At 36.7% G+C, this 201898-nt stretch overlaps 12 protein-coding genes across 15 annotated transcripts; 5 read left to right on the forward strand and 7 right to left on the reverse strand.

The window, feature by feature from the left end:
* Positions 1-45684: 45684 nt before the first annotated feature.
* LOC120626716 lies at positions 45685-65228 on the reverse strand. The gene is made up of 8 exons (XM_039894362.1): positions 65104-65228; positions 61875-64913; positions 56611-56714; positions 55714-55919; positions 54027-54318; positions 52588-52725; positions 50374-50635; positions 45685-48403 (listed from the first exon to the last, which is right to left on the reverse strand). The coding sequence occupies exons 2-8, from the start codon at positions 64698-64700 to the stop codon at positions 47897-47899; spliced, it is 4335 nt and encodes a 1444-aa protein (XP_039750296.1). The 5' UTR covers positions 64701-64913; positions 65104-65228; the 3' UTR covers positions 45685-47896.
* Positions 65229-66055: 827 nt separating this feature from the next.
* Positions 66056-72569, forward strand: LOC120626717 (ER membrane protein complex subunit 2-like). Its single transcript, XM_039894363.1, has 7 exons — positions 66056-66259; positions 66347-66457; positions 67481-67631; positions 68348-68491; positions 69332-69488; positions 70712-70807; positions 71566-72569. Exons 1-7 carry the CDS (start codon positions 66223-66225, stop codon positions 71704-71706), a joined length of 837 nt encoding a protein of 278 aa, XP_039750297.1. The 5' UTR covers positions 66056-66222; the 3' UTR covers positions 71707-72569.
* Positions 72570-74760: 2191 nt separating this feature from the next.
* LOC120626927 (tRNA (guanine(10)-N2)-methyltransferase homolog) lies at positions 74761-84370 on the reverse strand. The gene is made up of 9 exons (XM_039894734.1): positions 84251-84370; positions 83791-84171; positions 83025-83159; positions 82060-82249; positions 80691-80764; positions 79207-79345; positions 78196-78394; positions 75950-76120; positions 74761-74920 (listed from the first exon to the last, which is right to left on the reverse strand). The coding sequence occupies exons 1-9, from the start codon at positions 84305-84307 to the stop codon at positions 74806-74808; spliced, it is 1461 nt and encodes a 486-aa protein (XP_039750668.1). The 5' UTR covers positions 84308-84370; the 3' UTR covers positions 74761-74805.
* A 314-nt stretch (positions 84371-84684) lies between these two features.
* Positions 84685-88442, reverse strand: LOC120626928 (esterase AGAP003155). The gene is made up of 4 exons (XM_039894735.1): positions 88008-88442; positions 87025-87222; positions 85815-85955; positions 84685-84909 (listed from the first exon to the last, which is right to left on the reverse strand). Exons 1-4 carry the CDS (start codon positions 88318-88320, stop codon positions 84746-84748), a joined length of 816 nt encoding a protein of 271 aa, XP_039750669.1. The 5' UTR covers positions 88321-88442; the 3' UTR covers positions 84685-84745.
* Positions 88443-88825: 383 nt separating this feature from the next.
* Positions 88826-106483, forward strand: LOC120626920 (DNA replication licensing factor Mcm3). 2 transcript variants are annotated; one of them, XM_039894722.1, is made up of 14 exons: positions 88826-89002; positions 89088-89365; positions 90690-90864; positions 91557-91795; positions 92880-93119; positions 94972-95136; positions 97951-98149; positions 99138-99286; positions 99882-99972; positions 100354-100569; positions 103568-103708; positions 104707-104817; positions 105202-105338; positions 105846-106483. In XM_039894722.1, exons 1-14 carry the CDS (start codon positions 88931-88933, stop codon positions 106045-106047), a joined length of 2415 nt encoding a protein of 804 aa, XP_039750656.1. In that variant the 5' UTR covers positions 88826-88930; the 3' UTR covers positions 106048-106483. The 2 variants fall into 2 exon arrangements, with proteins under 2 accessions (XP_039750656.1, XP_039750657.1); XM_039894723.1 differs by lacking the exon at positions 94972-95136.
* A 1201-nt stretch (positions 106484-107684) lies between these two features.
* On the reverse strand, positions 107685-118306 carry LOC120626868 (protein Peter pan). The gene is made up of 10 exons (XM_039894649.1): positions 118007-118306; positions 116882-117034; positions 116632-116802; positions 115324-115446; positions 114252-114313; positions 113147-113297; positions 112295-112395; positions 111840-111968; positions 109321-109424; positions 107685-108189 (listed from the first exon to the last, which is right to left on the reverse strand). The coding sequence occupies exons 1-10, from the start codon at positions 118190-118192 to the stop codon at positions 107756-107758; spliced, it is 1614 nt and encodes a 537-aa protein (XP_039750583.1). The 5' UTR covers positions 118193-118306; the 3' UTR covers positions 107685-107755.
* Positions 118307-118869: 563 nt separating this feature from the next.
* LOC120626869 (elongin-B) lies at positions 118870-134617 on the reverse strand. 2 transcript variants are annotated; one of them, XM_039894651.1, is made up of 5 exons: positions 134562-134617; positions 134356-134449; positions 133155-133299; positions 130461-130563; positions 118870-126551 (listed from the first exon to the last, which is right to left on the reverse strand). In XM_039894651.1, the coding sequence occupies exons 1-5, from the start codon at positions 134562-134564 to the stop codon at positions 126540-126542; spliced, it is 357 nt and encodes a 118-aa protein (XP_039750585.1). In that variant the 5' UTR covers positions 134565-134617; the 3' UTR covers positions 118870-126539. The 2 variants fall into 2 exon arrangements, with proteins under 2 accessions (XP_039750585.1, XP_039750584.1); XM_039894650.1 differs by having other exon boundaries at positions 118870-126554.
* Positions 134618-135005: 388 nt separating this feature from the next.
* On the forward strand, positions 135006-140925 carry LOC120626942 (zinc finger protein 558-like). The gene is made up of 6 exons (XM_039894756.1): positions 135006-135456; positions 136537-136794; positions 137254-137418; positions 138046-138210; positions 138600-139272; positions 140192-140925. Coding segments are annotated over exons 1-6 (1569 nt in total). The 5' UTR covers positions 135006-135149; the 3' UTR covers positions 140193-140925.
* Positions 140926-150063: 9138 nt separating this feature from the next.
* On the forward strand, positions 150064-151798 carry LOC120627079. Its single transcript, XM_039894924.1, has 2 exons — positions 150064-150295; positions 151437-151798. The coding sequence occupies exons 1-2, from the start codon at positions 150064-150066 to the stop codon at positions 151796-151798; spliced, it is 594 nt and encodes a 197-aa protein (XP_039750858.1).
* Positions 151799-152764: 966 nt separating this feature from the next.
* On the reverse strand, positions 152765-159754 carry LOC120626888 (zinc finger protein 236-like). The gene is made up of 4 exons (XM_039894671.1): positions 158680-159754; positions 157445-157647; positions 155824-156063; positions 152765-154898 (listed from the first exon to the last, which is right to left on the reverse strand). The coding sequence occupies exons 1-4, from the start codon at positions 159639-159641 to the stop codon at positions 152881-152883; spliced, it is 3423 nt and encodes a 1140-aa protein (XP_039750605.1). The 5' UTR covers positions 159642-159754; the 3' UTR covers positions 152765-152880.
* Positions 159755-159979: 225 nt separating this feature from the next.
* On the forward strand, positions 159980-160507 carry LOC120626896 (transmembrane protein 258). Its single transcript, XM_039894681.1, has 2 exons — positions 159980-160090; positions 160171-160507. The coding sequence occupies exons 1-2, from the start codon at positions 160085-160087 to the stop codon at positions 160408-160410; spliced, it is 246 nt and encodes an 81-aa protein (XP_039750615.1). The 5' UTR covers positions 159980-160084; the 3' UTR covers positions 160411-160507.
* A 1670-nt stretch (positions 160508-162177) lies between these two features.
* On the reverse strand, positions 162178-195691 carry LOC120627159 (protocadherin-16-like). Of its 2 annotated transcripts, XM_039895033.1 has the most exons (35): positions 195556-195691; positions 194312-194397; positions 191819-191899; positions 190581-190733; positions 189523-189628; positions 188898-189045; positions 187780-188016; positions 187037-187232; positions 185246-185541; positions 184030-184206; positions 181253-181446; positions 179995-180112; positions 178604-178729; positions 177748-177926; positions 176897-177078; positions 176506-176680; positions 175015-175216; positions 174530-174671; positions 173895-174086; positions 173088-173209; positions 172318-172554; positions 171623-171748; positions 171215-171335; positions 171035-171132; positions 170061-170193; positions 169489-169593; positions 168683-168852; positions 168007-168105; positions 167027-167219; positions 166307-166416; positions 165278-165435; positions 164282-164488; positions 163682-163846; positions 162672-162774; positions 162178-162332 (listed from the first exon to the last, which is right to left on the reverse strand). In XM_039895033.1, exons 2-35 carry the CDS (start codon positions 194379-194381, stop codon positions 162249-162251), a joined length of 5205 nt encoding a protein of 1734 aa, XP_039750967.1. In that variant the 5' UTR covers positions 194382-194397; positions 195556-195691; the 3' UTR covers positions 162178-162248. The 2 variants fall into 2 exon arrangements, with proteins under 2 accessions (XP_039750967.1, XP_039750968.1); XM_039895034.1 differs by lacking the exon at positions 194312-194397.
* Positions 195692-201898: the final 6207 nt, after the last annotated feature.

The following is a 201898-nucleotide window of genomic DNA, read 5'->3' on the forward strand; positions in this document are numbered from 1 at the left end:
CTTACTTATACTTACGCTTGTGGAAACATGTGTTTAGGTAAACGTAACCCAAAATCGGAGGCAAAGCAATTTAAATTGAATGAAATTTCTAGTGCCTGCCAGTAACATAAATTCAAAATGTTTGAATTTATATATTGACTAGCTGACCCGCGCAACTTCGTCTGCACCGAATCTGTTCTTAGAGTTTTCAATATCTTAAATAACCTAGAAACAAATTGCAACGCTACCAGGTCCAGTTTTATTTCCAAACTATGTTATTCGCAGCCGGGCGGCCCGCTGCATTTTGTGACTTAAAAGTCGAGTCGACTTAAGATGTCATCATCTTTAGAAAACTTATTTCAGCCAATTCACAGAAATAGGATGGTACGCATGCATTCAATCGTTGTGCCATATGCCTTGCGACGTGCTAGTATCTGTGAAGAGTTATGTTATGTCCTTTATCTCCAACAATATTTATCAAATCTTCATTAAAATTACACAATACATGCTTGTTAGTATACACTTTCAAATACAAAAAAAAATATTAAAATCGGTTCAAATTTAACGGAGCTATGAAATAAAATTGATAAATAATTTCATCCTTTTTCCCGGAGGAAACTTATTGTTTATCGGGATAATAAGTAGCCTATATGTTGACCCAAAATACCAGCTACCAGTATATTAAATTTTATTTAAATCCGTTCAGTAGTTGCCCGGACAGACAAACAGACAAAAATTAAATAAAAATCTGTTTTGGGCACAGTATCGATTATAAAGCATCCCCCAATCAAAATTTTCAAAATATATTAAATGTACAGAAATCTTCCAGTTACAGTTTTATTATAAGTATAGATATAAAAGGTGAGAATTTAACTGAGGAATCATACATATTATAAAAACATATAGTAAAATCAACAATCACCGAATGATTTACATCTAGCTGTTCAATTTTAATTTTAAATTTATTTACTCAGTATTTCATACTATCTAAAATTATAATAAATCTAATACAACACAAGATTTTAAATAAATTTAACTTTAAGTATATCAGTTTCAAAGGAAATGTCTATTTGTGTGTATGTTTATGTTACCCTTAAGGACTTCCGGGAATCGAATGTACTTGGCTAGAAGTACAGTTGAAGACTGCGAGGAAAAACTAACCTTTATATTATCTTTTTTGTTTTTATCTCCACATAGTTTAAAACAAAGTCGCTCTCCACGTCTGTCGGTTTATCCGCTGTATTTTCCTGAACCACTCAACGGATTTGATATTGTTTTTTTTTTATTTTTTTTTATTGGTCAACTTAAGAGTAAAACAATTTACGACAACTAGGTCACTCACCTCATCGCAAACCACACAGAGTTTATGTGACAAGGTATAATTTATGTGACAAGGTAGGTTTTCACCATCGTTTAAATATTTTTTGACAGAGTTAATATTATATCACTTATCCCAATTTAGTTTTACTGAAAGTATAAAACGAATATTTTGCCACCAAGTCGCCGAAAAAAAAATTTACATAACAGTGAAACAGAATTCAACTATTATTGCATGCAGTGTATGGTGTCCAGAAATAGTAAAGTTTTAATTCACAGCGGCGGAATGTTGCTAGCTCACAAACTTTTTCTTTCCTTAGTAGAACACAGTAGTTAATAGTATAATCAGATTTTTTGACAATACAGTTTAAACAGATTATTTGTCTTTTTTTTAAGTTTTATACTAAACTTTTCTTTGACAGCCGATTGGCGCAGTTTCTGCTTTCTGAGCCTCAGAAGAGATTCCCATTACTGGAAAATGTTTGTGTGATGAGCATGTTTTCAGTGTCTGGGTGTTTATATGTATATTCTAAGTATTTATGTATGTTATTCACAAAAATATTCATCAGTCAACTTAGTACCCATAACACAAGCTACGCTTACTTTGGGGCTAGATGGCGATATGTGTATTGTCGTAGTATATTTATTTATTTAAAAAAATACTGACATTCGTTCTCTTTCTGACAAATATTTAATTTAACACTTTCCAATTTTAATCGATTTATATCCAACAGTGTGAAGATGTAGCGAGTCCTTTAGGTGTTATTTATAACACCACATCTGACTAATGTTTATGAATAGTTTTATTACGTTAGCGACATTATCCATCGTGACGCGATTACAATCGATAGTAAACGGTGGTTTAAACGCGTACCAACAAAAGCGACGTTGGTAAATGCCTTCCTGCACTCTGCCAGTGCATTCAGTGCATATGATGAGTGAGTACAGTTGCACTGAGATTTATGAATGCACTAACTCGTTTCTAATCGCTGGAGCAGCGAAAAGATGTGAAATATATTTGCTGCTTTCTTCTTTTTCCACTACAAGTTAGCGCTTGACTGCGATCTCACATGCAGGGCTAGCTCAGGCAGGAGACAAAAGTTATATATCCCGATTATATCCGCTGACGCAGTGGCGTGTAGCGAATGTCAATATATGTACTCGGGGGATATAATAGCCATGCAGCACGGCTAACATGGTTGAGCACTGGCACACAAGTGGAAATAATATCCAAATAGTATATGTGTAATAATAAACGTGGGTAAACTTCTGCTCGCGTGCTTTAGCAGGACACGTGAATTATGTACCTTGTCAGCGCAGTGGCGTGCATAGAGGGTATGCACAGGGTATGCAGATGATTTAAAATTAAGAAAATTTACAGTGCGAGTTATAAGTACTTAAGGCTAGGCTTTTTATAACTTTTACAATGCCTATCCTTAGGTTTGTTATAACTCGTACTGAAGATTTTCTTCGTTTTATAAAAATAGGAGTGCTCCGATCGTCACCAAACTTTACAGGATTACTCGACAGGTCAATCCAAAGATTCCCTGAAAGTTTCATTTAAATCGGTCCAGCCGTTTCGGAGCCTATACAGAACATACCCGCACACTTTCTCTTTAATATATATAGATTTATGTAGTTTTTTTTATTTTACAATTATAATATAAATAAAAAGAAACACTTAAAAAATTATTTTAAAAAAATCAACTCCACTTTCGGGGCTTTAGAGTACCCAAGCAACCGGCGGTTAGGGCTCCAGAATGACTCCTCCTCACAATATACGCACCGTTTGCGTGTACTTAGCTACTGTATAAGACCCTAGATCCAACAACCAAGCTAAATCTTCTAACGATGGTCGAAGCTTTTCGTTAGAGACCATTAACTGGCTGAAACACTAATGGTTGACTTAACACTCCACGGCGGTAATCTAATGAGCAACGTCTAAATATTTTATACTTTTTCCTTTTCAGCTTTCTCCAGATTATCGTCATGTGGAATAGTAATGTCAACAAATGCACAGCGCACTGATCGATCAACTAGAACTATATCAGGTATATTAGTTGTAATATACCTGTCAGTGATAATCGTTCGATCCCAGTAGAGCAACGCACTGCTATAATTTTGGCCATGCCAAAGTAGTTCTTTGCGGAGTAATACTTTCGACTAACGCTAAGCAATGACTTTTTATCTGGGTGTTACAATCCATTTTTTCTTATTTCTTTTATAATGTAAACTTTCATTACTTTTTAAAAGTAATGTTCTTAATAGTATTTAGTGTAGTATGTTTTAAAAACATAAAAAACGAGTGCGTTAAAATAAGTAAAAACGAAGAAAATAAAAAAAGATTTTATGTCAGTGTGTTTTAATAATTATTAAAAAAAATTGAAAGGGGATATTCTAATGGATAAAGCTTCGGTATCCTTTCGGGGAGGACCGAGTTCGCTCCCTGGCACGCACCTCTTACATTTCGGAGCTATGTGAGTTTTAAAACTTTTAAGCAATTAATATACCTTGCTTTAACGGTGAACGAATACGCATAACGTTGTGTACTTATCAATATGGCAGTTTACACGATACAATCTGCCTTGCCTAAAGCGACATGCATCGTGTATGCACCACAAACTTAGTACACATGCACCGACATGTCCTTGCGAGCGCTACATACGATATTTCGCTCGCCTCATCTCCCACCCACAGCGCTCGTTATCTTAATGACAGTGAAAACACTCTCCGCGCAACACGTCCCCGATACAGTGACCCCTTATCTCTATTACAATATAACAAGGTTGGTTATCGCCTGGCAGAGATAGCCAGTGTTGTATGCGATCGTATGATTCGATAAATGTATCAGATACAGTTTATTTTGCTGGAATTGCGTCAAGTTGCTGTGCGTTTTACTTGCAAGCGCAGCATTCATGCTAAGGGCTCCTACACACTGTACCGACACTTATCATCATCATCGTCATCATATCAACCCATTACCGGCCCACTACAGGTCACGAGTCTCCTCCCACAGTGAGAAGGGGTTAAGGGCCATAGTCCACCACGCTGACCCACTGCGCTATGGTACAGACATTAATACAGTTCATCAATCATCAAAGCCTGTAAAAGTCCGCAGCTTCGGTAAACGCAGTAGATTTTTTTTTATTCCACTACAAGTTAGCCCTTGACTGCAATCTCACCTGAGTGATAAGTGATGCAGTCAAAGATGGTAGCGAGCTAACATGTTAGGGAGTATGGTAGTCATATGCCTAGACGGTTTCTACGCGACATCGCACTAAATTTTTAAATCCCCAAATTGCAGGCCGGGAATCTAACCCGGGTCCCGCATGAAACTGCTGACCGTTGTCCGTTCTATTCCCTTAGTCCACTTATGCGACGCCCATGGTAATAGAAGGAGTGGTGACCGACCCTGCTTTCTGAGTCCAAGGCTGTGGGTTCGATTCCCACAACTAAACAACATTATATAGATATTATAACAAACAAATATATTTAATGACAAAATAATATATTTAATGACAAAATATGAGAAAAAAATTTAAAAACATCCTGTACATGTAGGAATATGAACGCACTTCGTTTCTACCTATACTGAGTTATATAAATTATGGAACGTAAACAAAAGGTTTTTACATTTATCATTGTCTACCTACCCGCATTCTAAATGGTAATGTGAATAAGTAACGATTTTGTAGCATTAATTGTGAATGTTAATATATTAACCTATTAGACTAACAAAGCAAAAATTTGTCGACGGTTAGGTGTACGGAAAAATTATTTTGAGTTTATGCTTACACCTTTAAATTAAGACCTTTGATGTATAATGAGTTAATAAAAAATAAACAAAAAATAAAAAAAGTGTTTGTGTCATGAACATGAATGTTTTTCAGTGTTTGGGTTTTTCATTTGTCTATTATAACTTTCTAAGTATTTATGTATACTTTTTGACTTTGACTTTATAATATCAGTACATCTTAGTACCCATGACAAAAGCTACGCTTACTTTGGGGCGAGATGGCGATGTGTGTATTGTCGTAGTATATTTATTTATTTATTCAACACTTATTTTTGAATTTGCCGGTCTGATTTGATAAAATAGTATTTGCATTTAATAGTTCAATTCTTGAGGAAGGTTAAGTGTAGCATCACGCTACTCAGATTAAGAGTCGAGTAACAGGCGGGCTATACAAAGCGGTCTGTCGCAGAATTAAAGTTTGTATGCTATATTTTTATATATCAGAAATTGTATAACGGACGGCCGGTTGGCGCAGTGGGCAACGACCCTGCTTTCTGGGTCTAAGGCCGTGGGTTCGATTCCCACAACTGGAAAAATGTTTGTGTGATGAACATGAATGTTTTTCAGTGTTTATCTGTATATTAATGTGAGTTATTTTCATATAAAAATAGCTATCTCAGTACCCATATCACAAGCTACGTTTAGTTTGGGGCTAGATGGCGATGTGTATATTGTCGTAGTATATTTATTTATTTATTATTTAAACAAAGCAACGAATGCAGAATGGAAATGCCTAGCTTCAAGTCCATAATTCATATTATTTATCGTTAGTGACGATCACAGTTTTATGATCAACTTGACATGCTACTTATACCTACTGTCAAATGTTAAGAGTGTTTCGTGCGAGGCACCGCTTTATTATCTTGTTGCGTTGTAAAGAAATTGTGCATTATGCAAAACAATCATAATTATACATAAACTCAAACACAAACCATACTAATATTGTAAATGCGTTAGTGCGTCTGTTATTTGGTTTGTTGCCTCAACCACAACACAACGCATAGATTTTAATGAAATTTGACACATAGATAGATTACATATTGAAGTTGAAGTTTTATTTTTTTATTTTGGAAAGAAAACCAGGGAAACCTCATGGGGCGACTTATTTTTTTTTATTCCACTATAAGTTATCCTTTTTTCCAGTATATATATGATTAAATCAATTAATAAGTTTTTATTTTGCTGAAATATGGTACATGCATCATGCTTACATACTTTACATTAATTCATTTTTGTGCCACATATCCTGCCAAGATTAGCAAGATTGCAAATATTTTTCGTTAATAATTTTAACAATTGTCTACATTATGTCAAAATTCAAAAATTCAAAATTCAAAATATCTTTATTCATGTAGGCCTATCACAGGCACTTATGAAGCGTTCATACATATTTGTTTACATAATTGTAACGATATTAATTTAATTGTAACGATAACTTCGTTCGCCAACTTAATTCTAAAGCTACGAGTAACAACATTTCCTAAATATTTAAAAACAGTGTGTACAATTATTTTTATTATCATGGCGTTCTCAACTAGTGTCATAAATAAAATAATTAATGTCTTTAATTTACTTGTTAAAGATCATTTTTGGTCAAAATTGCATCTAAAACTTTTTTGCAGCGACATTCATCCATGCGTATAGTGCTACGAGCTATGCATGTGACGTAGCACTTACGTAGTTCATGCTACACCGTCTTTTTAGTGTGTCATGACAAACTCCTTACAAACTGTTAGAGCGGAAAGATCGGCGTTTATAAAAGAACGCCGATTGTTGTTAACACCACTTTATTACATATATAATTTGTGAACTTGTAATATCCACATTAACCACTTTAATATTTACTTGGGTTATACGAGTCGCGGAACCCTTATGAAGGGTTTATTGGAGCCGGAGTAAACTTATCTTAAATCTCCTTGCTGAAAGCCAACCGGCAGGCAGAAACCAGGTTCGACTGAAGAATAAGAACTTTAGATTTTATAGGCCCATATTGCTGATCGACAATAATAGTGACATAAATTATGAAATAGCAAGTCAGCAATATGCAGCCAGTGGCTAGGGTTGTAACAGAACGAAATAAGCCATGTCTCTAGGGTACGTACATAATAAATGAACTGTTATGTTTTAATTCAGTCAGATTCCCTGGCACCTGTCCGCAAAAAAAATAGTAATAAATTATTTGTTGCTTTCATCATTATACCGACCGAATCCTATCCTAAATAAACCAAATTATTATACCTACGTTTATAAATAAATCTAACAAATGGACACAAATTCAGCCTTATACTGTGCATTGGCGACATTAACCGTTTTTGTTTTATGTATTATTTCGTTTTTCATAAAAATAAAAAAGATTCAAAAACGATTAACTATAATAAAAAAATAGAAAATGAAAACCTTAAGAAAATTGTATCTCCTTTATTTAGAACTATAAAATCTTGTTACCAATCACACAAACACAATATGATGCTTATCATCATTCCCGAACTCGTAAATGTCCACTGCTTGAATTCAGGATTAAAACCTTACACGCTACAATAAACTATAACCAACCAACCAAACAATAAACAAATGCGGTGGAGACTTTAACGACTATCAAATGTGAGTGATGATAACGGGGACCGACTTTACCTGTTCTCAGAGGCATGTTGGTGGACACAATTTTTAAATTAATAAAACAATTTCATAAGGGAGTCATCGAAAATGATATAGTTTCAATTTTATTAATACTAACCCTCCCCTGCGATAGGCCACTTAACACCTGTTAACACGGCACTTTTGACCCCATCACACCCACTCGCCTTATCTATGAGGCATGGATTGATAAAAATAATATCTCTAATACCTATCAATATCGAATGCTAATTGTATTAACCTAACACAATTTTAATCAATTATTTCGTAATTGTATAGGTACTTAATGTGGATTAATATTTTGATGACGTTAATTCGAGTTCTTAGACGTCAATGTAAGGATCCGTTTGGAACATTCCTGGATCATAAAAAGGAGTATGAATTTATGGATGTCTCACTAAATCAGAATACAAAGGTTTAAAACCATTTGCAATCATATTGTATCATTTGTTCAACCAATGTACTAATTCTGTCGTACACTGAATCTCGAAATTAAATTGACAGGCCTAAAAATAATGCTATGATTTTCTAAAAAAAATACAATGCTCTTTTTTTATGGACTTGTCTATATTTTTTCAAAGAGAATTGTGTACACAAAAATTGGCAATATTCGTATGTAGGTGATACCTCCAACAACATCCATCATTAGGAATATTCTATGACGTTACGGTTTGATATTATGATGTTTTAAACAATGCTGCAAGATAAATAATGCGCATGTTATATATCTAGATACGTTTGTTTATAAATATATAAAATATTAACCGAGCTGTTTCTTAGCCTTGGAATCAGGGAGAGGGAATAAAAAAAATCGTAAATAATATTAATATAATTTATATTGTGATAAAATTAAATATTGGTGTTTTTAATGTATTGCTACGCATCGAATACTACATTGATTATAAAATAAAATTAAAAGTACAAATTAAATCTACATTTTCTAGAACGGTACATCGCATTAGCTTAACCAATACTATACAAATTCAAATCATACACCCGCATTCACAATAAAATGTGGCCCATCTTTTAGAAGCTACCCTGTGCTTGGAGATGCGCTTTAAGACTTCATAGTAAAGTATGTAAATACGGATGTAAGCAAATAAACTACATATCTAAACAATAAAATGAAAAAATACTTGGATTACATTATTAAGTACAGATATTACTTCTGTTAGGCAGTGACCTAATATAGGCCGAAATGGAAGAGTTAGTTATTAATAGAAATAATTAAATAAACTACTCATTAAGCTTCTATCCTCCTCAGTTAAATTACACATTACATGATTTATCTTCTTCGTTTTGCTTCTTCGAGAACTTCTCAGATGTTTGGATGTCTGTTTTTCTCCATTTTAATCGCCGTTCTATATTTGCTAAGAACTTACGAATGCCTCAAAACGTCTTCGTCGTCGTCGTCTCAAACGACTCATCTAGTTATGCCTCCACCTTTAACTCTACTATACCTCTTCTTGGTATTTGCAATATCACCTTCAAGAAGAGATTAGCCCAATAATATAAAAAGAATAGGAGCTTCTTCTAAGATATCTAAGTCGACATAATATACTTTATTGGGAAACTTCTTGTTCTCATGAATAAATCATCATTGGCCATCATTTGACGTGAGCCTTTTCTCCGTATAAGTGATAGGCGGAAAGCTGCACAGTTTGAAAAAACACCAGGATCGTTTGTGGACGTGGTTCCTAAAGCTACGGGGCGGGCGTCCGTGCGCCTGCGCAGCTAGCAGCAATATGGTGAAGATTACGAGGAAAATGTTAAAGAAACGCATCTTGATCGTCACAAGGTTCTCAATAATGTTCAATTTAAGATACAAGAACTGTTATATTCAACACAAGTGTTACGGCTGGGTACAAATCGTACACATACAATATCGTAGGGTTAGCGCGGTCAGTTTTAGAGCTTATCTCGAAGTGTTAATGTGTACTGAAGATCTCAATAAATATCTCAAGCTTATATAGGGGCTGGGGTTATCTGGCGCGTGTGTGATGATAACCGAATAGCCCACCGAATTGTGATTACAAGTTCGATGACTGGTATCCAATGTCATTCGATTCATTGTAGTAAAATTATCTTTTTATAGGTAGGTTATGGAGCCACCGACGTAAGATAATTGATATTTTAGTTTCCATTTCAGTTTGTTAATTACTGCGCAATTAGTAAAATCCATACTATCTATACATAAATACGTGAAGCAAAAACTTTGTATTCCTTTTTACTAAAATTGCGCGGACGGAGAAGTATGAAATTTCCAACACCTTGGAGGCGCGCAGAATACTATTTTTTTTTAATTATGCAAAATAAATACATCAACAAAATACATCATCAACAAAAAAAAACATCACCCACACTATAAAGTATTGGACACACACACACGCATATATACTCCTCATTGAACATTTCTGGATTATAATTTGTTTGAAAAAAAAAATAGGCAAATTAACAGTGACCGTGCATTGGCTAAATCTGTGATAATAGAAGACACACTAAAGAAAATTGTCAAAGAGACAATTGAACCTTAGTGATGTTCACATTCATTATTTAAATTATTATGTACTTGTAACTAGTAACGATTTATAGTATAGAGTAAGTTGAAGGGAACCCTCGTAGCTTTTGTTTATTTTAGTGACATCTGCATATCGTCTGCGAAAGGTGCAGAAGTCATTTGTGGGACTGAGTATACGCTTTTATAATATGATTCCTAAGGTAATTTTGGACCTACCAATGCATAAGTTTAAAGAATGTGTTAAAACACATTTATTACAGCGAGGTTATTATATAATTGATGAGTTTCTTAATGACAAGGTTGCTTGGAAGCATCCGGCTCCGCTTTCATCTCTCACAAGATAGAAAAATGAATGTTAAAATATAAAATGTAAATTTTTGATGTTGGAAAAGAGCAACTGCTGAGTTTCTTGCCGGCTTCTTCTCGGTAGAATCTGCCTTCCGAACCGGTGGTAGAGTCACTACACACGGACAGACTTGACGTTTCAAAAGTGCTTGCTATTAGGCCTACTTGAAATAAATGAATTTTGAATTTTGAATTTTGAATTTTTTTTATATCACCATTACTTCATTTCTCATAAATATTTTATAGGAAAATTATTAAAAAAATAAAAATTGATTTGCTTGTAGCATAAGTGGGAATATGAGTTCTGGTTATGCACCTGTGGCATAAGTAATCGTAGAGAAGAGATAGATAGATCCGCTAGAGAAAGCATGGAAGAGGATGTTAAGTGAACCATAGAAAACCGTCCGTTTATAGGTGTGGAAACTTTTGATGTGTGTGTTTTCTGTGATGTGTTTGTGTTTATAGGCGAGGGTAACCCTGATTGTTTGCGTGGCGATACAGTCCGTGGCGACGAATCGCCACGATTATAAGTTGTCGCGAATTCAAATATTTTTTTTAATTTAGATTTTTTATTCAATAAAAATAATAAATGAATAAATATACTACGACGATATGGGTAGATACTAAGATGACTGATGAATAATTTTATGAATAATATGCAAAAACACTTTTAAAATACAGATAAACACCCGACACTGAAAAACGTTCATTTTCATCACAGAAACATATTCCAGTTGTGGGAATCGAACCCAAGGCCTGAGAAAGCAGAGTCGCTGCCCACTGCGCCAATCGGCCGTCAAAAAATGCAATAAATAGTCATTATTTTATGGAACAAATTTGTTATGCCTTTTTCGTTTTATTATGCCATATCTGATTCCTGTTCTAATCTGTTATTTTATGCATATAACTATAATGCATATAAATTTCAATGTTTCACATGTGCCAGGTGTCTTATGACGGCTCAAACATTTTTTTTTTATAGGTTATCCGTTGTTCCTTATATCGACGTTTCCGGTACGCACTTTTCGCTCTTCGCTAACTCTAAGTCGAACTCTTCCTCGCTGAGCTGGCTACTTCATTCATCCAAGCTTGCTAGAGCTACGAGAGCAGAGTTATGTGCCCAAAATAGGATTATGAATAGGTACCTACATGAAATTAGGAAGTCGGTTTAACTTTTTTTTGGAAGCCCTTATCAAAATAATTATTACAGATTAAAACTTCTGGTAAAATTTACTCGTAGCTAAAGATAGCTACCTCACAGCAAGATTTATTCGTTATCAAAAATGTGTGATGAAATCGTCGTTCGAATTAAGTCATGCGCAATACGCAATTGGTAATTGGGGATTTCGTAATTTTTTTTTTTTTTAAATAAAATATGATAAAATATAATCTTGATCGAGTTACCTCCGCACCTTTTAACCATCGAACTGAAAGGCATCGTAAGGATCGTATATAACGAACCACAAGCACTTCCTCGTTTCTAACACTCATTAGTTTCACGAGCACACATAGGTCTTGAACCTGGAAAGACTGCCCACGTTCCTACCACTCGGTAGGGATGAATGCAAATTATTTTTCACTCTTGCCCACCAGTTCCGGTAGCACGGGAAGGAGAATGTTTTCTCCCCGGGGAAAGGATAAAAATGTATCTTCTCCACACACGCACACACGCACAACGTTAATTTACCTAAATTTCAGTGTAGCTAAATTTATTTTAAAATGCAACTTACTTCTTTTACGCATATAACGGATATTGTTATGGAAGAGCGGAGTCTTCTGATACAGGTGTAGCACTGCTACATCTAAAAGAAGGTTCCAAACTTGCAATCTTGTTAAAACTGTAAAAATTTGGAAAAATAAACTATTTTATTATTTTTATTATTTTTCTCCACAGCTTTGTCAACTGGCACACAAATAGAAATAATATTCGAATAATATAGTATGTGAAATAATAAATCATGACATTTTAGGTAGGGACAAGTGGAACAGGCCTTAAAATTAAAGGTAAGTATTAAAAGTTGGAGACGGTTTTTTTTTCGTATGATATATGTATAACTTCTAGCGGCATGCTGAGGCGAGGTTTGAGGAACCTTACGCCATTTCGCTATCTAGCGTACAAATTAGAGCAAATTGCTTCACAGCATCTCTGTCTGTCACTTGATTATAACACGGCCGAACACGTACGTACTTTGGTGGTCTCAGTTCATGACCGGGAAACGAGTGTGAAGGAGATTTTGGCGGGTCGTGACATCGTAAAAGCGCAGATAACATTTCGGAGAAATCGACATAAATTTCTGGATTCCTCTAGATTCAACTAAACGTGTAAAATTTCTTTATGGATTTTTGAAACTTCTCTTGATCTTTAACGTCATTAGTTTCACGATTGTAGTTTATTAAGTAAACGAAGGGACCGTTTTGATGAGGAGGGCAGGAGGATTCATGATCTTTTCACCAATATGCCCTATATTGGTGAAAAGATCATGAATCTTCGCGTAATAACACGCGTCCTACAAGATAATCATGTTACCCATTTTCTTGTGTTACTTATCTCATAGAAATAGGACGAGAAAATGGTAGACATAATTATTGTCTCATGGCGCGAATGCTAGGCGGATAGGAAGCCGACAAGCCGTGAAAGCGATAAACCCGATACGACAGAGCAAACCGATTGTGATTTTATGTGTTGAGTAGATTCAAACTTGATGAAGTCGAAATTGATGCTGAGTTAGTTGTATATAAATCTCTAATTCAATTGTTAAGTCAAGTCAAGTTCTCCAGAGTGAAGAGAAAAGCACTACTTTAGGATGTCACGAATTTGACTAACTAAAAACGAACTGTACAAAAGGTAGTGGTTCTATTCAATAAAACCTGCTCTGTAGTTTGCCTGAAGATATCCTTTGTGGTGTTGAGTACTTACATGATTCCGGAGGTAATTTTGGAGCTATGCATAAATAGAAGAAAGTGTTAAATCACACTTAGATAGTATAAATAAATATACTACGACCATGCACACATTGCCTTCTAGCCCCAAAAAGCGTAGCTTGTGTGTGCAAGATGACTGACGAATTTTTTTAATGAATAATTTACACCCAGGCAATGAAAAACAGTCATGTTCATTACACAAAAATTTTCCAGTTGTGGGAATCGAACCCACGGCCTTGGATTTAGAAAGTAGGATCGCTGTCCACTGCGCCAATCGATCGTCATACGAGTAGATCCAGGTTACTAAACAATAGATAAATTTATTAAATGGTAATGAATGACAAAGGTCGTACGAAGCAATCAGTTCAGCATTTACCTAGAATTACTTCTGCGTTACAACGCTGCGTTACATTGCTTGATAAGAATGCAGCAAAATCATTCATTCATCATTCATCATTCTGAGCTGGAACCTTTTACTAGGTTGTGCCACTCATGATAAGCGTTATCCTAGCGTTTCTGCTAGTTGTGCATTGAGTGCAATTGGCGGAGGAGCTGGGTGACAGCTTTGACGCATAGCGTTGAAATTCTATAGTGTGTGGCTTATTTTAGTAATAATGGTACGGGAGCTAGCAACGTTTGAAAAGTAAGAATTTTAGGTCAGCTGATTTTTTGATATGTCGTCCTTTTTGCACTTTCGGTTAGAGTCTGGGCTATCTGGCTGGCGGTAGCGGTTGAGTTCATTAGTGCGCATCCTACCTGTCCAGGTAATAAACCTGGATTTTGAAAACATTTGAGAAGGCGTAATTTTTATTTTTTGTTTTTAAATAAGTCTACCTGACATACTTTCACCTGGACAGGTAGGATGAGCACTAATGAAAGCAACCGCTACCGCCAGCCAGATAGCCCAGACTCTAACCGAAAGTGCAAGGACGACATAACACAAAATCAGCTGACCTAAAATTCTTTCTCGAAAACGTTGCTAGCTTCTATACTATAAGGACCTTTTCTTTCTTCTTATTGTAAAAAAAAATCAACCGGTGATAGCCCAGTGGGTAGGACTTCTACTTTACTATAGATGGGGCGAGTTCCAACCCAACACGCACCTCTAACTTTGTTAAGTGCGTTTGTTCAGTTAAAATATCACTTGTTTCAACGGTGAAGTAAAATATCGGGAGGAAACCTGCATGCCTGAGCGTTTTCCATAATGTTCTCAAAAGTGTGTGGAGTCCACCAATCCGCACTGGGTCAGCGTGGTGGACTACGGCCTTAACCCTTTCTCATTGTAGGAGGAGACCCGTGCCTTGTACTGGGCCGGTTATGGGTTTATATGATGAAGATGATGATGATGATGATTGTAAAAAAAGAATACTTCACAGGCTTTAGAGGCACATTATGTACTGTCTCCGAGACTTTCTGTGAAACCGAAAACCTGATAGTTTTTGAGTGAACCACTGCCATAGTTTTTACTGAAAGAAATCAGATACAGCCCTAACGTCACATGCAAAATTAAAAATTTTGTGACACCTGTCACTTTATTAAGTATGCGTCGCGTAGTGTAGGTACTATGCGCGTGTCGGTCTTTTATCTTATATAGGGATGTATCAAGTAAGCACTATGTTTGAATTTGTTGAATTTTGGAATATACTTTTTCATCCTCTTTTAAAAATAAATAAATAAAACAAATACTATTTCGTAATTCTGTTACAAAAAACCAGAAATTTTAAAAGTGTCTACTGCTAGCCTGACTTGAAATAATTGAATTTTATCACGTCACATAATTCATAACTGCATTTGCCACGCAACCTAATTTAAGAGTCTAGACGAGACAAGGTGTCGAACCCGCGACCTGCGTGTCAGCTATCACACCTCATAGTCATAAACACAGAAACTGGGTCAATGATACCGGACAACCTTGATCGGTGTAAATAACTTGGACAGCAACCCGTTTATCTAATTGGGTTAGGTAACAGTTACATACCTACTCTTATGAACTAACTATTCCAATGTTACTTTAACAATCAGGGCCAAAGAGGACACAAACTCTACCTACTTGTGTAGTACTTATGTTGTAGTACCTTTTTGCGACAGAGCTCGTCCTGGGAAGTAGGTACTATCGCCATGATTATGTCTGCCGCTAAGCAGCATTGTTGTAAAGCTGTGTTGCGGTTTGAAGGACGTGGTTGCCGGTGTATGAATGAATGAATGAATGAATGAACACACTTTTATTGTACACCACAGAGAAAATTTACAGAGATACAAATACAACAGCACAATAAGGTAGAACGTACAATTTGGCGGCCTTATCGCTAAATGACGATCTCTTCCAGGGAACCAAAGGCATACAAGAAAATGCTATAAGAAATAAGTAGGTGGTAAATAAGTAGGTGGTGGTAGGTAGGTGTAATTACAGACACATAAGGCTTAAATTAATAGACACGGCGCCATGTTGCAGGATGTGCCTCTGGAATGCCCTGTAAATTGTTGCTTTGTTTATAGGCGGTGGTTTTCCAATTCCTATCAGGTGAGACATCTGCTTGTTAAAAAAAAAAATTAAAAAAAAAACTTTTCCGAGCCCTAATTATATCTATGGCGTTGACAACTGTACATTGATGCACCCCATTGCCTCATAAGCGAAGCGTTGAGGTGATTGGGTATTACTGTCAGTTAACGCACACCGAGTGATTCTCCAACTTAAATGTCACTTTTTTTATTCATTATTGCTTTTTTAAGTGAATATATATTTCTGTCTAGGACGTCCGTGTGTCTGTGTGTGCGGATCCCGTGTGTGTGTGGTCACGATAATATAGGCTTCAGGTTTTTGAGGAATAGAAACCTTTTACTTTTCACGGTATAATTAGATGTAGTTTAATTATTATTTACGTATAATCTCAATTTTATTGTAATGAATGAAATTATGAGGCGTACACTTTTGGATTTTCCAACTATTTCGAACTATTTCTAAAAATAGAAAAGCGGTAAACCCCAGAAATTGTGGTTAATAAAGACTTAGAGTGAAATTCGGACTCAGAAGATTATAGGGGATAGAGGATCTTAGTACAGAGGATTAGGTTATGTTAATTAGTAAACAAAGACTAAAATTATTTTTCTGGAACAACTTGTTCCACGGCCATTGAGTTCCGCAGCTGCCAACAGAGGTCTTCAAATCCTGCGCTCTACGGTGCTCTCCATTCACTCACTTCATTCAAGTGCCTTGAAACCTTTATCATTCCTATGAACTATGTATTTTGCTTTGGTGTTAATATTTCCTCATAACTACTACAAACATGGCATTCACAAGTAAACAAATAGGTATGTCAGTAATAGAGGTGAATTGAAAGATATAATATTATGATCAGGGAGATAAAAAGTTTAGTATCATAGTATCATTGGATATGGTATAAAACTACTCGCATTGAAGATAACAGCGACCTACCTCATGCATGCTTATCATGTTAAGGCATTTTGATAAATGGACGACGACCACGTGCTTTCTAAACATTTTATGCTTATTACCTACTGAATTTTTCTTTAAATAAGTACCTGGCCAGCCAGCTTCGAAATATTTTTATTTTTGTATTTTTGAACAGGTTTGTTTTCACGTGAAGCGGTGATAGCACATTGGGTAGGAAATCGACTTCACTATCGGGGGGGCGAGTTCGCACCCCAACACGCACCTCCAACTTTTTTAAGTTATGTGCGTTTTAAGTTATTTTAATATCACTTCGACGGTGAAGGACAACATCGTGAACAACAGTGCAGTACAACAATATACTGAGGGCGGTGTTGATTAAATAAAAATAATACGACAACACAAATCGCCATCTATCCCCAAAGTAAGTATAGCTTGAATTATGAGTACTAAGATGACTGATGAATATTTTAAGAATAATACAGACAAACATCCAGACACTGAAAAACATTCATGTTCAACACAGAAACATTTTCCAGTTGTAGGAATCCAACCGCTGGCCTTGAACTCAGAAAGCAGGGTCCTTGCCCTTGCGCCCATCGGCCGTCAAAAAAAGCCGCGTGGCCGTAGAAGACGCTTCAGCGCTACAGTGCGGATGTTTTTGGTTTTTGGATTTTACGCGATCTGAATATTCAAGGAAAAACCAACTAATAATTAATTAATTACTAATATTCTTAATATGATAAGCAGTTAAATTACGACGCAGTAAATACATACTCGTACCAATATAATATGATTTACTTAATATTATCATCCGGTCATCGTTACCTTACGCTATTTATAGCGGCTTATGTAAGACAGTGTACAAATTTGTTGAGGAAGTGTGATAAATCATAGTCTAAGAGCCAGCCGACAATTCATACAAATACGTAGTTCCAGATGTTCTAGTATTTTTTAAAAAAAACATCAACTAACTTTACGCTTCATAAACTATTATTACATGCTTTAAATATATTGAAAGAATGACAAACGTACAGACAGAGGAATAGACTGACTGGCTGGCTGACTGGCATTACTATGTATCTTTATTTGTCAGTCTATCCGTCTGTCTGTACCGGAATTGGTAGTTAAACCTAAGTACTGTACCAACTGTTGCAGTAGATAATAATAAAGCCTAATAAAAATGGTGTGCACGTGAAATAACTAAAACTTTCTAAATAACTTCAAATAAAATCATTACATCGTTACATTTTCTGCGTTTGATGCTGTCAATTGACGATTGTTCCTATCTTTTTTATGATGTAACGAGATGCGACTATAAAATTTTACTTTCAAAACTTATCGCTGCCTAAGAAATTAAAAAAAAAAAAAATGTTAAGGTTAAATATTTGGAGTTGTAATATTACGCAACTTGTAGGCTAGACAGCTCCTCTCTGGAGAGCTTCGAACCATATTCATATAAGCGCTAAGGAACGCGAGTAGTTTTTTAAGTTTAAGTGACAGGAACTAACAGTGGCGTGCTCTGGGTTTTTGACCAGGGTATACATAAAGCAGTTGCTTGGCATAAAATGGTAAAATTCCCCTCCAATACGTGTTATATTAAAAAAATATGGGTATGCAGTGCTTTTGCGCATGTATGAAGTGCACGCCACTGGTAACTAACATGACCTATATTAATAAGGTACTAACAAAATATGGAATTTTATTCTGAAATATTAGTATTATTATTAAAATTGCAAGTGAGCTTAGGAATCACAAAGTAAATCATCATAAAATATCTCTTTACCTATAACGACCACGCCCCAAAATCATACGAACATTTAGATAAACGTGCGAGCACGAAGCACGCCCCCGATTGTCGGATGTGGGGTGTACATCACGCACGTTACTTGGTAACGACTAGATTAGACCAAAAAACTTTCGATTTCCTTATCGACACGTAAAGCCTAGTTCACACTGCTTACTTAAAAAATACAATGTTAAAAGTAAAGAAATAATTAAGTACCTGCCCTGTTTTTTAAAGGGAAAAGGTAATAAACAGACACAATAGTAGATTGTCAATCTGGCTGTAACTCCTTTTTATATCAAACGTGGCGTAAAAGAACGAGAAACAAAAACAACATAAGACAGTTCTGAAAAAGATTTCACTTTTTTTTTACAAAATCTGTAGTTTTTTTGTTTATTCCCCTCAGGCAGGCAAATATGACTGACTATACAGCTTATGCTGTATGCAGTTGTAAAACAATATTTATTCGTTTTTAGGTATCCTGTTTTTGAATCCGGTAAAAGATTTGAGATTGCCTATTTGTTCCATGAACATAAAAATAAGAATGAATGTATGAATGAATGAATTTAATAAAGAAATCTGTCATTAAATTTGTTTATTAAATGGTGTATATGACTGAATAGGCTGTATGGCTGTATATCTATGCCGGTCCTGAAGAGGAAATACAAAAAACAACAACATGAAAAATTGTAAAGTCTTGAATTCCGACTGTTCTATTTTTGAATTAATTTACAACCCGCGGGGCGGTAATGGGGATTTTTACATCCGCAGTTTAAAAAAGAGCCCCGATCACCTAAGTATAAGAAATACACACCACTTATGATCAACAATTCTGTCTCACACGACGGGTAGGTGAAAAGTTCTGAAACAAATATTTATTTGGGTACGGTATTCAACCAATTTAGGCATAACATAAGCTGCTCAATACATTAAGTAGGATAAGTCCCTGATATAAGTATAAACACCTAATTATTTTCTTCTTCCAGCCTACCAAACAGTTGCGTCGAGTTTATCTGTGTTTGGGTCGGAAGTGCATTGTTGTCGGTGTGATTTCAAAAGGCACAGGAGGCAAAAGTTAGGCCTTGTAGAGTTAGCAGAGGCGTGCACAGAGGGTATGCACAGGTTATGCAGATGATATAAAATTAAAAAAATCTCCATTACGACTTATAAAGAACTTAAGGATAGGCTTTTAAAAATCCTACACCTAAGTTTTTATAACACGTACTGGACATTTTCTTCATTATATACCATCTGCATACCCTGTGTATACCCTCTATGCACGCCACTGAGAGTTAGGGTATGTAGAGTTAGAAGCCTGGGTCTAACACTTCTTTATTTTGGCTAATTTATTTTAGCGTAGGTGATAAGGTGAAGTTTTAGTTATTGTATTTTTATTTACTCATTGTATATGTTTACTAAGGTGTGTTTGCCTGAACAACAAGATAATAGTTTACGTTAGCAATAAGAACTTATATCTATTGTCTAACATGTGTTACATTTTATTGACAAAATAAAGAAATGTTCAAACAACAAACAAACAATTTGTTCGTAAATTTTTACTATAGGTTTAAAAAAATCCTATTATTAGTACCTACTTATTAAAATACCTACAAAGGATCTATGTCAAGCAGTAGACGTCCATCATCAAGTTCTTCTAATATTTTACTTTATTCGTGGGTAAACGCTATGTAGTGGGCACCACCTACCTACTAAATATATCGCGAAAAGAGTTGTCCGTAACCGGATAAAACCAGTTTTCGGCACACATCCGTCAGACAGTTGATTTATTAATAAAAAAATGTCTTTTAATTAATCACATCACTCATTAGCCACGCGTTAAAAAGATAAAAATAATTGCGTCCCACATATACAAAATTGTGCGGCCAAGCGCGTGTTGGTTTGACGTAGCAGGTGTTCCGTATGTCAACTTTAAAACAACAACCAAGAAATGGCAGAGTTTTTTCAGGGCCTATCTCCCGGCGCCTTACCGCCCAACCCTTACCCGTCTTTAGCCGGCTAATTGTTATCTAACAAATGCTAACCGTTAGCAACCAGTTATCTTCATACAAAATTACCGACGAGTGCTAAAACGCGGCTATAAGTTTATGTGTTTTGTTTAGAGAAGTCCGAATTCAACCTGCCAGCTAATTTACAAAATATAAGGTTTTGGGTCCTAGGTATGAGTTTTAAAGGAAACAAACGTCACATTGATGTAAACATAAATCTTTAATTTATTTATATTTTTATTTATCGATTCTTAAAGATTACCTAATAGGGTCCTACAGATCCATAGATAACGACAGAGTTGACAGAACGACTGTCGTTATCTATGGATCTGTAGGACCCTTAAGTCCGCTTATATGCATGAATAATGATGAGCATACAAAAATAAGTATATACGCCGAGTATTAACATAATCATTTTCAATCCACAACTTGGCCCATTCAAAGTTAAAATTTTATCAATGTTTGTACGGAACCCTAGAATAATAATAAAAATCGTTAAATATACAATAACTCATGATTGCCGGCACAAAACGCAATGACGAAACTTCTATACGTAGTTCATACATATAACATATTATTTTGTGTTATCAGTCTTACTCAGAGAAAGGTCTAGTATCTTTCACTTTTTTTCAAATTAAAACGGATCATTTTTAGTAGTCCATACTTAAAATTTTACAAATGCGGTTTTGTGTTTGCCTGTTTGTCCTTCCTAGATTTTCGGCGGAGAGTTAGTTGAAAGGACGGTGAATAACAAAGGCTAGTTTTGGTCTTGGAAAAACATCAAATTGCCAAGGATGGTTTACAGGAACATTCGTAATCTTAGACGCAAATATCATCCTTCCTTCACGTCCTAACAAAGCAATCAAACATTCACGGCGGGATGACGCAGCCTATATAGACATATCTCTTAATTATAAGTTCTTGACGCCTTCCCTGGCTCAGCAAATGCTGGCTAGAAGTCAATGTACAGAGGACGCGGGCCATAAACTTTGGCCTCACAATTTTATGCCACAGAGCGCAGCTAGTAATATCATAAAGCTACGAGTAGTTTGATCGCTTTACTTTCGGGAATTATCGACCCCATTTGCAAAAGTATATTCATACTTTGCTGAAGTCTGCGTGAAAGTTGTCTGGCAGAGATTGATCTTGCAATAACCGCCTCTGCATACTGATGTTTTGGGAAAATATTCAAAGTCAAAGTCAAATATTTCTTTATTCAAATAGGCACATAGATGGCACTTTTGATGCGTTATTGTATACAAAATGTGTACATAGCAGTGAGTAGTGATGGCGATAACTACAATCGTAAACTTAAAACTAAAGCTACGAGGGTTCCAATCGCGCCCTGGTCTAAGAAGAAGCCCACAACAAACTTAGCCGGGTGTTCTTTTTGCTATCACCATCTCACATTGTCATTAGAAAATATTTAAGAAGCAACCTGGTTAGAGCAATTGCTTACACCCAAGCTTTTTTATCGTTTACGTAATCCTTTATACTATAATAGGACTTTTTTATAAGCTTTCGCTTAATACAAACTTTGAACTTCTTTAGTGACATCCCCAAGATATCAACCGGTAATTTATTGTAAAATTGTATACAATTTCCTTTAAATGAATTGCTTATTTTGTGTAGTCTAGTGTACTGCACTGCAAGTTTATTTTTGCTTCTAACGTTCAAATTATTGCAGTCACATTTTCTTTTAAATTTTGATATATTTTTGTGAACATACATTAAATTTTCAAATATGTATTGGCTATAGAGTGTCATTGTATAGAGTCAGTGTATTATTTCGTTGTATTCGTGTTGCTTTTAATGTCTTTGTGTGCATTAAAATGTATCTATCTATCTATCATCATATTAACCTGTGCACGTCTACTGTTGGACGTTGGTCTTTCTTAGGTTGTCACGGTCATCATCAACCCATTATTGGCACCCTACGGGGCACGGGTCTCCTCTCAGAGATTAAGGCCGTAGACTACCACGCTGGCCAAGTGAGGAGGCCAAGTTAGACTCCACACGCCTTTAATGTCATGAAGAACTCTCAGGCATGTAGGTTCCCTCACGATCACACCGTTTACAGCAAATGATATTTAAATTTCTTAAATAAAAAAAATGCACATAACTCCGAAAAGTCAGTGGTGCATGCTGGGGCCCGAACTCGGCTCCACAAAAGGAAAGCTGAAGCTGAAGATTTCAACCTTAACTATGAAAACTACCTGTAAAAAATATCACATACTTACCCAAAAAACAAGTCTTTCTTCAATTTAAAGACATTTTTGATCTAACCCCAAACAATGGGAGAGCAAGACAAGATATTGTTATTTAATTTTACTCGCCTGAACTCGCGTGGGAATCCTACTTAGTTTACTTGCGAGGCACCTACGGGCACTTGGCAATGATGCTCATATACTTTGTTGGCAATTATATCAAGGTCTAAAATTAAAGCATTCACTGAACCCAAAAACTTCTGTTTACCAAATTGCAATTTAACAAAGTGGTTTAAACCGAGACGGTTTCCGTATAAAAACGCGAAATGTTTATAAATAAAAATGATTATGTAATAGCTGGTAAAATTTACTAATATGTATAATCAATGTTTGGGTGGCATTCTTTATTTACTATAGGTACTTTTGTTTATGTACCGATAAGAATTTAAACAAACCGCATCGTTCTTTTATACCCATAGTTTTAATGCGGATACTAAGGTTTTTTTTCCACTACAAGTTAGCCCTTGACTGCAATCTCACCTGGTGGTGCGTCTAAGATGGTAACGGGCTAATCTATTGGGGTATGGGAGCTGTAAAAAAGCCATACAACTGATATTTTCTAGGCGAAATCGTAATGGAATGCTGAATCTCTTGCCGGCACGTCTTTGTCGATAGGTTGGTAACCAGCCTTGGCCCAAATCAGACCGTAGAAAATTCATTTTTTTTTATAGTAAAAAACGGACCAACCAGTTGGCGCACCTGATGATAAGTGGAAAATCATCCCCTAAAAACATAACAACACGTCACAGGGCTTGCAAGGTGCACGTCCTGCAACATGCCGCTCTGTGTCCAGCAATTTGAGGCGTAGGTAGGTATTTAAGCCGGATGTGCCTACAATAACACCGGCAACCACGCCCTTCAGACCGCAACACAGCATTGCAACAATGCTGCGGCAGAAATAAGCTTAAAATTTAAAATTAATTTATTTCAAGTAGACCTAGTTTTTAAGCACTTTTGAAACGTAAAGTCAGTCTGTTTGCACTGATTCATCGGTTCGGAAGGCAGATTCCACTGAGAAGAAACTCAGCAGACTCTTTTCAAACATCATTTTATAGTTTAACAATCTTATAAAAGGATTTCCGCACTTGACAGTCTAATTCAGCACTTATCCCACATTTACCCCTTCAAACTTTCATATTAGGCTTCAGTGGCGTACATAGAAGGTATGCACAGGGTATGCAGGTGATATAAGATGAAGAAAACCTTAAGAATAGGCATTGTAAGAGTTCTAAAAAGTCGACCATTAAGTATTTAAAATTTAGTTACATTTAATTTATGTACTTCATTTTATATCATCTGCATACCCTGTGCATACCCTCTATGCACGCGACTGTTAGTCTTTAAATAACCCAGACGCCGTCGCCGCACTTTTACTTCGTTTTCTCTCCTTAGGGTTGTAGCTTAATTATAATCCACCTTCCTCCATCAAATGCTAAAAATCTGACTCAAGTTCCCGAGAACCGCGTTTAAACAAACACAAGAACGAATACGGCAGCTTTTTTACTATAGAAATAGATATACAGTATAGACTATGACTAAAGCGTAGGTATAGTAGCGAATTGTCCCCTAAATAGCATTGGGGTCAGCACAGACCGAAGGAGAGTCACGCCACATCATTATCGCATGACGCAAGCCCCCGCAACCTTCTCCCACGCCTGTAACAAAAGACTTCAACGTGTGCTCCAGTTGGGCGCACGTGACCGTGATGGCCGTTACATGCGAATCGCATATATTCGAACAAATGGAATTTGAACTTTAGTAGCACAATAGCTCTTTTATATTTGTGTTGTTTACTGAATTTCAGTTTTCCTGCAGTTGCTATAAATTCCTTGTCCCGCGACAAGGAAAACTGGGATTTTTTCGCTTTTTTATATTTAGGTGATATTCGATCCACGCAGCACTAACTTTTCAGATTTAAAAATTTTAAGAAATTAAATATCACTTGTTTAACGGTGAAGGAAAATAGTTTCCATAATGTTCTCAAGGGCGTCTTTTTCTCAAGTCTACTGTAGCGGTCTCCACATTACAGAACTAGATGGCGCCACAACAATAATCCTGCATCGCGCTAGCGAAGTGTTCACGAAGAATGCCTATATATACAACTTCCAAAATTTAATTTAATTTATTAAGTTCGGACCTCGGTCCCCAAGCACGATCACCCGCTCGGAGGCAGATCTTCCTATTGTTACGGTCGAGCGTATACCCATAGCACCTGTACATCTACCATTTCACACTGCGACTACGTCCTGTAATGGGTTCAGAACACTAATACTAGGCCTCCACTGTCCTACGAAGGTACAGAGTTGTAATTTGCATAGAATATCCCGGTATGTGTAACTTTAGGGATTTCCATACAGTAAACGCGTGCTGTTGGTTAACCCTTGACTGCCCTCACAGTTGTAACTCGTAAGTGATGATGCACCATAAGATGGTAGCGGGTTAACCTGTTAAGGGGTATTGTGATATACCCCTCGGTATCGGTTTCAGATAAAGATATGATATTTATAAGTAAATATCAGTGAAACAACTATCTAGAATCATAACAGCGTCATGATAAAAAATGCATGCTAAAGCTGCGAATCTGAAGTAGATATATAGGTATAGGTAGCAAAACTTTTTGCGTGTTGAAAAAAAATCATCAAAATTTTAAATTCATCATCATCTTTCCACTGTTTTTATGCCTATCCCAAAAAGTACCACTTCACTCGGTCATCAGCCTTCTTCATACACCCCCATCGCTTTCTTTATTTCACCAGTCCATTGTTTCCACTGTTGGACTTTCCTTGTCCAACTGCCACCACACACGGCACTACGACAAGCCTGTTTATGCCGTTCCAACTAATAGTTGGAAGAAACTTGTTACATCAAATTATTTCATACTAATCCATTCTAATGGAGGCTGTACTCTAGCCAGGGACAGGTACAAATGGAGGAGGCTTTTATCGCCAGGAACAAAAAATACAAAAAAATAACTACCTTAAGGATACAAACATCGGAAATACCTTTTTTTGAACATGAAAAATGGCCGCCAGGAACGAATGACTTGAAATATTGCTATTATGTGCACTGATATTTTACGACTTTAGTGAATAGAACTAGTATGCGTATTTAGACCACAAAAAACTATACTTGCTATAATAAACACAATATGTGGAATTATATTACTATTTATCACATTTCGGGGTTTTTTCATTACTGTCTCCAAAAAAGGCAAAAGCAGACGGAAATATCGAGTAGCACCCTATTGACTTTTACGCCTAATGAGATTCGATTTGATTTTTTTCATAACTAGCTATCGAATATTGGATAGAACAGGCGTTACTTTGCGGAATTCCATGACATCAGTATCAGTCAGCACCATAGGCTACTTTTTATCCCAGGAAAACAAATGGTTCCTACCCACTGTGGTATGATGAGTGTCTTTGTGAACTTCATCGGTGTTTCTGCTCCACTGATGGGTAGGTTTTTTGTAAAAAAAAATTTAATGTACGACATTAAATTTTTTTTTCGAGGCGATCCAGACAGAGATCTGTTTGGTCGTATTTCGATTGTATGGGAGACAATCACGTGGCAATGCTGGCTGGTGAATCTGATGATTTGGATCCACACTCCACAACAACTTCACAGGGAATTACCACGATAGCGGGAATAATAAGAGGATCATATTCTAGTCTGTTTCGAATTAGCAGCGTGGTTTTGCTACGTTCGCGTCGATAGCAACTTTGCAACTCTTTTCGGCTGGGGCCAATGAGCATTCGTGTACAACCGTAGGCTAGGGTAGCGAGCTCTGCCATTGGCTAGACCAGATTGCGAATAAGAACGATATTATACAAATAGAGTGAACTTAATTTGAATGATTTTTAAAAGTTGAATACATACGCGGAGCGAACTAAATATGTGTATTAATTAACCGGGGTAAACTGCTACTATTCCATGTTCCAGTGATTTAGCACGTTACTTATATCCCCGGTCAGGGGATATAATCGGGGGATATAATTTTTATATCCCGCCCGTGCTAGCCCTGCTGCCGGCCGGTTGAGACTATGCGAATGTGTGCGTGAAACTTCCGTGCGTACACGAAACCCGCTGCTCACCCATACATTCAAACCGGCGGCGGCCACTTTGTATGAAGTTAACCTACTTTTCTGTTTGTACTATGATATAGCGTTCTCTTCCAGGCAACTGAAGGCATACATAAAACATTGTGTTTGCTTGTCCTTATTTCACGCCCTAACCAAGCAGCCTATCTACTTATCGCATAGAGTTAGTTGAAAGGGTAAATAGGCTATTTTTGATTCTAGAAAAACATCAAATAAACGTCACAGGGTGGTTCATAGGTTTGTTCGTATTTTTACACCAAAAATATCGTGTACTTATTTACCTCGGGTAACACCGCAAGGCGCAGCTAGTTTCGATAGTAAAAAAGGTGGTTGATGTAAATCCGACTTGGTGAAATTACTTTGGATTTTTAAGACACACAACTCGACCATGAAAAAATGCGCCGGCGCACGTGGAAGGGTGTGTCATTTTGACCCATACTTTCACAATAAGTAGATAATACAAGCAATCAGTAGCAATAAAAACAATATCTCTTGACGTATGCTGGTCGGTGTTGATATGTTATGCGATCAATAACTTAGGTATATGTTATTGTGCTACGAATCGATTTAGCCTGCGCAATATCGCCTTGACGTTTCATTTTACTGTTATGCGCACTTCAGCGGAAAAGTATTGATATTATAACCCTTTACATATTATAACTATCACCATCCTCCATTCAATTCATATATATATGTATAATACTTTACGTCCAGATTTACCTCCTGTATACTCAACCCCGCCTTGCACTTTTTGCAGGTGATATGCAGATATCTATTTAAATAAATAAATATTTGTGACCGTTTCTAGCCTATTTAGGCCTAAAGCCTCTATAGATTATTTACGGAATCTTTGGAATTTCTTGGCAAGTTACGTACTTACAGACTTCATCATATTATTTTTTATTATATTAGTAATTACCTATAATGTCGAATGTATTGTCGAAGTATTATGTTTTTGTGATCATGTTTCTTCCGTCAGGGTATGCATAAAACAGATATATAGCATAACATAGAAAAAAATCCCCTCCAATACAAGCTATATATATAGCCAATATTTTTTATTACTTATAAAAGAAACCCCCATATTCATATCTTACAACGTATAATCGTTTAAGTATCTAATTACAACATGGCACATTATAAACTCAAACATCAATCTATCTGAACTTATATCCCACGGATAATTACCCGCAAAGAGATATCGTCTTCAATCTACCCTTGACACTTCTGTCGGTACTCCTCTGTACCTCTATTTTTCCCGCCATTTTATATGACCTTCCTCTTTGTTCTGGGTTACTGTCATTTTGAATTTATACTCCAACTTATACCCACCACAGATTATGCATAGTTTTGATCAGTCTGAACGAAGATACCTTTTTATCTTTAACCAAATGTAACATATAAAGGCAGATTTACTAACACTTACTATAAAACATTATTGTAGGTACCTACTTCTCGAGGAAATCTGTAATCGGGCGCATGTTTTGTTTAGTGAAATGAATGAAGCTTACGTAGCTAAACAAATGTTATCTGTGTGATATTTACATTTACTGATTTACATTTATTACAAACCCATTATGTGGAGTGATAAACCTTAATAGAACTAAATATATTAATATTATATTTTTATAAACAGATAAATGTTAACCTCTTCATATCTGCAACGAATCAGTTTTAAAATAAGGCATTTTACTTTACTTATTGCGCTATTTCAATGTACCTAGCTTACCTAGCTATCGTTTACTTTTTACGACTGTAACGAACGCAATTTATTCTACAAAGCTTAGTTTACTCGCTTGCTTGGTATATTTGGTATATTTTTTTACTTCCAGTTCCAAATAATGATGTTATAAATAAATTTAAGACTTTTCATTCTGCCCTGGGATTTTTTTTTAATCAAATAGGCATTTGTTATAGTAGCGGTAGCAAGTTTATATACTTATAAATATACTACATTTATTTGGATAAGCGTAATATATACATAAGTATGTTATATACTTAATATATAATATCGTTTTGTCGCGTGCATTTCTAGTCGCTATTTTTATTAGTGTAACTACCTCTTCCCACTTTAAAATAATTGGTTTGCAGTAAAAAGTTAGTACGTCGTTACATTGTAAACAAGTGAACTGAGCTTTCTAGAATAATTCTCGTTAGTTCCAGTTTATCTAAAAATTTACGTAATCGGGGACTAGAATCAAATTTGATCTGAGTCGCGTAGACGATAAAGTTAAAATTCGTTTACAAAGTATACAAGCCTTTAATAAAAACTGATAGTAACGATATTTGGCGCGTAAGCCACCTAAAAAGGTTATCTAAATATTTCATAAATAGGTTGCTGTAAACGTTCAACCTAAACCGAAAAACTTTTATGGTTCCGCACCTTATAAAAGTTTTGCCTGTCTGTTTTCTTTGTAACAGCTTAAAGGTATCAAGTTGAAAAGTAAACTAAAGTCAATGGTATCTCTTTACTGAAAATGTGGGCACGTCGGACCAAATATAATATGTCTTGTTCGTATAATAGTATAAGGAATTCAGATATTAATTTTATCTCCATCAGCTCCTGGCTCTAGGATTCTATAAAGTCACTATAAAATATTAGGATAGTTGCCTAACTTTTTGTCATATTATTAAATACCATAGAATGTAAATAATTGTCATAGTAAATTTTTATCCCGGAACTATTTTCGAAACGAAAATCGATTCCGCGGGGTTTGAAAAAATAACCTGTAGGCTGTAGTACCTGTATAATGGACTACGAGTAGGAATATAGAGGTATCTATAGAACGGTAAAAACTTTAGCAACGCATGCAAACAAAAAGTGTTAAACTAGCTTACAACTAGATAAGTATACAAACAAGGTAAATAAAGTATATCCGGTGCAGGCATGTATTAAATTTCAATATTCGTGCCATGAAGTATTGCCAGAAATCGGCGGACCACGGCGGATCTGGACGAAATTTTACGTTACATCGACCAATCAGGTAGCGTAATATGATCTAGTAGGCATGGGCCCAGAAGTTTTTAATAGTATAACCTGGTAGTATAAGAAATGCACCAAATAATATTTTTTTCAGGAAAAAACTGACGACTTGGCTTGTCGAGAAGGCTTTCTACAGTTATAATGAATTCAGGGCAAGTAAGATATCGTGAAGATAGACTTAAGTAAAGTCTATCTTCACAATATTTTACTTTTGTTATCCCTACTAATATTATTAATGTCAATGTAAGTTTGTTTGTTACGCTTTCACGCAAAAACTACTTAACCAACCCTCATGAAACCGAAGCCATGAAGCCCGTAGTCAACAACGATGGCACAGTGTGAATAAGTGGACTCGACACACCTTCGAGAACAGTATGGAGAACTCTCAGGCATGCAGGTTTCCTCAAAATGTTTTCGTTCACCGTTGAAGCAAGTGATATTTAATTACTTAGAATGCACGTAACTTCGAAAATTCAGAGGTGCGTGCGTGCGTGCTGGGATGCGAACTCGGCTCCCCGAAAGGTAAGCCGAGCTCCTACCCACTGGGTTATCACCCGCTTTTTATACCCAGTAGTAGATTATAAAAAAAAACAGGGCGAAAACCCATCACCGTGTACCCTTACGCTTAAATTTAAGATTAATTTATCGTATAGTTCGCCCAATACATATAATCTTATGAAACGTCAAGTCTGTTTGTTTATTTTGAAATGTGATCTCTAGTGACAACTTTTTGTATAGCATTTGCACATCAGTTTACTCCTGTGGCGTTGTCCCGTTGCTGCTAATTCTGGTGCTTGCTCCTCTGATACTGTGTCGGCGAGCAATGCTAGTTAATCTTGGGTTTGCTTCGTGAAAAGAGTGAAGTGCAGTGCTATCCTTATCTTTACGGAAGAGAGGAAAAAGACAGCACTATTAAATTCAATCTGCCATCTGTAGATTTAGGATTAGATTGACCATATTCATTTTGGGCGTTCGTGTGTTCGTTCGTTGGTGTTAGGTCATTGACCTGATGCGATGATATAAATGATTATTGTCATAATATTCGCGATAGCAGTGTATGTAAATACGAGTAGCCCTGTTATTATATCTCGTTATCACTTATCATGGTTTGAAAAATAAAAAAACCGGCCTAACTTGAGTTGCACTCGCGTAACGTAGGTTCCGTACTTTAGAATTATTAGTATGATATATTTTTTTACGCCTATGCGTTCCAACAATTTAAAACAATATATATCACATCATTCATTTATAGAAATGGAAGCATGTAACGTTTGTTTGTGTGATCTTCGGTGAAACACATACTTGATCGATTGTTTTGATTAATCTTACTAGATACCTACTATTAAATAAAACTAAAATAATAATCTTTATTATAGTTGCCATACCATATGTCACTTTTATTTATTTACCTAGTAGGCTTTCAAAAAATAAATACCTACGATAAGCCGTTTAGCATGGAGAACCTACTAATTTATTGTGACGGTTTATTGTGCTGTAATGGCGATTTTATTGCATTTGTTAACTAAAAAATAAAACAACTAGTTTAATACAAACATCATTTTAAATCAACTGTCTGCACAAAAAATTCCAGCACTGTTACTCATTTTGGCTTTGAGCTACAGAAGCCTAAGATCCTTGTCATAAAGACGGACAAACTGGCAGCAGCATTATGACCTTTAGAATGAAACCTTAAAACGAGAAAACCAACTGGTTTTTCTTACAATATTTTAATATTTTTATCATTCGATAACCTTTACCTACCTACTTATCCAGGTTTTACCTAATTTAGGAACTTTGCTTAAATTAGAAACCCCATATTTTAAGTAGACCCAGTGAAACCTCTCCAGGAAGTATTGGGAGTAAGAAGAAACGCTATTCATCATTGACGTCCACTACTGGACATAGTTCTATTGTTAGGAGCTCCAAAATCCACGGTCCCGGGCCACTTGTTTCCAGCGGCTCCCAGAAACTCGTTTGATGTCGTCTGTCCACCTTGTTGGCCGACCAACGCTGCGTTTACCTGAGCTAGGTTGCCATTCCAGCCTTGCATTACCTTAGGACCCCAATGTCCAACTGTTCTCTCAGCTATATGCCCCACCATACCCACTTCAGCTTTTCGACTCGCTGAGCTATGTCAGTAGTTCTTCTATGGATCTCCTAATTTTTGATAAACTCCCAACATAGCTTTCTACATTGCCAACCCGCATGCCAAGGGTGGTATTTTTGACATAACCTTGTAAGGGTAGAAAATAGCCGCTATGACCTCAACAGAAAATTAAAACTGCTTATATGCGGCGCACTCCCAGAGTGCCTCCTGACCTGCCGATAACCTTCTTGCTGAGTTTTCCCGACACAAGTGCGTATTAGTACCTACATATTGTGCGGCATCGGAACCTTCAACTTTTATCACACTATGGATTACCCAGTGGCGTGTATACAGGGTATGTACAGGGTATGCCAGAAGATAACATCTTGCCTAGAAGATGCCTTTTCACTCTTGATTTGAAGGTACCCAAATTATAGGTATAGGTGAAGACGGAAGATGGGAGGGCATTCCAGGCCTTTGCGGTGCGGATCTGAAAGGAAGTAGCAAAACGCTTCGTACGTGTTGATGGTATTATATATAGATATATATATATATATATATATAATATGTATATACATATATATATATATATATATATATATATATATATATATCAATACTTGTCCCGTTCTTTTGCTGTAAGTCTTGTCTGCCAAGGTTGCCTGTAAGAGATTGCTTGCAGCAATAAGGCCGCCTTTGCATGTCTATATTGTTAACTGTTTCTTTTCCTGTATGTTATACGTGCAATAAAGTGTCTTCTTCTTCCCTTTAAAGCGAAGGGATCAAGCGTTATTCAATTACAATCAAACCTGTGTTCTTAGCAGCACTCAAGTTTGCTTCCTGCGTACGACCAATAACAAATTAGCGTTTTTACAGAGCGGCCGTGTTGTCGCCATGGGGCTATCCTAGAGTTTTAGTAGTAATTTGTAATAGCTATATTTTAAGGACTCCGAACCATGGCCGCTCAGTAGAAACGAGTTTCTGGCCATGCGATCTCAGGAACTACACGGAAGAGCCCTCTTAAACTTGGTAGCAATAAAGGCCTGAATTTTTAATACCGAAACCAAGTTTCCAAGTGCAATAGTTTTTAAAAAAAGTTGCAAAATGGCCGCTCCGATCAAAAGCGTTTTTCGCTTATGTCTCAGCTTGTGTAGGTCCTACAAGAATGGAAGTTGAAAAGACATGCCCTTTAAGCTAGACTTTTTATTACTCACACGCAGGACGCAATATGGAGTGCTACTAAGAATGCAGGTTGGATTGGCCTTGCCATTAAAGATTTTGATAGGATATTATGTTAGGAGGATGTAGAAAAAGACACAAATATTAACTTATTATTATTTATTGCAGACACTAGTGTCCAGCCCAGGGACCCCGCTGAACTGCGTCTTGGTGTACGGCCCACATGTTACAAATCACTAAACAAAAATACACTAATCGTATTTATTTACAAATTATTTTAAAATAAATAACCAATTTATACTATTAACCGAGTTGGGCCCCAAACCTATTTCGAGAACGTTCGATATATTAGCATCAGCTCCAATAGTATGTGCATTATTAAACCTATCTCCTCACCTAACCGTGACGTAATCAATGGACGGTTTCTTAAGACTTGTTTCCGCCAATCGAACGTCTCGAAATAAGATTAGGTGAACTAAAGCTATGCAATTTTACTATAATAAAAAATAAAAAAAAAACATACTTTTGTTGTGTTAAAATACGAGATCATTGTTTTACGTTTAAAGAATACGGAAAATTAAAAATAATTAGACATGAGTGATGAACACAGCTGGTGTGGTTCAATTACAAATTTATTTTAAACACACAGAACTTTTTTTACGTTACGCTGCAGGACGTATCGTGCGAGCGAGCTCTTGACTGAGGCTGAGATCTATAAAACTTTCTTTGACATTGTCCAGCCAAACTAAATTTTAAAATAAGCTTGTCTCTTTTTAAATGTTTCTGAAGTCTGAGGCTAGGTTAATGCTTTATAGATTTCAGCTTTGAACTCCGGTGAGGGCAAATTCTAGTTCATAGCATGTCGTCAGCTAAACCCTGCGGCATGGTGGGGATACAGCGTTAGTTGCTTCCAGTAGCTTTAGCATTAGATTTGCTTGCGATATTTTACTGAGATCTTACTTCAACTTTGTTCAGACTTGAAGTCAGACTTATTTGTTTTCGAATAATGAAACACTGTAACATCAGAAGAGAATGAAACGTATTCACCTTGTTTTAACGTCAAAACTCGATTACAATTCAACCGTCCGTCAGTCAATCTTGGCGGAAAGTTTGTTGAATTTAAATCAGTAGTAATAAATATGTGACTGTAAAACGATTGACATTAGGTCCATCTTACGATACTAGAGATTTTATACTTAGGGTACAGAGCTCGGGTACGAAACTAGACAACAATACTAACACTGTAACACCAGAGGAAAATCGACTTATTCCTCTTCGTTTTCAAAGTCGCAAATTCCTTACTACGCATTTTTTTCGCCACACCGATTTAAGAAATATGGAAAAAAGCGAGCTTATAAACAAGTTCTTTTAGGTTTGAGTGTTTCGATACCAAAAACTACTAAATCCAAAGCATGATATAATTATTGTAGTAGTATTGTTGACAAGAAGCAACTATCGCGATGGGAGCAACTGTTGCGCTTAAATACTTTGCACAAAATTCACCCTTCCGGTCTTGGTGTAAGAACCCGGGACAAGTTTAACATAGTCATGCACACACCGACCACATAGCGCGTATATTATATTTGAAACCTAAATATCGACAACCATAAGCGACAGTGTGACGCGACCTAAACAAACACCTACTCCGCATTGTGGCCTTTAAACATTGCACCATACATAAAAAGATATGTTTTTAACAAAATCGCGTTAAAAATTGCACATTTTACTTATAATTTTAATTATGTACTCGTCGTGAAACTATAAACAATATAGAAATTGAAACAAAACAAAAAATATGTCTTCAATAATAATCATAGAATGATACAAAAATATAAAAGTAAAAGTATATAATACTTTTACATGGATTTTAGTCATTTTTTATGGAATTCCACATGATCCGATCCGATATCGGAACATATTGAAACCAACTGAAGTATTGAAAATGAGTTCATTACAACTATTAAAATTCATTGAATGCCCCCGATATCGTATCGGATTAAGTAGGAACGCTAGCACGCAATAACAAAGAGGAGCATACAATTTATCGTGTAGGTAATAGAGTCGCCAACGACCTTATGGCAACTTTAAAATCCAACTATCTTATATCATTAAAATTATGCAGGGTTAGTTCGAAGGTTTTATCCATATAAGCAAAGCACATAATGTAAGGTTTGAAGTTAACAGACAGTGGCGTAAGGTTAATCTGTCAGATTTATATTCATCTTTTCAAAAGTGCGCTGCCAGTCATCATGAGGATGCTTAGAAAAAGTGCGTAGAGAGCGTATTTTCGAAGATATGTTGCTTCATAAAAATAAAACTATATCATACCGAGGTATCTTGTCTCGAATACCAAGGAAATAAGGTTTTATGTTTGTCGTATACAGTTTCACGTTTGTTTACAAACGACGAACGATCGCCCGTACAAAATGACAGATTAAAGTTGACGCTAGAGTGAAGTTTACTTAAAAACTCACAATAAGGGCACAAAGCTCAATAATAAAAAGTTGTGATAAGTATATTATTCATGCTAAGCGATATATTTTATAGAACGGTGGGACTATATTGTTTCAAATAATGAAAATTGCAACTCGATAACATATCGCATGTTTACAAAATTGTTCGCTTTGCAAAACTTGTGATATGATTCAAATAATCACTCGAAACGATTCTCTTAACACGACCATCTTTTTCACTATTGCCAATACAATATGGAACGTTTACCACAAAGGAAATGTTGAAAAAGTTGGTCGATTTAGTCACTCTTATAGGCAACCGGATCGGAACCTACACTGCGCGTTCGGTAGCAATGTTATGAAATGGGTTGTAAAGTTAAATAATATTTCGCTTAGCATATGTAATTATAATACAAATTAACTGTGCAGTCATGGAGATATATTGTATTTCATGATGGGGGCTTATTAGTTTTTTCCGGAAATCGCTTCACTTGTCCACATGAAGCGTTTTACGGGTGAGTCGAGTCGCGCGAGTTCGAGATACTAGATACTCACACGAAGACGTGTTTTTGTTGGCAACATTTGTAGCTATACACCAGCTATCCTAGACAAAAGGTTAGGACTTCGGCTTCCTTTCAGAGGGGCGGAGCTAGAACCCCGGCACGCACTTCTTGATTTTCAGTGTTATTGGCATTTAAAGCAACTAAATATCACTTGCTTTAACATCATATCAACCTACTATCGACCCACTACAGGGCACGGGTCTCCTCTTACAGTGAGAAGGGTTAAGGTCGTAGTCCACCACGCTAACCCAGATGCGGCAGGCATGCAGGTTTCCTCGCAATATCTTCCTTCGCCGTTGAAGCAAGTGATATCTTAATCACTTATAACGCGCTCAACTTAGGAAAGTAAGAGAAGTGAAGCCCAAGCCACTTGCCACATCACAGCCGTGACAGCCTAGTGGGCTTCGTGAGGCAAACTGCAATCCTGACAGTTCACCATAACGTTCTCAGAGTCTGCACCGGCACCTGACCAGCGCGGTACGGCCTACAACCTTCTCATTCTGATAAGAGACCAGTGTACCGTAGTGGGGCCGTAATGGTGTGATAATGATGGCTTTCCATCTGCTAAGTAGACAAGCGATCAGTGGCGTGCATAGAGGGTATGCACAGGGTATGCAGATGATATAAAATGAAGAAAATCCAGTAAGAGGTATAAATACTTAAGGGTAGGCTTTTTATAACTCTTACAATGTCTATCCTTAAGTTTTTTAGATCTCGTACATTTTATTTATTTTATATTATCTGCATAGATGACATCATACCCTCTATGCACGCCTCGACTCTATCGAAACGCACTAACGGGATATGCTCATGAGCATATCCCGTTAGTGCCAGCAGACATTGTTTTCATGTGCAGCGATTAATAAATACGGCGAAATTTTCATTGTATGGAAAATAGTTTAGTTTAGCCAACTTCCGCTTTACAAATATCTTAGCGGATTTGAATACAGCAGAACAGAAAACTGATGGTTTTCCCCACGTCAGAATAAATTTAATCTCTAGAACTCCTCAATTTGAAGTCTGTAAATATATGCCAAGCAAGCACTTACTGTAGATATATATATCTGTATGGAAGAATTATACGGCATATTTCATTTACAAAACTATAAATATATTCGTACTAGGGATAAGAAGTCTCAATAACTTAAACTCAGGTCGATGGTAGACCACAGCCTAAAATTTCATTTTTGTATATATATTATAATAAAAAAACATCGAACCTACCTATAATATGAATAATGAAAACTCTCAACTATATTGGGATATTATGGAAGACATGTCAAAGTTTTTCTCTTGAAATTTTGTCATCTATACGAATATTAATAAATTAACTAGTTTTAAATAAAAGGAAAATTAATATTAAGACATAAGTAAAAATAAATAAGCCTACAGCTAACTAAAGGATTAATAATTATAATAATTGCTTTGCAATAAATATTATTATATTCAATAATAATATTTAAAAAAAAATCCAAAACAATGGTGTGTGAAGTGCGGTAACAATTAAGTTTCATATCATTCGCTCCGACTCTGTCATTTAACCGATTTCAATCAATAAAGGTTCTCATTTGAGTATTTCTCCCCTAGATTGACCACCCTCTGCCTTTAAGCAAGCGAACACACCTACCACACCACAGGCAGGAGACAAAAATTATATCCCCCCGATTATATCCCCTGTTAGGGATATAATTAACGTGTCCACCTGCTAAAGCACGGGAACATGGAATAGGAGAACTTTTCACCCGTTTATACGTATATTATTTGGATATTATTTCCACTGGTGCGCCAATGTTGCGAGCATTGATAAAGCTGTGGGAGAAAATACATGTTTCTCCTTTCCCCGGGTAGATAATTGTCTCCTGCCCTAGCCTCGCTGGACAATCAATTAAGTAGTTTAACCTGGAAACACCGAGAAGAGGCGTTTAGAAAATCGGGATTCATATAGATTTCGACGTGTGTTTTTCTAATTTTCAGACACTCATTCTTGCCCGTTTTGTTTTAAAGCCAGTTCTTCACTAACACCGCTATAGTTGACTGGTGCCCTCAGGCCGATGAGCTATAGCAAAATAAAGATTTTAAACTGAGATTTTAGTGGTTAATCAACATTTCTTAAATATATTTCAACGGGTACATACCACGATAATATTTTGGATTAATCGATATTTCGACTCACTTGCATGGATTGCAAAATTGCAAAAATATTATCGTGGTATGTATCCGATGAACTATATTCAAGAAGTATAGCTAAATAAATTCAAACTCAAATTTCATATATTTCAAGTAGGCTTACTGATTAAGCACTTTTGAAATGTCAACGTATGTCTGTTTATAGTGACTTTACTACACCGGTTTGGAAGACAGAGAGAGAGAGAGAGACAGAGTCTATCGAGAGGAAGCCGGCAAGAAACTCATCAGCTGCCCTTTTACGATTTAACATAATGATATATATAATTTAACAATAATAACCTCAGTCGATGAGGCTGAATTTAAAGCAGATAACAGTCGAGAATGGGTGCAAAAATTTGAAAAGCACACGTCGAAATGTATATGAATTCCATCTGTCTTAACACCTTTTTCTGGGGTTTCCATGTTATGCTACCAAGTTACTGCACCAGAGTGCCTAGTGAAAGATCACGGTGACAACAGTTTCCTAGTATTGTAAACGTGGTGGCGCTTTTTCATTTCCCCAAAAACGTAGTTAGATTAAGTAGAAAATCGCACACTGAGGTGTGTTCACTTTTTTAATTCCTGGGTGACCAGGGAATAATATCGGAACAAATAATACGAAACCCAAATAGCAGTAATTTTATGGAGACCTTATAACTATGAAATTGCCATTAAGCTGGGAGCATACTGGTAACAAGCCACACCACACTAAGCTACGTGTGATGTGGGAATAGCGTGTTGCATCGCAATATTAAACCACTTTCCCCTGTTTCTGAATTTACAAAAGGCATTTATTGACAGTGATGTGTACTCCATAGAGACGAGAGCCTGAGGTAGCCTATCTGTTAGATAGATATTACTTAGTGAAACACAAAATGATTAGTAAAGCAATAACTAAAGCGCATTTTTATTGACCGTTAGCTTTTCAAACTGTGGGGAATCCCCGATAGCGGTAGTTAAAGTAAAAGAGTCTTCGAGAGTCAACGTAAAATTAATCTTAAAATCCTCACTTTAAAGTCGTATATAGTACACAACTAATGTAGTTTTGCGGAATAATGTTACTTCATATTTCATTCAAATCAGCCATCGGATAAGGAACAAGGGACTTCCCCGAAGGAGCAACTACTGCCGACCAATGATAAACGCCAGTCCATATCATAAGCTTTAGCTTTAGAAGACGCATTCCCAAGATTAATGCCCTGTAGGCCAATGAAAATGAACTCTAAAGTTCTTAGGTGGCACCCTAATAGCATATCGTCTTAGCTAACAACACTGCGTAGGTTAAATCACCGTAGTTTAGTACTTACAAAAACATTATCTTACTATATCATGGAAAAATTAAACACTACTTAACCCTTTATTTATAACATTTTAGGGAGGTTTATCATGCAATTTTTGTATGAAACGTGAAGAGAGTGGTTGCATGTCCAAAAAACTAAGCTAATTTGACTAGCGATTGATAGCTAAGCGATGATAAGTGTAATGAGAACATAGCGAGTCAACTCGGACGCCCGATAAGGCGACGAATGAGTGCGGAGTCTCCCCTTGTCGACGGCGCCAGCGGTACGCTTTGCTTGCGCGCCGGTACTCTCAATGAGTATACAAACAATTTTACTCAGTATATACCCATTAAACATAATATGATATGCTATAATTAAATGAAAGTTAATGACCATCGCATTACCATACCATAAAATAACATATCGACCAACTCAGATGAAAAACATTGGAATACGAGCCTTTTGATATTTTATATATATAGAATTTTGTGCCGGTAGTTTATAACGAGTGGACAATGATTTGACAATGCTTACTTCAAATCCTACCTTTATATCTTCCACTACAACCCTTGACTGTAATCTCACCCGGTTGTAAGTGATGATAGAAGCGGGCTAAGCTATGGCAGTTATATTAAACCCATACCCCTAATTGGTGCGGCATGGTCTTTGTGAGTAGGGCGGTATCTGGTACAAACGAAGACTCACACCAACCATACCTAAGAATTTTACCAAGAAAATTCCCATCCCTTTCCCACTCATCTCCACTTATAAGAAGCTAACCACTGTGCCTCTGAGGTCATCAAAAACAAACTATACAATATTTTAGATAAGACAAGGCGAGTGGACTACGCGTAAAACATGCCTCATACATTTCAAATACCTCTTTATGTCACATGATATAAAGCTCACATTTCAATGCTTTACTATGAGCCGAATCGGTGTTGAGTCATTAATAGGTGCGAAGGCCATGCCAAGGTTTAAATTGATGACCTTTTGGCAAGCTTTCCATTGGCCTTACTAACACGAACAGTTAACAATAACAGTTAAATCGCTATTAAAGCTGTATGATAGGAATACTGCCCCCTTGGATAAGAGTTCTCAGTAAATTTTAAAAATCCTTAGGTCACCACCTTTTTACCTTTTTACATGCATTTTTTTTCTAAATATAATAATGAACTCGTGGATTCTTTAGAAATTAGAAAAAAATTCAACTCCAATAAAATTAAAAGGTTAGAACAGAGGTCGAGGTAGTTAGAGGTAAAATAATTATTATTGTCAACTGCTAAATGGGACGAAGTGACAGACCACCTATTCGAGAAACACTACTAAATTGGAGTGGATTTGGATGCTTCAATATAAGTCGTGTACACGGTTTCTGTATCTTCTTAATTCTGTTGTATTTATATAAACTGTAAAGATATGGAAGCTGCATCTCTGACTCTAATTGATAATTCACTCTGCTGACTGTTCGTGCTAGACGACCACGATTTTGATAACTTTAGGGGATACTCTAATGGTTAAAGATAAGGTAACTAAGTATAAGGCACTCCATAAAATACGCAAATTTTCGCACCAATCTAAATATTCAGAGACCATAGACATTGTCTATGGCTCGGGGTTTGAGCAAAAAGTTTGATTGTTTAGTCCATTGGGTAATAAAGTACTGCTTACTAGAGTCGACGTCCCAAAGCAATTTGTTGCGCTACGCTTTGCGGCCCACAGGACTGCAAGTGCAAGTGAGAGAGATGTCTGTGAATCTGAGGTCTTAGTGTAAGTTTTCAAGTAAACGTCACAAACACACGTTAGCTTAAATCTGTCATTTTATAAGGACACTAGCTGACCCCAGCGCCATCTGTGGGGCTGATTTGTGAATCTAAACCATCCAGGGTGCAAAAAAATTATCCATACGCATACCAAATAATTGATTAGAATCGGTCCAGCCGTCTAGGAGTTCAGTGACATACACACGCACACAAGAAATATATATAAGGACATTAGGTCTCCATATAAAATGAAAGATTTGCGCTAAAGACGTCATTCGTCAATATTTTAAAACTCCATACAGTTTTGACAGATTTACTTTACTCGTAAGTTAAGTTTTTTAACTTGAAAAGTTACACTAGCCCCTGCCGATGACTATCAAGACAGTTTACTTAGAAATAAATTATTCTCGTAACGCAACCCTGTGGACTTACAAAACCTTACGCATTATTCCATGATATTATTGTCACCCACGTGCGAAACCTTTATTCTATAGTCTATTTTTTATTACTTGTCTTATAATGTACGCAAACTGTTTAGTGGAAAGTATATTTAAAAAAATAAGTAAAATAGAATAAAATTATAAATAATAAAAGTAATACCAAAAGAAATCTTTCGATTTTTACGATTTATTATTATTTTTAATTTTATTAATACAATACCACTTTTCTATTTTTAATGTATAATTCTTCATACTGAAAAGTAATATGATTGTTTACATTATAAGACAAGTTAGAAAGAATAAATTATAGTCAGACTGCTCTAGTACGTAGTGACCTTAAATTCTTAAGCACGCTAAAAAATGTGTGAAACAATAGAATAGAATAAGTATAATAATATTTCTTACTTTTTTTTTAAGTCATAAAGGCATATAATAAAGGCAGGTTTCACTACAATTATGTATTGCTTTAGAAAATTTGTACTTAATACAAGCATTCGCCCCCAGTTTCTGAAACGCTGATCAATCGAATCGTTGAAAAATCAGAGGTTAACTCAATATTAATATATTGGGTTACCTTAAGCTTGATTCGTTATCACATTAGATTAAATTCATATCATAGTTACAATTAAAATCACATGATCACTATTCACTATTACAGAGTGCTATTGACGGGCACTAATTCAAACGGTAATTAAAGAAAGGGCATATCTTACGATCTTAACCTTTGATTGATTCGATCGCTAATTTACGTTACCATAGAAATAATAAGGACAAGACACTAGAAAACTCGTACACACGCGCACGCGCTGTTAATCATTATCACGATTGTTTTAAAGCGCAAGAGTAGTTTAAAAATTACAATTAAGTTAGTAGCTGTTACAAATTTTGTGTTAAAAATAGAGTGCTGACGCATACACAACATTTCTTGTGTCTCATTATTAATATATCTGAAACCTATCGATGAATAGCGTTTCTGCCATCAATATGTATGTATATGATAGCCTGTTCACATTGAGTTATGTTAATTGACCTTTGATTCAATCAGTCTTGCGGAAACTGGGGATCCGTGACGTGATAACGAAAGACATTGGTGCCAATTCTGTTGTATACATATCATTAAACTAAACTTATTTAGTTTAGCCAGGTCTAAAAATATCCATCCTTTTCAAAATGTTCTTCGCGGACAAGAATAGCACTATTTTTAGGCTAGCAGGCAGAAGACAAAAATCATGCCAAAAATTAATAATCACGGCAATAGGGAATCGGAGAAGTTTAGGTGTACTAATAAACGGCGATAAACTTCCTCTAGAACGTATTATTATATTGCTCGGAGAGTTGATAAAGCCGCGGGAGCAGATTTCTTGTCTCCGAGGTGAGGTCAGTTTTAATTTGCCAAGAGTTTTGTATACATCAGTATTGGCACCATTGATCGCCTCCGCTCACTTCCTCGCATCCGCACATTAAACTATAACATATATATATATATATAATGTTAAAATTTAGAATCGAAATATAATATACGCGGGTACATTTTGAGACATTTTTACAAGACGTCATTTTCTCGAGAAGTTCGTCACATAAAACAGCATATTATGTTCAATGTGTCGTTTTATGTCGTTGTTGAATGTGTTGCTACAACAACGACATAAAACGGCTTGATGTGCAATGAAGTATACATTCTTTCTTCATTAATTCTTCTTCAACTTGTATACGAAAAAGGTATTAACTTTTTCGTATACAAGTAGCGGGCAAACGAATGTGTTTTTTTTTTTATTTTACTAAAAGATAGCGCTTGGCTGCAATCTCATTAACGGGCTGAACTTTACCTTTTATAAGACCATACCCCTTATATCTGTTTTAACGCGAAATCGTACAGGGACGCTATATCTCTTAGCAGCACGTTATACCACATGTAAAGAAAAATAAATAACGTATATTGATTCTTCTTTTTTCGTTTATTTTTACGAGCGCGTAATTGATCATGCAGCCTAAGCAGTGGCGTGCACAGGGCCTTCGACCAGGGTATGCATAAAGCAGGAACATGGCATAAAATGAAAAATTTTCCCTCATATACGAGTTATATTAAATAATTTGGATATGCAGTGCTTTTATGCATGCATGAAGTGCACGCCACTGTGCCTAAGGTAGAGCACGCTTGCTTAGAAGATACCTATTCATTCTTGTACTAGGTATATTAAGTAAAGTTCTCAAAAACATCAGCTCTCCTCCTCCCGAGGCTGTCGTACGAGGCGATTAACGGATAACGGGCAGTAGCGTTCTCTATGCTACTAACAACCATCTACTGCGATCACCAAGCCGTCTGCCTAGTGTGGTGATTATGAGCAAAACCTGCCGTAGAGTGAGGCCTTCAGTACAACAGTGGACTGGTATAGGCTTTTGGGAGTGAATTATTGCTCTAACCAGGTTGCTCTTCTAATAATTTTAAATGACATTGTGAGATGGTGAAAAACCCGGCTAAGTTTGTTGTGTGCTTCTTAGACCAGGACGCGTTTGGAACCCTCGTAGCTTTAGTTTTAAATTTACGAATGTGGTTATCGCAATCATCTCACTACCGTGTAATTCTTATTTACGCATCAAAAGTGCCACCTATAAAGATACTTGAATAAAGATATTTTTGACTTTGACTTTGACTTTAGGCTTTTAAATAATCCAACACTTGCTGCGTGTGAAAATGACGTCATGCACCGACACGGCAGCTCGCTCGCTGCGTTCGTTGTTTTAAACACAGACAATTCAAACAATTTCTTTGAAACTAATACAGTTGTTGTCATTTACAATGTATATTCCACAGAATTTGCAAATTAAAGAATAACTAGACTCATAGTAAATTTAAAGCTAAATTAATAGAGAACAAATCATGGTCTCTATGAGTAAATAAAAAAAAATTATGAAAATAATTTATACATGCTGATTCAAAAACTACTTTTGAATGATTGTAATCTTACGATTCATTAAAGCCACAGCTAAAAAGGGCTAGATTCTAAGGGCCGCAAATACATATAACAAGAAACAGAATAAGTAGACATCCGAGCAAAATCACCAGAAAAATGTTGTGGCTCTCTTATGCATTGTATACACTTGTACATTGCATAAATTTCGATGCCATGCAAACCCACGCCACGATACCCCACGCCACGTAACACCACGCCACGCCAACTATTTGTGAGTGTAAGACGAATGGCGTCAAGTGTGTCAAGCAATCCCAAGCCACGCCAACGATTTGTGAGTTTAAGTCGAATGGCGTCAAGCAACTTGCCGATTTGGATCGTTCGGATCAAGTGGCGTGTGTTTCGCAGGTTGTAAAGAGTTTCGGTTCGCAAAGCGTTGGATTTAATTTGACGCAGACCATTCGTTCGCAAGTAGTTGTTAAATCAGCCTGTATAAGCGGGGTACCTTTACCGAAATGCCCATTTATTAATTTGACTAAAATACTCATTAGTTATACCGTAGCATCACACCAGCGATTTCCTATACTACGTTTTGAACAAATCAAAGTATACAATACGTGACAAAAACGTGAATATCAAATTCTTTTATAAAAAAAATAACTTTAAAGGTTTATATCGATAAATAGTTACGACCGTCGAATATCTTAACTTTATGAGAGTAATGTGTGCTTTAAACAATTAATTATCACTTGCTGTAACAGTGAAGGAAAACATCGTGAGAAAACCTGTATGCCTAAGAGTTCTCGATAATGGTTTAAAGGCGTGTGAAATGTACCAATCCGCACTTGATAATCGTGTGGACAAGAGGAATATATTTGTTAAAATAAACAAAGCGAATATGAACAAATAAACTTTTTTTTCCGTTCTTGAAAGTTTTTTCAATAACTCCCTGAGGGAGGCGTAGTCTGCTCGGGTACTTTACATTGTAAGAGGAGACCCGTGCCCTGTAGCAGGGCGAATTCTCATTAATATAATGCAAAAATGTGTTTGTTTGTATGTCCTTCCTTCACGCACTAAGCAAACAATCAACTTGTTAGTTATAAAAGACAGAAAGTAACTTAAACTACTTTTATTTCTAAGAAAACAAACAGTTCTCACGGGATTTTGTAAAGAACCGTAATAAACGTGATCCAAAGTTACTGGGTTTATAACAATAATAATCTATGTAGTATGTATACTACTTTAGTTTAGTGACAAAAATAACTTGAGTTTATGCATCAAGATAGATAAATAACTTTCATACGGAGCACTTCTGAAAATGAAGGCAACAAAATCGAGCAAAAATACCTCCAGTTTTCTTGTAGATAAAGGAAAAATCTCTAGTGTGATGTCACGGCTGTGGTATGACTGAATTTATCGCAATACTTTTGTTACTATACACCTATATACAAACATTATTTTAGCTTTGTCCAGTTAACATCAATTTCCTCACAACCTATTCATATTCCAATATTAAGGCGCGCGCACATTAATCGAGACACCGTAACGCAAAGTCTGCCTGTTGATATACTAATTTTTATGTATATTTTGACGTTTGTGAGCAATAAAGTATTTCTTTTTCTTAAGTGAAGCTTGAACTCATGTGACAAATATAATCCGATTCGACGTTGTTGAAAGTTTTTCTTTAACTCCCTGAGAGACGCGTAGACTAATTTTATAACAACGTCTCAATTTTTTCAACAGTCCTAAATGTCGTTTGGAGGTATATATTGTGTATTGTTTCACAATTTAGAAGCTACGGGACAGAATTTTTTTTATATAATGATTGGAAGTAAGAAACACCCAGCATCCAGATGGTGTGGTTGAAATAAATAAAGATTTAACAAAGAACACCAAACTTGTTCAAAGAACTAGACATCTTGACGAATCGTGTTTGCTTATTTTATTCCCACTCTCCTGTTAACGTGGCTAGAAACTCTTTGATGGATGCAAAACCTTCTCTTTTTTTATTACTTATATGGTGTGTCACATGAGCAACAAAAATCTAGAGACTCCGAACAGATGTAGTTGATATTAAGACAAAAAAAAGACCTCAAGGCAAGATTAATTGTGTTCCGGTGCTGCCAACCATAGTGTGCGTTTAACTTTAGTATACTTTAAAACCGTGGCATAGTAAGAATTATTTGAATAATAATAGTAATAACTTTTAATTAAAATAGGAAGTGTCACAAACTACAATAAACTCAGTCGCACTCGGTTAAATTGATTTAAACTGTAAAATGCTCTCCTTCCGCTCACATCTCCAATTTACACAAAAACCTTGGTCCTGTATTTACACAATAAAATTTTTAATTTACCTAGATATTTACAATGGGGTGACTCGGGTTGGAATTTTGTAATGTCACTTTAAAAAAAAATACTGATTTAATAATAATAGTATGTTTTAGAGTTATTAACAGTCATCAGTTGCAGGGACTTGTTCACGTACTTTAATTAGTTCACATTTAATTTCACATTTAATCAAAGTAAAATATGAATGATTGAATTTAAAAATACAAGCTTAATTTTCTAATATTATAAATGCGAAAGTGTTTAGTTGTATTCCTTTCATCCATCAATGAATATTCCAATCTGTATCTTGTTACCATTAATTAGGTATCAATTTACTTAGGAAGCCAGCGATTCATAATTAAATTAACTAGCGTGTGTAAATTAAAAGCGCAAAACAAATTGAACGCTATACAAGAAAACATACATTTTGTACTAAAGCTACACTTTTCAACGGCTGTCGTTTTCAACTTCTTGAAAAATTGTGTTAATGTGGCATAAAAATAACTATCGTTAGTTTTGACAGTTTTTGGAAAAATGTCCCTGACTGATGAAAGTTGTTATCCAGCTTTTATTTAAACGACTCGTCAGCCGTGTCCTATTTTTTTACCTAAAGCGACACTATTAAAAGCTTTTAACACCCGAGTCAACCGCCGGAAACGCTCACTCACGCCTCGGTCGCGATAGGTTCCCGCGCGTGGTGTATCTTCACGTGCTTATTGTGGTTCGACTTGTTGCTGGACGTCTTCCCGCATATGTTGCACGAGAACGGTCTCGCGCCACTGTGCACTTTCATATGTTCGGAGAGGTAGTAACTCCTGTGGAACGTCTTCCCGCACTCGGGCACTTTGCACGCGAACTTCTTCGCCATCTCGTGCTCGCGCACGTGCCTCTGGCAGTTGTACTTGCGGATGAACTGGCAGCCGCAGTACTTGCACGTGTACGGGCGCACGGACTTGTGCGCGTTCATGTGCGACACGTACTCCGTGTGCCGGATGAAGGCGCCCTTGCACAGGCCGCACTTGTAGGGCTTGGCGGAGCGGCTGACGTGCGTCCAGCGGTGCAGCTTGAGGTTCCACTTGGTGGTGAACGCCTTGCTGCACACCACGCAGTGGTACGGCCGCTTGCCGCTGTGCGTCAGCAGGTGCGCGCGCAGGTTCGGCCGCAGGTACACCTGCAAAGCGGAGGGGCGAGCTCGTGACCGACATACAACCACCAACTTGGAAGCAATATATATAATCTCATCTTTGTAAAACAAAACATTCATCCATATAATGTACTAGCTTTGCTAGACTAAACAATAAACTTACATAATTAAATTTTTATTAAATCACTAGCTGTTGCCCGCGACTTCGTCTGCGTTTGATTTTGTTTTTAAAGTATTCAGTATCGCTAAGCCTTAAATGAGTATAGTAGTATATATATATAACGTGTGACTGTCAATTAATTATAGACAAAAAAATTGCAATAAAATAAAATTGCGACTATAATTAAAGATCTAAGCTACCCTATCTCTTAAGTCGGACCAGACTGCTCATGGAGTGCCAATTTAATTTAAAGTCGGTTAAGTAGTTTAAGAGTCCATCGCGAACAAACATCGTGACAGGAGATTTATATATATTAAGATTTACACCCAGCAATAGAATATCATCATAGTAAATAAAAGCTGTATTTGACAGTTCAAAAATAGGAGTGCTCCGATCGTCACCAAACTTTACAGGATTACTAGCCAGGTCAATCCGGAGATTCCCTGAAAGTTTCATTGAAATCGGTCCAGCCGTTTCGGAGCCTATACGGTACATACCCACACACTTTCTCTTTTATATATATAGATAAGTGCATATAAACAATCGACTTACTGGAAACGGTCATACATTAGTGATATCAGCATATCGTCTTAGGAAAGTACTGAAAACTTTTGTGGGGCTACATGCTACCGAAAGTAATATTAGGTTTACCATTATATAAGTTTAAAGAATGCATAAAAACACATTTAATGCATCGAGGTTACTATACTATTGATGAATTTCTTAATGACAAGGTTGCCTGGAAGCAAGCCGCGCCGCTGTCATCTCACACAAGATAGAACAAAGATTGTTAAATTGTAAAACGATGTTAGAAAAGAGAAACTGCTAAGTTTCTTGCCGGCTTCTTCTCGGTAGAATCTGCCTTCCGAACCGGTGGTGGAGTCGGTACACACAGACAGACTTGACGTTTCAATAGTGCTTATATTAATCCTATATGCAATAAATGAATTTTGAATTTGAATATTTGTTAAATGTTAAAAAAGTATAGTGTTTTTAATCCTGCAGCAATGGAACAAGAAATGTAGATGGATTAACCCTGAGGAAATTATAGGGGATAGTTGTTTGTTTACCCCAACAAAGGAAAAAAACATTACACTGCTGAACTAAAGATTTTAAACTAAGATTTTCTTGGTTAATCAACATTCCTTAAATATAGTTCAACGGGTACCTACCGTGGTCACGGCGGGACAACGATCCATGCAACTGGGTCGAAATATCGACAAATCCAAAATGTTATCGTGGTTTGTACCCGTTGAACTATATTTAAGAAACACTGCTGAGTATTTAAATCCACCCTGTTGAATATAACAGACCGACACGCGCATAGTACCTACGCTACGCGATACGTACCTAATTAAGTGACAAGAGTCACATGTGATGTTAATAATTTTAATTTTGCATGTGATGTTAGGGCTGCATCTGATTTCTTTCAGTAAAAACTATGGCAATGGTTTACTCAAAAACTATTGGATTTTGAGTTTCACAGATAAGTCTCAAAGACAGTACATAATGTACCTCTAAAGCCTATGTAGTATTATTTCGGTTTTCATTTACACGTTGTATATGTAGAGATATTTCATAAATTTAAAATGCATACAAAAATAATTAGTATATGCCTTTTACATCAATCTTTTAGCTACTGTTTTTGTATGCATATGAAAAAAAAATTGTATGCATTTTGAATTTATAAAATTGATAATTCCTCCAAGTTTAGGAAAAAACACTAAAAAACTTATAAAAATTGCAGAGATATTGTTTGAAGAAACATAACAGCTCGTGTTATGGTCACTTGCGTTATGGGTGTTACGGGTGTTTGGGGCGGCCAGGACAAGCTCACCTGTTTGCACACGGGGCACGGCACGTTCTGCGTCTTGTGCTTCTCGGTGCTGGCCATGAAGTACTCGTTGTGCGAGCGGCGCACGTGGCGCGTGAGCGACGCCGCGTGCACGAACTTGTCGCTGCAGTACACGCACGCCTTGGGCTTCTCGTCGTGCGTCTCTTTGTGCCACTGGAGCTTGGCGCGCGAGTGGAACACGGCGCCGCACTGCGGGCACACGAAGTCGCGCACCTTCGGCTTCTTCTTCAGGTGGTGGCGGTCTCTGCGGATTGCGGTACACGTGTTACAGCCATTTCACCTTACAGGCTAGCCCGCTGTCATCTATGACTGCATCATCACTCGCCACCAAGTGAACATTTTTGTTTTTTTTTTTTAATTTATTACAACCACATTATTTGATAACTCAAATAATGTGGTTTTAATATATTAAAAAAAAATTTATAACTCAAATAATGTGGTCAATGTTTTAATAAATTAAAAAAATAAAATTGGAATATCCAAAAGTGCACGACTCATAATGCTCATTTAATTATCAAATATTGAAAAAAAAAAAAAAAAAAATTTAAAACAGCTGTACTAGGAAAGTGATGCACAGGCGCCCCCGGTGGAATAAAATGTACATAATATCTATAGATATAGATATATCACCATCCATGTTAATTTTACATGGATATATATAGATATACAGTCTTGCAGTTTTCGTTTTTTATTAATTAAACTACACTGAATTAATTAATCATTCGCATTCAGTGACCTACAATCGTCAATTAGAATTTTTTTTTTCAAATTTAACTCAAATAATGGATTTTTTCACAAGTTAGTGTTTTTTCGGGTTTCACACATGACGGACAGGAAATTTTTTTGACCTATTTTGGTGTTTTTTTCCAATTCTATTGCAGTAAATCAATTTTTTAAAAGTATGGAATTAATCTCCATTAAATTATCTCGACAATAGTATGCAAAATATCTTGATTCCGTCAACTAACAAGGCTATAATAATAAAAATAGCCGCCAAAATGAGGCGAAAAAAACTTTTCGATCGTAAAGCACTCTCTGATGCTTCGCATCATGAGTCGTGTAATAACCGACTTCAACATACGCCCAGGAACTAGATAGCAAAAAATACTTGTTTCTAGCGATATAATTAAATTTAAGAAAACAAACGCTACCATAATTGTGACCTAAATATGATAGTTAGATGTATTCCCTCGCGGACATTTTTGTAGGTAATAATGAGTACTTTAATCATGTAGTACATACATACATATTTTTTTACAGTAAGTAAATAGTTTTGATAACTATAAAATGTAAAATAAAATTGTTGATGTTGGAAAAGAGCAACTGCTGAGTTTCTTGCCGGCTTCTTCTCGGTAGAATCTGCCTTCCGAACCGGTGGTAGAGTCACTACACCAGTCATTATTGCAAGTTGTGGCAGTCTCTAAGTGGGTGTACAATATAACATTAATATGTTTTTTTTTAATTTTTGTTTAGTTTTATAAGAGTTATTGTAACCTGTTGATTGTCCATTAAATAAATAAATTAATTAATTAATTAAATACACACAGACATACTTTTCAAAAGTGCTACTTGAAATAAATGAATTTTGATTTATACATTCATACACTCAAATTAACACACTGTATGTACGTTGTTATGTTATAATTTTCTTTTTTCTTGTACTTTTTGTGGTGTGCAATAAAAGTATACTCATTCATTTATATTGGCCAGATATTTTTTTAATTGATTAGGATTTTTATTTATAATTATTATTTTATAAATAAATATACTACGATACGAAGACCATACACACATTGCCATTTAGACAAAAAGTAAGCGTAGCTGGTGTTATGGGTACTAAGATGACTGATGCATATTTTTATGAATAATATACATAAATACTTATAATACACATATAAACACCCAGGCACTGAAAAACATTCATTTTCATCACACAAACATTTTCCAGCTGTGGGAATCGAACCCACGTGTTTGGACCCAGATAGCAGGGTCGCTGCCCACTGCCCCAATCGGCCATCAAAGCCTTGTTTTTGTAATTCTTAAAAACATCCTTAACGCAAGTAAAGCTTAAAGAAAAGTTAGAGGTGCGTGCTAGGACTCGAACTCGGCCCCCCGAAAGTGAAATCGAGCTTCCACCCAATGCGCTATCACCGCATCAGCGGAGTATTAGTAATAGGTGAAAGTAAAAAGTCTCACCTATGCTGCACCATGTTTGAGTACCGGCGGAAGGTGTCGTCGCACACGGTGCACTTGACCGGCGAGCGGCCCGTGTGGATGTTGTGGTGCTCCGACAGCTTCTGGCGCGTGATGAACCTCTTCTCGCAGATCTCGCACCTGGGGGAGAACAGGGCTCATTATGATGCTGTAGGGTACCATCTCAGCTACATCCGTGTTCAGGAGGCGTTGTAAAACAATACTGCGTTTAATAAACTGCCATTTCCTTTCTATGTTAAGAGGACTTCCACCACCATCATTAACTCGTGAGATTGTTTTTGGTTGGCGTGTTAAAAACATGCTTCCACCCTAAATTTCCAACACCGTCCTTTAATGTTATTAAAAGCAACAAACACCACACCAAACGCTTGAATATCATTAAATAGTCAAATAAGGCATATGGTGTGATTGCAAGAGATTTGAGGTACATTACCATTACATACCTTGAATGCAAGCAAAGTAACACACACATCCACACACACACACATACACGCACGCACGCACGCAAGCACGCAAACACGCACGCACGCACGCCCCGCACGTAGTATTTGGGTTTTTCGTGACAGACGTCCGAATGTTGCGTTTGCCGGTGTTATTGCAGACACATAAGGCATAACATCTACGCCTCGGACACAGGACAGCAAATTGCAGGACGTTTCCCTCGCATACTCTGCGAAGTGTTGCTTTTTTTACAGGCGATGGGTAGGTTAAGGTTTACTTACCATCTGTTGGGCTTGGTCATGGTTAAAGATGATTCAAAAGCGAATTTTAGTCTGCGACTTTCAATCTATTTTACTTTTACGCTGCTTAAAACTAAATAGGCATGATGACAGTAACAAAGAATAGCAAATATATTATATTTATCTAACGATATATGATTCATGTAGTATAAAAAACGTATTTTTATTCAAATTCAAAGTTAAATTAGTATTTATTTTCAATAAATAAAACTGCCAAATCTAGTGATCCGCCATGACAGGGGAAACGCTTAATTCAATATTATGACGTCACGTCTATATAAACATAATTTTGTACCGCTTGACCTTCGAAAATCTCTGCGTATATCAAGTATTTTGTGATTTAAAAGTATCAGTTGCTAAGTTTTTTGCTGTCAATACCAAAATCAATAATCTTTAGCTATGGTGCTAGCTTACTTAAGCTGTAATTTGACTATGACGTCACGAGTTCGGCCATGACACCCTGTGTGGGTTTTCGTGGGAAATAACGTTTTAATGCAATCTATATCAACAAAACCTTAAAATACAAATAAGATATTTTTGGATATATAATATATATCCATAGAAACTCCCGAACATCGTAGGGCAGTTTTTTTTTAAACTAGTCATCATGCCTATTGGAAGTCGTTAGTAAAAAAAAAAGTTTATAAAGCCATGAGAAATCGACGTACATGCACGACTCACTTATAATTCCGGACACCCAGATGCGTCTTAAGGTGCAGCGCGAGGTTGGTGCGCCGGTAGAAGCACTTCCCGCAGGTGAGGCACAGCAGCGGGTGGAACTTTAGGTGTGCGTGGAAAGCGATGTCGGTCAGCTGATCCACCTTGCACGTTGGGCATCTGAAGTCCCGGCGCCTCCTCTTGGTCTCTTGTTTGATGAGGCCAACCAGTGGCGGCTTGGTGTCGGTCATTGTGTCGTAGACTTGCGGCAGTGTCGCTGCTATGGTCTCTTTGGAGTCCATTAGCAGGAGATTTTCTGAAATAAATAATTCCACTATTAAACTACGTTTTCAAATCTTCTTCGTTTAAATTCATTAATTTGCTTAAACCATGGAACAATATGATACAGGTTTAGTCATTGTCTACGACAGGCAAATGCCCTAGTATTATTTAATATACTAGCGTACCCAGCCCGCTTCGCCCGGCTAGATTTTGCTTTATTTTATTTAAACAATAAACTTACATCATTAAATTTTTAATTTAAGTCTCATAATATATTAAATCATTTATTCCTCTCCGTATTCATTTTCTTCTATTCTCTTCTTGAGCGGGTGAAGATCATTATCTACACCCATGTACACCCAGCAATAGAATATAATTATAGTAAATAAAAGCTGTATTTGACAGTTCAAAAATAGGAGTGCTCCGATCGTCACCAAACTTTACAGGATTACTCGCCAGGTCAATCCGGAGATTACCTGAAAGTTTCATTGAAATCGGTCCAGCCGTTTCGGAGCCTATACGGAACATACCCACACACTTTCTCTTTTATATATATATATATATAATAAGATATTATACATGTTTAGTCGCTGTCTACGACATGCAAATGTCAAAGTATATGAATATAGTATACATTTTTAGTCGCAGTTTACGACCTGCGAACTTTTAGTATATTAATATTTTATGTTAAATTAAAACATATTATAGTTATAAGAATGTCATTAATTTCAACACTTTATTAATATAACTTATATTTTTTGTTTGTTGCTGTGTTAATTAAGAACGTCTGTTCGCTTATTGACAAAGCGTTGGGCATGTTAACATCTCCTGAGGATGTTCTGGTGTCGTTGCGTGTAACGTTCCCCACCATCGTTACACCCAACATCTGTTGGGTGTAACGTTTAAAGATTGAAAAAATTATAAATTACACCATACAGATTCTACTGCGTTTCGAACGTATAGCTAATTAAGCTTGGATTTAATGGTTGACAGTTTTTTGAGTTAACGTTAATTGAAAATAAAATCTGCAAAATCTTTTTGGATAAAATTATCAAAAATTTAGTACATACATTACTCATCTTGCGATGGAGAGAGCTATGAGCTCGCAGTATTTCTCGTGATCCAATGAGTAATGAGGAGATCCGTAGAAGATCCAGAGTTACAGACATAGCTCAACGTGTCAAGATGGTGAAGTGGCAGTGGGTGAGGTACATAGCTCGGAGAACCGATGGACGTTATGGTCTCAAGGTGTTGGAATGGCGAGCCCGCACCGGTAAACGCAACGGTTGTCAACCCCCGACGAGGTGACCGGATGGCAACCGAGTCGCAGGAAGCCGCGACAGAAACCGTGGTATTTCGAACTCCCTACGAAAGACCTATGTCCAGCAGTGGACGTCTATTGGTTCACGTGATGATGTTCATGACTCACCTTGCAAGACATTTGGATCCGGTTTCTCTTCCTTCTTGATGGCTCTGGCGGTGAGGAGACGGCTGTACGTAGTCTTGGTGGTGGAGCACGTTGGCGAGGCGTGCATGAGCGCTTTATGCGAGCGCAGTTCTTTGAGCGAAGGGAACTTGTTGCCGCACGGTACGCAGTTGTACATACGGGTCTTGGGGAAGTGGATCTCTTCTTCTCTGTAAGGTAATAGTAAAAGGTGTTTTACGTTACGGGTACCGGGATAAATCCCTAGGAAACGAGGGGTTTTAAAGTAGTTTCCGAGCGTAACGGTTGCATCTAGAATCCTGTGGATATCGAGGTTTTAAAGGGTGGCCAAAACTAAGGCAGCTGTAACCCTGAGTTGGATACTCTGATTTTTACAACTCCCGAAGCAAATAAAAACAAGTTTTGTAGTTTACAAATTTTATGGTTCGCGCCTTACCATACCCTAGAGAGAGATTGCAATATTAGAATGAACAGATTTTATTCAGATACTCCGTGCACGATGTTCCAGTACAGGATTACTTATCCGCTTTCAATACCAGGCTGATACAAGGCACTGTCGGGCGAGTGGTATGGAAATGAATCTTCTTTACAATTATTACTAACTCTGGCAGCGGTGAACGTTTTTCTCTAGAAAACAATCTTAAATCTCTCATCGTTAAGGCAGCGTCGTAAGAGAGGTTGTCGTTCACCCATTTTTTTCCGACTTAGTTTGCTTGTCCGACTACAACGCAAAAGTCTTTTTCATTTCTTGGCTTAATATATATAACCTAGGACACTCACAAATAATGTGGCTTTATATTGGAGAAATGATCTTACAAACTCACAAGCTTTATTATATTAGTATATATAGTATAGAGTATATGTGATGAAAGAATTACTGACATTGGTTCGGTCTTCTCAGTGGTGTCGATCTCGGAGCCGTCAGAGACCCAGGTCTCGCGCGCCATCAGGTCGTAGGGCTCCGCGGGCGGCACGCCGGAGTACATCTGTAACACGACACACAAGTGTTTTTAATTATTACGTCGTTATAATATATAGTAGTTATATAGCACTCCATTGATGTAATTATTCTAAGAATTTATCGTTATCATCCGCAGCCTAGTAACGTCCTACTGCTTGGCACAGGCCCCGTCTCATTGAGAGACGGTTTTCGAGTATAGACCCACCACGCTGCTCCAATGAGAGTTGGTGGGCTTTAACGACTACCTTCACCAGTTAGTACTCTAGTGACACGGGATTGACATTGCCAATTTCCTAACTCTGGACTCGTACAAAAAAATAGTTTTAAAAGAAAACACAGAACACCACGTATTATGTTTTTTTGTAACCAATGTTAAATGCAAATAAATGAATTATTATTATTATTATTAATACCTAACCATTTTGGCTCGACCGGGATTACGAGAACCCGGGACCTCACTATCGGTAGTTAAACAATATGCACTAGACCAGGGCTTCCCAACCAGCAGGGCTAGCATGGACAGGAGACAATTATATCCCCGGGGGAAGGATAAAAATGTATCTTCTCCCACAGCTTTATCAACTCTCAGAGCACTGACGCACTAGTAGAAATAATATCAAACAATATATGTGTAATAATATAATTTCTTGAAAATAGCAGTGCATTGCTCTACTGGGATCGAACGATTATCACTGACAGGTATATTACAGCTAATAGACCTGATATAGTGCTAGTCGATCGATCAGTGCGCCGTGCAATAATTGTTGACATAACTATTCCACATGACGATAATCTGGTGAAAGCTGAAAAGGAAAAAGTATCTAAATACTTGGACCTTGCTCACGAGATTACCGCCATGTACAATGTTGAGTCGACCGTTACTGTCCCGATCGTCGTTTCAGTCAATGATCTTTTCGCGAAAAGCTTCAACCAACATCTTAAGAAGCTTTCGCTTGGTTGTTGGATCAAGGGTCGGATACAGAAGGCAGTAGTCCTTGAACCGGCGCGTATTGTGAGTTTGTGTTTGTGTTTGTGTTCCTCACTCTGGAGCCCTGACCACCGGTTGCTTGGGCATTCAAAAGCCCCGCAAGCGGAGGGTGAATGTTTTTTTTTATAAATTTTTAATAGTATTTTTTTTTTTAAGCATTGTTAAGAATTAAAAAAAAATTAAAAACAATAAATTATAGAAGATAAAAACGGGAGTAAACTTCTCCTATGCCATGTTCCCGTTATTTAGCAGGTAGACACGTCAATTATATCCCCTGTCAGGGAATATAATCGGGGGATATAATTTTTGTCTCCTGCCTAATGTTAGCCCTGGCGGGCGCCGTAAAATATCCCTTCCGTATTTCAAAAAACAGGGGTTTTGCCATTACATGGCACATGGGGTGTCACATCTTATCCCAAACTTGGAAAAATTGTGTACATAACCCATTGTTGGGATGGCATAATTTTTATTAATTCTTTATAAAAAAAATATTATTCATTATTGTTATCATAATGAGGATGTTTATGAGCCTAACTAACAAGTATCTATTTTAAACAGCTAGTGTTATGGCGCGGGCGCCGTGACAAATTTCTTAACTTGTAAGCGGCTGGCTAAGGTTGAGAATACCTGCATTAGACCAACAAAGCAGTCTTACTTTGAATCACTGCTCAAATTCTCAACTTTCATAAAAAAAAAATTAAATACCATGGTTAACTATGGAGTATGTTTTGACCTAACAACATGTATGTGAAACTAATTACATAACAACTAGCTGTTGCCCACACTCTTTGTTCCGACTTTGTTACGGTTCTTTTTAAATCCCATAGGAACAGATTATCCTGGAATAAAAAAAACCAAAATTTTTGCCAAAAACTACGTTAATTGGTTGCTTAGTTAGAACATAAAGGGAGGATAAACAAACAAATAAAAAAAAAATTATTTCCTCGTCTTCTGAAATATAGGTCAAAATCATTGCATTCCTTGAAACAATATTTCCTAAACCTATTATTAAATAAAGTGGAATTAATCTAATGAAATCATAAAATATAATCAAGTATACAACCTTGGCACAATAGCCGCGCGATTTCAAAGTTAATTGTATAATTGTTAACGTCTGATAGTATATTTAATAAATTCACATTGTTTCACTTGTAAATTTAAATGTCTAAGTAATGTTAAAGTATTGTTATTAGTCCGAAAGATGGACGTTGGGGTCGAAAGGTGTTGGAGCAGCGGCCCTGCACTGGAAAAAAAACAGCGTTCATATACCCCCATTCGATGAAAAAACGACATCGAGTGTCTTACTACATGTTTTTTTAATTTTTTTTACACCACCTAACCGTTCTCGCTCATGTTGTCCTAATCCTAAGGTTGCCTGGCAGAGATCGCTATACTAAGCGATAAGGCCGTGTTTTGTTTTCTACTTCCGTCTTTGTATTTCTATTATTCTTTTATTAACATCGTGTCCCAATAATTAGTCCTTACGTCTGGTGACCCAAGACGCGCTTATTTAGCCCAACGGCTAAGTCTAGCAATTCAAAGGGGCAATAGCGCCAGCATTTTGGGTACCATGCCCATAAGTGAACAGTTAGAAGGCTTATATTTATTGTAAATATTAATTTATTTTGTAATTATCATTACCCTACAAAAATATATTTTGCGTTGGTTTATTAATAAAGAATAAAGACACAAAAAAAAATACACAAGTAGGTAAAAGTAAAATAATGTAATTGTTTTATTTCCCTTACTTTATAGTGGTGTACAAATAAAGAGTTCAATAAATAAAAAATAAATAATAATGATTTACACTCATTTCGGAGTTTAAGTACACTTTAAGTCAAAGTGAAATGGACCTAATGCTGCTCGTTACAGTCGCAAATTCTCTGCTACTGGTTATCTTTATCTATTTATAATGAACATAGACGACCATAAAACACCTAAAAAAACTCGTTATAATTAATCCGCAGTGACTTTTCCCATAAAAAGTAACCAATTCAGATTTTTTTTTTTCTATATGATCGTATTTTTCTTACGTAAACAACAACACAAACAAAACAAAAAACAAATCCAAAATGGTCGAGCCATTTTCTTGTTTTTGCGAATCGCACGCAATGCATTTATTTTTATAAATTGTGTTGTGGGCTCTCCTTAGACCAGAGGCGCGTTTGGAACCCTCCTAGCTATAGTATTAAGCTAACAAACGTCATCATCATCACATCAACCGATAGACGTCCACTGCTGGACATAGGTCTTTTGTAGGGAGTTCCAAGTTCCACGATTCTGAGCCGCTTGGATCCAACGGCTACCTGCGACGCGCTTAATGTCGTCTGTCCACCTCGTTGGGGGTCGACCAACGCTGCGCTTAACAGTACGGGGCTGCCATTCCAGCACCTTGGGGCCCCAACGTCCATCCTTTCTCCGAACTATGTGCCCGGCCCAAACCGGTGATATTGATAACAAACGTAGTTATCAATATAATATAATGGTAACTCACAATAATGGTAACATATAAGTGCATGTGATATCCACCCTGAATAAAGGATAAGTTAATTTGAATTTTGAATTGGACAGAAATAAACAAAATAGCAAAAAAGCATACGAATTAAGTAGTATTTTTTAAAACCCGTCATTTTCAGCGGGCAATGCGAATCATCTGGTCTGTGTTTCTGGGTATCTTCTATCCGAGTTCTATTCGCAAATTTCGCGAATAGAACTCACACTTCTTAATCTAATTAAAAATAATGTATCGACTTGAATATACTCATAAAACATTTTTTTATTCTATATTACTATCTTAAATATTATTTACCGTAAAAGATAAACTTTTACTTTAGGTTTATTTGACTTTGCTTGCTTCAAAATGAAAATAGCGGGAAGACGCTTGTTGTTTTTTGCACTTCAGGACTGGCAAAGATCAGTGACCATACAGCCGTATTCCGCCTCATTCAGTCGCATTATTTAAACAGAAACTAAAGGCAAAGCCAATACTGATATGTGTATTTTTTTATTTTGACGGCAGACTGGCGCAGTGGGCTTTCTGAGTCCAAGGCCGTGGCTTCGATTCCCACAACTGGAAAATGTTTGTGTGATGAACATAAGTGTTTTTCAGGTTCTGGGTGTTTATCTGTATATTATAAGTATTTATGTATATTATTCATAAAAATATTCATCAGCTATCTTAGTACCCATAACACAAGCTACGCTTACTTTGGGGCTAGACGGCGATGTGTGTATTGTCGAAATATATTTATTTATTTATTTACTTAATTTAATCTGAAATACCATTCATCAGAATGTTTCCGTAACTGTAATGCTCAGAGAATAGAGGCACAGGTCAATAATGCAATCATTATCTTAATGCATGCAACTGGATATATGTTTGCCTCCTGGAAGTCTGAACCAAATCTCAGAATGATGTTGGCAAAGATTAATTGGACAGAGACAATATGACAATCGTAATGTTCTATAAAGTATCAAAATTCAGCCAAGAGAAACGTTGCGATAATCGCAATATGTAAAACACAAGACTCAAAGGAATTTATGACGCGATTTTTTAGCAGCGAATCATCGTGAGCTACCTTAATTTGGTGTTTAAATTTAAAAAAAAAACCTAAGGCTGTCTAATTAGCCTTATTCCCCAAAAGTACAAAAGACTTTTGCGTTCATTCATAATTATGGTAGAGCAGCTCGTTAATAGTATTTTTATTAAACACATGGTCGTTATTAAAGCAAATATTAGAATTTACTCTAAAATCACAAAATTAAAATAATCCAACGTACAAAAAGAGTTGTACACCAATTAATAGTATTTTTATTAAACATATGGTCGTTATTAAAGCAAATATTAGAATTTACTCTAAAATCACAAAATTAAAATAATCCAACTTACAAAAAGAGTTGTACACCAATTATGAAGTTTAGCATCGTACCATTATTTTTAATGCCCGCCACGCAAAGAACGAAAAATACACCACTACTACGTCTTTTAAAGCTGTTTTCCATTTTACACCAAAAATAAATAATTTTGCACATTAAGGTATATTCTTTACAGGAATTTTGAATTAATGAACATGAAGTTCATTACACTCTTGCTTAATGTAACATACTATGAATATTGGCATATTCGCTTTAAGTACTGAGACTAATCATCAGAAATCATCCAGAAAGATTGTAAGATAAAAAAAGAAGAAAACTTACTCCACTCCAAGGAGATTCCATATCTCCATTGCTTTCTTGTCCGCTAAGTTCTCCCCTAGGTGGCATTTTCTCATCTGCACAAATATTCAATGGAGCTTCACTTTCGCTTCTGCTCTCACTTAACACATCTACTTTGCTATCTCCCTCACACTTATCTCCATCAATATTTTCCTCCGCGCCCATGTCTGAATAGTCCAGACCATTTTCAGCAATTTTATAGCTTTCATGAATAAAATTAGGTAAAACAAATTCGCTTTCCCTCTGAGAAGGCTCACCCCAAATATACATGTTTTCTCTGTTATTTTCTTTAGTGAATTGCGACTCCTTTTCAGCTTCGAAAGCTTCCACGCGATCTGGAGTAAAATAATCTGCATAAATGTTATCGCCGAAATAATTTTCGTTCATCATTGAAACAAACTGTTTGTTTTTAGATGTTGCTTCTAATTCAAGTAGCTCTCTATGGCTAGAGTCATCATCGAAATCTTCTTCAATGCTACAACTGATAACATTAATTGGCCGTAAAGTTGCCATTGGTGCAAGATCAAAACCAGGCTTGTCTGCTTCGTTACTAAAATCATTACTTGTATTGATTTCTTCTTTAACTTGCACTATATCTACCGAGGCTGTATATTGTTGAGAATGGTTTACATTTGATGGTGTTACAGGCTCGATGTCCATCGATTGCTCTTCAGTGTTAGCGTCAAACTCATTATTTTCGCCTTCATCATTTTCTTTTATTTTCTCTATTGAAACTGTAAGTAGAGTTCCAGGTTTTGTAATACCACTACTATTAGTAATACTGGTTTCTTGACGATGTATTTTATTTATTTCAAAGTCTTCAGGTGATCTAGCTCTGGAAGAGGATGCTACAGGCTCTTTTTCTAATTGACTTGTATCTTTTGCATTTGTACATGGAAATTTAGAGTTCTTTATCTGCAAAACCTTCTTTGGTTTTTTTACAAATGCATTGTTTATCCTCAGCGGTTTCGGTTTTCGTTGTTTATTTTCTATATCAGTATTATTAATCATACGTCTTCCGTATGTATGATTGGGTTCTGTTTTAAGAGCTGTTATTATGTGATCGGTTGAATTATCCCCATGTTCAGACAGTTCACTGCATGGTGATATGGAAGGCTTCTCATTGCAAATGAGGTCTGGCACAGGACAGCTGTCAGAGAATTCTGAGTCAATTTTAGTCTCTGATTTAGTTGACTCTTTACCAGATGCATTGCTGGAATTGTTAATAGCACAGAATGTGTTAGAAGCAATACTATCTACACTTGCAAGGGAAGGCTGTGTTGAATCATCACATAAACTTTGGTTGTTGTCATCTAAATCTGGTAATATCTTCTCTGGACTTATTGGACGTGCTGTATAATCACCTGAACCTGTCAGATCCATAATAGTGTTAAGCATATTTTTGTGATGCTTCACAGGAACCTCCACTTTTATATTACTAATGATTTTAAGCCCTTTATTTGGCCCTGGAGTGCTATTCCTTGATACAGACCTTTTCTGCTCAAGTTTTTCATGTTTTTCATGTTTTTTATGTACAGAATTGGATTTAGACACAGGCTGGGAGCTAGAGCCTGCTACAGGAGAGTCAGGGATAGGGCTAACTTCAATTAATAGAGTTTTGTCATTATTCTTTGATGGAGGTTTTTCTACAATACTTTGCAAGTATGTCATATTTTCACTAAAAATGGCTGGTTTAGTAATTAAATGCTGTGGTGTTGTGTACATGCAAGAGGTGTTTCCAAACTGGTCAACTACCATAAGATGATTTTGGTACAATGCACTACTCTGTGACACATTGGTGACATTCTCAACAGAACCCAGTACAGCAGGAATAGTTGACATAAAAGGTTTACCATCTAAATTATGTACCATCTCTCGGTAAATGATTTGGGAGTTTTGTGTAACTACAGTTGTTCCTGGGGTAAAGGTTCCTGATGTTAATAACTGATTAGTCAGTGGAGGTGCCATCAACTTTGAATTGTGAATTTGGGCGCTAGTTAAATTTCCAGTCAAAATCATGTTGTTTTGCACATTCTTTTGCACAAACTGTGATGGCGTTGGCATCATTACATGCATCTGGTTAGGTCCTGGTGTTACATATTGCAAACCACTTGCTACATTTGTTTTCATAAACACATTGTTTGCTTTTGGTAAAATTTTAACAAAGTCTCGTTCATTAGTTCTCCTTGATGTTGTGGGTGGGATGTTTGCCTGCTTGTTGGCAGGTGAAGGCATATTATATGCAAATTCAGTGTTCAAACTTTCATTCTGGGCATTATATTCAGAGCTACGGGAATATTTTATCTCTGTATCTTCCTGTGCTTCTGGGAAGAATGGGAATCGCTGATCATAGTCTGAGCCTGACAACTGACCGGTAGACACATAAGTCCGCTGTGTCTTATCTGACTTAACAGTAAATACATCAGAGCACTGATTGGAATTTGTATTTATTATATTGTCACTCTCAAATACAATATTTCCAACTCTAGTATCGGGAGTTCCAGTCCTGCTTGAGAGTGGAGTGGACTTATTGCGACTTGGTGTCCTCCTCCAGTACCTATCATTTTCACTGGTGCGATGAGATCCAGCCCATCGCCCATCATCAGTAGCGGGAGTGCGTGACCTGCTCCTGAATGACCTCTCAGAGTGGGGAGTGGGAGTCCTACTTCCAAACCCAGTACTCTTAGCTGACAGACTGCATAGTGCTTTTATGACTTGGTCTTTTGGATGTGTATCCAAATGCGACTCCAATGACATGCCACTGTGTAGGTACAGTGTACACACAGGGCATTGCACCCTCGTATCCATGTTGGGTCTGTGTTATAAAAAATATGTACAAAAACACTAATCGCGCAGGATGGCCCTGGCGAAATGAGCGACGTTATATCGTCCGGTGCGCACCGAGCCCGGAGCACCCCGTCGCACGGTGCTCGTCACGCGCACGTCTACTATACACACGCAAGGCGAGTTGCCCACAACACATATCTTCGCTATATTCGCTTTCTCGCCTTATCGATCTGTCTGAAAAAATAAAGCTATGTCAATATAAAACGTGCGAACTCGCATGACCGAATGTCACAAACCCGTTCGACGCACGGCCGAGGGACAAAAGAAAACAAAAGTCCAAGATAAAGGCCATTGATACATAAAAAAGTCGAATGCGAGAATGAATGAGATACATTTGTAGTGGTCGCATTATAACGGGACTTACCTCTTTACAAAGTTTATCATATATAGTCCATAACTTGGACGACTCCTCAGTGGATTATTTTATTATTTTAGACTACGATAATTCTAAAAATATTTCCAAATAGTCAGACATATTGTGATATTGCAGACGTCTCTATCACAAGTTCACAGAGTACTTTTGCAAGGTTCACACTTCACATTTCAATTTATTGAAGTCTTATTATAGTCTATGGATGTCATTCTAAGACACAGATAAATTATTTATATGAGGAACGCACCTTTATGAACCACGCACCAATCGGTTGATATTGAAAAAAACTAAAAACGTGCCGAAAACTTATTTAAATAAGAATAAAAAAATAATCTTATTGAAGGAAGAATGGTACGAACTGGAAGGATTCACGTTTAAGTCGCATTTAAGATTTCTGCGGTATCTAAGTTAAAGCAGGCGTAATTGAGATGAACAACTAGTATTTATTATGTATAAGATGATCTGTAAATTATACTCTACTTATTTAATACGTTATTGTGGCTTATTTTATTAAGATCTACTTAAGATCAATATGTTTGTAGGACATAGATTTTTTGTATGTTAGCCCGCCGACCGACGAGCTAGGTACTTTTTATCTTTTGATTTACAAATCTTCTTAATTTGTGCATAAATCATAAAACTTTTTACATTACAGAAAATAGCCTCTGTTATCCCTGGGCAAAGTAGCTTTCTTATGTTGAAATAATAATAAAACTCAATTTAGTAGTTTCTGAGTTTATCAATCACAGTCATCAAACGAACATCTTTTGATTTGAAAAGTATAGCAGATCTTCTGAGTATAGGCTGCAACTATGGTGCAACAGCAAAAACAAGAACAATGAACCTACTAGTCACGTGGTGTCAATTTGACACCTGTCAAATTGGTGTCAACTGTCAAGTGTATAGTGTACTTGAAAGTTGTAGTAGTACGGAGTACCTACAATCTTCCTACCTGCCTAATTTTATGATTGTCGAATTTCTTTCAATTTCGGGTTAATTTTTTTGAACTTAAATATTTGTTTATTCGACACATCGTGTTCAAAGAATCAAGTGTTTAGTTCCTATATCCCTATATACTTATTTCAAAACTATTACAGACAGAATCTTACAATGTCTTATAATAATTACGAAGAACTCAGTCGAAACGGTAAGCCAATAAGTACTTTCCAAAGAACTAACAAATCCATACATGTGAAAGAATAATAACAACGCGGCATATTCATATGATTCACAGAAATAATTGACTTGCTGCGGCAATGGCGTGACAACAATGAGAGGAAGGGCGAGGAAGTCCTAACCCTATTTGACACAATCATTCCAGTATTTAATAAACTAGGCAGTGAGAGTGAGTATGAGATTTTCTACATAATAGATATTTTTTATTATACTGAGAAAATGCCTTAAATACCACTCCGTTTGGAGATACAGAGTAGTTATGTGAAACTTGCACCCACTTGTGTGGTCCTTGGTAGACCTATAATTAAGTGTACGGGATTCACTTCTGTATTCACCACAGTATACAGAATACTAATACCACCTGGTAGCGAAGTGAAGGCCTGTGCCTAGCGTTGATACATTTTATTCAGAATTACATAAAGCCAATTGATAATTAGGAATCCATCATTAGAAATTGAAACCTTGCTACCTTCTGCACTGTGCTCTTTTAATGTTGTCGCTCCAGGAACAGTGCCATGTAGTCATTCCATAGGTACACAGTAATATAATATGTGTATTGCAGTTCTTTATCTTGATCTTTCATACTCATCACCATAATTTTAACCTCAAATAATTACATATCAATATACAAAATTCTACTCACACTAATTTCAAAATTATTCTTTTGGTTAACCAAAATACATTAAGGTGACAGTCTAGGATTACATTGTCACCTTAATGTATTTTGGTTGTTTCAGTTTTTAGTCTTTTTATGACAATTATCAGTGGACAGATTCGTTTTCCAGTTCTGGATACAGGCCTTCAGCTTCTAATAGAGAACTATAAAGAGCTTAGACCCACCATGCGGCTCTAATAAGGGTTGCCAGGTTCAGGTAATGAAGTAACAATTATATCATCTATATAATCTTAACAGCTTGCTTGAAAAAGCTGTTTTATGTGGATTTCCACTTACTATGGTATTGTGCAGCTATAATTCTATTATTTTTATAGGGTTTTTTACCTACACTTAGCGAAAATTATATTCAGCGAATCCTAGACTCATTTTTTTTCATCCATTCAACTTGTGGGACTTCAAAGTGAACTGATGGGTTGGTATTCTGGACCAATACTACACTTTCTAGCACATAATCACCACTCCAGAACCTTTCGATTTTGGTACAATTGTCATAATTTAATAAAAATATTTTTGCAGAGTACCTGATATTAGAGCAAGTGATATACGCAGCACTGGACTGCCATTACTATGAGACTGCTATGTGGTGGATCATGTTGCTCAACATGGAGTTCCCTGGGAGTCTAAGGGTTATGCGCTACAAAGCTGCCTGCTTGGAGGCTGAAGAAAAGTAAGATAATGCTGCCATCAAAACTATTATCTTTGTGTACGCACAGTTGTTTCTTTAATAGGTGAAAAATATCAGGCATTGGCCCCAGAAACAATATCTCTGTGCTCATTTTATAACAACTGAAATTAAACTAGATAGGATATTTTTTTTTAATGGAAACCCAGCATGCTTATTCAGGTGCAGTATACTTTTGCACATAAGGTAATTTATAAAACCTGAATCGCTGAATGACTTGACAGCTAATCTTTTGTGGGGTGCTGTTGATGTTAGGTAAAAAAAAAAACTAGTGTGTATGGTACATGCGTTAGAAGTTATACTTCTTTGGCATAACAAGATTAAAATCTTTTCAAAAATTTTATCTTTCGTCTTATTGTACGTTTGTAGAAAAAAGGTATTGTTTGAATTATTGCAAGTCAACTGTCAAAACTTTTTTAAGAAAAACTAAAATGTTGACACAACACCCTGAAGTTAGCTATAAGATTTGACAGTATACACTTTCAATTGTCAAAGTCTGCAGGCTCATTCCGGTGATTTAACTGATTCAATTGTACATAAATCTCAAATTTTAATGTTGAGTAAAACTTGGCTGTCCAATAATGAGTCTTTTAGTATTCCAAATTTAATTATGTTTATCATCCCTAACGCGCCAAAAGAAGTATAACTTCAAAAAGGAATTAGTTAACAATTTCTACTCATCTTTCATACTCTTGTTGCAGATACGATGAGGCGCTAGAGATTCTGGATAACATAATAAAGTCTGACGAAACCAACGCGGCGGCACGCAAGCGACGCATCTGCATACTAAAAGCGCAAGGACTCATCACAGACGCTATCAAAGAGCTGGTAGATTATTTGAAGAAGTAAGTCAGCTATAGCCTAGTGCTGAAGCCTAGTTGCTAGAAACTTGTGTGTAGGCTAAACTTATTTCCTTCTGAAAGATTTACGTCCACTGCTGGACATAGGTCTTTTGTAGGGTGTTTCAAACTCCAGGATTCTGGGCTGCTTGCATCCAGCGGCTCCCCGCGACTCGCTGGATGTCGTCTGTCCGACTGGTTTGGGTGCAACGCTGCGCTTTCCGGTGCGGGGTTGCAATTCCAACACCTTGAAACCCCAACGTCCATCGGTTTTCCGAGCTACGTGCTCCGCCCATTCCCATTTCGGCTACGTGACTCGTTAAGCTTTGTCGGTAACTCTAGTTTTTCTACAGATCTCCTCATTTCTGATTTGATCACATTGAGGTAATCCTAACATAGCTCTATCCATTTAATAAAACCATACAACCATATAATTAATTACTGGCCTTAGTATATGCCTCAGTTTGATAGACACAGGACATGTTGCTTGCATGCCCTGCAAAGTGTGGTCTATGGTTTTCCACCTACTATCAGTGTCTCCATCTTGGTCTGTCAATTATTTCGACAAAAAACAAAAAAAAATTCAAAAATCAATAATCTTCTTTATCTTTAATATCAGTTCTGTGGGGCTATATTTGTCTCCTATTTCCTTGTCCGAGAAAATATACACAGTACTTGTGGTATGCATGTTAAACCACCTGGAGATTATCCTAAATGTTTTAAGAGACAGGTGTTTGGAAACGGCTAATCATAAGTTTGTATATAGCACAACAATCAAATTTGATAGACTAAAACTTGGCCTGTCACTCCACCGTTCACCGATACATTGTGAATAAACCACTGTAGGTTCATGTCGGACATGGAGGCGTGGCAGGAGCTGTCGGAGCTGTACCTGCAAGTGCAGGAGTACTCCAAGGCCGCCTTCTGCGCCGAGGAGCTGATCCTGCACCAGCCCCACAACCACCTCATGCACCAGCGACTTGCCGATATACGCTACACTATGGTAATTGTATATGACCTTATTCCCATAGATAGTAGGGTCACGTCAAAGTCAAAGATTTCTTTATTCAAATAGGTACATAGATGGCAATTTGATGTGTACATTACATGTAAAATATAACATAGAAGTGAGTTGATAACTAAATTCGTCAACATAAAATAAAAGCTACGAGGGTTCCAAACGCGCCCTGATCTAAGAAGAAGCCCACAAAAAACTTAGCCGTTTTTCTTTTTGTTATCACCATCTCACAATGTCACTTAAAACTATTAAAGAACCAACCTGGTAAGAGCAATAATTTACACCCAATCATTTTTTATCATTGACGTAGTCCTTAATACTATAATAGGACTTTTCTATAAGCTTACGTTTAACAGAAACTTTGAACTTTTTCAGAGACATCTCCAAGATATAAACTGGTAGTTTATTGTAAAATTGTATACAATTTCCTTTAAATGAATTACTTATTTTATGTAGTCTAGCATATTGCACTGAAATTTTATTTTTGCTTCTAATGTTCAAAATAGTGCAGTCCCATCTCTTAAACAGACATACTTTTTTTACGTGACAACGTCTTATAAATTGGTTTGCCGGGTGACACTTCAAGAAACTGCGTTACGCTCCGCTCACGTTATGCGCTCACAATGAGAGCGAGTGAGAGGCACGCGCCCGCCTAAGAGCGAGAGAGACAGACATAAAAAGTGAAAGGCACGCGTCCCTTTTTAGTAAACGCTGTTTCATTGTACGCAAATGTATTGCAAGTTATTGTATGTATATTTGTATATAAATACGTATGTATGTGTAAAGGTAAAAATAAAATTTTGTTAATATGAAATTCAGTGCGAGATTCTTTGTATAAATTAATGTTTTAAATATAATTCTTTGTATAAATAAATGTTTTAAATTGTTACTATTATTTCATCCTTCTTCCTACTATACGAATGAATATTCACATTAAAATTATTTTACCACTCAAAGTCGTTGTCACGTAAAACTTTCGCCCGTATACCGACTTTACAGGCAACCAATTTTTAGTTTGAGCCTAGTCTATGCTCAGTTTTTTTTAAGTGCTTATAAAGTAAGCCAATTGAAATAATTGAATTTTGGTTTTTATTACGCCTAAACCTGATTCAATCAATTGCGGTCGTTTCTACGTACACATAACACAAGCTACTATACACTACTTTTGTAACATAATGTTAAATGTTTATTTTCTCTTTTCATTCCAGGGCGGAATGGAAAATATGGAGCTAGCAAAATCGTATTACTGCCAAGCAATAAAACTCAACCCTGATAATACAAGAGCATTGCTTGGACTATTCTTGGTGAGTGGACCAGCAGTAGTTCTCAGTTGTCACTATCAGCGGTACTTCTATTGGCAAAGTCAGTGGTGCGTGCCAAGACTCAAACTCGGTCTCAGCAAAATGAAAGCCGAAGCCTTACCCACTAGGCCGTTATCACAGCTTCAAACCAAGAGCTAGTTATCAATGATTGTAATCCTTATCATCATCATATCAACCCAACACGGGCCCTAAAGAGCACTGGTCTCCTCCTACGATGAGAAGGGGATAAGGTCGTAGTCCACCACGTTGGCCCAGTGGCCGCGTGGTCTTCCGAATTAGGTCTCAAGCTTTGCTCGTTAACAATTTTAAATCCTAACAAGGGAACTATTTGAGAGATCAGTATAGAAAGTATGGGTGGCAAGCATACCAAATTTCAAAGCAGTCTGCGCGCTTAGCTCGTAAATAAATTTTAATTTTCCCTCAGGAACTTCTTAAGGAATCGAAACAAAAGGTAGCCTATGTTCTTTTTTATGTCAAAGACTACATGCATGAAAAATTTCATCCAAATCCGTTCAGCCGTTTTTGCGTGATTGACTAACAAACATCCACACTTTCACATTTATAATATTAGTAAGATACAGTGCACTGGGTTTCACACCAGGGTATGGATACAGCAGGAAAATTGCATAAAACGGCAAAAATCCTCCTCCTATACGAGTTACATATACATTTTAGGGTAGGCAGTGCTTTTGTGCATGTATGAAGTGCACGCCACTGGTAAGATAGGATGTGTCCGGCAGGTGACGAACGCGCTGGTGGGGCAGTACAAAAGCGCGGGCGGCGCCAAGCGCTCGGAGGCTTGGCGGCTGTCGCAGTGGGCGCAACGCTCCGCCGCGCCGGACTTGGCCGCCGCCATGCTGACGCTCGCCATCACCGACTAGATCACACCACTCCACTCCACAGCACGGCACCACCTAATCGCAATTGCCTTGCAAAACAATCTTTTAATTACCTTTAATGTAAAGTGGTTTTTAATTTTGTCTGAAGATATTGTGATAGCGACTCGGCAACGCAATATTGGTCGTTTCACCACTGTGGACGGATAACATCAAACGAATTTTAGCGAGACCGTGGAATTTGGAACTCCCTACAAAAAACGTATGCCTTGCAGTGACTGAAAAACGAGTGTTAAAATAAACAAGATTATCTCTAGAAGTATGTATGTTTTTATAGTAAAAAGTGTATGAAAAGATGGTTTATGTTATAAGACAGGTGACAGTAATTTGTAGGGTGTTTTACCGGGCAGGCAGATGGTAACAAATGGGAAACTCAAATCCCATAATTACTGAAATACGTGCAAGAAAAGAAACTCGGTCGGACAAAGAGCAACCATAACGTCTTAATATTTTGTATTATTATTGGTCCAAGGGCTGGACGCTATTTAAGACTTCAATATTTTTTAATCTGTCATTCTTAATTTGAATTTCAAAATGTGTATACATAAAATTTATTGATAGGCAGGCTTTTATGGCTGTATGAAGTACTATCATCATCATTACCACCCGTGCACGGGTCTCCTTCCACAATGAGAAGGTGTTAAGGCTGTAGTCCAGGCTGGCCTAGTGCGGATTGGTAGACTCCGCACACGTTTGAGAACGTTATGGAGAACTCTAAGTAAAGAGGGACGAGCTGGCTTTCGAACTCGGCCCCGAAAGTCAAGTCGGATTCTACCCACTGGGCTATCAAATCAAATCGTTTATTTGCAGATTGGTTTTACATTGTTGGTAGGTACACAAAATATAGGGACAAATAATCCGCCTTAGATGGCATGCAAAAAATATATATGATCGTACGCTAATTCCTACTTACTTTAATAAGACTATCCTAAGTCAATCCACATTATTAAAATAAGAATAAACTTTAAGACTGATATTGATCACCGCTTTATAAATAAATGTAGAGTACCACTTTGTCTTAATACCATATAGTTTGGTAAACTTACGGAAATAAATCCTCAGAATCATAGAATAATTCTTATTAGTAGAATAAGCTCAATGCCTGCCCCGGTGGAACACCCTGTGCACGCTACTAAGCGTGTAAGTCGTGTTCTAATCGAATCGGATAATTGGATTTGATATTGGAGACAAATATCAACCAATTAGTCAATTCGATTTGTTTTCTTTGAATTATTCCAAGTTTCATGTCACGCTCCTATTTATTATGTTATTGGGTTATATTTGTGCTAATTCGGCTGTACACAAATCTTTTAACTAAATTGACAGTAGTGTTATACTTTTACCAATGATTCCAGCCTAAGATACCTAGGCAATTTGAGTTTAAAGGTTTGTGTAATAAAGTCAACGCTGTTTCTATACCCTGTACAACAATGCGGTAATGTATTAGAACCGACATCTTAACTAAAACATCTAACGCATCTATAATTATTTTGACAAATCAGAGAAGAGAGAAGAAAGAGATTAGAATTTATAGCTCTATTTAACTTCTATGATGATTGTAATATGATATTGTGCATATCTAATACAAATCAGTGCCAGAAGGATAATATGACAAAGATTTTGATTACTGTATTTATGTAAGAAATTTAACTTTGTCTATGGTGTATGGCGCAAACCTTTTTTTTTTTTTTTAGTTAATTGACTCTTATTTAAGATTCGGACATTTACCTGATTGTTATACGGGAGTGTTGATTTGTTTTAGTTTACTTTACATTATATTGAAGGTTATAATAAAATATTAAGGATATGGCTGTTTTTTTTATAGTACCATAAATTTTTAAGCGATTCCATGCGACTTTGTCGTGCAACTTCTGATTATTAATAACCTTTTTCATCGAGACTTCAGTTTTTACATACTTCAATACAGTGGCGTTCTTAGGGTTTTGAATTTGAGCAAGCCTAGTTACCTAAAGTACAAATTTAACTCGTCATGATCTCTAAGTCACCATTCTTGTTGTGCTAAATGACAAACCATATCAACAAATCTTTAAAAAACACTACGGTTAGGGTCAGCACGCGAATTATGATAAAGTTCTATGCAATGTTTGCCAAAATTAAAAAGTAATCATAGTAATCCCAAGTGTTTCTTTGAGTTCGGCTCTCTTTAATTCTTATGATGCCTGGTAATTTATGTTGTAACCAGCCGCGTTCCAACCATTTTTTTCATTAGAAAAAAAATATGCAAAAATTTACCTGTCGTTCGCCAATTATTTTTTGATTTCGCCACAGAAACAATTTGCACATAAATTGAGCTCATATTTAACAATATTTACTATAATTTTTAAGAAAACAAACCAGTAAAATGCACTATCCAACTCAAAAAAACAATAATAAACTCCTAACTAAGTAGTTACTAATCAATAACAATGAATCTGTCAAGTGTCAACTAGTTGTAACGCAAACAATAACACGCGTGAAGTTGTTTCAATTCGCTCGCTAGTCATCTTCACTAACTTCAACTCGCAATCTGGCATTTGATCTCCATACTAAATTATTAAATAATCTAGATTGTCTCTGCTAAATACATTGAAATTTCTATGAGAGAGAGCAGTATAATAAAAGCCCCATATAAGCAAATGAGTGTGAGCGAGACAAAGCGGGGCCTCCGATCGCGTACGAAGACACGCGAAGAGCGCGATAGTGATAGTTCGGCGCGGCGCCGCGCCGTTCGGCAGGTTGCTACCACAGAGACTACCTGCCACAGTAACGTAGTGCTTGCAGTAAAGTAGACAATGAGTTAATACATTATTAAGCAAAAGTTAAAACATTGAATTTATATCCTCATTGCTATCAAGTTTTAATTATTTTGTTAATTTCATTTCGGAATAGTCGAGAAAAAATTAAAAGAGATATTTATTGTAACGCAAGCCCGGCTTTTCGGCTTGTATGGTAGTACCGCCACTGCTTCAATATTCATTTAATGCATTGCCCTACTAATGTGGTATTAATGCACTTAAATGTAAAAAATACGCAATTAAGTATTTAACCCTTGTTAACCTTTATTTCTAAAAATAATCTTAAAAATTAAGTATTTTTACATTTGCTCTGTTCGATCCAATATGAATTAGCTATCAGCTCCTTGGCTCTCCTCTCTTTCCTTTCTCTCCTCGTTGTCTCTCCCACTGTAAAGTACTTTTCCCTGGAACAAAAAAAATTGATGGTAGATTATGAAAAACTTAAGACTATATCCCCTTATTATTAAACGTGGCGAATTATCGTAAGGAGTAATAATGGCCAGAAACTGTTCTAACGTAACCACATCTATGGCTAGCAGGAGAAGAGAACACGTCCAAATTGTCTGTATATGGAAGAACCTTTCAGCATACAAATTTGAAATTTTAGTTAGATGATGGTGAAACTTGTAACCACAACTCTATGCGTATGCTGTAAGTATGGTAACATGGCATTACCAAGACCTTTTTATTCTTGGTGTAACCGACAGTGCTCTGTGCAGATCATGGCGGTGGATTGAACACCGAGACACATAATTTAATTCAAGTAGTAAAGTAAGAAAAACGCGCAGCATACCTGACATCACTCCCTCAACGACTGGGACCTAAAGCCTTAGAACTAGATTTGCTCGCTCGCAATCGAGAAGTCGTTTTCGCATTACAAACTGTATCGTCAAAGTAAAATGGACTTAACGACACTAGTTTTGGAGTCGCAAATCCTGTACTTCCCATTTTTGTTTTACAAACGTTCCGTCAGAAGTCCGAGCTAGAGAATTGTAGGCAAATTTGAGCTTTAATACAATGCAATTAAAATCCATTTTACTCCGATGTCCAAGTATATCCATACTCGAAAACGACTTCGATTGCGAGAGAGCAAATCTTGTACTAAGGCTATCGGGCGGCCTGTTAAGCTTCTTGAGTGAGCTCGGTTGGCTAGAGTGACCCAGCAGGGAGCAGTACCAGTGGCTAGAGGCGTGCACTTCATTCACGCACAAAAGCATTGCCTACCCTAAAATTCCCATAAACCTTGGTAGGAGAAGGATTTTTTCCATTTTATGCCAACTTCCTGCGTCATGCATACCTAGGATTACAGTTCCACTACGTACAACGAAAGTTTCAGGGCAACCAAGTGCGGAGACAAGCCCAGGGGCATTAGAAGAACTACATTCGTTAACCTAAAACTGAAGCTACGAGGGCTCTAAAAGCGTTAGCTCTACCTGAAGTTATGCTCAACAGCATGCGGGTCCACGGGCATCTCCGGAACGTCGTCGCTGATCTTCTCGTACGTGAGCAGCCTGCGAGCGGTCAGCTTGGACAGAACCTGCTCGGAGTTGGACACCAGCCGTAAGCACGGGTGGAATGGTAGGTGCTCTTCGTTGTACTCCTCCCTGCAACGTTGGATAATGAACCCTATTTTCTAGGAGCCATGGTACAAGTTGCAGTGACTCATGGGCGTTGCATAATCTTAATTTGATCTTTTTTGATTAGATAAGTTCATTGGAAACAGGGGAAGTAATTAGTTCGATATCCCACAGTCCCATTGTCGTGTAACAGGGGGACATACCGAACTTTTTATATACTATATCCCCCTATGAAAATATCGGGGGGACTGACCAGAATCACTCGATTAACCTTGAGCTTCCTAAATCCACTGAGGATAGGCCACATATATCTTATTATTGGGTAACCTTATCTTATCCTTTCATTTTATAGAAAAAAAAAGCCCCCTGCGCGTCATTCTGTCTGTCTGGGCGCGAAAAACTCAAAACCTACCGAGCAGATTTCCATACGGTTTTTATTAATAGACAGAGTTATTTATGAGGAAGGTTTTAGTGTATAATTAATTATGTTTTTCTGTAAATTGGCTGAAATATAACGACGGTTGTTATAGAGAAAGTGTGTGGGTATGTTCCGTATAGGCTCCGAAACGGCTGGACCGATTTTAATGAAACTTTCAGGGAATCTCCGGATTGACCTGGCGAGTAATCCTGTAAAGTTTGGTGACGATAGGAGCACTCCTATTTTTGAACTGTCAAACTGTCAAATACAGCTTTTATTTACTATGATGATATTCTATTGTTGGGTGTACATGGGTGTAGATAATGATCTTCACCCGCTCGAGGAGAGATTAGAAGAGAATCAATACGGAGATAAATAAATGATTTAATATATTATGAGACTTAAATTAAAAATTTAATGATGTAAGTTTATTGTTTAAATAAAATAAAGCAAAATAAAGCAAAATCTAGCCCGGCGAAGCGGGCTGGTTACGCTAGTGATACATAAAAATATTGTACATGTTTTGAATGATCATCATTGCCAAGTTTAACTATAAGGGTTGAGTCACAATAACCGGTTTTTGTTTAAACTTTTCAATAAGAACACTCGTACAATCGAAAGAAGATAGACAGCATTCCAATCATGATATTAATCTTTATCCAAATAATTAGTATTATAGTTAAGAAGATTGATTGTGTAAATACAAATTCCTTTTTAAAATATACAAATTGAACCTAATCTTGTTGAAACTGCTAATTTACAACCTGAACCTGCACCTTCGACTTCTGGGCTTAATCGCAGCAGTTTGGGTTAGAAGTTACGACGGGTATAAAAATGCTAAAAGTAGGAAAAATGCCGCGGTATGAGCCGATCACACCGCGGCATCCATTAAATACATCAACATACGAATTAAAATTAAATTGTAACTAAAATTACAATTAAATTGTAACTAAAATTACAATTAAATTGTAACTAAAATTACAATTAAATTGTAACTAAAATTACAATTAAATTGTAACTAAAACTACAATTAAATTGTAACTAAAATTACAATTAAATTGTAACTAAAATTACAATTAAATTGTAACTAAAATTACAATTAAATTGTAATTCATGGAGGTATTATTTAGGAATACCTTTTAAATTAAATTAGATTATCGCTTTCTCAATCTTATATGGATTAAACGCTTGTTTTAATTCGCATTCGCAGTCAGATTTTTCGCAAGCTAACGATTTAAGTGCTTGAGTGGGTTTCTGGAAGTTTGGATTCACAGTTGGACTTGGAATGTGGCGCTGCGATCGGGGTTTTAGGTATTGTTTTTTAGATTCCCACTAATTGGGTATTCCGCTGCATGGTTAATATGAAAAATGTTTTAATATGACATATTCAAAAGTTTTGGAATATGGCTGACAGACTATGACTCTATTTTATAAGGACTTTTCAAATTTTATGAAACTGTAATAATTTCATTTAAAAAATGTTTCCATACTATTCAATTAGTTGAATGTAAAGAATACAAACATATTAAAAAAGGTATGGCAATACAATAATAAAGGTACACAAATAATTGTAAGAAAAAACAAAAAAAAAACACATTCCCGCCAATAAAGATATGCTATTCTTATCTATTTTGGTAAAGAAGTGGATGTGGTGATGGTGTCAGTTATTAGTTTACTAGTTTACCTAACTAAAGGGTACCAGCACACAATCCGCCGGCCCATCTCGAGGTGGCGGGCCGCGAAGTCGAGCAGGTCGCTGTAGATGTGCGGCAGGCCGTATTCCACCTTAGCCGGGACGTGGTTGGGCAGGTGCGCGTCCGACAGCGTGTAGTTCTCCCGCTCTATGCCGATCCGCTCTATCGGCTCCCGCACTCCGTACGGCGCTGGATATACAACACGATCCGTTGACCAAAGCACATGTATTTTTTTATAGTATACTAGCTGTTGCCCGCGACTTCGTCTGCGTTTGATTTTGTTTTTAAAGTATTCAGTATCGCTTAGCCTTAAGTGAGTATTGTAGTATATATATATATAACATGAACAAATAATTTGCAATAAAATAAAATTGCGACTATAATTAAAGATCTAAGTTGGACCAGACTGCTCACGGTGAGACAATTTTATTTAAAATCGGTTAAGTAGTTTAGGAGTCCATCGCGGACAAACATCGTGACAGGAGATTTATATATATTAAGATATTGCCTGCAAAGAGCACATCTCGCAACAGGTGTCCATCAATTTGAGGTGTAGGAGTTAAGCCTCATGCGCCTGCAATTACACCGGCAACCACGCCCTTAAGACTGGCAATCAGTATTGCAACAATGCTGCTTAGTGACAGAAATAAGCGCTGCCACAAGAAGCTCTACTGCTATTAAAAAACTATGTTTCCAAGACACAACCTTTTCACAAACTATTTATTTTATTTTATTGATTTATTCCACTACATGGCACGGGTCCCCCAAGAAGGTTTGAGACCGCAGACCACTAAACTGGTCATATGCGAATTAGTGGACTACACACGCCCTCGAGAACATTATAGTTATGATAACTATTTAACACCCTAGTCGGTAAAAAAACTTTCCATTTTATAATCTCAAAAAAAAAAATATCAAAAAATACACGTTCAGCTCTGCGCTACGCTGTGGGGGTTCTAGGAGCGGCAACCCAAGCATTATATTAGTAGAAGTATACTCACGGTCCGTTATAATGGCGTCGAACTTGAGGTCACTCCGCCACATGGGCAGCGAGAAGTCGCTCACTATGACGTCCAAATACCTCGACTTGGTGCCATACTGATCCATGTTGCCTCTGATGCTCTCGTCCTTTGTGCGAACCTGGTGTGCGTTTTACTCAAGTAAAAACCCATAGAGCTAGTAAGACTTTTACACTTTGTATTGTTAAGAATAATTTCATTCATACTTTAAGCCGCTGAACACAAGCGGCGCAGGAGTTTGGATTTCGGAACGCTCTACAAAGTCCTATGTGCAGTAGTAGACCTCAATCGGTTGAAGTTATGATGGTGATGACTTTAACCCGCCGATTAGAATATTTAGTTTCTACAACCAGATCGCAACCAACGGATTAATCATCGTTACCAATTTTAAGAAAAGTTATTAAAACAAGAAATTGAAAGATTTATTACTTCGTTTAGCATATTTAGGGTCAATAAAATTTAAAAAACCCTTTATTTTCTTATATTAGGACTATACGGACAGAAAGACAAAAATTTACTTTTTTTGACCTTTCTAAAGCATTTGATCTTGTTTGTTATGAAAAGTTATGGGCAAAGTTAAAAGAACTGGAGGTACCACCTGAATTGGTAAACGTTTTGAGGTTTTGGTATAGATACCACAAGAGCAAACAAACAGGGTCATTTGACCCTGTGTGTTTGTGATAGTGGGCTGGTGCTTACTCGGACGGATATCGTAAGTGTGGAGTTAGTCAGGGTGGATTAACATCTCCAGCTCTGTTTAATGTATACATTAATCTAAGCTAATTGATGAACACCACATAACACAAATTGGTTGTTCTATTGATGGAACTGTAATCAACAACCTGAGTTAAGCAGACGATATGCAAACCTTCTGATTGGCAAACCTGAGAAAACACGTGATGTGATGAAACCACCAAGTGATGCATAAATAGATTTCTTGTTTTTTGTGTTTTCAGAATACTGTTTGAGCTTCCGCGCACTCTGCTCATCACTGATTCTGCTCTTTTTCTCATGATACTATAGAAATCATTAGTTCGAGCTTCAGCAAACATCAGAGGTGCACTACAAAAACGCGGCAACCCCATGAACACTCTGCCACCAGTGACAACAACAAACCATTATTATACTGGACGCGCAAGTTGTTTTAGGCCCTTCTCGTATATGTCACCCACAACTACACGTGTAAAAGTTTGGCAGTAAGCCTTAAAAAGGGTGAGTTTTATATTGCATCGGACCACCAACGCTTTGCGCTCCCTTTCGATATCCTTCACATCCGATAATTCTTCTGTAAGTATATGCCCCACATATATGAGACTTCTCAGAGAAATACCGTTAAGAGTCACTACAGAGATGTAATTGATACGATATCCTTTGCTTTAAAAATTCAAAATTCACCTTCACATTATATGACAAGCCCAGAAGCAGAAGAAGAAGATATCTGACGCCCTTAATACATACATTGTTACCTTTTGTCCGACGCGCGTGGGCCGCGAGCGAGAGTGCAGCATCAGGTAGTCTATGTCCGAACCCCACACGAAGCCTGAAAGATATTCATAAGTAAAAACACGTAAGTGTGATCAAGGATACTTGCTAATCTGAGAAAATAAAGAATTTCTGCAAGATTAGAAATTCCCGAATTACCCCTGACGGAACCTCATAATTATTTTTTTACGACCTCCATGAAACAGTGGAGTAGTCTTATAAGTGACAGGTTCCTTGGAATTCATGATTTCTAAAACTTTTCTGGTCTGGCCTAGTAGGAGGCTCTTCGGCCGTGGCTTGTTGCCAGCCTACCGCTAAAGACGCTTGCTAGGACGTCGCATAGACCCCTTACCAACTGAGATTGCCGTCAAGGGCTAACTTGTAGTGGAATAAAAACAATACAACAACTTATATAAACCACAGCATTAACCACTGCGCCAGAGTGGTCGTAAAAGGTATTGAGATGTAAAATATATAAATTAAAGCAAAGAATGGTAGTAAGAATATAAATAAATTATCTAGGACAATGCACGCAACGCCATCTAGCCCCAAAGTAAGCATAGCTTGTTTTATGAGTACTAAGAGGACTGAATGAATAATAATCATCTTCTTCTTCTTCTTAGTCGTTTCAGTCTTGACAGACTGGTCGTGGTCGTCATCTGGGTGTTGTGGCTCGCTTGACAATACTTCGCCACTCTTCTCTAACGGTTGCCTTTCTTGCGCATTCATGTCGAGGAGCCTCGATTGTGGCCTTCACTTGGTCCGTCCATCTCATCGGTGATCTTCCGCGTGCTCTGGTACCTTCTACTTTACTTAAGTCTAATAATCATAAATACTTATAATATATAGATAAACAATCAGCACGGCTAGCATGGGCAGGAGACAATCATATCTCCGGAGAAAGGATATACATTTATTTTCTCCCACAGCTTTATCAGAGCACTGGCGCACAAGTGGAAATAATATCCAAATAATATAAGTGTATTAATAAACGGGGGTAAATTTCTTCTATTCCATGTTCCAGTGATTTAGCAGGTGGGCACGTTAGTTATATCCTTGGTCAGGGGATATAATTTTTATCTCCCGCCTGTGCTAGCCCTGCAGACACTGAAAAACATTGATGTTCATCACACAAATATCTTCCAGTTGTGGGAACCCACGCCTTAGATTCAGAAAGCAGGGTCGCCCATTGCGCCAATCGGCCGTCAATAATGCGGTGAATTTTATTACTAGTTACTAGTTCTGGGATGACTTGGTTCATCATGCTAGACAAAGGTCTTTTTTGGAGTTCACAAAACACCACGGTCTGATGCCGCTTGATGGAAGCCAAAGAGTCGCTGATTTACTACATACCTCCGAAGTGAGCTGCAGCCACTAGCAGCGACCCGGAGCCAACGAAGGGATCCAGTATGGCATGGCCCTGTGCCACTTGCGCCTGGTTCGCCATTAGGATGGACAGTTGCGCGTCCATGCTTGTGTTGCCGATGAATTGACGCTTCTTCAGCGAGTGCACTTGGATGAGGTCGCGTTGGCCATCTGCCACCTATAATTATTGGGTGGCAAATGCATGTCTTTCGGGTAATCGAGGTCGATCCCGGCACGCGTCTATTATATTTTAATTTAAGCCATTTAAATATCAATTGCTTTAACAGTGAAGGAAACAACAACTGTATGCCTGAGAGACTAAGAGTTCCATAATTTAAAAAAGAAAATATACCCTATGTTACTTGTTTGTTGCTTCATGCACACACACATTTTATACAAAGTGAACACATATACAGAAGAAACTTAGAAAAGAAAATAGAGCGTGCAAAGGCGGACTTATTACTAAAGCAATCTCTTCCAGACAACCTTTGATGTTAGAAACTACGTTACTTCATGATAATCTAGCTTTCCATTGGAGAAAAATGGTTAAAATCGATCCAGTAGTTTCAGAGCCTACAAACAAACGGAACAAACAAACTAGCTAAAAGATCTTTTTCCTTTGTAATATTAGTGCCCATTTTGTTTTTGTATAACTACAATTTAGTTTGTTAATCGATCAATTCTTTTTTAGCTTGAAATGTATTCTAAATAAATGATACTTATATAATAGTTTCATACTCTTAACTTTCTAGACACACTAAATAAAGAATTCATCATGAGCTGTGTTTCTCTATGTGAAATTTCTAAACTACACTAGATCAACAACAACTGATCAACTAGGTAGGACTATCCTTATCATTTATTCTCCCTGAAAAAAAGAACAATTCTACTAGAAGATCTATCCACATAGTTTAGTTTGAACAGAATTGGCACCACTGTCTTTATTTACATACCCATCTCCCAAAGAACAAATTGTGAGGGTGTTCAGGCACATTGTTGGGGTCCACGCCGTAAAATTCAACATAGGACAGCATTACATCTGGGTTGTTCAACTTCACTGGACCTTTCAATGGTAGGTAACTAAATTTCTAAAACAAAAATGTAAAAATTTACTATTGGTAAAAACAACTGTTATATTTTGTAAGCTACTTTATTTTTAATCATGGTGATTTTCATTTTAATCATGAGGTTTTTGGATGATTTTTTTATAAATAAACTTAACATAATGCTAATGATGGTCAATAATCAAAAATACATGTAAAACCCTAACTAGGTGGAACTAGGTCAAGCAAGTCATCAGGAGTCACACAAGTGGCAGAAGACAGGAGTTTGCAAACAGACAGCAGTAGATGCCCATCAGTAAAGATGGCAACGGTGATCAAAGCACATTCATAAATGCACTAATAATCTAGTGTTTTGTAAATTACACCTAAATGTTGTCAATATAAAAAAAATAGAACAGTTTGAAACTCTTTCAAATATTAAAAAAAAAATGCACATCATTGATCCATCATTTAAGATGGACCATAGGAAAGATATCAGAGTCGGCCCAGCTTCTATTAAAATGAATATTCATTAATTAATAAACACACATGCACATTAGTATAAACTATCCACTCCATATTCTTTTCCATAATACTTAGTCAAATTTTGTTTCTGTAATCTTAAGTGCAAAATATGCTGTCTAGTGCTAATGATTCATGTAAAGGAAAAACTGACCTCAATTTTATCAACCTTCTCCTTCATAGTAAAATGTTTACAGAAAGTCTCCACCTCAATTTTGAACGATTTACCACTGTCACTACAAGCTTCTAAAAGTTCTCGTGGGCAAATATGTGAATCACTATTATCCGATTTATCAGCGCCTATCCAATTTCCCGATACGTTATTGATGGAACTTTTCAGATTTTCATGTAATCGAGCTTCTGTTTTTGCGGTAGCCCATAATTCTATACAGTTTTTGATTAAAACTGACCGTGACGCGATCTTTTTTACGCATTCTTCCGACGGCAATTCCACCACCCAATATGGTTTGCTTTGGCAAGGTTTTTCGATGTATTTTATTGGCATATCAAATAGTGATAATATGCTTTGTATTTCCTGAAAGTGTTTTAACCAAATTAACACATAATTACCAATGTTTTAAGTAATAAATTTTGATGAATTTTCAAGTACATACAGCGTATCTGAAATCGACATGCTCATGGGCAAACCACATCAAATAACGATGCCACATGATAAAAAGTCTCGTTACAAGCTCTATTATTTATTTTGAACTGATAAATCAAACATTAATTTGAAAATAAATATTACATTGTGCTTAATTAACCTCAATTTTTGTTTACAAAATACAATCAAATCAAACTGTCAATGTCAATAGCTTTTTTTTTTTTTTAATAAACTAGCTTTGGGCTTCAGGTCCTAGCTTTAATGGGTCACAGAGTAATTTGCGTTACGTAAAACATCAGAAGACGTATACAAGATGGACTAAATTCCTATTCATTAGATTACATTATTCTTTATTCATTACATAAGCATGCCATTTAGTATATATTGTTTCCGATGATTGTTTTACTTTAAAGAAAGTATGCCCAAAATAAAATTACATTTTTATTTTATTAACTTTATTTAACCTTATCATTATAATATCTCCACAATATCTATTAATTTATAGCTATGAATTTCTTCTTTGCATGCCCTCTATAAGATCTTGGTATCTATCATGGAAGAAATCCAAATATGCATCTTTGATGGAACCAGAGCATGCCACATAATGTCCTCCAGAGTGTTCAGCCACTACTGGTTTTGTAAACAAATTAATTAGTGACTCACTCATTTCTGTAAATTAAATAAGTAGTTTTTAACAAATCGAACCATTTATTTTAATTTCATCATTGTCATTTGAATCTCCCGTAGATTCAAATGACAATGATGAAATGATGCATTTTCAGTGTGGTTTTTACATCTTGGAACCCTAACTTCCAACCTCAGATGCATGGCTAGTTTTTCTCCAAAATAATATTTAGTAATTTAAGTGCCTTATTACTTATTGGCTTAACACGTTGGCTGCTGAAAACACAACGTTTGTGTTTGAAAACTACGTAACGCGTGTGCGGCTCGAACACGCTAGGCGTGTTAAAATAAATGTACCTACAAGGATGCGGCCGAACACGCTGGGCGTGTTTTTCCGGCGTTCTGCGAGTGCGGCAAACACAAACGCTGTGTTGTTTATATATACTGTTAGAGCGGCCTTTACGCAACAAGTGTGTTATACGTTACCGCAAGTACGTTTTATTAAAAATTAGTTAAAGCTTTCTTCAAAAGCATGCTTATTAACTTTAATATTATACCTATCATCTTGTAATGTGTTAATTAACTTATGTTTTTTTTGTAGCAATTTTATGGTCAATTAAGTTATGGTGTTTTGGTGCACACACACAATAACAGTGCTTTTTTTGTGTGTTTGATATATGTAATATGTGTAATATGTATGTTCTCTAAATAAGTAAAAACAAATAATATATGTGGAATAATAGCTAAACTTCTCCTATTACCTGTAATTGTAATTTTTGTCTCCTGACTATGCTAGCTGTGCTGAGTTACGATGGAAGTAAGGGTTAGGTTTATAACTAGGACAAATGTGTTAGCTATTGCCACTTCTCTTTCACACCTTACCAATCTATGTTACATTTATAGATTTATTCATTAAATAAATTATTAAATTTGAAAGCAATATTTATTACCTTTTGGTATAATAGAATCACTTTCCCCATATACATGGAGTGATCTTATATGGATGTCCTCATCATAGAAGGATTTATGAACTAAACTTCCTGATCTGAACCCAGATGCAAATATTGCAAACTTGAATGTATATGGTAAATCTGAAAACAGAAAAAATCTTACTGTAAGTTCAGTGCAGTAGAAGTTATTGGAATTCTAACTTCTAAACTAAGACTATCCAAAATGTAATGGGTGGGATGATCCCAAATTATCCCCAACGCACCCAATGTAGTACCATGCTACTTAACTAATAAATCTGTAATCTCATCTCTAATGGATACATTTAATGCTGACTTAGTTAGCAAATTGACTGGTCTAATGCCAGAAATTAATATCCAATCTTATTCATAACCTTGAAATGATAGATTGAATTTAGTTGTGCTATGCTTTTCCCATGCTTCCCGATAAAGAAAAAAGCATCATCATCATCATATATCCTCCCTACTAGTATTATAAATGTCAATGTAAGTTTGTTTGTTACACTTTCACGCAAAAACTACTTATCCAATCCTCATGAAACTTTGTACACATATTCTTGGAAGTGTATAGGATACTTTTTATCCCGACATTAAGCTCCGTTCCTTTGGGAGAGGGGATGAAAGTGTTTTACGATTTTACACCATAACTCTGACTAATTGTAACCAATTTAAATAATTAATTTTGTACTATAGAGTACTGAATACTTTATTTTTATTAGAACTACAACTAAATTGAATGCCACATCAAAAAACAAGATCAAACACAGACAAAGTTGCGGGCAACAGCTAGTATATTATAAACCCATTACCGGCCCACTACAGGTCAAAGGTGGAGGAGCCCACAATAAGAACGGTCTAGGCTGTAGTCCACCATGCTGGCCAAGTGTGGATTGATGTACCTCTCAGGCATGCCGGTTGCTTCATCATGTTTCCCTTCACCATTAAATCAAGTAATATTTAATTACACACAACTTAGAAAAGTTAAAGATTTGTGCTGGGGTTAGAATTCTTCCCACCCTTAAACGTGAAGCAGAAGACCTAACAACTAGACTAGCATATCAGATAAGTGAAGCTTGAGCTTCTTACATCAAAAGGTTTTGGATTAGATTGATTATTATTGCTGCGCATAAGTTTATACAACATATTAAGCTTGTAAAGCTTTCTCAATACTTTAAGAAGTAAAGTTTCTTACATCCTTTCTGCTGCATAGCAGCCAGTAGCCCCACTAGGCAGGCACCTTGTGAGAAGCCCATGAAGCCATCAAACGGCCCATGCTCCCCCACCACATTCTCAATAAGATGCAGTGAGTCCTCAAATCCAATGGCTGGCCCACCCAGACATTTGCCACTGAATGTGTTATCCTCTGCATTGAACCACCATGAACGAGAATCTAAAAGTGGATCATACAAAAACAAAATAATTCTTCATACCTAATAGGGATTCAGTGAAACTGTACAAATGCTGGCATAAGTAAAGCTAAGCCTTCTAACAAAATCATATTATTATGAGGGCAGGTGGAGCATGCATACAACATGTTTTAAGACCTTTCAACAGACCCTAAGTCCTACTATTATACAGGGTTAAATAAAAAATACCAGAAAGCTTGTGGCCTTGTAATTCCTACCATTAAAACTAACAACATTCTGTATTATTTTATTTCATACAAAAAATCTTATAAATCATGTGATGTCACTGATATTACATTGTTAGGATGCATGATATATACCTAGATGTACATGTAACAAAGTAGAGTAGACCTATAAAATATTAAATATTTCACAAACTATAGAGTTAAAAAAAGGCATAGAACAAAAGTTATAGCTCTTCGAGATTGTTGAAAGGTCTTAATATATGTTATGTGCAAATTATGTACTTCACGTGCCCTCATAATTTGAGGTGTTAAAAACGTACAACAATTCAGGAAAATATACAAAAGGTCAAGTAAAGCTAAGCTAATGTTCAACAAGATCATATAATTGAACTCGGCATATATTCCAATTAATGAAAGTTACTTAAGATTCATGGATATTTGTTACTCACTGTTTTGTCATTATGTCTATTCAAGACGTACATCCTCGCAAAAATATTCCTACGGTACAAAACCTAATTAAACAATATAGGGAATTTCACAGCAAAGTGAATTCCTTACCTCAAATTTTAAAATCAAAATATTACCTTCTTCACCTCCACCGTCTTCGTTAAAGACTTTGTGAGGCGCTGATATGAAAGTCAGTTGGGCGTATTTAGATACAACCTTCCTGAAGGACCCAATCTTATTCCGAAACACAGTACCATTTTGGCGATATCCATGGAAAGCCAATATTTTGAGCTTCCGTATTTCTTCCTTATTGTTTGTGGATTGGTTAGAATTCGAGTTATGTTCAGACATTTTAATACTGCTTGCGGAATGGATCTTACGCCATTTATTTTTAAGAAAAACTAAGTGTAAGCGTATGCAAATTATGTTTTGTATAAAATTTTGTTTCATTCGACTTCACTTTTGTTTGCAGATTTGTCATTTGACATGTTTTGTTTTTTTTTCTGATTGATTTCTTGTAACCACGCGAGTAAGGTAAAAAATCCCTGTGAGTTTGAAACTTTAAACTTTGAACTTGAAGATTGCTTTTTTTTCATAACAAGGCTCCAAGGCTTTTTGAGTTTGACAATGAGCTTTCCCAATGCTATTAATTATAAAAACCAATTATTAATAGATTTATAACTTATTGCTACGTTTTAGAGTTCCGATTTTTGAAGTAACATGGGCTTGTTTGATATTTTAGAAACAGATTCGATTATTTGGTCACCAATAGGCACCACTATGGCATATTGGCACGTATTTATACTAAGTAATAGAGTTTAATCTGCTATTAGCGTATTGGCACTACAAAAAGCCATAAATCAAAAGCAGAAGAAGAGTTCAATATGAGGTTAAAATGTGGGATCTGTGGTCTTGTAGGTTTATGTCACTTGACAGTTGACAATTGAAATTTGGCGCCAAAAGGCCAAAAGTTGCAAAGTTGTATCTCCAAACAATAGTTCAAAAAGATTAATATTTTCTAGTTTGTGTATCACTAAATTCATTTAAGTTAGAAAGAAATATGGAAGATGGTGATTTCGATCAACGTTTGAGGGATTTGCAGCGGGAGTACCTTGAATTTTTGGACGATGAAGTAAAGTTTTTTCATAACCTAACCTTACATGTGAATATTATTGTTGCTTACCTTTTCCAGATGTTATTTTATGGTTCCTTCACAGGAAGATCAAGGTGTTTACATGGAGAAAGTAAAACTAATGATAGGGGAACAAAGCAGACGACTCATTGTAAATATAAATGACCTTAGAAGAAAAAATCCTGAGAGAGCAAAAAATTTGTTGGAAACTGCCTTTGAAGAGCAGATCGCGTTCCAGAAAGCATTAAAAGAATACGTATCATCTATAGACCCTACTTATGCTAAGGAGCAAGAGGAGTTTTTTGTTGCTTTCTCAGGAAGCTTTGGTACAAAGCATGTTACACCAAGAAGCTTGACATCAAGGTGAGTCCAATGTTTACGTTCGGTGGTCCACTACCCTTTATTCTTATTTTTTATTGTTTTATTTACCTATTATCTCCTAGTACTTTTAACCTAAGGACTAACTGGATTTTCTAGTTACAAAACATGTATTTCCCGGGATTCAACTAGCTAAAGGAATTGGTGATTGCGACAACTCGAGGTGTATAAAGGACTTTAATAGCTGCAAAACAAAATCCTCCTTTCCTTTTTCACCTGTTGACCCTAATGCTCGTAATACATTTATCAAGTCACAAAACATTAAAAATTTATAAAAAAATAAATAATTCAAAATAATATATCAACATTTGCTTTTTATTTATAGTAATAATTGTTGGACCAAGCAGATGGGCCACCTGATGCTAAGTGAAAAACCATAGCCTATAAACCAAGCAACACTTTACAGGGCATGTAAGGAACACATCCTGCAAGATGCAGCCCTATAAACATCAACCTCAATCATCTGAAGCCTATTAACATCCCATTGCTGGGCATAGGCCTCTCATAGGAGAGATTTTTTAGAGCATGGACCCACCACACTGCTCCAATGCAGGTTGGTGGGCTGTTAAGTGCTGTTAAGACTCATGTGCCTACAATTTTACCGGCACTCACACCCTTCAGACTGAAACACAGCATTGCAACAATGCTTCTGAACATAATGTGAAATATAAATAATCACATTTCACATTTTTTTTATTTATTTAATAACAAGTACTACCACAGTAATTACATATTGTAATTACTGTGGTAGTACTTCCCTGGATGAGCTGTGTTACAACTTCTATAACATAAACTTGCTCATAACAAAAAATAATGGTTTGTAATATTGTAAAATAAGCAAGCAACTAGATCCGTTTTACACAAAACATTTGCAATGTGAGCGATTGAGTTAATCAGCTAACTGGTTTGTTGAATAGTAAAGAATATTGTTCTTTGCTGGAAATTGATTCTTTTTTGAAATACTACTTAAAATGCTCTTCGTTTTTATTCTATTACTGGTTATTACAAACAATTACTATTAAAGAGAAAAAAATAATAAAGTTTTAATAAACCAAAATTTGAATGAAAAAATAATGTTCCACTTTTCTTTGAAAAAATGTTTTATAACATATGAATGTTTTAGAGTTGTAAAGCTTATGCCCTGTACTATAATTCTATAATGGGGTAGAGTTCAATTTGTTGTTGTTCACCAATTCATAGGTTTAAAAAAGTTGTTTTTTTATGTTCTGTGTTTACTATTGGAGAGTATACAAGTTATTATTTATTTGTATACAAATAAATAATAACTTGTATACTCTGTAACTTGCAGGTACTTGGGCAACCTGATATGTGTGGAGGGCATTGTAACGAGGGTGTCCCTTGTGAGGCCTAAGGTGGTACGCAGTGTGCACTACTGTCCAACCACCAAGAAAGTTATGGAAAGAAAGTACACTGACTTGACATCCTTTGAGGCTTTTCCTACTACAGCTCTTTACCCTACAAAGGTAAAACTTAAATATTAATTCAACTGTGAGATGGTGATAACAAAAAAAAAAACTCAGTTAAGTCTGTTGTGGGCTCTTCTTAGACCAGGGCGTGTTTGGAACCCCCCTGGCTTTACTTTTAAGTTAACCAATACTGTTATTACCATCCCCTAACTTAAATGGTAACATATTATATGTTAATATGTTACCATTAAAGTTACATGAATTCAAACATTTTTTGTTTAAATTTTCATGTCTGTTCATTCTAATGTTGTACTGATTCAGTTATACCACTGTTACTACATCCTCAGATAAGGCATTCGGCAGGTGCATAACTCTATTGCTGATAAAGATAGAAGATAAATGATCATCATCGTCATCATCATCATCATATCAACTCATCACCGGCCCACTACAGGGCTCGGGTCTCCTCCAACAATGAGAAGGTTAAGGCCGTAGTCCACCACGCAGGCCCAGTGCGGATTGGTCAACTCCATAAACCTTTGAGAATGTCACGTAGAACTCTCACGCATGCAGGTTTTACTCACGATGTTTTCCTTCACCGTTGCAGCAAGTTATATTTTAATTACTTAAAATGCACATAACTTTGAAAAGTTAGAGGTGCGTGCTGGGAATCGAACTCTGCTCCCCAAAGTAAAGTTTCTTTGAAAACAAATATACTTATATGCTCTGAACTACATACACTCGTCCAGGATGACGACGGCAACCCCCTGGAGACGGAGTACGGCCTGTCGCGGTACAAGGACCACCAGACGCTGACGCTCCAGGAGATGCCGGAGCGCGCGCCAGCGGGGCAGTTGCCGCGAAGCGTGGACGTGGTGTGCGACGACGACCTGGTGGACGCGTGCAAGCCGGGCGACCGCGTGCAGGTGGTGGGCAACTACCGCTGTCTGCCCAACAAGCAGGGCAGCTTCACCGCCGGCACCTTCAGGTGACTTACAATAAGAGATCAGCTGGCGGTTTAATAGATTATTTGAGAGCTTTCGCTGATGCTATATCATTTCTTGTGCTCTTTGTCTTTTGATGTTTATCCAGTCTATTCTTAACCTGATTCAGTGATTCTGCAGTCACTACATCTTCAGGCAAGGCATTTCACATTTGTGTATCTCTATTTCTTATAAAATACTTGGAAGGATTAGACGATGCCTGCTGATATTCAAGTTTGAGACAATAGCCCCTTAATCTGATAAACTTTAAAATGTTAAAATAGCCAATACCAATGGCGTGTATAGAGGGTATGCACAGGGTATGCAGATGATATAATATGAAGAAAATCCCCAGTACGAGTTACAAATACTTAAGGGTAGGGTTTTTATAACTCTTACAATGCCTATCCTTAAGTATTTACGAGTGGCATAGTGGGCGGTATCCCTGCTTTCTTTACCCAAGGCTGTGGGTTCGATTCCCACAACTGGAAAAATGTTAGTGTGATGAACATTAATGTTTTTCAGTGTCTGGGTGTTTATCATATTGTACATGGTACTAAAATATAGTACCACAAGCTGCGATTACTTTGGGGCTAAATGGGATTTTCGTTTATATAATTAATAAATAATACAAAATTCAAGTTTCATTTATTTCAAGTACGCCTAATATAAGCACTTTTGAAACGTCAAATCTGCCTGTTTGTAGTGACTCTACCACCTGAAGTATGAAAGCGGAGCCGGATGCTTCCAAGCAATCTTGTCATTAAAAAATTCATCAATTGTATAGTAACCTTGCTGTAAAATGTGTTTTAACACATTCTTTAAACTTATGCATTCGTAGGTCCAAAATTACCTTAGGAATCATATAATAAAAGCGTATACTCAATCCAACGAATGTGTTCTGTACGTTTCGACGATATGCAGATGTGACTATTTTATAACCATTTCTTGTAAATCGACTGTTCGAAAAATATATGTATATATCTATCACTATGTCCAGCATTGTACGTCCATCGTTTGGCATGATGATGACCATTGTTTTGACATGTACTTTCAAAATACGATCTAATCAATACTGAATTGTTTTAGAACAATCCTCATAGCAAACAACGTAACGCAGATCAACAAGGAAATGAACTTGAACATCACAAGAGAGGATATCAAACTATGCAAAAACTTGGCAAAACGGACCACAATGGATATGTTTGAACTGCTCAGTAAATCATTGGCGCCGTCCATACATGGTCACGATTACATAAAGAAGGCAATTCTCTGCCTACTACTGGGTGGGATGGAGAAGATACTGCCCAATGGCACAAGACTCAGAGGGTAAGTTTGCACATTAGCAGGGTATCTTTTAGAACAGCACGGCTAGCATGGGTAAGAGACAATTATGTCCCAGGGTAAAGGATACAAATTTATCTTCTCCCACAGCTTTATCAACTCTCAGAGCACTAGTGCAAGTGGAAATATAATACATGTAATGTAATGTAGGTAATATATACACACTCACCACACTCACACACACACACACACACACACACAACCACGCACACACACACTCATATGTATAAAACGTTCAAAATATGAAACCTAGTACAAATATGATTACCAGCATTCATTTTTTTTGTGTTTTAAACAAGCCATATTTATAAGGAGAGCACTGTCGCCTATAACACAGGTTTATACCTAGCTTAGGGACAGTTGATTTCTGTATATCTATGTAAATTATAACATTAATATAAGTTATACCTATTGTGCAGATGTAATTCAAATTCAAAATTTCTTTATTCATGTAGGCCTATCACAGGCACTTATGAAGCGTTCATACATATTTGTTTACATAATTGTAAGGGGATGGTGATAACTTCGTTCGCCAACTTAAATCTAAAGCTACGAGGGTTCCAAACGCGCCCTGGTCTAAGAAGAGCCCACAACAAACTTAGCCGGGTAAATTAATTTTTTTGTTATCCAGTAAATTCACCATCTTGCAGTAAATTTAAATTAAGCTATGAAGCTAGAGCAATTCACACCCAAGCTTTTTTATCGTTTAAATAATCCTTAATGTTATAATAGGATTTTTCTGTAAGCTTACGTTTTATATAAACTTTGAACTTATTGAGAGACAACTCAAAGATTTCATTTGGTAATTTGTTATAAAATAATATACAATTGCCCTTGAATGAATTGGCAATTTTGTGTAGCCTAGTAAACTGCACAACGAGTTTATTTTTGCTTCTAATATTTATATTGTTAATGTAAATTGTACCTATGTTTTATTGAACAATAAACAATTATTATTATTATTATTATTATTTAATGTGTAACAATATAGGGGGGTTAACTTCTCCTATTCCATGTTCCCATGCTTTAGCAAGTGGTCACGTTAATTAAATCCTTTGTCACGGGATATAATATTTCTCTCCTGTCTGTGCTAGCCCTGCAGGTTGACAACCTTTTTTTTTGATGTGAAACATCTATAGGCGGAGGGTAAACCTGATTTCGAAAATTTTGACCGGGGGATGCTTTATAACCGATACTAAGTCCATGACAGATTTTTATTTAATTTTTGCCTGTCTGTCCGTCTCTCTGTCCGGGCATCACGTGAAAACTACTGAACGCTTTTAAATTGTAACGGAGATGTCTCTTAAAAAGTTCAAAGTTTGTATTAAACGTAAGCTTATAGAAAAGTCCTATTATAGTATAAGGACTATGTAAACGATAAAAAAGCTTGGGTATAAATTATTGCTCTAACCAGGTTGCTCTTCTAATAATTTAAAATGACATTGTGAGATGGTGATAACAAAAAAAAACACCCAGTTAATTTGTTGTGGGCTTTTTCTTAGACCAGGACGCGTTTGGAACCCTCGTAGCTTTAGTTTTAAGTTTACGAATGTGGTTATCGCCATCATCTCACTACCGTGTAATTCTTATGTACGCATCAAAAGTGCCACCTATGGCCACTTGAATAAAGATATTGTTGACTTTGACTTTGAATAAAATTTGGTATATTTGTAGCTGATATTCCGGGTCAACACATAAGATACTTTTAAACTCGATAAACAACACAATAGTTAATTTATTGTTTCCTCGGGAAAATGGGAAGAAATTTTTTATCAATTTAACTTCATAGCTCCGTTAAATTTGAAATACGATGATGATGATGACGCGTGGTGTTCAGTGACATCAACATTCTCCTGATCGGCGACCCGTCGGTGGCCAAGTCGCAACTGCTGCGCTACGTGCTGATGACGGCGCCGCGAGCCATCACCACCACGGGCCGCGGCTCGTCCGGCGTGGGGCTGACAGCCGCCGTCACCACCGACCCCGACACCGGCGACCGCAGGTATGGACCGCAGAAAACCTAACCTCCATAATGCTAGAGGCATCAGAGAAATGGGAATCTATTAAAAAATACTTGGAAGAGATAATAAAAGTAAAGGAAAGGGACGAAAGAGAAGGAAGGTAGGACAACGACGTTAGTGGTAGGCCAAATGGCAGGTACACTAACGTTTAGAAGGCAGGAGGGGTTTTTAGTCGGTAGGAGTCCGGCACTATTCATAGGGATGTCCATGAGGATTTTCTCCTCCTAATATAAAAAAAAAAAAAAAAAGGTATGGACCGTGTTCACAATCATGTGATGTGTGATATGGATGGAAACGTCTGCATTAAATGATTATTATTCATTTAATGCAGACGTTTCCATCCATAGATTGTTAGTACATTAGTTACAATTTTTCCTTAACCACTAAGTTAGTATTGATTAGTTTAAATAATAAAAATAAATAAAAAATAAACAACATCACACTCGCCCGATTGCTACTCTCACACAGTGGCACAGTATAGGGCAGTCGAATCTGGCAGCAAATACCTTTAGAATGCCGTAGTCGCTGGTACGTAAACGTTGTAGAAGAGGTTGCTTTGTTACGCATTATGGCAAAAAAGTCATTTGTTGCTGCGTCTGCGAACGTTTAAGAGGCGCTACTAAAAGCGTTGTTATATTGAACACGCAGGGCATTGTAAGCCCGGCGCGTAAAAGTCATCCACAGTCCACCGGTATAAAAACACTGACATAACGCTTTAAATAAAGTACTCTTCACGTTTGCTGTGCACTGGCGAATCTGCTGAATAATCATAATCATAGTCAATTATTGCAAAATACACGTCAATAAGGTTTTACATGTTGGTTTAAGGTACAGTGTATTGCCAGTAATTTGGCATGCAATGTTACAAAATAGACGCCTTTTATATGTTAAGTAACTTTCATTTCTTTATTAATAAACCAACGAAAAATATATTTTTGTAGGGAAATAATTATTACAAACTAAAATTAATATCTATCTATATATATTAAAATGAATCGATACTTGTCACGTCATCACGCGTGAACGGCTGGACCGATTTCACTTTTTTTTTTGTTGTGTTTGTTATTGTCAGAAGGTTCTTTAAAAACTTTAAAAAAAAAATTCAAAAACTTGCGCGGAAAATTCGAAAATTTAAGAATCCTTATTTAAGATCTAATCTAACCTTAGCACTTTGGACAATATAAGCTTTTTTAATATAACATTACATTGACAGAGGATGTAAAAAAACTGAATATCGTTTAAAACGAATGCTTCGATCGAAGTTATTTTATAATTCATTTACTATTTCCCACAAAAATAATGTAATAAAACTGAATTTCTTAGTGTACATCACGCCTAATATTTAAAAGTTCAATTTAATATGGAGTTTTGGTGAGTTTGGATAGAAAAACATGAACGTTACTAACATAACAAGTGATATACTCGGTTATAAAGAAGAATACAATAGTTTGCGTTTTTAAAAAGCCAGCAATTAGACGTACAAACTTAAGTCGCAAAACTCGCAATACTGCGAGTCTAAAAATACACAAGAGCAAGTCAAACTGACGAGCAACGCGAAGCGCGGGATAAAGTTGCGATGCAGGATTTTTGTGGCGCCATCTAGTTATGTAATGTGGAGACCGCTACACGTACCATCCTTCTAATATTATAAATGCCAAAATTCAAAATTCAAAATTCAAAATTCATTTATTTCAAGTAGGCCTAATATAAGCACTTTTGAAACGTCAAGTCTGTCTGTTTGTAGTGATTCTACCACCGGTTCGGAAGGCAGATTCTACCGAGAAGAAGCCGGCAAGAAACTCAGCAGTTGCTCTTTTCCAACATCAACAATTTACATTTTGTATTTTAACATTCATTTTTCTATCTTGTGAGAGCTGAAAGCGGAGCCGGATGCTTCCAAGCAACCTTATCAATAAAAAATTCATCAAAGTTTGTGAGGATGGATGTATGGATGTGTATGTATGTGTATTAGTATGTTATCATTATTGTATGTATCAACTACAATAATGATAACATACTAACTCAGTATACCGCGTAGTATAATAGTAGGTACTATGCTAGGCATAGCTAGCCACGATGATTAATATGTTAGGATCAGATCTTTTCTAGCTTCTCGATTGATTGATAAATTCAAATTTTCTTTATTGATGTAGGCCTATCACAGGCCCTTATGAAGCGTTGATACGTATATGTTAACATTATTGGAAGGGGATGGTGATATCTTCGTTCGCCAACTTAAACCTAAAGCGACGAGGGTTCCAAGCGTGCCCTGGTCTAAGAAGAGCCCAATACAAACTTAGCCGGGTAATTTTTTTGTTATCACCACCTCACGGTAAATATTAAGCTAAGTTAGAGCAATTCACACCCAAGCCTTTTTATTGTTTAAGTAATCCTTAAAATTATAATAGAATCTTTATGTAAGCTTTAATATTAACTTTGAACTTATTGAGAGGCATTTCAAAGATTTCATTCGGTAATTTGTTATAAAATAATATACAAAGAAAAAATAATATACAATTGCTTTAACAATTTTATGTAGCGTTTTCTTTATTATCCACTACAAGTGAGCCCTTGACTGCAATCTCACCTGGTGGTAAGTGATGATGCCGTCTAAGATGTTAGCGGGCTAACCTGTTGGGGAGTATGGTAGTCATACCCCTAATCATTTTCTACTTGCATCGCACCGGAACACTAAATTGCTTAGCGGCACGTCTTTGTCGGTAGGGTGGTAACTAGCCAGACCAAACCAGCTAGATATTAATATAATTAAAACTTGCATACTACGAACTCGTCAGGCTGGAGGCGGGCGCCATGGTGCTGGCGGACCGCGGCGTGGTGTGCATCGACGAGTTCGACAAGATGTCGGACATCGACCGCACCGCCATCCACGAGGTCATGGAGCAGGGCCGCGTCACCATCGCCAAGGCGGGCGTGCACGCGTCGCTCAACGCGCGCTGCGCCGTGTTGGCGGCCGCCAACCCCGTGTACGGCCGGGTGAGTGCGCAACCCACCCGCTACAACTGCTTGTGTCATGCACATTCATATCGACCCTTTATTTTTTTTTTTAAACGAGGAGGAAAAAATCCCTTCGGACTTCTGCCATGTCGACCCTGCTTTCAGAGTCCAAATCCGTGGGTTCGATTCCCACAACTGGGCAATGTTTGTGTGATGAACATGAGTGTTTTTCAGTGACTGGGTGCTTATCTTATTTTCTAATTCAATTAATTGTTATTTTAATATTAATTTTCACTTTCGTTACATGAAAAGTTCCATAATGTACCATTTTTCACAAATAGCCTTTATTCGCAAAATCTGTTCTTAATGTGATCTCATTTTAAGTAAAACAAATGAAACTTTAAATAACAAAAGAAGTGTAAGAAATTTAAAAATAAGACCTTTTTTTTAAATTATGGACCTTTTTTCTGTGTTCCGCTAAATATGCCGGTGTGTATATTCTAAGTATTTATGTATTATTTATTTTTTTATTTATTTAACTCTTTATTTGTACACCACAATGAAGTTACGAAAAAAAAACAATAGAAATACAAAGACAGAGGTAGAATACAAAAGGCGGCCTTATCGCTTAGTAGCGATCTCTGCCAGGCAACCTATATATATTCTAAGTATCTATAACACAAGCTACGCTTAAATTGGGGCTAGATGGCGATGTGTGTATTGTCGTAGAAAAAAAAACATTGTCCAGTTGTGGGAAACGAACCGACGGCCTTGGACTGAGAAAGCAGGGTCGCTACGGCCAAAACTAAAAACTTAAAACTGCGCCAATCGGCCGTCAAAGGTGTTTGTGTGATGAACATGAATGTTTTTCAGTGTCTGGGTGTTTATCTATATATCATATGTGTATTCATAAAATTATTCATCAGCTATCTTAGTACCACACAAGCTACACTTACTTTGGGACTAGGCGTTGTGTGTATTGACGTAGTAAATTTACTATTATTATTATTATTATTATCATCCCCAGTACGACCAGTACAAAACCCCGATGGAGAACATCGGGCTACAAGATTCGCTGCTCTCGCGTTTCGACCTTCTGTTCGTGATGCTGGACATCGCGGACGCCGACCATGACAACCTCATCTCGGAGCACGTCCTGCGGATGCACAGATACAGGTAATGTGCGTAAATTGCGTGGGCTAGATGGAAGACAAGGTATTCGGCAAATAACTTTTTATCTCGTGCGTGGCATTGCTTTCCAACAGCAAATATTTTGAGACGGACATTTTTTTCATGTCAAAATTAGCACTTTTAGGAAATTTACTTATTTAAATATATTTATTATTTAGTTAAAGTTTTTGTTCTTCTTTTTTGTTTTAATTTAATGGTAATTGGTAGGTCCTAAGCAATTGTGGTTAATGTTATCGTATATATAAAACTAAGTTGTTGAAACTTATGTGATATAAAAATACGGCATTACTTTTATGTGTAAAAGTACTGTTTGTTTCCCTTGAAAAGCTAATAAGTAAAAAAATAAAACTAAAAAAAACTCGGTTGCATGCAGGTTTCCTTATGATGTTTTCCTTAACCATTAAGTCAAGTTATATTTAAATGCTTAAATTAAGTTAAAAATCCACATAACTAAGAAGCCTAGCCCACTTGCACCGTTACTTTGCCGAATCCCATGATGACATGTTGTCATGTGTTTAGTTTATATCATTAAAAACTTCCTTTTCTTCCTCTCGTTAGTTAATTTAATTCTTAATTTCAGAAATCCAAAAGAGCAAGACGGAGAAGTTCTTCCGATGGGCTCATTAGTGGAAATGCTCTCAACCGAGAACCCGGACAATGATGAAGTAGAGGTATGAAGAAAGAGATTTATATAAAGGCTTATAACAGCAAATCATTCTCTGCGTCGAAATATGTCAATAACACTTCCCAGTACTGTTATTCGTATTTTGCATTTCATTGGCTAAATATCAATATCGATTTATTTAGTAATAATTGACAAACCAAGCAGATCATCTGCCATCTTAGTACCCATAACCAAAGCTACGCTTACTTTGGGGCTAGATGGCACTGTGTGTATTGTTTTAATATACTTCTTAATTATCTGTTACATTCCTTAGTCTCGAGGAAGATTCCTTGCCAAAGCCCGAGGGGGCCCGCAAACAAAAGATATTTACTTCTAATTGGACTGAATTCGGTATTAAGAAACGTATTTTCATTTGTTTCTTTTACAGGACACAAACGAGTCGATATACGAGAAGTACGACCCGCTCCTGCACGGCAAATCCCGCAGCAAGAAGGACCAGATCCTGTCCACGAAGTTCATGAGGAAGTACATACACATCGCGCGCCTGATGAAGCCCAAGCTGACCCAGGAGGCCTGCGACACCATCGCCGACGAATACTCCAAGCTCCGGAACCAGGATATGATGGACAGCGATGTGGCCAGGGTATAAAAGTTTTCCATACTTTCAAAACCATATAGCATTTTTTAAACTTACCTCTTGGATACATTTTAAACCTCGGAAATGGCAGAAAATCACTAGGGATGGTATAAACAGAATTACGAAATAATATTGAAGGATGCAAAAGTATATTTCATAAAAAATCACCTTGTAAAAATAATAAACCAAAATAAGCTTATTTATTATTCCATACAAACGAATTTAAAACATTTTAATTGTTTACTTATGACAACCCTATTGAAGATAAAATACCGACACGCGCATAGTACCTTTGCTACGCGAATCGTGCCTAATAAATTGAACATGATTTCAATTTTGCATTTAATGTTAGGTCTGTATCTGATCTTTTTCATTAAAAACTATGGCAGTGGTTTACTCAAAAACTATTAGGTTTTCGGTTTTACAGATCACAATACATACATAAGTCTCAGACACAGTACATAATCTACTTCTAAAGCCTGTGTTCATTTACACGTTATATAAGGGGATATTAGAGATTACACCTCTTTCATGTTTATGAATAACTAGCGTACCCAGCCCGCTTCGCCGGGCTTGATTTTGCTTTATTTTATTTAAACAATAAACTTACATCATTAAATATTTAATTGAAGTCTCATAATATAGTAAATCATTTATTTCTCTCCGTATTCATTCTCTTCTAATCTCTTCTCGAGCGGGTGAAGATCATTATCTACACCCATGTACACCCAGCAATAGAATATGATCATAGTAAATAAAAACTGTATTTGACAGTTTGACAGTTCAAAAATAGGAGTGCTCCGATCGTCACCAAACTTAACAGGATTACTCGCCAGGTCAATACGGAGATTCCCTGAAAGTTTCATTGAAATTGGTCCAGCCGTTTCGGAGCCTATACGGAACATACCCACACACTTTCTCTTTTATAAGTCAAGTCAAGTCAAAAATATCTTTATTCAAGTAGGCCCACAGGTGGCACTTTTGATGCGTACATAAGAACCACACGGTAGTGAGATGATGGCGATAACCACATTCGTAAACTTAAAACTAAAGCTACGAAGGTTCCAAACGCGTCCTGGTCTAAGAAGAAGCCCACAACAAACTTAGCCGGGTGTTTTTTTTTTTTTTGTTATCACCATCTCACAATGTCATTTTAAATTATTAGAAGAGCAACCTGGTTAGAGCAATAATTTACACCCAAGCTTTTTTATCGTTTACGTAGTCCTTTATACTATAATAGGACTTTTCTAAAAGCTTACGTTTAATACAAACTTTGAACTTTTTATGAGACATCTCCAAGATGACAATTGGTAGTTTATTGTAGAATTGTATGCAATTTCCTTTAAACGAATTATGAATTTTATGTAACCTAGTATATTGCACTGTAAGTTTATTCTTACTTCTAATGTTTAAATTATTGCAGTCACATATTTTCTTAAATTTAGAAATGTTTTTATGAACGTACATTAAATTTTCAAATATGTACTGACTATAAACTGTCATTATTTTAAAATCTTTAAATTTATCTCTCAATGACTCTCTCGGACCCATTTTGTAGATAGAACGAACAGCCCTCTTCTGCAGCACGAAAATAGTCCTAATATCAGCAGCATTACCCCAAAGTAAAATTCCATATGACATAATGCTGTGAAAGTAACTAAAATATACCAGTCTCGCAGTTTCTACGTCGGTCATATGGCGTATCTTCTTTACCGCATAGGCAGCAGAACTAAGCCTGTTCGATAAATTATTTACATGAGGGCCCCATTGAAGTTTAGAATCTAACGTTATTCCTAGAAAAACTGTCGTATATATATAGATGGTAGCATATATTAACTAGTGGTAGTGCTTTTAAGCGGCACAATGTATGATGTGTTCCTACATGTCATCAACTTGAGGAGTAGGTGGTAAGCCTCTCAAGTCATGTGCCTGTTATTATACTATAACTCTCTTCAGACTGGAACACAGCATATGCTGCTTAGCGGCAGTAATAAGCAAGGCGGTAGTACTTCTGTCACTAAAAGCTACTACTACTATTTTGTTTGAAAGGAATGAATGAATGAATGAATGAATACACTTTTATTGTTTACCACAGATAAAATTTACAGAGATACAAATACACAATAAGGTAGAACGTACAATTTTGCGGCCTTACCGCTAAATAGCGAACTCTTCCAGGCAACCAAAGGCATACAAGAAAATCCTATACGAAATTAGTAGGTGGTACAACAAAAATTAGTGAAATATTAGGATTTTAAACTATATTAACATAAAATAAACATAAAACATAGTACATATTAAACATAACATATTAAAGATATAAAGATAAAGGAAATAGTATGAAAGCCTAATTGTACAAATTAATTACTTTAAAGAAACTTTATGAATAGACTATGGCCAAAACCCTGTAGCCTAAAAACAAGATTTGCTCGCTCGCACTGTAGGAGTCGTTTTCGAAATAAAATGTATCTTATCTGCGTTGTATTAAAACTCAAATTTGACTACAATTCTTTTAATCACTTAAACGTTAAACAAAAATGACTATATACATGATTCGCGACTTTAAATGATCGAAGGTGCGCTGAAAGGCGCGCCTGGTTGAGGGAGAGCACCAACAGCATCCTAATGATGACTGCTAGCAGGTTGGACTGCTGGTATGTGAGTTACTGCTGTTCTATATCATTTACAAATATTGTGCATTTGTTTTTTTATTATCTTTTAAGTAATATAGAAATAATGTTTTTTTTACTAACAAAAAAAAAATATGAGTCTTGGTGCCTGAAGTTGCTAGAGATGAATATATAGTTGATTTTTATGGCCTGTACAAAGAAACTTCATCGGACTTTGATATCATAATTAGAATAATTTATTCGGAAATGAGATTCTTCGGCTTTTATTTTCTATTAGGCTTAGAGGTAGTATAAGTTTTTTTGAAGGGTCATTTTGGCAAACACGTCAGCTGGGTCGTTAGTGGGTCGGTGGTGACGTGTTAATGTTCTTGCAGACGCAGCCGGTGACGGCGCGAACGCTTGAGACGCTGATCCGCTTGGCGAGCGCGCACGCCAAGTGCCGGCTCAGCTTCCAAGTCACACAGGACGACGCGCTGGCCGCCATCGAGCTGGTGCACTACGCGTACTTCAAGAAGGTGACACGCGAAGCTATTTCGTTCAAACGATTTGACCACCTTGCCTGGTATAAAACAAACTTAATGATTTCACTTTTTAACCCCCTACGCCAAAAAGTCTGAGTTTAACGTGTCTGTGTGTGTGTGAGAACGGATGAGCCTTGAGCCGAAATAGCCGGGAATGTTCTCAGCTATGTTTGATCGGTCCAAGATGGCCGCCGCCACTAAATGGTATTGCTTTTTTTTTTCAACTCCCTAATATGGGTATCAAGTGAAAGAGTTGGACTAGTAGAATGATATACACGATATTGAAAGTCGGGGGTTATAAATTTTTGTTTTGATTTTTGGAATTTATATTAAAATACTCGTTTGCCATAAATAATACAGTCCAGTCGTATGTTAAAACGGGTTCATCACCTCGTTTGGTGGCGACATTTCCTCGCGGAAATAAAAAGAATTTGTCAGTGCAGCAAGACAGTTCAAACTTTAAGATTTCACTATTTAACATGATTCTTCTGATAATTTTAGTACCCGCATAATTTTAGTATACAGATTCAAAACTCACAGGATATACAATTAACTGTTCATGAGCTACTTCCAATGTATGCTTTGTGGATTATAATTTTTCCTTTTTTCGACATTTTATTGACACTATGACACAAAAATTACATTCTTCTGGGCAGAAGAATGTAATTTTGACTTTTTTATCGTCAACCAGTTTAATAAACTCTCCCACTATTGTTGCACGAGTGGAAATAGTATCTTAATAATATACATGTAATAATAAACGGGCGTAAACTTCTATCCCCTGTTGCCGTGCTTTAAAAGGTGGACTGATACTGACGCGTCGCCAGTAACAAACGAGTATTCGCGTACAATTTTTTCATTTACTTCATGGTCATTTTAATTTTATCCCTTGCCAGGGGATATAATTTTTTCTCTTACCTGTGCTAGCCGTTAAACTACATTACAGTTACAATATAACTGCATTAGAATTTACAGTCATAATTATAAATCAGGTGCTGTTGAAAGAGAAGCGCCGCAAACGACGCGCATCCTCGGGCGACGAGGCCAACGGGTCTGAAGCGGAACAGCCCTCGCAGCCCAGGCCTAAGAAAACCAGGCGAACGGTGAGTGTGATAAAAATAGCAGTTATCTACAAATTCAGCCTTACATACTTTTTTTTCTTTACCCCCTGTACAAAGTAGCCTCGAACAGGCCTTTGTCTCCAAATTTAGACTTTCAAACTTTCAAACAACAGTCAGGTGGCAGATATTCAACATGTTTTTGGCTTCAATCTTTCAAACAATCAAGATAATATAAATGTATGTATAAAAAAAAAAAGTATAATACTACACACCGATGAATTTGAAATCAAAGCTGGCCGCCGCCAAAACATGGCTAATTCCTTTTTTCAACGGGTATCAATGTGTCCGGGGATTTTTAATATAAAAAGATTAAATTTTTATTTAATTTTTTAACCCAACTTATTCCATTCACCCATATTTGTTAAGGAGGGTCAGAGGCAGGACCCTTACGAGTTCTCATCGGACGAGGAGACGGAGCCGGTACTGAGAGCGGCGCATTCCTCACAGCCGGAGCCCTCGCAAAGGACCACCAGGTCAACACAGAAAACCATTGACCCCAATCGGTAAGTTCTATTATAATACATTAAAATATTAAATAATTTTTTAGCTTAGGTAAAAATAATAAACCATAGAAGGAATAAGTTTACACTTATTTTTATACTCTCGGCAACGGGGATAGGTAAAAGTTTACGCCATGTATATTATTTCCATTCGTGCAACAATGCTTGGAGAGTTTATTAAACTGGGAGACGATAAAAAGTCCTCTCCCTAAGGAGAAATATTACATTCAGAAAAATGGCGTCAAAATGTCAAAAAAAGGAAAAACTATAATTCCCAAACCATACATTGGAAGTAGCTTCCATCGACCCCAATCGGTACGTTCTAGTATATTCATATGATACATTAAAATATTAAATATTTTTTTAGCTTGGTAAAAAATAATAAACCATAGAGTTCTTGTATTCTACAAGAATAACTTTACTCTTATTCTTATTCTCTATCTGTCTCAGGCTACTTTTGAGAAGTTTCACTTCTGCCGTGTGTAAAATGCATTGGATTATTTTTTCTAGACTGGCGCAGTTCAAATCGACCCTGCAACAGATGTTCCGCGAGCAGCGTGTCAACAACCTGCCCCTGGATCGCATCACCGCGAGCCTAAACGAGAAGTTCTGCCACGAGGTGTTCTCCGCAGACGAGGTCGACGCGGCCTTGCAGCGCATGACGGCGGACAACCAGGTCATGATGGCGGACGACATGGTTTTCCTTATATAGTTCGTTTAAATGCAAAATACCACCACCGCACTGCGACCCTCGCATTCGTCACAGGGTGTTTTACCGCATAGAAACTTTACTGATGTGCTCTGATACATAACGCATAATTTAACGGCAACAGCTGCTCATCACAATTATTGGTTGTATGCAATTAAAAGATATAAAGTCCGCAATCTGTCACTGGTGTTTGCTACAGGGTGCACTTGTGCACCGCATTGAAACGAAGCTGAAATGTGAAACGCTGCGAATAATTTCTGTTGCTACCCGATTTAGATTATTTTATATAGCGTCATACAAAAAGCTAAATTGCAGCGACAGTTTCATAGTCACCGCAAATTTTATATGGAGGGTTCATTCGCTTTTAAGAAAATAGTGCGTTATCATTGTTGTGTTGTAATATATTTAAAAAAAAAAGTATTATCTTACAAAAAAGAATAATTTTTACTCCAATTTTTTTTTTTGGTAAAATATAACTTTTACTCCAATGTGTGTTTGATACACCTTTTATTTTACTATCTTCTGATCGCGAATAGATTTCAGCAGATTGTCACTGAATAAAAGGGTTTTCTTGTAAGAAACAAATAGTCATAACTGTGAGTGACGAAAATGTAACCTTTCCACCGATAACTTTTGTTATATAAACAAAGAAATGCAAATCTTTGTTTCATTCAATCATAGAATTAAGTATCGATGTACAAATATTAATACTGCTAAGACTTTTGTTAGTTTGTAGTCTGCGTTTTATAGATTGTGGAGAAGTATGATTTATTTTCTCAGAAATGTGCCTTGAGAATTGTTTGTGATAATTCTTATTTTACAAACCTGTAGATTATAAGAATCGTAATTGATAAAGTGATTTTTGATACAACTCTTTTGTTTTATTAATTATTAGCTGTTGCCCGCGGTATTTTCTGCGATTAATAAATATTTTTTTTAATTCCACCTAAATAAAAACCAATAATTGATTTCAAATTTGTTTATTTTAATGTTTTACGCGTGTGTGTGTGTGTAAGAGACAGAGTTTACGTGTGTATGTACTCACACACACACGTAAAGACTACGAATAATAGATATACTTCAAATATTTTTTTAAAACAAGAATGGTAGTCATACCCCTTAGTTTCTATGCGACATCGCATCGAAACACTAAATCGCTTAGTAGCACGTCTGCGTCTAGACCAAACCATAGATAATTCAGAAATTATTAATTTCCAAATTGCCGGGATTCGAACCCGGGACCTCCTACTTAAATTCATATCGCCACCGTTGCGCCAGGGAGGAAGTCATAAAGGTTTTTAAATATCTAAATGAGCTTTCTTATTCGTTTGGATACTAGCTCGATATAGGAAAACCAAGTCAATTTACTGGGATAAAAAGTAGCTTATGTCCTATCAACTAACTTTATGCCAACAATTAGGTTGAATTGTTAGTTAGGGCGTAAAGTAAGGACAAAAAAACGAACACACTTTCATGCCTGATAAAAAACAATGGTCCAAGTTGCGGCGCGCTTGCAAACATGGAATTAAAAACTCTACGTGTTGACGGAATTGTCAATCGCATAAGGATGCCAGAATACCACCAAATGTTATGAACTGTGTAAACTAATTCTACGTTAGATGAAACGTTAAAAAAAAACAAAAAGTCTAAAACATTTATTACACAAAGTAAGCTTAAATTCGAATAATAATAATTGTTGTTACTCTATACATTATTTCTTAGACTTTCCTTTACCTTTTCCTTTGCCTGTTTTACCCTGTTTACTCTTCCCCATTTTGCCCATTTTGTTAAATTTCCCCCCAAACACTTTCTTAGTTTTCCCATTTGATTGGTTATTTCTGTTAAATTTCTTGCCATCTTGATTTTTATTAAAGTTATTTCTTTTGTCATCCCTATTCTGGAAATTTCGTTTTCTGTCATCTTTATTTTGAAACTTCTTTGTTCGGTCATCCCTATTCTGGTAGTTCTTTCCGCCATCTTTTTTGTTCTGGAAGTTTCTTTTCCCCCTTTTGTCATCTTGTCTTGTAGAGTCTTTGTTTTGGTATTTCTTTTTCAACTTGTTGTCTAATCTCATTTTTTTAAAGCCCCTCGCTTCTCCGTCATCGCCGGATTTCCTTTTCCTCGCCGGATTTTGCGTAAAGAGATCTGCAAATTATTTACAAGGTAAAACAATTATTTATAAATCAATTAATTATTTATTTATTTATAAAAAAAAAATTTAAGATTGGTATTGGACATTGGCTACTGGGGTTAACTTTAAATATTAAAAACCAGTCACTAATATCATGGACACTAAACTGACGCGGACATTTGATCCTTGGTGTAAGATGGGATTGCTCACAATTATATTAATTTTGGACTAAAATTAAACTATTCTAACTTCCTAAACTCTCCTAAATTCTTTTTCTTTTTAAATTAACTTTATCTACCGTGTTTTAGAGCTCAAATTCGTTAACACTTCTACATTACTCTCTTAATGTAAAGTTTATAAAAAAAAAATTTTTTTTTAGTTCGAAGTGAAACTCGATTTAACACCTATTATGCGTCGCTAACATTGTAGGTCTTATCTACCGCATAAAATTTAAAACGTTAATAGAAATCAGTAAGTAAGTAACAAGGATATTTGCGACTCTAATGCGCATAACGTTTGCCTCATTTATCTTTGAACATTGGGAGAGCGCGCAAATCGTATAGCTATCGCAATCGAGTGTGAATAGATAAAAAAAAAACAAGAAAAAACAGTATCCCTGATTCCTGCCACGGTAGTCAGTCTCCAGAGATTTTCCAACTACGCGGATTGATATAGTGATGATAAAGTGCATAAGTATATGCGCAAACACAGGTGCAATCTCTATTTCCTCTCTCATACTCCGACGGGTATAGAACTAAGGACTTTGTGATCTACAATGAAACATGCTTAACACAGACCAACGGGGCAGCTCACGGTCCATCATCATCATCATATCAACCCACTGCAGGGCACGGGTCCCCAACCACAATGAGAAGAGGTTAAGGCAGTAGCCCACCACACTGGCCCTGTGCGGAGTGGTGGACTCCACACACCTTTCCGAATATTATGGAGAACTCTCGGACATGCAAATTTCCTAACGATGTTTTCCTCACCATTGTAGCAAGTCATATTTGAATTTTTTAAAACGCATATAACTTAAAGTTACCGGTGTTGGGATTCGAACTCGGCCCACCGATAGCGAAGTTCCTACCCATTTTATCTAGTTTTCGAAAGTTCGCGGTTAATACGTGTATATTCGCAATGACCTTGTTCGGGCTCCGCGCCGACCTCGTCCCGGTAGTACTGCGCGTCGTTGTCCTGCTCCATGTCGGACGCGTTGTGTGACTCCGCGGCCGCCAGCTCCATCAACCTGAACAACAATTAATAAATCATATTTTTTTACTCCCATGCTTTGAATCCTCTATAAGATATTCCGAAACAGTTAGCTTATTCCCAACATTAAAACACCCAATTTCCTAATAACCATGATATCATCCAAACGGATGATATAATGTTATACTGAATCAAATAATAACCCTTTTTTATTTTTCTTTCTGAAGCCACAGTAATACTGAATACTGCTCGATGGGTGGTATGTAGATGAATTTGAAAAAAAACATTGTCAAACGACCCACAGTCGCAGGACTGGTGAATACAAGCCAGATCGAGTAGTATGTCTCACTATACCTTTCCAAATTAAGTACAGAAAAGCATTTTGTAGTTTTATTATAAAGGATTACGTTAAACAGATTGTTGGGTCTGAATTATTGCTCTAACCGGGTTGCTTTTTTAATAGTTTCAACTGACAATGTAAGATGGTGATACCAAAAAGAAAGCTCGGCTAAGTTTGAGGGGGTTCTTCTTAGACCAAGCGTACGTAGCTATCAGCATCATTTTACTACTACGTACATATTTTTTATTTAATGCACGCCATAATAATTTAATGTATTTGAAAGGAAATATTTGACCTTGACTTTCAACTTTGTACGAGACGGTAAGGATAGTCTTATAGAGATCCGACGAAGCCGTCTGTACAGATCAATCACATGGGAAGTGTTCTGCGGCTGCGAGAATATGACTCGCAATCCTACTTTTTTTTTTTTTTTTTTTTTTTTAAATCTGCAATCAGTCGCGAGACTATAATCAGATGTGCTGGGTGAGTTATTGGCATTTACAGACGAGGGAGCCATCGCTCAACCGTCCGTCAATTGTCGAGCACATCAGCTCTTTTTAGGCGTTTCATCCGTGGAGCTACTAATAGTGAGCTAGCAAGACGGTTGGGGTGTTTAGCTAGGCGTTCTTTGTGTTTTTTACAGAACCTGCCGATTTCCTCAAATACCGTTGGCATTTCGAGATACTGATAAATCTCGTCGTTGCGTGCGAACCAGGGAGCATCAGTGATTACCCGTAGAATTTTGTTTTGGACCCTTTGGATGCGCATCATGTTAGACTTACTGCAGATACCCCACAGCTGTATGCCGTAAAGCCAGATGGGTTTGAGCATTGCGCAATATACGAGCAATTTGTTATTGAGCCTCAGCGCAGACTGCCGGCCAAGCAGCCAGAGCAAATTTCGGAATCTGGCATTGAGTTCATCTCTTTTGTGATCGATGTGGTATTTCCAGGTCAAGCGCCGGTCCAGACGGAAGCCCAGGTACTTGACACAAGTAGTTGGAGGTAGGTCTTCGCTTCCTAGCTTAACAGGTGGACAATCACCTTTCTTTAATGCAAAGGTGATGTGTTGGGATTTGGATGCACTAGTTTTAATCCGCCATTTGGAAAGCCACACGTGTGTTGCATCGAGCTGTTTTTGAAGGGTGGAACTAGCACGGTTAGCATCTTTATTGCAGGATAGAAAAGCAGCGTCATCGGCAAATGTCGCAATGGTAACATCAGGTGAATGCGGTATATCACTGGTAAAGATGTTGTAAAGGACAGGTCCAAGGACGGACCCCTGGGGCACACCTGCGGAGCAACTGTAGAAGCTGGATCTAGCATCGCGCTGCTTAACTTGAAACATTCTATTTTCCAAATAAGATGCGAGCAACAAAAACATAGAATGTGGTAGAATTTTTTTGATTTTTACCAAAAGTCCTGTCTGTCAAAGGCCTGTTGAACGTCGAGGAATGCTGCCGAGCAATATTCCTTCTTTTCAAGACACTGTCGGATTGTGTGATATACCCTGTGGACTTGCTCGACTGTCGAGTGTTGTTTACGAAAGCCAAACTGGTGGACAGGAATTATGTCGCTTTCATCTAAGGCATTACTCAATCTCGTTAAGAATATCATTTCCCAGACCTTTGAAAGGACAGGAGTCAAACTAATTGGACGATAGGAGCTGGCTTCTTCTTGAGGTTTGCCTGATTTGTGTATCATAATAATTTGGGATACCTTCCAGATGTCAGGAAAATGGTTTAATTGGAAGATACGGTTAAATAGATTAGCCAAGAAAGTTAGGCATTTTTTGGGGAGCTCCTTGAGAATGCGAGGAGTAATCAAGTCGAAACCAGGAGCTTTTGCAGAATCAAGGGAAGCAATAGTATTGTATATCTCTTTAGGTGACGTTGGCTTGAGTGGTAGGCTCATCTGAAGATCTTGGTTCAGTATTTCCTGGATATCGGGGTCGTCTGGACCAGGATTGGGTTGAAATACAGTGTAAAGATGAGCCGCAAAGGCTTCTGCTTTTTCAATGTCAGAACGAGCCCAATCGCAAATCGCAATCCTACTAAAAATGTTATTTATACATGAATAGTAGCATATAGTATCCCTTATTACTAGGTCTCACCTCTGGTTCTCTGTCACATCTTTCTTCTTCTTGATTCCTTCCAGCGCCTTCTGTTTCAATTCTTCTTTTTCCTTCTCTTTGCGCTTGACGTTCTCCGCTTGTTGTGATTTTCGTTTTTCTTTCAAACGTCTAAAAAACAGTAATATTTTATTAAGTGAACTTATATACCTTTGCGCGTTAATCGACCCACAACCAGGTGGACAGGCGACATCAAACTCGTCGCCAGGGAAACAATTGAGCACAACCATCAACATATTTTTTTTTTAGTTAGTATAATTAACGTCTAGCCGTTCTAATTAATAACAAAATACATAAATGCGAGACCCAATGAGGAGGCCAGGCTTACCAAAGAGCTTACGTTACCCCCTCTGCCGAGGATTAAACCGAGAAATAGATGAACCTCTGGGAATAATAATATCGAGTCTTTACCGCCGAATTAGCGGTATATACAGTACCTCTTTTCTTCTCTCTTCTTCTTGATAAGAGCTTTCTGTTCTTCCGTCTTCTCCACCAGCTCGTGGAAGAGAACTTCCCCATCCATCAGACCGTCTTCTACCTACAATACATAAGAATGATTTATTTACATTTACACAATGCTGATTTTTTTACCCACGTCCTTAAATCTACATGACATTTTATTTTGATACAGTGTTTCAATTTTAGAACGAAATTTGTTATGAAGGGCGTGGCTGTCGGTGTTATTACAGACGCATGAGGTTATGAAAATAACTCAAATACTAATACCTCTTTATGAAAATTAAGCTTAATTTGGTATACTCCGCGAAAACCAGGAGAATCAATTCAATTCAATTATTTTATTTGCATAAAACTTGTAGGTATACATGTTTAGTCATACGTATTTACACCATACGTCTGTATGGTGTAATTTATAATTTTACGGCCTCGGAATAGGGGTTCAGATTGCATTTAAAAATGTGGCAGACACATTTTATATTTTACTAGATGTGCCCTGCGGCTTCGCCTTCGCTCGAGTAATTTTGGGAGGCAGCGTACTGCTACATAGTCCACACCTATAGTCATATATGAGATTTTTAGTATTCTTTCCACAACATTTTTTTATCTTACGTATTTTTTTTTTGCAATGAAAAGTATACTATATTATTTCTAATACCTCCAAGAATATGTATAAAAAGTTTCATGAATATCGGTTCAGTAGTTTTCGCGTGAAAGCGTAACAAACAAACTTACATTCACATTTATAACATTAGTAGGGATAGGGATATTTAAGTGTGTAATTTTTTTTTATTATTAATAAAACGCAGAGAAGCCAGGCAATGAGGTGGAACCTTGATGAGCTGTAGCGCAATGCGCGGGCCCAGCTCCACCAGTCGCAGTGCCGAAGTGGTCCGCGCGGCCGCCCCGCGCGCCGCCAGTCGCTGCGGCAACTCCACCTGGTTGCCGTCGTCCTCGAACTCGCTCTCCGACAGCAGCGCGGCCCTGCACCGAGCAATGCCCGTTCACAAACATTCCAAACCTCCGCATTGTTAGATATCATGATTCATTATTAACTAATAAGATATTAATTAGTAACTAATAAGATGGATCAACGTTATGTGGATATACAATGAATATGTTTGTATACTCCTTACCTACAAAGTATGCTTACAAAATACTATTTGTCTATGCCTTGTAAATAGGGATGGGAATGACGTGGATGTAAGATGTTGATCTTTGTACACACTTCGTAATAGTCAGTCAACAGACCACGATTAATTCCTATTCCTACTTAAAATACATAGACAAATAGTAGTTGGTACTCTATAGGTAATGAGTATACAAACATTTTCCCTGTAGATCTACCTAATGTTAATCTATCTGATTAGTTAATAATAAATCATGATATCCAACATTATGCCCAACGAGGCCCGACGGTGTCCACCTCCAATTTCTTTTTAATTTTCATCAAAACACCAATATGTATATTAATAACATATGTATATGCATAATACTAGCTGTTGCCCACGATTGAGCCCGCGATTATTTGGGGTTCTCAAAATAACCCAGTAACCTACTAGGTAATTAACGCTTAAGCTACCATAGGTGTGCAAAATTTCACCAAGATTCAGCCGCTGAGCCGAAACTAAATTAAAGAAAAGATTAAAGCGTACAAACTTAACCTCATTAATTAATACACTTTTATTGTACAACACAGAGAAAATTGCAAATACAATAGAACTACACACAGGTACAATTTGGTGCCTGACTGTTACATAGCACTAACAAACCAAAGAAAGAAAAATAATCTAGTTACCGACCATAATACCTAACCTACAAATATACACGCTCGGACTTACAAAGTTCACCCTTAAGTCACAACCTCTTGACCCATCACAGGAGTCCAAATAAAACAAATATAAAATCTTTTTATCATTAATGGTTTTGGATACTTACTTATCAAAGAATTCTGACATATCCTTGCATCGATTGAGATTTGGTATTTTTCCTTGCACCATCTGTAAGGGCATTCATATACAATTTGAAAATAAAAAACTGAAATATTTAGAGGTACGTTATTTACTGTCTCTGAGACTTATCTCTGAAACCGAAACGCTGATAGTTTTAAATAAACCGTGGCCATAATTTTTCATGAAAGAAATCAGATACAGCCATAGCTTAGGTACTATGCGCGTGTCAGTCTTTAATCTTCCATAGGGTTTTATAAATAAACACTTACAATGTTTTGGATTAGTTTGTATGGAAAAATAAATATGTATGTTTCTTTGGATTTAATATTTTTACAGGGTGATTTCTTATGAAATATACTCGTGCACCCTTTAAGTATTTCATAATTCGCTAACTCGTTTATAGTATGTAAATAAATACTCTTTTAATTGCAATGTTTAACCAACAGTGGATAAAACGGTTTCGCGAGAAAACAAATTAAATATAGTTGTAATATATGTAATAAATTAAGTATAGAATGTTATGCATTACTGTTTTCTAAAACATTTTCGTACCTACTTAAATATAGCTTACTTTACCTACATATCAGTACATTTTGTGTTCTGGATTTTTATCTATACATCAAACACACACGTCATTGTGATGCTCTAATATAGCCTACCACCATTAACTAGCACAAAATATATCAACACCCTGATAAAGTAAAAATGGCATTTAAAAACCCACTCTTATATGACTTTCATAATGCGTCAATACAAGTGTAAACATCGTAATTTATTCGTACTATAGCGGTCCCTCGCGACTTAAGTCGTTCAGTTGATTTCACAACACATTACTGACCCCCAAGACACGGGATATACTAGTTTGGGGGTCCAGAGTAAATCCATAAAAGGAGAAAAAAAAAAAACTATTACATCGGTACTGTTGTCATGTTCATGAATTGGGACATGAAATGCAATAAAAAAATATCTGATTGGTTTCCAAGGTCAGCACATTCAAACATCTATACTAACTGTAATATTTTATAATACAAATATAGATTAAATGTTCCAAATATTACCTTTTTTGTTCCCTTATTGAGCCCCACAGGCGTGGCCCTGATGACGTAATGCCGGAGATCGATTAGTTTTGTTGAAGGGTTGTAGTTCATTAAAACGCAGCGTCGGATGTTTTTTAGTTTGACCTTGTTTAAAGAGAAAGACTAGTTAAGTCCTAATGAGTTTTAGGATGAAAAAAAAATTGAGTTTCACTCATCAATTAATATTTAAGTTACGGTTTAATGTAAAAATGCTTTAGTACATAAAATAATACATTGGCTACTGCTCAATGAACTACTTTACAAGTATTTTTAATTGGGTTATGGAGGGTAGAGGTAAGGAGAGTCATCTTATATGGGAGAAAAGTTGAAAAAGTGTCCAGTTGTTGCACTAAATAACAGTTCAAAAATCCTCCACAATGGCGCTGGTGGATGCACAGGGTATGGTATGAATGTAGCAATCGTAGATGAATTGAAGTATGCCGAGTTAAAAAATTTAATGTCATTATCGACTAAAGTAGTTAATTATTGAGAATTTCAACAACTTACGTTGTACAAAATATTGTGGTAAATATAACCTTACAGATTTATTATAACCAAACGTGCGTTTAGAGTGATTTTATTTCGTAAACAGTAAATAGTACGGTATTTATATTTGGCGCTTCTTTTAAGAGTTACCCTGATGCAAATGTGGCGCCATCCTAATTTAATACATTTTGACGACACTTTTTCATATACACAGATGACTCTCCTTACCTCTACCCTCCATAAATTGGGTAGAAAAGGGGAGTTCTTAAAGTAGGAAGGAGAGATATTTGTCATTCTTTTTTTTACTGCATTATTTCAAAGGTGATACGATAATGTTAATAAATGGACTCTCATTCGCTTGTACGCAAATTTTTGATGACGACAAAATTGCTCTTGTTCCTTGCTGGCTTCAATTTCAATGTATCGTGTAAAGTCACAAAACTAGACAGAATGAAATTTTCAAAGTTATAATAAACATACAGACACACCAGACCATTTCAACAAAAAAATGACGGCCGATTAGCACAGTGCGCCCCTGCTCAAGGTTCACTACCTTGCTTTATGAGTCCAAAGCTGTGGGTTTGATTCCCACCACTGGAAAATGTTTGTGGGTGTTTATCCATAAGTATTATTATAAGTTTTTGTGTATAGTATCCTTAAAAATATTTATCAGTCATCTTATTGCCCATAACATAGGCTACACTTACTTTGGGGTTAGATGGTTTGGGGTGTATGTATATATATATATATATATATATATATATATATATATAACTAGCGTACATATAACTATATAGTACTCACTGTAGTGATGTTGATGGTGGGGAACATATTCTGGAACATGGTGGCCATCAGCTTCATGTGCATGCCTTCACCCGAGAAGCTGTTCAGCACTATCAGTGGCGCGCTCTGAAATGCGCGCGAGATGACATACTGCTTGCGGAGAGAAGACACCACATCCCGGGACAAACTATACTGCAAACAAACATGATAAATAAAGTTTTCAAGAAAAAGCAGTTTGCAAACGCACAAGACAAAAAGATTAGTAACTTACATTATGTATTCGGAAAGTAAGCGTGGGGCCTCTGGGCATTCGAGACAGTCTCATGTAGGAGCCCAGCTCGGTCTCCGTGAACAGCATTAGGTGGGATACATGTAAGTACCCAGACACTGACAGGAAGTCTTTTATTGTGTTCTTTTTACGCTCCTGAAATATTTATTATTATTAAATTTTGTAGTTACATTAATAGTTTAAAATATTATATATTTTTTTGTGGGCACAAATTAGCCAACAGAGTTGTAGGCAACCTTTTAAATAAAGTGAGTAGCAGACTTTTTTTTTATATTGCCCTGTAATTGGGCTTTGAGATAATTCATCATTTACTTAATCTATTTCTATGAGGTAAGACAAGATAATGGGTAGAACTAATTAACCTAGCTTAGCAGGATTCTTAACCTATCATTCAAACATGAAAACCATTATGTTGAAACCAAGATTGACATCAATTTCAGTGAACTGCCTATAAAATAACAAATATACAAATATCTAGACAGCCTATCATAGTACAGTAAACAGCTTTGGCTTTCGGAAAAATTAACCTTATACAAAAATAAGATTAAAAACTACTAAGCTGGTTAACTAACCTGGACATCTACAATTAGCTGTATATAAGTGTAATGAAACTAGCACATTCTATCTATCTGTGACGAATTAATAATAATAATAAATAAATAAATATACTACAATACACACAACGCCACCTAGCCCCAAAGTAAGCGTAGCTTGGGTTATGGGTACTAAGATGCCTGATTTATGCTCATCACACAAACATTTTCCATTAGTGAGAATCGAATCCACGGGCTTGGGCTCAGAAAGCAGGGTCGCTGCAAACTGCGCCAATCGGTCGTCAATTATATATTACTACTGTAGTTTTTTTACATTTTTCTAAAAAACTCTTCAGGATGTTATAACTTTGGTCTTTAGAACAGGTACGCAAAGTCTAGGAAATGGAAAGTCAAATATGGAAAGTCTAGGAAAATTTAACATGTTGCCATTGGCACTGGATTGGACAGGAGCTCTGGTTTGACCGCTGTAAGTTTAAAATTTCGGTGCTATTATTGACTGTACAAAATCCACTGATAACTGTTAATATAAGGAAATATCTTCCTACGTACTTACTTTAAGCTGCGACGCTGTGAACGGCTCCATAATCTTCCTAAAGTCTTTAGCTAAGTCCATTAGATCCTTTGAACACTTTCCCCGATGAATTACGAAAGAATGGGGCGCTTTTACTAAATGTTCGGGCTCTAGGGAGCCTTTAGTAGCCGTGTTTTTCTTTGCACATTTTCCTTTTCGTTTACCCATCGTTTTCGATTTTAATTAACAATGTACACCTTAACAGTTGTTCATAAATATTAGATTTAGAGGTTACGGTATTATTGTGGAAAACACGCTCGAAACCTGTCAAGTGTCAACTGTCAATGTCACAGATTAGTAATTGTCAATGTCACACCTAAAAGACGGAAAACTTATAATAAATCATAGAAAATTTAAAATACTTATTTAAAATACTGAGGAAACATAAATGTATATGTCTATTGGAATACTAAGAAAATGAGTACGCATCAAAAGTGCCACCTATGGGCCTACTTGAATAAAGATATTTTTGACTTTGACTATAGCACCACAGATGATATTTATATATATTAAAAATCATCCAATAATCACTTGTTTGATGATTTCCTGAGTAAAGCTCAGATTGACTGACTTCTTCTGTCGTAGCTTCAGCTTAGGCTGAGATTTAGTGTAGGTTCTTAGGCTTTACTCAATCATATGAAACATAAATACGCTATGTTTTCTCATACTTTTCCAACAGATAACAGACAGTTCCTTTTAAATTTACGAACGAGACAAAGCACTTAACTGCTCCAACGCTACAGCCTGTGTATTATTACGGTGGAAAGAGAATATGATCTCTAAGCTTTACTGTGACCCTTCACCACGCGTCTAACCTTTTTATAAGGTAAATAAAAAAGACACAAAACAAATCAAAACAGTTTTATTGCCTGCCAGTTCTTTCCAATTTTTACGCTTACTCGTGAAATACTACATAATACAATATTTTCGAAGAATCATTACATGTTGTTAACATTAAATTATTCTTAATAATCATGACTGCATGTTTAATTTATAAAACTAAATAATTATATACAAAAACCCATAAATAATGAACTTAATAAGTGGTTAGGGTTGTCATATCAATTGTTATCTTTACCTACTAATAATAAACTTATAGTTGTTTCTTGTGTAAGATAAATTAGTCGTGCGTTGTAGTAGCATCAATGTACAGTTGTGCAAGATGCTTTTAGGACTATCCTTTTTCTTCTTTTGAATTATGGCTTTTCGTAGTGCCAAAACAGCACAATGTACTTTACCAGTGTCAAGTAGCTTGGAAAAGGCACGAACTAGAGTGATCAGTAAAGAAAAAAAAAATCTATCTCATAACCTCATCCTGCAACAGCAGTTGCTAGTAAAATTAACGCATGAAGTGTAGTGTAGTGTAGTTACTATCCTTGAAAAGAGTACATTCAGTTGGCAACCCTAACTTTCATATTTTCGCAGTACTCCATAATTAACATAATAATAATATAATAATAATGTTTTCCAGCAGTCAGTGGCGTTCAGTGTGTTCAATCAGGTTAAGCAGTATTCAGAAAGGTGATATAAAATGGTAAAAAATAATTATATTTATATTTAAAAAAACTTAGAAGGTAGAAAGTGTTTAAATTAAGCAAACGCCACTGACTACTACTGACGGTAGCTGAGTAAGAGTATCCAGTAACGTTATAGATCACAGCGCATCTCAGCGATAGACAATAATCTGATTGGTGGAAAAATGTCAACATAAGAATAACTAATGCAGCTGTGGAATAACTTAAATCAGAATAAAAAAGATGGTTACCATAGTTGTTCTAAGAATCAAACTTAAAAGTAGGTAACTACCTAGTACGATGGTATGGTAAATATAATATTATTTTTTTAATTAAGGATTAACCATCAAGTGTTTAACAGTTCAAAGATTATAGTGCCTTCTCTCGCTAAGGATCTCAATTCGCAATAATTGAATGTAGACATATTGTCTGGTACTAGATGTCATCGCAGTCGATAAGATTAAAAAAAAAGTAACATGTCAAAAACATGTCAAATCTGAAAGGAATTTGCAGGATTTAAATCTGTCAGTTTAGAAAATCATAAAATATCATTACGGCAGAGTAAAAGGAGTTTGCGTCGCAGCGAAATATTTCATTCTTTACCATGGACTAAATATTTTTCAATGAACAAATATAATGGCACCGAGTCATTGGTGCGTAAAAGAGTACGATATTAAGTACTAGCCTCGCAAAGCCTGCGTAAAAGAGTACGATATAAAGTACTAGCCTCGCAAAGCCTGCGTAAAAGAGTACGATATAAAGTACTAGCCTCGCAAAGCCTGCGTAAAAGAGTACGATATAAAGTACTAGCCTCGCAAAGCCTCAGGGTTGCCAAAATTATAGCAGCTCTTGTAATCTCGTATTCATGGGTTTTATACAGTACAAAGTTGTTAAGTTTGCTCCTTTTAGCTATTAACCGTTCTTACAAGGTTATATCGAGTGACTAAATGTCAAAAATAATTAGTCCATTCATGGTCTGTGGTATAATCATTACTCTGAGAGGTACTGCGTTTTTTGTTTTCGAACTGTAAAAAAAATTTAGTTTGGCAACCTTTAATAAAAACTTCTTTATTTAGTTATTCTTATGCCCTGCTATGCTACTACACTAGACGTAAAAGTACGTTTAAGAAAGTTACTTCCAATGAACAAAATAATGAAAATAATAAGAATCCTTGAACTCTACCGGGGTTTATTTAATTTCTCTAAGCTATAGTGCATTGACGTGCAATTTGAAAAATGGTCCTAACACTATTATTAATTTAAAATTAGGAAAGAAAGAACATTCTATTTGGTAACGAGTTATTAATTTTTTTTAAATATCATTAGCTGTTTATTAGCTAGCCACACACCAAAATTGACGTGATTTAAAATAAAATTACAATATTTTATGAGTTAATTAGTGTACCAAATCCGTTGCACACTAAAGGTGGTTTTATTTTAAACTAAATTTGATTTATTTATTTAAAATTCAAAATCAAGTCTTCCTATTTAGACAAATGTTAGGTGATATTTTAGAAAAAGCTTATTCAAGCACACCCAAGGAAAATCTGTGTTTTTACTTTTCTAAGAATTTGAAAGTTTAAAAAAGAAATAATTATGACTACATTCACTATAACTTGTTCCCTCTTCTATATTATAAAGGGAAACAAGTTATGGTAAATTTACTATGGTCGGAAGTTATAGTTCTTTTAAATGGTATATACAAGAAATATTTAACTAAGGCGCGAAATAATAAATTCAGCTTAGAAAGGTGAACATCATTCTCTTGAACTAGGTATGAACTTCATTGAAACAAAAAAATAAAGAATGCTTTAAGATTCTGGAACTTTCTAGTAACTACAATATAAAAAGCCCCTATAATACCCTATTAAATTAGCTATTTCCTAAAGGCAATATCAAATTGCACTTTTAAAAGTATACCAAATCTGGCTATATTCGTTTTTTCGTTTAGTTTCCCATCTTAGCCTTAAATAGTTTAAGATATTGTTTAGCTTATTATCTCTGCCTACATTTGTTTCGGAGTATAGTTTCGCATTTTAGTTAATAGAAATTTAGGCTATAGTTGTTTATCTCAATCTAAAGTAATTTAGGCTGGTTTAGTTTAATTTACTACAAAAATCTTGCCATACGTAGGTCCCAACTACAGTTTTTTCTGTATCTAAGGCGAATCTTACGGAAATGGGACTTATATTATTTGTTATTGTTTATAACATTTCTATATGTAATATGAATAACATTCAAACTAAACTTGACAAAACTAATTTAGAGTATACATAGTTAAGTAATCGTGGCAGGATACATGTTTTAATATTAAAGTGCATTTAATTTTTACACATTTAGACTTCCGAGAATGTAAGCTATTCAGTAATTAATTTGAGATAAAAGTCATTAAAAAAATTACTATTGAAACAGCTTATTCTTAACCATTCCATGCAGAAAATCTAGTACCTGAACCGGATGACATAACTTTAATATTTAATTAATTAAAATTATCATATAGGCAGAACGCCCATATCAGGAACAACTCTACATTTTTTTTTGAAAGATTTACAATATAAAGCACATAATACTTGGTTTAATAATGAGTAGAAGTGAATGTAAGGGTTGATGCACACTTATATTAGTTTTAGTCAAATTTAGTAGCTTCGGTCCATTCAAACACCGTTTCGATTTATAAAAAGTTTTATTTGTTCGTAAATAGGACTAGTTACAGAATTTTGAACATAGATTATAACTAATTATTTTGTAATGTTTTTACATCATATAACAGACTAAGACGAGGCAGCAATGCGAGCGAAATTAGAATGATATGACTGAACCGTGAACATACAATAACCAGCAGTATAATGTGCATTAACCCTAAACAGATTTAATAACAATTATTAATGGTTTAACTTAGTTTGGTATCGGAACGCTTGGTATCGAGTACACAATATTGTCAAAGAAAAATTGACTTTATGTCCCCTAAATGAAAGTTGCATTCTGTAATACTTGCATTATATTTTAAAAACGTTTTACTACAGCGTTTGCTGCAAAATGAGCACAGTTAATGTGATCGTTAAGACAAAGGAAAATCTATTTTACACTGGCATTATTATTTTAATTATCAAAGATTATTACGGCCCGTAATACTGACACCGAAACCAAGCTAAGATCAGATTCTCAAGTACAGGCCAGTCTACGCGCCGTATTTACAAAGCAACAAGGTAAGCACAGGTTCTCAAGTAATTAATACGGTTAATTAATTAATGTCGGTTTAATAAAGAGCCTAAGATTGCGAGAGTAGAATCTCACGTTAAGGGTATTTCGTTTCTTTTTCAAAACACAGTAAAGTCGCGAGTAAATTAGTGTTTATTCGCATTGGCTTAGAGCTCACATTAATAGATTATTTATCAGACAGTATTCTTGGAGTAGCATTTGTATGATAAAATACGCACAGAATTTAAGACTATAATAAGAATAACATTAGGTCCTTTTTACTTTGACGGTTTCAATACTTGTATACTCTACGAGCGTGCAGATACCATACAAAAGGTTACTGAATACAAATTACTTTATAATGTGACAAGACATATAGATATTATTTTTTTCTACGCTAATCCTAATTCAGAGAAATTCCACCTAGGTATTTAGTGTGTAACCTATTTGCCAGTGTTATAGTGTTACTCACGCAATATATAAATCGTAGATATGCCTTAAAGAGAAAAGATGTGACTGATTTAAGGTTTAATATCAAACGGTAAGAGCTCCCCACTATTAAATAATGCTAATATATTCACAAAGTTTTTCTTTTAAAGTGAGCTGTTTAAACAAGAAAACTGATTATATAGCGTAAAATTATTTTGCAATTGGGTGAGTTCACGCAGTTCATGGTACTTATGTGTTATTTCAAACATGTTTTATACTATGTCAATGGGTCATTTACGCTCTCTTTAATTTACTAATAGAAGGTTATGTGCATGCTGTGACAGAAACGTTAACAAGTTAAAAACAAGTTAAACTAGCATGTTCAAAGCTTAAAGCTGAGAAATTACACTTTCATCATGAAACTATAGAATAATGAACGGTTTAAGGTCGAAGCGCATTACACAGGACGATGACATTTCGCATATGACACTATGTTGTGTGATTTATTAAAATTGGTATAGCACAATCAATTTGAGAAAGAATTTGGCGTTTGACTACAAACTGCTCGTAAGTAAATGACAAGACTGTATTACATCTTGTGTTAACTTGGATTAGGCGAGGGCTTTTAATCCTACGCAACATCGGAACGGAAACAGTAAATAGCTTGCCAGCGAGGTGTCAATCAGGCGTGGCGAAGCCCACTAAAGAAAGCTTAAAGTTCCTTCTTCTACGATAACTAGATATCAGATATTCCAATGCAAGTGTTAATATTAGGTACTGGAATCACGACTGAAAGCGGCTTAACAATTTTCATTATTCCATCCCATAGTAGCTGTAATCTGTAGCCTAGTAAAAACAATTACGTCATATTGAATCAACGCGTTACTATGGTGTGAATGGATATTATTTAAGACATTTTATTTAATTTATAAATAAGTCACTAAACGTAGCAAATAAAACAACATATACAGATCGATTTTGAGCAGAACTTCAAGAGCTCTGGATACTTTAAAAACGTAAACTTGAAATAAATCGTAGTGGTGGTATCTATTCTGTTTTATAGATAATTCAAACTAAATTGAACTAAACTAAAAGTAAGCCTCACTTTTAAAGAGAACACAGTGAAAATGACACCTAAAATGTCCCTCCTAATTAAGTTTAGTTTAAGCTTATTATAAAATAGAATTGATACAAATTACATACTCGCTAGGACAGTCGTCGAAATTCACGAAAATCGATTAGTGACACTAATCCTATATAAAGACGAGACGCAACAACTAAGTTGCAATAAATACAAGTATCACGATATGGGCCCTATTACGATAAGACACCGTACTGACTGAGGCCTACACTTCATACATGCATAAAAGCACTCACTACAGGCATTTAAGGTAAACTTTATATGTAAAAGCGATTGAAAAGATATTATTTACAACTATATTTCAGTATTCACTGTTGGTAAGTACTTACATGGATTTTTACAATGATGTGCCCGTAATTTTTTATATTTCATAATATTTCGTTTATTTTTTTTATATATTAGCTGTCGAAGTTAAACAATGGTGTCTTAAAGTAACGTGGCAAGTTAAATTAAAAAAAAAAAAACCTGTCGGTTAGCTACAAACCCTTTTGCGTAAAGCGCCACAAAAATGCTACAAATAACAAAATCAGTATCGAGTACGTATGGAGGGATAATACATAAGCTAAACCAGTCATACATAACCCTGGGCCCCCATTTCAATTCTCGTAACCTTCGATCAATAAATAATATTAGAAAGCCAAGAGTCCGTAAAAAATAAGATATCAGCCACGAATTGGGAGTCTATTTTTTGTTTTCTTAAGTGTTTGCGCTTAACGTCTGTTAAAGCAATAGAAGTTACGGAATATCTTATTTAATTAAGCGTAATAGAAGCTTCTTTAAAATCGTCATTGATTTAAGTGACATTTGAAGAAAAATGAGATTTCTTTTGACAATCAATAATTGTTTAAGAAATTTTTTTTTTGTATTTTTACAGATAAACGAAATTTTGACTTTATTTCACTATTCCTTATTATTGCAGAGCTTATTAGATATTATATCTATTATAAAAGTTGTATTCAATATTTTCAAATACTCAACAGAAGCCACAATAACCAGATACTACTTCTGTTACATTTTGTATAGGACTGCATATCTAGTAGATTATTGATCGAAGCCAGTAACGGTAAGTATTGACGTCAAATTTGACAAGTGAATTTCTGTTAAATTTAGCGTCACAATTTGTCATGGACAATGGGGGCACAGGTTCGAAAACGTTAATAGCATTACAATATTAGTGAACAAAAAATATCCCCTCCACAACTGACCCACTATATGGGACCGTGGAAATCACTATAAATAAAAAGGTCCAGTCGGAAATCAATTTATATTCCATTTATATCGATAACACTAACCAAAAAAATATACTTTTAATTATATAAATATAGTAACGCGAAATTTTAACGGAAAAAGTATATTTCGACTACATTAAAATATTACCTGTAAATGATTTAAAATTTAATATTCCTTAAAATTTCGCGTGGTATATAAATAGTTCATATTACAGGGTATTTTTAACTTACTTCCTGACATACGTTAAATGTTATATTTGTTTGAGACTTAGCACGGTCCCTTATAGTGGGCGAAGACCCTTAAATTTAATCGTGTTATATAATTTCTGGACCTGGATGTTTAATATCGAACACAAATTAAAAAAACAATTAACAAAATATGTTCATATGCAATAATTAATTAAAATATCTGCACCAATCGTTTGGTTCAGTGGTCGGTAAACTGTGGTTCTTTATGAGCGGCTGTTAGCCATTATTTCGAGGTTAATGAGTAAAATATGTTTATAATATTATCCGCGTTTGCTGTGAAGAGTGATCATCATCATACCTTGCCTATTAATGTCACACTTTTCAAGTGTCAAATTTTTTTGAACATGTATTGAAAACATTTCAAACAATTGCTATAAGTTATAATAAAAAAAATATATATAAAAAGCAATGCTATATAAAGACAAATATTTATCTGCAGTTTTAACTGGCTGTCATAATCCACAAATATTTTACAATGCATTAGTGATTTGTATTTGGGAATTTTGCTTTTCATGCGAGCCTATGTACACTTCGGTCTTGCATAGAGCCTCATGAAATGACTATAACATACTTTTAGCATATAGATTGCGTTATGATGAGAAGAACATAGCAAAAAAGCCAAAACAATATTAGCGTATGACCACTGGAACAGCTTGCCGACCACTGATTTAGGTGAAGGGTAGTTCGATGAACTAAAATTCGTTTTCGACACGAAGTTGGCAATCGTGACAAGTTGTGTTGTATCACGGGGCTGTTTAGTGCTGGTCCATCTGGAAAAACAAAGAATAAAACAAAACGGAGGACATGATGGATTTTAATACTCATACTGGCGGACCCGGCATGTACCATTGGATCCGATAGGTGGCGCTGCTTTAACAGGCAGCACCTGTTAGAGCAGCGCCACCTATCGGTGTGTATAAACACAATATTTAAATGTACAAATAAAATTTCAAAATCAAAGTCAAAAATATCTGTATTCAAGTGGGCCCATAGGTGGCACTTTTGATGCGTACATTACATGAGAATAACACGGTAGTGAGATGATGGCGATAACCACATTCGTAAACTTAAAACTAAAGCTACGAGGGTTCAAAACGGGTCCTGGTCTAAGAAGAAGCCCACAACGAACTTCGCCGGGTGTTTTTTTTTATCATCATCTCACATTGTCATTTAAAATTATTAGCAACCTGGTTGGAGCAATAATTCACACCCAAGCTTTTTTATCGATTACGTAGTCCCTTATAACTAATAATAGGACTTTTCTATAAGACTTTTCCTACAAATCGGTCCAGTTGATTAGGATCAGTTGGGTGACACGCACACGTTATTCTATCTATAGATTATGCTGCATAATCTTAATGTTATACGATGCGCATCAGCGCACGATCTGACAATGTGAACCGCCAAACTGCTGACAATTGTTTCAAACGGTAAGGTTACGTTAAAAGAGATTTTTAATGAGCAAATTTTTGTATTTCCAGGAAGTATTAGAAAAATTAAAAAATATATATTTTTTTTTTTTTTTTTTTTATTAACGATAGGCCAGCGTTTGACGACAATCATGCCCGTTAGAAAGCAATGATGAGGTCTAGGTTGGAGCACGCTTGCCTAGAAAAAGCCTATTCACTCTAGCCTTGAAGGTACCTAAATTATACGTGGCAGGAAACACAGTTACCGGGAGGGCGTTCCACATCTTAGCGGCACGTATCAGAAACGTGGATAAAAAACGTTTCGTGCGTGTTGATGGGATATCAACCACATAAGGATGCCACCGCTCTCGGTGTCTCGCTGTTCTGTGGTAAAACGGGGAAGGGGGAACAAGATTGTGAAGTTCCTGAGCACACTCACCGAAGTATATCCGGTAAAAAACCGATAAACAGGCAACATTGCGTCGGTGCTGGAGACTATGTAGTTTCGCCTGCGTTAACGAATTGTCGCCTATAATTCTCCTGGCGCGACGATCCACCGAATCCAAAGCTTCAAGTTGGTACTTGGCAGAGCCACCCCACAGGTGACTACAGTACTCCATGCAGGTTCGCACTTGAGCCTGGTACAGTGCGAGGCGTTGACCTGGCGTGAAGTACCGCCTAACCTTATTGAGGATACCAAGTTTTTTAGCTGCCACTTTGGCTTTGGACTCGATGCATTTGCCAAAATTGAGATTGGATGAGATGTTGACACCCAAGAGCTCAATATGGTCGCTAATTGGTACGGATACACCCCGGAAAGTGGGAGCCAAGGTGAAAGGGCTCTTTTTTGCGGAAAATAAACACGACTGCGTCTTGGCAGCATTGAACTTAACCAAATTGGCGTCACCCCAATCAGACACCTCTTTTAGAGTCAAGTTAATACGCTCCACCAAGGACTCTCTATGCTCAAGGATATCATTAGCACTGGCCCTAGGGCTGGACAAGTACCTCTCCGTAACGGTGCTGTCATCAGCGTACCCAAAAAGATTGGGATTCAAAAGATCGTTGATGTGTAGCAGAAAGAGAGTAGCGGAGAGGACAGATCCCTGAGGAACACCGGCATTGACAGCCATGAGGTTAGAAGAGTGGCCATCGACAACCACTCGAAAAGACCGTTCCCTCAAAAAATCAGATATCCAGCTGCAAAGGCCAGCAGGTATTCCGTAAGCAGAAAGCTTACTGAGAAGGCCGCCGTGCCAGACCCGATCAAAAGCCTTGGAGATATCCAGAGAGACAGCAAGTGCCTCACCGTGTTTCTCAATGGCTTCGCCCCATGTATGAGTGGCATACACTAGAAGATCACCAGTAGACCGGTTCTTACGGAAACCATACTGTCGGTCTGATATAAGATCGTTTCCTTCTAGGTATGAGAGGAGCTTGTTATTGAGTACACGTTCCATAGTTTTACAGAGTATGGACGTGATGGCAATAGGTCTGTAATTGGCCGGGTCCGCACGACTACCTTTCTTGGGTACTGGCTGCACATTCGCAATCTTCCAAGATTTTGGGACTTGAGCAGAATTTAGAGAGAGTCGAAACAAGCGTGTCAGCACAGGAGACAACTCAGGAGCACAGTTCCGCAGGACAACTGCAGATATACCATCTGGGCCACTGGCTTTACTCACGTCAAGGTTGCGAAGTGCTTTTAAGACCTCGTGCTGGTGTATATGGATCTCAGACATGACTGAGTCGCACGGTAGAAGGCGCGGTGGGGGGGTACTTCCAGCATCCAGACGCGAGTTTTCCGCAAACAGAGATGCAAGGAGATTTGCTTTTTCTGCTGCAGACACTGCCAATGACCCGTCAGGTTTCTGCAAGGGCGGCAGCGAAGAACGACAAAAGTTTGCCTCGACCGACTTCGCGAGTGACCAGAAAGCTTTACTACCACTGGGAAGAGCAGCTAGTTTGCGTCCAATGCGATTGGTGCGGCCGAAGCGAGACTTTTTGAGGACCCGCTTGTAGGATTTGGCGGCAATATTGAATTCTTTTTTCTTATCCCTGACGTCCAAAGCCTTATGAGCACGAGCATCCGCCCAAGCTACAAACGCAGACTGTTTTCGTGCCTCTGCACTGGCACATTCAGCGTTGTACCACGGGGGAGTTTTGCCAGCTAGTGATACGTCAGAGAATGGTATGAAGAACTCCATTGCCTGACGTATCACGCCTGATATAGCTTTCTCACAGCTCGAAGGGTCTTTGGAAGAGAAACAAATTTGCCGCCAAGGATAGGATGCAAAGAAATGACGCATCTCATCCCAATCTGCCAACCTGTATCGCCACACTCGTCTCTTAACAGTGGAATCAGAGGCGGGAGGGTAGTAGTTTGATACAGACTTCACCAGACAGTGGTCGGAAGTACCTAAGGGAGCTGAAACCGACACCGAAAAACTGTCTGGGTCGGTTGTTAGCAGAAGGTCCAAACAATTGGGTGTATGACCGTTAACATCAGGTATCCGCGTGGCTACGTGAACGAGCTGAGAGAGATCTAACGATAATGCAAATTTGCGCGCCTCTCTCCCAGCATGATCGGTTTTCTGGTACGGGTATAGCCACTCTTGGTGGTGGGCATTAAAATCCCCCAGAAATACAAGCCTAGCAGTCGGATACCGACGCTGAACGGTATCTGCCCTTTCGCAGAGATAGTTGAACAGCTGAGTGGTCTCCCGGTCGCCGCTATGCGAACGATATATATTGATGAAATCGGTAAAGTCGGTAGTGAAATAGGGATTCCTTTTCATATATGACTAGTTCTGTTCAGTAGACCATGGTGGACAAACATGGTAACACTGGAATTATATATAATAGATTTATTATAACGAAAGTGTGTTTTTTGTTCCTGCACAAATCTTGATGAAATTTGGAGGAATTAAATCAACTGAAAGACAGCCGGTTTACATAAGGCCGAAAAGAAAAACAGATTTTGTCTCAATTTGGCATAGATAGCTTCCATAAATAAACTAAGTAAATAAAATTTTGACTACACTAATAATAGTTAAAGATAATACCCGTAAAAAATAGTATAGTAATACTGTTATGAGGATTTCCGTTCTTCAATTCTGAAATTCTTTGCCATTTCTCGATTAGCATTTCAATAGAAGCAACTTATAGTCACTACCCATTGTTACAGATATCGTACACTCAAAAAATACTTTGGGAATGAAATACTTTAAAACACAAAAAGTAAAAATAAATAAATGATCAATTTACCTGTTCCTGTCCGTTGGTTTCCTGAGACTTCATCACGTCTGGGAGGTCGGGTGGTGAGGAGTATGGGGTCAACTCCAGAGCCTCGAATTCACCATTCTCTTTTCTGGAATGAAAACATTTGTTTTTTTACAGAAAGTTTTTGACAGTCGCTTGTCTATGAGATGTCTATTGGTGTAAGTTAAGGCATCTTAAAGAATGATGAAGCGGTGATGAGCCCAGTGGGTAGGGGCTCGACTTGACTTTCGGGAGGGCGAGTTCGAATCACAGTACGTACTTCTAAGTTTTACAGTTATGTGCGTTTTAAGTTGTTAATACAGTACAGGGTAGTTTGACGAGGGGGCCGATTTCGAATCCCAGCACGCAACTCTATTTTTTCAAAGTTATGTGTGTTTTAAGTAATTAAAATATCACTTGCTTCAACGGTGAAGGAAAACATCGTTAGGAAACCCGATCCCTGAGAGTTCTCCATAATGTTCTCAAAGGTTTGTGATGTAGTGTTTTTGCGAATACAATAATATACATTATATATACAATACACAAACGTACATTGTACACGCAATATACTGTCTCGAGCGCACCGCGTTAGTTACACGTGAGCTTAGGCGAGAGTGGACGCGTCTTATAAACTTGGCGAGCCTTTGCTACACTATCCAATACAACATAGCAGACAATACAGTGGAGTCCACCAATCGGCACTGGGCCAGCGTGGTGGACTACGACCTTAACCCCTTCTCATTGTGGGAATCTCAGCCCGTGCATTGCAGTGGGTAATGTGTTGATATTATGATGGATGATGACAACGTACATGAGGAGAAAAAGGTTGGTCTTGAAGTATCAAAGTCAGTTTTAGAGAAGTGAAGGTGAAGAACAATTTATAAATAGATGCATAATCTCTTTGTCATAACTAGCTATCACACGCAACTTAATGATAAGTTCACCATACAAACTTTGTTCCGCTATTCTAAACATTATACCTCGATCCACCCGCCCGCCTGCCTTCAGAAACATTTACACATTCTAGAAACTGTAATTTTATCGATTTCTCATAAGGGTATGGGGGTTTTCGTAAAAAAGCTTTCTGTCTACTTTGCAAAGTTATACAGCCTATAGCTTCCGCAAGAATTGGGCTACTGAATGCAAATTTATTTTAAATCAAATCTGACTGGTAGTTTCAGAGATTAGTATGTTCAAACAAACAGAAAAACAAACACGTTTCAGCGTTATTATTAGTACAGCTTTATAGATAAATAGATTAGAGGGAGTTTTAAGTAAATAAAATTGTGTTACAGTAGCAGAACATTATAATAATCTAATCTAAAACATATTTTTTATCAATGCACTTTGGGCCGGAACTTACAACATTTAAGTATCTGGATTAATACAATCTGTTGCTATGTGTTATAATTGTGAATAATTGCAGCATGTTAGGTAAATAAATAAATAAATGTTAGGTATTTACTATTAAATAAATTTTAAAAAGGTGTTTCTCTTGACTAACAAGTGCCTGCGCAACATTTTTGGTATCTTTCGGCATGAAAAAATTTCCAATTAAGGGCCCTCGTTAAGGAAAACCCCATCGTTGACCAAATACGACGTAGAAAATGGAACTGGATAGGTCACGTTGTACGCCAAACATCCAGTGTCCAACAAGAAGCATTTCAATGGCAGTCTCTGAAAGTGTACATGAAGGCTTCAACTTTGTCGTGGACCACAATTGAGTCTGCAGCTCAGGATAGGTCTGGATGGAAAAAAGAAGTCTTGGCCTATGCACCACTAGGTGTTGAAGGACTCAAAGAAGAAGACGAAGAGAGAACATGTTTTGGCGTTTTTTCAGCTTGAATGTATAGTTTGTAGTGTAATGTTAAATACCCTATTATAACCTTAATCAAGAATTGGGCTATCAAATGCAAAACCAGAGGAGGTACCAGAGATTAGTACATTCATACAAATTCTTAAGCTTTATGTTGTACCTATACTAGATTAGGATATAGATTATGCTTAAGAATGTATCATAATTGTCAAATCATAACTGTAAAATCAGGGCCCTATTTGATTTTCTACTAAGATATTGTAACAGAGTACATCAAGTTATAGTTTAGCAATCAATTGCAAAAGATAAAGTTTAAGCCAACAGCGGTTCTTATTTCAAATCATCTAACATGTATATTGAGTCAGTTACAGATGTACATTACAAAAATATTAGTTAATTTGTCTGCATAATTTAGGAACTTAGCTAAACTTATATTCAATATGTCAATTTGTTGGTGCTGAGCAATCATATTATTAAGAAACAAGATCACTCAAAATGTTGGAGCATTTTGAGCATAGTGCGTAAATAACAAATCAAGTGAAAATAGTGGTAATCTTCTAATCTTACTTATTTTATAAATGCAAATGTGCATTTTTTAGAGCAGAGTTAGTTGAAAGGACAAGGAGTAAAATAGGCCACTTTTTATCCTAAGAATACAAACAGTTCCATGGGATTTGTAAAAAAAAATAATAAAGTAGGAATGAAGAATGTGAGCAATAGAAAAAGTAAACAAAAATTCCATGGGATTTGTACAAAACAATAATAAAGTAGGAATGAAGAATGTGAGCAACAGAAAAAGTAAGCAAAAGTTCCATGGGATTTGTACAAAACAATAATAAAGAAGGAATGAAGAATGTGAGCAACAGAAAAAGTAAACAGTATACCTTAAAGCAAGTCCGATCGGGGCAGGACACTGTGCTTTAGCTGTGGCTGAGGTCAGACCATACTCAGACAGCGTCTTCTCATCTTCCATTAGCTGGCTATCTTTGTTAAAAAGCATCTGACTAGCTGGAGCCACCTTCAAGATACCTGATGTTAAGCAAATATAAACACCTTTAATTTGTTTACGTTCAAAGTAAAGTAAAGATATAATCAATAAATAAAATTTTAAACATGTCACATACATCTTGTGATATTGATTTATATTATCCTATATCGAGTACTTTAAGAATGTCAGTCCAACAGAGCAGAGCCAAGAAACTGATAAATATTAACCAATAGGATTGCACAAAATATCCGCTCCTCTAAGTGGTCAGGGACTTGCAAGCTAGTTTAAAAATTCATGTAAAACTAGTAAGCAGAGCAGTGAAACGTGGCGGAGCTCAAAATAACTCATCGCATACTTGCTGCCTAGCTCAGCATATTGTAAAACACAGCAACGCCACTCCGTATTACTTTCCCACTTTGCTCCGCTGTCTCACTCCACTCCAATGGACTGGCAGCCTAAATAACTAATAGGGAGGTCGGAAAATTTAAACTATAACCCTCTTTTTCTATTGACTATATTCAGTACCTTTATTCTGTAACTATTAAATGTTGGAATGTGTTTAAACTCTGCATACCTAACTACTGTTTATCAATACAAGTGTAAATCATTTAAGTGTATAAGATAAGTTAAAATATACTTTATGAACCCATGAAGGTTTGCAGGGATAGTGAAAACCTTTGTGGGTCAAAACACTCTTGTGGATTGATAAATCCGCTAGATATTCCTTTTGTTATTGCTATCACATACCATCAACTTACACTAATTCAAATTAGAAAAATAATATTGCAATTCAATTGAAAGCTTTAATATAATTTGAGTAATCCTGTGTATTAATTATCGAAAAACTATGCGTATAATTTATCATGACTTAATTTAAAAAGAGCTTTGATTTCAGAGAAATGAATTTTTTATAAAAGAAAGATAAGCAGATACCTTTAAATGTGCAAATAATTTTATATAGCCTAGTAGTAATGTACGGATATTTCTTCTAAATTACGGCATTATTTTGAAAAACAACGTACCAAGTGATTATTGCCGTCAGACAAAGTAATAAGACTAAAAATAGATTTTACAAATTTCGTATAAACCAGACTCACCCTCAATCATTTTCTTCAATTCCAGAACAGTCGTTGTATCCTTGGCGTCTGTGAAGATGGTTAACTTTTTTCGCCTAATCATTAGAAAGACGTCCTAAAACAAAATTTACTTTGAGGTTACAACTTAAACAACTAAACCGCGCCCGCCTTAGTACGAATACTAGAAAAAGAACTATTAACGCATTAGACATAAGAAAAAGACTTACCATTTTTATATTATGATTAAAAACTATAAACTATTTGTTTAAATATAAAAAACGCTTCAAAGCGTACGAAGCGAAATTAAATATTGAAATTGAATGACAGCTGGCGCATAGACAATATACAGAAACACACACAGACAAGAAAGTCGATTTTGCCAAAACGATGACTAATCGCAATATAAAATCCTGAACGACATGATAAAGAGGATACATTAATCAAACAGGCACTGTCTTCATGGGCAGTTCCGTCCTATGTTTTTGTATTTAGTTTTTAAATCTTTTTATTTTTTGGTCATTTCGTCATGTTACAAAAGTAGTAGCTGGCCGAGGTTAGGAAAGAAGTATATTCTTCTTTCTTTCAGTCAAGTTTGACAAAGAACTTAAGAAGCTACTCTTTGGTCTATGGTTCAGAGAAGGATTTTGTAAAATAGAGTTTGTATCAATCACTTTCTGCCTCTGGTTGTAATTATTTATTTATATACGATTCTATTAGAATAATTTGGAACTCCTGTGGTGGACAATGGTTGCAAGAATAATACTATGCCATTGCTGTTTGAAAAATATCCATAATAACCTATATGTTGTTACACTATGAATGTCCAAGTTTGTGTGAATTGTTTTAATAAAAAGACTGTCAACCATACGGATAACCGTCTAGTGACGGAGAGTTGTGGTCATGTGAAGTGTATGGACTGTCTTCTCCATGAGTCATCCGGCTGCGGAGCGTGCAAGAGAAATGGCTGTGAGAAAGATTTATTGGTGGCAAAGCAAGAGGTGGCTGCTGTTGAGAAGAATAAGGCTTATACAGTTTCCGTAGAATATGATGAGCTCTCCCAGGAGGAGCAGGACCTGTGCCATAAGAAGAAGCTGGATATCTCACATATTAAAGCAGAGATAAGTGAGTAATTGTTTATCCATTCAAGTGGATGTGTAAGGGGTGGCAAAACAGTGGATATCAGTATATTACTCTACATCGTTCACCAATAATCTATAACATAATAATCAATAAATGCATCATCATCATTATCATGTCAACCAATGGACTTCCACAGTTTGACATGATCTTTTGTAGGGAGTTTAAAATACCTTGTGACACTTGGGTCCTGCGCAATAAATGTCCTTGATGAAATTCTGACCTGTGCAAATCAATTTCGAAGCAGATTTCAATTTTGGGAGAGTTTGAATCCCGTTACCCTTGGCCTTCTCAATGTGGGAGGAGGCCTGTGCTCTGTAGTGGGCCTGTAATGGGTTGATGTGATGATGACGCTGAGGTGACCTAGGTGAGAATTTGGCCCTTGTTCTTTTTCCATGTCCTGGGAAGTAATTGGTAACATTCAACAATACAAAATCAAATCAAACATTAAATCAACAATTCAAATCAAAGTTGTGGAAACTTCATTGGTCTATGTGATACAAAAATACGGCATTACTTTTATGTATAGTTATACTGTTTGTTTCCCTTGAAAAGCTAATAAATACTGAAACGTAACAGACAAGATGGGAGAAAATTCAGAAAAAAAATCTCAATTAAGAGTCTCCAGTAATTAAACCTGGGATTTGACCGCCAAGTGGCTCAGTGGGCAGCGACCCTGCTTCCTGAGTCCAACGCAGTGGGTTTAATTCCCACAACTGGAAAATGTTTGTGTGATGAACATGAATGGTTTTCAGTATCTGGGTGTTTATCTGTATATTATAAGTATTTATATGTATTATATTCATATAAAAATATTCATCAGCTATCTCAGTACCCATAACACAAGCTATGCTTACTTTGGGGCTAGATGGCGATGTGTGTATTGTCGTAGTATATTTATTTATTATTTATGTATTATTGCCCACTCTTAAGACCACAGCAATAAACCTTGGCAGCACAAAAGTTGCCAAAAACTGAATTGGCTTAAGCATCTCCTATGTCTTCCTCCATGGCGCTGCTTAAAGGTCACCAGAGAGGTTATTCATTTAAATTTTTTATTTCTAGATGATGGCAAAAGAACTTACTTATGTACAGTATGCAAGAAGAAATTCTCTGCCCGAAGCCAAGTGTCCTACCATGCATACTGTAATGGACAGAAGAAGCCATATTACTGTCAAGCTTGCAAACAAAGCTTTGCATCTCAGTCCCATTACAAGTATCACTTAAGAACACATAATCAAGAGCGCACATTTTCGTGTGATATTTGTGGCCTGACTTTCTATGACTTGTCCAAGCTCAAGAGGCACACCCTTAAACATACCAGTTAGTAACCTTTTTTTCAATTTATCATATGTGTCTAAGCTACACAAAATATGTCTAGAAATTGTTAACAGTATAGTTACCTTCATTTTAAACCAGTGGTTATAGTGTTTTCTATAAACTTTGAACTTTTTGTTTTCTTTTAAGTTTTATTCAAATTCAAATCTTTATTTGCGTGATTGCAGGTTAACAAATTTGGTCTTATAATAAAACATAACAAGTTAGGCAACTAATGCCTGTTTTCACTTCTCAAGGAAAAGCCTAATGTAAAGAGAGCCTAATGTAAATAAGTATTGCCCAATGTAAAGAGTTTCCGAGGCATATATCAACCGTTCACCAACAGTTATCAGCTAGAGTTGGTGTAACTTTTTTTTTATAGACATTGCTTAAAATTATTAGGCTTTCGATTTAGGGTATGCCCAGTTTTAGTGCTTTGATTGATTTAATGCCATACATTTTTAGAAGAGAAAAACTACTCGTGCAACGAATGCAGTAAGGCATTCAACAACCTCACAGCCCTTCGAAAGCACATGCTCACACACACGGAGGAACGCCCATATGCTTGCGCCCAATGCGGCCGACGCTTCCGGGACAGCTCTAATTATAAGAAGCATGTCTACAAACATAGTACGTCAATTTTTTGTTTAGCAGTGTTTTGATTTTAGTATTTGAATTTACTAATTTCGACCTTTCCTCTTTCTAAAAATTGTTACTGCCTTCATATAAATTATAAAACCACACTGAGCTGAAATATTCAAAGCTAATTGCTTAAAATATTTCAGCTTACCTTATCCACCATATTTTTCTCTTGTTGATCTAGACTAAGATTACAATAGAGCCCATTTGTATGGTTAAATTTCCGGAAAACGGATGCTTGCTGAAGATTGTCCTTTACTACTTATTTGGATTGATTGCAAAGATTAATTAATTGATGCTGTTGTTCTATAAAGATTTTATGTGTTGCTGCTATTTTGAAAATAAATTAAAGGGACATGCAATACATAAACCACGATCTGTACTAAAATATACAAACCTCTTTATTTTGAAATAAAGATTACCCTATATCTTACAATACTATTAAAAACTTTGTCTCTATCTTACAATATATACACAGAGAAATGAGCACAAATTATGTCTTTCACAATCACTTGTTATTGTATGATTTTTTTGACGTTTTATGGAAACTTTCAAAAGAAAAAACAGGGTTCACTGTGGCGACATCTAGCCAACTTGATATGCAAACTGGTTTTCCAGAGAGGCTATGCCAGACATGTGGCGAAGAGCTCCCAGTAGGGAAGGGTTCGGGAAAGCACCAGTGCCCGCCAGGTGCTGGGGGTCCGCGGGCGCACCCTTGCCCTAGATGCCGGAAATCCTTTCACTCCAAAAAGGACATGCGCCGACACGCTGCTGTACACTCAGGTGATTTGGTTTTTTCATCACCTTTGTCAACCTCCCTGCTGTAACTCAGGTCAGAACTGCTCGGACTTGTGAGGCTTCAGCTTTAATCGTAAACAAGTTATTTATCTACAGCCACATGCTAACTTACCATTATTTATAAGAAGTCAATCACTCAGTTAGTCAGAAAATTTAGTAATCAACATCATCATTCCAGTCTGTAATTCTAACTCAATCACCCTACATTAAAAGGTACCCCAAGGTAAGGTTTAGGGGCCTCTCTTATTTTAAGTTTATACTAACAAGCTACCAAAAGTAGAAAAATGTTAATATTGATTTATTTTATTTACATTAATATGATCAATAATGTACTTATTGAAATTTTGGTTATTCGATAACAGTTTTTTTTACAGATTCTAAACCATACAGATGCAAAATATGTCCAGAGGATCGTCGATTTCGCCGAAAAGACAACCTAGAAAGGCACGTGCGAAACGCGCACCCTGACTCCTCGCCTTCCACTGCGTTTGAATGTGACCTTACGGCACTACAAAGCATAACCGACGCTGGCACCGAAAGTTATGAGAAAAATGAGAAGATTAGATTAGAAATACTTAATCCCCTCCCACCTTTACCTCAAGAAGTTATCAACAAACACATTGAAGATGTAAATGACAAAGAATCGAATATTAAAAATAGTGAAAGTGTTAAAGAAACTAAGATTAGTGAAGTTAGTAAAATAAGTGACTGTTTAGTGGATAAAAAGTCGATAATCGAAGCTAACAACGCACGCGAGAGTGTAATAGTCGAAAAACGTAATACAGACAATGAAAAAAAGGTGCCAAGTCCAGAAAACGAATATGTTCACAAAATTCGTAAAGCCATAATACCGCTACCACCGATAGATCAGGAGAAGTTCAGGAGTGTCCAAAGAGGGCACTTGCCAGATAGCGGGACTACTGCACCTATAAAGAATATGGAGATTTATAAGAAAATTTTGTATGAGAAGGTGGAAAAAGACACAACAGAGGTGATACAGAATCCAAAGATGCATTGGAGGAGAAAAATGGAGCAAGATACCAATTAGTAAGTTACATCTATGAATATATTGAAATGAATTAAATTGATGAAGCTGTGCTGTGTCGTGACGTCCGATCAGAATACAATGTGTAAATGAAAACCGAAATAATACTTAACAGGCTTTAGAAGAACATTATATACTGTCTCTGAGACTTATCTGTGAAACCGAAAACCTAATAGTTTTTGAGTAAACCACTGCCATAGTTTTACAAAAAGAAATAAGATACAGCCCTATCCCATCACATGCAAAATAAAAATCATGTGGCTTCTGCTACTATACGTACTATGCACGTGTCGGTCTTTTATCTTCAATAGAGTTGTCAAAAGTAAAAAGTTAGAATGTTTTGAATTCATTTGTATGAAAAATAAATCTGCTTCTTTTGATTTCACAGTTTTACAGGGAACTTCATTCTTCAACATTATCATAGTTCGGTTACACATTGTATAGTTCCAACTAAGGAAATATAACATAGAATGTACAACTCTGCTACTACTATCTGCTGTCATCACCAATCACTGTGCCCAGAATGGTGATTTTTGGCAAACACTCTCTTTATACGAGGCCCTTAGTCCAGCAGTGGGCTGTCATAGGCTCTTAGTTGATCTGTATCTATTCAAATAAATTAAATTGCTGTATCTATCTGTAATTTAAACATAACTGGCTCATTCTGACATCAAATGACATATTATTATGAAAGTATAACCCAATTGCATATTTATAAAATATTTTTGACATCTGTCTGGTTGGCCAGGTTAATTTTTGAAAAAGCTGACCTTATTCTGCTTTCTACTTATTGCAACAAATAATGTTACTCTTTACCATTGGAAATACTGAACTGATGTAGATAAAGCTTTTGAGGAGTATTTTTGCGAGTAACGAGAGAATGAGTAATTTGAAATCATGAAAGTCTTTGTCATCTTTCAGGTATGTATCTATCTGTCTGGATAGATAAGATATGTAAAGAAAAGGCTGATATGGATGGCAAAGCAATCCGGACTGGTAAAATTTGTACTGTTTTTTAAGCACTTATTTTTTAATCTATGAAATAGTAAACAGGCCAAATGGTACAAGGAGTTAACATGGAGATCTCAAGTCGTAGCAGCAGTGAGCAGTATACACTGCTAATCCAATAACTAAAAAGGGATAAAACAAACCCTGTGTTCACTAGTCAGGGTTGCAATCCAGCACCCAAAGCTACGTGTCCCAACCATTGCTAATGCAGCTTTGCAAATCATTGTGATGCTTCTAAAGTTTTTATATCTGCATTTATATTCAACTAGCATTTATTGCGGGATTTTAGTTTTCCTGGGATAAAAATTTTGTATGTGCATTTTTTTATTGTTCAAAGAAGAATTGAAGGAGATCCCTATTTCTTTAAATATTTTTCAGGACTTTGATGTTTTTGCAGGATGAAAATAAGTGTAAGTTACTCTCTGCCTTTTCAACTACCTTTATATGTAAAAGTCGATTGGTTGTTACGTTAAGACTTGCATAAAGGATTATGTTTCCTGTTAAAATAATAACTAATGTTCCTGTAAATCACTCTTGGTAATTTGATGTTTTTTCTAGGACCAAAAGTAGCCTATGTTGCTCCGTCCTTACAACTAACTCTATGCCATAAATCATGTTGTTTGGTTGTTTAGTTAGGGATTAGGGTGGAGGGCATACAAACAAACATACTTTCGCATTTATAATATACGAGTAAGATAGGATTTTAGCGACCATGTTTCTTAGGTATGGAAATATTTGTTATGATTTTTCAAAAAAAATACGTTTTTGTTAACTCTTTGTACTAGTTGGGTACTGGTGATAATCCTAAACTAATTTGAATTGACAGGTCAAAAACTAGTGTTGTCCTATTCACAATATTCCCTGCTGAGAACGAAGGCACTAATTTTACACCAGTCATTTCAGTTTAGTTTAATGGTTTGTACACAGTTTGGTGATAACTATTGTCTGTTTGTTTATGTGTAAGTATGTCTATAATAGCAGCTAATTGTCACAGGCTGAGCCTGGTTTATGAGTTAATTTATTTTTAAAGTGATTCTACTACTTATTATCTTAATATAATGAATTACTTAAAATTATTATTATAAATGAATTTTATGAATATTTGTTACCATTTACAAGCATTGAATACAGGGTGACATTTTGGAAATGCTCAGTTTGGCGAAATCTACAGCAATATTATAATTCTTAAGAGTTGAGGTTTTATTATTTTAATTCAATGCTAATAAACAAACAAGGCTCATGCATGATGTTCAGTTTAGAATGAAGATGAATTATATTTTTTATAAGAAAAATATAGATACTTTTACTTTGGTAACAGAAAGTCAGTGTTAATAAAAATACAGATTAATCAGACCGTCACAGACATAGAACCTTGTCTCCTGTTTCTTAAGTCTTAACATAAATAACGCTTCTTACAACTTTCTAAATCAACTCTCAGAGTTAACATTAAACCCCAAAGTGATTAAATTTTAAAACAATGTTGGTGAAAGTAAAATTAATTGATTGAGCCCGATTGCGCTTAATATGTGTAATTACTAGAAAACGCTAAAGAACTATTTATTTGTTTACTTATCACTTCTAGAATCTCACCCTGTACACACAGAAGTTTAAAAAAGTGTTTGGCATATTGTATAACATCGGGAAATAAATAGGTAAAGAAGGAAGAGAGAGAGAGAGATAGACTGGTGAAGAAAAGGAAAGAATGAAATGTATACTCGCGCGTTGGATTAGAGTAAGTGATTAAGTTATGTGCCTCTAAGTCATTTAATGAAGGAAACGGTTGTTTTCCATCTATCTTTTCTTTTTTATCAATGCCTGGCTGAGTGTTAGTTTTTATGTTAACCAAAATGACACAATGACACTGGAGCTACGTTAATCTGTCAATTTAGTGTTGACTTGTCTTTATTCAAAAGACATTCTGTAAATTTAGTGTAAAGCTGTAAAATTTCATTGAATGACACACAATAATTAACTCCAGTGTCACTTTAGCAAAAAACGAACACCGGAGGCACTATTAGCAGTTGAGTGCTGTAGCTGTATTGTCACTTTTAGTTTAATGTGGATCACGCCGTCCGTTCATATCCAGCACTGAAATTAATTGTCTGTATTAATGATCTGGGAATTTATGCTTGTTCATTCTGAATGTATTCTGTCAAATGTGGTCTCTTGTGTAAAATGTGAATCTGTTTGATTAAGAATAACTATAACATTAAAAATTAATGCAATTGAATTTATTTCTAGAAGTCTTGTAAAGATTTTTGAAAACTATCTGTTTGGAATCCTTAGCGGAAGAGACAAAATTTAAACTCACTTTGTTTAAATTTTTACCACTCATGCTCGTATCTTGCAACAACACTAAAACCCAAATATTTTCGCATCGCGATCGCATTGCCCATTAAACAAAAGATAAAAACAAAATATCAACGAATTGCAACACAAAACTGTAAATTTGAACCATAAATAGCTACATTGTAAAATAAGTTTATTTTGGATAGAACGAAAGGTATAAAAGGCAACATATTTGGCTATTTTTTTATTCATTGTAAAGTCCTCCAATGCTTTATCCAAAATAAACTTGATGCGATTCGAAGCGAAACCAGCCTAGAGTGTACATTGCCGAGGATCTGTTTGGTGTGGAGTATAAGGATTGAAGAAATTATAAATTACACCATACAGCTTCTCCTGCTGTTCGCGGAGTATAGCAGATTAAGCTTAATTTTCATAATACGTTAATTTTGCTGTACCCAAATCTCTAAACTCACCTATATTGATATTTATAAAAAAGTGCTATTATTTTGAACAGGATATTTTGTTTATGAAAGCAATAGATATTAGTTTAGATACGTTGTGGGCGGTGCATACGAGAAGTCACTCGCTTAAATTTTCTTCCGCTCAAAATTTTAAACTGATAAAAATGTTTCGAATTTAAGATAAGGCATTTGACTTTAGAAACACATGTCAAGTACATGTGTTGCATTAAATGCCTCTATACTAATTATATTAATGTTTGACGACCTCCTGGCGCAGTGGTAAGCACTGTGACATCATATATAACGGAGGTTCCGGGGCCTACTTCCGGCTAGGTCAATTTGTCGATAAAACGTTCTGGTACGATGCCGCGTGGAAACGAATTTGGGGCATGGGTTTTAATAAAATGATGTACCCCTTTCGGTTTTGCGCGCTTCACACTTATATAACTTATTTTCATTGGTTGATAGTTTATCGGCATGCAGGAGATTTAGAAAACGCATGCCTTATAATTGGTAGTAGTATTTGTGAAGTGAGAAATGTCTCATTCACGCCGTTACATTCTTTTGTTAGTGGCACAAGTGAAATGTTATTGTTTTTGTACAGTGGATATACTTCCCTTAAGCAATTGTTTGTAAAATATAGGTACTGTTGAGTCTAAATTGCTCGGAGGGCTATTAAGATTTTTTTTTGTTTTGTATAGTTCTTCATTATATAAGAAAAAGTAAATTTAAAGTACCAAAGAAATTATTAAAAGTTTAGTTTTGTGCAAGAAAAAAAAACTAAAGAGTTTTTTCGTCGCTTTTCTTTCTTAAATTTTGAGTGCACGGTGCTAAAACCACTTTTTTAATTGTGACACTTTCAAAGAAGAGTAGCGTCATGCCTCTTGATATCCTGGTGAATTTTAATTGTCGTTATTTAATTGACGGGGAATCCCCCTATATATTGAATAAGCCGGTTATTTTTTTATATCTAATGATACACAGCAAAAAATAAGTGAACAGGAGGCCCATATGTGGCACTTTCGTTACGTACATTACATGAGAAGTACACGTTAGTGTCCTCCTATGAAACAGTGATACTATTTTATTGAGCACCAAGAACTGTGTATACACTCCTTTAAACTAACTCGTGTTAACTACAACAAAGTAAATTGTCATTCTTTTACGGGGATTCCCCTCCTGTGTAAGTAACAACTGACTATCGACTAATGAAAATGCACCTTTAAGACCGTATTCCAGCGTAAACTTGTTTACGAAAAAATTTTAAATAAAAAAAAATAAAAGGTTCCTGTCAAGTTATCACATCGATGTTACCATAAGTATAGTGTTCGCTAAAGCACAAGGTTACAGAGCGTGTCGTATCTGATTACATTGCGAAATTGAATATAGTACATTTATTGTTCAGTTAAAAATAAGCTGTGATAGCCTAGTGGCTAGAGCTTCGGACCCCCTTTCGGGGTGTCCGAGTTCGGTCCCCGCCATGCACCTCTTTAACTTTTAAGAGCTATTTGTGCGTTTTTATTTTAAGGAATTTAAAATATCACTTGCTTTAACGGCGCAAGGAAATTATAGTATGTAAATAACATACTCTCAGGAATGCTGGTTTCCTCGAGATAATACGCTCTCGAAAGTGTGTGAAATTTTACCGATCCACACTTTGCTAGCGTGGTGGACGGCCTTAACACTCCTCATTCTGAGATTTAACCCGCGCACTGCAGTGGGCCGATAAATGAGTTGGTAATGATGACGATGACGTTGAAAGGATGTATTTTTGAAAGCAATTAATTAATTTGTTAACACAATCGAAACTCTCCAGCACCGACGCAATGTTGCCTGCTTATCGGGTTTTTACCGGATATACTTCGGTGAGTGTGCTCAGGAACTTTACAATCTTGTTCCTCCTTCCCCGTTCTACCACAGAACAGCGAGACACCGTGAGCGGTGGCATCCTTATGTGGTTGATATTCCATCAACACGCACGAAACGTTTTTTTATCCACGTTTCTGATACGTGCCGCTAAGATGTGGAACGCCCTCCCGGCGACTGTGTTTCCTGCCACGTATAATTTGAGTACCTTCAAGTCTAGAGTGAATAGGCTTTTTCAAGGCATGCTCCAACCTAGACCTCATCATTGCTTTCTAACGGGCATGATTGTCGTGAAACGCTGGCCTATCGTTTATAAAAAAAAAAAGCAATTCAACAAGTTGCGCTGCGGTCTGTCACCATGTGCACATTACCTTAAGATAACAATTTATAATATGTAAAATAGCAATGTTTGAAAGACTGTTTTTGAACTATTATGTGTAAATACTTGAAAAAAGTTCTTTTGTTTTTAGTACTGAATATACATTTCGGCGTTATCGAGCTTGGGTCTGCCAAAAAATTGTGATAAACAAAGCGATTTACTTCATGTAATAGTTTAGCGTTCAAAAGATCGTCGCCGTTTTTTTGTAAAAAGGTTTTTAACTTTTTTTTTTTGCCCCATTCCCAAAATCGCCTGTATGCATCGTGTACAAGCACACAAGGCACCTTTGTACTTTTTACTATGAGTCACCCTTGTATACATCGCACCGTATAGACCTGATTTACAGCGCGTGGCACATGTCAGTAAAAGTCAAGACATACTATAAAAACCTACCTCTGGCACAGCAAATCACCTGCCATTTAAGTTAAAAGTATGTAAAATTAAATACTTGAACGCAAGTCCAAGAACGAAGACAAACATACAACAAAAATACCTGCAAAAAGAATGTCTATGTTTTTGATTTTGAATTTAACACAGGTCCAACCGCTGGATACGGCTGGTGATCAAAATCGACCAATAAAACAAACCAAGCCAAAGAAGAAGGCAAGTCTCAACCAATCTGCAATAAAGTAATAAGTTTGGCAAAAAAAAATCCGCGTTATCGCTCCTTAAATATGATGACAAAAAGTCAATATGGCTGACTATACATCAAAACATTTTGCAAAAAAACGCCGACGATATGTTAGTGTATAGTGTCGACTGAATATGATCTCTTTCTCGCATTGATCTCAACCACGCTGCTTATTCGGTTCTACATACACTCTAAGCTAAATAAATAATAAAAAAAGCATCATGCTTTTAAACAGCGATCAGTTTAAAAGGATAGCACTTGTAGCATTAATCTTAAAAAGGTATAATGGTGCAAGAACTGTTTCACAATAGCTCTAAACTATACTAAATTAACAGGTCTAAAAGTAGTGGTGACCTCAAGTCTTAAATTTGTCAATTTAGTTCAACTTAGAGATTTTAGTACACTAGAATTGGCGCCAATATCCATATATTTTTTTTTATATTTCTATCTTCAATGTGAATAAAATAAATCATCTTTGCTAGTATGAAGATGTGTCAAAATTCAGTCCAGATTCCAATGCCATTCAGAATAAGGAGCCTGTTGAAAACCTGGTAACTGCCCCATAAGTTTAGGATTTGTTCAATCGAATTGGCACCAATATCTATTAGTTTAGTTCTACTTTCAAATGACAAAAATCTCACGTGCATTTTTTATCTATGCCTGGAAAATCTCTTTTGCTGTGTTAAATATATTTTTAATTTTTCTCAAATATCTTTTTTTAATTATAAGAACATAGGACCTTGGTCATTTTGGTCCAAAATCTCAACAGCATTAAAAGTCATGTCTTTGAAACCACTTGGGCTTCGTTTTTCTCCTACAATGGGGGGTCTCCACGGGAAAGGGCCAATTTTAATTTTCTCCTACAGCTCTTTCAACTCTCCCAGCATTGGCGCACAGATGGAAAAAACTTCCAAATATTGTAATGTGTAATGATATACTGGTGTAAACTTCGTGTTGCCGTGGTTTGACAGGTGGACAAGTTTTTTTTATCCCTTGTCGTTTCTCCTGCCTCTACTAACCGGCCCTGTAATGAAATTTTTTTTTATTCCCGTTATTTCTGTATCTGCACGTATTCCGCTACAAATGAAGCGAAAACCATGCTTTTGAATCGCATTGTTTCTAGCACTGTTGACGTGTTGGATTAAATATATCCATGGTCCTTTATAAGACAACTCTCACGTCTACGGAGTACAAAACAACATACAATTTACGATCTCTGATCTCTGATCTCTGATTAAACAAGATTAGTCCAAGTTCGGATGAACACAAATATTATCTAAACTTAACGAAATTGACAGCTCTAAAACATGAAATTGACAGCTCTCATGGCACTAGATTTTTGTACTATCAAATTTGCGCCCCAATGCCTCTAAATCCTTTGCATTCAAATCTGCTTAACGAATTACGGCTCAAAAAAAATAGATTAGAATTCACTTAATAGATTTGAGAATGTACAACTAGATTTCCACAAATGTCACTAATTCTTTTATATTCAAATCTCTAACCTAAACTACATTGACAGAAACTGAAAATACTACTTTGCCAAATAAAATAAATAGCTCTGTGCTTTTCCAGGGGATAACACTGAAAACGACAGCATTACTTTTAGACATGTCAATTAACTTATTTTATGTACATAAGAATTGGAATCATTGCTGTTAGTTCGTTTACCAATCTTTTAAAGTATATTGACACCTAAAAGCAGTGTGGCTTTCTTTTCAGCAGTTCAGTTTCAGTCATATTCGACTGTTCATGTAGTGTATTTTAGAGATTGGTGTAACGACAAGATTAGTAATTATACCTTAGACATAATATCTCTAAATGCTTAATAACATACACTCCATAGACAAATAATGTCTCAAAAAAAAAAAAGTATGTGAATCCTATCTTAGCCAAGTAAGTCTCCATTGAGCAAGTTTTTACGTGCAGGTATGTTGGTGTGTCGTTTGTATTAGAAACCTGTTAGCCGGAGTTTGCACCTTGTATAACAAGGTTTTAGTAGCATCGCGCATATACAATAACTTCTCTATCGCGCATATTTTTCATTTCACTTCCAAGAAAATGTAATCTTGACGTCACTGTAAGATTTTGCTCAGGAATATTCCAGTTGTTGAATTCATAACCTCTTTTTGGAAAAAGATACTACAACATTTGTCAATTTAGTTTAGTTTACGGCTGTCAATTTAGTTCGGTTTAGAGCTTTGCATGAATCAAGTATATATCAAATATAATCAAGAATATATCAAAAGTCGTTTATTTTTATAATTTATACAAAAAATATGAATGTTTTTAATTTTTTTGGGCCCAAATGTCATTGTATATTTTTTAATGATCTGTATATTGTGATAATTTAAAAAATGAAATGTTTTTGTTTTTAATTGCCCGACAGAATTATACAAGCTTGTTCAGAATCATTATAACTTACTTTACCTGTATTATATTTTATTGGTTTTTGTATATTTTACGCCCCACTTGTAATTTATTATAGGTAAACTAGGCAGTAATGTAAAACTATGAAATACTTTGATACAAATAAAATTCATTTTGAAGATATACCTTAACTTCTATGGTTTTTATTTTATCGCGATTCCTTGGTTATTCGAATTCTAAGATTGCGTTTCTATTTAAGCATATATACTACATATATATACAACGTGTAAATGAAAACCGAAAGTATACTTCACAGACTTAGAATATTTTGAATTCGTTTGCATAAATATTTTTGATTTAATATTTTTACAGGGTGATTCCTTGTGAAATATAATTATGCATCCTTCTATATTATTTCGTAATTCTGTTACATGTTGTACCTATATGTTTCCCTTATAGTTTCGTCATTTAAACTAAATACTTTACGGGTGGTCTAAGTTCGAGGCGAATTCGTGTCTAAGAAATACGTCACGGATAACGTATTGTTGGGCGTTCGCCAATTTTTCTAAAACGAATAACTGCTTAGATAATAGTCATACAGAGCCGGATTCAACCTACTAATATTTATTTAAAGTGTTAGCAAGAAACCTTACTAGGTAGGGTTCGATTCAAACTTTATGACTTCCCCAACTTCGTGCATTTGTATCAGCCAATCTCAATAGAGTCGAGTACCTGCGCGAAGTGACTCTCGCAACTTACTTCCACGACGACGTAAAGTTTTAATCGGACTACGCCTACTAACGTTTTCTGTTAACTGACTTTTTTGACAGTGGTTTATCTGGGATCGATTGCGAAACGTGATTATCATGGGCGCTCTAGCCTACGTTTTATCTGTCTTATAACGAAATGTGAAACGTCAGACGTCCTTTAAAATTTACTCTCAATAATTCTTGTTTAACTAAAATATCCTCTTATTAGCCTAAGAAGTTTCAGAATTCACAATTTTTTGTGCTTTGTCACACAAAGCTCTGCTACTACTAAGAACTATCGCTATAACTATAGCTTTCTTATTGCCAAACATAGTTATAATATCTTACGGTAGCCACTCTGAATGGTGCGAAAATAATTCACAATTCATCCCTGTGGACAGATAGAATCAATCGCTGAAGTCAGTTACGTAAAGGGAAGTTGTAACAGACGGTTTGTTCAATGTCAATGTTACTCGCAGGCGCGATTTAAATTTCGCACGTACATTATTTAAATTCTATTGTCTTTACTATTTTAAAATAAGTTAGTCGTTTTGCGTTGATTAGGCTGGGCTCATGTAATTGTGCATCAAAAGTCAACCGAGTTATTCGTTTATTTTTTTATCAAAACTTGTATTAATAAATTAACGTAATCCCGTAAATTTAAACAACGTTTAGCTTTAACATACGTGCACGTTATTTTAAATCTGTGTGAATTAGACGTGAAGTTTTCATGAAGTTATTGTAATTTCCTTAGAAAAGAAAAACAATACCTAATTTCGGGCTACATCGTTACTTTCTAGTCAAGTATTTTAATCCTTCTGAATACACGCTCTTGGGCATTCGATTTTTTAAAACATCCCTGCTTAATTCATTCTCATGAGTTTTTTTCCAATACTATCTGGAGAAAGTGTTCGTTAAATATTGCAAAGCCTCGACGTTTGTTCATCAATAAGGAATAGAATGTTACAGTCCTGCCTGACTCGATATCCTTTATACCTAAGTACGTACTAGGTTCCTTAAACGTCGATAACACACTCGAAATGGAGGGCGACATGGTAACTTCTGTCACTGAGCTATACAAGCAGAAGGACTGGAAAGCCATAGTGGAAGGTTACCGGGAACACCCCGAACGAAATAAGTTACTGTGGGTATTCCCCACGGAAGAGAATTTTGAGTTTATAACTAAGTGTATGGAGGAACTGAAGTGCAATGATATTTTGAGCGTTGGATGCGGTAGCGGCCTCCTTGAATGGATTATCACTGAAGCTACAGGTAGTATAGTTTCTATACACATAATAACATTATGGCAACGGCTACAATTATATATCGATGCATTCTGGTCTTGCTTCAGCGCGGATAATATTTTATTTCGCAGAGAACGTTTTGGAGTTGCGCACTTTACTTCTCTGATATGGGTTACAGAGTTTAACCTGAGCACTATAACGAAAGGGAGATAAAACTTCCAGGATGAAATCGTCAAATTTGATTAAGATCAGTGCAGCGGTTGAGTCGAACAAAGGTACTTATAGGTAGGTACAATTGATAAACTTTTTAATGAAAAAGCTGCTTGGAAGCAGGCCGCTCCGCTCTACTCTCTCAGAAGACAACATTCTATAGATTGTAAACTGTAAAATGATGTAGATAAAGAGTTATCTGCTGAGTTTCTTACCGGCTCTTCTTGGTAGAATCTGCCTTCCGAACCAGTGGTAGAGTACAAAAGTTCAACTCTACATACAGTTTAAAAGTGCTTATGAACTAGGTCTACTTAAAATAAATAAATTTTGAAATATACAGGCATTTATAATATTAGTAAGGCAAGACGTCTTCTCTTTCGAGGTAACGAGTTCTGTGCGCAGCGTGTGCGTTATAAGCAATTAAATATCACTTGCTTTAACGGTGAAAGAAAACATCGTGAGAAACTGTAGTGTATGTGAATACTTCAATCGATGCCCTGTCGTCTTATGCGTAGATACACGCCACGCGCTGTATTATGACAAGGAAGCGGGAACATTCCTTTTTCCCTCTGACAGTTGGTGTAGAATTACAAAGTGCGACATACGTGCGCGTGCGGTGTGTAGTACAGGGAGCCGATATCTTGTAACAGGTGAAATAAACAGTAGGTACAGGAACTCTGCTTGCCTAAGAGTTCTCCATGACTTTCTCAAAGCCGTGCGAAGTCTACCAATCCGCAATTTTGGCCCAAACCGTTCTCATTCTGAGAGAAGGAAGACCCGTGCCCCGTATACCGGTAACGGATTGATAATGAATGAAAAGACCTAAATTTAAAAATCCTGTATAAGGGAAGCTCGATTTTACGTACTGTGCGTCACCACGCCAACAGCCTATACGAACCGCCGAATTAGATGCTTCATAATGATTTTTTTTAATAACTGATTTATTTTATTTTTTTCAGGTTACCCTGTATCAGGCCTAGAAGTAGATGGAGCATGGTGGCAATGCAGATACGCTCCCCCTACATTTATACCACTGAAATTCACTGCACCAGACTTGGACAAAGACACAACCACTTTATTAAAAGATAGCGACACTACTGCCTTACTCTTCTGTTACTTTAATAATGGCCCAGCTTTCAAACGGTATTTACAATATTATTCCGGGAAAATGATGATTATAATCGGTCCGGGTTATGAGAAAGGGGTGCATACAGACCCTACGCCATTCGGAGACGTGCCCGAAGCGTGGACCCTATATGGTTGGCAAGAAGTCGCGTGCACTAAGGATTTTATAGCTGTATACTGTCGTAATATAAGCTAGCTTTTACTTAAAATTATATGTATATTCTTACCTTATATTTGAAGTTTCTACGCTTTTAAGGTAGTTCGGCATTTTTATTTTTGATCAGTGATTAATTAACTACTGGACTAAGATTTTAAAGCTACAGCGCTGGTACTCTTAGATCCTGGCTTCTCAATATATATGAGTGAGCAGAAATCCTTCATAACGCGGTTTTCCCCCCGAGAAGTATTGTATCTTCAGATTTAGAAGAAACCGAGAAATCAAAAAATTATACGGTGATTGCGCATTGGGAAGGAGCTCAACTTCACTTTCCGAGGAGCGAGTTCTAATGTCAGCACGCACCTCTAACGTTTCTAAGTAATGTACGTTCTAAGCAATTAAAATATCACTTGTTTCAACGGTGAAGGAAAACATCGTGAGGAAGCCTGCATGCCTGAGAGTTCTGCATAGGCAAGCGTGGTGGACTAAGGCTTTAAACCCTTCTCATTGTGGGAGGACACCCGTGCTCTACAGAGCACGCCCAGTGGGCCGGTTGATGTGATAATAATGATGAGGGAATCAAACAGAGAAATCCCATTATACCGGGTAATTAATGTTTTATCCAAACACGTTGAACCATGTTTTGCTGTAGCATAGTGCAGAGTAACGTGCGAAAAGGGTCCATGAAAGGAGGGTCCGAGGGTAATTTCTATTTTTGCTCTTGTTTTTATTCTTAATGTTTATCAGTAGTAGTAATCATAATACCAGAAAGTAAATTATAAAGTGGTTACGAACAAAAGCAGATCGATATTTTATTGTATGGCGCCAATTCCGCCTTTCTTCCTGCCCCTTTGAGGAAAATGGGTAAACGAATTAACGTAGCAAAAGTTGCATCACTATTTGTATATTGCACATAAACGTTAACCAATTTATTTTACAAAGACGATAAGGGTCTTCTTATAGTGCTTTATTATGTTAACTTATAGAAAAAAAAATTTATACAAATAACAAACAATAACAGTCTTTTATTATAATCATTAAAAAAGTATATATACCTTACAATAACTTCATTCAATTTTACCTATCTATATCATGAAATAACTTAATCATTAAAAACAAAATCAATTTTTCATTAATTCAATATTTTTGACGTTAATTTTGTTAGTTGAAGGTCTAACAGATGTGTTCATCATGGGATCCTTTTTACCCTGAATGTAATTCTGGCAATCATTACTTTCTACTGGCACGACATCTAAATTGTCCTTCGGATTTATAATAGGCACTTCTGGCACCATTCTATTCATCTCGTTAACAGGCAATTCAGTGGGTAAATTATTAGACGGGATATCATTTTCCAAGAAGTGGAAATCATTATGCATCAAGCACAAGGATTCTAGAGAAAAATTCATATCGAACCGAGGCAACAATTTGTTGTCGTCCGAATTATCATCAATTTCTATAACATCACTTTGCTGGTCCGATACTTCTGGCAAAACAACGCTGGATAGATCTAAGTGAGCTGGATATTGTTCTGGTATAATATTGTCTATCATGTACTGGTCTATCAAAGGTGGATTAGCAGCTGTGTTATTGAGAGCCATTGTGTAAAATGCGTCCGATTTCACCTCATTTTTAATCTCATTCATATTTTTATGGATATCTTCTAAGGGCGGTGACGCTTTATATTCTCTACTTATGCTTTGGTTGCTGAGTAAATTAGCGTTGCACATCCTTTCTAAGCTGGGCGATTGAGTGTTTTGTTTGATTTGAGTTTCCAGTTTTATGTAGCTTGGATCAGTTGTTTGTATTTTCTGTTGCGGCGGGAGCATCGTCATAGATCTCACATTCATTTGTTGGTTGAACGAGAAGATTTGGGGGTTCTCATTTATTCCGTTATCTACAGGTGTGCTTGCGGAATCTTCGAGCATACTGTCTTGAGGGTACGCCATTATAGTGTTTGGAGATTCGCTCAATGCAGGCTCGGGTGGTAGTTGCATAAACTGAGTCGTGATTAAGTTGTTAAAAGTCACTGCACCGCCGAGACCATATCTTTCGTTATCTTCGAGTTGTTTGAACGCCATTTTTTGTTGTGAATGGAACATGTTAACTTGATCAGGACCTTTTAAGATCAAATTGCTCTTAACAGATATTTTTGGCTTCTTCCTAGGGACTCCGTCTATCTCATTAGAAATATTGATTGGCGAGTGTCTAGAAGACGGGACAGGAAGGATTTGCATCGGTTTAATAATTGGACCGATGACCTTCGTCATCGGAAGCGATATTTTGCTGACCGGATTCAAAGTTATATTGTTGCGTAAGGCAATCGAAGCTGGAGGTAATCTTATAGGGAAATTGCACATAATATTATTACCTATGGTGTTATTAACTGGTGAGTGGGTTGATGCTAAGGAATTCACGTTATTACTTTGCAATAAATTTTGATCTAATGAAACGGATGGGAGAAAATGCAGATTAGTTTGAGAAGAGTCATAGGTCATTTGCAAGGGGTGTTGTGAGCTGTATTGATGTCTTTCCTGTATATTGAAGTCCGCAGAAATTAGGCAATCCGAATTATTGTCGTCTTTACTCAAATCTGTTACGATTTCAGGATTGAAATTCGTCTGTTGGTTATTTTCAGATGAAGTTTTGCAATAGTTTTTTGGATATTCCTGCGGCATTATGTCAGGTAAACTATCACAGTCAAAAACTTCTATAGGTATTGTGTTCACAGTTTTTGGACTACCCTCAGTACTTTGTTCGTTAGATTTATTTGGTATTTCTTCTTGTTTATCTGAATCCTCGCTTGGTATGGTCCAACTTGGTTTGGTGGTTTTAAGTTTAGTCATTTCTAATAACAACTTGATCCCTTCTTTATCTCTGTGTGTGGTTAAGTGAACAGAGTATTTATCTTTGTTGACGGATTTGAATGCGCAATAAGGACAGCAATGTACACCGTCTGAGTTCAAGTCTGGATGTTTCGAGAGCATATGAGCAGTGTACCTAGTTGACTGTATCGCAGTGTACGGGCAGTATTTACATTTGTATGCGCTATCGTTGGAATGTTTTTTCTTGTGACGTCGCAAAGCATTGTGGTCGCCAGATCGGTACTCGCACTGATCGCAAGCGTATGGCTTGTCACCTAGAAGGAGAAAGAGTTTTTAACAAAATAAAAATAAATAAAAAAAACCATTTAAAAAATTAGTTAATCGCGTTAGAAATGGGTTTTAGTTACCAACCAGGCAGATAATATAATACATAGGTAATAAATAACCTATGTAACACAAATAACAGTAAGTCACAGCTTTTATTCTAAACAGGTTATTTTCAGTTCATACATAAGTATTCCTTCCTCGCTTTATGCAATTGTTGAGGTAAAGTGATATTTTTTTATTGTTTTTGTTTGTCTACAAGTGACAAGCTCTGTTACAAAAAGCTCTACTACAACTAGAAGAAGTATTACTTAGGTATTGTGTAAGTGGTATTTAATTTGTATTCTTTAGACGGCCAATTCACGCAGCGGGCCGCGACCCTGCTTTCTGAGTCCAAGATCGTAGGTTCGAGTCCACGAGTCTGGGTGTTTATCTATCTATCTATCTATATATATAAAAGAGAAAGTGTGTGGGTATGTTCCGTATAAGATCCGAAACGGCTGGACCGATTTCAATGAAACTTTCAGGGAATCTCTGTATTGACCTGGCGAGTAATCCGGTAAAGTTTGGTGACGATCGGAGCACTCCTATTATTGAACTGGCAAATACAGAAGCGAGAAGAGAATAGAAGATAATGAATACGGAGAAAGATAAATGATTTAATATATTATGAGACTTAAATTAAAAATTTAATGATGTAAGTTTATTGTTTAAATAAAATAAAGCAAAATCTAGCTCGGCGAAGCGGGCTGGGTACGCTAGTATATTATAAGTATTTATGTACATTATTCATTAAAATATTAATCAGTTATCTTAGTACCCATAACACTTGTGTTAAGCTTATGTTGGGGTTAGATGGTGATGTGTGTATTGTCGTTAGTATATTTATGGTATATATTTAGTATATATTCTCACCAGTATGTGACCTCATATGCAACTTGAGTTCTTCCTTCCTAGCGGCAGTGTATTCACACTCGCAGCACTTGAACGGCTTCAGCTTGTCGTGTACGGTGGCCACGTGTCTGCTAAGCAGTCTCACGTTGGTGAAACCCTTCTGGCAAACCTCGCACTGGACGGGCGGGCCATTCCTTCTGTGGTATAGCATGTGTTTGGACAGTTGATTGGAGCTTTTGAATTTTTTTTGACATACAGTACCTGTAATGGATTCACAAGCTTCACAATACAATAGTTAATCACCCTTAGCTTATTAATGTAAGTAGAAACTGCTAGACTGGTATATTTTAGTTACTTTCACAGCATTATGTCATATGGAATTTTACTTTGGGGGAATGCTGCTGATATTAGCACTATTTTCGTGCTGCAGAAGAGGGCTGTTCGTTCTATCTACAAAATGGGTCCGAGAGAGTCATTGAGAGATAAATTTAAAGATTTTAAAATAATGACAGTGTATAGTCAGTACATATTTTAAAATTTAATGTACGTTCATAAAAACATTTATAAATTTAAGAAAAAATGTGACTGCAATAATTTAAACATTAGAAGTAAGAATAAACTTACACTGCAATATACTAGGTTACATAAAATTCATAATTCGTTTAAAGGAAATTGCATACAATTCTACAATAAACGACCAATTGACATCTTGGAGAACTCTTAAAAAGTTCAAAGTTTGTATTAAATGTAAGCTCTTATAGAAAAGTCCTATTATAGCATAAAGGACTATGTAAACGATAAAAAAGCTTGAGTGTAAATAATTGCTCTAACCAGGTTGCTCTTCTAATAATTAAATGACATTGTGAGATGGTGATAACAAAAAAAAACACCCGGCTAAGTTTGTTGTGGGCTTCTGCTTAGACCAGGACGCGTTTGGAACGCTTTAGTTTTAAGTTTACGAATGTGGTTATCGCCATCATATCACTAGCGTGTAATTCTTATGTACGCATCAAAAGTGCCACCTATGGGCCTACTTGAATAAAGATATTTTTGACTTTGACTTTGAATGTTTAACTGTGAATAGGCCTCTTCTCTTATGTATATATATCTCTAGCAAGGCGCTAAATAAGTAACGCCTAATCTACGTAAATCTAAGCATACATCTATCTTTGACCAATACTTATCACCTAAGAGTTGGGGAAACGTTTTTTTCTGTATCGCCTAAATTATTGGGCATTCAATTTAGGTGATTCTTAGGTATTTTAAACCATGTGGTTCTATGCTCTAAAACACTCGCTCTATTATATTCTATGCTCGTTTTCAGAGTAAAACTAAAAAGGTGCGGCAACTTAATTTTGACAGTGAACCATATTGTTAGTTGGGATAAAAATACCTTGAATATAATTGTTTTTTATTTATGTTTATAGACAAGTTGACTGCAATCACGCGCTTACCTAGAAGATTCGTTATTTGAATGTCAGCTAAAAATTTATATAATAGCATTCAAATGTGGCCAATTGTGTGATGCACTAACAAATATACAGACAATTTTTTTCTATAATTCTTACATTCTATTACTTATGCCAAACTGGTCACAGCCTATTTTATTGTATGTATGTAGATAAATACAAGTTGGCCTTACATGCATATGCCTTGAAAGTCCCATGAGATTTCATATGAACTCTCAACCTGTACCTGAGGAATGTCTTGTACCCACAAACCTCGCATGTAGGTAATTCTAAATCTATTTTATGTATTTTCCACAAATGTATATGCAACTGTTCCACAGTGGTAAATATTTCTGAGCATTCTGCGCAAGTGATATCTCCATCTTTATGACACCTCCTGAAATTAATAATTTCGTTAAAATAAATGGCAAAAATATCATAATCCCATGCTATCTTCAGGGAGGTATTTTTTATATATAAAGATATATTTCTTGAAATGTATAATTTTAATTTTAATATTTTAGGTTCATTAATCAATTCAATCCTACAATGTTCATTGTTCCCTGTAACCCTCAGATCCGGTTGACCCAAATAGTACTATTTAGGTCAACAGGATCTGAGTGATGAAAAGATCATATTCTAATACTTTATGTAGGATATTGTAATCATACCTCATAAAAAATTTCAATTGTAAGAAATATGTTGTGAATATCATCTATTAATGCCTAGCCAATAAAAAACTTAAGAGTTTGGAACATCGTCGCAAGGTTGCCTGCCTTTCGGTATTCTATAGGATATATTTCGGAGAGTGTGCTCAAGAACTATTTGATCTAGTTCCCCCCTCGCCTTTTTACCATCGAACCGCGAGGCACCGGAAGGATCTGCATCTCTACGTGGTCGATATACCGCGGACGCGTACGAAGCGCTTCGCATCTTCGTTTCTAATTAGCACCGCTAGGATCTGGAATGCTCTTCCAGCTTCCATTTTCCCCAGTTCTTACAACATTAGTACCTTCAAATCAAGAGTGAATAGGCATCTTCTAGGCAAGCACGCTCCACCTTATTCATTCAAGCGTCAAGCGCTCGTCTATAAATATATAAAAAAAAAAAAAATCTAATGGATTTTGAATATACAGTTGAAGTTGAAGATTTATTTTCACCTTTTGCTGGCAATTTTTAATAAGGTTGTGCTCTAAGTTCTAATAATAATCTAACAGGCTTAAGTGATGCCATGTGATCATGCCACAAAGTAAAGTTTTGTTGAATAAGAGTCATACACCTATGAAACAGACTGCCCCAAGATAAAGTATCTGTAAGAACACTAAATCAGTCCAAGAACTTGCTGGATAAGTACGATAAGAATAAAAAGAACAAAAAGAAAGGTTGATATAGACACCACAGTTAAAGCTGCTGAGCTTAATATTAATACCTGTGATATGATAAGTTTAATTCCTCCTTGAAATGTGCATGGCAATTACCAACTAAACACACATATTCTTTTTCTTGTTTGTCATTACTGTTTCTGGGTTCTTTTCTATTTGGATACGGGGTTAACCTTCCTCTCTCAGGTTTCATAGGAATATGTGTGTCTTCTTGACTTTCTTTAATCTGTGGTGATGATAAATTCTTGTCTACAGCTGGCATTCGTGGCTGTATTGATGAAATCAGATCTGGGGTAACACTTGACATTTGTATTAAATTACAAGTGGTGTTAGATGTTGATGTATTTGACACATTTATATATTGGGTAGACACATCATTGGTATACACAATATTTATACTAGCTTCTTGAATAACTTCTTTTGGGTCCACTTTTTCAAAATTAGGCATACTCATTTTGTTCAATTCATCCACAGAGATGAATGCAACTCCTTTCGGTAGTTGCTTATTATTGCCATTAACAATATCCGGAACGATTTCTATTACTTGTGGTATCTTCACCTCTGTTAGTTGTTGTTGAGGGGGGTTGGGTTCGTTGACTGTAATTTCTTTTATTAATTTCGCATGTTTAAGAGCAATTTGAACTAGACTTTTTACCATTTTCTTAACATCTTTTATACCCATCTTGTGGTGGTTGCGTAAATGTGTTCGAAGAGTTTCTTCAGCGTCAAATACACTCGTACAACCTGGGCAAGGGATCTGTATGTTGTCTGCAAGACCGTTTCGTTTAGCTAATTCAGGATGCACGGTAAATAAGTGAAACTTTATATCATCCTCGGCGAAAGCCATGTAAGGGCACGCCTCGCATTTAAAGAAGGCCGTAGAACCAACAGATTTTGCTTCGTAGGACATTACTTTTTCTTTTGGTAGGGCTGGTTTCGAGTCCATATTTTCTTGCCCGTTTTGGGAGACAACCCTGTTCATGTTCATAATGTAACATTGAGAAGTCATAGTTTTATGGGAGATCAATGTGTGTTTTATAGCAACTCAGTATTCAGTTCAAATAAACTCAACATTTTCATCCTAATAATAATTGTAAACACAAGTAGTTTAAAGTTTCACTTCTACACATTTGTCAGTTGTCATTCGAACGCTCAAACATCAAATTCAACAGCTGGCAAAGTCAGGTTTCTCTATATTCTATGGTCTCTGTCACAGGTTAATTCAGTTGTCTAAAGGTTTATTATAATTCTCTAACAGACTTTCCAATTTAGTTGGAATGACAAAAAACAAAACACACGGCTATGCATATCCATAGACAAAAATGATAATTTATGACACTTCGAATGACGTGTTAATTAAACGTCTGTGTTGTTTACTACTTTTTTGGTTATTGGCCGGCGACGATATTTCCGTCGTAAATTAAAAATTCCTGCCTTGATATTTTATTAAACATGAGTGTAAGTAGGATTCAAATACTGAACTTTATATTTGGTACATTTTTACTGAGATTTAGGTTGATTTATTATGTCTTTTTCAGTTGGAAATTGAATCCATGGTGCGGTACGCGTCACCAATAAACCCAGCGGTGTTCCCACATCTTACGATGTTGTTACTCGGGATAGGGATATTCTTCACCGCATGGTTCTTTGTTTATGAAGTCACAAGCACGAAGATTTCGAGGGATCTATTCAAGGAACTTCTGTTGTCACTAGTTGCTGCTTTGTTCTCCGGTTTTGGTATTTTGTTCTTGTTGCTATGGGTGGGTATTTATGTGTGATAGTACCTCTCTTGTTTAATGAAAGTATCATTCCTTGTTAAAAATGTCGAATTAATTTTGTATATTTTAAGTATAATAATTAAATTTATTTAAACGAGTCTTTTTATTATTTCTAGCTGTATGTCCTATTAATTTTATTTACTTCAATGTTACAATCACATGATGCAGTCGATTTACTATTAATATAAACAATGCATTATAGAATTAATTTCAAATTATTTATATTGACAAAAAATTGTTCTTATCATTGAACTAATTCTCAAAACAAAAAATAATTTCTCTTTATTGAAAAGAAATATTTTTAGTATGTGTAGTACACAAATATAAAAATATTTCTTCTCATATTAAGCTTATTGTATAACATACTTGAGGTCAGCTTAATTCGGTAGACAGGCAAAGTTGGCAGTTGGTTTTCAGCTCTAGTATTCTGTAACTTAACTGACCTTTACTAACCACAGGCAACCTATTAACTTCTTCACCCAGTTTTAATAAATGTGGGGTAGCGTTGGAGAAGTTATGCATTGTTTCTCACATTCTGATATTTGGAAGGTGATGTCAGTCAGTTAAAGTGTGACAAAACACTACATAAGTATTCTAATTTTATGCATACGGAAATGACTGTCTTATATGAAGACACCCTGGTCTTAAGCTTTCCAGCAAATAATTCAAATGTTCTATTGTGTGGAGTTTTTGTAGGACATCCAACACTAGACACTAAACGGTACAGCCGATGCATGTTGGACACTGTTGGTTTGACCTTGCTATTCCTTAGGTCGCTCGCTCATTTTGGGTTTTTGGTGAGCTGTGTGTCCTTCCTAAAAAGTTGTACCCCAATGTGGCATAAAAATACATCATTCTGTAACATCTGTAACTTTTATTTACTTTACTCTAAAAGTTATTGCTCCTTAAACGATCCTACCTACTTAATTAGCTCTTTATACTATCGGAAGGGGTGACCAATTAAGACCAATTTCCTAACAATGGGCCACAGAAATATTTCTTGCCAGAAAGAATCTAATATCTAATAGTTTTTGACTTGACGAGGCAATCGAACCAAAGGCCCGATGAATCCTATTTGAACATACTAACCATAAGTGTATGAGTTTCGCATTCGTTGCTCTTGTTTTTTACAAGCTCTTTAATATTTTACGGCCGCCTGGCGCAGTCGGCAGCGACCCTGCTTTCCGAGTCCAAGGCCGTGGGTTCGATTCCCACAACTGGAAAATGTTTGTGATGAATATGAATGTTTTTCAGTGTCTGGGTGTTTATCTGTATTTTATAAATATTTTTGTATATTCATCAGTCATAACCAAGCACCCATAACACAAGCTACGCTTACTTTGAGGCTAAATGGCGATATATTGTCGTAGTATATTTATTTATTTATTTATGTTTTTTTGTTTTTACTCATATGTTTGTAACCGACTCCTTTGGACTTGATTTTGACCCTCTTCAAACGGTCTGATTTCGTTCGAACTTTGTATCCAGGGCCGATGACAGCACACTAATTTGAAAAAAATATTCTATTTTTAATTTTACAAACTAAGGTTTTTGTTGAAATATAAAAATAATTTTAATTTTGACCTATTTAAAATAATAGTATAACCAAAACTAAAAAAAGCTTTTATAAATAAACTAAACTTAAAGGTAGAAATTAGTTTGGTTTGCGTGTTTTTTTTTGAGAAGTCTCATTTGGATAGGGGATAGGGATACTTAAATAAATGCACAAGTTTTTGTAAAAATTGGATATAATTTAAATTACAAATAGTTACTTACACTAAGGAATAAAAAAAGATAATATTTACAAATGCATAGGTACATTGCTAATACAAATTTGGTTATAAATTAGATTGTTTTTTTAAAAACTCCGGACTGAACGGTGTGGTGTTGAAGCCGAAGTTATTGCTGTGTGTGGCGACAGGCTGCAAAAAAACAAAATTAAATATTGTCATCGTAAGCCAAGCGGTTAACCCCGCGCTTCTTTCTTTGCGAAGCTATGTGCGTTTATTACATAAGCAATTAAATATCACTTTAACAGTAAATGAAAACATCGTGAAGAAATCTGTATTCCTGAGAGTTCTTCATAATATTTTTAAAGGCGTGTAGACTCTACCGATTTGCACTGCGCCCAGCGGCCAGCGTCGCGGGCACGGCAACCATTCTCATTCTGATAGGAGATCCAGTAGACTTTCACAAGCCTCAAAAAGTTTCCCCCTTTGACAGCGATGACAAATATTAAAACAGTTTATTTTTTAACTTACCTCAACTGCCGTCAAAGAGTCTCCATCCGCTGTAGGGAAATAATCCTTTCTGAACTGCGGCAAGTCCTCGATGCCAATCAGATCAGAGTCATCTGATGCTTCGCTGTAAATAAACTAAATGTTTAATATCTGTGCCTTGCTTAATAAGCGGTGATAGTCAAGTGGGTAAGTCCTCGGTTTCCCTTTTGGGGGGGATCGAGTTCGATCCACAGCACGCACTTCTAACTTTCCGGAGTTATGCGCGTTTTAAGCAGTTTTAACGGTGAAGGAAAACACCACGTGACAACCTGCATGCTTGAAAGTTCACCATAAAGTTCGTTCTCGTAAACACTTTCCATTCTTGTGGGAGACTTCGGTCGTGGCTAGTTACCACAAAACCGACAAAGACGCGCCGCCAAGCAATTTACCGATCCGGTACGATGTTATGTGAAACCGAATAGGGATTTTATATTACCCGGCATTATATATTATTAAGTTCGTTGTGGGCTCGTCTTTTTAGACCAGGGCGCGTTTGGAACCCTCGTAGCTTTGGGTTTAACTTTTAAGTTGGCGAATGAAGTTATCACCATGATTCTCACAATTATGGAAACATATACGTATAAACGCTTAATAAGTGCCTGTGATAGGCCTACATGAATAAAGAATATTATTTTAATACTGTAATTTTGTCCAGATTTGAAGGTCGATTGGCGCAGTGAGCAACCCTGATTTCTAAGTCCAGGCTGTGGGATCGATTCCCACAACTGGAAAATGTTTGTGTGATGAACATGAAAATTTTTCAATGTCTCGGTGTTTATCTGTATGTTATGTTTTCGTAACATGCAGATAAATACTACATATTTTTCATAAATATATTCATCAGTCATCCTATTACCCATAACACAAGCTACGCTTACGCTTGGGGCTAGATGGCTTTAGCTGGCTTTTGTCTGTTTTTTTTCTTGATGGTTTGCAAAAACTCGCGCTTTCTGGCGACCTATATTATAGTCCTGATACGTATACGTATTTACCTGATAGCGTCAAAGTCTGGCGCGTTGATGGCTTCGTTCCAGATGGGGTTGGAACCCTTTTCAGTGTGCTTGTTGGTGCCGGGCGCCGCCAGCCCCATGCGGTTCAAACCGGAGTCCTGCGACCCGTACTTCGGGATCGACAGGGCTTCCAGGCGACGATTTAGCCTGGACAATAGGTTCACTTACGTTACAACTTTGAAAAACAACTAGAAATGTTCCTCGGGTGTCCTCTTCTTGAATCTGCGTTTTACTGGTTTTATTTGACTTTAGTAAAATAAGGGAAAGGGTTAAATCGCCTGGCTTGTTTGCATGCTACAAACCAGCTTACGTTATAACATATTTTCTTCTAAGTTAAAGTTCTAAAGGGCCAGGACGCGTTTGGAACTCTCGAAGCATTAGATTTAAGTTTACTTATGGTTTTATTCTCTGTCAAGAGATACATTATTAATTTCGGAAGTAAGAGTTGAGATAACCAGTGACATTTCCGGGCACAAATCGCGCAGATCTTCAGCACGGGCTTTAACATGACGTGCAACATCGACCAGGTGGTGCCCGCAACACGGACACATCCGGTGTGACGCTCGATGACGTGTAACTCACACTCTAGTCCGCACGATGAAGGTCGCCAGCAGCACGAGGCACAGCAGCGCCAGCGCGGCGGACAGGCCGGCCAGCACGTACACGACCACGCGGCTGGTGTCCGCGCTGATCTCGGGGCTGGCGCCCGTCACGAAGTCGCGCAGAACCAGCAGCTCCGTGTTGAGCGTCGTCTGGATCGCGCGCAGCGTCTGCGTGTCACTGCGGAGACTGGACAAAGATAAATAATATAAACCTAAGAAAACTAGACCAATATTTTTTTAAATAATAACCAGCTACTGCTCTCGTTTATTTCGACTTTTTACAAATCCCGCGGGAAACTTTTTTATTTCTGGGATAAAATGTAGCCTATTTTACTCTCCGTCGTTTCCTAACTATGCAAAAAATCAAGTAGATTCGTTGTTTAGGGTGTAAAGCAACGACAAAAAAAAACAAACAGGCATCGAATTTAAAATACTAGTATAGTAGTAATCGACGGACCAAGTAGATGGTAAACGTGATGGTACAAAGCCATCGCCTACAGAGCAACACTTCGCAGGGCAAGTAAGGGACACTTTTTGCAAAGTTTGTTAAGTCTCATGCGCCTGTGGAGACCATTTTGGGTCCACACTCAACGTATTTTAAGATTTTGGACTCCTTTTGAGATCTTCAAATGTTATGTTGGCGATTATTGTATATAAACAAGTTAATTGGTCTCTCTTAATACGAGGGTACTCTCTGAATATAATATGTCTCTCTTCGGTGATTGTAGCTGCACTTGAAATATTCAATCAGTCCATCTCAAATTTAGCTAGCCACCGTGGAAATTTGGCAGATAATCATCTGTTAAATCCATATTTTGCACTTGGAAACCTAAGTTTCCAACTTTGGCAGATAAAATCACGTAATGTTTAATAATGGTTTGAGCATTATGTGATGGCACCTTTCCACAGTGGGTAGCTAAATTTGATGTCAACTAGAATGGTAGTCCCTTCTGTAAAGAGCATTTCTTCGGCTTACTCCTCGATGACTTCTGTGGAGACGGGCACGTTGTCGCGTATAAAGTGCGCGCGCACCTCGATGACGTCATCGAGAGTCACACCGGATGTGTCCGTGGCTGGCACCACCTGATCGATGTTGCACGTCATGTTGAAGCCCGTGCTGAAGGTCTGCGCGATCTGTGCCCGGAAATGACACTGGTAATCTCAACTATTACTTCCGAAATTAATAATCACGAGATTGGATTGTTGAATTGTTACGTGCCGCTCAATCGATCTCCGATCCACGTGCCAATAGTTAACTTCTGCAATCAAATTTCTTTTTCACGTCAGATTTCTAAAATCTTATTCTTGGTCCTAGTCGGTAAGGCCCAGCGATCGCCGAAAATCAAAAATAAACACTAAATTCAAAATTGATTTATTTATAGTAGGCCTGTCAAAAACGCTTTTTAAACGCCAACGAACTGTTAGTTGTGACTTTACCACCGATTTGGAAGGCAGATTCTACCGAGAATAAGCCGGCAAGAAAATAACGTTTGCTCTTTTCCAACATCATTTTACAATTTAACAATCATTGTTCTATCTTGTAATCCAATGTTCCCGAAACGATGAAGACCGTAACAAGTGGAGGCGCATCGCGGGCTGCATTAGCCAATGTTATGTAATCCGTAATGGTAAAAACATTCCAAATTGCAATTTTATATCATCATCTAAAATATTTCTTTATAATTGATGCAAAATATAATAAATTAATTTAAAATGGTTGAACCAAAAACTAAGGTAAAATCTTGCGATGTTGTGTTATAGCTTTTGGAACTCTGACATTTGGAAACTTCCTGAGAGAAAGTATCAGTTATTGCACACAATAAAATTGATCATCGTCAACCACGACCACTCTGTCAAGAGTCAACGAATCAGGAGGTTCCATCTTGTGTGACATGAAAGCAAAGCGGCTTGCTACCAAGCAACCTTGTACCACTTAATAATAGTAAAATTCAGTTATTAAAAAAAGCACGTTCAGATAAAAAATACTCAAAATTTTGCTACTCACGAAGTCTGCGTGTGACTCCACTTGAGTCAAAGCGTTCACAAACATAAAGAAGACTCTGTTTTGGGACGATATGAGGTAGATCTTCACTGCTGTGGTGTCGTTTGCATCATCTGGAAATATTTGTAATTCTTTCTTAGCTAATATATCATCGTCACACTGTACAGAAAATATTAAAATAGCTGAAGTATAAACTTTTTATTTAACTTTAATTGTACGTAATGTAGTGGAAAGATCTAATTTATTTTATAAGCTGCTAATGTGCTTTTATGAAATTCTAGAATGGATTTAAAAAAAACAAAGAATGTAGTTACAAATAAGTATCACTCGTAAGGTTGGCGTTATGGTCCTAATGGAACAAAACTTTTAACAATAATGAACTTGCAAATTGGTGTATAACGTATTTATCAGTGACCCTTTGGTGCTGCAGACGTTTTTGGGCAGTGGTGATCATGGTTACCCATTTATACGTTTGCACGCTATTTATAAATAAAATATCTATAAAAACGGCAAAAAAATATTATTGTTTTTCGTATCTATTTGTTGTTATAGCGGAAGCAGAAGTACATAATCTGTAAAAATTTCAATGTCTAATGTTTAACTATCACGGTTAATGGGGTCTGGTGACAGACGGACGGACAGCGGAGTAATAGGGTCCCGTTTACCCTCTGGAGAAGAAACCCTAGATATAAAGACAACAGAAATGCTCGTTGAAAAGTATACCAGGATCGGAAGCAATGACGTTGAACTCGAACATCCCATGCATGCTAGCTGTGGGTTGCATGTTGAGCGTGAGCACGCCGCTCACGTTGTTCAGCAGGAACGCGGAGTCGCGCACGTTGGCCAGGCTGGCGTCTGTCATCATCGACGACTGGTCGATCGCGTAGCTGATCGGCAGGCCTTCGGAGTGGACCGCCTGAGGAGGATTCAGGCATTCAATTCACTCATTGCATAGTAGGCGTGCAAAAATAAAACCACCTTAACATTATTCCGTTTTCTATCTATTCACAATAAAAAATAAATATATTTAAAGCTCGGTGGTTTCGAGGACGTTTTAGATTTTATTTAGTTTTAAATAGTTTATTTTAGGTTATATTTATAAAACAATTATTTTAAAGAATAAACATGAAATATTTAAAGTTCATAAATAAGTTATAATAAATCAATGTTTAACAATAATTGGTACCTACTAAAATTATCCTACAATGTCACAAAACAAATTATAAGTTTATCTATCAATCTCAATCAATTTCTTCTCTATCTGCGAAATTTTCCCTGCAGTGAAAGAAATAATCTAATTATTTAAATTAATATTCCGTGAGATATTGTTCGATTCTAAACACGCCACTGTTATGTTATGTTAAAGATGCTGCTTATTTTTTTAATTTAAAAACGAAGTTTTGTCCCTTGATTATGTCTAATATATATATTTTTGGTAGCCTATTAGTGGACAACCCAAATAATGCGAGTAAGCTTCACACCAGTTTTGTGACAATTTATCTTCGTGGTTCGTAATTTTTGATCGTCTCTCAAAAAAAATCACCCTCAAAGATAACCGCTTGAAGTTAAGCGTCTTTCTAACGTATGTCGTCGACGCAATCTTTTAAAATCACTTATTCTTGGCAGGGTCATTTCGGGCAGTAAAATTTTAACTGCGCATGAAATTACCGGTTTTTTTTCATACATTTGGTTTTATCCTTTACCTGTACAGTGAGAAGTTCTCTATTGACACTGTCGAGTGTAGATATCCCTGCTGTGTACAAGCTTCTCGTGAAAATCGGACGAGGGTTAGCCTCTCGCACCTGTAACATACAACATATATATCAGTTCTAGTGGATGACTGTATATGTATTGTACAACCTACCAACATGTTTGAGGTCTGTCTACGAGGAAGTTCGTTAGTATAAAACCCAGATATAAAAACAAGATATCTTGTTTTAGCAGATGACTCTCCGTTACCAACAATAAAGATAATATTTATAATAGCCACACTGTCGTGATCTTGGCTCGAATAGATCAAAATAACTGTCAAAACGACATTCATTACTTTACATGATTCTAGTTAATGCATCTATGGGTAATATGAGCTAGGCAAATCGAGGAAAACACGGATATGAAGCATAGACTAACCAAACTTTGCGACTCTTTCACTCGGCAAAGCCCAGGAAGCGCGAAGCACAGATGATTGAATATTCACCCGAAAACAACATCAGTAGTTATTGAAATTAATTCGCAAAGTGTGCACTTGATTTAATGACCACAGAGGTAGGTAATAATTGGTCGCTCCTAAATCTAATTGCTTCCCTCAGGATTGGCATTACATTACCCCGTTAAAAACTTACTCTTGCGTCTATAATTTTAGTACGAAAAGTAGCTCACGGTGATGGTAACGGTCAAGATAGAGCTGGGCAGTGCGGTGGTCACGTCGCGGGAGTTGCTGGCCACAACTCGCATCGTGTGTATCTCACTCTCACTTCGGTCCAGTGCCCTGGCCAGTGTGAGGACGTTAGTCACTGCATCTAGTGCGAAGTAACCTTCTTCGTTGCCATCTGTAGCAGAATCATTGAGTTGATAATATAGAACTAGGTTAATTGGAAAGTGGGCATTAATCCGATGGAGTACTCCGTACTACAGTCTTCAAAATAATAAATAAATAAGTTTTGTTCTATACTTTAAAAAAAAATGAATACCTACTGTGTCATGCCTGCATGCAACAAAAGCCACTTTTAATTTATTATTGTTTTTGACATAAAATGGGATACTGTGGCTTATCTTTATCCCACTACCGGCCCACTACAAAGCACGGGTCTTCTCCCACAATGAGAGGTAAGGCCGTAGTCCAGTACGCTGGCCAAGTTCGAATTGGCACACACCTTTGAGAACTTTATGTAGAACTCTCAGGCATGCAGGTTTCCTCACGATGTTTTCCTTCACCGTTGAAGCAAGTGATATTTTAATTACTTAAAACGCACATAACTTAGAAAAGTTTTAGGTGCGTGTTGGAATTCGAACTCGGCCCCCGAAAGTGAAGTCGAGCTCGTACCCAATTCACATGGTTTATCTTAGATACATAATAAATAGATCAAAAGATGGGGTTTTTTGAACATTGTAAACATTATTATATTTATTTGTAATGATATCTGATAGTTGGTTCAGTTAATGAACATACAATATAAATTTCTCACCAATAATGCTGTAGTAAATGCTGTGACAATCGTCAGCACAAAGGTAGTTCTTGAGATCCACAGCGAGGGGCAACTCATGTTTTTCTGTCAAGCCAGCCTCCTGCTCTGAAATACGGCAACGTACATTACATTTATTACTAAAGGTCTTGCCTCTTTGTTAACTGACCTCCAAAATAGAAATGTCCAACAATATGAGATGCCTCGAGCCTCTTACATGAACTCAATCCATCCGGAACATGGCACATCGACTAACAATGCTCATAGTGGGGATAGCTGATAGATGATACAGATACGTAACTCTAACTATAAGATAACTAACTCCTTTCAATATCCTCGCCAGCGAAGACGAGATTACCAACTTATTTCGTCACCCGGACGTGGATCTCATCAGTGACTTCGGGCACAAAGGTACCAGTCCAATGAATCCCAATTTCTTATTCTGCCGCTAAGCAGCATTGTTGCAATGCTGTCTCGCGGTCTGAAGGTCGTGCTTGCCGGTGTTGCTTTGCGCAACATAAGCCATTTCATCTTTGATTGTCTAGTTTAAGTCAGTTCTGTTCTCAGTTTCTCACCTACGAAGGCCACATCGGCAATGTTGTTGCTGAAGATGGGTTCCCCTTGTGTGGGTACGAACACTGCCCGCAGTGTCACCTCTGTGAACCGGGGGTAGGGCTCCGTGCCGCCGTCCGTAGCGCGGATGCTCACCTGTTTATCCAACACAACATATAATACACACAAAAAACCATACTAATACTATAAATGCGAAAGTGTATCTGTTTGCTACCGATATTTTTTGTAAGTTATACTTCATAAGCGGCGTAAAAAAAATCATAGGATTGAAATAATACGATGTGAATGCGCGCGCTCATGGTTACACGATTTCAACAGGATGAAGGTAGTCGCGAAACCGAGTGAGAGGGGAATACATCGTTCACCAACTCTTTTTTTTAAGTTATACTTCTTTTGGCGGATTGGGGGAAAAATGCTGAGAGTAAATTTTTACGATGCACACACCGGTAAGAAAAACCGACACCTGAAGTTAGATATAGTCGATATTTAATTTTTCAAAAAAAGATGTGACAGTACACGTACACGACAGTACAGTGTACACCTTCAATCTTAAAGTCTGCGGGCTAATTCCAGTGATTTAACTGATTAAATTGTACAAAAATCTCAAATTCTAATGTTCGGTGAAACTTGGTGGACCGATAATGAAATAACTAGATAATGCATTAAATATAATAAAACTTTCAATGCATTAAATAGCTTTATCGATTGTTAGTGGCGTTTTCTCTACAAACGTAGAATAAGGGGTAAGATCACTTTTTTTTAAAAGATTTTTATCTTGTTACACCAAAAAAGTAAAATTTCTAAAGCGTGTACACTGTACACACACGTTTATAATAAACTGTATAACTGAACAAACGGGCGTCGACGGAGCTTTTAAAAAACGTTGTTACCTTAGAGGTACGCATCAGAAACGTGTCTGAAAAGTGCTCCGTACGTGTTAGCTGAATGTTAACCAAGGTAAACTTAACGGTATTACCTTAAATTCTTTGACCTCTTCAGTGAACATTTGTTGGAGCATGAGGATACCTTCATTTTCGCCGTTCGCTAATACTTGAAAGTACTGGGATGCCTCATCTAGGTATACAAAAGGTTATTTTAATTAATTATTTGAATTTATGAAGATATTTCTTAATTCCAAATATAAAATGAAAATTACCATCGCCAGAAATATCAAAGGTGACTTTTCCCGCTTCCAAACCGTCTTCATCTGTAGCTTGAATAGAGTCCAGAAATTCGCCAGAGACTAGCCCCAGGCGAGCGTTGACCATTGCTCGCTCCTGTTAAAGTATAATATCAATCTTAGTGAACAACGTCAATCTCCACTTAATTAAGACATGGGGTTATTCAAGAAGCGTATGAGTTAATGCCTTGAGAGCTGGCTGACTAGTGATACTTGCTGGAAGAAGAGCCGTAGCGAGGAAAAAGCGCTCATGCCGCGATTGCCAGAAAGTCACTGGTTCAAATCCTGTAGGTTCCGAAAATTTTTACATGCATTTTAAATATATAAAAAAAATCATATAAAGTAAATATAAAATAAGTGGTTTTAAAATCAAAACGTACCTACCCTTGCAAATCGCAGGACGGAACCGCTTTGAGGAAACACAAAAACGGGCGCGTGGAAGTTGTAAGGCCGGATGACGAGCTGATAAATCTCACTGGACTCTTGACGTGGCTCACCATGATCGTATGCCTGCGTCGTGTACACATCATTAAAATGTAATTAAATAACGTTCTGGTAATGGTGAATAAAATTACTTATCTAGTCTAGATCTACTAGATCTAGATTCTAGGATATAAGGAACTTGGCTAAAATCTACTTGCTGACTTCAAATCCGGATTATTACTTAGTCATGTTCAGATAATTTTCTTCACCAGCCCAGGAAATTACCCAAAAAGCAGCTAGGTGGGTGCTCAAATTTCCTCCTTTGTGAGAAAGGACACGTTGTGAAAAACAGTGGAGCATTGATAGGCTGGAATGTAAGATTGCTCGGAAGCACACCGCTCCGCTTTTATCTCTCACAAGACAGAGAAATAGTTGTCAAAATGCTAATGATGAAAAAGAGCAACTGCTGAGTTTGTTTTCTTCATGGATGTATCACTTCACGCAGCCTTTTTGAAATAAATGAGATTTGAGTTTTATTATGTTGATAATAATAATATGCCAGAATCTTGAAGTAGTTATGTAACTTGATTCATTATCGTAAATCAAAAATCAAGCAGACCACTTAGAGGGCCTTGTGATACACTAAAAAAACTCACGAGAATGCCTATATCATAGGTTCCCCAGAAGCCTTTCAAATCCACGAGCGTCTCCAATTCTCCACTGACGTTGTACATGTTGTCGGTGTAAACGTCGATTGCGGTGAAGAGGTCGGGAAGAACAATGTCTCGCTCGGTGAGTAGAGTGAGGTTGGCCACTTCGTAGCCCACGCGCGAGTTGTCCGTGTTAATCTCATCGCGATCTGGGGCGAAGATGTATGGAGAAAGTCTGCTACCCTGAGAGTAAACAAAACCAATTTCACAGTTTGAAACCATAAATATCCTATCTATCTATCTATCTGTTTGTAATCTTTAAACTTGCAAATTTAAGCCACTTTTTGCTACCGTAAACAGAAAATTCACACAAATAATAACATCAAAACAAACACTTAACCTATTTATTAGTCTTTGCAGGCAATCTATAAGTATTTTTGTTTTCATGATATTTGATAAGGTAACGATGCTATAGAGCGCCTTGTTTTACAGGCCAAGGTGGAATGCACCAGAGCTTAAGATGCATCAATTCAAATCCGCTGTCGGCGTCCCCTCGTATGAGTGTAGCAGCTCAAGCTCGTGAAGCAAATCATCCAAACAGCGTGATGACCACGACCCCTTTGACAAGATTGTAACGATAAAGAAGAAGATAAGGTAAGCATGAACCTCTGGAAATACTTTTGCATGGCCAAAATCAGATGTGAAAAGCTTGATTTGTTAAAAGCTTGACGTGCTGGCAAAAAAATATGAATGATGTAACATGTGCTATATATTACTTTGCTTAAGTTCTCGGAGACAGACCAGGAGAGTCTATCGCGTGACGGCAGCTCCGGAGCATTGTCGTTGACATCGAGCAACACAACGAGCACCTCTGTAGTGTTTTGATTCCTGTTGCCATCTGTAATATCAGACATCGAAAATGTACACAAGAAAAAATTGTGGTTTAGACAAAATGGACAGGAATAACGTTCCATGAATTCCATGTTCTCACTCAGAGGGCTAAAAAATCGATCTAGCTCTAGAGCAATTATTGTTTTATGTAATTATTGTTTCAAGGTTAATTTTCAAATTAAAATAATTTAAAATGAAAATTTGAGATATTGACAACAAAACGAACATCCGGCTAAGTTGGTTGTGGGCATTTTCCTAGACATATGCGTGTTTGGAACTCTCGTAGCTTTAGTTTTGTATAGAAAGTAGTTATCGCCATCATCTTAATACTATGTACACTTTTTTTTTTTTTTCATTATTTGTACACCACTTAGAAAAACGAAAAAAAAAAGAACAAACACATGAAGAATGAGGCAGATACAAAAGGCGGCCTTATCGCTAAGTACTCTCTGCTATCTTTGCTAGGCAATCTAAGGATTAAGAAAACTAACAATACTATTGATAAATATAAAAAATAAATATGCTAATATAGAGATAATAAGTCTTAACAGCATTTTTAAATATGCCCAGTGACTTCGACTGTCTTATGTTCAATGGGAGTGCATTCCACAATTCCACATTTTAATGTAACGTACGAATCAAAAGCGCCATCTATAGGCCTATTTATTTCAATAAAGAAATATTTGACAAACCTCCCTCAGTGTAGAAGTTGTCAATGAGGTTGAGGAATATCCTATGCGTGGGCTCCTCTCCGTCCCTGTCAAGAACCTCGTCCGTGGTGTAGTCGACGAAGATCCGTCCCGTGTCCAAATCCACGGAGAAGAAGTTACGCAGGCGCGAGCTTACTGCATAGTTGATTTGATAGCTGACTGTATGGTAGATCTCTGCATGATACAAAACGTAATATTAATATTACGAGCAAAACGGTGCTCGTATTTTTATCGCTGAGCAATTTCAGTTAGCGCATCGATCTTGTATTTCCTTTGATCAATTAAATGGGTTGGCTTCATACCACGCCAATTTCATTGCGGCTTTGCCCTCTTATCTACATCCTTCTTTTATATAAGGCAGGAGGCTAAAGCACTAGAGTAGAATATTGATTATGTTATATATATATTATAGTGATTCACATTATTCACCACCCAACTCCGTTCTCAAAGGTGTGCAAAGTCTATCAATCTGCACTAGGCAAGCTTTGATGGACTACGGCCTAAACTCTCCTATTTCTGAAAGTAGATCCGTGCCCTGTAGTGAAGTCAAAATCAAAGTTCCATGTTTTAAAAACTATGGATATATCTGTCAAGAGAATAGCTCATACATGTCTTACCATCTCGATCAAGGTCCTCAGACGCAACAATCACCACTTCGTCACCCTGAGTCGCGTTCTCGTACAAGTATACTGTCGCATTGAACAAGTCCGTCCGCACTGTTGGAATCTTATTGTTCGTGTCTATTATTTGAATTGTGATCTGAAAAGCATGGGTTACTTAAAGCCTATGTTATAAAAGTTTAAGAATATTATAAAACAAATAAAATATTTCTTTTCATTCAAATAAATTGCAGAAGTATTAAGAGGGTAGGATCAAGGATACATTGAATTGATTTGCAATCATAACTTAGCTTCAATTGCAATAATGCTGACCTGATTGTGTTGGTGTTTGATTTCTGGTAGGATGGTAGGATTATAATTCTTATTTTAAAATAACTCGAGTATATGGTATACTTGAGTTATTTTAAAATAAGATTTTTTTTAAAGGATGTACCCCGGTTACCTAAAGGGCTATGCAAGTTTGGCTATCCAATATAACTTACATTGCCTTCAGTGTTAAAGTAGTTCTTATCAGGAGGGCAGTCCTCTGGGTCGGCTTCTGTACATTTGTCGCTAGCTATTACTGTAAAGTAGAGGTTGTCACGCGGCGGTATATCAGCATCGATTGCCGCATTCAAGGCCACCTCGATCTGACCAGTATTAGAGTCGATCCTCACTAAATCTTCTAGTGTGTCTTCCCTCGGCCTGAAATTATCTAACAATTTAGAAACGGCTTAAAACAACTACCGACATCGTTTCACGATTTTGAGCATCGTTACTTGATATTATAAATGTCAAAAGATGTCTGTTTGTTCCGCTGCATCGATCTTGTTAAATGGCAGATATGGCACTTATACAGCTTGCTTCTAGGACCTGGAATTTAATCTTTTACCAGCACCAGAGTAATTATTATATAGCCCGGGTTGTTAGCGACGCAAACAGCCCTCTAGTTAATTATTAATTAATAAAATATAAATAATTAATATTATATAATTTTCGCTGCAATAAATGCTTGTCTATGGTTTTGTAATAAACTATGTGCAAAACGGAACGTAGGTGGCGGGGGCGGCAAAACTGTGATTCTGACAACCGCGGCGGTTCAAATTGTAGACGTTCACCGCAACCGACCGCAGCCGCATCGTTTAAACTTTGCCAACCGCTACACACGTTCCGTCAGCCAAGTCACTTAAAGAAATCCTGTTTTCACTTGCCCTGACCCCTACACGGGGGTTTTAACATAGCTAAAGTAATCTAGTCAAACTATGCTAGGAAAAGGGGCTTTAAAAACAAATATTATTGTTGATACAGCAACCACTAGTACCTATATATATTCCAGACTTCCCTTCTATCTTTATAATATTATTTTAATTTGCAAAATCAAAAAGGCTGCTGAGGATCTTCGAAAGGGTGCGTAGAGATTGGGCGGCGTAGAAGGAGCGTTATTTTATCGCATGCGTATGGAAATTCTTTTACAGTCATGGTAGTTATACTCTGTAATGGATTGCCAAGGGACATTAGACAGTCTAAATCATTAAGCATCGTCAAAAGTGGTTTAAAGTAATATTATTTATCTATGGAGTCATAAACTTATATATGTGCTCTGTATGTATTTATATGTGTATGTATTTATTTCTATATTATTTGTAGTTGTATTAGCTATTTGTGTTTTATTGTTATACATAGTTGATGTAGTTTATGAATCATTTTCTTATTTCATTAAGGGTTGTCTGGAGAAGATCGCTTAAAGCGATAAGACCGCCTTTTTATTTCTTGTATTTCTGTTTTCAATATATATTATCTTTATCCCTTAATTGTGTGCAATAAAGAATATATCTATCTATCTATCTATTTTAAAAATTAATTTATGAAGAATCATCACGAAATTCATTTTAGAATGAGCAGGGGTCCGGCTGTAGTCCTCTACGCTGGCCAAGTGCGGATTGTTAGTGTTAAAATGAAGAATATTCTATACCTAATAATATTCTATAACTCACACTATGGTATAACGGACTTGATTGTATAGAGGGCCGTCGATGTCGGTGGCTTGGACCGACCCGATAATGGTGCCCGTTGCGGAGTTCTCGCGCACCCTCAGCGTTTGGTTCAGGGTGTTTTCGACCCACTCTGGCGCGTTGTCGTTCATGTCTATGATCGTTATTGTGAATGTTACTGAAAAAAACAATACTATTATGAATGCGAAAGTGTGTCTGTTCGTTTGTCCTTACTTAACGCCGTAACTAAGCAACAAATCGACTCATAATTGAGTATACCTACTGATAAATAATATGTTGACATACCGACAAAGTCACTGTGTAAAGAATCGTTTAAACAATAATATTGAGGTTATGGAATCCTTTAAAAACGTCATCAGCTTTTGTTACCTACGTTCATCGTAATCCGTTCCGATGGCAGTGTTATTATCTACCACCCGGATGGTGACGTACAGCACTTCGAACTCCTCGAAGTCGATGGTTACGTTGTGTCGGATCTCCTTTACAATTAGCCGACCGACTGCAGAACCGCGGTTGTCATCTCCATCGGGAAATGAAGTCTCTATTTCCAAGCATCTGTCAATCAGAAAATTATATTTTATTTTATCGACCTGGCTTTTGCCTTTCTACCGTGCCTCGAAGAGCACGGTTAGCCGTTCGTACATATCATTATTACTAACAACTTATAATTGTCTCATATTAGTTAGTTAGTTAATTATTACTAGTAGAGAGCCTTAGAAGGAGAGAGAGAGAGTGCATAGTATACGTAGGACAGAAGAAGAGAAGTGATAGAGCTCTTCCACATGAACATGTTTATAACAATATAACCAACCAGTCTGTCCAAGCAGCGTGATGATTGTAGGCAAACCCTCGCGTTGCGAGGCGTCAGTCTAGCAGTGGACTGTTTAGGCTTTTGATGGTTATATCGCTCGACAAGGGATACAATTTACGTGTCCACCTGCTTGAATACGGCAACAAATAATAGTAGAGGTTTATCGCGATTTATTATTCGTTATTACACTTCTCATCATCATCATATCAACCGATAGAAGATTTGGTTTAGAGGCTCCGTGCGACGCCGTCTGTCCACTTCGTTTGGGGTCGACGAACGCTGCGGCGCTACCGGCCATTCCAGCACCTTTTCAGAGAAGAAAGCTTTTGTCGTTTCACCGGGAAGAAAAATGTCTTCTGCCCATCGTTCAGGTGGGCCATCAAAGTCTAGTAATTATCTGTAAGATACTGTACCCCACGTATTCCGATGGGGCGGTTTCCCTGCCCTGTTTGGTTGCGTAAGAGGAATTCCAAACGATTTCAAATCTCAAATCAGCTGTAGTGTCGGGATCCGTCGCTGTGATCTCCAGTGACTCCCGCGTCACTAGGTATCCTTCCGGTACGTTTTCTTCCACCTGTGGACTACCTCGGGGCTGTAACAAGTGCAACAATATTTTATATTTGAAATCCTGTTTTTTATTCCAACCAATCAGCTTTGCATGAAAATAATTGAAAGGACGATACCGGGATAATCAAGGTATTCTTTAATCCAAAAGGACAATGTCAGGGTCGTCTGATCAAGATCTTTAGAGATGGAGCCAGTTCCAGATTAGTAAGTCGAGCTATCTTAGGGCATCATATATATGGGGTAAGATAAACAGCACTGAAACGGGCAGCAGGCAGCAGCGTTCTCTGTGCTACTACTACTGGCTTTTTATTCTTTATCCTCAATGTCATATCAGAGCAATGTGATTTATATTGTTGCGCTCTGAGTGAATTCTCAAGGAACGCAATGTGGGTTATTTGTTACAGGACTAGATTATATAAAAAAAAAAAAAGTTACACTATCGCATTAGGTTTAAGAATTATGTGATGATAGTGTTAGAATAAGAATATAAATAAATAAATAAATAATAAATAAATATCCCAACGGGAGGTTTTGTTCATTACCACGCTGGGCAGAATAGGTTAGTGATCGCAGTAGATAATTCCAGAAGTGCACTGTTATAGGCTTCAAGTGATGTTGATGATTATTCTCTGCTACTTTATTTGTTTCTCTATTTTGTTATTGGCTGTAAGTTTTCCTAAATAAATAAAAATAAAAACTCACCAGTCGGAGACTTGGCGGCGTGTTGTTGATGTCATTAAGTTGTATGACAAGTTGAGAGGTATCCGTGTTAACTATCGGTGTTCCATTGATGCTGCTGGGTATCCCGAGAGTGTCATGAGCTCGAACCTTCATTGTATTTGAAAACATCAGGATCAGGGAGATATACGGAGAACAAATAACCGTGCATCCTCAGGAGCATTGACTTTATAATGAATAAGTAATGGTCAAACAATGTTTAACTCTGGAGATGTTGATATTACAATGAATAATAATTGTTTAACAATTAATAGTTTTGGAGCGAAACTTGCGTAGAGGGTACATTGCCGAAGATCTGTTTGATGTGAAGTATAAAGATTGAAGAAATTATAAATAACACTATACAAATTCTCCTGCTTTACGCGAAGTATAGCAAGATAAGCTTAATTTTCATAATATATCATAGAATTCCGCAAAGTTCCGCCTGCTCCTATCCAAGGTAATTTTTTTTTTAATTCCACTACATGTCAGGCTGCAATCTTACTTGGTTGTAAGCGAAGGTGCAGTCTGACCTGTAAGGGGGTATGGCAGTTATATTACAGCCCTTATCTTTTTCTACAAAACATCGTAACGGAACACCAAATCGCTTGGCTAAAGCTGGCTAAAGCGTCGGTACGCTGGTGAATAGCCGCGGCCAAGCCCACCAGGATAGACCAGACAAAATCCAGAAATTATGCATTCCCGAATTGTCCCTGCCGGTAATCGAACTCGGGACCTCCTACTTAAGAACAGCGCTCATCGCTGCGCCAGAGAGGTCGTCATGTGTTTAAAGTTGTAACTCTAAAATTTTCCAAGTTCCAGGATTCTAGTTGTAGTAGACATTTTGGGACAGAGATCGTCAGGGGAAGTACTACTACCATGCTTCTGCCGCATTTCTGTATGCCCGTCTCAAAGGCGTGGTTGCCGGTGTAATTACAAGCAAAAAAATTTAAAAAAAAAACATTTATTTCAAGCAGGCCTACTTATAAGCAAGTTTCTCTGCTTGTAGTGACTCTACCACCGATTAAGAAATCAGATTTTACCGAGAAGAGCCGACAAGATACTCGGAAGTTGCTCTTTTTCAACCTCAACATCTACAATGATAATTCTATTTAAAATTTATTTAGAAATAAAATTTGGGTGTTTTGTACAATTGAATCAATTAAATCACCGGAATGAGCCCACAGACTTTGACAATTTAAAGTGTACACTGTCACGCCTTCATTAATCAGCTAATTTCATGATGTCGTGTTTTTGTGAAGGTGTGCATCGTAAAAATTTACTCCCATCATTTTTCCCTAACGCGCTAAAAGAAGTATAGTACTTCAAAAAAAAGATTTATGAATAAATCTTGAATCAACCATAGACCTACTGACCTGGACAAGCACTTCGTTTTGCCTGTGGTAATCGAAGGCACTATCAATGGCTACATAGATGTCTCCTGTGGTCTCGTTTATTCTCAGGAATTGCTGCGCGTTGCCCATTAATGTATGTCTATTGACAGGAGAAAACAGGATATTTAATTATATTCTTGAGATTAGTAATGACATTTCAGAAATATGTCGGTATTTTTTGCGGCAGATCTGAGCTTGATTACAATCACTTTCATCACCATTGCCGACCACTACAGGGCTATTCTGTATCCCAGTTGACACCAAAGTTAGCCGCTGTGGAAAGTTACCGTTATTATACATTACGTAAATGTATCTGCCACTATAGATTTAACAGGATATTTGGTGGCAACTTTCTTTCAAGGTGCCACAATGTGCCACAAGTCAACCCTCGTCTGCAGTCACACCTGGTATGGCAGTTATATTAAATCTATACCCCAATTGGTTTATACGCGAAATCGTACCAGAACCCGTAATCGCCCGGCGGAACATCTTAGTCGGTAAGTTGGTGACTAGAAGCGAGACCAGATAAAATTCAGAAATTTAAGATTCCCAATTAGCCCCTGCCTGTGATTGAACCCGGGAAGTCCCCTCCCACTCAAAACCACAGAGCTCCTCGCTGATCATTGCAGTCAAGGTTAACTTGTAGTGCAACAAACAAAAAGTCGCTTCCGCTGTTTAGGTGAGCTGAGTGAGCTGTACGCTCAGATTTTTTAAACTACGCAACTGATTTTAATGCACTTTTCAGCAATAGATAGAATGAGTGATAAAGATTTATATGCAGCATAAATACGTTTTACAAAAGAAAAGAAATGCATAATTTGTATTGTAATGTCGTAACCTATTATTTTCGCAACTGCCTCGCTGGTCTATTGCTTAGCATGTCCGACAACGGATCACGAGGTCTTCTATTCGAGCCAAGAATTGTTACGTATTGTGTTTCCCGCAAAAAAAATCATTACCAGCTCGGAGTTAGGAAATTTTCGTAGTCTAACTCCGCGCCTCGGAAAGTGTGCTAAGCCTTCGGTCCCGGTTCCCTTGCTTGTAATAATAATCTTTGAAGCTCATCAAACCGCAATGGAGCAGCGTGGGGGGTCTATGCTTTAAAACCCTGTCTTCAATGAGAGACTAGGCGCCCAGTTGTGGGACGATAATAGGCTGCGGATGACGATGGAACGGAATTTTACTAATAATGTCACCCGTGCGAAGCCGGGTCGGGTCGCTAGTACAATAGGTAACTCACACCACACTATCATCGATATCTCTATCTTTGGCGCTGACTGTTGCGACGTGGAAGCCTTCCCCGACAGTCTCATCGAAGGAGACGTTGCGGCTGCTGCTCTCAAAGATCGGCAGCTCATCGTTCCAGTTGATCAGGTTTATGAACACCGTGGCAACTCCCGTTAATGTCGCATTTCCTAAATCAGTGGCGATCACCTGAAGAAAGAAGTTTTAATTACAATATACTACAGCTAATAGACCCGATATAGTGCTAGTCGATCGATCAGTGCGCCGTGCAATAATTGTTGACATTACTATTCCACATGACGATAATCTGGTGAAAGCTGGAAAGGAAAAAGTACCTAAATACTTGGACCTTGCTCACGAGATTACCGCCATGTGGAATGTTAAGTCGGCCGTTGTTGTTCCGATCGTCATTTCAGTCAATGGTCTTCTCGCGAAAAGCTTCGACCAACATCTTAAGAAGCTTTCGCTTGGTTGTTGGATCAAGGGCCGGATACAGAATGCAGTAGTCCTTGAAACGGCGCGTATTGTGAGGAGGTTCCTCACTCTGGTGCCCTGACCACCGGTTACTTGGGCATTCAAAAGCCCCGCAAGCGGAGGGTGGAAGTTTTTTTTTTTTTATAAATTTTTAATAGTGTTTTTTAATTTATTAAAAAAAAAAGAATAAAAGATAGAGAATTGAATAAATATACTACACCAATACACACATCGCCATTAAGCCCCAGAGTAAGCGTAGCCTGTGTTATAGCAATAACACAGGCTTAGCTGCTAAGATGACTGATGAATGTTTATTTATTAAAATTACTTATTATATACAACGTGTAACAGAATAACGCAATAATATTAAAGAATGCATAAGTATGCATAAGGAATCACCCTGTACAAATATTATATCATAATAATTTTATATTTGTATGTGCAATAAAGACTTTTTCTTCTTCTTCTTCTTCTAAATCAAAAGAAGCATATTTAATACAAACGAATTCAAAACATTCTAAGTATTTACTTATAACAACCGTATTGAAGATAGAAGACAGACACGCGCATAGTACCTACGCCAAGCGGCGCGTACTAAGTGCCAGGAGTCCGGCTGTATCTGATTTCTTTTAGTAAAACCTATGGCAGTACTTTACAAAAAAACCATTAGGTTTTCGGTTTCACAGAAAAGTCTGAGATACAGTACATAATGTACCTCTTAAGCCTGTGAAGTATTATCTCGGTTTTCATTTACACGTTGCATAGATAAACACCCATACATTGAAAAAGCATTCATATTAAATAAATAAATAAATATATTACGACAACGCACACATCGCCATCTAGCCCCAAAGTAAGCGTAGCTTGTGTTATGGGTACTAAGATGACTGATTAATATGCTAATGAATAAATACTTAGAATATACGTATAAACACCCAGACACTGAAAAACATTCATACTCATCACACAAACATTTTGCAGTTCTGGGAATCGAACCCACGGCCCTGGATTCAGAAAGCAGGGTCGTTGCAAACTGTCAAAACAAATATTCAAACATTTCGTGAATGCTTTCTATTCGGGAGGTCCGACTTCCATCCCCTCTTACTTTTGGAACTAAAATTTGACTTGTGTTAACGGTGAAGGAGAAAAACATCGCGAGGAAACCGGCATGCCTGAGTTCTCTATTATGTTCTGAAGGGCATGCGAAGGCTACCAATCCGCAACCGCCAAAATAAGTTGAAGTTTGTTTGTGTGAACTTTGGAACTAGAAAAATCACTTGAAAAATCTTTTTTTTTGCGTTTGATAGCACAATTCTAAAAGGCTATTTAACCTTACGCCCCAGAAGTACTGGTAATACGAATTAAGAGCGCGGGCTGTAGTGTAGTGGAGCAAAGTTTGCATGGGAAACTTATTAGAACTTGTACGAGGATGGTGTTAATTCAATAATAATTGATAGTCACTACAAACAGACTGTCTTGACGTTTCAAAGGTGCTTACTAATTAGGCCCACTTGAAATAAATGAATTTTGAATTTGAATTGAATTTATCAAAGAATCTAATAATGAATAACAGTTAAACCCATAAAATATTAGCCAGTTAAATTGCATCAATTCTGACATCAACATCATATTCCGGCCCACTACAAGGTCTCCTCTCTGAAAGAAAAGGTTTGAGGCCGTATTCAACCACGCTGGCCAAGTGCGGATTGGTAGCCTTCGCATGCCCTTGAGAACATAGTAGAACATATTAGAACAAGTAGTTTTTGCGTGAAAGCGTAACAAACAAACTTACATTTACATTTATAATATTAGTAGGGATGTTAATTATACGATAATAATCACTACAATGTTATCATGATTATTTATTATTAATGAGTGATGTGCTCATAAATGTGGAGTTCCCAGGCTCGATACCTGGTGGGAAGAATAAGGGAATTTATAATTTCCGAATTTTCTCTGGTCAAGTCATTTAGTGTTTCTTTACAATGCCGCTACCATCTTAGACTTCATCGTCACCTGTCTAGTAGTGGTATAAAAAAAATCAGATGCAAACACAGGCAGGTCTGTGTATAGTGGGGGAATATTTTCTCCCGGGACGAGCTCATGCGCTGCGCTTGGAGGCACTGGTGCGCTCTTAGGAGATCTCGGAGCCTCCCAAATATGTGATGAGGAAAGCCACCGAGCTTCCCGGTCGGGACCGGTGTACCCCTCAGGTCGGGTATCTTTGAAGATTTTCGTCCCGTAAGCAAAAAAAGATCTGTGTATAATAGAAAACCAAATGTTTATATCAGTAGTTACCTGTAGCTTAACTCCGTATCGGAAATTTTCATCCTCAAAGTCCAGCATGCTGTGATTTGTGGTGGTCATAAAGAAGGTCTGCCGCTGGTACCCGACCTCCGGCTGGATGAGGAAGGCGGCTGCCGCTCCCTCCGGGTACACGCTTTCCAGACGTACACTGTACCGCGCATTCTCACCCTGATAACAAAACCAAATATATCTTTTGTATTATTATGTCTATTTAGGAAATCAATCTTCGAGGCACAAGTATTATCTCTTTTTCCATTAGAAAATCTACAAAATTTATGAATTATACGAATGTGTTTTCTTTTTCTATTTTAAACAGCATTTAAACAGAGCACAAAAATATTTTTATTGTATCCATTTTTCCATTTTTTGATGATATTTATTTAAAAAAAATATACTTGTTATATAACATTTTTGTAACTATTTTGTTTCTAACTTCATTCATATCCTCTAAGTTAGTCCTCTATTTAAATGCTTCGACTTAAAATTTTAAACACTAATATTAACGAGTATAGCCATTGGTCATGGCTTCAGCTTCCTTTTCGTTCCTCGGCACGAACATCTAGCGTGCGTTATTAATTTTAACCAACTAAAATATCACTACAGCGGTGATAGCCCAGTGGGTAGGACATCGATTTTAATTTCGGGGAACCGAGTTCCAATCCCAGCAAGCATCCCTAACTTTTCTCAGTTATGTGCGCCTTAATTAATTTAAATATCACTTGCTTCAACGGTGAAGCAAAACATCTTGAGGAAACCTGCATGCCTGAGAGTTTTTCTCAAAGGCGTGTGAAGTTTACCAATCTGCACTCTGCCAGCGTGGTGGACTACGGCCTTAACCCTTCTCACTCTCAGGAGACTGAGGAGTTTGTTTAGGTAATTGACTTGAATTCAAGCATATACTTAGTGGTAATTTTTTTTTTTTTTAACTTATAAGTTTTGGGCAACTCGGAAATTTCAGTTATAGTCCAGAAGCACTATTAAACTCTTTTCACTACAGAACTCTATTAACAGAGCACGAAATAATTTCTTATTATATTATTAATTATCTGTTATTCAGATATTTTGTTACAAAATTTCAGAAACGGCTTATTATCTCCTCCCTTCTCTTACAGCTTGGTATTCTAGTAACTTCTAATTCCGTTCAAACATTTCGTGTAACTAAAGGTATTAATATCAATGGACTGTACAAAACTGGAATTTGGCTTACTGTGTCTCTGTCATGAAATCCAAATTCCGTATCGAAGTTCAATGTTTGAGGAGTTTCTTCAGGGATACTGATGGTGTACTCTTCGTAGATTGGCAGAGGCGCCTGGTCGTTAATATCATTGATGATGATGACCACATCGATGGGTGTGATGTTGCTCTCATTGTTGGCCTTGTAGGCTATGAGCGTCACGCGGAATATTTCCCGTTCCAACTTATCTCTGTCGATTGGTTCCACTTGGAATATTGCGCCGTCTTGGCCCCCAGATATTGTCTCGATTGAAAAGAATTCTTTGTCTTCTGCAAGTTCAAATATAGTATAATATTACCTCAAAGCTAGTTAAAGTTCCAGTACGAGGGCAAGACTTTGTCGACAGTAAAATTATTATGAATGACATATTCCTCTTTTCGTTTTTTTAGAGTAAAAAAAAAAGAGAGTACAATAAGAAAATTGTAAGGGCATCTTTTGTGGTTATAGTATATAATATGAATTTAAGGCATATTATCAAATTCCTCAATTACAAGTTACAATCCTGTCGATAAAGATGAAATCATAGGGATATAATTAATGTAAATTTTATTTATAAAGTATTAGGTTGTTCGGAAAGTCATTTCGTTTTTTCCCGCCAGAGGACTTAATTACGTTTTTTCGAAACTAACTTCACACTTAAGCCCCATAACCATTATATGTCTTGAGAGCTGATATTGCAAGGCTTGTGTGTGAAAAAGTTCTATTAATTCTACCCAGTAGTTTTTGGTTGGTGCCCTTTTAAATATGGAGAGCAATAAGCAGCATTTTCGTCATATTTTACTTTTTAACTTCAGAAAAGGTAAAAATGCTGTCAAAGCGAGAAAAAAATTGACGGATGTGTATGGAGAAGGCGTGTTAACAGTACGCCAGTGCCAGAACTGGTTTGCAAAATTTCGATCCGGCAATTTTGATGTCGAAGATGCACCACGGTCTGGAAGGCCGGTCGAAGCTGACAAAGATGCGATAAAGGCATTAGTTGATGCAAATCGGCGAATCACCACACGAGAGATCGGTGAGAGGTTAAATTTGTCGAATTCAACTGTGCCAATATATAATTTAATAAAATATTTATTCATTATACGAAAACTGTCTTTCATGTTCCCCAAAAAAAACGAAATGACTTTCCGAACAACCCAATATTTGAATTCCTTATAAATTTGAAATTAAAAAAAACCCGCCTACGTTTGATACCTATCATTTTGTGGTTGCGGTCATTTTGGATTTAAAAATTTGTCATAGTTAATAGTATTCTATTAGTCAAGCCGTTTCATTTGGTACCAACTCGAGGCAGTTGTGGAAAAATATGATAGCCGCCATGTTGTGGCAGCGGCCATGTTGGACCGATTTTCATCAAACATAGCTTATAACAGTCCCGACTAATTGACTTTTTAAACAAAATAAAAATCGGTTCATTCGATTCAGGAAATACGATGCCACAGACACATGCACACACAGACACTTAAAAGTTATAGAAACTCGTCGTCTTTGCGTCGGGGGTTAAAAATAGGAACGTGACGAACGAGTCCAAAATGATAGTTGATACGATGATATGGATTGTTGTTTGGTGCGTTTACCAAAATTGATTCTAGTACCCCACCATTTTAGTTAGCCTTGTCTCTAGTAGCGATCAAAACAAAATTAAATGATAACCTCCGCCCATAAACATTGCAGCTTCAGTGCGTTATCGGATTTTGAGGGTTTTGTTGAAAAAATTCGAAAAGGGAATTTTGATTATTCGTTGTAGAAATGATCAGAAAGGTATACCTTCTGCAGCTTCTAGTCTATAATGGATGGCTCCGTTGATGCCGGTGTCTGCGTCTATTGCCCTCACTGTGAAATTCTTGGCCATCTTCTCGTCGAACTGTTCCACGGCAAAGATCTCCACCCAACGCGGCGGCCGGTGGTCCACGTTCTCCACTTGCACCATGATGCTCACCGTGTGATTGTTTGGCAGCGAATCCTGAGGAATCCATGCTAATATTATAAATGCGAAAGTGTGTTTGTTTGTCCTTAGTTTACGCCATAAATAACCATTCAAAATAAATAACCAAAATATCAATATTTGATCACCTTGAAATGGCAATGGCATAGAGTTAAAGGCATTGTAAAGACGGAGATAGGCGACTTTTTATCCCAGGAAAACTAAGGATTCGAAGTTCAGACGCGTTAGAAGCTTTACTTCTTTGGCGTAGCAAGATTAAATTATTTTTAAAAAAAATTATCTTTCGCTTTATTCGACGTTTGTAGAGAAAACGACACTAACAATAGAAAAAACATTATTTTTGCAAATTTAATTACATTTTTGGATAGTTATTATATTAAAAGCGTTCTGTTTTTGGCTTTTTAGGAATACATAAAACTCTTGCGTTTAGGCTTTGCTTGATTTTTTATTATCGTTTAAACTTTATTTTAATGGGCTTGTTAAACTGAGTTCTACGACAAACACTCTCACTATCAGAAGAATTATGGTTCTATTTATGAGTGAATAAAAAAAAAATAGAACTCACAAATGCGGTAACTCTGAAGATGTGTAAAACATTAACTGTGAAATCCAAGGATTTGTTGAGCCCGAGGGTCATGGTCATCTTCATCCACTCATTGGGGATATTGTCGCCCTGGATGAAGAAGATCTCGTCATCGTTGCGATAGCTTTCGATACTGAAGGTCATATTGCTGGTGCTGATCCTTCCATCTGCATCACTCACTTCGTATACACAGTTCGTTAGACCAAGGCTTCCCAATTCCTGAAATCGAGGGGAAATTCAAATTCATATTCAAATGATTTTGTTTGCATAAAACATTGTAGGTATACATGTGAAGTCATAATGCATGACATGTAAATCTTAATTTAAATTCATTTATGAAATAACTCAAAAAAACATCAAAATAAACAAAATCAATATAATCAAAATATGTCAGCTGAATATAATAAAAATGTCATTAATTTTAATGTATTTTATATTAAATAATAAATTATAATAAGAGGAAGGAAACTATCATACTAGTTTAAATGAAATAAATAAAAACATCTCAATTTTTTTAATGTATTACACAAATTTTTGAAGTGAACTTTCTTCAGTTGTACGTTTTCTTCAAAATACTTTTAGAAATTAATATTATCATTTCAATGGATCTTTTAAAGTATTTTTTTAGTATTAACCTTAACCACCACTTGCCACCTTGCCACCTTAACTTTGCTATGTTCTGCTGATATTCATGCTTTCCTATTTGGTTACCCAAATCAATCAGTAATTAAAGTGATCTCTTTAAAAAAAAACTATATTTTGACTTCTTTAATTCTGAACAGTAAATATTAGGCGGAAAAACAATACCAGCGAGTTGAATAATATAATATATAAAGTTGAATACCCAAAAGGAAGGTCTGTGATCTGTTTTTCTCATCTATGCCACAATGGGGGGTTCCAACACCACTTGAGTATTTTATATTGTATAACCCGTATATTATTCGGTTTATACAATATAAAGTACTCTCTCACAGTTTTATCAACCTCCCGAGTATTGGAGGTTGATAAAACTGTGAGAGATGATAAAATATTTTCTTTTTCGCGGGGAGAAAAATATCTGCTGCCCATGCTATACGTACTGGATAGCCCGAGATACTCACTGGCACGACGCAGGAGTCCAGCAGGCGGATGACCGGCGCGTTGTCGTCGATATTGACTATTTGCAGCGTGACTCTGCCCACGAGGGTCTCCCCGGGCACGCTGATGTCCAGCATGTACAGCTGCATGCCAGGAGTCTCGTAATCTTGTCTGTACAAATATCAGAGTTTTAAAAAATGTTATCCTTCGTAATAAGCAGTCTTATTTTTTATATGTTTTATTTAACTACAAGTTAGCCCTTGACTGCAATCTCACATGACCGAAAGTGATGATGCAGTTCAAAGTACGAAGCCCATACTCCTAATGGGTTTCTGCATGACGTCTTCGCTAAATCGCTTAGCAGCACGTCTTTGTCAGTAGGTAAGTAAAGAGCCGTAGCTTTAGTTTATAATTTCATTATTCTTTTTACTCCACACCAAACAGATCTTCGACAATGTACCATCTACGCACGTTTCTCTCCGAAACAGGGGCATCCTCAGGAGATGTTAACTTTACAATGAATAATTGTAAAGAACTTATAAATTACACCATACAGATTCTCCTACTTTTTGCGGAAATCTGTATGATTAACTTGAGAGCTGTGGGACTTAGCCAAAGAATCGCTTGCCAATATGAGAGTGAGCATACCTTTCGGTGATGTACAGGAACCATTCGTCACTCTCGTTCCGCAGCGCCGGGCCCAGCATTCTGAACGAACCCGACAGCATCCGCTCGATGTTAGGTTCTGCAGTACCTGGAATTCAAACATGAAGGGTGTACCAAGTTGAAACGTCTGAAGCTTAATTCCTTTCCCCTCAAATTAATGGACATACGAGTAGGACGGCATATTGCAGGACGTGCTCCTTGCATGCCCTCGTTTATAGGCAACCGTTTTCCACTTACCATCAGGTGGGCCATCTGCTTGGCCCGTCAATTATTACTATACTAGCTGTTGCCCGCGACTTCGACTGCGTTTGTTTTTGTTTTTTGAGACACATGGACATTAAAATTAAGGTGTAGTTGTACTGAAATATTTAAGTTGTGTATTCTTATATAAAAAAAAATCTATTCGCATAAACAATATCTGAAAAGAACTGTCTGACCAGTCTCAGCTCCTCCAATCACTTACAAAAAATAGTAATCGTTATAGGACGAATCAAAATCGCATTGTTAGTTGATTTATATGCTAAAGGTTAACGAAGAACATTTCTAACATTTTTTATACAGTCCTTGTGTAAAATCGTCAAACTTTTTCATCACCTCTCCCAAAGGAACTGAGCTTAATGTCGGGATAAAAAGTATCCTATATTACTTATATGTCCTCCAAGAATATGTTTCCAAAGTTTCATGATGATCGGTTCAGTAGTTTTTGCGTTAAAGCGTAACAAAAAAACTTACATTCACATCTATATATATAAAAGAAAGTTGTGTTGGTTACACCATTTATAACTCAAGAACGGCTGGACCAATTTTTATGATATTTGATTTTTTGGATTCCTCTTAGACCGGAATAGGATAATAAGTATTAAAATTTAAATTAAAATACAACATTAAAAAAAAAAAAAATGATCCACGGTACGAAGTTCGCCGGGACAGCTAGTTTATAATATTAGTAGGGATAAAAAGAAAAAAAAAAAAAGGAAATCAAAGTAACTGTCTACCTTGACTTCTCTAGGGACTATTTATGTACTTTTGAAGACACTCACCTTTATAGTTGAGTTTGGCAATGGCAACGTCTTCCTGGATCTCCTCGTCCATCAGGACGAGCTGAGTGGCCGCAGCGCTGAAGTACTGGTCCATGCAGACGTCCTCGCGAGTGGACCCCACTGGCAGGAAAGGCCTCTCGCTCCATGACAAACCTGCGTTCACCACCATCAATAGCTACAACAACTGCTTGACCTCTCCCAATAGGTTTTCCCATTATCACCTCATGCTTGGTAGACGTGTTGACCGTTTTCCGTTATATTCCCTTAGTCGCGTCGTACGACACTCGCGGGAAGAGCAGGGTGACAACCGCATTCTTTACTCCCGTCATCACAAAAAAACATAAATGCCTGGTTGGACAACCTGGGTTCGACTTCTGGGTCGAGACAACAATACTTGTACCTACTCCACTGTCCACAACATGTTAGGCAGACCCTTCAAATAGTAGAATACAAAATGCGGCTTTATGATTACGAAAACTAATAAGCAAAGAAGGTTAGGTTAGTTTAGGTTAGGTCACTATTAAAAACATACTCGTACATACGAATAACTGCATAAGAATACATAAACCAAACTACACACATAAAACAATTCTATAATCTACTAGCGGACCCGAGCGCCATCTGTCGGGCTGATTTTTGAATCTAAACCATCCGAGGTGCCACCCAAACGCATACCAAAAAAATCATTCAAATCGGCCCAGGCGTTTAGGAGGAGTTCAGTGACATACACACGCACACAAGAAATATATATATAAAGATATCTATCTACCTACTTATAGTAAAACTGTAACGGGTCAACTTTGCTTACCTAGCGCTTCGACTTATAGTACACAGCAACCCGTATTAAACGCGGGCGAAGCCGCAGGGCACATGGGTCAATTTCATTGAAGATATTAAAAAAAAAAAAATTTTGATTTTTTCTCAGCCAATACTGTAATTATTTTCTTTCGTGTGTGTCTGTCTGTATCATGGCATGTCTATATCACGCTGAAACTCATGAATGAATTCACTTTTTGCGGTTTTTTCAAATGATGATGAATGTGATTGGAGATAGAGGACAGAACTCCACAGCGGATAGCAGCAAACCCCTCATTTAAGGTTTAACAATACTGAATACATTACATTACATACAACTCAAAATATTTTTTTCGTGCACCCAAACTACAAACCCTCCAAACCAAAAGTTTAGTCAACGTTACATTAAAAAGTATCGCATAACTTGACGCTTTAATAATTACCATCAAAATTTTGTTCGGGCAAGTCGGGCATGGATTCTCTCGGTATCGCGGTCATCCAAGAGCATCTTTCTAAATTCAAATCTGAAAAAAAAATAACACGATTTAAACTGCCAGATACACGTAGGTAGGTGCCTAAACCACGATTGGTTTAATTAAAAAGTCTGTAAACAAATCCAGTGAACCCATACCTCTAAATCTTGTTTCTACACGGTACTAGTAAGTGTTTATGACCATAATATAATTAAATCTAAAATTCGGAGATTGCATGCATTTTGACGTAAGTCGTACGAAACTATTCCGAGCTACTCACGCAAGATGGCCCAAGATATTTTTTTTATTCCACTACAAGTTAGCCCTCGACTATAATCTGACCTGGATGGTAAGTAATGAGGAAATGTAAGATGATAGTAGGCTAACCTGTTAGGGGGATAGCAGTACATAACCTTTTTTCCCCCATGATGCTATAAAAATCATCGCTCAGGAGCGAACATCTCTGACGTCGGGCAGAACCGCGGCGAGCCCAACCGTATCCTGAACCCATTTTTATACAGAACACGCAAGGTATTCATTGCCGCTTGGGATTAGTTAACCCACAGGGTTCCCGTGTAGAATGTATGACAATAGGCTTTAATCATCGTTGCTTTCATTTCCTTGCTACATCGCGAGAGAATTTGCACACATAATTCAAACTCATAATTCTAATTCTTTTTTTTCAGTAGGGGTTCATTTTTGAAACGTCATGTCAGTCTTTTTGTAGCGACTAGTTAGACGAAGAATGTCCTTCCAATTGGCAGTAATAGTAGGTATAAGTTTTATTTGACTTCGTTTAAAAAACGTCCTATCAACGAATTCTGCGAATTAAGTATTCACAATCATAACATGAGATCCATTTTAAAATGAAAGAACTGATAAGACGTATACAAATTCCTTTTGTTGATAAAATTCATAACAATAAAGAAATAATCTTTAGATGATTGACCAAATCTAAATATTCAGCGCAGAAACTATATATCATCTTTAATGCTGCTTATGCCAGGAAAGTAAGACAGTTTACAGATGTTAAAAACGCTAGGCTTGTTTATTTTGCATACTTCCATAGTGTAATGTCGTGTGATATTTGGTTACAAACAAAAAAACAGACAGTTTAATTAATCGCGGTTACTACACGATTGATGAATTCGACAAGGCTGCTTGGAACCAGGCCGCTCCGTTCTCACCTGTAAAATTATGTTGAAAAAGAGCAATCTGCTGAGTTTCTTGCCTACTCTTCTCAGTAGAATCTGCCTTCCGAATCGGTGATAGAGTCACTACAAACAGACTGCCTTGTCGTTTCAGTGCTTATACATTAGGCCTACTTGAAATAAATAAATTTTGGATTTTCAATTAAATGTTTCATGAACTTATTTTAATATTTAAAAGACTTCTGCACGTGCTTTATTATTATTATTAAATTATTTATTTCACACGCAAAAACAAAATAGAAACACAATAGATAAAAAATAAAATAATAAATAACTAGTTTAGGTGTGCAAATGCGGTCTTATTGCTAAAGCGATCTCTCCCAGACAACCTTTGGCGAAAGTAGTTGTTATAAGGAACGGGTTGGTGCGGCAATAAATATGTATACCTAAATTTTGCTGCTTTTTTAGGAAATGAGAGAAAAAAATAAAGACGTAAGCATATACGCTCATACTTATAGGTACACCAAATTGTATCTGATCTTAGCTAGTAAGCCGTCGTCCGACCCGGTTATTAACACCAATATGTATAATCGTTTAAGCACACCAATCTGCATAACGTATTGAAGCAGCGTAGTGTTCCTATCCTCTAAACCCTCTCACGATTACGAAATGACTTCATCTTTATCGGGCCTTTACCGGCCCACTCGGTACGGATAAACCCGAATGTGTTTTCATTACAGATTATATTCATGTAAATTTAAAATGTATATATATTTTTTTGATCTTGTCTCCTCACTGAATTAAAAGTGTTTAGGACACATTCAACCACACTGACCTAATGCGGATTGTCATCGTTATGCCATCATTAGCCTTTACCGGCCCATGGTGTACGGATAAACCCGAATGTGTTTCAATTACAGATTATATTCATGTAAGAAATTTAAAATCTTGTCGTGTCTTCTCATAGAATGAAGGGGCTTTAGAAACATTCCACCACGCCGGCCAAATGCGCATAGGTAGATTAAAAAAAGCGACCTCCCAGTTACGCAAGTTTTCTCGCGATATTTTCCTTTGCTGTTAAAACAAATGATTTTCTATTCATTAAAACGCACATAGCTTAAAACGCGCATAGTTAGTAGCGGTGCGTGCAGGGATCGAGGTCGTTCCTCTCGAAAGCGAAGCATTACCCACTAGTTCATCACAGCTTTTAACCGAATGTGACGTAGTTAGCTTGCGAATATCGGTACTAACTACGTAAACGCTTACATAATACGCTTAAATAATAACTACGTGGGATTTTTATATTTCTTACCTTGCGCTGCCGCCAATGGAATTCCAATAATAAATGCAATCAGGATCATTTCACCTAATCGCTCTCCCATTTTGCATGTTCACTTCCTGTTGTGATATAAATCAACCAATTACGAAAAGTAATCAAAACAGAATTTGTCATCTTCTAAGTGTGTCCACTTAACAGAACACTCCACAAACGGGCATACTATTGACAGCTCTAGGAATTCCTGAACAAAGAATATCTATCTATTTGAGCAGACGTGGCGTGCACTTCATATATGCAAGAAAAGCATTGCCTACCTTATTTTTCTTTTAATCAACGATAGGCCAGCGCTTGTCGACAATTATGCCCGTTAGAAAGCAATGATGAGGTCAAGGTTGGAGCACGCTTGCCTAGGAAAAGGCTATTCACTCTTGCCTAGAAGGTACTAAATTTATAAGTGGCAGGAAACACAGTTGCCGGGAGGGCGTTCCACATCCTAGAGGTACGTATCAGAAACGTGGATAAAAACGTTTTGTATATGTTGATAGAATATCAACTACATAAGGATGCCACCACTCACGGCGTCTCGCTGTTCTGTGGTAGAACGGGGACGGAGGAACAAGATTGTGAAGTTCCTGAGCACACTCACAGAAGTATATCCGGTAAAAAACCGATAAACAGGCAACATGGCTTCGGTGCTATTAACAATGTAGTTTCGCCTGTGTTATATTTTATATGATAAACTATGTAGTTTCATCTGAGTTATATTTTATATATACTCCTATAGGAGGAGGATATCCATTTAATGACTCTCTTTTGCTTATATTAATCAAAACCCACCGCAATTATGCAGGGCGTGCATTCCATAAGTGTTCAAAAGCCGTGAGACAGTTTTGACTACAAGGGTAATGAAGAACCATGAAAATAAAGCTTAATTTGCTATACTCCGCGAAAAGCAGGAGACTCTATATGGTAATTTATAATTTCTTGAATAAACATTCATTGTATTGGATGATCCGGTTTCGGAGCGAAACGTACGTAGAGGGTACATTGCCGAAGATCTGTTTGGTGTGGATCTAAGAAATTATAAATTATACCATACAGATTCTCCTGCTTTTCGCGAAGTTTAGCAGATTAAGCTTCATTTTCATGGTATATCATGGATTTCCGCAAAGTAACGCCTGCTTCCATCCAATATTGGTAATTAAGAAAAAAACTAACGTTTTTACTTTGAAATCGAATTTTGAAAAGTCTGCTATTTTGTTTTTTTTGCTGCCTACCTGGATCAAGAACCCTGTGCAAACGACTGCAAGCACTTTAAACTGAAACGTTTCCTATTTATTAAACTTTATATGAAATTATGAAGCACTAACAATAAACCGTACAAGAATGTATCTTAATTTCGGTATTTCCCAACAGCACTGAAACACAACTGAAATATAATTTCCCCGATATGACGAACACAGGTCGATAAGATTGCGAGATAATGGCTCATTATAATATCGATTAAAGGACTATTTAATCTAATACTTACCTATAATACAAAACTTTGATTTCTAGTTCATGCTCAAACTTTATATTTTTCTTCTTATAAGGCTAACGCTGATTTGAGCTGAAATCTTTTGGGATTGAATATCATCAATCATCAATAGCCTATTTTTTTTTTTTTTGAATTTTGAATTTTATAACAGTCCGCTGACTGACTAAAGGCAAGGAGGGTAATGGACGGTTTACACATCATCACCACGCTGGGAAGGATTGTAGCAGCACTAGATGTTACAAGTAGCGCCTTTTGGCTTCCGCGATTCATGAACGAACTACCTTTAACATTGATCCAAAAAGCAAAAATTAAATACATTAAGCGCAAACTGAAAGAATATTTTTAAGCTAAGTTAGTTGGCTGACTCTTTTGTATCTCATATTGTTTTTGTCTATTTATTTTAGTTCTTACTACTTTTAAAGATCACCTTTTTTTTTCTTCCTTCGGGAAGCTTCGGGACATCTTTTCGTCTAAAATCCCTCAGTGCCTGAAGACCAAAGTCTTCGAACAGTGCGTGTGCCAGTGATGACCTATGGCCCCTAAACATGGTCGCTAACTATGGGCCTCATAAGAAGGCTCAGAGTCACTCAGCGGGCCATGAAGAGAGCTATGCTCGGAGTATCTCTACGTGATCAAATCAGAAATGTAGAGATCCGTAGAAGAACCAGAGCTACCGCCATAGCTCAACGAGTCGCGAAGCTGAAGTGGCAATGGGCGAGGCACATAGTTCGGAGGAGGGATGGACGTTGGGGTCTCAAGGTGCTGGAATGGCAGCCCCGCACTGGTAAACGCAGCGTTGGCCGACCCCCAACGAGGTGGACGGACGACATTAGGCGCGTCGCAGGTAGCGGCACAAAACCGTGAAATTTGGAACTCCCTACAAAAGACCTATGTCTAGCAGTAGACGTCTATCGGTTGATATGATGATGATCAAAACTTACACGCTTAGCTCGTTCCTATCGTTCTACAATGTAGCAGTATGTTTTTCCGACAGCTGTTTTTTCATTCTTTCTAATTAAACACCTAAGGTTCACGTTACTCTCGTCTCTCACCTAAGGTAATCGTTGCAGATAGGCGCCGAGGACAACCTCTGCGGTTTTTTCGGTGCTTTTATACTAAACATTTAGATGTGTTTGTTTTATTTTATAAATAAATAAAAAAAAAAGCACAGATATTGAGTAAAAGGATGGAATAACAAATAGGTAATCGTTGTATTTGTTTATTATGACTTATTATTACTTAATATTTTACTCTAATTAAAGATTTTAAACTAAGATTTTCGTGTTTAATCAACATTTCTTAAATATAGTTCAACGGGTACATACAACGATAATATTTTGGATTTGTTGATATTTCGACCCAGTTGCATGGATCGTGGTCACGACGGGACCACGATCCATGCAACTGATCCGTGAATATTAACGTGGTATGTTAACTATATAGAAATATTTTACTCTAATTGGCCATAAGAGTTTTTTAGATTGTTTTTATAAAAGCTCGATTATGAAGTAAGCATATAACGAGAGTGGCTTGTGGTGCTACTAATAACTTTACAGACTAGTATTAACGTGTTTTTAACTTTGTTCGCGGTAAGAATAGCTGCAGGCAGTGTTACATATGGTCAGATGATGAATAAATTTAAACTTTATCCCAGGGGTTATAACTTCTGATATTAGATTTCAGAAAGACTAGATGCTATAGATAAACCAGTAGCAAAACAGACAATAGAAATGATTTTATTTTTAATGCGTTTTAAAGTTATCTTATCAATAGATATTGGCATTGGAAGTGCTATTCTAATCGTTGAACTCTGATAGTAATCATTAATATCATTAATTACCTGGCATTGTCATACATTTGGATGTGTCATAAAATACATCGCTGTACAGTTATATACGAGTAGGTCCTGACGTATTTAGTAGATAACTTTTTGCTTTGCTTTACCTTTAGCCTTTCGGTGTCGCTCTTTTTGGGATTAAGAACTAGTCTCGTTAGCCTTAGAATGTGCCAATGTGAACCCCGAAATGCATGGTTCGATTCCTGAGTAGGGCCATATAGTTTTTGTGAAGAGCTTCAATTAAGTATCAAAACAAAAACATTCAGAATTTTGTTTTAAATATAGGCCTATTTGAAATAAAATTCTTTATAAATATTACTGAAGTCATACTTCTTATGCTGCGTTACCAAAAATTGAAAAAGGATTGAAATTATACGATGTAACGAAATGAACACAATTGGTTACACGAATTTAACTGCGAAACCGAATGAGAGGAGAATATATGGCGAGCGCAAATCGTCTCAAAAAACCGACACCGTCAAGTTAGCTATAGTAGATATTTTAGTTTTTCAATGTATTAAATACCTTTTTTCTATTGTCGTTTTCTCTACAAACGTAGAAAATATATATACATAAGTACACACACGTTTTTTAGTATTATATATTGTAGTGATTTAACCATCGGTTCGGAAGACAGCTTCTATTAAGAAGAAGTCGGCAGGACTTTCAGCAGTTGCTCTTTGCTAACATTGTCTATCTTGCGGGAAATGAGAGCGGATCTGACTGCTCGTAGCAACCTTGTCATAAAGATATTCATGAATTGTATGATAATTGTTTAAGTAGCAGTAGAGCTATTTGTGACAGAGGAAGTATTAACACCATGCTTATTTCTGCCACTAAGCAAAATTGTTGCAATGCTGTGTTCCGGTCTTCAGAGGCCTAACTACTACGCCTCAGGTTGACGGACACATGGATGGGATCAACTTGCTGGACGCGTTTCTTACATGCCTTTTTTTTTATTCGACTACAAGTTAGCCCTTCAATCTCACTATAGTTGTAAAAATGTAATAAGTCCGTTTTGACATTTGTCATCGCGACGTAACTAGTTATGGAACCATAAGACTCGGGACTCGATACTCACGATAAATCAATTCAAGTTTGTATCAGTACTTGATTGATATTATTATGTATTGTAAAGTGTTCGTTCGTTCAAAGTATTCCTTTAACTTCACAACCAATACGCGTGACTGGCTGTTGATTATACGTCCACTTTTCAACATGTTGAAACAGAGTTAGTACTACATAACAACAAACACAAAAATCGAGTCAAATCACTATGTTTAAATTAATGTCTAAAATAGAAGAGCCATAGATAACGTACTAGTAAACAATGTAAATCAAACTTAAACGAGCGCACAGTCAACTTTACAAGATGAGGAACGAAAAACTGCGCAGTGCGCGCGGGGACGCTTCAGTCATGTGCCGCTTGTATCTGACATACATCAACTCAGACTCATTATTTAGAACCCATTTTGAGAACCAAGCTCATTCTTTGCAGTAAAGATAACTACACAATATTTAATTTCGATATTCAGTAAAAATGAGGTTACAGCTCTAGTATAAAAAAAAAAAGACTGAGAACGTAACTGTTTTCGGAACGATTCGCAACAATTATAAATTGCATGCTACTATAAAGTAAGCGCAAAAAGAATACTCGCGATATATTCTTTCATATTATATAACGTCCCAAAAAAATTTACGTATTTTTTAAAACACTGTATTTAATTGATTTTTATTTTATTGTTTCTTTCAGTTTCGTTCCAAGTTACATTCTATGGTCTTGCACAAATGTCAAAACGGGCCTAGGTATTACATTTTTACGACTATAGCAGGGCTAGCACAGGCAGGAGACAAAAATTATATCCCCCGACTTTATCCTCTGACAAGGGATATAATTAAGGTGTCCACCTGCTGCACGGGAACATGGAATAGGATAAGTTTACCCCCGTTTATTATTACACATATATTATTTGGACAATATTTCTACTGGTGCGTCGAGAGTTGCTAAAGTTCCCTTCCCCCGGGGATATAATTGTCCCCTGCCCATGCTAGCCGCGCTGGTTGTAAGGGATGACGCAATCTAAGACGGTAGCAGGCTTATCCTGTTAGGGAGTATGGTAGTCATAATAATCGGTTTCTACGCGAAATGACACCGGAACACTAAATCGCTCAGCGGCACGTCTTTGTCGGTAGGGTGTAAGCCACGGCCAAAGCCTCCCACCAGACCAGACCAGAGACAATTCAGAAATTATAAATCCCCAAATTGCCCGTGGTCGAACCCGGGTTCACCTGCTTAAATTCACAGGTCGTCGCTCTGTTTATAAGCTATGGTTTTCCTAAGCCTATAAACCGAGCAACCTTTGATTGTGGAATTTTACAAAAGACTGTCGTCCTTGTGACGTCCATTAAATAATGAATAAATAAATAAATATACTACGACATCGCCACCTAGCCCCAAAGTAAGCGTAGCTTGTGTTATGGGTACTAAGATTACTGATGAATATTTTTATGAATTATATATACATAAATACTTAGAAAATACATATAAACACCCAGACACTGAAAAACACTTAATGCTCATCACACAAACATTTTCCAGTTGTGGGAATCGCCCGCTGCGCCAGTCGGCCGGCATTGGTTGCAATGGTGAATGATGATATGTATGACTCTAAGTGCCGTAGGAATGAGATAGGTATTTGTGTATCGTTCTATTGGTCATTGGTCACAATAACATACAACTCGTAAACGCAGTGTAAACAGGAGATAACGCTCCTAAGTTAAGTACGATAAGTGCTAGTTTTTATCCCGATACAATAGAGGGGTGTTATTTGTTTTACCACTGTTTGACTGTTTGTCTGTGCATCGTTGCGCTTTTACAATTCGCAGGTTAGCCCGCTACGATCTTAAACTGCATCATCACTTACGATCAGGTGAGGTTACAGTCAAGGGCTAACTTGTATTGGAATAAAAAAATCAGACGTTACAGCGATTGAGCGTTCCGGTACGACGCAGCGTAGATACCGGGACGCGTTTGGAACCCTCGTAGCTTTAGTTTTAAGTTTACGAATGTGGTTATCGCCATCATCTCACTACCGTGTAATTCTTATGTACGCATCAAAAGTGCCACCTGTGGGCCTACTTGAATAAAGATATTTTTGACTTTGACTTTGCCTACCTATCAGGGTTAATATTCTAGGAATATACTAGGACAATTCACACATCGCCATTTAGCCCCAGAGTAACGGTACTTTGTGGTATGGGTACTTAAATGTATTTTTAAGAATAATACATATTAAAACTTACAATATACATATAAACACCCGGACACTGAAAAAAAATCATGTTCATCACACAAACATTTTCCAGTTGTGGGAATCGAACATTCGGTCGTTCGATTCGTTCGGTCGCTGCCCACTGCGCCAATCGGCCGTCAAGGCCGTATAGGAACCGATCGGGGGGTATATTGTAACTAGATGGCGCTCATTCGATACGAATGAATAAAAGTGGGTAGAAAATCACACACTACACTCTCTATCAAGGAGGAGCTCACTTAGTGCTTACTTAGTGCTCACTTAGTAGTGACTTAGTGTTCACTTAGTGCTTAGTGTGATAAAGGGATGAATTTTTATAATAAAGGTGGGATGATGATTATTACGGATGTTGGGGGAACAGATGAGGGCACGTGCAAACAAACTAAACTCATAACTTGTAATCGCGCGTTATCATTAGTTGATGGTTTGGTTTATCGCATTCATTCTTTCCTCGGGCGGACTTTGCCGTGACTTTACGACATTTTATTATTTATGTATCACTGACACACGAGCGATGTGGACGTTCGTTTTATTCACTGGACTGCTTTTTCTTTTACTACAATTTAGCCCTTGACTGCTTCTGCTTTTTTTCACCTGCTGGTGTGCGGAAGGTAACTGGCTAGCTTGTAAGGGGTATAGCAGTTATATTTATTTCATCCCCTTACTTTGTTTTTTCGCGAAATTCGCCCAAAGCCTCCCCCCAGACTAGAAAATTCAGGAATTATAAATTCCCTAATTGCTTCTTTCTGTGATCAAACCGGGGACCTTCCACCTAAAACCGCCGCGCTCACCTCTGTGCCACCGTCACCGTCAAGGGGCTTCATAATAACAATTGTTTGGCTCAACCCCTAATCGTAACGTAAAATAGTAAAAAAAGAAATTATTAACGGTACGGCTCACGATTGGTCACTAAATAAGAAATAAGATTATTTTGC

This window comes from Pararge aegeria, chromosome 10 (assembly GCF_905163445.1).
Source record: "Pararge aegeria chromosome 10, ilParAegt1.1, whole genome shotgun sequence".
Lineage (NCBI taxonomy): Eukaryota > Metazoa > Arthropoda > Insecta > Lepidoptera > Nymphalidae > Pararge > Pararge aegeria.

Bases quoted from the DNA above. Each gene is read 5' to 3' on its own strand.
- LOC120626717 (XM_039894363.1), top strand. From the start codon at position 66,223: ATGTCTTATAATAATTACGAAGAACTCAGTCGAAACG. The intron at 66,260-66,346 runs GTAAGCCAATAA...TATGATTCACAG, and splicing joins CGAAGAACTCAGTCGAAACG to AAATAATTGACTTGCTGCGG. The intron at 68,492-69,331 runs GTAAGTCAGCTA...AAACCACTGTAG, and splicing joins CTGGTAGATTATTTGAAGAA to GTTCATGTCGGACATGGAGG.
- LOC120626888 (XM_039894671.1), bottom strand. From the start codon at position 159,641: ATGACTTCTCAATGTTACATTATGAACATGAACAGGGTTGTCTCCCAA. The intron at 157,648-158,679 runs GTATTAATATTA...TATTAATTTCAG, and splicing joins TTAAACTTATCATATCACAG to GAGGTGTCATAAAGATGGAG. The intron at 156,064-157,444 runs GTAAGGCCAACT...AATCCATTACAG, and splicing joins GACTTTCAAGGCATATGCAT to GTACTGTATGTCAAAAAAAA.
- LOC120626942 (XM_039894756.1), top strand. From the start codon at position 135,150: ATGAATGTCCAAGTTTGTGTGAATTGTTTTAATAAAAAGACTGTCAAC. The intron at 137,419-138,045 runs GTACGTCAATTT...CTGGTTTTCCAG, and splicing joins GAAGCATGTCTACAAACATA to AGAGGCTATGCCAGACATGT. The intron at 138,211-138,599 runs GTGATTTGGTTT...TTTTTTTTACAG, and splicing joins ACACGCTGCTGTACACTCAG to ATTCTAAACCATACAGATGC.
- LOC120627159 (XM_039895033.1), bottom strand. From the start codon at position 194,381: ATGGGAGAGCGATTAGGTGAAATGATCCTGATTGCATTTATTATTGGA. The intron at 187,233-187,779 runs GTGAGTTCTATT...TGGATTCCTCAG, and splicing joins TCTTCAGAGTTACCGCATTT to GATTCGCTGCCAAACAATCA. The intron at 172,555-173,087 runs GTAATATATAGC...GTTTACTCTCAG, and splicing joins TCTCCGAGAACTTAAGCAAA to GGTAGCAGACTTTCTCCATA.
- LOC120626716 (XM_039894362.1), bottom strand. From the start codon at position 64,700: ATGGATACGAGGGTGCAATGCCCTGTGTGTACACTGTACCTACACAGT. The intron at 55,920-56,610 runs GTCAGTAATTCT...ATTACCTTACAG, and splicing joins ACTGAGAAGACCGAACCAAT to AGAAGAAGAGATCCACTTCC. The intron at 50,636-52,587 runs GTGAGACTTTTT...CGCAATCCGCAG, and splicing joins TCAAACATGGTGCAGCATAG to AGACCGCCACCACCTGAAGA.
- LOC120626920 (XM_039894722.1), top strand. From the start codon at position 88,931: ATGGAAGATGGTGATTTCGATCAACGTTTGAGGGATTTGCAGCGGGAG. The intron at 99,287-99,881 runs GTAATGTGCGTA...TCTTAATTTCAG, and splicing joins CTGCGGATGCACAGATACAG to AAATCCAAAAGAGCAAGACG. The intron at 104,818-105,201 runs GTGAGTGTGATA...ATATTTGTTAAG, and splicing joins CTAAGAAAACCAGGCGAACG to GAGGGTCAGAGGCAGGACCC.
- LOC120626868 (XM_039894649.1), bottom strand. From the start codon at position 118,192: ATGGGTAAACGAAAAGGAAAATGTGCAAAGAAAAACACGGCTACTAAA. The intron at 117,035-118,006 runs GTAAGTACGTAG...TAAATATTTCAG, and splicing joins TCACAGCGTCGCAGCTTAAA to GAGCGTAAAAAGAACACAAT. The intron at 112,396-113,146 runs GTTCCACCTCAT...TATGTATTGTAG, and splicing joins TTGCGCTACAGCTCATCAAG to GTAGAAGACGGTCTGATGGA.
- LOC120626928 (XM_039894735.1), bottom strand. From the start codon at position 88,320: ATGAAACAAAATTTTATACAAAACATAATTTGCATACGCTTACACTTA. The intron at 87,223-88,007 runs GTAATATTTTGA...ATCCACTTTTAG, and splicing joins AGACGGTGGAGGTGAAGAAG to ATTCTCGTTCATGGTGGTTC. The intron at 84,910-85,814 runs GTAATAAATATT...TTTAATTTACAG, and splicing joins TGATTCTATTATACCAAAAG to AAATGAGTGAGTCACTAATT.
- LOC120626927 (XM_039894734.1), bottom strand. From the start codon at position 84,307: ATGTGGCATCGTTATTTGATGTGGTTTGCCCATGAGCATGTCGATTTC. The intron at 83,160-83,790 runs GTCAGTTTTTCC...TTTTTGTTTTAG, and splicing joins AGAAGGTTGATAAAATTGAG to AAATTTAGTTACCTACCATT. The intron at 79,346-80,690 runs GTAACAATGTAT...AACGCACACCAG, and splicing joins CCACGCGCGTCGGACAAAAG to GTTCGCACAAAGGACGAGAG.
- LOC120627079 (XM_039894924.1), top strand. From the start codon at position 150,064: ATGGAGGGCGACATGGTAACTTCTGTCACTGAGCTATACAAGCAGAAG. The intron at 150,296-151,436 runs GTAGTATAGTTT...TATTTTTTTCAG, and splicing joins GATTATCACTGAAGCTACAG to GTTACCCTGTATCAGGCCTA.
- LOC120626869 (XM_039894650.1), bottom strand. The intron at 133,300-134,355 runs GTGAGTCTGGTT...GCTTAACATCAG, and splicing joins ATTGAAGAAAATGATTGAGG to GTATCTTGAAGGTGGCTCCA. The intron at 130,564-133,154 runs GTATACTGTTTA...TTTTCATTCCAG, and splicing joins CCGATCGGACTTGCTTTAAG to AAAAGAGAATGGTGAATTCG.